Below are 288,358 nucleotides of genomic sequence, written 5' to 3'. Positions count from 1 at the left end.
ATGAGCTTTGTGTATTGACCTAGCCTGGTTCTGCTTCCTTTGCTGAGATAACCTTTCTTTCCCTTTGAAGATTTAAAGAGCTTTTGGAATTCCTAAGACGAGGGAGGGGGGAGTTCAGATTCTTCTGTAAGTTTACAAGGTAGCCAAACTGTCATGGCTGCGTTCCACACAAAATGGCAACTAGTTACAATATATCCTGGCTCAGACGTGATATCGTTACACCTCCCTCCTTAGGTGGTTGCATGGGAGGGAACTACAATTTCCCTCCTGACGCAACCGACTCTTGCAGGCTCGGCTTGTCGCGACAGCCTATCAGCATTGCCATGGGTGCTGCCTTTCTTATGCTGGATGGTGAAATCATATTGCTGTAGAATTAAGCTCCACCGAAGTAGTTTGCCATTCTCCCCAGCCACACGATTTAGCCAGCTCAAGGGATTGTGATCTGTGATCACAGTGAAGTGCCGTCCATAAAGGTACGTTTGTAACTTCTGGAGAGCCCACAGGATCGCAAGACACTCCTTTTCAATCGTGGCGTATGCTACTTCCCTGGGAAGCAGCTTTCGGCTCAGGTAGAGGATGGGATGCTCCTCTCCGGCATCATCCACCTGGCTCAGGACTGCACCCAATCCATAGGCAGAGGCATCAGTCTGCACTAGGAAACGGCGGGTGAAGTCTGGAGCCTGTAGCACAGGAGCGCGGACCAGCGCCTCCTTCAAGGCCTGAAATGCCTTCTCACATTCTGGTGTCCAAGACACCACCTTGGGCAGTTTCTTTTTGGTTAGGTCAGTCAGAGGTTTAGCCAGGCTACTATAGTTACATACAAACTTCCTATAGTAGCCAGCGGTCCCCAAGAAAGACATAACCTGCTTTTTGGTTTGGGGGGTAGGCCATGCCAGGATGGCATCAACCTTCCCTGTCTCGGGTTTCAGGGTGCCTCCTCCTACCCGGTGTCCCAAGTACTGCACATCAGTCATGGCAATCTGACACTTACTGGATTTGACGGTCAGATTGGCAGCTGTCAGTTGGTCCAGGACCTGTGACAGGTGCACCAGGTGTTCTTCCCGCACAATTTCCAGCAGCGTCTCCATTTTATCCCTGAATTTTAGGACGTAATCCACAACAGAGACCTCTGGGTCGGCAATCTTGCCCTCCCAGGTCTCACGGATTAGGTCCAGGGGCCCTCTTACCCTCCTTCCATACAGAAGTTCAAATGGCGAAAAGCCTGTGGACTCCTGAGGCACCTCTCTGTAAGAAAACAGCAGATGAGACAGATACCGTTCCCAGTCCTTGCCCTGGGAGTGCACAAAGGTTAGCAACATTTGTTTCAAGGTGCCATTGAAGCGCTCGCACAAGCCGTTTCTTTGTGGGTGATAAGGACTGGCCATGATATGCGTCATCTGTATTTGCTGACAGAGAGCTTGCATCAAGTCAGACACAAACTGAGGGCCTTGATCGCTAATGAGCTCGGCTGGGAATCCCACTCTTGTGAAGATTCCCAGCAGAGCATCAGCGACCTTGTCTGTCCGGAGGCAGGAGAGAACCACCGCCTCTGGATAACGCGTGGCATAGTTGACAACTGTAAGGATATAACGTTTGCCTGAACTGCTAGGGATGGTCAAAGGCCCAACGATATCCACTGCCACCCTCTTAAAAGGTTCGTCAATCACAGGCAAAGGTTTTAGTGGAGCCCTATGGACATCCCTACCTTGCCAACTCGCTGGCAGGTAACACAGGACCGACAGTAGTCAGCTATGTCAGCCTGGGCCAATAAAAGTTATGTACCAACCGCCCTCGGGTCTTAGTGATCCCCAAGTGCCCTGCAAGGGGAATCTCATGGGCCACTTTTAGCAGCTGTCCCCTAAATTGACTGGGTACCACCAGCTGTCTGTCACCTATGTCAGCCTCATTCCCCTCTGCAGGCCAATTTTCTCTATACAGTTTCCCTTTGTCCCAGTAGACCTTTTGTTTTTCATTTTCTGCAGGGTGGCGATCAGCTAGACTTCTGAGCTGTGCTAGTGTTTGGTCTGTCTGCAGTGCTGTTTCAAAGGCGGGACCACAACTCTCAGCCAGCAGTCCTGTGGCAAACAAGGACTGCTGCTGAGGCTCAACAGAGGTGGAGTCCACTGGGTCAGAACAGGGAGAGGGCCCTGAGACCTCCTCCTGCTGTTCTGCGATCAGTGCCTGCACCTCGGCTGCCTTTGCAGCACTGCGAGTGACCACCAATACTGGCAATGCATCATCATCATCATTATCGTCATCATTGTCATCATCATCATCACATTTAACCTTTATCAGTTCAGCAACATTGGAACATACATCAGGTACCTTCACTAGCAAGGGGGCCTCCTCTCCTGTCTCTGAAAAAGGAGGACCTTGCACTTCATTTCCACCCTCCCCCTCCCTCTGTCCATCCACAGGTTGCCCAGATATTACCCCAACATCTGTAAACAGTACCTTGGTAGGTCCAGAGAGTTCCGTGGGAGCATCCTGGGTGCTCTTAGCAGGGGCATAGTAAGAAACAAGGGTACCTAAATCAGAACCCAACAACACAGCAGTGGGGATCTCCTCCGAGACACCCACCTCTCTCATCCCACTTCCGGCACCCCAATCCAGGAAAACATAGGCACGAGGTACATGGGAACAGGTTCCCCCAACTCCGGTCAGGGTAAGGTACTTCTCTGGGATGATGTCTGTTTCTTCTATCACCTCTGGTCTGACCAAAGTGACTTCGGCTCCAGTGTCACGAAAGCCTGTTACAGTTCGTTGGCCTACAATGACTGGCTGCAAGTTGGCATTGGTTCCTGGAGGTTTTCCACCGACGAGCAGCACAGCAGAAGGGTTGCTGGCCGGATGGCCAGGGGTTGTCGTCTTCTTTTGCTCAGGGCACTGTGTCCGGAGATGTCCGCCTTTCCCACAGTTATAGCATTTGCGGTTGTCAGTCACAAAGGCTTTGGCTCCAGGAGCTGCAGGTTCCGGCCGCTGAGGAACTTGGTTGGTAGGTAGAGGAGGGGTTGCCATGTGTGATTTCCCTCCTTTCCAGCCATTTGGAGGAGCCTTGCGATGGTCAGATACCCGAGAGTGGATATAGGTATCTGCCAGTTCTGCTGCTGCTTTGGCAGAGGTTGGCTTTCGCTCCAGCACAAACTGTCTGACATCTGTAGGACAGATGTGCAAAAGTTGATCTTCAATCATAAGATCTTCCAAGGACTCAAAAGAATCGGCTTTCAAGCCTTTAGTCCACTGCTGGAATGTGGTGCGTAAGCGACTTACCACATCCAGGTATGAGTCCCCAGGCCCCTTTTGCAAGGACCTAAAACGCTTCCGGTACACTTCCGGGGTTAGCTGAAACTTTTGGATGATTGCAGCCTTTAGGGCCTCATAATCACCTCCTTGCTCTTCTGACAGTTCTACATAAGCATCCAGGGCCTTGCCTCGTAGCCCTGGCTTCAGGTACCAGGCCCATTGTGCTGGGGGCAGATGGTACTGGTGGCAAGTTTTTTCAAACGACAGTAGATACACGTCAATGTCACTGTCCTTTTCCATAACTGGAAATTTGGCTGCCGGGGTCACTGGTAGAGAGTCATCCCTGTGCTCTAGGGATCCGAGGTTCTGAACCTGTCGCTGCTGCTGGAGCCTAGCCATCTCCAGTTCGTGCCGACGATCAGCCTCCCTCTCAGCCTGGCGTTCCGCTCGCTCAGCCTGGCGCTCGAGAAACTGCAGGTACGCCACAGGATCCGTCTCCCTGAGGTGTTGTAGTGTTTCCTGCATTTGAGGACAGTCTATTCTGGTTCCAGGCAATCTGATGCTGGCCTGCTCTGGCGATGGCTTGGAGGTAACAATCCGTGGTAGTCCAGTGTCAGTCTCTGCATGCCGATCTGGTGAGGCCGCCTCTGAACCACTGGGCTCTGGAGTAGCGGAAACCCTTTCTGGTCCAGTTTCCCCCAGGATCTGTTCTGCACGGATATCAAACTCCTGTAGGGCATGTATCAAGCCATCACGATTTTTGCCACCGACATCAATTCCTCTTTCTGTGCACTCAGCAGTCAGATTATTTTTGCTCATATTTTTATATGCTGATACCCCAGACATGTTGCAAGCAGAAAAGATAGAACAGAAAGCAGAGATAGGAAGAAGGTGTAGAAAGGAGCTATTGCTGTATATCTCTTTTTAAAAAAAGTAAACAAAAAATAATGTGCACCAGCTTGTCTCTAAGGACTGTTTCCACAAAGGTTACAATCCTTCAGTGCAGAGCTAATTCCTAACAATGCACTGAATGCTCTTAATGCGAAACTATTCCGCTACGCTGCCAGCCAATATGTGACGAACGCGGGTGTCAGATTCCTGCCCTCCTCGCTAACTGGCGACAAAGGACCGGCCAACCTCACACCCCGCTGTCACTTACGTAACAATGCCACACTCAACTGCACCCAGCACAAAGATTTTCCAGCTTGCGGGACCACAATCTAGGTGTGGGCAGCCTGAGAGCGATTGTCACTGGGCTAATTACACAATTAACCCTTTAACTGCCACCACCCCCGTTTATAAGACAGAGCCGGGGGGACTCGTAATTTTAGCAATACCAATTATAAGTTTAGAATAAGCGCCTGCAACACACACTGCCAACACAGACAGGTCTGCTCAGTAGCCTTACTCTACCACAGTAGCGCCCTTTTAAGAGACAGGTTCGTTTATAGTTTGCATCAAGAGCTTTAAAGACAAGGTTAACACTTTTCAACATAAGGATTTATTATGAAAAGGTCAAGGTTGGTGCGAATAAAACATTTACAGAAAAAGGATGTTTCAAAAAATAAAGACAATATACAGCCACAAAGAAATAAGGTAGAATTGGGAAGGAAGAATACTTGCAATTAATGTCCAAGGGTTGATCAGAGTTCAATCGATGAGCAAAGGTAATCGGTTCTCAAACTTGGCAGATGTTCCTGCTTGGATGGTAAAAGGAGAACTCACCATTGCCTTGGCCTCTCCTCTTTTCTGTCAAATCAAAGGGGGTGTTGACAGCGACCAGTGACCAATCGTCTGGTCATCTTGTTTAGGGGTTGGTTGCTGGGAGGTGTCTACACTCATGACCCTGTCCCAGGTATACTTTGTGATACATATTCATATCTCTGCCTCTCTATTGTTTATAGACTGCAGATATCCATGTTAGTGATCAGCATGATATTTGCTTCAAAACAAGTCCACACATGACAGGTTTCCCATTTCAGGGTTACCTAGGAGGAGTAAGGGGTCCCAGTGGCTTCCCATATGACCTGACATAGGGGTGTTTGGACTTGAAATGTTAGAAATTATCAGAGGAAACCAAATATATCCATATTATGGCTGTGCTATGATGGCTTTGAAAGTTATAAAAAATGTTGAATTTTCAAAACTTTACTAATCTTTCTGCAGTCTGTGGTTGGAAGTATTTACGACGGGTATCTGTTTGTTCTCTGAATGGAGAAAGTGACAGTTTTACGACAGGTCGGAATATCTTGCCAGGCAACATGAGCTTTGTGTATTGACCTAGCCTGGTTCTGCTTCCTTTGCAGAGATAACCTTTCTTTCCCTTTGAAGATTTTAAGAGCTTTTGGAATTCCTAAGATGAGGGAGGGGGGAGTTCAGATTCTTCTGTAAGTTTACAAGGTAGCCAAACTGTCATGGCTGCGTTCCACACAAAATGGCAACTAGTTACAATATATCCTGGCTCAGAAGTGATATCGTTACACTCGGGTACTCTGATGGGTGGTGACAGGTACTCTTTATTGGGAGGGGGTAATCAGTGTGTTTTGGTGTGTTCTGTAAGCGGTAACGAGATGCTACCGCAATCTCCTTCTCACACACGATTGGTGTGTGAGGAGGAGAACCCGGTAACATCTCGTTACCGCGGTTTGTTTACATTCTGTGACCGGCTGTGATTGGACACAGCCGGCCACATGGTAAAAAGCCAATTTCATTGGCTCTTTACTGCGATCGGAGTTGGGCTGTGTCAGGGTGACAAGCCGCATCCCCGATCGCCACTTTGTGCGCGCCCTGGGGGCGTGCACGAGGGCAATGCATGTGACTGGCTGTGATTGGACACAGCCGGTAACATTGTAAAGAGACATTTTTTATTGGCTCTTTACCCAGATCAGGGATGGGCTGCATCCACGATCGCCGCTCTGAGGGCCCCCGGCTGGCTGGCTGTCTGCCTTCTGCCTGGTCCTGAGTCCAGTGGCAGGTCCAGATCAAGTGCGTGGTTGACTGGCTGTGGTGTCACTCCGTGAAGGTCTCCCGCCGCCCGGTCCGTCCATGCTCCACCTCACTGACTCGAGTCTGGCTTCCGCTGTGTGTGACATTCTTAGTGCACGCTTTATGATGGCACCGGCCATGCGTGATGCATCATCATGGTGTGTGCCTATCATGATGTCACCCATCCTGGCCGTTATACTGGCATTCATTAGACCACTGTGATGTCCATCATGACAGCGCAGCGCTTATGATGGATGGCTTACTGGTCCAATCCTGGGATCGCGGGGGGGGGGGGACCATGTGTGTGCGATCCAATATACTCGGGCGACGGACGCTCACTCCACCCACGTGACTGGGGCGCTTTGCAGGCGTTACACTGGAGTGCTTTGCAGGCACTACAGCGCTAAAAATAGCACCGGCAAAGCGCCCTGAAAGAGCAGCTGCTGTCTCTCCAATGTGAAAGCCCTGAGGGCTTTCACACTGGAGCAGTGCACTGGCAGGACGTTAAAAAAAGTCCTGCTAGCTGCATCTTTGGAGCGGTGAAGGGAATCATTGGGGCAGTGCGGCTATATAGTCAGCATAGCGTTTTGCGGTGGTTTTAACCCTTTCACGGCCGCTAACGGGTGTAAAAGTGCCCTGCTAGCAGCTGAATAACACTGGAAAATTGACGGTAAAGCGGCGCTAAAAATATCGGCACTTTACCGCCGACACACCCACCGCCCCAGGGGCCTTAATCGAAATACACCAATGTACATATGCATATCAAATAATATATATTCAAATATCGTGAAAAGGTGGTAAAGGTATTTTTGAAACAAGCAAAAAGATATATATATATTTCAAAAACATATATATAAATATGTCCAGTGCAAAAATTATGAAGATCAAAAAATAGTGAAGTAAAGTTCTGCTTCCAAGGTAGATTTTGAATGAACAGCAAATAAATTCCAGTGAAATAGTGCTAAATCCGAAAAGGGCACAAATCTGCCACCAGGTGCAATGGCCGCTTACTTCAAATACAAAGACAATGAACATCAAACTGCCAAGATAATCTCCTTGAGGTATCTTCCATCGATGGTCATCGTACATGCAATAAGAGAGACATCTCCTCATGTTGTAGTATATAATGAAGATTTATTTAAAACAAAGATGAACTTACATTTAAAATTGTGGACATACCAATAACCACAGCCAAGTGATGACACACAACAGCAGAACGCTGAAAAGAGAAACTTCCCGCTGCAGTCTTTTCAGTGTTCTGCTCTGCAAACTATACTTCCCACAATGCTCCATGATGTTCCGCAGTGTCTCTCTTGTAACTCGTGTCCCTGAGGGCCTTCTCCTGGATGAAGGCAGGATTACCACAGGCTGTAACAGTTCCACAGTAGAGTCTCTATGTAGAAATCCTTTGTGAGTGTACACACACACAGATAGCAACAGCACAGGTGTTCAGGTGTCCCTCTCCTGACAGTTTAGTACTGGCCTACATATTAAAAGTCCTTTAAATAACACTTGCCTGGGGAATGTCATTCACCTGTTTTTAAAGTGATGCATCTGTCCAATGGATACAACCTACTGCAGCAAAAATGACATTTACAATGAAAAAAAATGCTTTTTGCAGCCCAACTGCAGGCTTTGTGCTACTTTAAAGTTTATATAGTTTGTATGGCGGGGGGGGGGGTCTGAGTGGCGATCTGAGTGGAAGTTTGGCCCTCCCCTCCTACCCCCGCAGCCTCTTGGGACACAAAACAGGTCCCAGCAGGCTGCAGGACCAATCACAGACCACAGTGCGGATCACGCATGTGCAGTGGGCAGCCAGCTGTGGAGGAGTCACAGTCGGTTGCCCACAGTTAAGATGCCGGCGACTGCATCCAAAGACTGGCAAAGAGCCAGGTCAGGGGAGGATATTGTTGGATCCTGGGACAGGTAAATATGTGTTTTTTTAAAAGTCAACAGCTACAGTGTTTGTAGCTGCTGACTTTACAATTTTTGTTTACAGGTTGAAGCTCCTCTTTAAAGGAGAAGTCCAGCTTAAGCTTTTTAGGCTGAGCTTCTCCTAAGTGTCACAGGAGTGCAATTCCTTCCCCCCCCCATGTGACCTGTTTTCAGTGGAGAGTGATCTGAAGTCTGCTCTCCGCTCATGTCACCAAGTTCAGTCCAGGCAGCGTGTCATCCCAATTTAGGAAGTCTGGATCCGCCAGCTGAGTGGACTGATTGCAGTCTCAGCCTCTGAGTGAGCCGCTGAGACACTGAGATGACTGCTCCCTGCCCCTCTACAGCTCAGTGCTCCAATGAGCATGGAGGAGCAGAGCAGGAGAGATGCTGACTGACAGTCAGCAGCTCTTCGCTCGGGGAGGAGTGATAACCAAGCCATCGGCTATGTTCGTGGCACGGTTCTCAGTGCAGAGGCGGCGGGGGACAGATGCAGCATTGGTCTGATGCTGCATCCACCTAGGTAAGTATGAATAGGGAAAAAAATACATACTTCTCTTTTAAGTATTGGCTTGACAGCATATACATGGAAGAACCCAGGAAGGGGTCCCAGGGATTAACGGCGAGAGGCAGCCTCATTGAAAGCAATAGTAGGCTGCTGGCTCCCACAGCTAATTGCGGCCACTCACATGTAATCGCTATGCAGTGATCACCTGTGAGTGATTGGCCCTGGATGCAGATTGTCTGCTGGACTGCTTGGTTAACAGGCGTGCCTGGACAATACAGTATATACCCAGTAAGTATGCTTCAGGTGGGGAACATGGTTGAGGGCTTTCTGTGACTGCTGCTACAGAGCCTGGGAACCAAACTCTGCTGTATGCTGTGCTTGCCAGAGGGTATTTAGCTTGGGTGCCTGTGTACAAGGCTCGGGGCTGCAAGAAGGCATGGGACTGTTTGTTGTTGTGAGCTGCTGATCATATGCTACTGATAGAGGATCTATTCTGCCAGCTGAGTTGTGCTGCTCAGGTATCACATGCTGAACTGTGAACAGAGCCTGGCTTTGGGCTGCTGCTGTGCTGAGAACTACCATCTGCAGTGGGGGAGGAGAAACTCTTCTACCAGTTTCGAGTGTTCCTGTTATTCAGAGTGACCACCCCTGCTGTCACTGCCTGCTACAGCTGCAGAGAGCTAGCTCAAAATAAAGGGCCCTTTCACCGGCCCCCGAGGGACTGTCCAGAACCAGAACCAGAGTCATCTCTGGTGAGAGGCCTCTGGCCAGTACTTTGTTTATCTTATTGAGCACTCCAACACAAGGACCCTATCACTAGCAGATTGTCTGCATTGTCCTGCGGCTCATTGGTTAAATAGGCATCTTTGCAGTAGGTAGACTGCAAGGTGAAAAAACATCAGAAGATTAGTGCCCCCCAGCCCCCCCCCGTTTACTTACCTGAGCCCTCAAAATCTTGTGTCGTGAACGTGCTGGCTTCTAGACTGGGCTTCTTGGTTCTTCTCGGCTCATTCATTGGATGATTGATAGCAGCGCAGCCATTGGCTCCCGCTGCTATCAATCAAATCAATGGCGCTGGGGCCCGAGTGATATAGCTAATGACGCCGACTGTATCACTGTATCACGGGAGCGCGCCCGCAAGCTAACCCCCTTGGGAGAGAGCTTCCCAGAACGTGGGTTAGCTGATGTGGGGAGGAAGCCGAGACAGCCACCGAGGAATCCCAGAAGAAGAGGTTCAGGACCACTCTGTGCAAAACGAGCTGCACAGTGGAGGTAAGTATGACATGTTTTTTATTTAAACAAAAAAAAAAAGGAACCTTTACAACCCCTTTAACTCTTTCATTTCTAGGGCTTTGCCTTTAAATAAAGCCCATTCACCCTCCAAGGTGTATCTGTGTACTTGAGTCCAGGTAAGGGAAAGTCATCACAGGTGCAGGGTAGAAGGAACCCAATACATTAATCGGCTCTTTTGGAGGTGAGCACTAAAACTATGTGTAGCATCAACTACATACAGTATGCAGCCCTGTATTCTGGTAGTGGTACAGGACTTCCCATCTGCTGCCAGAACAAAATCCTGTTGGACTGAGAGTCTCAGTCATTTAAAGGAAGCCCTGTATTTTTATTAGTAAATACAAGGCTTCATCTGAGGTGGTTGAGGAGGAAATCATGGCTTCATCACCCACCCTTTCCAGCACATCTAAGGAAATAGTTAATTTTAGCTAGACTTTAAATTGCCTGCAACTAACTTTGAGGTTTTGAGTAATGTAAGCTTTCTTAAACAAACATCCACTGATTCCCTTCATCTGTACCAGACTTTTTTTTTCAGATCAGGTGTAGATTTAAAAAAAAACACACAAAAAAAAAGCATGGGATCCCCTCCAAAATCCACACCTTACCTGATCTTGCATCTTGGCAGGCAGGAAAGGAAGGAGATGAGCATGCACACCCCCAAACCATACGAAGCCACTTGCCCTGCTGATACCTTGACAGCGTGTATCCCCTTTGCAAAGCACTTTGTTCTCATGTTGAGGAGGACATCCCACAACTGCACCCTTTTGGGGGTTCTGTGGGCAGGGTGCTTATCGGGGGAACCCAGGTAATACTTTCCATTTGAATGAGTAAGGGGTACATGGTACCATACTCATTCAGATAATTCAGATCATTCAGATAAAAGGTAAAAAGTAAATAAAAACACACTTGTTTTTTACATGTCCTTTATTTAAACAAAAGTCCCGCAATGTATATCCATCATTAATCAAGTTATACAGCGAAGCAGGTAAATGCCAACCATGACTGCCATTCTTTTCAAACCCTGCCTTCTTTTAACCTGCTTTGTCTGCAGTTTAAACACACCTCTATAGGATATACTGTGTAAAAAGAGGTGCATCACAACACAACCTTCGAACTCTGTTCTGCTCAAGACAAAAGATTTTGCTGCAAATAAAAAGACAAAAGAAAGAAGAAAAAATACAGAGCTAGAAAATATTCAGAAAAAGCTACAACAAAACACCATCAAATATCTCTATGGTAAATACAAATAATACTAAAATATTGTTGCGCTAAAATGTGAAAACTTAAAATAGCAAATTAAGTTAGATAAATTGAAATGTCCCAATGCAAATGAATCAAAGGTGAATCAAAAAAGTATCCGTGATAGAATGCAGTGAAAGAAAACCAATGAATATCCAATCAGATTCAAAAAACAAATATCAATCAAGAAAGTGTCCATGATATTAAGCAGTGAAAGCAAACACATAAATATCCAATCAGATCCATGAAGTAGATGTCAGTATCAATCAAAAATGTCTTTGACACCGAATCTTGCAGGTAACAATAGTGAATGAGGGTCCTTACCGGAGCAGGTGGACTCCCTTCCTAACGGAATCAACAACGCGAGCAGATACAACCCTCTGCAAGGACGGATGGATCTCTGCTGTCACCAACTCCACAGGCGGCTTCCAGAGATGGACAAAGAGATGCAGCAGCTAGGGGTGGTGCAAGGAAAGGCCGACAGACGAGCTCGCCTATTACCGATATGGTCCGGCGTCTCTAAGGATAGCCAAAGGATCTCTCCAATGAGGGGCAGTAAGTGGAAAGCTTCCCAGCCAATAGATCAGCTGATCTGAAAAAGACACACTCGGCCGGCCACGAGTATAAATGGGGAAAGGTAAACGGACTCTGATCGTGAAATACCGTTTTTAGGTAGAGCTTTTAATGCTTTCAAAAAGGACTGGTGGTGTTAACCACAGACGGTCATGGTACGAAATATTGCACAAATACAATAAAAAAAAAAAAGGCTATATTAAAAACAAATAACAAAAAAGAACACCCATGTATAGGGGTCACATAAAGCGTGATGATATCAACATATAACGCCCGACATGTTTCGTAATACTTTATGTCCTCCTGGGGACATTTATGTGTTTGCTTTCACTTGCTTATCATTATGAGGGGCTCCCACCATCCCTGTGCTTTTCTGACTTCCTCTGATTGGTGAACAAAACACCAGTCATGTTTCTGTTAATTTGCATCCGAAATTTGTTAACGAAATTTCGTATTTCATATGAAAATGGTAAGCATAAAAATTTGTATTTCGGATTCGTACGATCGTACGAATTTCCGGAAATTCATACACATTGAAAATTCGTATGAAACTAATCACACATGTCTAGCTTCCAAAGCTTTCACCGTTCACAAAACCAGTGGTTGATTAATCCTCATGTTTTCTGTTTGTATATCTCATTTGTATTCAGTTCTGACATTTCTGCAATGTAATGTAACTCCTCTGATTGGCCCTGAAGAAATTGAGATGATCTCCACCCACAAGAGCTATTAAGACCACCCTCAGGGGCAGACCAAGTGTCCTTGCCAATTCTGCTGTGGGTGTGGTCTCTCCTCTCTATAATTATCCACCAGGAATCTGGGATCATACACAGCCTACGGAGCAAAACCAACTCTTCATTGGCTTTTTTGGTAACCCAGACATAAGACTACAACATGAAAACCACATGGGCCCTTGCTGTGATTGCTACCAGTCTCTTGTTGGTTCAGTTCGCCTCTGCTGGTTGGTTCAGTCGAAAAAGTAAGTCTTACTGACATAGTACCACATAAATATTGCATACTTGTATGTGTCTGTGCTCTATTTTGCAGTATGGTTTCATACATACTTTTAAATGAATGGGAACAGAGGGGCGCCAGACTGAGTGTAGTATAAATCATATATTTAATAAATAAATAATTATTAAATATATAGATTATACTGCACTCAGTCTGGCGCCCCTCTGTTCCCATTTCTACACAGAGCTCATCGCTTCACTCTAAGGGAGCTGCCTCCAGGTGCTAATCATACAAGATCTCGGATCATTTATGGACATTATGTTTTAAACAAATGTTTTAATATTATGTGTGCTTATTCACACACATTTTATGTATACCTATATTCCAGTTGCTATATAATTTTATGTTATCACCATAGCTAGCGCCACTGTTCACCCCTGTTTATACTTTTAAATGAATACAGCTAAAGCCTCTATTTGTATCTAAAGTCTGTTTTTCCTTAATTTTGGAGTGTATAGAAGGCTTAGAACCCCTATCAGGTTTGTATTGCTGTCTCTGTAACTGCTGTAGAGATCAATCCTCTCTATTTAGTCATATGACCATAGTCCCCTAGACTGAGGCTGGGTTCACACTATTGCAAATGGGATGTGGGTTTCCCCAATTCCAGTTTGCATTTCAGAAGATTGTGATTGGCTCTCTATGGAGTCAGTTTACACATCTCCAGAGTGGCTGTGTGTCTTCTGATCCATTCCAGGTCTGAATTTAGCCAAAAATTCGGACTGAAATCAGACTTGAAATGGTGATCAGGGATGCACTGGACCCCTGTTATGGGCAGGCATGTACTGGCCATTGGGACTACTGGGAGTTTCCCAGTGGGCCGATGGCTTAGTGGGCCACTCTGATGTAAGGGGGCTGGTGATGGGCCACTCTGATGTAAGGGGGTGCTGATGGGACACTCTGATGTAAGGGGGTGCTGATGGAACACTCTGATGTAAGGGGGTGCTGATGGGACACTCTGATGTAATGGGGCTGGGAATGGGACACTCTGACGTAAGGGGGTGCTGATGGGACACTCAAAATGTAAGTGGGCCAGTCTGGATGAAGTCCAGGGCCAAATTTCTGTCCCAGTCCAGCCCTGGTTATGGGCTGCTCCGTGCTTCAGTGTGAACCCAGCCTGAAAGTGGGGAAAAAATTCAGACCTTGAATTAGGGGAAAGTCCAGTAAGAACACTCATTTCACTGACAGTGGTCTAAAGGTGTCTACACACTAGTAGACTGTTTTGTTGACTGTAGTGGTGATCATTTGAGGAAGCAGGATGGAGAACTTTCCGTTAACATTAATTTGAAAATATACTAGTGTATGGCTAGCTTATGTAAGGATGCTCCTCACTTATATGAGATTTCCCCTTATTTCATTTTGTGTCTATGGGAGAGTTAAAAAAATAGCAAATTAAGGCAAACCACTCCAATGGGGAACAAGGCAAATAAAAATGGATAAGGGTTTATAAGTGATTGTAAAGGTTTATTTTTTTATTTTTTATTTTAATAATAAACATGTTATACATAGCTTCTCTGTACAATGCTCTGATCCTCTTCTTTTGGGGTCCTCAGCGAAAGCTCCTGGCTCCTCCTGCCTTCTAAGTGCCCCCATAGCAAACTGCTTGTGGGCAGGTAGAGTTTGTGAACCATTTGGGAAGGTTAGGGTTAATTGTGTTTCCTGGTTCTTTTCTTGGTATGGTTTTCTGGGTCCGACTCACTGGTTCTGTGTATTATAAAAGGGACAGTGGTCAATAGCAAGAGAGAGGAGAGCTGTGGGGGCTTGGAAATTTCTAAGCATATGAGAACTTGTTTGTACTGCCACTGGACTCCATCCTGTTACCCTGTTAATAATGCCAAGTTCAGGTGACAAGTGATGCACCCTGCTACAATCTGAAGGAGCTGCTGAGCTGCTGGATACAATCATCATGGACTCTGCCAAAAATGTACTTCTTTTCTTTGCAGGTATGCTGGGGTATCCACAAGCCTGAGTTAGGGACTAGGGAGGGACATTGGAAAAAGACTGCACTTTATGTTGAACTGTCATGTTAACTTTTTCTTCAGTAAAGCTTTTGAAACTTTGCCTTTGTCTGGTCTGAACTTACAGCTTGGGTCACTTAGCACATTGTGGGTATGAAGATAATGGTATAAGTGTTAATACAGTGTGAGGATACAGTGGTTACTAAGGGTAACAAAGGTTTCTCTAGCAGCCTGTCATAAGTGTGTACATGTGGCAGGTGGGATAGCCTCTTGCCGGGAGAAGTTGTTTTCGGCACTCTCTCTGTGAGCAGGTCCGTATTCCATAGTAAAGGTAGCACATCAGCACTGCAGAGGTCCCCAACCTGCACACAGGTATGAAAGTGAAAGAGTTAAAGGCTTTGTTATATATATAAAACTATGCCAGCCCCTCTATTAGAGGCTGGCATAGCACACTGTATCAGTATTTTTACAAAACAAATGTTGTAAATACCTAATTTGAGTTGTCTTCAGGCCGGTGACATGACTCACGGCCGCTTTGCAGCTCTGATGGATGGCTTCTAAGAGAGGGGCCATGATCTCCCTCTGATGTCAGCCGGGGAGATCACGTGGCTGCTCATCTCCTCCGCAGAAGCCCTGTATCAGAGCTCGAAAACGTCCGCAAGTCACGTGACTGGCCTGAAGACAGCTCAAATTAGGTATTTACAACACTCGTTTTGTAAAACTAATGACATAGTGTGCTATTCCAGCCTCTAATAGAGAGGCTGGTAGTGAAAATTGTATGACAGCATATGACGGAGGGACGTACTTTGACCACAGTGATCAGGGTGAAGCAGCCCTGGTTATCATGGTCTATTTAGAGAGGGCATACAGGAAGTGAAGTGTTCAGGGTTTTTTTTTTACAGTTTAGAGGGGGGCAGATTACACAACACAAGCACTGTGCTGTGTAATCTGATTTAAGGGACCAGAATCAACATTTATTTTTGGTTAACAAACACTTTAAAGTGGTTGTAAACTATCACACATACCCAGTGAAGTGAACAGCTTCAGATGATACATAGAGATTAAACAAATCCTCCTGCATACGTTTTACTTGTTTATCAGCATCTTCTCCCCTCTACACTCTACACACAAGGGCAGACATTTGTTAAAATCTTTCTTTATCTGTCAGGAGCACAGAGGAGGGGCAGAGAGACTTTATGCAGTTACATTGTGTGGGAGCTGATTGGGGGAAAGGAACACACCCCCCTTCACACAGCAGAAGAACTGTGTTCTGAACAGACAAGCTGTCTGCTGAGCTCTCCCCCTTATCCCTCCCAACAAAATTTTTTGGGAAAAGAAGTGACTCACACTGATAACAGAGAAAGGAAGCACCAGAGAGAAATTACACTTTAACAGCTTTGAAGAGAGATACGTAAACACTACAGAAATATGTGCTTTGCTCAGATTTCATGATTGAGGTTTACAACCACTTTAAGTGACATGCATGCATGAAGTCCACGCTAGGTGCGTGGCGGGACCCCATACCATTACTGGGAGTCAGGTAGCAGTGATACGCTGCACAGGTGGAGAGGAAAAATGCTCTACGTGTCCTAATTGCACAACAAACTGTGGAGGTGTATAATCCATTGAGAAAGAGCTTATTAAAGCTTAGCCACTTGCCGACCACCTAACTCTAAGTATACGTCATTATATTGACTTTAAATACCGGGGTTATGGCAGCACCTAGCTGCTATAACCCCGGTATCTTTTTTTCAGTGAGGTGGCCGGCTTTCAGATAAAAGTGGTCCCTGTGGCGGAATTGCCACAAGATCAAGATCAATTATGGGTCATGGGAGAGGTGCCCCCCCTCCACTTCCCGATGGTACCGAAGTCGTCTGTAATCAGGGAACTGATCCGGTGCAGTCAATGGCTAGGCAGGAAGCCAAATGAGGACAAGAAAGCCCCCACTTGGCTCTATGCCCTTGGAGGACCAGAGCAACGTCTGTCACTTCCTCCTCTTGGGCTTAAAGGGATGATTTTTTTTCCCCCTTAAAAGGCAAAATGTCTTCTTTTTTTTTTGCTTTTAAAGGTAAATGAGAGATTTGGGGTCTGACCCCAGATCTCTCAATAAAGAGGACCTGTTATGCTTATTTCTATTACAAGGGATGTTTAAATTCCTTGTAAATGGAATAAAAGTGATAAAAAAAATTAAAGGGACAGTGTAAAAAATAAATAATAATAATAATAAAACCTGTAAAGCACCCCATCCATCTGAGCTTGCGTGCAGAAGCAAACGCATACATAAGTTGTGCCCGCAAATGTAAACGATGTTCAAACCACACGTGTGAGGTATCGCCGCGATCATTACGGCAAGAGCAATAATTCTCCTCTAACTCTAAACACCTCTAAAGACCTCCCCTGTAAGATCCCCTTTACACTGAAGGGCTTTTCAGGCGTAAAAATAGCACATGTAAAGTGCCTGAAAAGCACCTGTAAAGCGCCCAGTGCTTTCTCACTGGGGCGGTGCGTTTGCAGGAAGGAAATAAAAGTCCCTGCAAACACTGTCTTTGGGGCAGTGCGGGATCGGCGTATTCATCGCTGCTAAATCGCTCCTAAACCGCTCCTGCTATTGAAATCAATTCGGGAGCGGCACTTTTCGGCGCTTTTAACCCCTTTTTTGGGGTTAAAATCGCCCCGCTCCCACCCTCATATCTAGCTTTAATGCTAACATGGCCCTGCCCCAGTGTGAAAGGGGTTTTACGCTGAAGAAGCAACCTGTAAAAAATGTTAGTGTCGCCCATGGTGATTTTGAAGTACTGTAGTTTGTTGCCATTCCACGAGCGTGCGCAATTTTAAAGCATGATGTGTTAGGCATCCATTTACTCGGTGTAACAAAAAAAAATTGGGCTAACTTTAATATTTTGTTTTTTTAATTCATTAAAGTGTATTTTTCCAATTTTACCACTGGGCAAATACAGTGTGACATAAAATATTGCAATGGCCACCATTTTACATCCTAGTATCTTTGCTTAAAAAAATATATAATGTTTGTGGGTTTTAAGCGATTTTCTAGCAAAAAAGGCATATTTATACTTGTAAACAACAAATGCCAGAAAAAGCCAGGGTCAGCAAGTGTTAAGTCGTCTGTTCAAGTAAACATATCCCATGTGTAAGATAGTGACCCTAACCTAAGTGCCTAGTGTAGCCCAGAAGAACCCACCCTGGGAGTAGGCCTCTCATGTAAACCTTGCTTGGAACCCACGAGGAAGGAAAGATGGAGGACATTATGACCACCTCATCACCCTGTTCGAATTCCTGCACGCTTGCATTGGGGCACTCATGCCTACACTATTGACACACAGTTCAGCTCAGCCCTGCCATCTGCTACCTCGTGACTGGAGCTTTTTTGACAGCAGCAGGAGCCAATGACTCCTGCTTCTCTCACTAAATCTAGTGAGAAGGGAGAGAAAAAGCAGAGCTTCCGCTATCAGGCACAGTGCTGGATCAAGATCAGGCTCAGGTAGGTATTTTGGGGGACTGGTGGGACATAACCTCAATGCAGAGAATATATTAAAATAAACACAATTTAGCCTTTACAACCACTACATCCCTACTCGACTTAAAAAAAAAGTTTTAGGCTGGGTTCACACTTATGCAAATTGGATGTGGGTTTCCCCGCATTTAATTTGCACGGCAGGAGAGTGGGAACGGCTTGCAATGGAGCCGGTTCACATACCTCTGGGGTGGTCCTGGTCTGCATTTGGAAATGTTCCTGTGAATCTTTGGTTTCCCATTCAGGTGTGAATTCTGGCAACAGCTTGGACCCGATTCGCACCTGAATCAGTGAACAGGGACGCCATGGACCCCCTGCTGTGAGCCGCGGCCGCAGCATGTGTGGCTTATGCGGGGAAAAGCCTTCCAACTTCAGAGTTTAAAACATCAAGAGTCCTCTGAGACAGCAAAGTTATACTATGTTCAAAATTGTGGGTAAGGGGAAAGGTAGGATTGGCTATATTGAGATGAATATTGGACGGGGCCTGAAAGGGCATACCCCAGCAGTTATGGGAAATGCCCCAGCATTGGAGGCCAGATGTCAGTGAGAGTTGGATATATAAGCTGAGGTTTTCTATGTCTAATGGTATACCGACCGAGCCCTGAATTTTCTGTAAGGTTCCAACAGTCTTGTTGTTTATTACCCATTATCTCTTTATGTTGCTGCTTTATATTCAGGTGTTTTTGTATTTTTCAGAAAAAATCTGCGACCTACCTGTGGATTATGGTACATGTAAGGAGAAACAGCATCTATTTTACTATGATAACAGCATTAAAAGATGTTGGCGATTTTTCTATACCGGTTGTGGAGGAAATGAAAACAGATTTAATAGTAGGAAGGAATGTGAGGACGCCTGCGAATGAGGTATTTTATTTTGCATGCATTATCATTGTATGTTGATGAATATCAATTAATTTCAAACCTGAATTACATAAAGAGCCAGTCTTTAGTGCTTTGGGGGTGTATTATTATTACAGGTATTTGTATATCATTAAAAATTTTACGCAGTGCTGTATATACTGTATATTCACATACACCCTTGGTCTCAAGGAGCTTATAGCTCCTTCAGTGCCTGTTTCACAGGCATACATAATTCATATAGGAGCAAAGGGAGCCACTGGGATGTCCTACCAGGATGTATGTGGAGTTCACTTAGGCCGCGTACACACGCGCGGACTGTTGGCCCAACCTTGTCCGCTGAACAGTGTTTGGGCGGACAGTCCGCTCGTGTGTGGGCTTTCAGCGGACAGTTTCAGCGGACAGTTGGACGGACAAGGTTTTACGGAAATTCCGAAAAACTGTCCGCTGAAACCTTGTTTCAACGAACAGTCCGCCCGTGTGTAGGCTTGTTCGTCAAACTAAGTTCCGCGCATGCTCAGAAAGGATTTTCAAGCCGAAAGTTATAATGCAGTGTATAGGACGTCGTATTTTGCGTCCCGTCGTACGTGCCGTTCACATCATCGCGCACGGTTTCAGCAAACTGTTCGTTCGTCGTGTGTGGCCATGTCCGTCCATGCTAAGTTTGAGCGGACTGTTCGCTCAAACTGTTGGACGGACAAAGTTGGGCCAACAGTCCGCGCGTGTGTACGCGGCCTCACACAATCACAAGTAGAAAATACAAACTTCATGCAGATGGTGTCCTGAGGACCCCAGTGTTGCAAGGCAGAAGTACTAATGACTAAGTGATTAGTCTAGGTCCAATGGCTTTCTCTGGACCGGTACTGAAAAAATATGTAGACAGCCACAGACCTACTTCTGAAAATGCTTGTTGTGTCTGGTAGTCTGTTTCCGCAGTACTGGCTGAGTGGCTGGCCATTCAGACAGTCTGCATAAGACAAGAGTCTGGAACTAAGAAGAGGTCATATGTGTACAATGTACAATCAAGTTTTATATATTTTTTTCTTGATGAGTGGTGGAAGGTTACAATTTTTCAGGCTTTTATTGCTATTTTCCCTCTGGAGAGACTTAACTGAGTCAGAAATTGATGGGAAATCCAAAATGTTGAATGTTATCAGAACAGATGGTGAGAGTAACTCTTTTGATGAGGACGCCTGTTACAGTGATCTCCTCTCTTCATGTTGCATCTCTGTGACTGGTAGTGAAGAAAAATCTGCCCAATGGGATAGAAACAACAAAAGATAAATTAAAATAGGTTTTTCTACTTTATCCAAAACGAATGCCGCATACACACGGTCAGAATTTCCAACAACAAATTTTCTATGGGAGCTTGTTGTCGGAAATTCCGACCGTGTGTAGGCTCCATCGATCATTTGCTGTCGGTATTTCCGACAACAAAAATTTGAGAGCTGGTTCTCAAATTATCCGACAACAAAAGAAATTCCAGTCGCGTATACACAATTCCGCCGCACAAAATTCCACGCATGCTCGGAATCAAGCAGAAGAGCCACACTGGCTATTGAACTTAATTTTTCTTGGCTCGTCGAATGTGTTGTACGTCACCGCGTATTTAATGTTTTGAATTTCCGACAACATTTGTGCAAATTTTGGTAAATATATGCACTTTAATGTTTACACTTAAACCCTCAGTGCAACTGAGATGTGCCATACATCAGCGGGGGTTTTACACACAACCAGTGTGTACATCCGACAAGCCAACTGTTGGCTGTCAGATTGAAGTGATGTTTTGGCAATCCACATACCCTGGCTCTCATAGGCAGACCTAGGACTGACTTTGTGGCCGTCACCAGGTAGAGGATAGGGTGATCGATGAACATCCATTTGCTGATCTCCCTTCTGGTTATCACCTGGAAGCAATGTGTAAAATTACCCCTGATGTCTCATTAAAGAGAACCTGTCACATTTTATAAATATCTACAGATTTGCCACTTCTTTTTCAACATCCTTATACAGGATGGGGAAGGGGTCAAGTCATCATTTAAAAATCTATGTGGCGAGGGTTCTAGAGATAAAGGGACCATCTCAATCTTATATAAGTACCTCAATGACCATGATACTATAGCTAAGTAAACGGTAAAAAAAAAGCAAAGGAAGAGGCGCCTCTGGGTGTAGAGATAACATACACTTTAATTAAAAAAACGTATTTAATACAGGCAACTCACATTTTGGATGTGGTCTATGAGCATTCAGTCACTTTAAAAACTGAGCATGGATGTGGTCATCTAGTAGTCCATCAAGCTGAGGCACTGTAGCCGCTAGTGGCCAGGAAGTGGCACAGACGCGGAGAGAGATGACATCATGAGGTGGGTGCGACCGGTTTCGTGTGCGTACAGGCTGAGGTTGTTTGACAACCGCGCTCCTTCATCAAGTAAGTGGGACAACAACAAAGACTGATATATATAGGCCATGCACAGGAGGAAGGGGAGGAGGCACTTAAAATGCAGGTGCAGAGGATTACAAATCTTAGTTGCAAATAAAAAAAAAAAGGGGTGTCAGCGAGAACATGAAATAGGATATAAATGGATTGGAAATGGAAGATGAATAAATAAAATAAAGATGATGAATGTAAAAATAAAATTAAAAATAAAATAAATATAACAACAGTACCATTGTTATATTTATTTTATTTTTAATTTTATTTTTACATTCATCATCTTTATTATTTTATTTATTCATCTTCCATTTCCAATCCATTTATATCCTATTTCATGTTCTCGCTGACAACCCCTTTTTTTTTTTTTTTGCAACTAAGATTTGTAATCCTCTGCACCTGCATTTTAAATGCCTCCTCCCCTTCCTCCTGTGCATGGCCTATATATATCAGTCTTTTTTGTTGTCCCACTTGCTTGATGAAGGAGCGCGGTTGTCAAACAACCTCAGCCTGTACGCTCACGAAACCGGTCGCACCCACCTCATGATGTCATCTCTCTCCGCGTCTGTGCCACTTCCTGGCCACTAGCGGCTACAGTGCCTCAGCTTGACGGACTACTAGATGACCACATCCATGCTCAGCTTTTAAAGTGACTGAATGCTCATAGACCACATCCAAAATGTGAGTTGCCTGTATTAAATACATTTTTTTAAATTAAAGTGTATGTTATCTCTACACCCAGAGGCGCCTCTTCCTTTGCTTTTTTTCACAGACTTTGGAACATGGTTTCTGTCCTTCACTGATGGCAGCCCTGGATATGGAGCTCCTGGTTTTAAATGCTTTCCTTTGTTCTACTGGACAGTAGCTTTTATATTTATAACCATACGGATCTTTACATAATATGGACTCTCATTCATTTAATTGGATTTTTGGTTTCAATTGGTGAGAGACTGGTGGACATTGGGAAAATCTTTGACCCTGTTTTTGCGCATTTACTTGTGTATAAGTAAACGGTAATGCTGGGCTGGGAAGCAGATAGCGGTTAGGAGCTTTCAGCAGAGGATTGGCATGACATGGTCTCTAATATGCTTAAATGTACTCGCTCTGTTGCCATCAAAGAGACTGTGGTTAAGCTTCATACCTGCTGGTATTACACCCCAGTTAAGCTACATAGAATCTACCCATTAATACCCGATACATGCTACAGGGGCTGTGGGGAAAAGGGGTACGCTCCGTCACACATTCTGGAGTTGCATAGCTCTACGGTCTATATGGCAACAGACCACTATGAAGGTATTTCAAATAACAGGCATACCTATAAAATTCACTTATCACTTCCGGTTCCGGCGCCGCATGGAGTAGCTGTCCCCTCTCACAGCTCCCGCAGACCGGCCTATAAATCAGCTCCAAATCCGGCGATTTCGCCCGATCCACCGGCCAGCTAACTTCCCCACGCTACCAGCTCCAGGATGGACCGGTTCGTGGAAAAACCGGGCCGCGTTCGTACGCGGCCGCCACCGCGCGGCAGGCCACGCCGCAAATCGAGGCCCCGGCTTCGGCCTACACCGCTCCGGTCACCGCTCCGGCCTGCGCGGCCTACCCAGAGGAACCAGCGCCAGCTATGGAGGTAGGAGACCCAGCACAAGGCCAAACAACCTCCAAGGCACCCTCTTCCCTACAATCTCCAACCTCCACACATGTACCTGGGCCTGTGGCGCCTGCGACCATGATGCATCATTTGCCATCCCCACCGCTGCAGGATCCACAGACAGAGCTCCTGGCACAAGCTGTTGCTGCTCTCCTCTCCCCCATGATAGCTGCCTCTGTTGAGAAAGCTGTCACCCAAGGCATGCATAAATTTCAAGCCCAACTCGGGGAACATGCATCCAGACTCAATGAGGCTGAAAATCGCATCTCTACTTTAGAGGACGAATTATACCAAACGCAGTCCCTGGAACAAGCTCAGGACAGAACTAACAAATATATTTTGGAAAAGCTCGATGACCTCGAGAATAGGTCCAGGAGGAGCAACCTGCGTTTTGTAGGTATCCCCGAGTCGCTTCACCAATCCGCTCTGTCAGACCTGTGTGCAAGCCGCATCCCGGAGGCTCTGGGCCTGGGGGGACCCTTCGTCGTGGAACGAGCACATCGTGTGGGGGCGCCCAACTCTGAGCGCAAGTCCCCGCGTCCGATTATTGCCAAATACCTGAATTATTCAGACAAAGCCTCCATTCTGCAGCAGTATCGTCAGTCCAGATCACTTCAGATCGACGGGGTCAAAATCCTGATCTTTGCTGACTATTCAGTGGATGTCTCCAAAAAACGGAAGGCCTTTCAACATATCTGTACGGAACTATTTCAACGGCAGATGAAATTCACTCTGGCATTTCCGGCAATCTTACGGATCAAAGCACCCAACGGAGAACAGCTCTCTTTTCAAGATCCGGACGATGCATCACGTTTTCTGAAATCGCTACGCTCGGGCCCTCCACTCAGCCCGGCTCCCAAAGCGGCCCCAGTCAATAGAGCCCTTGACCAGAGGAGCCCACGGAAGGACTCCCCCAAGCGCTTCAGGGCCTCAGGTCCAGCTCCTCACGCTCTCAACCCACGTTGATGAACCCCAGGACCTTGTCACCTTTTTGTCTTCCCTCCCTTTTAGGGACGAAGCTTCACCTACCACCCGTTCTCTCATGGTAGAAGTGGCTTCTACATGAATCAATCCCCTCCTGGGCCACCTGCGCCATACATGCGCTCCTCAGGTAATATTTGACCAGGGCCGTGACTGGCCCCATACGTTGCTTTGACTGAACTTATGTCTTTTACCGTGCCCCATATGCCTTCGGCATCTGGTTGTTCTCTTATTGTCCTGTTATAACTGTTTTCCTCAATGTTTGTGTTTATACTTTCTCTCAGGTTATTCTCACTTGTTCCCCCCGTGGATTCCTCTGTGCAGACCATCTCACTTCGTTCTGATCCCTGCCTGGGTTGACGGCATGCCGTGCTACTTCTTTTAAGGGCAGCCATCTTTATGTCAGTTCGGAGGCCTGGTTCTGGGAGCTGGTCTACACAGTGACCCCCATGCGGAAAAAAGTGAAGTTCACAGTGAATTGTTCTTATTTTTTTTTGTTATTATGTTTGGCACATTTGCCGCTCCCTTCCCCGCCCCTTCCTTCTACTTATTCCCACAGCTGCACTTTTCCTTACACTAGTCTTCCTTGCTGCTACCTTATCAGGGGCTGCCCTAGCCCTATCTGGAGCAAAGCTCCTGCTAATATATGCCCCAGGTCCTCCCTACTACATGGTACTACTAATCCGCACTGTTACTGCTTTTAACGCTCCACCATGCTACAAGTAGTCTCGTGGAACGTTAAAGGGCTTCGTTCCCCCAACAAACGTATGAAGATACTGCGACACCTCAAGAGACTCAAAACAGATGTAGCGTTGCTACAAGAAACCCATCTCTCCTCATCCGACTTTGTTCGGATGAGGAAGCTCTGGGTGGGTGAGGTGGTTGGTTCTGAGGCCGTGGGCCGGAAAGCAGGGGTTATTATTCTTATTAATAAGAATCTTCTGTGTAAGATCCTATCTACGGACACAGACCAACAGGGTAGACTCCTCACGATCAGGGCCCTCATAGGGACCAAGGAACTTGCTATTACGAACGTCTATGCCCCCAATAGCCCCACAAAACCCTTTTTCAGCGCATTGACTAGTTGGCTCCTGCGCTTCCCCCACCTCCCGCATCTGGTGGGGGGCGACTTCAATTCCGTTACCCACCCGTTAGATGACAAATCCTCATCATTACGCCCCATACTCTGTTCGACTACTACTATTCCCACGAGCCTGGCAATGACTATGGAATCTCTTCACCTGCATGACATTTGGCGACTACACCACCCGACCGACCGAGAATTTTCCTTTTACTCTTATCCCCACAATGTCTTTTCAAGGATTGATTATTTTTTTAGTTCTAACGACTTAATCCCCTTCCTTCCGACAGCGGAAATCCATGATATAGCCATATCAGATCATGCCCCGATATCAGTGACTCTAGAGACCCCCGACATACACCCCAATCCCAAAATTTGGCGTTTCCCCTCCTATTTGCAGCACAATGCAGATTTTCAAGCTTTCATGACGAAAGAATGGGCATCATATTCACAGACGAACGCAATACATGCTGACAACCCACACTTGTTTTGGGACGCAGGTAAGGCGTTCCTTAGGGGACGCATTATCTCTTACGCCTCCTCATTCAAGAAACACGCCCAGTCTCAATACAAAGCCTCCAGTTCCAGACTACATCAGGCCCAACGAGCACTCTATGCTGTAAACTCCCCCGAAAATCGGGAGGCCTGGCATACGGCCAAGCAGTCATTTGACACTTGGGCCGAAACCTTGGAAAACACTAAACATGCCCACTTCGACGCCACTCTACACAAATTTGGCAACAAGGCTGGCAAGCTTCTTGCCAGACTATGCAAGGGAACCCACCGCCCCACGGTCATATCGTCGCTACGCGACCCCGATGGCACAGTCGCGACTGCTCCAAAGGGCATCAATGCGGCGATGCTCCGCTTTTATTCCTCCCTCTATGCGGCGGACCCTATTGACCGACCCACTGCTCGCGACTTCCTCGACGAAGTACAATTGACCCGAGTATCTCCCGCACAACTCGATTCGTTAAACGCCCCCATTTCCCCCTCGGAGATATCTGATACGATTCGTACACTAGCTTCCTCCAAAGCCCCAGGCCCGGATGGCCTATCAGGCGAGTTTTATAAATCCTTAAATGCACTTCTAACCCCGACCCTGGCCGATGTCTACCAACATATATGGTCTGGTGGCCCCTATCTCCCGTCCGGTAACCAAGCAATTATTAAGTTGTTAGAAAAAAAGGGTAAGGACCCACAAGAGCCCGGGTCATATAGACCCATCTCGCTTCTAAACCTTGATGTCAAAATTCTTTCCAAAATAATAGCTAATAGACTGGCTGACATCATCCCCTCCCTGATCCACTCCGCCCAGTCAGGTTTTGTCAAGGGCAGAACGGCAACTATTAATATCAGGAAGGTGATGATGGCACTAGAACATGCCAGATGTCACCCTACCAGCGATCTAGCCATTATCACTCTAGATGCTGAAAAGGCTTTTGACAATGTCAACTTTGAATGGCTGTCCATGGTACTGGGAGATATGGGCTTCACCGGACCATTTCTACACCTGATCAGTTCCATGTACACATCCCCTGCAGCCAGACTGGTGGCCGCTGGCCTCCTTTCGGATGAGTTCCGACTACATAAGGGAACCAGACAAGGTTGCCCCCTGTCCCCACTCCTCTTTAATCTGGCCTTGGAGCCACTATCCAGATACCTGACATATAAAGCTCCGCTACACGGGATCGAAATCGGGTCTCACGAATTAAGAACCTCCCTCTTTGCTGACGATGTCTTGATATTCTCCGCCAACCCTTCAACAGACATGCCCACGATTAAACTCTTATTTGACCGGTTCAGACGGTGCTCGGGACTGCGCATTAATTACTCCAAGAGCGAAATACTCCCCCTGGGATCCCTTCCACCCCCGACATGGGCAAATCACTCCATTTTCAAAGTTGCCAAAACTCATATCACGTACTTGGGCATTAAGATAGGGAGGCTCCCCTCATCTCTCTACCACCTGAACTACCCCCCCCTTTTTGCCAAACTTATACAGGAATTAGACAACTGGATGGATCTGCCTCTTTCGCTCTTGGGAAGGTGTCACCTGGTAAAAATGGTCAGCTTTGCACGCCTCCTGTATCCTCTTCAGACGATACCCCTACTCCTTAGACATAAGGATACAAAACTTTTAAACTCAGCAATCTCTAAATTCCTGTGGCGAGGCAAAAGACCCCGCATAGCCTTCTCTAAACTTCACCTTCCCAGGAGCGAAGGGGGTATTAGCCTTCCCAACCTTAGAATGTATAACCTAGCATGTCTTTTGAGGGTAGGTCTAGACTGGATATCCCAAAAATCCCGCTGCTCTAACTACCCACTGGAAGCTGCAATGACCCATCCTTACTCCCTAGCTGCTCTTCTCCATTGCAAATGGAAACAATTGGATCCGTCATTGCAACACAACCTTTTACTGAGGGACACGGCTATTGCCTGGAGAGAAGCACGGAAGAGCCTTAAGCTGTCCCCCTTCATTTCTAGACACCTCCCGATACAAGGCAACCCGCACTTTACCCCGGGGCTGGACCGCCAACCCTATGAAACATGGCGTCAACAGGGCCTCGCCACCTTCTTCTCCTTATGTGACCCGGACTCTGGTCGAGCACTTCCCTTCCACCGGCTAGCTATCAAGTTCTCCTTACCGGATTCATCCGCCTTTCACCATGGCCAATGCCTCAGCTTCTTGCAGAAAACTTGCAGAGCGGAACATGCAAGATTCCAATCCTCTTTCATCGAAGTACTTCTCCACAAAGACTCTTATGGCATCTCTGATATTTACAAACCTCTACTACTGAATACTACACCCTCTCTGGAATCTTCCTCGGTCTCTAACTGGGCCAAAGATTTCCCAAGTACCGATATTGTGGATAAGATCCTACACGGACTCCAAACAGTCTATAATTTGGTACCAAATGAAACTTGGAGGGAAACCCAACTAAAAATTGTACATCGAGCACACATACCTTTTCTACATTCCTCACCTTCGTGTCAATCTGCTGCTTCTTTGTGCCCTCTCTGCCAGCATCCAAGACCCTCCCTTACCCACCGCTATTGGTCATGCCTGGTCATCTCCTCATTCTGGGATGGAATTTTGGCTTTTATTTTCAAGATAACACTCCTGAAACTCCCCAAGGACCCGCTACTCCTTATCTTCGGGTATTGGGACCCCAAACTACTCCCCTGGTCGGCTACCCCCACACCTCTGGGCAAGGAGTGGGCCTTGCTCTGCTTGTTACTCGCTAGGAGAACCATCCTAGCCAACTGGACAACCACGACCAAACCCTCTGTTCCACAAGTAGACAGAGAACTTATGCATCTCCTCTTCCGGGACAAATTGAATACTAGCTTTCTCAACGCCAAAGCCAAACTACGCTTTCACAACAGATGGGGCCTCTATATGGCGTCTAAACTCACCCCACAGGAACGAGCCCACCTTGAGGACCACTCCTTCATCCATAAGGGACACGCGCCAACGGCGATAATCGCTGCAACCTGAATCTGTACCAAGCGGGTCTCTGTGCTCCTAACTATCTCTCTCCCCCCACACAGGGACTCTTCACCTCCATGGACAGCCGGGATCTGTGCAGCACCTCTCCCCCCCCCCCCCCATTATGCAATGAACTGCACCTGCCACTGACCAGTCCCCCTCCCCCCTTCCTGCTCCCCCCCCCCCACGGTTATTTTATTTCATATTTATTTTATATTCAGTATATACTTTATTTTATCCTGTAGCTCGCTTTTATACAACACACCAGGTTATCTTCTGACCTCCAGATCCATCCAGTTGAAACTTCCCCTTCTCCCTTCTCCGGGGAGAATGGTTAGTCTTCCCTTAAGTCATGTACACACTGTTTAGTTACTACCAAACCATAAGCTGTATGATTGTTTTCACTCGATCCTTATATTCTAATGAGAAAACTTTCGCCTTTGTATTATGTACAATTTGTTCTATGCCTTTTTCAATAAAATTTTATTTAAAAAAAAAAAAAATTCACTTATCAGATGTGCATTCTATTTTGCTGAACTTCCAGATGTCACACTACGTGAAGAGAAATAATGTTTAGTGAAAAAAGGGAATAAAAAAAATCTACACCCAAGCAATTAAAATTCCTTCCCGTAAAAAAAATTGTTGAGCCCTGCCCCACATACATACCCTAGCATAAACACACACATTGGGGGCACCTATGCATTAAAAATGCCCATAAACTACACATATAACATATCAACACTCATGCTAGAGTGAAAACAACAATTCTAGGCTTTCAACAGTTCACAGTTAACCCTTAGCCGATGACCTGTAGGGGCTTTTTAAAGCATTGTCTATGGAAAATTGACAGTACTGAAGTTTATGGGCAAACACAATTTTAAAGTATGATCTCTAAATTTTAAAATTTAGAACCACCACTACTTTATTCAAGCCTAATATGATTTTTTAAGGGTATTGAAAGGTTAAACCATGCAAAGGTTAAAAAAAAGCTGGATTTGGTAAACTACCAGCAAAACAAATTTTCTCATTGAATCTTATTGGATTAGTAGCAGGACCTTAACCCTTTCATGACTAAGCCTATTTTTGGCATTTGGTGTTTACAAGTTAAAATCCATATTTTTTGCTAGAAAATTACTTGGAACCCCCAAACATTATATATTTTTTTTAGCAGAGACTCTAAAGAATAAAACGGCGATTTTTGCAATATTTTATGTCATACGGTATTTGCGCAGCAGTGTTTTAAATGCAACTTTTTGGCAAAAGGGACACTTTCATGAATTTAAAAAAAAAAACGAAACAGTAAAATTAGCCCAATTTTTTTGCATAATGTGAAAGATAATGTTACGCTGAGTAAATAGATACCAAACATGTCACACTTTATAATTGCACGCACTCGTGGATTGACGACAAAGTACGGTACCTAAAAATCTCAATAGGCGACACTTTAAATTTTTTTTACGGTTACCAGGTTAGCGTTACAGAGGAGGTCTAGTGCTAGAATTATTGCTCTCGCTCTGACGATCGCGGTGATACCTCACATGTGTGATTTGAACACCGTTTACATATGCGGGCGCGACTTCCGTATGCGTTTTCTTTTCTTCGCGAGCTCGCGGGGACGGCGGGCGCTTTAAAAAAAAAATTTTGTTTTTATTTATTTTATTTATATTAAAATGACTAACTTGTTTAAAAAAAAAAAAAAAAAAATTGATCACTTTTATTGCTGTCACAAGGAATGTAAACATCCCCTTGTGACAGTAATAGGTGGTGACAGGTACTCTTTATGGAGGGAGAGAAAGACCCCCCACCCCTCCTTTACACTTCAGTGTATTCAGATCGCCGAAAACGGTGTTTCTGAATACTGTATATTTTTTTAAAACCGGCGCCATTGGCAGCCGAGTAAACGGGAAGTGACGTCATGACGTTGTTTCCATGTTTACTATTAGGATACTGGAACGAAGCCGATTACGGCTTCGTTCCAGTTTCTCCCCAGCAGCCGGAGGCGTCGAATCTTGAATCGGTGCCCGATCGAGCGGGAGCACCGGTAACAGCGGTGGGAGGCAGCGGGAGGGGGGACATCCCCCTCCCGCTCCTCCGGCATAACAGCTGAGCGGCTTTTAGCCGCTTCGGTTGTTATGGCTGGATAGCCAATCGCCCGCTGGAAAAAACGGTACCGGGATGATGCCTGCAGGTGCGGGCATCATCCCGGTATACCCCCCGGAAGCCGAGTACGCACATCTGCGTATGCTCGGCGGGAAGGGGTTACATATAAACTTGTGCTTTGCTCACGAAGGGGTTAGTATCCAGTTCTCCTTGTCAAATTCAGTTTAAGTGCAATGTAATTACCCTAACTCCACACTAAAGCCCCATACACACTATCAGATTTTCTGCTGATTTTTGTCTTCAGATTTACCAAAACCGTGTAGTACAAGAGCCTACCTGATTGCATACACATTGAAACTCCTAAGGTTTGATATTATATTATATGGTTTTGGTAAATCTGAAGGAAAAAATCAGCAGAAAATCTGATAGTGTGTATGGGGCTTAAGGCCTCATTTATACAATGCATACTAAAGCCTACACCCATTGAGTGCTTTGCATAGCTACATAGGGAACTCAGAGTGTGAGTTTGGGGACACGCACTCCCACTCACACAGATGTCTCATTGGGAGTAGCAGCTGCGTCCGTGCAACCACTGAGTCCCATTTGACATGAATGGGACTGCCTGCAAGGGGATACATGGGACACTTTTACATCCCCTTAAAGGAAAACACAGCCCTCCATGCTTTATTATGCCCTGTGTGAATGAGGCCAAAAAATCAGTAAGTAAAACGCTGCTCAGCTACCGGGGCTGGTAAAAACATGTACCAAAATTGTATGATAGTCTATGTTTAGATGCATTGAAAAGGTATCCAGAAAAAACCATGAAGTCCAAATATAAATGTTTCATGTTCTTAATTGTCCTACTGATACTGATGGGCACACATGGTACTCAGAGACCTGGTCTCCACATGTGTTGGTCAGTACCAGTGGAGCTGTTGCTTGATTATTATATGAATATGAATATATATATATATATATATATATATATATATATATATATATATATATATATGAATACAAAATGTCTCTTAAAAAATAAATTGAGACTGATGATTTTTTTAAAACATATTGGATTCATTTTTTTATTTTTTTCTGACAGTCTCATGTTGATTTGCCTAACCTTTGGATATCAACCTGGAAGGACCAGAGAATGTTCATTCTCTTCTTGAAGCCATTTATTGACATCATCGTATGTTGGAGAATATTGTCCTTTCCATATTATTATAAGGGATTATAGCTTTCTCTCAAACTTTCCTATATTTTGAAATCTTGCTTAAACTGTTAATAAATAATAATAAAAAATTAGAAACTCATCCTGATTTGTTGGTCCAAATTTAAAGTGTAGGCGAACCACAAGATTCTCTTATTTTGCTCATCTAGGTCTGTTAAAGTGTCATCAAACCCACATTATCAAAAATTATCAATAAATGGTGTATTACATGCTGTTCATACTCAATCAGTCACTAGGGGATTCATTTTCTGTATTCTGCATAAAACCTTGCCGATCCTGCTGTTCACTGTTCCTCTATTCTGTCCATGTCCCCACTGCAGCTGAGGATTCTAGAGAAGCGTTAGCAGCTAGTGCACATGCTCAGTTTTCGGTGTGCCCATGTGACTTTAGAGTCACACATGTGAGCATATACACAGTGGTAAGGGTGCTGTCACACTGGGGCGGAACACAGGCACTTTTAACCCTTTTTTTGGCCACTAGCGGGGCACTTTTAACCCCCGCTAGTGGCCAAAGAAAGGGTTAAAAGTGCCTGTGTTCCGCCGCTTCTGAAGTGCTTTGCAGGCACTTCGTAAGCGATGCCCATTCATTTCAATGGGCCAGGCATTTTGGGAGTGATGTATACACCATTCCCAAACCGACCCAAAGATGCTGCTTGCAGGACTTTTTTTCCCATCCCACAAGTGCAACGCCCCAGTGTGAAAGCACTTGTCCTTTCGGGGAGGCATGAGAGGTGCTTTACAGGCGCTATTTTTAGTGTTAAAATGCCTGAAAGTGCCTCAGTGTTAAAGGGATCTAAATGATATCACACTAGCTCCCTTCTCCTCCATGCCCACTAACCAGCTAAACACAGTTGGGGCAGGATATGACATACATATGTATGGAGGCTTCACCTCCCTGTTTTTTTAACCACTTGCCGACCAGCGCACGACGATGTACGTCGACAGAATGGCATGGGCAGGCAAATGGGCGTACATATACGTCTCTTTAAATTTGCCGCCCTGCCATCGGGAGCGCGCCGCCGCCGGCGCGCTCCCACGCTGGTCGGGACCTCCGTGAGTCCGGTCGCAAGATTTCAAAATATAGGAAAGTTTGAGAGAAAGCTATAATCCCTTATAATAATATGGAAAGGACAATATTCTCCAACATACGATGATGTCAATAAATGGCTTCAAGAAGAGAATGAACATTCTCTGGTCCTTCCAGGGCATCCCCGCGATCGTCTCACGGAGCGGCCAAATGAAGAAATGCCGTTGTAAACAGCATTTCTCCATTCTGCCTAGCAACTAGTGACGCTGATCTCTGCTCCATGTGATTGGAGCAGAGATCAGTGTTCACTAAATGAAAGCCCAACCCCCCCACAGTTAGTAACACACCCCTAGGAACACTTAACCCCTACACTGCCACCCACTGGTTAACCCCTTCACTGCCAGTGTCATTTACACAGGAATCACTGCATTTATATAGCAGTGATTACTGTATAAATGACAATGGTCCCAAAAATGGGTCAAAAATGTCCGATGGGTCCCCCACAATGTCGCAGTCACAATAAAAATCGCTGATCGCCGACATTACTAGTAAAAAAAAAATAATAAAAAATTATTAATAAAAATGCTATAAAACTATCCCTATTTTGTAAACGCTATAACTTTTGCGCAAACCAATCAATAATCGCTTATTGCAATTTTTTTTACCAAAAATATGTAGAAGAATACATATCGGCCTAAACTGAGGGGAAAATTTTTTTTTTTATATATTTTTGGTGGATATTTTTTATAACAAAAAGTAAAAAATAATGTGTTTTTTTTCAAAATTGTCGCTCTATTTTTGTTTATAGCGCAAAAAATAAAAACCGCAGGGGTGATCAAATACCACCAAAAGAAAGCTCTATTTGTGGGAAAAAAAGGACGTCAATTTTGTTTGGGAGCCACGTCGCACGACCACGCAATTGTCAGTTAAAGCGACACAGTGCCGAATCGCAAAAAGTGGTCTGGTCTTTGACCAGCAAAATGGTCCGGTCTGAAAGTGGTTAAGCATGTCCATACAAAGACACAGGCTGGAGGGCTGGACTTTAGCCTGTGATTGGCAGAGACCTGACTTTATGTTATTGCCAAAAATAACAAGGATTTTATTTCAAATAATTATTTGTATGATAATTGGTTTAAAACAGTTTATTGATATTAATTATTTATTTTTACACTGTATTTCAAAGGCTGTTTTTTTTTTTTGTTTTTGTTTTTTAACATGTGACCAGCAGCAGAGGGCTAGACGCTCTTTCTGCTTATGTTTCCCTGCAGACAGGCTAAGAAATAGCTGGGTCATGTGGTAGCTGTATATCACTTAGCAAAGAAAATATGTTTTTGTTCATTAAATTAGTGCCATCATCCATATACAGAAAGAGAAGGGATAACGTAAATGAAAGGGGTTGCGAAGGCAGTGTTCACAATTACTGCCATCCCCTCTGCTAGGACAAAATGTACTATACAGTGTTTGTGCTTATTTGTGCTTGTGTGTTTAAAATTCTTCTTATAAATTTCTTTTTTAACATCACTGATCAGCGGTCACGTGACTGTCCGCCGCTCTGCATCTCCGATGTATACACTACAGAGGGAGAGGCTGAGATCTCCCTCTAATGTCCAACAGACGGATCGGCAAGGTGAAATAAGGCATTTAAAAGAAGAATTTTAAAAAAGCACATACACTGTGTAGTATATTTTGTCCTAACAGAAAGACTGGCAGTAATTGTAAGCAGTATCTTTACTGCCACTCAGAACAGCAATAGAATGGGCGGAGCGGCTCACACACAGGAGCTGACAGGCAGGGAGAGAGAGGGAGGGGGGGGAGCAGCAGGATGACGGAGGCACATAAACTGACCACAGTCATCAGGGCTCAGCAGCCATGATTACCATGGTCAGGACACACAGGGGGACACAGGACCTGGCAGGATCAACCAGTTTTTTTACAGCTTAGAAAAGGAAAAATTACACCGCACAAGTACTATAATGTGCTTTAAAGGAACCAGATTATTTTTTTTATTTTTTTTAGGGTTGCAACCACTTTAAACAGTGTGTGTTTATTATTACTTTAAATATACAAAAATATGTCTATGAACTACAAAATACCTCCCCCATGGTATGAATGTGTCACCCTAACACATTTCCTTTTGTAGGGTGACAATGCTACTTCTCCATAGATATAGAATGTTACATGCAAAATTACTAGTGAAAGAGCCCGAAAAAGGAAAACGAATGCAGTCAGTAAATCTAAGGATTGGTGCCAGTCAGCATGCGTCCCAAAGTCTAAGAGCTGAAACTGAAGCTCCCAGGTACGCAACACAGCACAGTAAATGCAATGCTGATCTTCCACTCATGCAACACATGTTAACCTGGTGGCTTGGCAAGGTACAGGAGTGGGGCTAGTTAGAATCTTGGGGTGTGGGGACCCCATGTTTGTCGTTTTATCTTTTTTTTAAATATTAGTATTACTTAACTTTTTCCCCAAAAAGGACACTATAAAAAACACCAAGCCCATAAAAAGTCAAATAAACACTTGCTGTCACGTTGTTCCTCTTTAAGTGGGTCATATGTTGAGAGGTGGAGGCTGCTTTCCTGACCGCTTGACCATTGTAGTTGGTAGTCAGTGGTCACATGATTGATAGTTCACAATTGTAAGCAACGATTGCCTCGTGTGTGTGTGTGTATGGCCATCAGGAATAGATTAATAAAAATACACATGTATAAATGCCCTCTTTTTTTATGAGTGGCACCCTCATCCTATAGAATACATTGCATCCTAATTGTATCAAGAAACATTACTTAATATGTTTTAGAAAGAAAGGTAAACCATTTTTTGCATTGTTAGTTTATATATGATATAAAAAAAACAGAAATCGCTATCTACTTAAAGAGTTCTGTTGACTTTTAATATTAGGACATGTTCTTGTCCTGGAATCCAGCAATGTCAGCACCCCAGCTGATGTTTGCATCGGCTCTCGGGTGCTGCCACTGCCATTCATGGTAAGGGAAACTGGCTGTGAAGCCTTTCTGCTTCACAGCCGGTTCCCTACTGCACATGCGCAAAATGCACAGTGCTTTCTGAATGGCCCGGCATCTGGGGAAGGAAGAGGGGCCAAACTTGAGGATGGGTACCTATCAAAAACAGGTACCTGTTCCCCCCTCCCTCCAAAAGGTGCCAAATGTGACATGGGGGGTGGGGGGGCAATAAGCGAAGCTGGAACTTTTGGATGAAACTCTGTTTTAAAAAAACAACAACAAAAAAGACTTCCCATAATCCTTCCCAGTTTTCCTCAGAGTCTCTCTTATAATCCTTGTCCCTCAGGGACCCTAGTGGATGGAGTTAAAAATGAACACTGGTTGTAACAGTTCCACAGCAGTCTCTACTCTGGCCTTGCCTGTGTAGAAATATGATGTGTGTACACACACAGAAAAATCAACAGCACAGTGAGACTGCAGCTGCTCCTCCTTTACCAGTTAAGCACCAAGCTACACACTCCCCCCCCCCCCCACCAAAAATCCTTGGTCCCCAAGGAAACAGCAGGGCTCAGTAAAGGAGTAAAGAACGTAGTATAGCATAACACAGTGAGCAAGTAATAAACAAAGAAATACAATAAAACAGGCAAAAGAGTTATCTTATAACACATTTTCTAGTAAACATTTCAGCCAAGGGAACTTCCCACCACGGTGTGTCAGGAACTGGACTAGGGTCACTTTTCACCAAAACTGGAGCAGAAAGAACTGGAATTTCTTGAGACATTCTGGCTGTGATCACATTCTCTTCCTAACTCTGTGTTATGGAAAATTAGCACCACAGGTGTGTATGCACCAAAAACTAACAGACTGCTGCTGCTCTAATTATTGTGACAGCAATAACCAGATAATGTGATTTAGTCAGAGTAGTGCAGGTCTGTGCAACAATCATAAAAAATGTTCAATATGCTAATGCAAAATCTGTGTAAACAATGACTAAAAATTAAATAAAGTTCAAGGGCAAAATCAGTACAACACATTAGTGCAAAATAACATCATTGAAGTGCTTATATAATAATTAAGTATTATTAAAAATCGACAGAAAAAAAAATTCCTTGATTTTAACAAAGTCCCAACTTAAAAATATAAAGTGCAGTCCCAAAAATTAGAGATACGCTTACCGGTAACTTTTTTCCAGTAGTCTTTCAGGACAGCCACTATGAGAGCTAGTGTCCTCCTCTTCCTGGGGAAACACTGTGCCAGCCCATAAATTCTCACTTCCCCCTGCCGGACCTCGGTTTTTTTCAAGATCACCTCTGGCCAGCTGGGGAGACACAAGAACACATTAATAACATACACTGTATTATCAAATATCATTATCATGCTGCATTCTGGTCTTTTATAAGACTCCCCAAAGTTTTCGGGTAGGTAACTAGGGCTGTCCTGAAAGACTACTGAAAAAGACGTTACGGGTAAGCGTAACTCTAATTTTCCCCTTTGGTCTTTCAGGACAGCCACTATGAGAGGATAAATGAGCACTTACCAGTTAGGGTGGGACTACAGCTTGCAAAACCTTTCACCCAAAGGCTTGCTCACCTGCCGACACCAGGTCCACTCTGTAATGTTTTACAAAAGTGGAGTAGCTGGACCATGTTGCTGCCCTGCATATTTGTTCAGGCGTTGCTCCAGCCCTCTCTGCCTGAGAAGCTGCCATGGCTCTGGTAGAGTGTGGAAAAATTGGAAATAGAAACTGCGCTACGGTGGATACACTCAAGGTGTACAGATAACTAGGGGTATAGGTCTTCTAAAAAGGCCTATCGGAAGCTGTGACTCTGCTGTAAAACATAACTACAGTGGAAGAAGTAAATAGAAATAAAAGAGTTGCGCTAAACCAAATACTATGTTTAAATAAACAATATGTGATAATACTGTGGGATAAAATGAACCATAAACCCATATATATATATATATATATATATATATATATATATATATATATATATATATATATATATATATATATATATATATATATATATATATATATATATATATATATATTGTGACAGAGCGAGGCTCTGTCCCTATGAAATTGGAGGAAAAAGGGATCTCCAACCCTGTGTCCGGGTCTTGATGATAACGAGCAGGGTGTGTGCCCAGCTGCACACAGCCCATATAACGAAGGGCTGTTGGGAGTAGAGTGGAGGATGGTGGAGTGGGAGCAGCTTGCTGCTGTGCATGTCCAAGGAGCCCAAAGCTGTGTGCGTCCAAGGAGTCCAAAGCTGTTTGTTGAAGGGGTTGAAGCTGTGTGCGTCCAAGGAGCCTAAGACTGTGTGTATCCAAGCAGCTCGTTTGAGGGGCAAGTACCTATAGCAGCACTACTGCTGAAGAGTAGCCAGGTGGGCTAGCATTTTCATTTGGACTTTGTGTATTTAAATTAAGCTTGGACCCCTGCGTGGGATTTCTGGATGGACTAATATTTTGTTTTTCCTATAATAAACGTGGGCTACCAGGCCCTTAACTATAAACGCCTGCCTGATGTGGACTAAAAATGCATCTAACCACTTGAGCTAAACACCCCAATATCACAATATATATATATATATATAAGTCATAAATAAAGAGACCACACAGCAATCCCTATGAAGATAACACTAAACAGTTAAAAATAGTGACCTTAAACAATATGTGAGACCAATTTACATAAACCCACATATATATATGAACTATATGAATCATAAGTGAAATCATATAAAAACTGCATTCAAGTGACAGTGAAAAAAAATACAAAAAATGAATAAAATGAAAAACAGTTAATAAGCTTGAAAAATCCAAACTTATAAGTGTATCATCAGAAAATTTCCACGCGTGCAAAGCTAAAGATTAAAAACAATAATTCAAATAAAGTCCATCCATAAAAAGGAAATCTTCAAATAGTGAGCCGTTTGTGATCCACCACAAATATGAGAAGAATTTACTTCTTACCAGAAGTCTGACACCCCGTTACAGAATGTCACAGAAAGCTTTAATGGAAGTTTATCTCTCCTTAGCCCTCAGACACTCCTGCAGATATCCTTAGGTGCAGGGGCGTACTAAGTGGGGGGGCGGGGGGGCGTGCCGCACCGGGTGCCACACACTTGGGAGGTGTCAGGCCAGCGACCCCCCCCTCCCCTCTCCGCAACTGAAGTGTCAGACAGCACCGTGAGGAGCCCGAAGCACTGGCAGTGGGCGGCATTGCGGGGGGGGGGGGGTGCGAGCAGCACCCGAGTGGAGTGACATCTGCCGGCTCAGTGATCCGGGACCCGGCTCCCCTTCTCTCTGTGGTCGCGTCGCGCTGCCGTTCTGATCAGTCTCGGGCAGCGGCTGTCACTCACAGCCGAGCAGAGTGGAGCCGCCTCCCCCTCCTCCATGCACAGCACTGTGTAGACAAGGAGGGGGAGGCAGCTTCACTCTGCTCAGCTGTGAGTGACAGCCACTGCCCGAGACTGATCTGAACGGCGAGATGTGAGTCACGTGACTACAGAGAGAAGGTGATTATTGCGCCGGGTTCCCGGATCACTGAGCCGACAGGTGACACTCCACTCGGGTGCTGCTCGCACCTCCCCCCTGCAATGCCGCTGCCTTGGGCTCCAGGTACACTAGGGGTTCTTTACTGTGGTGGGTCCTGCACTGTAGGGGGTCTGCACTGTAGGGGGGTCCTGCACTGTAGGGGGGGTCCTGCACTGTAGGGGGGTTCTTTACTGTGGGGGGGTCTGCACTGTAGGGGGGGTCCTGCACTGTAGGGGGGGTCCTGCACTGTAGGGGGGTCCTGCACTGTAGGGGAAGATTCTGCACTGTAGGGGGGTCTGTACTGTAGGTGAGGATTCTGTACTGTAGGGGGGTCTGTGCTGTAGGGGGGTGGGTCTGTACTGTAGGGGGGGGGTCTGCGCTATAGGGTGGAGGGGTCTGTACTGTAGGAGGGTCTGCACTGTAGGGGGGGGTCTGCGCTATAGGGTGGAGGGGTCTGTACTGTAGGAGGGTCTGCACTGTAGGGGAGGATTCTGTACTGTAGGGGGGTCTACACTGTAGATGGGGGTCTGTATGGTAGGGAGGGGGGTCTGCACTGTAGGGGATCTGTGTAACATGCAGAGGGTCCAGAGCTGTGAGGGGCTGTGTAATGTAAAGGGGTGCAGAGGTGCAGGGTGCTGTGTAATGTAAAGGGGTCCAGAGGTACAAGGGCTGTGTAATGTAAAGGGGTCCAGAGGTTCAGGGTGCTGTGTAATGTAAAGGGATCCATGGGTACAAGGGCTGTGTAATGTAAAGGGGTCAGGAGGTTCAGGGTGCTATGTTATGTAAAGGGGTCCAGAGGTACAAGAGCTGTGTAATGTAAAGGGGTCCAGAGGTGCAGGCTGCTGTGTAATGTAAAGAGGTCCTTAGGCGCAAGGTCCTGTGTAATGTAAAGGGGTCCAGAGGTGCAGGGTGCTGTGTAATGTAAAGGGGTCAGGAGGTTCAGGGTGCTATGTTATGTAAAGGGGTCCAGTGGTACAAGAGCTGTGTAATGTAAAGGGGTCCAGAGGTGCAGGCTGCTGTGTAATGTAAAGGGGTCCAGAGGTGCAGGGGACTGTGTAATGTAAAGAGGTCCTTAGGTGCAAGGTCCTGTGTAATGTAAAGGGGTCCAGAGGTGCAGGGTGCTGTGTAATTTAAAGGGGTCCAGAGGTGCAGTTGTGGAGAGGGGGGGTACACAGTAGTGACAAAATGATATTGAAGGATGCAGAGGTATGCAGGGGACACGGTGGGTGTTTTTACATTTTGTGGGGGGGGGGTGCCAGATATAGGATCCGCCCCGGGTGCCAAATGCTCTAGGTACGCCCCTGCTTAGGTGCACAGTCTCCAAGATATAGATAGGATACCCCACACTCTTCAGTCCACCTCCAATGAACCCAAGCTTGTTGGTGTATGACAATTGCATAGAAGAGATAAGAGGCTCCAATAGTGTAAAACCCACGGTTTATTAAATAATTAAAAAACAATTGCACTTACAACAGATGAAGAAAACACGAGCCTTAAGAGATAGAGATAAGAGAAGAGATAAGAGGCTCCAATAGTGTAAAACCCACGGTTTATTAAATAATTGAAAAACAATTGCACTTACAACAGATGAAGAAAACACGAGCCTTAAGTCTAGTGCGCTGGCCGAACGCACTTAGACAAACCCATCCCCTCCAACCACGGACACGAGGTGAGGTCAGCGTGTCGTTCCGCCCTCTGCCTAGTCAGAGCCTAGTCAGGTCTTTCTAAGTATGCACTGAGTTCTGAAACATGACCCCTAAGGGTACTTACGGATAACCCCTTGTCTGCCCTGCACTGTAGAAATTCCAAATAGCTGTGGGGCTCCTCATCGAATAGGAACTTCCTACGCACCACTCGTTAAAGCGGAGCCAGGCTTTTTTATAAATCCGGCATGTCTCCTTTTTCCTGCTATTGAGGAGGGTGGAGATTAATTTCTCTGAAAATCCCTTAGATTTTAATATACCCTCCTCGGTAGCCAGGCCGTTTGCTTCCACTGTTGCACTTGTGAACAGAGGACTGGGCCCTGAGAGAGGAGATCCTTGCAAAGAGAGGAGAGCCCTGAGAGAGGAGATCCTCCCAAAGTGGTAGAAATAGAGGATGTTCTGCTGCTAGTTGTTTGAGCATTGAGAACCATGCCCTCTTGGGCCAATGTGGTGCCACTAGAATCAGAGCCATGTTCTCTATTTGAAACTTCCTCAGGACTGCCGGTAGCAGAACCGGAGGCGGGAATGCATAGCATATTTTGAAATGCCAGTCCTCGGTCAAGGCGTCTACCCCCAGTGCTCCTTCCCCTCCGTTTAGGGAGAAAAAACAGAGGATTTTTGCATTGTCTTTTGAAGCAAAGAGGTCCACTTCCGAATGCCCCCATCTTTCTGAAATTAGATTGAAGACCTCCTGGTTGAGGACTCAGTCACCCTCTCTCTGCTTCTTTTGGCTGAGAAAGTCTGCTATCACAATCTTCTCGCCTCTCTGGAAAATTGCTGAGAGTGAGAGAGTGTTGGTTTCGGCCCAGATCAGAATGTCTAATGCCAAGGCCAACAAGACTCTGCTTCTCATGCCGCCCTGCTTGCTTAAGTAGACCACGACAGACGAGTTGACTGACCGCACCTGAATGTGGTGCCCCTGGAGTTCCTTTTTGAAAAACCTGAGGGCTAGCCCGACTGCCCTAAGTTCTTTCCAATTTGAAGATCTTCTTAACTCGTAGTCTCTCCAAGTGCCCTGTGCTAGAAGGGAACCCAGATGTGTCCCCCAGCCCTTGCAACTTACATCTGTGGTTACTACTCGAGAAACTGGTATGATCCACAGGTGTCCCTGTGACAGGTTTGCTACCTTTCTGCACCACCAGAGTGATCCTGGTGTGGAACGTGTACAAAGGTGTCTAGCTCCTTTTGACTGTAGTCCCACACCCCTATGACAAAAGTCTGCAGGGGGTGGAAGTGTAGAGCGGCCCACTGTACAGCTGGGAGGGTAGAGATTAGTAGGCCCAATGTTGACATTATGGAATTAGGTTGGATTTTTCCAAGTTCAGCAGCCACCCCAGGCTTGTCAGGACCCTTTTTGTTAGCTCGAGATTTTTGGCTAGTTGCTCTTCAGACATTGCAAATAGGAGCAGGTCGTCCAGGTAGGCTATATTTGACACCCCCTGGAGTCATAGAAAAGCCATGGCCTCCGCCAAGACCTTAATGAAAATGCAGGGCGAGGAGGATAATCCAAAAGGCAGTGCTTGAAATTGTAGATGCACTGTTAGACCATCTAAGTTTACAGCAAGCCGGAGAAACTTCTGAGAGTTTTCTGCAATGGGGACGTGTAGGTACATGTCCCTGAGGTCCAGCGAAACCATGAAGCAATTGTGGGGTAACAGGGCTCTGAGCATGTAAATTGACTCCATACGGAATCTCTTGTAGGTGATCGACCTGTTCAGGGGTTTTAAATTCATAATTAGTCTGAATTTGTGTGAATAAAATCCCTCTCCTTCCTCTGCCTTTGGTACTCTGCGAATTACATTTTGGTCCTCTAGATCCCTTAGTGCCTCTATCAGAGCTTCAGCCTTTGCTGTGCATCTGGGTAGATGCGTGAGGGTAGATGCATGACAAGGAATCTTTGTGAGGGAGGTCTTGTGAACTCCAGGAGGTACCCCCTTCTTAAGACCCCCAGGATGAACTGGTTGGGGGAGATTGTCTCCCATTGAGGGAGGAAGGCCCCCAGTCTTCCTCCCACTGTGCTTGGAGGGTCATTGGCTTTTGCAGGGCTGCTCAGGAGGGTGAAATATCGCCCCTCCTCTGCCCTTGCCTCTTTGGCCCCCAGGTCTTCTTTTGTCCTTCCTATTTTTTGGGTTCTCCCTATGCGGGCGAAACCTCTTCTTCGCTTGAGTTGGTGTCTTCGGTTTAAGTGGGAAGGACTTTTTTCTGTCTGCCGTGCTGTCTAAGACTGTATCTAAACCTGGGCCAAAAAGAAGGTCAGCCATCAATGGTATTCCGCACAACTTGACCTCAGAGGTGCTATTGCCAGGCCAAGTCTTCAGCCGGAGGGCTCTTCTGGCAAAGTTGGCCAGGGCCACTGATCTGGCCGACATCCGTACTGATTCTGCCGAGGCATCCGTTATGTATGCGATTTGTCGCAGAATCATGGGAAAAGAGGTTAGGATAGTATCCTTGGCAGTACCCACTTCAATATGCTCTTGAATTTGGAAGAGTCAATGTTGCGGGCCACCACAGTAACAGCCATTTCTGGCTTTAAATTATCCACTGTTGAGTCCCAAGTTTTTTTTTTTTTTTTAAAGGAGGGAGTCTATCCTTTTTCCATGACGTCCGCCAAGGCCCCCATGTCCTCAAACGCCAGATCCATATGTCTGGAGACCTGGGAGAAGGCGGCGTCTAATTTGGAACTTTTATTCCAAATGCACGCGGGATCCTCCGAAAATGGGAATCTTCTCTTTAGGGACCTAGAAAAAAGGGCTTGCTGTTGGGACCCTGCCACTCCTTTTTAATTGTTTCAACCAGTACCTCATGTACTGGGAAAAAAAAAATTATTTTGTTCCTCCAAACCCTTGTACATTTGGTCATGGAGGTTTAGGGGTTTCTTGTCCGCCTGAATACTGAGAGTTGTATAAATTGCTCCCAAGAGGTCCTCTACCTCATCCAGGGACAATTTATATCTGGAGGGTTTCCTGGACTCCCCGTCCTCGTCCTGAACCCTCCTGAGAATCGGAAGAGGTACCGTCTGGCTGTCTGAGCTCCACCTCGGAAGGGCCTGAGACTTCCTCTGCCCTAACTTTAGTAGCAGATTTAGCAGGTGCAGAGCCCTGAGCCTGTGGCGGGGTTGTACCCTGAATAGTGGGATTAGTGGAGAGGTGACATTTTTCATATAAAGATTTAAATTAAGAAAAGGTGGACAAGAGCTCCTTTACTGAGGCTGCTAGTCCTGACTCCTGTTCAGAATCCCTTTCACTAACTAGGGAATCTATGCAGCCTTTACACAAGAACTTTGTTCATGATTCCCCAAGAATTTCCCTACAGGAGGCACACTTCCTTTTAGAACTGCGCGTTGACTTTCACTTTTCTGTAGTTTTCTGAAATACAAGTAAGTACCAAAAATGCAGAAAAAAATTATCAGTCTAGGCTTTCAGAATACAATTTTTGCATTGATGCATGTCCCCCGGGGCAGGACCCAGGTCCCCAAACACTTTTTATGGCAATACCATGCATATAAGCCTTTAAAATTAGCACTTTTGATTTCTCCCATAGACTTTTAAAGGGTGTTCCGCGGCTTTCGAATTTGCCGCAAACACCCCAAATTGTTCATTATTCGGTGAGCAGTCGAATACCCAATGTTTGAGTCGAACATCGATCTCATCCCTACTCATAAATGTTTCTGTTTTGGAGCAAAATCATACCCAATAATTTCTGCCATCAATGAAGCTGTAATTCTAGCATAGAAAATCTTTAATGGATCACATATCTTCTCTGAGTGTAGATGTACAGAATGTAGGAGACAGTAAAGTGGAGATATTTGTAGTATTCTTTTACATATTGTATGTATTTTTTATTTTTTTTCAGTAGGTCAGCAACAAGCATTGTTCACTCAACAGCAGAACCATAAATCATAGAGGCATAACAGAACAATATCATCTCCACCACATTATACAAATTATGATCATATGTTTATTAACAGACCAAAAACAGTGCTGGCTGATAAAATGAATTATTTTAGTTCTTTTCAGCTCAATATCCAAATGTTCATCCATAGTTAAAAAAAATTCTCCAAAAACTCTTATGTTGTCAGAAAACAAAAGCAAACAAACAAACAAAAAAAAAGTTTATCAAAAGAAAAGAAGTATACTATGCATACTGTACAAAGGGCGAATCTCTTCAGTGGGACACAGACAGCAAAAAAAACCTAACAGGGGTTCTAACCCTTCTTCTCTATACAAAACTAAAATAGCCATACATACACGTTAAAAAAAAGTAATGAGCAATTATGGAGGCTGCTATTGCTGACTAGTGATGGCAGAACGGTTCGCCCGGCGGTCGTTTCGCGGCAAATTTCAGCTGTTCGCGGTCCGCCCGATCGGCGGACTATTGGCGCCGTTCGCCCGGCAGACTTCCGTGTTTACTGTGTAAAAGAACTTTGACCTCCATCCATCATGGGGTACAGGACAGCCAATTGAGACACTGGACACTTGGACATTCCCCCTAACTTATAAATAGACCCGATCCGGCGGCCATTTTACATTCTTTCTTCTGTCACTATGGTGAGAGGTTGCTGTGTGGAGCAGGGAGAGATTGCAGTGACCCAAATCGCTAGCTATTTGGTCCACAAAAGTTCTTTTCAGGACTGGTATAGGTGTTAGGTGTAGTTCAGGATATAGGTTTGCTGTGCTAGTGATTGTTGCAGCAGCCTGAGTGTCTTTTGTCAGTTTAGAGAAAGGGACAGGACGGTGTGTGCTGCAGGGACAGTCAGTTTAGTCATTAGCTGTTACTATCAGGTCCACAAAAGTGCTATTCCAGTTATTGTTCCAGTAGCCTCTGTTTTGTCAGTTTATATAGGGACAGGCAGGAAGCAGTGTGTGAGACAGTGAGGGTCAGTTTAATCAGTAGCTGTTACTATATTAGGTCCACAAAGGTTCTTTTCAGGACTGGTATCAGTGGTATGGTAATAGGCTTGTACACGTATAATATTCTTTCTTCCAAATATAGAAAGAATATTATACTTGACTGCTGCCCTTCTGCTGCAGTCTGCTAATCAGTCACACACAACCTACTTGTTCCACAAAGGTCCTTATAAGGACTGGTAATAACCTGGTGTAGGGTGCTATAGTACATAGGGTTGAGTGAGGTACAGTCTGCTATTCTATAATGACTGGTATAGGTCCACAATACATAGGGTTGAGGTGCACTACTGCTGACCGCTGCCCTATACTGCAGCAGTCCTTCATCGGTATAGGGACTGACGTACAGTCTGCTAATCAGTCACACACAACCTACTTGTTCCACAAAGGTCCTTAGAAGGACTGGTAACTTGGTCTGTCTAGGGTGCTACAGTACATAGGGTTGAGTGAGGTACAGTCTGCTATTCTATAAGGACTGGTATAGGTCCACAATACATAGGGTTGAGGTGCACTACTGCTGACCGCTGTCCTATACTGCAGCAGTCCTTCATCGGTATAGGGACTGAGAGTTTTGTCACAGGGTCATTTAAAAAATGACAGGCAGAGGAAGAGGCAGGCCCTTCAACAGGGGTGGTAGGGGTAGGGCAGGAGCAACAGGCTTGAGCCAAAGTGGGAAGTTGCAGAAGGTGCGTTCAATTACTTTAAAGGATGCACCAGACTTGGTTGAGTGGCTCACTCAGCCTTACTCTTCTGCACCCTCCTCATCCTCTTAATCTGCACCCTCTTCTTCACTCTCTGCTATGTGCACCCCTAAAGACACTACCACCAACAACACCACCACCACCACATACCTTCCGCTTGAGTCACAGGAATTATTTTCCGATCCATATCAAGACATTTCTGATGCGCAGCCACTCTTGGTATTGGATCAGGAAGAGGAGGTAGCAACAACCGCTACTCAGCAGTCTGACGACAGTACCCAGATCAGCCCTAGGAGGAGGTTGGTCCCCGGTGTTGCTGCCGACTCCGAGATCTCTACTTATAGCGGTGGGGAAGGTGACGTCGATGATGACGTGTCTAGTGATGTCACGTGGGTGCCCACAAGAGAGGAAGAGGAGGGGAGTTCAGAGGGAGATATGGACCAGCAGATAGGGAGGAGAAGCAGGAATAACTTACATTGCACAGGAGGGACAAAGCAGACTGCAAATGTATCAGGAGCGAGTCATCGTCCATGTACGGTCACATCTAGCGCTCCCAGTACACCGGCACATGGCTCCGCAGTGTGGGCTTTTTTTAAGGTGTCCGCTGCTGACAATAGCGTTGCCATCTGCAATCTTTGCAGTCAACGCATTAGTCGCGGTAAGCCCAACACTCACCTAGGGACGACCGCCTTAAGAAGGCACATGAGCAGCCATCACCGAGCCCAGTGGGAGCAACGGAACACACAAAGCCATACTCCAGGCTCTCGCCGTCCAGCCTCGTCTTCTACTTCTCCTTCTCCTCTCTCCTCACAATTGTCCTCCACTCCACCTTCCATCACGCCAAGCTCACGTTTTTCTGCAAAAGGGCAGGCTTCCGTGGGCCTAATGTTCGAGCGTAAAAAAATGATGACGCCGGATAACCCTCTTGCCCAACGGTTGACGGCTGGCTTGTCAGAACTCATAGCCCGCCAACTACTGCCATATAAACTGGTGGACTCGGAGGCCTTTCGCAAATTTGTGGCCATTGGAACACCACAATGGAAGGTCCCAGGAAGGAAGTATTTCTCAGAGAAGGGCATCCCAGAGCCATGTTCAGCGGCAAGTGAATGTATCTCTGGCACACAGTGTCGGTGCCAAGATACATCTGACCACAGACACGTGGTCTAGCAAACACGGGCAGGGAAGGTATATCACTTTTACTGCCCACTGGGTGAACCTTCTGACGGCCGTCAAGCATGTAACCCGTGGCACCCGTGTAGATTTGGTTTTACCGCCACGGATTGCATGCAGGCCTGACTCTTCTTCTCCTCCTCCTCCTACTCCATCCTCCTCCCTCTCCTCCTCGGCTGACTCCTCCTTTTCCGCTGCTCCGCCCAAGCTCTCCAGAACCTATTCGACATGCCAGGTGAGACGTTGCCATGCCGTGCTGCGTCTGTTGTGCCTGGAAGCCAAGAGCCACACTGGCCCAGCACTCCTTTCAGCTTTGCGTTCACAGGCAGATCAGTGGCTAACACCGCTCAATTTGACATTTGGTAAAGTGGTGTGTGACAACGGTGCCAATCTGCTTAGCGCATTGAAACAGGGCAAAATCACGCATGTGCCATGCATGGCACACGTCTTAAACTTGGTCGTGCAGCGATTCCTTGTCAAATACCCTGGGGTCCAGGACATCTTGCAGCAGGCAAGGAAAATCTCGGCCCATTTCAGAAGATCTTACACGGCCATGGCTCGCCTTGCTGACATTCAGCGGCGACACAATCTGCCGGTCAGACGTCTTTTTTGCGATTGCCCGACGCGATGGAACTCAACCTTCTATATGCTTGATAGGCTGCTCCAGCAGAAACGTGCAGTTAACGTCTACCTGTATGAACTCTGCGGCAGAACAGGTTCTGGGGAGCTGGGGTTTTTTTCACCGCGCCAGTGGCTGCTCATGCGCGACGCATGCAGACTTCTGCGCCCATTTGAGGAGATCACCAAACTGGTCAGTCGCAGCCATGGCGCCATCAGTGACATGGTACCTTATGCCTTCTTTATGGAGCGTGCATTGCGTTGTGTCATTGATCAAGCTGTGGAGGAGCAGGAGCGGGAAGATGAGGAAGTCGCAATGCTGGATGAATTCCCAGGGGGGGCTACTCTATCTGAGACAAGTGAACAACAGGAGTCTGAAGAGGAGTCAGAGGAGGATGGTGCCGGGGTGGATAAGGAGGAGCAAGAAGAGCATGCTTTAAACCTTTCTGGGATCCCTGTTGTGCGTGGATGGGGAGAGGAGAATGAAGAGGACGACATTATCCTGGATGATGAGCAGGAGCCAGGCCACCACACCACTTCCAGTTTAGTGCAAATGGGGGCCTTCATGCTCCAGTGTTTTTAAGAGGGACCCCCATATAAAAAGCATAAGGGTCAAGGGCCAGTACTGGGTGGCAACGTACTTAGACCCCCGGTACAAACACAAAATGGCGGAAATGTTACCGCCGTCACAGAGGGCTGGCAGAATGGAGCACTTCCAGGCCTTGCTTCAAGAAATGCTGCATTCTGCTTTTGCGTGCGCTGACAGAGGAGCAATTCCCACTCCCAAAGAAGGAGTTGCAGGTACCAATCCAACAGCGCCTGCAAGAAGAGGCCGGTTTGAAGATGTGTTGGTGACTTCAGATATGAGGTCATTCTTTCAGCCGACCCATTGACAGGTGTCATTCGGATCCAGCATCAGGGAATGCCTAGACCGTAAGGTGTCCGACTACATCGGGTTAACGGCCGATGTAGACGCTCTGAGGAGTGATGAACCCCTGGACTACTGGGTGGGCAAGCTTGACCTCTGGCCAGAGCTTGTCCAATTTGCAATCGAACTGTTGGCTTGCCCCTCATCCAGTGTCCTGTCCGAAAGGACGTTCAGTGCAGCAGGGGGGATTGTGACCGATAAGCGTACTCGCCTAGCTCACGACAGTGTTAACTACCTCACATTTCTAAAAATGAATGAGGCATGGATCTCAGAGGAATTCAACATATGTGACCAGTAGACCATGTATATGTCGATAAACAATTTTTTTAATCGAGCACACAGACCTTCTTTCTTCATTTGGCTCACTTCCTTGTCCAAAAAAAGCACACCGTACTATATGCCCGTACCCTCCTCTTTGAAGAGGTTGAGCGGTGTCATATTTCTACTGGGGCTGCTTATTATGAGGGGCTCCCACCATCCCTGTGCTGTGCTGACTTCCTCCTGGGCCTGCTTATTATGAGGGGCTCCCACTATCCCTGTGCTGTGCTGATTTCCTCCAGGGGCTGTACCCCTGCTGTGCATATTATGAGGGGCTCCCACCATCCCTGTGCTATGCTTATTATGAGGGGCTCCCACCATCCCTGTGCTGTGCTGACTTCCTCCTGGGGCTGCTTATTATGAGGGGCTCCCACCATCCCTGTGCTATGCTGACATCCTTCTGGGGCTGCTTATTATGAGGGACTCCCACCATCCCTGTACTATGCTCATTATGAGGGGCTCCCACCATCCCCGTGCTATGCTCATTATGAGGGGCTCCCACCATCCCTGTGCTATGCTCATTATGAGGGGCTCCCACCATCCCTGTGCTATGCTCATTATGAGGGGCTCCCACCATCCCTATGCTATGCTCATTATGAGGGGCTCCCACCATCCATGTGCTATGCTGACATCCTCCTGGGGCTGCTTATTATGAGGGACTCCCACCATCCCTGTGCTATGCTCATTATGAGGGGCTCCCACCATCCCTGTGCTATGCTCATTATGAGGGGATCCCACCATCCCTATGCTATGCTCATTATAAGGGGCTCCCACCATCCCTGTGCTATGCTGATTTCCTCCTGGGGCTGCTTACAGTGCAGGTGTCAGTGCTTTATGTCACGATGCTGATGTCAGTACTCTCTATCATGGTGCTGCTGTCAGTGCTGTATATCACGGTGCTGGTGTTAGTGCTTTATGTCACGCTGCTGATGTCAGTGCTCTCTATCACGGTGCTGCTGTCAGTGCTGTATATCACGGTGCTGGTGTTAGTGCTTTATGTCACGCTGCTGATGTCAGTGCTCTCTATCACGGTGCTGTTGTCAGATGACTCTATCACAGTGCAGGTGTCATTGCTGTATGTCACGCTGCTGATGTCAGTACTCTCTATCACGGTGCTGCTGTCAGTGCTGTATATCACGGTGCTGGTGTTAGTGCTTTATGTCACGCTGCTGATGTCAGTGCTCTCTATCACGGTGCTGTTGTCAGATGACTCTATCACAGTGCAGGTGTCATTGCTGTATGTCACGCTGCTGATGTCAGTACTCTCTATCACGGTGCTGCTGTCAGTGCTATATATCACGGTGCTGGTGTTAGTGCTTTATGTCACGCTGCTGATGTCAGTGCTCTCTATCACGGTGCTGTTGTCAGATCACTTTATCACGGTGCAGGTGTCATTGCTGTATGTCACGCTGCTGATGTCAGTGCTCTCTATCACGGTGCTGGTGTCAGATGACTCTATCACGGTGCAGGTGTCATTGCTGTATGTCACGCTGCTGGTGATCATCTCCTGCACCCTCTTTACCTACCCTGACCTTCCCTCTCCTCCATTGCCTTCATGCGCTCCACAGTCCTGAATTGTCACAACAATTTCCCATATAAAAAAAGAATGCTTGTAGTTGTCGATCCCAGATTCACCTCATACATGTGTTATGTCATTGGCCATGTGGTGGGACTATGTTTGCACAGCTAGTAATTATTTTGTGGCTGCAAATTTGACCTGTAGGTTTGCAAAGTTCACCTCCCATTGAAGTCAATGGGGCCCGCCGCGAATGCTACGGTTCGCGAACTATCGGCCGCGTTCGCAAAACGTCCCGTCGGAAGTTCGTCCATCACTAGTGGCAAGCAATTGTGGTGCTTGAGGGAGGGTGGCAGCGGTGATGTTTAGGGGGGTGGCAGTGGTGGTACTTGAGAGGGGTGGCAACGGAGATGTTGAGGGGGTGGCAACTGTGGTACTTGAGGGAGGGTGGCAGTGGTGATAGTTGGGGTGGCAGCGGTGGGTCTTGAGTGGGTGGCAGCGGTAGTACTTGAGGGGGTGGCAGTGGTGGTACTTCAGGGGGTGGCAGTGGTGGTACTTGGGGGGGGTGGCAGTGGTGGTGATGTACTTGGGGGTGGCAGCGGTGGTACTTGGGGGGGTGGCAGGCAGCGGTGGTACATGGGGGGGGCAGCGGTGATGGTGCCATCCTCTCCCACCACCACCTCTGCCTCTTATTGACCCCATCCCCCACCACCACTAATCTCATCGCTACCCTATACCTCTCATCAGCTCTGTTGTAGAAGTGATGATGGTTGGGTAGGGATGGGATCAGTAAGAAGCAGAGGTGTTGGAGGACTTGGGATGGAAGCAGTATTACTTTGGGTGTTGCAGCGGTGGTACTTGAGGGGGGTGGCAGCGGAGATGTTGAGGGGGTGGCAGCGGTGATGTTGAGGGAGGTGGCAGCGGTGGTACTTGAGGGGGGTGGCCACTGGTGATGTTGAGGGGATGGCAGCAGTGGTACTTTGGGAGTGGCAGCGCTGGTACTTGAGGGGGGTGGCAGCGGAGTTGTTGAGGGGGTGGCTGCGGTGATACTTGAGGAGGGTGGCGGCAATGATGTTGAGGGATGGCAGCGGTGCTACTTGAGGGAGGTTGGCAGCGGTGCTGTTGAGGGGGGTGGCAGCAGTGGTACTTGAGGGGGGTGGCAACGGTGATGTTGAGGGGTGTGGCAGCAGTGGTACTTTGGGGGATGCAGCAGTGGTACTTAAGGGGGGGTTGCAGTGGAGATGTTGAGGGGGTGGCAGTGGTGGTACTTGAGGGGCGTGGCAGCGATGATGTTGAGGGGGTGGCAGCAGTGGTACTTGAGGGAGGTTGGCAGCAGTGATGTTGAGGGGGGTGGCAGCGCTGATGTTGAGGGGGTGGCAGCGGTGGTACTTGAGGGGGGTGGCAGCGATGATGTTGAGGGGGGTGGCAGGAGTGGTACTTGAGGGAGGATGGCAGTGGTGCTGTTGAGGGGGGTGGCAGCGGTGGTACTTGAGGGGGTGGCAACGATGATGTTGAGGGGGTGGCAGCAGTAGTACTTATGGGGTGGCAGCGTTGGTACTTGAGGGGGGTGGCAGCAGAGTTGTTGAGGAGGTGGCAGCGGTGGTACTTGAGGGGGTGGCAGTAATGATGTTGAGGGGGGTGGCAGCAGTGGTACTTGAGGGAGGGTGGCAGTGGTGATGTTGAGGGGGGTGGCAGCGGTGGTACTTGAGGGGGGGTGGCAGCGATGATGTTGAGGGGGAGGCAACGGTGGTACTTGAGGGAGGATGGCAGCAGTGATGTTGAGGGGGTGGCAGCGGTGGTACTTGAGGGGGTGGCAGCGGTGGTACTTGAGGGGGTGGCAGCGGTGGTACTTGGGGGTGGCAGCGGTTGTACTTGTGGGGGGTGGCAGCGGAGATGTTGATGTGGGTGGCAAGCAATGGTGGTGCTTGAGGGAGGGTGGCAGCGGTGATGTTTAGGGGGGTGGCAGTGGTGGTACTTGAGAGGGGTGGCAGCAATGATGTTGAGGGATGGCAGCGGTGCTACTTGAGGGAGGGTGGCAGCGGTGCTGTTGAGGGGGTGGCAGCAGTGGTACTTCAGGGGGGTGGCAACGGTGATGTTGAGGGGTGTGGCAGCAGTGGTACTTTGGGGGTGCAGCGGTGGTACTTGAGGGGGGTTGCAGTGGAGATGTTTAGGGGGGGCAGCGGTGGTACTTGAGGGACGTGGCAGCGATGATGTTGAGGGGGTGGCAGCAGTGGTACTTGAGGGGGGTGGCAGCGGTGGTACTTGAGGGGGTGGCAGCGGAGATGTTGAGGGGGTGGCAGCGGTGGTACTTGAGGGGGTGGCAGTAATGATGTTGAGGGGGGTGACAGGAGTGGTACTTGAGGGAGAATGGCAGTGGTGCTGTTGAGGGGGGGTGGCAGCGGAGATGTTTGAGGGGGGTGGCAATGGTGGTACTTGAAGGGTGGCAATAGTGATGTTGAGAGGGTGGCAGCGGTGGTACTTGGGGGGAGGTGGCAGCGGTGGTACTTGAGGGGGGTGGCAGCGGAGATGTTGAGGTGGGTGGCAAGCAATAGTGGTGCTTGAGGGAGGGTGGCAGTGGTGATGTTTAGGGGGGTGGCAGTGGTGGTACTTGAGAGGGGTGGCAGTGGAGATGTTGAGGGGGTGGCAACGGTGGTACTTGAGGGAAGGTGGCAGTGGTGATAGTTGGGGGTGGCAGCGGTGGTACTTGAGGGGGTGACAGCGGTGGTACTTGAGGGGGTGGCAGCAGTATTACTTTGGGGGTTGCAGCAGTGGTACTTGAGGGGGGTGGCAGTGGAGATGTTGAGGGGGTGGCAGCGGTGATGTTGAGGGAGGTGGCAGCGGTGGTACTTGTGGGGGGTGGCAGCGGAGATGTTTGAGGGGGTGTCAACGGTGGTACTTGGAGGATGGCAGTGGTGATGTTGTGGGGGTGGCAGCAGTGGTACTTGGGGGGGGGGGGGGGTGGTAACGGTGGTACTTGAGGGGGTTGGCATCAGAGATGTTGAGGTGGGTGGCAAGCAATGGTGGTGCTTGAGGAAGGGTGGCAGCGGTGATGTTTAAGGGGGTGGCAACTGTGGTACTTGAGGGAGGGTGGCAGTGGTGATAGTTGTGGGTGGCAGCGGTGGTACTTGAGGGGGTGACAGCAGTGATACTTGAGGGGGTGGCAGCTGTAGTACTTGGGGGTGGCAGTGGTGGTGGTGTACTTGGGGGTGGCAGCGGTGGTACTTGGGGGGGTGGCATGCAGCGGTGGTACGTGGGGGGTGGCAGCGGTGATGGTGCCATCCTCTCCCAACACCACCTCTGCCTCTTACTGATCCCATCCTCCATCACCACTAATTTCATCCCTACCCTATCCCCCTCATCAGCTCTGTTGTAGAAGTGATGATGGTTGGGTAGGGATGGGATCAGTAAGAAGCAGAGGTGTTGGAGGACTTGGGATGGATTGATTGCACAGTGCACTGCAATTAGAATCGTCAGTCACTTACGTGAATGCCTCCAGGGATGCCTTTCCTCATGGGGAGAGAGAGAGACCCTCCCCTTCACTCGATTGGTGTCAGCTGACTTCATTTTTCAGTGTCCGCCCCGCCTCCCTACATTTTCTCTCTCTGGATAGGCGGGGTGGTCCAGACAGTCTCTCTGAGTCTCAGCCTCTTCTCAGCTCAGCGGGGGAAAGCCCCGCTTCCCGCAGCGGAACGAACGGCCAGGCAGTGTGGCCATGACGGGCCTCCCGGGCAGTAGATGTAATTGCCGTAATGCTGCCCAAGTAATGGGAACAGCGTTACCATGAGGGGAAGAGTAATCAGATTACTCGTTACCCTCCAAAGCACCTTGTCCCCATGTTGATGGGGACAAGGGCCTCATCCCCACAACCCATGCCCGGAGGTTGTGGGGGTCTGCGGGTGGGGGCTTATCGAAATCCAGAATCCCCCAAGATCTGCCGCCCCCCCCATGTGAATGGGTAGGGGTACAATTTTAAATGAAAATGTTTCCTTTAGAAATTTAATTTTGCTGCGGTACTGTTATAAACATGGGAAAGAAGTGCTACTTTACAGGCAGACTAAAGGGACCAGGTATGATATTTAAAGGAATATTTCATTTTTATTGTTTCACTTTTCACTTTTTCCTGAAAAAAACGTCCAGTTTCAAAACTTTTTTGTCCCCTGGGCAGTACTTGGGTCCCCAAACACTTTTTATGGGGGATGTCCGGCTCAACCCTGCTCACCACTGCTGCTCTCCTGGGTTTTATGACAACCAGCTCACAGATCTACTTGATTCTACTCTCATATCTAGTACTTTAATAGTCACTATTAAATATATAAGAAACATTGCAGACATTTTCCAGAAGATCAGTGGGATAAAATGTAAACAAAGAGATCCATAGAAAATTTGTATTTTTGTCATCAGCAAGCAGTGCGTTTGTGGCTCTATAGTGGTCTTTCCGATAAGCCTCCTGCCCACAAACCCCCACAACCACAGCCCCAGGCTGTAGGAAGAGGCCCTTTTACATGAGGACAAGGTGCTTTGGGGTGTTGAAGACATGTGGCCTGGTATGGTTCAGGAGGAGGGGGGCGGGTGCTCGCTCGTTCCCCCTCCTTTCTGGCCTGCCATGCTAGATGCTCAGATAAGGGTTTGGTTCTGTTTTTCAGGGGACTCCATGCCATATTTTTTTTTTCATTTTACACTGTTTGTTTACATTTTGTTGTCAGTCGGGAAGCCCGCTGACAGCTGATGAATCACCCTTTGTTAAGTATGCAGTGGCCCGCTTCCTGGCCTGCTGCATAGCAACCAGCTATTCTTATTCACACTTAATTTGAATCAGTAGATCATTTTTCAACCGATCCAAATAATATTCTAATAGTTCTGAAAATTTTTAATTTGTTAGAAAATTAATAAATAAAATGAATTTCAATGAAATTCGTTACAATTAGTTACTAATTCATACCCAAAAATTCTTCCGAATTTCTATTTGGACCGAAACAAATTGCTCATATCTAGTTAGCATCCCCCAGCATGCTGTTTAAAATATTTGTGTATTTTTACTGTTGCTCTTTAGGGCCATTTCCCACTGGTGCCATGTCCGGCATTGAATGTGATTCGCACTGCAATACAAATTATATGTGATCTCTGTCCGGTGCGATTTCAGCCATACTATCTGTATTTGCATCGCATTCGGACCAAACTCACACAGGACCCTTTTTGTTAGTTCGCAGCAGAATCGAGCCACATGGGTGTTCACACCCATGCGATATGATTTCTGTCCGAATTTGCAGTTCACACTTTCAATTGACACTCCCACCAGTTTGCATAGGGCAGTGTGAACTGCCGCCAGGAGACATGTGATGCGGGAACCCGCAGTGTATTTGAGCATCACTGCCGTGTGAACTGAGCCTTAAAGCGGAGCTCCACCCTAAAGTGGAACTTGCGCTCATTGGACCCCCCCCCCCCCCTCCGCCTCCACAATTGGCACCTTTCAGGGGGAAGGGGAGTGCGGATACCTGTACAGTACAGGTATCTGCACCCACTTCCGGCATAGATATCCGCAGAATCTGTGGATATTTACGCCACTTCCCGCGGGTCCCCCGCTGTCTGCTGGGATACACACGGATCCCAGAGAAAGCGGGGACCATCCTTATTGCGCAGCGCGACTCGCGTATGCGCAGTAGGGAACTGGGAAATGAAGCCGCAAGGCTCCACTTCCTGATTCCCATACCCAAGATGGCAGCGGCAGCACCCGAGAGACGATCGAGAGATCGGATTCGGGTGCCAACATCGCGGGCGCGCTGGGCGGGTAAGTGTCCTTATTTTAAAAGTCAGCAGCTGCAGTATTTGTAGCTGCTGTCTTTTAAAAAACAAAATGGCGGAACTCCCGCTTTAAGCTGTGTAAAAAGATCCTCTCTTCTCTGAACTGTTTTCTTTTTATTCTTTAGTTTTGTTTTGCATTTGTACATGTCCCCCATGGCAGTGTTCAGCTTCCCATGTCCTCAAGGAAGATGATTACTTCTTAGAAAAATTTAGAAGTAGACAAAAAACAAGAAAATTTTGGCCTCTGGCCAGTTCTGTTATGATTTGTAATTACACAGTGCCAGGTCCCAAGGGCTTTTTGTGTTTTAAAATTCTCTAGAGTAAAATTCTTCATAAAGTTACCCTTCAAGAAAACAAAAATAATAGCCAGGGGGAGATTTTTCAGAGCATTTTATTGTTCTTAGTGTTGGAGTGTTCAATGGGGAGGCTCTGTCTTTTTTTTTTTTTTTTCAACAACTTGTAAAATAAGGCTTTTCTATGTAAAAAATATTTATTTTATATTAATACTTTACAATTTAACATTTTTGTTCTTATGTATATATTGTAATTATATGGCCATGGAAAACACAGCAGTGGACAACCAGATACATTATGGTGGGGAGTGGTTGGAGGAGGAGCTTAACGGAAACAAAATGTCCCCCCCAGTAATTAGTGAGCAGCAATGTAGAGCCCTCTTTAAACTGAAGGTATTTACAGGTCTTAATTCCATCACAGATCCAAACATTTTAGGGGTTTATCTCCCATTTTACTACAGCTGGAGGATTAATGTATTTTTTTTCCATTCTGTCCCTGTGGCCAACTTTAGATACAGAACAATTGGTTTATAGTACAGTTATAGACCAATATTACAGAACTATTGATTTCAAACTGTTTCAGGCTAGGAGGTCATCATCAGTGCAGTGTATGGAGGCATGGAGCTACATGTTTTTACTATATGTGTAGCCAGGTGCTTGGTTAACAATGAGGAGTGAGAGAAACACTGGGCTGTAGCTGCTTCCATGTGGTGCTGAATTGGTTAACAGACCTACTGAGAAGAAAGAGTTCAATAGACTGAGTCAGGCAGCACTGCATTGTGGGAACTGTACTCCAGAGAAGAGAGACAGCACCAGATAAGAGAACCTTTAACTCTCCACCAAATACCTGACAGACCATTGCCTATCACAGCAGATGACATATTTGAGTGGTCAAACAAGGATTACCTGGTCTTTGTAGATTCTTACTCCAATGGGATTTTCAGCCTGTCACTAGCAATCCCAATTACCCCAGATCAAATGGTCTTGCAGATCATAGTGTAAGATCAGCCAAGCATCTCCTAGAGAAATGTGCACATGATGGTTCTGACGTTTATGCAGCCCTACTCAACCTCTGCAACACACCTAGGGATGGCATGCCTTCAACGGCACAATGTTTACTATCAAGACGAACCAGGACTCCAATTCCCATGGTCCCATCCCAGCTCCTGCCAAAAGTTGAGACTGATTGTTCAGGTAGGAAAGATAAGCCATGACAAATCAGCCAACGCCTTTCCCCTCTGGAGCCTGGCAGGTGGAAAGGATGGAGACAACCTATGGGTTTGACAAACTGGCCACGGTTCATGGAAAGCCCTGCCAACCTAACAACTATGGTGTCCATTCTGATGGTAGGACTTACATAAGGGACCACCGTTATCTCCTACAGGTACCTGAATCATACTGTACTGCCCATGTGCCTATGATCACTTCAGGACCCCAAGCACAGCCATCTACTGCTTTGCCAAGTGACACTTCCACCAACAGATGTAACATACAACCACAACAAAATTATGACGGCAACAGGCAAGAGGTTTCAGACTTGCAAGCCCCAGAAGTGGTTATTCAATTTGGAATAGTTTGTAAACCCAGTCCAAGTTCCAAGACTTTATCAAACACTGACCCGGGATTTTGAGTTTTATATTGTAGTTTGTTATTGTTCCTTGCTATGCTGCACTCCTTGTTGGTTCTATATTACACTTCATTTTATATATGCATATCCTTTCTTTAACCACTTCCTGACCAGCTCAGATGTACTGTGGCAGCCCTGCACGAAACTACGTACCCGTATGTTGCTCGCGCCCACACACCTGAACCATGCCCATGGCGATCGGATTTGTAAAGCCCCGTACACACGACCGGACTTTTCAACATCCAAAGTCTGACGGAATGATTCCGGCAGACTATTCGATCGTGTGTGGGCTGCAACGGACTTTTGATTCGCAAAAGTCTGACAGACTTTAGAAATGAAACATGCTTCAAATTTTTCGGCCAGAACTCTGCCGGACCCAGTTCCTACCGAGAAATTTGCTCGTGTGTATGCTATTCCGACGGACTAAAACCGACGCTAGGGCAGCTATTGGCTACTGGCTATGAACTTCCTTATTCGAGTCGAGTCGTACGTCATCACGTTCGAATCCGTCGGAGTTTGGTGTGATTGTGTGTGGCCAAGTCCGCTCATTCGGAAAGTCCGTCAGAATTCTGCCAGAACTCCGTCAGAACTCCTTCGAAAGTCTGTCGGACTTAATCCCTCAAAGTCTGGTCGTGTGTACGCTGCATTACAGAACCAATCAGTCTTCAGGTCCAGGCTAAGGATTTCTGGCCTGGATCTGCTGATCAGTGAACAGCGAACAATATGTGGTGTTTGCAGAAAATTTGAAAGCCGCTGGAACGCCGTTAAAGTCTATGGGACGCTAACATGAAAAATCAAAAGTGCTCATTTTAAAGGCTATGCAAGTTATTGTCATAAAATTTGTTTGAGGACCTGGGTCCCGCCCCAGGGGACATGTATCAATGCACAATTTTTTTTTATAAAACACCCGTTTTTACGGGAGCAATGATTTTTTTAATGCTTAAAGTGAAACAATAAAAATTAAATATTCCTTTAAATATCCTGCCTGGGGGTGTCTATAGTATGCCTGTAAAGTTGGGCGTTTTTCCTGTGTTTAGAAGAGTACCACAGCAAAATTAAATTTCTAAAGGAAAAATTGCCATTTAAAACTGATCGCGACTTTAATGAATTGTCGGGTCTCGGCAATATAGATAAAACTCATTGAAAAAAAGAGCATGCCCCCCCCCCCAGTCCATTACCAGGCCCTTTGGTATGAATATTAAGGGGAACCACGAACCAAAATGAAAAAAAAAAATTTGCGTGGGGGTCCCCCTAAAATCCATACCAGCCCCTTGAGGTCTGGAATGGAAATTAAAAAACAAAATGGCGTAAGGGTCCCCACAAAATGCATACCAGACCCTTATCAGAGCATGCAACCTAGCAGGCCGCAGGAAAAGAAGGGGGATGAGAGAGCGCCCCCCTCCTGAACCGTACCAGGCCACATGCCCTCAACATGGGGAGGATGCTTTGGTGTCTGACCCCAAAGCAACTTGTTCCCATGTTGATGGGGACAATGGCCTCATCCCCACAACCCTTGCCCGGTGGTTGTGGGGGTATGCAGGCGGGGGATTTATCAGAATCTGGAAGCCCCCTTTAACAAGGGGACCCCCATATCCTGGCTTCGCCCCATGTAAATTGGTAATGGGGTACACTGCACCCCTGCACTGCACCCCTACCATTTCACAAAAAAAGTGTAAAGAAAATGGTAAAAAAGACAAAAGACAGCTTGGGGCAGATTGGGGCTGCCGCCTCACTGTCAGATTCCGGATATACAAACCATTATATAGCAGGGCCCCCCTAACAGATAGCTCCAATGACAGAGTAGTGGTCCCTGCTAAGGTCAGGCATACTTAACCCTGTTCTTCTGTTGTTGAGGAGCAAGAACTGCAGGGCTCTCGTATAGAGCAGGGGGCCAGTACTAGTGTCGCTCATCTTTCTGGTGAATTGGCAAGCACCAGCGGCCTAGTACATCCTGGTTGTAGACAAACCAGAACTGCAGTAACACTTGATGACATGGCCAGTCCGATAAGTGCAGTTTAACCAGTCCACGACCCGTGCTATAACCGAAAGACGGCTACAGCGCAGTGCTTAATTGCCGGGAGGGTGTCCCTGGATGTCCTCCTGTTTACGCGTTCCCCGCATGCTGCCACAGGCGATCATCGAGGAAAATCTGTGTTACGTGTGTCCCTTGGACACAGCCAATCACAGATTGTGTTAAATGGCCCCCTAAGTGTCCCCAGTAGTATAGTGTTCCCAAAAATGCAACGTTAGCAGGATCAGCCCAGATAACTGCTAGCACCTGCATTTAGCCCCTCTGTCCAGCCCACCCAAGTGCAGTATCAAAAAGATTACTGACATTTGCAAAATACAACACACAAAACTTCAGCGTTAGCAGGGTCTGGATTGATCCCTGTGAACGCTAACAGTTGATTTTTTTGCTAGTGATTTAAGCAGTCGCTGACAACCAGGTGCTCTTTTTCCTGTGAGTCGCACTAGTTTTACCTGTAAATTTGGAAGCCAAAATGTCCAGACAGAGATATACACTAGTGAAGAGGCCTACACGTTGCTCAGCATGACAGATGAGAATGAATGGGAAGCCACCTCCTGTCAGATTCTGGCTCAGTATACGATATATATATAATATATATACTCTCACAAAAGTGAGTACATCTCTCATATTTATATATATATATATATATATATATATATATATATATATATATATATATATATATATATATATATATATACTCTGCATCCAGTGTAGCCTATATCTACAGTGCATTCCATGGTGTACTGTTTCTACTTCACTTCTGGTGGTGTGCTGCTACTACTTTTCTGGTGGTATACACAGTACACAATACAGTGCAGCCATAGTACAGTTGCTAATACTGCTCTGGTGGTGTACACAGTACACAATACAGTTTAGCCATAGTGCAGTTGCTACTACTTTTCTTGTTTTTTACACAGTACACAATACAGTGCAGCCTTAATGCAGTTTCTACTACTTTTCTGGTGGTGAACACAGTACACAATACAGTGCAGCCGTAGTGCGAGTGCTACTACTTTTCTGGTGGTGTACACAGTACACAATAAAGTGCAGCCCTAGTACAGCTGCTACTACTGTTCTGGTGGTGTACACAATACAGTGCAGTCATACTGCAGTTGCTACTACTTTTCTGGTGCAGTCCACAGTACACAATACAGTTTAGCCATAGTGCAGTTGCTACTACTTTTCTGGTGCAGTACACAGTAAACAATACAGTGCAGCCATAGTGCAGTTGCTACTACTTTTCTGATGCAGTACACAATACAGTGCAACAGTAGTGCAGTCGCTACTACTTTTCTGGTAGTGTACAGAGTCCACAATACAGTGCAGTCTTAGTGCAGTTGCTACTTGCTACTACTTTTCTGGTGGTGTACACAGTACAAAATACAGTGCAGTTTTAGTGCAGTTGCTACTATTTTTCTGGTGGTGTACACAGTACACAATACATTGCAGCAGTAGTGCAGTTGCTACTACTTTTCTGGTGCAGTACATAATACAGTGCAGCCTTAGTGCAGTTGCTACTACTTTTCTGGTGGTGTACACAGTACACAATACAGTGTACTGTGGTGTTGCAAAACAAAATATACATCATGTCTGGAAGACCACCAAGGAGAAGCAGACGCTCACAGGCCACTAAAGCAGGGCAAGCATCCTCTGTGTCTACAGTAAACAGTGCTGGTCGTGGACATGGTGCATCCTCTGCAGGTGGCCGTGGGGCATACTTGTCCTTTTTTTCTACTGCTGGCCATGTTATTGAGCCAGAACATGCAGAAGAGTTGGTGGTGTGAATAACGAAGCCATCCTCATACTCCTCATCCTCTGTCACCCAGGCTCACAGTAGTTTGCCTTCCAATGCAGCTGACAAAGTGGCCTAGGGAAGTGTACAGGGCGGTCAGCAATAAAGTGCATATTACCGCTGACTCATGGTCTAGCAGGCATGGGCAGGAACGTTACCTTTCCTTTATGGCACATACCCTCAACATAACCTGCGTTACATCAGAGGGGGCGGGGTCACCCATACGTCACTGGGGAACCCCTGGCTTCCCTCACCAGCGTCAGAGGGGCGGGGTCAGGTGACGGGTGGCCCCGCCCTCCTAATATAAGAAACGTCAGCGCTGGGATCTCTGCAGTGTCTCCGCAGTGGAGACAGAAGACGGATGTATGGACAGCGCTGGACTGAGAGATCCCCCGCCGCTGGATATGATCATCCATCGCTGGACCCCGGAGATTCGTCGCTGGATAGCAAGAGTGGATTAGCACCGCTGGAATCTTTTTTTTTTTTTCATTTTTAATAAAGGAATTTTTCAAAAGTGTGTTTGCCTTATTTAACCATTTTTACACTTTCTTTGTGAAATGGTAGGGGTACTTTTGTACCCCCTTACCATTTCAAACAGGTGGGGGTCCCCTTGTTAAAGGGGCTTCCAGATTCTGATAAGCCCCCCGCCCGCAGACCCTCACAACCACCGGCCAGGGTTGTGAGGATGAGGCCCTTGTCCTCATCAACATGGGGACAAGGTGCTTTGAGGGGTCCAGACCCCCAAAGCATCCTCCCAATGTTGAGGGTATGTGGCCTGGTACGGTTCAGGAGGGAGGGGGGGCCGTTCTCTCGTCCCCCCTCTTTTCCTGCGGCCTGCCAGGTTGCGTGCTCGGATAAAGGGTCTGGTATGGATTTTTAGGGGGACCCCCACGTAATTTTTTTTTTAATTTGATGCGGGGTTCCCCTTAATATCCATATCAGACCTGAAGGGCCTGGTAGTTGAATTTAGGGGAACCCCCACACTTTTTTTTTTTTTTATCAATGAATGAATGAATTGTCGGCTAATACAGAGAACACTCATTGAGTGTTCTCTGTATTACGGGGAGCCAACAATATAGCCGCAAGTGATTTTAAAAGACTTTTTTTCCTGCACAAATGACACTTTGTGCAGGGACAGTTCTAAGCACGGGAAACATGCGTCCCTTCACAGGCATACTATAGATACCCCCCAGGTACCACATTTAAAGGAATATTACATTTTTATTGTTTCACTTCAATCATTATTAAAATCACTGCTCCTGAAAAAACGTCCGTTTTTAAAACTTTTTTTTGCATTGATCCATGTCCCCTGGGGCAGGACCCAGGTCCCCAAACACTTTTTAGGACAGTAACTTGCATATTACCCTTTAAAATGAGCACTTTAGATTGTGAACGTTCGAGTCCCATAGACTTTAATAGGGTTCTAAAGTTCACACGAAGTTTAGGTCTGTTCGCAGGTTCTGGTGCGAACCGAACAGGGGGGTGTTCGGCTCATCCCTACTCGGCGATGTCCCTATATAAGTCGCCGCACACCGCGTCCCTGTCATTGCGGCCAGAGAGCTCGTCAAGTCAACATCTCAAGGAAGAACAACAAGAAGAACAAGAAAAAGAGAAGGCGGCGACAGCGGCGATAGAAGACCGGGCCACCGCTTGTAAAAGAGCTGGAACTAGGCATGGAGGCCCGGCAAGAAGAACCGAAGAGGGGGACAAGACCCTGAAGACGGGGACAAGACCCCCGAAGTCAGAAGAAAACCCCCGGATGGCGGCGGCGATGAAGAAGAAAGCCAGGCTCCTCTGCTAGTGAAAGAGCTAGTAAAAGAGCAGAAGATAGTGGAGGAGTCTGGCGAGAAGACCCCCCAAGACGGAAGAAGACCACCGGAGCTGTGCAATAAATTATTTTAAAAACATGTGTTGTGTTTTATTTTAACAATTTTTTTTTCTCAGGTGAATGGGTAGGGGTATATGGTACCCCAATACTCATTCACATTGGGTGGGGGCCGGTATCTGGGGGCCCCCTTATTAAAAGGGGCTCCCGGATTCCGATAAGCCCCCCGCCCACAGACCCCGACAACCAACGGCCAGGGTTGTCGGGAAGAGGCCCTTGTCCTCATCAACATGGGGACAAGGTGCTTTAGGGTGGGGGGCAGCAGGGCCCCCCTTCCCCAAAGCACCCCCCATGTTGAGGGCATGCGGCCTGCCACAGCTCAGGAGGAGGGGGGCGCTCACTCGTCCCCATCCCCTTTCCTGACTAGCCGGGTAGCGTGCTCGGATAAGGGTCTAATATGGACCTAGGGGGGACCCCCATGCCGTTTTTTCAGCGTAGGGCTTCCCCTTTAAGTCCATACCAGGTGACGGGCCCAGCGACGTGTCATTGACTTCCTTCGCTAGTTCCGGCTACCTGGAGCTGCGTTCAAAATTAATGGACTTTCCTCCGTGTGTGGGCAAGTCCGTTCATTTCAGAAGTACGGCAGACTCGCACCATAGTCCGGCGGACCTAGTCCGCAGAAAAGTCCGGTCGTGTGTGTGCAGGTCCACTCATTCATTCGTATTCTCTGAAAAACAGCTAAGAAATCATAAATTCTGCCAAGGTATGTAAACTTATGAGCACAACTGTATATGCTGAAGCATGGGGGCAGAGGTGGAGGGGCGATTTGCCCCATGCTTTGGCATATATTTTTTTTTTTTTTTTTTTCCACAAAAAAATTTTTATTTTTCAAAGATAAAGTAATCACATACATGTCATAGCAAACTGGTACAGAAAGGTAACAACAAATACTGTGCGGTACAATGACAAAGCATATTGAGGCTAAACATTTGAGTTACTAGACATGAAAAGATAGAGTACACAATGTACTACGTAAATATAATTAATAAACGGGTATAACCAGTGTATTTACTACCAACAGTTACGAACTCCCGGGAGGCTCCAATCTAGTGGTGGCTAGCGTAATCAAGAGTGGACTATGGCCACCGGGACGCCAAAACTCGGCTCCCCTACGGCCTCAGAGGGAGCATAAGACTAGCAGATAAGTTTATGAGGGTCGACGCGCCTCCCGGTATCATTCCCTCACGAAGTGAGGGGTTTTGTCATTGGGTAGTGTGCCAATGAAGTGGAGAAACTCTATAGGGAGTTGAAAGAGAAGAGGGTAAAAGTGGGGAAGGGAAGGTAATACATGGGGAAGAAGGGAGCAGGGGGGTCCATAAGAGGGACCCTAGAAGGGCAGTTGTATGGGGATAGGGGGAAAAGTGGGGTATAGGGAGAGAAGGGAGGATGGGGGGGGGGCGCTCCTCTTCCCGGCCCCATTACAACATCTAGGTCCAGCCAAAGTTCATCTCTGGTGGCTTACAGGTATAACTATTACTGTGGGAAGTAAGATTTATATCTTCCCGTGGACTTAAAATGCGTCCAGCAGGCCCATATGGTGGAGAATTTCTGTATGCGATCTTGGGAGGTATAGATCAATTCCTCTATTTCTTCAATTTTAGCGATCCTTGTCAGCCAGTCTCTAATGGTAGGGGTCTTATTGGAGCGCCAGAGCGGAGGGATGCAAAGTCTAGCGGCATTGACCATGTGCATGGCCAGTGATTTGTGGTATGACCGTTTGGTCAGAGAAGTGTGATGGAGGAGATACTGAGCAGCATTAAAATCAAGGGTGTATGTGGTAACTTGTGCTATAATGGCATGTACTTCTTTCCAAAATGGTTGAAGCATGGTGCATTCCCACCATATGTGGAGCATAGAGCCTTCTTCTTTATTACACCTCCAACACACGTTCGGGATTGAGGGAGAGAATTTATGTAAGCGAGAAGGTGTCCTATACCACTTTGTGATAATCTTGTAGCCATTTTCTTGAATGGCTACATTCAGTGAGCCTGTATGTGCATACGTGGCGATAGTACTCCAGTCATCGTCTGTGAAGGAGATTTGCAGGTCCCTACCCCATGATGCTTTAGGGGGGTCAGTCTGGGAAGTGTGGGAATCGTCTTGAAGGATAGAATAGATCTGGGATATTAGATGTCTTTGCGGTGTGGTTTGGGAATGCAGCAATTCAAATGGGGTGAGTCGTCTTGTCCAAACGTCAGTATGATTCTGGGAGGTAAAGAAGTGCCTTAATTGCCTATAGGTCCAGAAGGGGAACTCCCTCGTGAGCGAGGTATTTTTAAGTGTCTCATAGGATCTTAGTTTTCCTTTGTGAAAGAAGTGCTGAGCCAAAACGTCATCATGTGGCCATTCTTGCATAAGAAACGTGGTCGACTCCCCAGGAGAGAAGTCAGGGTTTCCCCTCAAGGGGGTCAGCGGGCCCAAGTGTGAGGAGAGATGGTGGGAGGCCACCGTTTTCTTAAAGACCAACAGTGAGGTATGAATAAGCGGATGGGCCTTAACGGGGTGGGGCCATTGCTTCGGTGAGAGCCAGGGAAGGGTGTGCAGTGGGTAACCTGAGAAAGAGCTTTCCAAGGCTACCCAAGTTTTCCCTCTTCTGTGAGCTTTCCAGTCCACTAGTCTCGTCAGGTGGCATGCTAGGTAGTAATGGTATAAGTCAGGTAGGGCAATGCCACCTTTAGTCTTAGGGCGCGTCAGGCGAGTGTATTTAATACGGGGAGCGGTGCCCCTCCAAATAAACAGTGTGCATAACTTCTTGTAAGTCAGGAAAAAAGATGGGGGCAATTGGATTGGGATTGTCTGTAGGAGATATAATATGCGTGGAAGAATTATCATTTTTATTAAGGCAGATCGGCCAAACCAGGACACATTAAGGTTCGCCCAGCTCTTCAGGTCAGCTTGGACTCTGGCTAGAGCCGACAGGTAGTTGTGGGCGTAAAGACCCGCCATTCCCTTGGTGAGTTGAATGCCAAGGTAGGTAATCGCTTCTTTCTTCCACTGAAAGGGGAAGGAATCTTGGCAATGGGATACGTCTTGTGGGGGGAGAGAAATGTTGAGGGCGTGGGATTTAGAATAGTTAATTTTGAGGTTGGACAAGAGTCCAAAATTCTTAATGTCCTCCAGGAGGTTAGGTAAAGATGTCCGGGGCGTTTGGAGGGTCAGTAAAATATCATCCGCGAAGGCGGCAACTTTGTATTCCCTACGGTTAATAAAGATCCCTTGGATGTCTGTGTTGGCACGTATTCTGTTAAGAAGGGGTTCCAACGTTAGTACAAATATCAGGGGGGATAATGGGCACCCCTGTCGGGTGCCATTACTGATGGGGAAGGCGTTTGACAGGAGGCCATTGGCTCTCACCCTTGCGGAAGGGTTCGTATAAAGGGCGTTGATATATGCGAGCATACGGGAGGGAAGGCCAATGACCCTCAAAACCTCCCGCATATAGTCCCAGGCCACCCTGTCAAACGCCTTCTCTGCGTCAAGCGAAAGAAGGAATCCCTCGGTCTCTCTTGTAGAGAGCCAGTGTTGGATATTTAAAGTCCGGATAGTATTGTCCCTAGCCTCTCTCCCCGGAACAAACCCTACCTGGTCGGGGGAGACGAGGCCAGGGACAAGAGGTGAGAGTCTATTTGCTATTATTTTAGCATAGAGCTTGATATCCACGTTCAATAGGGAAATGGGCCTGTAATTAGAGACCTGAGAAGGATCTTTACCCTCTTTGGGGATAACGGCTATATGGGCACCCAACATATGCCCCGCAGGGGTGGCGGGGTTCGCTAGAGAGTTCAGAGTCGTCAGCAGTCGCGGAGAGAGTATATCAGAAAAGCTTCTATAATAGATAAGGGGAAAGCCATCAGGGCCCGGACTCTTGCCCGGCTTCATTTGTTTGATGGCGAGGGACAATTCCTCGGTGGAGAGCGGTTGATCTAAGTTCGCGGTTTGCTGAGGGGTAATGGGGTTGGGGCTATACTGAGATAAGAAGTCTCTTATTTGGGAAAGTCGGTCAGGAGTGCCAGGAGGCCCTGCGTTTGCCTCTGGTAGGTTGTAGAGTGTAGAATAGAATTTTTCAAAGTGTGATGTTATGTCTTCATTTTTAGAGAGGAGAGATCCCTGATTATCCCGAAGAGAGTGAATTATAGTCGAGGTTTTAGCTGTTTGAATCGTGCGCGCTAACAGCCGTCCACTTTTGTTGCCGTGTTCATAGAACACTCTATTTTGAAGGACATATCTACGCCTGGTTCGTTTGCCCAATTCATCTAACAAAGAAGAACGGGCATATAAGAGGTCTTGCAGTGTGGTTTGCAGAGTCGATTGTTTATGTGCTGCTTCAAGTCGCTTGATTGTGCTAAGAAGGGATGCGATCCTTTCCTGGTGTTGCCGTTTGGCCTTAGCAGCCATGGAAATAAGCTCCCCTCGAAGTACACATTTATGTGCCTCCCAGAGTGAGATGGGTGATACGTCAGGGGAGGTATTTTCCTGAAAGTAAAGGCGTAGTTTGGCGTCTAGGTGTCGTAAATTTTCTGGGTCTTTTAAAAGGGAAGGGTTTAGCCTCCAGGTCTTGGAAATCGTCTTAGAGTCGGGGAAAGTAAGGGTCATTGTTATGGGGTGGTGGTCGGAAAGGAACATTGGTTCTATCGTAGCTTGAGAGAGGAGTGAGAGGTCGGTCTGGGAGAGAAATATGTAATCTATTCTGGAGTATTTCTGATGTGGGTGGGAATAAAAGGTGTAGTCTTTGTCCACTGGGAACATGGTGCGCCAAGTGTCGTGGAGAGTCAAGTTCTGCAGTTGAATTCTAATCTGTCTTAGAGCTCGGTAGGGCAATGTCGAGGCTCCCGTAGAGGAGTCCAGGACCGGGTTGAGTGGGACATTGAAGTCTCCCCCCAGAATTAGGATACCTTCCTTAAATGTGGACAAAAGATCACAAGTCTTCCTAAAGAAGGCCACTTGATGTTCATTTGGACAGTAGATATTAGCCACCGTGATAGGTTTAGAAGCGTATGTGCCTTTAATAAAGATATATCTACCATCCTGATCGCTCATGGTATCAGTTAGTTGGAAATCAGCAAGTTTGGAAACAAGTATAGATACCCCCTTAGTCTTGGAAGTAGGGTTGGTGGAGTGAAACGTGCGTTTGTATATATGGTTCGTCATATATTTTTTTTTTAATCACAGATTACAATAAAAAAAAATGTTGTTTAACTGAGTTAATGTTTTGTTACCATTGTTTGCTTTTCAGGTATGCCATTCAGCAGCAACACGGATTTATTTATTTTGACAGAAACAGGGTTTGCTCTCATGATATGTGAATCAGAGACTCCAGTGCTGTTGGAGGTGATTTCACCATTATAGTTAAAAAAAAAAATACATGCATTTATGCCCATCATTAGAAGTAGGTGGATGCAGGGCGGTATTCTAATGGTGGGCATATCAACTGATCAATCTATTATTTTGTTCAGCCCACAGGCTGCATGAAAAAAAAAACCATAATAATATATGCCCAACAAGGACCAAGGACGTATTGGTATGTTGCTGGACTTTGAGTGGTTATACCAGAATGATGCAGGTTTAGGTATCATCTTGGTATCGTTATTTTCAGCCGGCAGTCAGCTTTCATGTAAAAGCAATCCTATGGGCTAATTAGCTGCTAGACTCCTTTTATAAGCAGTGGGAGGGAATAACCACCCCTTCCCACTGGGGAACCTGAGAATGCAGCCAGTGGTTCCCCCAGCTGACCATAGAGCTGATCGGAGACCAGAATGGATTCAATCATCTATGGCAGCCGTCATTAAATGGCGGCCCGCGGCCGCCAGTGTAGTAAATGACAGCAGCAATCACTGGTTTGCTGGGACCGCGGGTTTCCCCAGCAACCAGTGACGCTGCGCGCATGCGCCCGCCCCCTGCTCCTGGCCGCGTCTCTCGGAGCTGAAGAGACACTCACGGGCAGTAGGGGTGTGACGTCACGTGCGTGCCCTGCCCCCCTGCTGCCCGCGGTTTCCGATTCCCGGGTCCTGGATCTCATTGCGAGGCAGCTTCAGTTGTGCCCACCCTCCTGCAGTTAAGGTATGTGGGCACAATAGTCATCTATAAATAAGAATGTTTTTACTGTGCACACTGTTGGGCATATTTTAAGGGGCACACTAGTATACTGTTGGGCATATTTTAAGGGGCAAAAGGGTATATTTTTAATATGCACAATGCTGGGCTTTTTTTTTTGTAAGGGGCACGCTGATGGTTTTTTTTTTATGTGCACACTGATGGACATGTTTTGTTAAGGTGCCTCTTAACAAAATATGCCCATCGGTGTGCACATTAAAAATATACCCATCAGCGTGCCCCTTAAAATAAAATGTGCCCATCAGAGTGCCCTTTAACATAAAATTTTCCCATCAGTGTGACCCTGATTTTATGTTAAGGTACACCCTGATGTGCACATTTTATGTTAAGGGGGACTCTGATGGGGACATCTGATGTAAGGGGACACTCTGACAGGAATGTCTGATGTAAAGGGGCACTGTGATGGGGACACCCGATGTAAAGGGGCACTGTGATGGGGACACCCGATGTAAAGGGGCACTGTGATGGGGACACCTGATGTAAAGGGGCACTGTGATGGGGACACCTGATGTAAAGGGGCACTGTGATGGGGACACCTGATGTAAAGGGGCACTTTGATGGGGACACCTGATTTAAAGAAGCACTGTGATGGGGATACCTGATGTAAAGAGGCACTGTAATGGGGACACATGATGTAAAGGGGCACTGTGATTGGGACACCTGATGTAAAGGGGCACTGTGATGGGGATACCTGATTTAAAGAAGCACTGTGATGGGGACACCTGATGTAAAGGGGCACTGTGAGGGGGAAACCTGATGTAAAGGGGCACTTTGATGGGGGACACCTGATTTAAAGAAGCACTGTGATGGGGACACCTGATGTAAAGGGGCACTGTAATGGGGACACCTGATGTAAAGGGGCACTGTAATGGGGACACCTGATGTAAAGGGGCACTGTGATGGGGACACCAGATTTCACTTTATCTGGGGACACTAGATGTAACTTGACAATAAATATTGTTGAAATGCTAAGGAAATTGTACATTTCTCATGTTTTTGATAGATATACAGTTACTACAATATTTCTGAGTCATAGCACAGACTTGAGATTCGGACCTCGGCTCAAAGAAAATTTTGGCGATCGGACCTCCTTGAATTTTAATTCATTACCCCTGATCTATGGCCTAAGAAACCGAAAGCTACAAACATTTCATGACTTCGGTTTCGCCGGATATAAACAGTACCATTGGGAAATTGGGAAATCATCTTATCACACTGCTTTTGGTGTGGTCAGATGCTTTGAGGGCAGAGGAGAGATCTAGAGTCTAATAGACCTCATTTTTTTTTCAAAAAAGAGTATCTGTCACTACCTATTGCTATCATAGGGGATATTTACATGCACATTGTAGTGCATTAAAATTTAAAAAAAAGGTTTTTTTCCCCCAAAAAATTGCATTTGAAAAATTGCTGGGCAAATACTGTGTGAAAAATAAAAATGGAAAACCCCCCAATTTCTTAAAAAATATTTATAATGTATGGGGGTTCAAAGTAATTTTCTAGCAATAAAAAAACATTTTTTTCATGTAAACAAAAAGTTTCAGAAAGGGCTTTGTCTTCAAGTAGTTAGCAGGGTGGGTGATGTGTGGCATAAACTTCTAATATTGTTCATAAAATGCCAAGACAGTTCAAACCCACCCCCAAATGCCCCTTTTTTGGAAAGTAGACACCCCAAGCTATTTGCTAAGGGGCATGGTGAGTATTTTGCATTGTTTGTTTTGGAAAGAAAAGGAAAACCTTTTTTTTCTTTTTTCAATTTTCAAAACTTTGTGACAAAAAGCAAATATCTTGGGGTGTCTACTTTCCAAAATGGGGTCATTGGGGGGGGGGGGGGGGGTTGTGCTATCTGGACATTTCATGGCCTCCAAAACTGTGATAGGTAGTGAGGAGTGAAATAAAAAATGTACGCCCTTAGAAATCCTGAAGACAGTGATTGGTTTTCGGGGTCTTGTAAGTGGCTAGACTGCCAAAAAATCCCACACGTGTGGTATCCTTGTACTCAGAAGAAGCAGCAGAATGTATGCTCTGTTACCTTTGGTATCTACTTGTCTAGCACTAAGACTCAGTTGTTCACTATGGACAGCCATATCTGGGACCCGTGCATGCGCACTGTGACTTCTGCATCCGCACTTGACCGATGACGTCACCTGCTTGCCTAGTGAGCGTTATATAAAGCTGGCATTATTAGCCATCATGCTGCTGGTGCAGGCGCTATCCTCAAACAACACATGGTATGTACTGTCTAGGAAGTTATTTCCCTTTGTAATGTTTACCTATGTAGTTATTAGTGTTGGGCGAATGGTTCGTCCTAAGCATGAGTCCGGGCCCAACATTGGCTGTTCACCCCGTTCAGAAAACACTCAAATTTGCAGGATATTTTGGCAGGTGTTCGACACGCCGATTGCCCTGCAATGCACTGCTTAATCAGGGAGCATTAAAAGCTGGTTGTTAAGGAGCGAGGCCGGGAAGCCGGACAAGGCATCCTTAACAACCGATGAGTCATCAGCTGTCAATGGGCTTCCCCATTGACAGCTGAATAAAAAAATAAAAATTTGTAAACATAGTAAATCATGTACTATGCGCCAAAATTTTAAAAAACAATGTAGGGTCCCCCCAAAATCCGTACCAGACCATTATCCAAGCATGCAGTCTGGCAGGCCAGAAACCCCCCTGAACCACACAAGGCCACATGTTTTCAACATGTGGGGGTTCTTTTAGGTGGGGGGCTTAATCACGATGCCCACTACACCGCGACCCAAACATGAAATAGAATTGCTCTGCCCACAGTGAAGGCAAACTGCTGAATGGCTGACTTGCTGTTTGACAGTTCTTATACAGGTAAGGGCAGGGCCACCTAGCGACATCACCTACCAGTGCATGCTGGGTTGCGACATCACAAGGGGGTGGTGCCACCTGGTGATGTCATGAGATGGCCCTGCCCTTACCTATATAGGAACTGTCGAACGGCAAGCCAGCCATTCGACAGTTTGCCTTTATGTAAGGCGGAGAGTTTTTTTTTCTTTTTCAGTTCGACGGGCATCGTGATTGCTGATGAACTTACATTGAGGGACACTTTTTTATTTTTTAATACAGGAATTGTCAAAAACTGTCTCTGTGTTTTTATTACTTTTTTACACTTTTTTTGGTGAATGGGTAGAGGTACTATGTGTGCCCCATACTCATTCACATGGGGGAGTGAGATCTGGGGGTCCTCTTGTTAAAGGGGGCTTCCGGATTCCAATAAGCCCCTTGCTTACAGACCCCCACAACCACAGACCAGGGTTGTGGAGATGAGACCCTTGCCCCATCAACATGGGGACAAGGTGATTTGAGGTGAAGCAGCAGATCCCCCCCCCCCCTGCACCAAAGAACATCCCCCATGTTGAGGGCATGTGGCCTGATATGGTTTAGGGGATGCTCGCTTGTCCCCCCCCTTTTTTGACCTGCCAGGCTGCTTGCCCACATAAAGGACTAGTATGGATGGGGGGGGGACCCCATGCCGTTAAAAAAAAAAAAAAATTGCCATGGGGTTCCCCTTTCAAATCCATACCAGACCCGAAGGGGACTGGTATAGATTTGGAGGGGAACCCCATGTTTATGGGGTCAAGGTCCTCTTCCTGACAACCCTGGACTGTGTTGTTGGGGTCTGCGTGATGTCACAAGGGGGCAGTGCCACCAGGTGGCCCCGGCCCTTATAAGAAATGTCAAAGCTCATCATGGTACAGATGTGCTGTGATCAGCCCTGTCTATACCATGTAATCACTGTGACCAATCACAGAGAACAACACAAGTACACAATGAATGGCTATGATTGAACGCCATTCAGTATGTACAATTGTGTGATCGCTGTGATTGGTCACAGCGGTCCAATGGTACAATGATCTAAAAGAACAAAAAGAACAAATTTTCATGCTGAGTTAAAATTAAAATGAATTAACTGGACTGATGCAGCCTATATAATCCAGACACTGGAACAATATCAAACCTAAAATAAAAAGTAGCGTGCCGTCTCTTTAAATACTAAATTATACACAAAATCAGTTCATAACTAGTGTTGAGTGAACCCGAACTGTAAAGTTCGGGTTCGTACCGAACTTTTGGATTTTTGGGTCCCGAACCCGAACAATTGACTGTATGTTCGGGTTCGGGTCCGGTGTTAGGCAACGTAATGGCGCATTTTAAAAAGCCCTGCAGCAGCCAATCAACATTTGTTTAACTGGTGTGCCCTTAGAAGCCATCTCAGCCATGCCTACTAATGGCATGGCTTTGATTGGCCAGTGCAGCATGTGACCCAGGCTCTATTTAAGTTAGAGGCACACAGCACAGCACTAACTCTGCTTTAGACAGTGTAGGGAAAGGTTCCTGTCTGCTGCTGCTAGGGAGAGAATTACATGATAGGAGTCCTGATTCTGAAATCTATTCTAATTAGTCAGCGATTTTACACTGCACTGAGAGAAAAGATAGACAGTGTAGGGCAAGGTTCCTGTTGGTGCTTTGAGGGAGAGAGAATTATCTAGGAGTCCAGATTCAGAAATCTATTCTAATAACTCAGCGATCTACACAGATTTACCTGGTTGGGTTGCAGTGCACAGTCTTTTTACACTGCCATGAGCCCAGTGCCAGAGAAAATATAACTTTTATCTGCAAGCTCAGTGCACCAGCACTGCATATGTTATTATGACATACACCCTGTACATACTCTGGGTGTATTCTGTTATTGCAAAAACACCCATTTAGTCCAAAAAAAAAACTTTGCAGTGTTTTCTGCATATGTGGAGGTGTGTGTTACACAATTTATATATTTTTCTTCTATTCTGCTATTCAAAAAATAATTTTTTGGGCAAAACCTATTTTTTTGAATAGCATTTTCACCATTTCTGCAGCTCTAAGATACACATTTACATACTCTGGGTGTATTCTGCTGTTGCAAAAACACCCATTTAGTGCAAAAAAACAACTTTGCAGTGTTTTCTGCATATGTGGAGGTGCGTGTTACACATTTTATATATTTTTCTTCTATTGTGCTATTCAAAAAAAACATTTTAGGGCAAAAAAATTTTTTTAAAGGCATTTTCGCCATTTATGTAGCTCTAAGATACACGTTTACATACTCTGGGTGTATTCTGCTATTGCAAAAACACCCATTTAGGGCAAGATCCTAAATTTGGAAAATATGAGGAGAACGTCAAAGAAGGGGCGTGGCTCCGGTCGTGGTGCTGCTGGTGGAGCTCCTGTTGCAGGGAGAGGACGTGGTGGATCTGTGGCAGCTACATGCACAAGTGAAACACCTTCCTCAGGTGCCAGTAGGTGACAGAGCCTGCAGCGGTATTTGGTCGGGCCTAATGTGGCTGTATGAATGTTGAGGCCAGGACAAGTACAGGCGATAGTAGATTGGGTTGCTGACAGTGCCTCCGGTTCCTTGACATTGTCTCCCACCCAGTCTCCTGATGAAAGATCAGAGTTGGCACCTGCAGCCGATGTCCATCAGTCTTACACATCACCCCCTTGCAAATCAGCCAAGCAGTCTGAGCCCCAAATCATGCAGCAGTCTCTTCTGCTTTTTGATGACTCTGTTAGCAGGGTTTCCCTGGGCCATCCACCTAGCCCTGCCCCAGAAGTGGAAGAGATTGAGTGCACTGATGCCCAACCACTTATGTTTGAAGATGAGTACATGGGAGGACCATCACAGCACGTCTCGGATGATGATGAAACACAGGTGCCAACTGTGGCTGCTTTCGCAATTGTGCAGACCGACAAGGAGGGCAGGGGTGAAGACTGGGTGGAAGATGATGTGGAGGACGATGAGGTCCTGGACCCCACATGGAATCAACATCATGCAGGTGACCAGTGTAGTTCAGAGGAAGAGGCGGTGGTTGCACAGAGCCACCAGCACAGCAGAAGAGGGAGCAGGGTGCAAAAGCGGAGCGTCCGTCCCCTAGACAGTACGCCTGCTACTGCCCAATACAGCAAGGGACCGAGCAGACCAAAGCCAGGTCCAAAGAGTTCCCCAGCGTGGCAGTTCTTCAGACAATGTGCTGATGACAAGACACGAGTGGTTTGCACGCTGTGCAATCAGAGCCTGAAGCGAAACATAAATGTTCTCAACCTGAGCACAACCTGCATGACCAGGCATCTAAGTGCAAAGCACAAGCAGCAGTGGAGTAAACACCTCAAAAACCAAGAAAGGCCTCCTGCTTCCTCTTCTGCTGCAGTCTCGGCCTCTTCATCCACCTTTGTAGTGACACTGGCACCTGCCAACCCGCAAACAGAGGATCTGCCAGCAACACTACCACCTGGGTCACCAACCATCTCCACAATGTCTCATGGAAGCGTTCAGCTCTCTATCTCCCAAACACTGGAGTGGAAGAGGAAGTACCCCCCTAGCCACCCGCAATCCCTGGCCCTGAATGCCAGCATTTCAAAATTCCTCGCCTTTGAAATGCTGTCCCTCCGTCTGGTGGAGATGCAGAGTTTTAAAAGCCTGATGGCATTGGCTGTCCCACAGTATGTCGTGCCCAGCGGCCACTACTTTTCCAGGCGAGCCATCCCTTCCCTGCACAACCAAGTGGGGGACAAAATCAGGTGTGCACCGCGCAACGCCATCTGTGGCAAGGCCCACCTAACTACGGATGCATGGACCAGTAAGCACGGTCAGGGACGTTATATCTCCCTAACAGCACACTGGGTAAATGCAGTGGCGGCTGGGCCTGAGGCGGATAGCAGTTTGGCGCATGTCCTTCCACCACTGAGGATTGCAGGGCGCTTCAGTTTGCCTCCTGTTGCTAACTCCTCCTACTCCGCTTCCTCATCCTCTACCGCCTCCTCATCCAGTCAGCGTAACACCTTCACCACCAACTTCAGCACAGCCAGGGGTAAACGACAGCAGGCAGTTTTAAAACTTTCCTGTTTGGGGGAAAAAAAAACACACCGCGCAGGAGTTGTGGAGGGACATGGAAAACCAGACCGCTGAGTGGTTGGTGGCAGTGAGCCTCAAACCCGGCCTGATGGTGTGCGATAATGGGTGAAATCTCATAGCAGCTCTGGGCCTAGCCGGTTTGACGCACATCCCTTGCCTGGCGCATGTGCTGAACTTGGTGGTCCAGAGGTTCCTTAAAAATTACCCCATATGCCAGAGCTGCTGCAGAAAGTGCGGGCCGTCTGTGCGCACTTTCGGCGTTCTCTCCTTGCTGCTGCTCGCCTGTCAGCGCTGCAGCGTAACTTCGGCCTTCCCGCTCACCGCCTCATATGTGACGTGCCCACAAGGTGGAACTCCACCTTGCACATGCTGGCCAGAGCAGAAGCAGGCGATAGTGGAGTTTCAGCTGCAGCACGCACGCGTGAGTCGCTCTGTGGAACAGCACAACTTCACCACCAATAACTGGGCCTCCATGCGAGTCCTGTGTGCCTTGCTGCGCTGTTTTGAGTACTCCACCAATATGGCCAGTGCCGATGACGCCGTTCTCAGCGTTACTATCCCAGTTCTATGCCTCCTTGAAAAAACGCTTTGGGCAATGATGGAAGAGGATGTGGCACAGGAGGAGCAGGAGGAGGAGGAAGAGGGATCATTTGCAAGGCTTTCAGGGCAGTCATTTACAAGTGGCTATGAGGGTGGGTTCCTGCACCAACAAACACCAGGTACACAATTGTCCGGCAGCAAGGGCACAGTTCTGGAGGATGACGAGGTGGAGGATGATGAGCAGGAGATGGAGGAGGAGGAGCCATGTTCACAGCAGGGTGGCATCCAGACCAGCTCATGGCCATCACTAGTGCGTGGCTGGGGGGATACAGAGGACACAGACGATACACCTCCCACAGAGGACAGCTTTTCGTTGCCTCTGGGCAGCCTGGCACATATGAGCGATTACATGCTGCAGTGTCTCCGCAACGACTGCCGAGTTTCCCACATTCTAACTGGTGCTCAGTGGCGGAATTATCAGCGTCACACCAGTCGCATTTGCGACTGGGCCCTTGAGTTCCGCCACTGTAGGGGGGCCCGCCACCACCCGGGATATAGTCATTTACACGGAGGGTCCTGTAAGCTCCGCCCATCCTTTCCGGCTGCTCTGCCCATCCTCTCCACCCATCCTCTGCTCCCGCACTCACAGGGACAGTCCCCGCCCTCTTCGCCCATCTCCTCTGTCCGCACAGTCTCCGCCCATCTTCTCTGTCCCCACCCGCTCCGCCCATCTTCTCAGGCCACACCTTCATTCACAGGCTCTGCCCAGCCTCTCTGCTCGCCCAAACAAGACCAAGCACGGAGGAGGAACGAAGTGATCTGCAAGTGAGTGGCACCTATCGCCTAATAACAACACTGCCACTGATACTCCCTCCACACCACTACTGCCACTGATAACCCCTCCACTGCTGCCACTGATATCCCCCACACCACCACTGATACCCCCCCACACCACCACAACTACCACTGATACCCCCACACCAATAAAACTGCCACTGATACCCCCACACCACCGCTACTGCCACTGATACCCCCCACACCACCGCTACTGCCACTGATACTCCCCACACCACCGCTACTGCCACTGATACCCCCACATACCACCACTACTGCCACTGATACCCCCCACACCACCACAACTGCCACTGATACCCCCCCACACCACCACAACTGCCACTGATACCCCCACACCACCGCTACTGCCACTGATACCCCCCACACACCACCACTACTGCCACTGATACCCCCCACACCACCATTACTGCCACTGATACTCCCCACACCACCACAACTGCCACTGACACCCCCCACACCACCACTACTGCCACTGATACCCCACACACACCACCACTACTGCCACTGATACCCCACACACACCACCACTACTGCCACTGATACCCCCCACACCACCGCTACTGCCACTGATACCCCCACACACCACCACTACTGCCACTGATACCTTCACACACCACCACTACTGCCACTGATACCCCCCACACACCACCACTACTGCCACTGATACACCCCACACACCACCACTACTGCCACTGATACACCCCACACACCACCACTACTGCCACTGATACCCCCCACACACCACCACTACTGCCACTGATACCCCCCCCACACATCACCACTACTGCCACTGATACCCCCCACACACCACCACTACTGCCACTGATACCCCCCCCACACACCACCACTACTGCCACTGATACCCCCCCACACATCACCACTACTGCCACTGATACCCCCCACACACCACCACTACTGCCACTGATACCCCCACACACCACCACTACTGCCACTGATACCACCCCACACACCACCACTACTGCCACTGATACCACCCCACACACCACCACTACTGCCACTGATACCCCCCACACACCACCACTACTGCCCCCCACACACCACCACCACTGCCACAGATTCCCCCTCCCCCCACACCACCACCACTAATACCCCCCACACCACCACAACCACTGATCCACCCCACGATGACCACTACTGCCACTGATCCCATCCTGCAACCACCATCCTTGCCACTGATACCATTCCCCTCCCCACCACTCATCCCATCCCACCCCCCCAACCACCACCCTCACCACAGATCCCATCCTCCCACCACCATTGCCACTCATCCCATTCCATCCCCCTCCAACACTCACCCTTTCCACTGATCCCATTCCCACCACCACATCTGGCACTCATCCCATTCAACCCCCTCTATCACTGATCCCACCCCCCAACCACAACCCTTGCCACTGATCCCATCCCCCCTCACCACTGCCACTCATCCCATTCCCCCACCACCACTGCTACTACTGATCCCATCCCCACCCAACCACCACTGCTGCCACTCATCCCATCTCTCCCTCACCACTGCCACTCATCCCATCCCCCACCACGGATGCCACTGATCCTATCCCTCCTCAACCACCACTGCTGCCAATAATCCCATCTCCCCACCACCACCACTGGCAGTCATCCCAGGGGCGTAACTACAGGGGTCACAATTGCCTCTGAACACCTGGATGGGGAGGGGGGCATTTAGAGGAACAAATCCCCTCAATATTTCTTCTGCAGCCACTAAAAGTCTGCTTCTCCTCCTGTCCCTCTGATAGGCATTAAGTGACTGCAGGAGGAAAATGAAGGGGATTTTTTCCCCCTCCTATCCAGGCCCTGGCTGGAGGTCAGGGGGGCCTCCATGGTTTCTTGCACTGGGGCCCTGAAGGTTTGTCAGCACGCCACAAGAACCAGCACCACCAGCTGAGATGGAACGTCTTAGCAGGAGGCAGAATTTCACCAACATGGTGGAGCAGTATGTGTGCACATGCTTACATGTACTGAATGATGGGTCTGCCCCCTTCAACTTCTGGGTCTCCAAATTGGGCACATGGCTTGAGCTTGCCCTTTACGCCTTGGAGGTGCTGGCCTGCCCTGCAGCCAGTGTATTATCTGAACATGTATTTAGCACGGCAGGGGGCGTTATCACAGACAAGCGCAGCCGCTTGTCCAGAGCCAATGTGGACAAGCTCACGTTCATTAAAATGAACCAGGCATGGATCCCACAGGACTTGTCTGTACCATGTGCAGAATAGACATGTATACCGGTGTTCTGACAAAAACTGTCTGGCCATCGGATAGTGTCCGGCCCGAGGACAAGGAGATTCCGAAAATCTCGGAAGATGAATGGCGCCTGCCCCGTGAGTGCAGGTTCAAGCCCCACCATCCAAGTGGACATACGGTAGCACATAGTAACAGGGCCCCTCACAGGCTCGCTTCGCTTGCCCCACTTCGCTTGCCACTCTTCGGGCACAGCCTCGCTCGGCTTGAACCTCGGATGGTGTGGCTTGAACCTGCACTCACCGTGCAGTGCCATTCGTCTTCGGAGATTTTCGAAATCCCCTTGTCCTACATACTGAGCAAACGCAGTACAAGGTGGACACTATCCGACGGGGGACAGAATTCGACACATCACCGGCCTTACCCAGCCATTGTTATATTTTTGAACCAGTGTTGGCTACCTCGTCCTCCTCCACCGCTGCTTCCACCTACGCCGCCACATCCACCGCCACCTCAACCTCCTATTCCATATGGACCTCGTCCTCCTAGGTCAAGATTATCATTTTTTATTTTTTTTATTTCAAAGTATTTTATTTTCCCACTAGCTTATCCATTAAATGTAATAATTTTTTTCCAGAAAGGGCGTATTCTGGGGCATTCCCACCATATGTGAGGCATCGTGCTGTTGAGTTTCTGAGGTTCTTAATCACTTCCTGTACCTCTTCTTCTGAGAAGGGGGCCTCCAGCATATATATATAATATATATATATATATATATATATATATATATTATATTTTTATGTTATTTTAAGTTATTTCCCTATCCACATTTGTTTGCAGAGCACTTGCCATTCTCGTAACAACATTTTGTTGCCATTTGCAGCCCTCTAGCCCTTTCCATTACTTTTTAAGAGGCATTTTATTGGGTCCCCATTGACTTCAATGGGGTTCGGGTTCGGGGTCAAGTTCGGTCCCGAACCCAAACTTTTTTCCGAAGTTCGGCCGAACCCTTCGAACCCGAATATCCAGGTGTCCGCTCAACTCTATTCATAACAACAAAGTACAAAAGTGCCAAAAACATTGTGTAATTGCAGCAGTATGGACCCATGCGTTAAGACTCTCTCAATGCTTGCTTTAGAGTGCAATTTAATGAGGCTCTTAATTAGTATGGTAGCAAGGCTTTAATTAGTGGATCTATCTGGAGCAGCGTTTTCTCTTCTTATTTGAATGTTTCCACTTTGCCAGACCACATAGTGTGCAGCAAAGTCCACATGATCTCACACATATGATCCAGTAAGTATGTGCTTGGGTGCTATATATCATTCACAGTCCATTGGGGGACTTGGCTAACAACCCGTATGGGTGCAGGACAGGACACACTGCTGGAACATGTCCAGCCATCCTGCATCCTTACAACTGCTGGTGTCCTCCCCCCTCCTGAACCATACCAGGTCACATGCCCTCAACATGGGGACAATGTGCTTTGGGGTGGGCAGAGACCTGCAAATACCTTCTATTTTAAGAAGGCTCTAGAGTGTTGCTTACTAATATGGATGAGCCGAACCCCCCCCCCCCCCCCCGGTTCGGTTCGCACCAGGACTTTCGAACGGACCGCAAGTTCGTGCGAACTTTAGAACCCCATTGCAGTCTATAGGACTCGAACGTTCAAAATAAAAAGTGCTAATTTTAATGGCTAATATGCAAGATGTTGTCCTAAAAAAGGGTTTGGGGACCTGGCTCCTGCCCCAGGGGACATGGGTCAATGCCTAAAATGGGCACTGGTGCTGGTGCCACGACACTGCAACCTCTCCCATATACTCTAGTTGTAGTGAAGGAATGAGACCTGTTGCAAAGCATTGCTTCAAAAATTGTAATTAAACGCCCCTGTTAAACAGGGGCTGAAAAATTGGGCCTTAGGCACTGGTGCTGGTGCCATGACACTGCAACCTCTTCCATATACTCTAGTTGTAGGGCAGGGATTAGCCCTGCTGCAAAGCATTGCATCAAAATTGTAATTAAACGCCCCTGTTAAACAGGGGCAGAAAAATTGAGCTGGTGGCATCACCCAGAACCAAACATGTTCTTCCAAGATATCAGCGGAGGAGGAAGAGGATAGACAGGCAGTCTTGAAGGGATGTGATATTTTAAAAAAAATTATTCGGTTACATCAGCTTCAGGTGCTTTGTAGCTGTGGGTGATCCAAGACTGATTCATCTTTATGAAGGTCAGTCGATCAACCGAGTCGGTGGACAGGCGCACCCTGCAATCGGTAACAAAGCCACCAGCAGCACTGAAGTTGCGTTCCAAAAGAACACTGGATGCAGGACAGGCCAGTAGCTCAATTGCATACTGTGCAAGCTCTGGCCAGTGATCCATCCTCAAGACCCAGTAAGCCAGAGGATTTTCGGTGGGAAAGGTGTCCAAGTCTGACCTTGCCCCTAGGTATTCCTGCACCATGTAAATCAGACGTTGGCGATGGTTGCTGAAACCGATCATACCTTGGGGCTGCAAACTAAAAAATTGTCTGAACGCATCGGTCAGATGGCCACCTTCTCCACCGCTCCTTCTGACCGATGCCTCAGCAACACGTTGCCCAGGACCAGGAGTTTGTAACCTCCCAGTCTCTGGGAACACGTTGCACAGACCTTTCTGCAAGGCTCCCGGAGATGTCTCATCCTCTGCTCCCTCTGCAATGGCAAGATAAGGTTGGCAACCTTACCCTTGTACCGTGGATCAAGGAGAGTGGCCAGCCAGTAATGATCCCCTCCTTGATCCGAAGAATACGAGGATCCTTCCACAGGCTTTGCAGGATCAGGGAGGCGATGCAGCGTAGGTTAGCTGAGGCATTCGGTCCGGAGTCCTCTGGGTCACTAAGGACAACATGATCCGCAGCTACCTCCTTCCAGCCACGTACAAGTCCACGGGTTTCTTGGGACTGTAAATCATCCCTACAAGACTGCTGCTGCTGCTGATGCTGAGTGCCAGCCTCCACCTCCATGCTGACACAATCCTCCTCATCCTCATCCTCCGAAGAATACGAGGATCCTTCTGCAGGCTTTGACCGATGTATCCTGCCTGTGGCCAATCATGGCTCTCCTCGCTGCCGGTGCTGTGATTGGCCAAGCATGCGGGGTCACAGTGCATGCTTGGCCAATCATGAGCCAGCAATGCAATGCGATGGCGCAGTAAATTGTGGGCCGTGAGCGCCACACAAATTTGGCGCGAACAGCCCACAGAGTTCTGGCTTCGCTGAACGGGCGAACAGCCGGTGTTCGAGTCGAACATGCGTTGGACTCGAACACCAAGCTCATCCCTACTTACTAACTATTGGGGGACATTTTATTTGCTTTTAGCCCCCTAACTCTAATGTATCTGGTTTTCCTCTACTGTGTGTTCCTTGGTCAAAAATTACATTCTATACATAAGAACAAGTATTCTACGACATTAACATACAGTATATTTAATATTTTTTTACATAAACTGGATTTTACAAGTTGTTACAAATAAAAAAACATTGATAGCACCTCCCTATTGGACACCTCCAGACTAAGAACAATCAAATGCTGTGAAAAATGATCTTCAGGTTATTATTTTTGTTTCACTTGAAGGGCAAGTAAAATTTTACTGAAAATAATTTAAAAACATGAAAATCCCTCAGGACATGGCACTATGTAATTACAAATCATACCAGGAGGAATGCTTAGAGGACTAGCTGTTCTTGTTTTTGTCTCCATTTGGCTGAAAATCTGACATGGGGACATGAGGAGGAGCTGGACACTGCCATGGGGGACGTGTACAAATGCAGAAAAAGAAATACAGCTCATTGGGTAAAAGGTCTTTTCACTGTAGGGTTACCACCTTATCCATTTAGGCTTGGCTCACACTGCTGCGATGCAGGAACGCTGAGAATCCGCTGCGGGTTCCCGCATCGCATGCCTCCCGGTGGCAGTTCATACTGCCCTATGCGAACTGCTGGGAGTGTCAGTGAAAAGTTAATGACACCCCCAGATCAGTTCGCATATCGCAGTGAGATCTGTAAACTCGGACAGGAATCGGATCGCATGGTGTGAACACCCATGCGATTCGATTCTGCTGCGGACCAAAAAAAGGGTCCTGTGCAAGTTTGGGCCAGATGCGATGCACATTCAGCCATACTATCTGTATGGCTGAACTCGTATCGCACAGAGATCGGATGTGATTTGCACTGCAGTGCGGTGCGAATCACATCCGATCTCGTCACCGCAGCAGTGTGAACCCAGCCTGAAACTCAAACACAGGTTCTGAGGCTAATTTAATGCAGATAAGACAACAAGTGAGTTTAATTACCACCTTGATCAGTCACAGAACCTGTGCAATTAATATGTGTTCAGGTTTAAAGGGGTGAGGTGGCAACGCTACTTTTCATGTGGCTTAAAGGGCAACATTAAGGCTCCTTTCACACTGGGGCGGGAGCGGCCTCAGCGGTAAAGTGGCGCTATTTTTAGCACCGCTTTACAGTCATTTTAGTGGTTGTATTCGGTCACTAGCGGGGGTTAAAAACCGTCCCGCTAGCGGCCGAATACCACCACTAAAATTACTGTAAAGCGGCTAAAAATAGCACCGCTTTACCGCCGACGCCGCTCCGGCCCCAGTGTGAAAGGGGCCTTAATGTTGCCCTTTAAGTCACATGAAAAGTAGCGTTGCCGAAAAGGGGTTAAAACCGACGATAAAGCGCCGCTGCAGCTGCGCTTTGCTGGCGGTATAGCCGCGCTGCCCCATTGATTTTAATGGCCAGGAGTGGTTTAGGAGCGGTGAATACACCGCTCCTTCACCGCTCCAAAGATGCGGCTAGCAGGACTTTTTTTACCGTCCTCCGGCTTTCACACTGGAGTGAAAGGGCTGTATTTTTTCAGGCGCTATATAGGCACTATTGTTAGCGCTGTAGCGCCTGAAAAACGCCCCAGTGTGAAAGGGGCCTAAAAATACATAAATCCAATAATTAACATGCTAGAGGGATACCTTAAAGCTGAGTGCAGTGTTATACAACAATATGATGTAGTAAAAAAAAAATATTGTTGAGTTCTTCTTAGTTTTTTCCAGACCCAAATGTTCACTTGCCCCTCATAGTAATAAATTAGGCCACATGCCTGTCAACATTGGAAGGGGGGGATACCTTGCAATAGGGGGAGTAAAGCTTCCCACTGCAGGCATCTTGTCCTAATGTTGAGGGACAAGGGCCTCTTTGCCATATCACGTCCCCTAAAAATTATGCAGATGTTTGTGAAGGCTACATATGGGATTCTGAAAACTGCCCCTACAAGAGGGGGCCTCAGAAATCCACAAATCTGAGTTTGTCAGCAGGCTGTGAACCTACTGATGCCTGTAGCCCACCATAGCACAGAGATCAGTGTGTTAGTAAATAGTGATGGACGAACTTCCGGCGGGACGTTTCGCGAATGCGAACTGCGAACGTGGCCAAAAGTTTGCGAACCCCATTCACTTTAATGGCAGGCGAACCTTAAAAACCTCCAGGTCATATTTTCAGCCACAAAAAACTTACTAGCTGTGCACACATAGTCCCACAACATGGACACTGACATAACAAAAGTATTAAGTGAATCTGGGATCGACAACGACAAGCATTCTTTTTTTATCTGTGAAATTTTGACAAGTCAGGAGTGCATGAAGGGCATGGAGGAGAGGCAAGGTCAGGACAGGCTATGACGGGGGGTGCAGGAGATGATCAGTGCCACAGTCAGGGCAGCGCAGTCCTGTGCCAGTGTCCCAGTGTGCCAACCTGTGCTTGAGCCCCTCCCTCTGCCCAGCCCTTACCCCCACCTATGCAGGGCTCCATTGCAGTGGTACGGAGGTGCCAGTCCAGTGCTGATCCTCAGCCATGGTGCTGCCACTGCCCGCTGATTGGCTTCTCCGCTGCTATCTCCCTCACTGTCTGAAACCAGCACCGCGATAGAGACTGAGCACTGACACCAGCACCGCGATAGAGACAGGGCACTGACACCAGCACCGTGATAGAGAGCACTGACACACCACCAGCATTGAGATAGAGAGCCCTGACACCGCACCAGCACCGAGATAGAGAGAGAGCACTGACACCAGCATCGTGATAGAGAGCACTGACACCAGCACTGAGATAGAGAGCACTGACACCAGTACCGAGATAGAGAGCACTGACACCAGTACCGAGATAGAGAGCACTGACACCAGCACCGTGATAGAGAGCACTGACACCTGCACCGAGATAGAGAGCACTGACACCAGCACCATTGGGAGAGCACTGTGGGGAGTGGGGAGCACTGGTGGGAGAATGGGGGGAGTGCAGAGCACTGGGGGGGAAGAACAGGGGGAGAGCACTGGGGGGAGTGAAGAGCACCTGGGGGGAGGAGAGCACTGGGGGGAAGAACAGGGGGGAGAGCACTGGGGGGGAGTGAAGCGCACTGGGAGGGGAGAAGAACAGGGGGGGGCACTGGGGGGGACAGGGGGCAGAGCAGAGCACTGGGGGGAAGAACAGGGGGGAGATTAGAGCACGGGGAGAACGGGGGGAGTGGGGGGCACTGGGGGGAGAACGGGGGGAGCACTGGGGGGAGTGGAGAGAACTGGGGGGAGAGCACTGGCGGGAGTGTAGAGCACTGGGGGGAGGGGAAGAGAGCACTGGGGGGGAGAACAGGGGGGAGAGCATTGGGGGGAGTGGAGCGCACTGGGGGGAAGAACAGGGGGGGAGGGCATGGGGGCAGTGAAGAGCACTGGGGGGGACAGGGGGAGAGAGCACTGGTGGGGGAGAGCACTGGGGGGGGGGTGAAGAGCACTGGGGAGAGTGGATAGCACTGGGATGGTGGCTAGAGAAGGATGGTGAGAACTGGAGAGCAGGTTGGGAGGCAGAAAGAACAGGGGTGGAGAGAATTGTGGAGGGGGGCACTGGAGAGTGTGGTGGGGGAGGAGAGCACTGGGGGGGCAGGAAGCACAAGGTGAACTGGGGGGCAGTAAAAGAAGTTTGAGGATCAGCAGGGGGGCTGCATATAGAGGAAATAATCTTTCTATATTCCCCCCAGGGCAGGCGGCCTACTGGAAAATCTCCCGGTTTCCTGGTAGGCCAGTCCGGCCCTGACTGACACCACACCAGCACCGTGATGGAGAGCACTGACACCACACCAGCACCGAGATAGAGAGCACTGACACCAGCACCGAGATAGAAAGAGAGCACTGACACCAGCACCGTGATAGAGAGCACTGAGACCACACCAGCACCAAGATAGAGAGAGAGCACTGACACCAGCACCGAGATAGAAAGAGAGCACTGACACCAGCACTGTGATAGAGAGCACTGAGACCACACCAGCACAGAGATAGAGAGCACTGACACCAGCACCGTGATAGAGAGCTCTGAGACCACACCAGCACCGAGATAGAGAGCACTGACACCACACCAGCACAGAGATAGAGAGAGAGAACTGAAACCAGCACAGAGATAGAGAGAGAGCACTGACACCAGCACCGTGATAGAGAGCACTGACACCACACCAGCACTGAGATAGAGAGCACTGACACCAGCACTGATCCCAGCAACTCGCAAAAATATGACACCGCTCAACCTCTTCAAACAGGAGGGTACGGGCATATAGTACGGTGTGCTTTTTTTATTTTCAATAATTTTTATTGAAGATTTGCATCAGAACAAAAAAGATAAACAATCCTCAATACATTTCAACAAGATAACTCAACCCATACATAGGCAGAGCCAAGCTAGACATACATGGATCTAGACCAGAGTAGAACATAACCAACCTATAAAGCCATCTAGAGGTACATTGATAAAACAGTGGTATTAATTAGAACCCATAACAACAAGTTCAGTCTCCTTGGTGGAGAATGACTAGTCCAAGCACACGAGCCATAGAGCCCCTGGTGCCCCAAACGGGATCAAGCTGCAGACCAAGGGCTAGGCCCGCCCGCCAAGACCAGAACTCTCCCCACCTCTCCTTACCAAGTTTAGTTGCCTGAGATGCCCAAAGATATCCTGGGTCAAAAACCATCCCAGAACATCGCTGCCATCTCTAATAGGACCCCTTGTGGGGCCCATCTCAAACCACCAAGGGAGGTGAAGAAGAAGAGAAGAGAAAAAAAACGTGTGAAAAGGAAAAGAAAAAAAAAAAAAAAAAAAAAAAAAAGGGGGGGGAAAGGGGGAGAGGAGAAGAGGAGACAAAGTAAAGTGCTGAATCAAATGTTACCTGCCCTAGAAGACAAAGTACCGGGCCGCACTCCTGGAATAAGAGAAATATTACACAGCGTCGCCCATGGTTCCCAGATCATCCGGAATCTCTCCGTTTTGTCATTCCACTTAGCCACTACTTGTTCTTGCACCATAATCCATGTTACCTTAGATCTGAACATCCTATAGGAAATCGTGTGTTTCTTCCAGGCCTTAGCAATTGTGAGTTTAGCGCCAAGAAAAACAAAAAACACCAATTGCTGTAAATGTTTAGATAGAGCTGGGATGAAAATATTCAGTAAGGCTAAACTGGGGTTTGGTAGTAAGGTAGTCCCCGTAATGGAACTAACCGTACGAAACACTTTCCGCCAAAAGGAGCGAATGCGTGGGCAGGACCACCAGACATGAAACATATCTCCTCCCAGTTCACAACCTCTGAAGCACATTGGCGAGGAACCCGGAAAAAATTTTGCCAGCCTGGAAGGAACGTAGTACCATCTAAACAGGACTTTGATACCTGCCTCAATTAGAGAAACATTAAGTATACCTTTGTGAGCTCTTATCGAGGCCCCAAACCACTGTTTCGACTCCCAAGAGCCGCCCAAGTCTGCTTCCCATGCGAGAGCATAAGAGGGCTTGTTGTCCTTCCCCATCAGAGCCGCGTAAATCAGGGAGATACCCCCCCTCTGGTCCATGGTCTGCGCACACCATTGCTCATATTGTGTTATAAAAGGAGGAAGAGGTTTGGAAGTCCAAATGGAATTCAAATAGTGTGAGATTTGTGTAAATCTGAATATTTCCGAGTCGGGCATATCTAGTTTCTTTTTGCAATGTGATAAAGAAAGCGGGCCAGAAGGGGAAAAGAAGTGTCCGATTCTGTATAACCCCTTATTCGTCCACCATTTAAAGGCTTCTATATTTTCCCCCGGGGGAAAATCCCCATTATGAAAAATGTGTGTTAGCGGCTTCAGTGGGGAGATTAACGAGTCCCGTTTGAATAGGTTGGAGCTAAGCGCCAATGAATGCGAGAGGGTGGGAGCCAGAATCGCTGGTCTGCGTTTGGGGCTACAACCCATCAGGAAATCTATTGTGTGGTGGGGAATAGATTGCCGTTCCATCAATAACCAGTCCGGTTTTACGGAACCCGAGAAAGCCATTGATATCTGGGCCAGTTGTGCCGCTTGATAATAACCCCACAAATTGGGAAGACCCAACCCCCCTTGAGATTTCAATCGGTAGAGTGTGGCTGAGGAGCACCTATAACCTTTCTTCCCCCAGACAAATCTCACGATGTCCGTTTGTATTTTGTCAAGGAATGTTTTGGGGACTGGAATTGGGAGTGAACGGAACAAGTACAATAAACGCGGCAGAAGTGTCATTTTTACCGCATTAATCCTACCCAGCCAGGAGATGCCACAACCTGACCAGCGAACTAAATCCTCTTTGCATTTTTGCGCCATGTAGGGATAGTTAGCTTTGAATAATGTGTGTATATCGGAAGTGAGTTTGATTCCCAAATAAGGGAGCTGTGATTGTGCCCATGAGAAAGTAAAGTTATTTGAGAGTTGTGATAGCATATCTGTGGATAACGTAATATTCAGGGCTAAAGATTTCTCCATATTGACCCGGAGTCCCGAAATCTTACTAAAATCTAATAAAGTCCGGTTAATGATGGGCATGGAGGTCAGGGGCGAGGTAACAAAAAGAAGGAGGTCGTCCGCATAAAGGGCGCATTTATGTTCGCAGGACCCGCACATGACCCCCCTAATGTCAGGGTTAGAACGCAAGGCAATGGCTAAAGTTTCTATGGCTATGGCAAAAAGAAGCGGAGATAGTGGGCACCCCTGTCTTGTCCCCCTACCAATACTGAACGTGTTAGAAAATCTGCCCAACAGACGCACCTGAGCCGAAGGATTAGAATAGAGAGCCGCTATAAGGTTAAGAAAGTATTTTCCGCACCCCCATCTCTTCAGAATGTCCGTAAGGTACGACCAATCAATAGAGTCAAAGGCCTTATGCAGGTCAATGGACAGCAGAAACCCCTGTTGCGGGGGACCCCCGTCCCATTGTGCCTTCAGGAGTGAAATAACATCTACTGCGCGCCTAATCTGGTCTGGTCCTTGTCTCCCAGGGATGAACCCCACCTGATCTTTGTGGATATACCGAGAAATAAAGCTTGACAGCCTGTTCGCCAGTATTTTCGTCATTATCTTAATGTCATTATTGATAAGCGAAATAGGCCTATAATTGCCCACCACACTGGCATCTTTACCAGGTTTTGGAATCACCGAGATAAAAGCTGAGTTCATGTCCGGAGGCATGGTGGAGCCATCCCTGAGAGAGTTAAACATTTTCACCAGATAAGGAGCCAGAGAAGGGCCAAACTTCTTATAATAACCATTGGAGAATCCGTCCGGACCCGGGGCAGAACCCACTGAGAGCGTTTTTATAGTGTCAAGTACTTCAGCCTGAGTGAACGGATCCTCCATAAGATCCCTGTGATCCTCTGAGAGCTTGGGCAGTGGGAGATCCCTCAGGAGCCGCTCCCGAGCACCCTTGGAGGGGCTAGTCCCCTGTTTGTATAAGTCCGAGTAGAACCTCAAAAAAGTGTCCATGACTTTAACAGGGTTCTGAGAGAGGTCCCCTGAGTGAACTCTGATTTTAGGAAAAGACTGAGCACGTGGCTTGGGGGTCAGTTTTACTGCCAGTCGTGAGCCCACCCTGTCTTTTTGTGCATAGAATTTAGCTCCCGTCCAAGTGAGATGTTGTGCAGCCGCTGTGGTTAAGGACATATTTAGTCGGGCCTTGACCTCGTCTAGTTTGGCTAGTGATTCAGCCGTAGGACGCTGTTTGTGTGTTTTAGCTAGGGAACGGAACTCCTCCGTGAGTTTGAGAGTGTCAGCCCGGTGTTGCGCTTTGAGATTAGAGGACAACTGTATCAATTTGCCTCTCATTACAGTTTTATGTGCAGCCCATAAAGTAACCGGCGTTACCTCCCCGGTATCATTCAGTTCAAAGTATTCTCGAATAGCAGCCTCCAACACTGCGCTATGTGCAGGATCGCTCAAAATGGATTCCCGGAGGCGCCAACATGGGCGGCCCCCGGAGCCCATAGGTCTCCTGGACACTACAACCACCATGGAGTGGTCCGATAAGGATGTGTCCAAGATCTTTGCAGTGACCAGCAACGGGACCGTCTGGGGTTTTGTAAAAATATGATCTATTCTGGCATAGGTGTGGTGCGGTGCCGAAAAATGTGTATAATCCTTCGCCCGAGGGTTCATCTCCCGCCAGGAGTCAATCAGACCACCGGAGTGGAGCATGCGGGCAATGCTAATGCTCTGCTTCGATGGACGCTTGGGTTTTGACCCCCCAGATCCCGATTTATCCAGAGAAAAGTCAAATGCTACATTTGAGTCCCCCCCTATAAACACCGTGCCCTGAAGGCGGTTTTGTAGCTTCCTCAGCATAGATGCAAAAAAGGAACTTTGGCCCTTATTGGGTGCATAGTAGGAAACAAATGTGTAGCATTCTCCATCTATGTGACCCGAAACCAGAATATATCGGCCCTGGGGGTCCTGAAAAATCTCAGGTTGTGAGAGGTTTATATGTTTGGAGAAACACACTGCCACCCCCCTGGTCTTGTTTTCAGCGGATGCCAAAAAGAACTGAGGATATTGCTGATGTAGAAATGTGGGTTTGAAAGAGGAAGGGAAGTGCGTCTCTTGTAGTAATAAAATATCTGCATGTATGGATCTGTAGTGTTCTAGAATCTTCCTACGTTTCAATGGAGAGTTAAGACCCTGAGTATTATGCGAGACTATTCTTAGTGTGGGCGCTTTAGCTGGTGTGTCAGCCATGGACCAGAGGGGGGAGAACCACGCAACTGAACAAGAACTCACCGCTCCCATGAGGAGGGACACGCCGTGTGTGAATCCAGAACCACCAATAGATCCCATAACCTTCCAGGAGTGCAGGCCGGATGTCATATGTAAAGTCGCCTCGTCTGCAGAAAACATGAGGAGAAAGGAGAAGGAAAGAGATGAAAAAGAAAAGAGATAAACAATCGTATAGAGAAAGAACATCAACATGAGGAGAACCATGTTGTAATACCATTATGTTATCAGAAAAATACCTACAGGGGACCCCCGTCCCCATCCTCCCCCCCGAGTGGTCGGTACCCCTCCAACCCACTCTCATTCGTAAATGGACGGGGCAACCCCAGACGAGGTTACCCCGATAATGGCCCAGAAGCTTAAACATAACCTCTGAGCCAGGGGGAGCGCACTAAATCCACCACCGCCCCGCCACCTTAAATATATAAACTGAGGAGCTGTCACAAGCTCCGATCGAGAATGGAAACCGAGCGCCCCTCAAGAATTCTAAGTGTGGAGTAGCACTCCTAAACCTATGGCAAAGGGAATGGCCCAAAACACAATCCAGATCTTCCATCCCCCACCCCCCCTCCCCCCAAATAGAGACAGTGGAGAAATGGCCAAACCCTTATCATATCATTACCTAAAAGCTGTAAAGGACCTTTCTAAACAAAGATTATAAAACTTAGCATATCCCATAAAACATACCCTGCTACCAAATACAGGAAACCTAGGAACTCCCCGAGAAGGCATATATATTACAGTCCTAACCGATATGAGAAGCGTGTGCTGTACCGGTCCTTCGAGACCAGAATAGCAAGTCCTGAGACCTCAACCTGAGACTAATAGAGATGAACTTGGTCCGAGGTTATAAAGCAAAAAAATTTAAGAGTACAAAAATACCAAAACAGTAAAAATGCAAAAACCCCCCCCCCCCCCCCCCTGAAGCCCTCCTCCTTAATGATACAAAACTAAAGGAGAGCAAAATTACCGATAACCTGGGGAAGAGAAGATACTCCCCAAAAACAATAAGACAGAACATGGGAGGACTTCCCACCCGTAACCCTCCAGTCAGAGGAGTGGACCAAGAAAGTCCCATAAGACCCCCGATTTCCGTGGCCCGAGCCACTACCAGGGGATCCCCGAAAAAAAAAAAGGGGAAGTTCAGCCCTCAAGTGGGGAAACTAAAATAGTCTCAAGGTGGCAGATTTTCTTTGGATCGTTTGGAGCTTTGTGTCATCCAGATCTGCTGCAGTGGGCTCGCTGGGGGAGGCCTCTTGGTAGACGTTGGGGTACCTCTGTTGGGAGGTTCCGATGTGGGTTCCAGTTGTATCAGACCTAGTCGAGTCAGAAGTTTTTCGCCTTCCGGAAACGAGGAGAATCCAAAGCTTTTATTCTTGTAAGAAAAGTTCAGCCTCAAAGGAAACGACCATCTGTAAGCGATTTCTTTGTCCAGCAACACTTGTAGCAACGGTTTAAACGACCGTCTCCTCTGTATAGTGTATGGGGAGAGATCAGCGAATAGCTGGATCTTGTGACCCTGGAACGAGAGATTTTCTGTATATCTGGATTTTCGCATGACCTCCTCCTTCACCGAGTAATAGTGCGGTTTGACTATAATGTCCCTGGGTAAACCGTCAGAGCGGGGGGCCTGGAGAGCCCTGTGTGCCCTATCCAGTTCTAGATGGCGATCCGGGATGTCAGGGATTAAATTCCTTATGAGAGATCTCACCACCTTGTGTACCTCTTTTTCAGATTCGGGAATCCCCCGTATCCTAAAATTATATCTTCTCGACCTGTTCTCGAGGTCATCGATTTTTGCAAACGCAGTCTCTAGTTGGTCCTGAACCTCCTCCAATCTAGCCGAATTCTGGTTGATCCGTGATATAGCCTGGTCAGTTTTGCGTTCCACAGTGTCCAGCCTTTGACCTATTTGCTGCAGATCTGCATGTATGGAGGTAGTGATCTGAGTAGCCTGAATAGCAAGGCTTTTGGAAAGCATATGTGAGAAAGCTGTCATCATGGAGGGAAAGTCTGTGGGGGGGGGGAAATCTTCCTGTGCCTCACTGACTGTCAGCAGCATGCCTGTATGAGGATCCCTCATAGGTGTAGTGGGATATCCTGCACTCAATCCCCCCAGCAAAGATTCAGTGGAAGAGGGAGAGTGAGCTGATGTTAAAGGGGCACAGTCAGTACCTTGGAAAGGCAGCCGTTCCTGGTCCTGGTCCGCTATGGAATCTTCCTGAGGAGCTGTGACTGTGAGGCCTCGTGGAGCCGCCGCCATCTTGGCGTAACTGACAGGGCCGGTTTCGGCCTTCATACGGCCGGATAAGTCCTTTCTGGCGCTCGGGGACGCCATCCGCGGGTTCCCTGAGTGTTCCCCCACAAGAATCTGCCGTCCGGTATATCGTGGGGGCGCTCGGAAGGCTCCAGTGGTCAAAGCAGGGCAGCGGTGGAGCGGAGCTCTAGATGCCGGCGGCCATCTTGGGAAACCCCGCGCATGCGCTCTCTCGGTGTGCTTTTTTTGTACAAGGAAGTGAGCCAAAGGTAGAAAAAAGGTCCATGTGCTAGATTAAATACATCGTTTATAGAGTTATGCATATACATGGTCTACTGGTCACATGTGTTGAATTCCTCCGAGATCCATGCCTCATTCATTTTTATAAATGTGAGGTAGTCAACAATGTCGTGAGCTACGTGAGTGCGCTTATCAGTCACGATCCCCCCTGCTGTGCTGAACGTCCTTTCGGAAAGGACACTGGAGTCCACGGGTTCATCACTTCTCAGAGCGTCTACATAGGCCGTTAACCTGATGTAGTCGGACACCTGTCGGTCTAGGCGTTCCCTGATGCTGGATCCGGATGAGACCTGTCGATGGGTCGGCTGAAAGAATGATCTCATATCAGAAGTCACCAACACATGTTAAAACCGCCCTCTTCTTGCAGACGCTGTTGAATTGGTACCCGCAACTCTTTCGTTGGGAGTGGGAATTCCTCTGCCAGCGCACGCAAAGGCAGAATGCAGCATTTCTCGAACCAAGGCCTGTAATTGCTCCATTCTGACAGCCCTCTGTGATGGTGGTAAAATTTCCGCCATTTTGTGTTTGTACCGGGGGTACATTCCCACCCAGTACTGGTCCTTGAACTTTATGCTTTTTATATGGGGGTCACTGTTAAAACACTGGAGCACGAAGGCCCCCATTTGCACTAAACTGGAAGCGGTGTGGTGGCCTGGCTCTTGCTCATCATCCAGGATAATGTCATCCTCTTCGTTCTCCTCTCCCCATCAACGGGCAACAACAGGGGTCCCAGAAAGGTTTAAAGCATGATATTCTTGCTCCTCCTCATCCGCCCGACACCATCCTCCTCTGACTCCTCTTCAGACTCCTGTTGTTGACTTGTCTCAGATAGAGTAGCCCCCCCTGAGAATTCATCCAGCATTGCGACTTCCTCATCTTCCTGCTCCTCCGTGGCTTGATCAATGACACGACGCAATGCACGATCCTTAAAGAAGGCGTAAGGTACGATGTCAATGATGGCACCATGGCTGCGACTGACCAGTTTGGTGATCTCATGAAATGGCTACAGAAGTCTGCATGCGTCACGCATGAGCAGCCATTGGCGCGGTGAAAAAAAAACAAGCTCCCCAGAACCTGTTCTGCCGGAGAGTTCATACAGGTAGTCATTAACTGCACGTTTCTGCTGGAGCAGCCTATCAAGCATATAGAAGGTTGAGTTCCATCGTGTCGTGCAATCACAAATAAGACGTCCAACCAGCAGATTGTGTCGCCGCTGAATGTCAGCAAGGCAAGCCATGGCCGTGTAAGATCTTCTGAAATAGGACGAGATTTTCCTTGCCTGCCGCAAAATGTCCTGGACTCCAGGGTATTGGACAACGAATCGTTGCACGACCAAGTTTAAGATGTGTGCTATGCATGGCACGTGTGTAATTTTGCCCTGTTTCAATGCGCTAAGCAGATTGGCACCGTTGTCACACACCATTTTACCAACTGTCAAATTGAGCGGTGTTAGCCACTGATCTGCCTGTGAACGCAAAGCTGAAAGGAGTGCAGGGTCAGTGTGGCTCTTGGCTTCCAGTCACAACAGACGCAGCACATCATGGCAACGTCTCATCTGGCATGCTGAATAGGTTCTGGGGATCTTGGGTGGCGCAGCGGAAGAGACGCTAGCAACGGAAAAGGAGGAGTCAGCCGAGGAGGAGAGGGAGGATGGAGTAGGTGGAGAAGAAGAGCCAGGCCTACATGCAATCCATGGCGGTAAAACCAAATCTACACGGGTGCCACGGGTTACATGCTTGACGGCTGTCAGAAGGTTCACCCAGTGGGCAGTAAAAGTTATATACCTTCCCTGCCCGTGTTTTCTAGATCACGTGTCTGTGGTCAGATGTATCTTGGTACTAGGGATGAGCCGAACATCCCCCCGGTTCGGTTCGCACCAGAACCTGCGAACGGACCGAAAGTTCGCACAAATGTTAGAACCCTATTAATTACAATGGACTCGAACGTTCGAAATCTAAAGTGCTAATTAAAACGGCCAATATGCATGTTATTGTCCTAAAAAGGGTTTGGGGACCCGGACCTGCACCAGGGGACATGTATCAATGCAAAAAGAAGTTTTAAAAACTGAAGTTTTTTCTGGAGCAGTCATTTTAACCACTTGAGATCCGCGCTATAGCCAAATGATGGCTACAGCGCGGATCTCCTTTTCCGGGACGACGTCAATAGACGTAGTCCCGTGCACGAGCGCGGCACGCTCTGTGATCGGCGAGTCTACGAGACTCGCCTGATCACCGATCCGTGCAAGGGGTCGATCCCGACCCCTTATCACGTGATCAGCTGTCAGCCAATGACAGCTGATCATGTGATATAACGGAGCCGGTAATCGGCTATTATTCCTCCTCGCGCTGACAGCGCGAGGAGAAAAAAAAAAGCCGATCGCCGGCGGCCGTGATCGGGACATCAGTCCCGATCACGGCCAGCCCTGCCAGTGCCCACCTGCCCCCTGCTTTGCCTGCCTAAATAAACAATGTGTCCCCCCTGTCAGTGCCACCCAGCAGTGCCCATAGTGCCACCCAGCAGTGCCCATAGTGCCACCCAGCAGTGCCCACAGTGCCACCCTGCAGTGCCCACAGTCTGCCTAAACAAAGGTGCTGCACCCCAGTGCCGCCCATCAGTGCCCAGCAGTGCCGCCCATCAGTGCCCAGCAGTGCCGCCCATCAGTGCCCAGAAGTGCCACCTATCAGAGCCACCTATCAGTGCCACCTATCAGTGCCCAGCAGTCCCATCTATCAGTGGTACCTATCAGTGCCCCTTAGTGCCACCCATCCGTGCCACCCATCTGTGCCACCCATCCGTGCCATCTTATCTGTGCCCGTCTTTGCCCATCAGTGCCGCCTTATCTGTGCCCATCGGTGCCGCCTTATCTGTGCCTATTAGTGCCGCCTTAACTATGCCTATCAGTGCCCACCTGTGCAGCCTATCAGTGCCCACCAATGCAGCCTATCAGTGCCCACCAGTGCAGCCTATCAGTGCCGCCTCATCAGCGCACTTCAATGAAGGAGAAAAATGACCTGTTTGCAAAATTTTATAACAAACTATTTATTAAACATGATTTTTTTTTTTGGATCTTTTTTTGTTTGTTTAGCAAAAAATAAAACTCCCAGCTGTGATTAAATACCACCAAAAGAAAGCTCTATTTGTGGGAAAAAAATGATAAAAATTTCATTTGGGTACAGTGTTGTATGCTGAAAGCTGAAAATTGGTCTGGGACTGAGGGGGGTTTAAGTGCCCAGTAAGCAAGTGGTTAATGATGCATAAAGTGAAAAAAAAGTGAAATATTACTTTAAATATCGTACCTGGGGGGTATCTAAAGTATGCCTGTGAAGTGGCACGTGTTTCCCATGTTTAGAACAGTCCCTGCACAAAGTGACATTTGTAAAGGAAAAAAAAGCCATTTAAAACTGCTTGAGGCTATTAAAGCACTAATTAAGTAACTATTAAGTAATGTCTTGTCCTGGCAATATCGAGGAAAATCTTTGAGAAAAATGGCATGGCTACCCTATCACCCCCCTACTCCAGCCCATTACCAGCCCTTTTCGGTCTTGTATGGATATTAAGGGGAACCCCGCACCCAAAATATGTTATGTTAATGTTAGGCAGATGCCTGTGTTGCACAAATGAACTCCACAACACCAGCAACGAGGAGGTAGATTCAGGTGTATGCTGTGCAGGAGGCACACTACACCCACTGTAACAGCACTAGGTTAGGAAGCAAAGCAAAGCTGACACTGTCCCTGCCTATCCTGCTCTCTCCCTGAACACTACACTCACTGTAACAATGGTATCTAAAGAAGCAAAGCTGACACTGTCTCTGCCTATCTTGCTCTCTCCCTGAACACTATACTCACTGTAACAGTGCTATCTAAAGAAGTAAAGCACAGCTGACACTGTCCCTGCCTATCCTTCTCTCTATGAACGCCGCAACACACTACACAAGGTCGCTGCGCTGGCGGCCTTATATAGTGTGGGGTGTGTACTAAACCAACCTGTGGCCAATTATGGCTCTCCTCGCTGCCGGCGCTGTGATTCGCCAAGCATGCAGGGTCACAGTGCTTGCTTGGCCAATCATCAGCCAGCAATGCACTGCGACTGGCGCAGTGCATTGTGGGCCATTCGTATCACACAAATTTGATGCAAACGGCCCACAAAGTTCTGTTTTCAACTAACGTAATCGAACACCGGGATCATCCCTACTTGGCACCGACACTGTGTGCCAGAGATACATTCACTTTCCGCTGAACATGGCCATATAGCTCTGGGATGCCCTTCTGTGAGAAATACTTCCTTCCTGGGACCTTCCATTGTGGTGTTCCAATGGCCAAAAATTTTCGAAAGGCCTCCGAGTCCACCAGTTTATATGGCAGTAGTTTGGGGGGTTACAGTTCTGACAAGCCAGCGGTCAACCGTTGGGCAAGAGGGTTATCTGGCGTCATCATTTTTTTACGCTCGAACATTTGTCCCATGGAAGCCTGCCTTTTTAAAGAAAAACATCAGGACGGCATGATGGAAGGTGGAGTGGAGGACAATTCTGAGGAGAAAGGAGAAGGAGAAGGAGAAGAGGCTGGACAGTGAGACAGTGAGAGCCTAGAGTGTGGCTTTGTGGGTTCCATTGCTCCCACTGAGCTCGTGATGGCAGCTCATGTGACTTCTTAAGGCGGTCATCCCTAGGTGAGTGTTGGGCTTACTGCGACTTATGCGTTGACTGCAAAGGCTGCAGATGGCAACACTATTGTCAGCAGTGGACACTATGGAGCCATGTGCCGGCGTCCTGGAAGTGCCAGATGTGACTGTACATGGTTGATACCTCGCTCCTGATACATTAGCAGGCTGGGTTGTCCCTCCTGTGCAATGTAAGTTCTGTCTACTTCTCCTCCCTATCTGCTGGTCCATCTCTCCCTCTAAACTCCCCTCCCCTTCCTCTCTTGTGGGCACCAACGTGACGACCCTAGACACATCATCATCGGTGTCAAAAAAGTATATAACACCGCGCTTCAATCTGTCATTTTGGGGGGCCACTGGTCTATCACACCAGTTATAATACTTTTTTTTTATTGCGTTTGTCACTCTTTGTAGTATCGCTGCAGAACCGCTCGGCAGTCACAATGCTGCACAGTAAAAATGCACTATACTATGCTTTGTATATTTGAAAGTATTTTATACGTGTATTACACCCCTATATACTGCATACCAAATAGTACACCTATACCAGTCCTTAAAAGGACATTTGTGGACCTAATAGTAGCTAGCTAGTGAATTACAGACTGTCCCTGCTCCAAACAGCAAACTCTATCCATACACTGAGAAAACTATTTAAAGAAAAAACACTATCCCAATGTTGAAAAGCTGCTAACACACTAAAAAATTATATTTTAGATATAAAGTGTACAGTTTATAAAAAGTGTAGCGCTGAAAAAATCAATACAAACTTAGTGAAAGAATATATATAACATCCCCGTGTGCAACCACGTCGATTTTGTGCTATTTATAGTGAGGGATGGCCTCGTGGTTCGGCCGGCAGTCGGATCGCAGCAAATTTTGCGTGTTCGCGATTTGCCAAACTGGCGGACTATTGACGCTGTTCGCGTGGCGGACATATGCGTTTACAGTGTGAAAGAGCTTTGACTCATGATGACACATCTATCATGGGGTACAGGACAGCCAATTGAGACATTTCAGCACATGGACAATTGGATATTCCCCCTACCTTTACATTGTGTCTTATGTCAGTGTAGGGACAGGACGCTGTGTGGAGCAGGGAGAGACTGTAGTGACACAAATCACTAGCTATTAGGTCCACAAAAGTCCTTTTAAGGACTGGTATAGGTGTAGTACAGTAAATAAGGTTCAGTGCACTGCTGTGCTGGTGATTGCAGCTGTCTTTTGTCAGTGTAGGGACAGGACGCTGTGTGGAGCAGGGACAGTCAGTTTAATCACTAGCTATTACTATTAGGTCCACAAAGGTCCTTTTAAGGACTGGTATAGGTGTACAATATATAGTGTTGTGGTGCACTGCTGCTGACTGCTGCCCAATTCTGCAGCTGTCTTTTATCAGTGTCGGGACTGAGGGACAGTCTGCAAATCACTAGCTACTAGGTCTACAAAGGTCCTTTTAAGGACTGGTATAGGTGTACAATATATAGGGTTGTGGTGCACTGCTGTGTTGCAGATTACTGCTCGTTTCTGCAGAAGTCTTTTATCAGTGTAGGGACTGAGGGACAGTCTGCAAATCACTAGCTACTAGGTCCACAAAGGTCCTTTTAAGGACTGGTATAGGTGTACAACATATAGGGTTGTGGTGCACTGCTGTGCTGCAGATTACTGCTCATTTCTGCAGCAGTCTTTTATCAGTGTAGGGACTGAGGGACAGTCTGCAAATCACTAGCTACAAGGTCCACAAAGGTCCTTTTAAGGACTGGTATAGGTCTACTATTTGGTGTGCAGTATATAGGTGTGTAATACACGTATAAAATACTTGCACATATAGAAAGCATAGTATAGTGCATTTCCACTGTGCAGCATTGTGACTGCTGAGTGGTTCTGCAGCGATACTACAAAGAGTGACAAACGCAATAAAAAAAAGTATTATAACTGGGACCAGTGGCCCCCAAAAATGACAGATTGAAGCGGGATGTTATATACCTTCTTCCACATACATACTGCACTTCTCTAGAGACTTTTGTCACAGGGTCTTTTAAAAAATGACAGGCAGAGGAAGAGGCATGCCCTTCCGCAGGGGTGGTAGGGGTAGGGCAGGAGCAACAGGCTTGAGCCAAAGTGGCAAATTGCAGAAGGTGAGTGCGATTACGTCAAAGGATGCACCAGACTTGGTTGAGTGGCTCACTCAGCCTTACTCTTCTGCAACCTCCTCATCCTCTCGATCTGCACCCTCTATGTTCACCCCCAAAGACACTACCACCAACACCACCACCACCATATACCTTCCTCTTGAGTCACAGGAATTATTTTCCGATCCATATCAAGACATTTCCGATGCGCATCCACTCTTGGCATTGGATCAGGAAAAGGAGGTAGCAACAACCGCCACTCAGCAGTCTGACGACAGTACCCAGATAAGCCCAAGGAGGTTGGTCCCCGGTGTTGCTGCCTACTCCGAGATCTCTAATTATAGCGGTGGGGAAGGTGACGTCGATGATGACATGTCTAGTGATGTCACGTGGGGGCCCACAAGAGAGGAAGAGAAGGGGAGTTCAGAGGGAGAGATGGACCAGCAGATAGGGAGGAGAAGCAGGAAGAACTTACATTGCACACTAGGGACAAAGCAGACTGCTAATGTATCAGGAGCAAGGCATCAACCATGTATGGTCACATCTGGCACTCCCAGGACGCTGGCACATGGCTCCACAGTGTGGGCTTTTTTTAACGTGTCCGCTGCTGACAATAGTGTTGCCATCTTCAAGCCCAACACTCACCTAATGACGACCGCCTTAAGAAGGCACATGAGCTGCCTTCACCGAGCCCAGTGGGAGCAACGGAACACACAAAGCCACACTCCAGGCTCTCACCGTCCAGCCTCGTCTTCTCCTTCTCCTCTCTCCTCACAATTGTCCTCCATGCCACCTTCCATCATGCTATCCTCACGGTTTTCTGGAAAAAGGCAGGCTTCCTTGGGCCAAATGTTTGAGCATAAAAAAATGATGACGCCGCATAACCCTCTTGCCCAACGGTTGATGGCTGGCTTGTCAGAACTGATAGCCCGCCAACTACTGCCATAAAAACTGGTAGACTCGGAGGCCTTTTGAAAATTTGTGGGCATTGGAACACCACAATGGAAGGTCCCAGGAAAGAATTATTTCTCACAGAAGGGCATCCCTGAGCTATATGGCCATGTTCAGCGGCAAGTGAATGTATCTCTGGCACACAGTGTCGGTGCCAAGATACATCTGACCACAGACACGTGGTCTAGCAAACACGGGCAGGGAAGGTATATCACTTTTACTGCCCACTGGGTGAACCTTCTGACAGCTGTCAAGCATGTAACCAGTGGCACCCGTGTAGATTTGGTTTTAACACCACAGACTGCATGCAGGCCTGGCTCTTCTTCTCCTCCTCCTACTCCATCCTCCTCCCTCTCCTCCTCGGCTGACTCCTCCTTTTCCGCTGCTAGCGTCTCTTCCGCTGCGTCACCCAAGCTCCCCAGAACCTATTCGACATGCCAGGTGAGACGGTGCCATGCTGTGCTGCGTCTGTTGTGCCTGGAAGCCAAGAGCCACACTGGCCCGGCACTCCTTTCAGCTTTGCGTTCACAGGCAGATCAGTGGCTAACACCGCTCAATTTGACAGTTGGTAAAGTGGTGTGTGACAACGGTGCCAATCTGCTTAGCGAATTGAAACAAGTCTTAAACTTGGTCGTGCAGCGATTCGTTGTCAAATACCCTGGGGTCCAGGACATCTTGCGGCAGGCAAGGAAAATCTCGGCCCATTTCAGAAGATCTTACACGGCCATGGCTCGCATTGCTGACATTCAGCGGCGACACAATCTGCCGGTCAGACATCTTATTTGCGATTGCCCGACGCGATGGAACTCAACCTTCTATATGCTTGATAGGCTGCTCCAGCAGAAACGTGCAGTTAACGTCTACCTGTACGAATTCTGCGGCAGAACAGGTTCTGGGGAGCTTGGTTTTTTATCATCGCACCAGTGGCTGCTCATGCGCGACACATGCAGACTTCTGTGGCCATTTGATGAGATCACCAAACTGGTCAGTCGCAGCCATGGCGCCATCAGTGACATGGTACCTTATGCCTTCTTTATGGAGCGTGCATTGCGTCGTGTCATTGATCAAGCCATGGAGGAGCAGGAAGATGAGGAAGTTGCAATGCTGGATGAATTCCCAGGGGGGGCTACTCTATCTGAGACAAGTCAACAACAGGAGTCTGAAGAGGAGTCAGAGGAGGATGGTGCCGCGGTGGATGAGGAGCAGCAAGAAGAGCATGCTTTAAACCTTTCTGGGATCCCTGTTGTTGTGCATGGATGGGGAAAGGAGAACGAGGAGGACGACATTATCCTGGATGATGAACAGGAGCCAGGCCACCACACCGCTTCCAGTTTAGTGCAAATGGGGGCCTTCATGCTCCAGTGTTTTAACAGGGACCCCCGTATAAAAAGCATAAGGGTCAAGGACCAGTACTGGGTGGCAACGTACTTAGACCCCCGAGACAATAAGAAAATGGCGGAAATGTTACCACTGTCACAGAGGGCTGTCAGAATGGAGCACTTCCAGGCCTTGCTTCGAGAAATGCTGCATTCTGCTTTTGCGTGCGCTGGCAGAGGAGGAATTCCCACTCCCAGAGAAAGAGTTGTGGGTACCAATCCAACAGGGCCTGCAAGAAGAGGGCGGTTTGAAGATGTGTTGGTGACTTCTGATATGAGGTCATTCTTTCAGCCGACCCATCGACAGGTCTCATCCGGATCCAGCATCAGGGAACGCCTAGACCATCAGGTGTCCGACTTCATCAGGTTAACGGCCGATGTGGATGCTCTGAGGAGTGATGAACCCCTGGACTACTGGGTGGGCAGGCTTGACCTCTGGCCAGAGCTTGCCCAATTTGCAATGGAACTGTTGGCTTGCCCCTCGTCCAGTGTCCTGTCCGAAAGGATGTTCAGCACAGCAGGGGGGATCGTGACCGATAAGCGCACTCGCCTAGCTCACGACAGTGTTGACTACCTCACATTTCTAAAAATGAATGAGGCATGGATCTCAGAGGAATTCAACACATGTGACCAGTAGACCATATATATCTCTGTAAACGATTTATTTAATCGAGCACACAGACCTTTTTTCTACCTTTGGCTCACTTCCTTGTACAAAAAAAGTACACCGTACTGTATGCCCGTACCCTCCTGTTTGAAGAGGTTGAGCGGTGTCATATTTCTGGGGCCCAGCAGCAAGTTGCTGGTATCAGTGCTGCTGTCAGTGCTCTCTATCTCGGTGCTGGTGTCAGTGCTCTCTCTTTATCTCGGTGCTGGTGTGGTGTCAGTGCTCTCTATCACGGTGCTGGTGTCAGTGCTCTCTATCACGGTGCTGGTGTCAGTGCTCTCTATCTCGGTGCTGGTGTCAGTGCTCTCTATCTCGGTGCTGGTGTCAGTGCTCTCTATCACGGTGCTGGTGTGGTGTCAGTGCTCTCTATATCGGTGCTGGTGTTAGTGCACTTTATCACGGTGCTGGTGTTAGTGCACTTTATCACGGTGCTGGTGTCAGTGCTCTATATCACGGTGCTGGTGTCCGTGCACTTTATCACGGTGCTGGTGTCAGTGTTCTCTAGCTCGGTGCTGGTGTCAGTTCTCTATATCACGGTGCTGGTGTCAGTGATCTCTATCTCGGTGCTGGTGTCAGTGCTCTCTATTTCAGTGCTGGTGTCGGTGCTATCACGGTGCTGGTGTCAGTGCTCTCTCTCTATCTCGTGCTGGTGTGGTGTCAGTGCTCTCTATCTCCGTGCTGGTGTCAGTGCTCTCTATCTCGGTGCTGGTGTCAGTGCTCTCTATCTCGGTTCTGGAGTCAGTGCTCTCTATCTTGGTGCTGGTGTCAGTGCTCTTTAGCATGGTGCTGGTGTCAGTGTTCTCTCTCTATCTCGGTGCTGGTGTCAGTGCTCTCTCTCTATCCCGGTGCTGGTGTGGTGTCAGTGCTCTCTATCTCGGTGCTGGTGTTAGTGCTCTCTATCACGGTGCTGGTGTCAGTGCTCTCTATCTCGGTGCTGGTGTCAGTGCTCTCTATCAGGGTGCTGGTGTCAGTGCTCTCTATCTCAGTGCTGGTGTCAGTGCTCTCTATCACGGTGCTGGTGATCATATCCTGCACCCTCTTCATAGCCTACCCTGACCTTTCCTCTCCTCCATTGCCTTCATGCGCTCCTGCATCCTGAATTGTCAAAATTTCACAGATAAAAAAAGAATGCTTGTCGTTGTCAATCCCAGATTCACTTCATACTTTTGTTATGTCAGTGGCCATGTGGTGGGACTATGTGTGCACAGCTAGTAAGTATTTTGTGGCTGAAAATATGACCTGTAGGTTTTTAAGGTTCGCCTGCCATTGAAGTCAATGGGGCCCGCCGCAAACTTTGCGGTTCGCAAACTTTTGGCTGCGTTCGCGAAACGTTCCGTCGGAAGTTCGCCCATCTCTATCTATAGTGGATACTTTATATTAATAAACGGCCAAAAGCATATCAATGAAGCATTTACCATATACAGTAGGTGCCGCCGATATTGTGTTTCAAGCGGGACAGTATCGCTCTGGTTCCCGACGACAGGCTTCTCTAACCAGCGCGATACCGTTGCGCTGGCTGCAATAGAAAATTGTTATTTTCCTATAGCAGCCAGAGCGAGGCGATAATGTCGCCTCACTCATGAAGCCTGCATGCCTTCTCGGGGCATACCAGGCCCTTAGGTCTGGCAGGGATTTTAAGGGGAATCCCCTTCGCCGAAAAAAACGGCGTGGGGTTCCCCCCAAAATCCATACCAGACCCCTATCCGAGCGCGCAGCCCGGTCGGTCAGGAAAGGGGGTGGGGATGAGCAAGTGTCCCCCCTCCTGAGCCGTACCAGGCCGCGTACCCTCAACATGGAGGGTGCCTTGGGGAAGGGGGGGCCGCGCGGCCCCCCCACCCCAAAGCACCTTGTCCCCATGTTGATGAGGACAAGGGCCTCTTCCTGACAACCCTGGCCGTTGGTTGTCGTGGTCTGCGGGCGGGGGGCTTATCGGAATCCGGGAGCCCCCTTTAACCTCCCTGGCCGTATGATTCAGTCTGGAATTAGGTGCTGAAAGCGGTACAATTATTTTGCATGGAAATCTGGCGTTTTATTTTGTAGTCCTGTAATTCTTAGGAATAACGCTCTTAAATCTCTTCAAACCAGAGTCTAACAGACATTCCGGGTATGATAAAGTTTATAATATAATAAAGAATAATAAAAATTATTCAATAATGTAATCAAATCCTAAAACACTGAAAAAGGGACACGTTTTGGTTGCTATGAACAATCTCCAAATTCCAGGCAGAAAAAACAGTATTTATAATATGAAAGTGCATGCAGGGCATTGCACAGACCACTAGGGACAAAGGGGGTGTGTAATTTTTTAATACAGCACTGTAATCTGTAAGATTACAGTGCTGTGTATGTTTTGTGTCTTTTTACTTTTTTGAATTTGCCGCTGTTCTCCGCTCCCGTGTGCCGTAAAGTGGATGACAGCTCGATCACACAGCGCGGCGGACATCGCTGGATCCAGGGGACAAGGTAAGTGTCCTCCCCTGCATCCAGCGAAGCGATCCCGAGTCTGGCTCGGGGTTACCGCTTCTATCAGTAAATTCCCAACCCGAGACAGACTCGGGATTACCGCTAGGGAGGTTAATAAGGGGGCCCCCGGATCCCGGCCCCCCACCTTATGTGAATGAGTATGGGGTACAATGTACCCCTACCCATTCACCTGTGAAAAAATTTACAAAAAAACACACCTAGTATGGACCTAGTATGCCTCCCAAGGGGGAACCCATGCCGTTTTTTTTTATATATTTGGTGTGGAGTTCTCCCTTAGGATTCATACCAAACAGTGCCTGGTATTGGCGGGAATCCAATTCGGATCCCCGCACCAGTGTCAACCCGGCCAGCGATGCTTGTCGCTTATCGGGAAAGGAAAATAAACATTTTTCCTTTCCGGATGTGAGCCAGCTCGGCGCTGGCTCCCACGACGGAGCTCGTAGGGTGTCAATCTCGCCGCTAGAAGCGGCGAGATTGACACAATATCGCGGTCACCTACTGTATAATTGTGCTTATGTATAAACAAGAAATAATCAATAATGAACAAAATAAACATAAAGTCTTTGTTTAGAAGAAAGTTTTCAATAGGGAGGACTCCACTGCCGCCAATTCTTATTTGAAAGCGCTAGATAAACTTCATAAATGTGAGTTTGTTACTATCTTTTAATAAATTTTGTTTTTTAATGGAATTACGCTATATGGCCCTATCTTTCCATTTTATGTGTCCATCATTCTGAGTTGGACCTCTATGTGATTGGAGAAAACCTAATGTTATCGGTTGTGTTGGCGAAAAGACTGCTCTGACGTTTTTTGGCATTCCAGCACCTGCGAGTTTGAATTCCTGCAGATAGTGTATAAGCGTGTATGACCCTTGCAATATACATTCTTTTGGGTCAGATACATCTGGTAAGCCCGCATCCACAGAGGTGGTGGGACTGGCACTTGGGCGTTCGCATGTTAATCCTTTAAGATCGGATGGTCTATTTGAAACTTAAATACACACATGGGATTTGAACACTTCTTCTAAACAAAGAGACTTTATGTTTATTTTGTTCATTATTGATTATTTCTTATTTATACATAAGCACAATTCTATATGATAAGTGCTTCATTGATATGCTTTTGGCGTTTATTAGTATAAAGTATCCACTATAGATAGCACAAAATCTAAACATGGTTGCACACAGGGATGTTATATATATTCTTTCACTAAGTTTGTATTGATTTTTTCAGCGCTACACTTTTTATAAACTCTACACTTAGAAAAGACAGCTGCAGAATCGTTCAGCACTGCAGTGCACTATAATATCAGGGCTCGAGTCCTGCGGGAACACGTGGGAACGGTGTCCCTGCACTATTTTCACAGCAGGAACGCCGTTTCCTTTGCAGGACTAGAGCCGCCCGAATGAGATGTATGCAGAGAAGCGCAGGAAGCATTTGGCTGTAGTAAGTTCTCCCTCACTTCACGCAGTGCTGTTTGCTCCCCGGCGGCCCCTCCGCTCTTCTTGTCTATCCCAGATGATGTCACAAGCCAATGGGGATAGACGAGAAGAGAGGAGGGGCCACCAGGGAGCGAACAGCACTGCGTGAAGTGAGGGAGAACTTACTACAGCCAAACGCTTCCTGTGCTACTCTGCATACTGGCTAGTAAGATGTGCCCTATAATGTGCCCCCTGATGTGCTATGTGCCCCATGCCCTGATGTTCTATGTGCCTCACTGTGCCCCATAATGTGCCCTGATGTGCCCCATGCCCTGATGTGCCATGTGACCTGATGTGCTATGTGCCCAGTGCCCTGATGTGCCATGTGCCCTGATGTGCTATGTGCCCTGATGTGCCATGTGGCCTGATGTGCCCCGTGCCCTTATGTGCTATGTGCCTTGATGTGCTATGTGCCCCATAATGTGCCCTGATGTGCCCCGAGCCCTGATGTACCCCATGCCCTGATGTTCCATAATGTGCCCTGATGTGCTATGTGACCCATAATGTGCCCTGATGTGCCATAATGTGCCCCCATGTGCCAATGTTTCCCCTTGCCCTGATGTGCCATGTGGCCTGATGTGCTCCATGCTCCGATGTGCCCCGTGCCCTTATGTGCTATGTGCCCTGATGTGCTATGCGCCCCATAATGTGCCATACTGTGCCCTGATGTGCCCCAAGCTCTGATGTGCCCCATGCCCTGATGTGCCATGTGCCCTGATGTGCTATGTACCCTGAGGTGCCCCGTGCCCTTATGTGCTATGTGCCCTGATGTGCTATGCGCCCCATAATGTGCCATACTGTGCCCTGATGTGCCCCAAGCTCTGATGTGCCCTATGCCCTGATGTGCCATGTGCCCTGATGTGCTATGTACCCTAAGGTGCCCCGCACCCTTATGTGCTATGTGCCCTGATGTGCTATGTGCCCTATAATGTGCCCTGATGTGCCATAATGTGCCCTGATGTGCCATAATGTGCCAACGTTTCCCCGATGCCCTGATGTGCCATGTGGCCTGATGTGTCCCATGCCCTGATGTGCCCGTGCCCTTATGTGCTATGTGCCCTGATGTGCTATGCGACCCATAATGTGCCCTGATGTGCCATAATGTGCCCCCATGTGCCAATGTTTCCCCATGCCCTGATGTGCCCCGTGCCCTGATGTGCCCCATGCCCTGATGTGCCCCGTGCCCTTATGTGCTATGTGCCCTGATGTGCTATGTGCCCCATAATGTGCCCTGATGTGCTATGTGCCCCATAAAGTGCCATAATGTGCCCTGATTTGCCCCAAGCCCTGATGTGCCCCATGCCCTGATGTGCCATGTGCCCTGAGGTGCTATGTGCCCTGATGTGCCCCGCACCATTATGTGCTATGTGCCCTGATGTGCTATGTGCCTTATAATGTGCCCTGATGTGCCATAATGTGGCCTGATGTGCCATAATGTGCCAACGTTTCCCCCATGCCCTGATGTGACATGTGGCCTGATGTGTCCCATGCCCTGATGTGCCCGTGCCCTGATGTGTTATGTGACCCATAATGTGCCCTGATGTGCTCTGTGCCCCAATGTGCCACATAATGTGCCCTGATGTGCCCCATAATGTGCCCGATGAGCCCTGATGTGCCCCATGCCCTGATGTGCTATGTGCCCCATGCCCTGATGTGCTATGTGCCCTGATGTGCCATGTGGCCTGATGTGCCCCATGCCCTGATATGCTCCATGCCCTGATGTGCTATGTGCCCCATAATGTGCCCTGATGTGCCCCATGCCCTGATGTGCCATGTGCCCTCATGTGCTATGTGCCCTGTGCCCTGATGTGCCATGTGGCCTGATGTGCCCCACACCCTTATGTGCTATGTGCTCTGTTGTGCTATGTGCCCCATAATGTGCCCTGATGTGCCATAATGTGCCCTGATGTGCCATAATGTGGCAACGTTTCTCCCATGACCTGATGTGCCATGTGGCCTGATGTGTCCCATGCCCTGATGTGCCCCGTACCCTTATGTGCTATGTGCCTTGATGTGCTATGTGCCCCATAATGTGCCCTGATGTGCTATGTGCCCCAATGTGCCACATAATGGGCCCTGATGTGCCCCATAATGTGCCATAAAGTGCCCCGATGTGCCCCATGCCCTGATGTGCTATGTGCCCTGTGCCCTGATGTGCCATGTGGCCTGATGTGCCTAATGCCCTGATGTGCCCCGTGCCCTGATGTGCCCTGTGTCCTGATGTGCTATGTGCCCCATAATGTGCCCAGATGTGCCCTGATGTGCCATAATGTGCCCCAATGTGCCCTGATGTGCTATGTGCCCCATAATGTGCCCTGATGTGCTATGTGCCCCAATGTGCCACATAATGTGCCCTGATGTGCCCCATAATGTGCCATAATGTGCCCCGATGTGCCCTGATGTGCCCCATGCCCTGATGGGCTATGTGCCCTGTGCCATGTGCCCTGTGGCCTGATGTGCCATGTGGCCTGATGTGCCATGTGGCCTGATGTGCCCCATGCCCTGATATGCCCCGTGCCTTGATGTGCCCTGATGTCCTATTTTTTTATTTATTTTTTGGTAGGGAAGTGGATCTTGGGTGGGAGTTCCCACACTTTTTTCCCCAGGACTTGAACCCTGTATAATATCCTTTCTATATTTGAAAGAAAGTATATTATAAGTGTATTACAACCCTATATACTGTACACCTATACCAGTCCTTAAAAGGACTTTCTTGATCATAAATCACGGGACACAGGAGCTTCATTACATAGTGGGTTATATAGGCACCTCTGGTGATTGGACACTGGTTGACCCCAATTAAGGAGAATTCCTCCCCTATATAACCCCTCCCATATGGGAGGCACCTCAGTTTTTTCGCCAGTGTCTATGGTGGTTGGTCACGTAAAACTTTAGCTCTGTGCAGGTTCCCACACTTTTTTCCCCAGGACTTGAACCCTGTATAATATCCTTTCTATATTTGAAAGAAAGTATATTATAAGTGTATTACAACCCTATATACTGTACACCTATACCAGTCCTTAAAAGGACTTTCTTGATCATACATCACGGGACACAGGAGCTTCATTACATAGTGGGTTATATAGGCACCTCTGGTGATTGGACACTGGTTGACCCCAATTAAGGAGAATTCCTCCCCTATATAACCCCTCCCATATGGGAGGCACCTCAGTTTTTTCGCCAGTGTCTATGGTGGTTGGTCACGTAAAACTTTAGCTCTGTGCAGGTCCCTGCAGGGGCCTAAGGGCTACAACAAACCGGATCCATACCTCGGGACGATATTTGACTCCCAAAATGGTATGGTACCCGGGCCTCGTCAGCCGAAGAAGCGAGGTTTGGCCTGTAAGTCCTCTCCATTGGAAGACTGGGCTCTGGGAAAACCAGACTTGGTGTACTGTTTACACTGTGCGCACGAAAGAGTCTTTTACATGGTCCAGGTAGGAGGCTCTTCCGAGAAAGAGGCCCAGATAAACCTGAAGGTTGGCTAACACTGCCTGCCGTGATGGGTGAAGGCTGGAATTTGTCTGGTTCAGCAATTCCTGCGGCTGGGACAGGTAAGGGAAGTTAATCCTATATTATTATATGATGGATTTCTTCATTGTGAGTAGTTGTATGTCTTACCTGGTTTCCACCACTAGAGGGAGTAAGAGCAGCCTGATGCATACTTACATGCCTTTCAGTACACACGCTCAGTGAAGCTTGGTTCGCCAGCTGTCTCACGTCTCCACTGCAATCCCTGCCACAACAAGGTAACACAGGGGTCCCACGTAGTCTGGGGGTCCCACACAGCTCCGGTGGAGTTCTCCTTTCCCCCCCTGGATCCCGCGGTCCTCGTGCACGTGCGCCGGGCGCGTTCCCGGCCTAATGGAGGAGGGGGGAGTGTGGTTGTGAGCCGTGCACGTTGGTGTGCACGGCGCTGTACTGCGCAGGCGCCAGGCGGCAGTTTTAAAAAGCCCAGAGCGTCCGGGGGCTGTAAGTGGAGACACAGGAGCTGTGGGCAGTAAGCATCCGTGGGGATTGGATCCAGGCAAACCTTAGACACCTACTCAGCATCAGGTTGTGCAGTTTAAGCATATATATATATATATATATTGTGAGACTTTAAGCACAACAGTGATTGCACTTGTACTAGTACCTCTGCTTTGTAGCTTAGGACTATGTCTCCTCGTAAGAGGGTCTCAGGGGGAGGTAGCAAAGGCACTGGTAAATCACCGCCTAGGTCCAGGGGTTCTAAAAGTGCCTGTAAGTTACCATCCCCCCCTGCAAGACTGGAGCCAGCCTCTCAAGATGAGTCAGTGCCCCTGTCAGGTTTTGCAGCCTCTCCTAATGTTTCAGCCCCAGTTTATGTCACTGAGGACTCCCTTAGGGCCACATTGGAGGGTTTTGAAGGGAGAATAATGAATTTTATTTCTGCTTCCCTGAAGGATAGCAGGAAAAGGGGTAGATCCCCTCCCTCTGCTGAAATTGCTCTCTCAGATGATTCTTCTGAAAATGAGGAGAGATCCCTGTCTGGGGACAGGGATCTTGAGCAGTCGGATGAATCAGAGGAAGAGGAGAGAGTCCCCTCCTCCCAGGCGCTCAGAAAACAGGTGCAGTATTATACTGAATTGGTGCGTAACACATTCAGAATGCCTGCTGCTTGGGGCGTGGCTACCGCGCGCTGGTGGATGGCAGCATAGGAGAAGAGCTCCGCTCCAGCGACGGGATTTAATCCTCATTGTGGACTCCCTGAGCCGGCGAACATACGTTACCTTACTCCGGAAAGCCTCCTCACCCTCCGGAGATGCTGACAAAGCGGAGAGGGTCCGGGCAGCCCAAAAAACTGCCGGATTTCTTCCCGCCCGCGGCCCGCGAATCTGGCCAAGATGGCGCCGGCGGCAGCACGCGCTCCTCCCCGGGTCGTTCTTCGGCCTCCTCGGGGAGCCCGACACCCTTAGACGGACAAGGAAGGAGATCGCCAGGGACGTCCACACCGATCAGCAGCAGCCCAGCGAAGTCCAGACCGAGACTCTTAGGAGAAGCATTGCAGGTGAGCGCTGAACAAAACTCCTCTGCTGACACCAGAGAACTGCGTGGATACATAGCTGAGTTCCCTGCCACTAACCAGCCTGTCTCTGAATCTACCCTGAAGGACATGTTAGTTTCTCTGCGTGCCTCACTTCATAAAGACTTTATGCAATGTGTCAGCAACTTTAAAGCCGAAGTGGGTGTATTGGGAGGCAGGTTAGATCATGTGGAGCAGAAAATGGGGGACTTTGCGGTTGCTCATAACACTCTGGTTGATGCGCACAACGATCAGTCTGAGGACATTGCTTGGCTCAAATCCAAGATGGCCGACCTGGAAGACAGGTCCAGGCGCAATAACATAAAAGTCAGAGGGATCCCTGAAACTGTCCTCCCTGCCCAGTTGGCCCAATACATCCAGGACCTCATGATAACCCTGCTGCCCGATCTGTCGGATCAGGATGTGACTATTGATCGTATCCATAGACTGCCTAAGCCATCCCACTTGCCTGACAATATTCCGCGGGATGTTCTCCTGCGGATTCACTTTTTCCATGCCAAGGAGCAACTGCTTTCGGCGTTCAGGAAGGAGACCCGGCTCCCAGAGAGATTCTCCCACCTGCAGTTGTTCGCTGATCTCTCCCAGTTTACCCTTCAGAGACGCAAAGCTCTTCTTCCTGTCACTAAAGCACTGCGGAACCATGGAATTCCATACCGATGGGGATATCCTCTGAAGCTTCTTATTACCCATGAAGGTAAATCCTCGGTGGTCTCTACACTGCAAGAAGGGCTAGATCTACTTCGTTCCCTCGACATCATCCCTGAGGAGCCGGTGGTGCCGTCGGCATCGTCTCCTCCCGGCCGGCTGGAGAATCAGGGAGACTGGCAGGTGGTTCAGCGGAGACGCCGGAAGAAAACCAAAGCAAGAATCCCCTGAGAACTTTGCTGCAACCTACTACTTGATTTTGCTTTCCCGGTCGCTGGAGGTCATCCAGCGCTCTTTTTTTCTCCTTTACCCCCCAAGTAAATGGGCATTTATAGTGCCTTCGGATCTCACCAGAGATTCCCTTTTTTATTGACCTCTGTTCTGTTTTTTTGGTTCTTGTTTTATTGTTTTTATTCACTGCACTGTTGCAGCCCTACCTCGGTCTGTCATTACTCGCATGGCTTTGCATCGCCTAGCTTTGACCCATGCGTGCCCTATCCAGCCTGCCCTTGGAAGCCTGTCTCACCGGGAGCCCCGGCCCCGAGGTTCCATTGTGTCCCTGGCTGCCTCCCCTTTCATTTGCACCTAATTGCTGCCTCCAATGCCGCTTAATTTCGTCTCTTTTAATGTTCACGGCCTCAACCATCCAGTCAAGCGGAATTCCCTGTGGAAGGAAGCTCAGAAATTGGATGCGGACGTTCTTTGTGTTCAGGAGACTCACTTTCTCGACAAAGCCAATCCATACTTCCTGCACAAGACATACCCGCACATTTTCCTGCCCTCTGCCTCCGAGAAGAAAAGAGGGGTGGCTATTGCTATAAGGGACTCGGTAGCTTTCTCCCTCACTGACGCTATTATGGACCCTGATGGGAGGTATTTGATACTACTAGCTGTACTGAACAATAGGCCTTACACCATAGTTAATCTGTATGCCCCCAATGTACATCAGCTGAGGTTTCTTAACAGACTTTTTCGTAAAGTTAACAAATGCCGTAAGGGGTCTCTAGTGGTTTGTGGGGACTTCAACGTAACGGTCGACTACGCCCTGGACACCACATCCAGGGCGAGTCGGCCTTTGCCGAGGCTCCAACCTCTACTTGCTGCTGAAGATGTTTTTGATGCATGTAGATGTCAACATGCGAGTGAAAGGGACTTCACTGCGAGACACAACACCTACTCTAGGATAGATTTGATCCTAGTAGACAGGTTGCTGTTGCAGGCGGTGTCTTCCTCCACCATCCACGATATTTATTGGTTGGACCATGCTCCTGTTTCTATTAAGGTGGTGGAGGAACACACCCCGCGCTCAGCCTATGTTTGGAGGGCGAATTCTCAACTCTTTCAAAATCCCTCGCATGTTGCCACTATTTCCAAAAATCTGACGGAATTTTTTAAACTGAATGCTCACTCTGTACAGAGTCCCACTACCCTTTGGTGTGCCCACAAGGCCTTTATGCGGGGTATTAGGGATGAGCCGAACACCCCCCGGTTCGGTTCGCACCAGAACTTGCGAACGACCCCCGCGTTCGGTACGAACGTTAGAACCCCATTGAAGTCTATGGGACTCGAACGTTCGAATTGGAAAGTGCTAATTTTAACGGCTAATATGCAAGATAGTGTCCTAAAAAGGGTTTGGGGACCTGCCTCCTGCCTCAGGGGACATGGGTCACTGCAAAAAAAAGTTTTAAAAACTGCCGTTTTGGCGGGAGCACTGATTTTAATGACGATTAAAGTGAAAAAAAAAAAGTGAAATATTCCTTTAAATATGGTGCCTGGGGGGTGTCTGTAGTATGCCTGTGAAGTGCCACGTGTTTCCCGTGTTTAGAACAGTCCCTGCACAAAATGACATTAAACGGAAATAACACCATTTAAAACTGCTTGCGGTTTTAATGGTATATCTGGTTCCTGCAATATGGTTGAAAATCATTGAGAAACATGGCATGGGTAGCCCTCCCTGCCCATTACCAGCCTATTTGGGTCTTGTACGCATATTAAGGGGAACCCCGTACCCATATTAAAAAAAGGAAATGCGTGTGGCCCCCAGGCCCTATATACTCAGAACAGCAGTATACAGGCGGTGCAAACAAGACAGGGACTGTGTAGGTTTGTTGTGTTAAGTTGAATCTGTTTGTCATTTTCAACCGGTACATTTTTAAAGTGTAGCTCCAGTCAAAAAAACTATCTTTAAGCTTTTTGGAAAACATAGGGAAGGGTTATCATCCCTGTATAATTTGTTTTGTCGTCCATCTTTTTTCATCTCACTTGCTACTGTCTCCTTGCGTTTGCAAGTAGGAGATGTTTGTAAGTTGGATGTTTGAAAGTAGGGGCCTGCCCTATATTATAGCGGTATGTACTGGGTACAGAGCACGCAGACAGCACGCACTATCTCCTAACACTACTGACTGCAAGCTCTATTATTAACCACTTGTTAGCCCAATGTTTGCATAAAGTGAAAGATGAAGTTATGCTGAGTAAATAGATATCAAACATGTCACTCTTCAAAATTGCACATGCCCGTGGAATGGCGCCAAACGTCGCTACTTAAAAAATCCCCATAGGCGACGCTTTAATTTTTTTTTTACTGGTTACATGTTTTGAGTTGCAGAGGAGGTCTAGGACTAGAATTATTGCTCTCGCTCTAACATTCTCGGTGATACCTCACATGTGATACCTCACATATTTTTTTATTGTTCATTTTACTTTATTTATTTTAGTTTGACATTTTTTTCCCAAAAAATATATTTTTGATCACTTTTATTCCTATTACAAGAAATGTAAACATCCCTTGTAATAGGAATATGGGGTGACAGGTCCTCTTTACAGTGAAATCTGGGGGGTCAATATGACCCCACATCTCACCTCTAGGCTGGGAAGCCTGAAATAAAAAATAAAAAAAAGATTCTGGCTTTGATCGTACTGGCGAGTTGGTAGAAGCACCGGAGGGCGGTGAGGGGTGGGGGGCGTCTATGGCTGGGTATTTCAGGGTATCACCGAGTATGGCTGGGTATGGCAATTTATGGCAGGGTATTACAGAGTATTGGCGGGGTATTGGCGGGGTACTACAGAGTAATAGCAGGGTACTGCAGAGTATTGGGGGGTACTACAGAGTAATGGCAGGGTACTGCAGAGTATTGGGGGTACTGCAGAGTAATGGCGGGTACTGCAGAGTATTGGGGGGTACTGCAGAGTAATGGGGGTTACTGCAGAGTAATGGGGGTTACTGCAGAGTAATGGCAGGGTACTGCACTGCAGAGTAATGGCAGGGTACTGCAGAGTATTGGGGGTACTGCAGAGTAATGGCGGGTACTGCAGAGTAATGGCGGGTACTGCAGAGTAATGGCGGGTACTGCAGAGTATTGGCGGGTACTGCAGAGTAATGGGGGTTACTGCAGAGTAATGGGGGTTACTGCAGAGTAATGGGGGGTACTGCAGAGTAATGGCAGGGTACTGCACTGCAGAGTAATGGCAGGGTACTGCACTGCAGAGTAATGGCAGGGTACTGCACTGCAGAGTAATGGCGGGGTACTGCAGAGTAATGGCAGGGTACTGCAGAGTATGCACTGGTATTGCAGAGTATTGGCAGGGAATTGAGGGGTTAAATTCGGTGAGCAGCGATGTGGGCACTGCAGATGCAGCCCACATCGCTGCTGACACCGATCTCTTTCCCCTCCGCTGTACCGATCGGTACAGAGAGGGGAGGGAGGAACAGGCGTCATAACATGACGCCGGTTTGTTTCCAAGTGATCACTCCGTCATTTTACGGAGCAATCACGTGGTAAACGGCCGCTATGAGCGGCCGTTTACCGTGATCCATGATGCGACCCGGCGGTCACGGATGCTCTCGCGTGCGCACACCTCGGGGCACGCGAGAGCAGAATTCTGGGAGGCCGTTAATTAACGGCCTCTCAGAGTTAAACAACCCCCCTGAAGCCGTTAATCGGCAATGGGCAGTTGTTAAGTGGTTAAAGCTAGATCACTAGCTATATAGGTGAGGTGAATATAGTGGTGTATACTGCAGTCAGGGCACAGACAATAACCACTACACAGCAGCAAGATAGGAAATCAGCCAAAAACGATTGGTGTGTACTGTGTTGAAGGTACACAGAACACCCACTGCTTCAGATGCTAAGTAACACACTACACGAGGCCGCCTCAAAGGCGGCCTTATATAGTGTGGGGCGTGCACTACACAGCCTGAGCTATGATTGGCCACAGGCAGGATGCCTGTGGCCAATCATGGCTCTCCTCGCTGCCGGCGCTGCGATTGGCCAAGCATGCGTGGTCACAGTGCATGCTTGGCCAATCATGGGGCAGCAATGCACTGTGCCACCGCAGTGCATTGTGGTCCGCGCGCGCGTCACTCGAATTTTGACGCAAACGGCCCAAACGTTCGGAATTCGCCGAACGGCCGAACAGCCAATGTTCGAGTCGAACGTACGTTCGACTCGAACACGAAGCTCATCCCTACGGGGTATAATGCTCCAAATCTCATCCAGGGATAAAAAGGCTAGAACCCAAAAGCTGAATGACGTTCTGGCGGATATTCGGTCTTTGGAATCCTCCAACAAGTTGGCGCCGGACTCCAACACGGCTCACAGGCTTACTCAGCTCCGTGTTGAACTTCACCGCCTGTTACTGGCCAGGTATGATAAATATGTATATGCATTAAAGCTGTCACACTACTCTTCCAGTAACCGTGCTGGAAAATACCTTGCCAATAGAGTAAGGGCTGCTAGAATTAAAGCTAAGATCCCCTATGTTTACCACCCCTTGGATAAACAGAAAAGGATTAACCCGCAAGAGATTGCGGATGCCTTCGCTGCTTATTATTCCTCTTTGTACAACTTGAAGCTTGATTCCGAGATGCCCCAGCCCACGATAGAAAGTATACAATCCTTCCTTTCCTCTATCAATCTACCCTCCCTTACGGAAGAACAATTGGCACCCCTAAACCTACCGATTTCACCTGCGGAAATTACAAAATGCATCCAATCCCTACCTTTGGGCAAATCTCCGGGACCAGACGGCCTGACTAATGATTACTTTCGTTCGTTTGCAGACCTTCTGTCCCCGGTGCTTTCGGAAATCTATGCGGAAGCGTTTTCATCTGCCTCCTTTCCCCCGGAGATGCTTAGAGCCTATGTGGTTACGATTCCCAAGCCAGGTAAAGAACCTAATACCCCCTCCAACTTTAGGCCCATATCCCTTCTAAACACCGACGTCAAAATCTATGCTAAAATTCTTGCCCAAAGACTCCTCCCCCTAATCCCCCAGCTGATCCACCCGGATCAGTCGGGATTTACTCCCGGCAGGCAAGCCTCAGACGCCACTAGACGTGTCCTAGGAGTTCTTCAATTTGCAGAGGCCCGTCGAATGCCTTCTCTGCTCATCTCCTTGGATGCAGGGAAAGGGGCTCGACCGGATCCATTGGGGATACATGGACGAGGTCCTTCGGAAGTTTGGCTTCAGTGGACCGTTCCTGTCAGCCATCCTTGCCCTATACTCGGCTCCCTCAGCACAGGTCTTCACCTCCAATATGCTATCATCGCCCTTCGCCATTTCTAATGGCACCAGGCAAGGCTGCCCACTATCCCCTACAATTTTTAATCTTCTTATTGAACCGCTGGCAGAAAAAATTCGCTCCCATCCCCTAATCACAGGCGTATCTACGCAGGAGGGCCCTCACAAAATCAACCTCTTCGCGGATGATATCATTCTTTTTTTGACCTCCCCAACCTCCTCCCTACCACAGGCCCATCAGATACTCCATGAGTTTAGCTCAATCTCCTACTATAAGGTGAATTTCTCTAAGTCAGTAATACTAGATACAGGCCTCAGCTCTTCTCTCCGAGCCAGACTGATGGCCACATTTCCATACAAATGGAGTGACTCCACCATCCCGTACCTGGGCATACACTTAAGCAAATCTGCGTGCCGACTAGCGGAGGCTAACTTCCCTCCTCTTATTGACAAACTCACGACAGAGGCCAACAGGCTAGCTAAGTATGAACTCTCTTGGTCGGGACGACTGGCCTCCTTCAAGATGCTATTACTCCCCCAAATTTTGTACACATTTAGAGCATTACCTGTCCCCCCTTCTAGGAAGCACCTCCTTGATCTCACTCTCTTGATGAATAAATTCATCTGGAGCTCTAAAAAACCTAGATGTTCCAGATCACTTTTACTGAAGCACCGGTTGGCTGGGGGTATGGGCCTGGTGGATCTCAGGGACTACTACCTTGCATCCAAGCTGGCACAGATCTCCCATTGGTTTAACTCGGCCATAGAGCCGAAATGGTGCTGCCTAGAATGAGCCCTTACCCCCACTCAAGACCTAAAACTTCTTCTCCTCACCGATTCAATTAAACCCTGGCCTCTCCAGTCCCTCCCTCTCACAGTTCGCGCTTCCCTGCAAGCCTGGCGAGATCTTCTTAGGTCCACGCCCTCGTCCTATAAATTGGTCCCTCTGCCCATTCCCCTACTATCCTTAGAATTCTTAATTCCCGATCTCTCCGTCAAAGAATGGGTCAAGAAAGGGTTGCTGTCATTGCAAGATCTTTTTCAAGGACCTTCCATGATCCCGTACCAATCTCTGAGGACACAATTCCACATAAAACCTACTGACATATACAAATATTACCAAATAGCCCATTTGCTCCGAGGTGGTGGTGTCACCAGTGTTCCCGTGGCCGACTCTCTTTGGCGCTTTTTTGCTGCTGACCCCCCCCCTACCTAAAGGTATATCCCTATTTTACAACTTTCTACAGCAAAAATGTGTTTTTAGCAAATCTCGTCCCTTCCTGCGCTGGGAGGAGGACTTAGGCCGCGCCTTTTCTGAGGCGCAATGGTGTCAGGCACTCAAGGCTAATTATAGGGCCTCCAGGTGCGTTGGACACTGGGAACTTGCCCAGAAGATTGCCCTACGCTGGTACCTCACTCCCTTTAGGATCTCTAAGTTTGGCCTGGCAGAGTCCTCCCCCTTGTGCTGGAGGAACTGTGGGGAGGTTGGTAATTTACTTCATATGTTCTGGTCCTGTAAACATCTTCGAAGCTTTTGGAATGCTATTTTCAGAGCTATTTCCGATATTACAGGTTTCCTATCTACCCCTGAACCAGGCTTGGCAATTCTTAACTTAGGTATTGATAGATATCCACCTGACTTTAGAATTGTCATTTCCCACATCCTCCTGGTGGCTAGGTCACTGATAGCCAGATTTTGGAAGAATGACCAGGCCCCCAGTGTTTCTGAGGTATGGTCGACTACCTCCCTACATTATTCCTATGAGCTGGCCCTGGCCCTCAGGATGGGGAAAAAAATTCAGTTTGATAACAAATGGCAAATTTGGAACACATGGTATAAGAGTACTCACCTGCCGTGAACCCACACCCTAGTGCTCAGCTCTTCCTGTTATAATGTAATAATCTTTCTGTGACTTACATTACTACTATTATGCATATAGGCTTCCTCCTTTGGATATATGACAGACCAACCATTTCCAGTTCTTTGTTGTTTTGTTTAATGTTTTGTTTCTTTTTGTTCTACAGTATGTCCATCAGATTGCTCTTTCCCTCTCCCCACCGCCTGATTGTACTATGCTATGTAATGTTGTGACGGCATGGGGGAGATATTTGTGACTATTCCCTCATTGTACTGTAAAGTTTTGTGAAAATCTCTCAATAAAAACTATTTACAAAAAAAAAAAAAAAAAAGAATGCCTGCTGCTGAAGTCGCTACGTCCTCTGTTTCTTCCCTGGGAGTCAGGAAAGCCCCACAGACTACCTATTCCTTTCCAATCCATCCCTTAATGGATGAATTGTTGTATGAGGATTGGGGACATCCCGATAAACTGTTTGCTCCTCCTAAAAGGTTTTCTATGCATTATCCTCTGGAGGAAAGTTTCACCAAGAAATGGGGGGTCCCATCTGTCGATGCGGCTGTTTCTTGCGTGAATAAAAACCTGACTTGTCCCTTGGATAATGCGCAGGTATTTAAGGATCCAACTGATAAAAAGCTGGAAACCTTATTAAAAGCCTCCTTTTCCATGACTGGCGCTGTGGTGCAACCTACAGTCGCAGCCGTGGGGTTGTGTCAGTTCCTCAAGGAATAGGTTAAGCAGATGCTTGGGCTCCTTCCCAGTGAGGAAGTAGAAAATTATGCAGAACTGCCTCATTTTCTGTGTTTCATGATTGATGCGATTTTGGATTCTGTCCAACAAGCATCACGTTTGTCCCTCATGTTGGTACACATGCGAAGGGCCCTATGGGCAGTGGATCTGTCATGCAAGAAGCATTTTATTGGGTTCCCGTTTAAAGGGGAACGTTTGTTTGGAGAAGAATTAGACAAATTCGTCCAAAAAATGTCAGGGGGTAAATCTACTCTCCTTCCAGTCAAAAGGAGCAAGCGTGCTTCATTCAGGCGTGCTCTCTCTCCCGGGGCATCAAGCTCTAAGCAGTGGCGACGGCCTTCTCATCCCTCCTCTACAGGAAAGGCTCAGGGCCGAACCCAGGGACAGAAAAAGACTTGGGGGCGAAAGCCTGCCAAGCAGAGCCCAAAAGCTTCCCTGTGAAGGGGCGCCCCCGCTCGGCCGAGTGGGGGGAAGGCTCCTGCGATTTGCAGGAGCCTGGCGGGAAGAGATCCGGGACAAGTGGGTGATCTCTTCGGTATCTCTGGGCTACAGGCTAGAGTTTCAGGAGATTCCACCTTCTCGCTTTCTAAGGTCAAGGATCCCCAGGGATCCAGTAAAGCAAAAACCGCTACTTCTGGCCTTAGATCACTTACTATTCCAGGGGGTGATAGTAGAAGTGGACCCAAAAGAACAGGGTTCAGGGTTTTACTCAAATCTCTTCACCGTTCCAAAGCCAAATGGAAGTGTCAGACCTATCCTAGATCTGAAGGATCTGAACCGGTTTTTACGCATCCGGTCCTTCCGAATGCAGTCTGTGCATGCTGTGGTCTCCTCCCTGCAAGGGGGAGAATTTATGGAATCAACAGATATCAAAGATGCATGTCTCCATGTGCCAATTTTTCCCGCACACCAAAAATTTCTAAGGTTCGCGGTAGAGTGGCACAATTTTCAATTTGTGGCCTTGCCGTTCGGGCTTGCTACGGCCCCTCGAGTCTTCACAAAGATTCTGGACCCTCTCTTAGCAAACCTAAGAGCTCAGGGTATAGCCGTCATGGCTTATCTATACGATTTGCTTCTCATGGAGAAAACAGCACCGTTCCTGAACCACAGCATCACCAGAACGCTAGAACACCTGGAACGCCTAGGTTGGATCATAAACCTAGAAAAGTCGTCCCTACAGCCTGCCACCAGGTTGGAATACCTAGGCATGATCATCGACACCGCTCAGGGCAAGGTGTTTCTTCCAAGGCCAAAGGCCTTGGCCATTGGGGATCTGGTCCGCCTAATTCTGGGCAGGAGATCTTCCCCCATTCGGTTGTGCATGAGACTGTTAGGGAAAATGGTCGCCTCCTTCGAGGCCATCCCATTCGCCCAGTTCCACTCAAGGCCTCTGCAAAGATGCATCCTTGCGGCTTGGAACAGGAAGCCCCAAGCCTTGGATCTTCCTATGCGTCTATCCCCAGGGACACGCAAGAGTCTCGTCTGGTGGTTACAAACCAAGAATTTGCTGAAGGGCAAAACTTTTCTTCCTCTTCCATGGAAGATTATCACAACAGATGCCAGCCTGATAGGCTGGGGAGCAGTATTGGGGGAGACGTGCTCGCAGGGGAAATGGTCTGCGATCGAGAAGCTATTGCCCATAAATATCTTGGAGATCCGGGCAGTTTATATGGCTCTCATAAAGTGGTCTTACAGACTACGAGGTCTACCGGTTCAGGTTCAGTCCGACAATGCCACAGCAGTGGCTTATATCAATCACCAGGGCGGTACCAGGAGTCTGGTGGCCCAAAAAGAGGTGAATCGCATACTTGTCTGGGCAGAAAAGCATGTTCCGTGTCTTTCTGCAGTCTTCATTCCAGGAGTGGAAAATTAGCAGGCGGATTTTCTGAGCCGCCAGCAGTTGTGCCCAGGAGAATGGGCTCTGCACCCCGACGTGTTTCGGAACATATGTCACAGGTGGGGTACTCCAGACGTAGATCTGTTTGCATCCAGGTTCAACAGGAAACTGGACAATTTTGTGTCAAGGACAAGAGATACACTTGCTCAGGGGTCAGATGCTCGTACAGTTCCCTGGGATCAGTACAATCTGATCTATGCCTTCCCCCCAAGCCCGCTTCTGTTGCGGTTCCTGGGAAGAGTCAAGAGGGAGACAAAGTCGGTCCTTTTGGTGGCCCCGGCTTGGCCCAGGCGACCATGGTACGCGGAGATCATGAAGTTGGCAGTAGGCAGGCCATGGATCCTCCCTCTCCGGCCAGACCTGCTCTCACAGGGTCCAATCTACCATCCTGCTTTACGCAGTCTGAATTTGACGGTTTGGCTGCTGAGACCCACATTCTGAGAGACCGTGACTTTTCGGGGCCAGTCCTTTCTACTCTGGTCAATGCCAGAAAGCCGACCTCCAGGCTTATTTATTATAAAATCTGGAAGGCATATGTTTCCTGGTGTGAACTCAGGAAATGGCATCCTAGAAAGTATGTCATTAGCAGAATAGGAGAGTATCAGAGCTAGCAGCTCTTTCCAGCAAAGAGCCGTATCTAATTATTCATAAGGACCGGGTGGTCATGCGTCCCAACAGGTCCTTTCTACCTAAGGTGGTTTCGGGATTCCATTTGAATCAAGACGTAATCCTATCATCCTTTTTTCCGGACCCACAGTCCGCATAAGAAGTATCTTTGCACACTTTGGATGTGGTTAGAGCAATCAGTATTTATCTTCAAGCAACTGCTCAGATAAGGAAAACTGATTTCTTATTTATTTTGCCGGAAGGCCCTAGGAAGGGCCAGGCGGCGTCAAAATCCACTCTCTCAGGGTGGATTAGACAGGTTATTTCTCAGGCCTATAGTGTAAAGGGGAAGATTCCTCCTTTTCAAGTGAAAGCGCACTCTACTAGGGCTGTAAGTGCTTCTTGGGCAGTGCATCACCAGGCCTCCCTGGCTCAGATCTGTAAGGCTGCAACTTGGTCATCAGTCCACACATTCACCAGATTCTATCAGGTGGATGTCAGAGGGCAAAAGGATATCGCCTTCGGGCACAGCGTACTGCAGGCTGCAGTTTAGGTCCTCCGGTCCCTGGCAGGCTATAATTATGATCTGTGTCTCCCTCCCCTCAATCTGAGCATTGTTATGGGACATCCCACTATGTAATGAAGCTCCTGTGTCCCATGATGTATGATCAAGAAAATGGGATTTTTATATACAGCTTACCTGTAAAATCCTTTTCTTGAGAGTACATCACGGGACACAGGGCTCCTGCCCCTCTTGGGTTTTATGTGGTTTCTTATTGCTTTGCTACAAAACTGAGGTGAGGGGTTATATAGGGGAGGAATTCTCCTTAATTGGGGTCAACCAGTGTCCAATCACCAGAGGTGCCTTTATAACCCACTATGTAATGAAGCTGCTGTGTCCCATGATGTACTCTCAAGAAAAGGATTTTACAGGTAAGCTGTATATAAAAATCCAATTTTTGTGGACATAATAGTAATAGCTAGTGATTACAGACTGACTGTCCCTGCTCCACACAGCGTTCTTTCCCTACACTGACAAAAGACAGAATGTAAAATGGCCACCAGATCAGATCTATTTATAAGGTAGGGGGTATGAGCATGTGCTGAAATGTCTCAATTGGCTGTCCTGTACCCCATGATGGATGTGTCATGGATCAAAGTTCTTCACAATGTAAAAGAACATGGCCGCCGCAAACAGCGCCATAAGTCTGCTGGTTTGGTGAATCATGAACGAGCAAAGTTCGCCGCAAACCGTCCGCCGGGCGAACCGCAAGGTCATCTCTACTAATGATCAAGATTAAGGGAAAGTAGAGCTAGTGAAGGACTTAGGGGGATGTTTGTGTTAAGCCACGTACACACGGGCGGACTGTCTGGCCAACTAAGTCCGTCAGACAATCCGACAGACAGTCCGTCCTACTTTTGAATGAATGGACTTGACCACACACGATGAACAGACAGTCCGTTGAAAGCTTGCGCGATGACGTACAGCACGTACGACGGGACTAGAAATAGGAAGTCCAAGACACAGCAAAGCACCCTTTGGGCTCCTTCTGCTGACTTTGCGTTAGTAGAAGTTTGGTTAGAGACGATTCGCGCTTTTCAGACTTCAGCTTAATTTGTCCGTTTACTGCGGCGCAGTCTACCTGTGAGGTTTGTATCTGTCTTTCGGTACGCGTGGATCAGTTGGTACCTGTTGTTAGGCGCTTCTGGTCCGCTCGTTTCTGGGTTTCAGGTCATTCTTCATAGGTCTGGCTGTTCTTCAGTGCGTTCAGTTGAGCTTGTTTGTCCAGCTGACCGTTTCAAAGCCATGGAGAGTGGACGTACTCGGGAACGAGTTCGTGCTATATTGGGGCTTGGTGTTGGGGTTAATACTTTGACCCGAGCCCAGTCTGTGAACAGGGTGAGGAGGAGTTCATGGACAAAGAATTGGTTGTGCCAGCGTGACCAATTCTCACATATGCCTTTACTCCGTGAGATCCGTGAGAATAATCCTGATGATTTCAGGAATTATCTCAGGATGACGGACCCCGTTTTTCACCGTCTGCTGGCTTTGCTGACCCCTTATATCAGCAGGCAGGATACCTGCATGCGGCAAGCCATCACTCCGGAGCAGAGGCTCGTTGCCACGTTGCGCTACTTGGCGACAGGGAGAAGCCTTCAGGACCTCAAGTTCTCGACAGGCATCTTCCCCCAGGCTCTGGGGATCATTATTCCAGAGACCTGTTCTGCCATTATTCGGGTCCTGCAGAAGGAATATATGAAGGTAAGTTTGTTCTTTTAATATTGCATTATATGCATTGTATGTTTGTATTAATTTCATCATGACTTTTAATATCCATGACAGGAATATGATGTGAATGTCCCCTTTATATGAATGCATTTTTTTTTTTTTTTGTCATTTTTTTGGAGCTTTTTACCTTTTTGTGTCCCACGTGCATATTTGCTTTCACTAACGTCCCCAGCATGCAATCCTGGGCCCCTATACACCCACAGCCGAGACTGTTTTTCTCTATAATTCATATTGTCAGCTCCATTGTACTATTTTACTGCCCCCCCACCCTTTGTATACTCTTTGTATACACCCTTTGTGTGTATGTGTGTGTGTGTGAATATATATATATATATATATATATATATATATATATATATATATGCAGGTATTGTATACTCATTAATTAGTCCCCCACCCCACTCAAATTGGTTGCAGGTATTGTATACTCATTAATTAGTCCCCCACCCCACTCAAATTGGTTGCAGGTATTGTATACTCATTAATTAGTCCCCCACCCCACTCAAATTGGTTGCAGGTATTGTCTACTCATTAATTAGTCCCCCACCCCACTCAAATTGGTTGCAGGTATTGTATACTCATTAATTAGTCCCCCACCCCACTCAAATTGGTTGCAGGTATTGTATACTCATTAATTAGTCCCCCACCCCACTCAAATTGGTTGCAGGTATTGTCTACTCATTAATTAGTCCCCCACCCCACTCAAATTGGTTGCAGGTATTGTCTACTCATTTAATTAGTCCCCCACCCCACTCAAATTGGTTGCAGGTATTGTATACTCATTAATTAGTCCCCCACCCCACTCAAATTGGTTGCAGGTATTGTATACTCATTAATTAGTCCCCCACCCCACTCAAATTGGTTGCAGGTATTGTATACTCATTAATTAGTCCCCCACCCCACTCAAATTGGTTGCAGGTATTGTCTACTCATTAATTAGTCCCCCACCCCACTCAAATTGGTTGCAGGTATTGTCTACTCATTAATTAGTCCCCCACCCCACTCACCCACCTAACTTATGTCCCCTGGTCCATCAGAGGGCTGAGTAATCTGTGAATTGGGCCGTCTATTTTTTTGTTTTTGGCAGAAATTTCTTTTCAATATTTCTGTTTAACTGTTGTTCCAAAATGTTTTTGAGTTTTATTTGTTATGAATTGTTTTGATTTAATGACTAATTTTTTTTTTCCTGTGTTTGACTCCCCAGTTTCCTTCCACGCCACAGGAATGGCAGACTGTGGCTTCCCAATTCGCTGCCCGTTGGGACTTTCCCAACTGCGGAAGGGCGATCGACGGGAAACATGTGAGGATTGTGCCCCCACCCCATTCGGGGTCCTACTATTGGAATTATAATGGGTTCCATAGTGTGGTGCTAATGGCGGTGGTGTCAGCACAATGTGACTTTCTGTATGTGGATGTGGGGAAGAGCGGCCGGATGTCTGACGGAGGAGTCTTTAGGCAGACCGAGTTCTGCCACCGTCTCATCACTGGTGGCCTGGACTTGCCACCAGATGCCGAGAATGTGGAGGGTCTACCATTTGTGTTTCTTGCTGATGAAGCGTTCAGTCTGAGTGACCATCTGATGAAACCCTTCCCCCAAAGGACCCTCACCCCGGAGAGGAGTGTTTTTAATTACCGGCTGGCCAGAGCAAGAAGGGTTGTGGAGAATGCCTTTGGCATTATGGCCAGCCGGTTCCGTCTGTTTATGACAGCAATCAACTTAGCAGAGTATAAACTGAACTATGTAATTCTTTGCTGCTGCATTTTGCACAATTTTCTATGCAAACTTTCAGGAAACCAGTACCTGCAACCAATTGGGCCTGAGGCCGGACTAATATTACCCGAACTCACAGGGCTGGATCATGCCCTTCCTGGCTTAGCCCCCCAAACAGCACGTGAGGTGCGTGACCGGTATGTCAGCTATTTTAATGGTAGGGGGGCTATTCCAATGCCAGCTGACCAATAAAAATTTATTTTTCTTGAAATATGTATTGTCTGTTCAAATTTTTAAGTTTGGTTCTTGTTTGCTTTTCACGGTGCTTGTCTCCTACATTCTCCTAATTCAGGGATATGCAATTGGCCAACCTCCAGCTGGTGCAAAACTACAAGTCAATCATGCCTCTGGGTCTCATGCTTGTGGCTGTCAGTCTTGCTATGCTTCATGGGACTTGTAGTTCTGCAACAGCTGGATTTCCACTAATTGCATATTCCTGTCCTAGTGCATTTGTATTGCAAAGTGGTTTTTGCCAATAGTAAATAAGGCCCTTTGTGACAGAAAACACAAAATGACTTCCCAAACTGGTATTGAGTATTGAAAGAAGTAGACACACACACACACACATCTTTTTTTTTGGAATTTTTAATAGTGCACATTCCAACCAGTGCCTCTTTTTTAGATATTTTTCTTTTTGTTTTGTTTTTTTTTGTAAATTTTTTTTTTTTGAAACATATAAATATATAGATATATCTATATATATATATAAAATAAATTTATAAAAAAAATACATAAAATCTAATTTTTAACTATTTACAGAAAACAAGGGGTAAAGCCAAATTTTGAAGATGCACACCAAAAATTGGTAATGTCAACATGTGCTATGTACCATCATGAGTGATCAATGGACGTGTTTGGTGGGTGCAATCCCTTCCTCTCACATACTAGAATGAGGAAGGGTTTGCAAACACCAAATGCGTACATTGCGATCCTCTGATGGCACATAGCACATGTTGACACACCGTGTGCATCTTCAAAATTTGGCCTCTAAAAACAATGTTCTTTTTTTTTTTAAAGAGTATTTATTGAGAAATGAAACAGACATAATATTACATATGCAACAAAAGAAAGTGCAGTACAGTAGGACCATCATCGCAGATGAGGTGCGCGAAGAGAAGGAGAACAGAGTAAGGCTGCAACATATTAATCGTACATCACATACTGTAACAAAAGAACCAAATAGCAAGTAATAACTCAAGTAAAACAGAGCAGCAACTAACAGTAACTGGATGGATCCTGAGGCAAAAGGTTGTTGCGATAGCAATATAAAGTTAACCAAGAAAATGACATTTCCCAAGATTTAGTAAAGATAAAAAGGGGGGGGGGGGAAAGGGACACAAACAGGAAAGGGCAAAAGGGGGGGGGGGTGAAGGAGGGGGAGGGGGCAAGGAGCCATGGGTTTTCGTGTCTAGTCCCAGGTGCGGGGGGTTCCGTAGGGTGGATCCTGGGGGTAGTGGGTTGTTGAGAGCAGATTAGACATTGGGGGGGGGGGGAGGCCGACCCCCAGAGCAGATGGAGGAGCGCCATAGTAGAAAAAGGTGTAGTGGTCCAAATTGGTAATGTCCACCGGGGAGAGAGTGAATGATATGAAGGGATGCCACAGCGCGTAGAAGCGAGACTTCGCTTTTTCGTCCCGAAAGTTTGCGTTGCATCGGTTCTTGTAGAGGAGTGAAAGGAGGTCTTTCTGCGTCTGATCAACGGAGGGGGGAAGAGAAGAAGTCCAGCTTTTCAGAATAGATTTCCTGGCTAGTAGCAAGCAGAGAAGAGCCCAGTCTTTGCGGGAAGATTTGCAAGGCGTGCTGATTGGGGGCACGAGGCCACCGGTGGGAGACCACGGAAGCAAGAGGGGGTCCCAATAACCAAAAATGAGGAGGAGGGGGTCCTTTGGTAATTTCAATAAGGTAACTTTGAAGATGTAGGCGAGTATCCGGTCCCAGAATGATGAGATGTAGGAGCAGGACCAGAAGCGGTGAGCCAGCGAGGGCCTGTTGAGAAGACAGTGGGGACACTTGGTGGTGTCCTGATCAGTGGCAGATGGAAGGAAGGGAAGGTATGCCCTGTGGGCAATTTTCAGTTGCGATTCTCTCCAAAGTTCGTTGGGAGTCAGTCGATAGACTTTGTTGAGACCTTGCAGAATTTTGTCTACTAAATCCGGGTCAGGAAAGTCTTTCTTCCAATTGGCGACAGATGAAGATGTCAGGGGGGAGGAATATCGCTGGAGCAAAGGTTTGTAGACATCTGATATTTTGTAGGTATCATCCCTGAGCAGACGGTCCAAGAAAGTTAGGGTGAAGCGTTTATGTTCCTCTCTGCAGATGTCTTTTAAGTAGCTGGTACATTGCCTATAATGAAAGGCATGGGCTGGAGGGAGGGAAAACTTTTCTGCTAGGAGAGCAAACGGCAGAGGGCGGCCAGAGTCCAGGTCACAAAGTGTAGCAAAGCTGGTGATGCCCTTCTCTTTCCAGAGGTGGAATGGCTTGTGGAGAAGGCCAGGGGAGAAAGCAGGGTTCCCCTGTATCGGGAGGTGTCTGGAAACAAAAGGGGGGAGCTTGAGGCACTTCCTGGTTTCTCTCCAGGCTATGGCAGTGTCCCGGAGTAGGAGATTGTGTTGAAGCAGTGGTGGTACCGATTTCCACCGGCAGTGGAGGAGAGCTGTCAACGAAAGTGGAGAGACCATGGCGGCTTCCATAGAGTAGTTGGAGTATCTGGAGGATTGGGATATCCAATCCAAGCCAGTGCGTAACAAACATGACAAATTATACAATCTTAAGTTAGGTAAGCTAATACCCCCCTCGTGTCTGGGAAGATGCAACTTTTTTAGGGCTATACGTGGGCGTTTGCCCTGCCACAAAAAGGAAGAAAAAGCTGATTCCAGAGTCTTGATGTCCTTGTGGAGAAGGAGCAGAGGGATGGTCTGGAGTGGGTACAGTAGCCTGGCAAAACTAACCATTTTTAGAAGGTGGCATCTTCCCAGAAGCGAGAGAGGCAGATCCATCCAGTTCACCATTTCCTGAGAAATTTTTGTGATCAGGGGGGGTAGTTAAGGTGGTAAAGGGAGGAAGGCAATTTACCAATTTTAATACCAAGGTAGGTGATGTGGGAGCTAGCGGTTGTGAAGATAGAGTGTTGCGTCCAGGGGGGTTTACGATGGGAGCCTATCGGGAGGATTTCGCTTTTGCTGTAATTTATTCGAAGCCCTGAGCAGGATCTGAAGACGTCAAAGACCTCTTTAATGGTGAGCATGTCGGAGGCAGGGTCCGACGAAAAAATGAGCACATCATCAGCAAAGAGGGATGTGCGCAGATCATGTTGGCCTATGCGGATACCGTGAAGGGGGGCTTTGTGTGATAAATATCTGGACAGGGGTTCTAGGGCGATGTTAAAGAGGAGCAGGGAAAGTGGGCACCCCTGACGAGTGCCCTTGTGCAGGTGAAATTCATCTGAGAGAACACCAGCCGCAACTAATTTAGCTGCAGGGGAAGAATACATGGCTTTGATAAGGTGGCAGAAGTGGCCCTTGAAGCCCATTTCGGATAGGGTCATAGAGAGCCAATCAAAACTGACATTGTCAAAGGCCTTTTCCGCATCTAATGTTATAATGGCAAAGTCCCCATCGGGGTTGTTTTTTGCATGTTCCAGGGCGAGCATAACCTTACGGATGTTCAAGGTGGCAGTTCTGCCTTTCACAAAGCCAGATTGGGCAGGGTGAATTAGGGAGGGAATAATGGCAGCTAGTCTAGTGGCTATTATTTTGGACAGTATCTTGACATCCAGGTTGAGGAGGGAAATCGGCCTATACGAGCCTGGTTCGAGGGGGTCCTTCCCCTTTTTGTAGAGGAGTTTAATAACAGCCTGGTTCCCAGAGGGGAGATATGGACCACCGGACCAGATGCCATTGTATACCTTGTGGAGTGTGGGCTCTGTGATGGAGGAGAGGGTTTTATAGAATTCACTGGTGAAACCGTCGGGACCTGGAGCTTTGGACGGGGTTAGTGTGCGGATCGTGGAGGAGATTTCGGCGAGTGAGATGGGGGCATTAAGGGCTTCTAATTGTTCAGAAGTGACTTTAGTTAGGGGCACACTATCTAGGAAAGAGCGGGCGGAGGCATTATCTATAGGGTCTGGAGCATAGAGGGCCGTGTAGTAGTTTAGCATCACCTTGTTAATTGCTTACGGGGTGGAGTGAAGGCCACCCTTCGTATCTTTAAGAGAGGTGATGTGCGTAGGATGGAAAGCGCCTTTGCACAGCCTCACTAGGAGTTTACCCGCCTTATTACCAAACTTGTGGAGCGTTGCGTCAAGTTGAGATCTTTTCGCGCGTTCGAGTGTGTCCGCCCAAGTGTCAAAACCTTGCTTGGCTGCCTGCCATTCGGCTCTATTGTTGGGGGAGTCAGTAGTGGAGAGGGATCTTTGGGCTAGATGTAGTCTCGCGCTGGCGCGTTTATAATGGGACAGGGCGTTTCTTTTGAAGGAAGACGCATAGGAGATGATTCGGCCCCTGAGAAACGCTTTACCAGCATCCCAGAAGAGGTTGGGGGAATCAGAGTGGGGGGAATTCGCTTCTGAGTATTCACGCCAGGATACCGCCATAAAGTGTTGGAAGTCAGGATTATTGTGGAGATAGGAGGGGAAGCGCCACAGTCTAGGGTGTGGTGGGAGATCTAAGTTGTCAAGTCGAATTAAGATCGGGGCATGATCAGAAATAGCAATGTCAAGTATTTCTGCTTCAGACAGATTGGGGATGAGATCGTCGGATCCGAAAAAATAGTCGATTCTCGAGAACATGTTATGGGGGTGGGAATAAAAAGTGTATTCCCTGTCTGCCGGGTGAGACAGGCGCCACAGATCACGAAGATGTAGGGACTCCATGGTGGAGGCAAAAACGGAGGTGTCAGAGGGAGCGCTTTTTAATCTATGTCGTGGGGGAGGGGATCTGTCGTCTACGTGGTGAAGGATGTCATTGAAGTCACCGCCGACCAAATGGGGGGTTTGGGTGAAACGAAGGAGCCAGGAGGTCAGACTGCTGTAAAAGGATTTACCGGGGCTATTGGGAGCGTACACGTTAGTGATCACTAGGTCTTTGGTTCCCAGGCGAATATGCACTGAGATGAGCCTGCCCTGAGAATCTGAGTGTGTGGACAATACTTCGCAGGGGAGGTTTTTATGTATCAGCAGGAGAACACCCGCCCTACGGTTAACGGCATCTGAGCCTAGGACCTTTCCAACCCAGAGTTTCTGCATGCGATGAAAGTCTGGAGCGGATAAGTGGGTTTCCTGTAGGAGGGCAATATCTGTTTTCAATCTTTTTAGGTGCCGTAGGACCTTCATTCTCTTATTGGGCGATCTTAGGCCTTTCACATTCCAGGATATTATGTTCATGTCAGGGGGGGCGAGAAGGGGAAATGGGCCGATGTTGTATATTTAACGCTAGCCGGTGGACCGAGTAGGCCAGATTGTAGATTGGATAGAAAGAACCCGGTGTGGCAGTGGAACCCGTAAAGTGTGACGGACAGAGGGGGGACGTGGTCTCCGATAGAAAGATAGGGGGGGGAGCAGGGGGGATGGGGAATAAACTGAAACACATACATAAACAAAAACATTGGAGCGAACTTCGCTTTTTTCCGCATGGAGTCACTGTGTAGGCCAGCCCCCAGTGCACGACCCAAGGCATGGAGCAAAAGCACTCGGGTGGGAGTATGAGCAAGGTTAAAAGTGCTAAGGGAGAGCCAAAAAAGAATACGTGCCATGGTACGGCGTTAGTCTTGCACAGTGAGTCCAGAGGGAGCACAATAACGTCATAAGTCATGTAAGGAGGGAGCTTCGTAGATATATGTAGTTTAAACATTTTAGGATAAAGACCCAAAAAAGAAAACAGGGTAGTTTACAGGGGGAGCATATATATAAAAGAAAATGTGGACCGTAAAAATATACGTAGCAAAAAGAGCATATAAAAAAACAAATAAACAATACAAAGGTCCTAGTGTAATCAAAAAGTACAACATATATAATGGCCGCAATAGCGGCAGGGCCACGTCCAAGCGAGGACAGAGAGTCAGTCGATGTAGGGGTGGCCAAGAAAACAAAACAACGGTGGTGCGATTTCTACATAGTAGCATAACTTGGCACGAGGCCTAAAAATAAGAGAAACCGGGTAAACATCAGGCAGAGCATCATCCTTGCCTGATCGGATGAATGAAAAACTAACAAGGCAACTTACAAGTCTGATGGACCCGGCAAAAGGGTCACCGGAAAGGTGAGCAGGGGAGGAATCAGGGAGACTGCCATGTCTTCACCGAGGGGTATCACGGGGATGGCGGTCCGGGGCAGAGGGCCTGAACCGTTTGGGCGAGTCTTTCCGTGGGCTCCTTTGGTCCAGGGAGCGGTTAAGCGATGATGGCTTGGATGGGGTGTGGGGGTGCGAATCCGAGTGAAGAGAGCGTAGAAATGCCTCCGCTTCGGAGGGATCTTGAAAGGTCAGCTGGTCGCCGTTTGGAGCTTTGAGGCGCAGGACAGCCGGGAAGGCCAGGGAGAACTTGAGTTGCATTTTGAAAAGTTCCGAGCATACCTGCTGGAATGCTTTCCTCTTCTTGGAGACCTCGATGGAATAATCGGCGAAAATCAGGACCTTGATTCCATCCAGTTGAAGGGAACGGGTTTGTCTGAACTTCTGCAGGATCAGGGCCTTGTCAGAGTAATTGAGGTACTTTGCAATTATGGGTCTGGGGGATTTGCGTTCAGGTGCGGCGGGACCCATACGGTGGGCCCTCTCTACCGTGCAGGGGCCCGGGAGGCCCAGGGCTTCTGGGATGCGAATCGCACAAAAGTCAGATAATTCGGAGGTCTGAAGCGACTCAGGGATGCCAACGAATCACAAGTTACTCCGTCTGGCCCTATTCTCCAAGTCATCGAGCTTTTGTAAGATGTATTGGTTTGTCCTGTCCTGGGAGCGTTCAGTGGCTTGGGCCTGGTATAATTCCTCCTCCATGTCTGACACGCGGTGTTCCAGGTCGTTTAGTCTGGTGTGGTGTTCGCCTATTTGGGCCTTTAACTGTTGCATGCCTGCATTTACGGCCTTTTCCACCGATGCAGAGATCATGGGGGATAATAGAGCAGCCACGGCCTGGGCAATGCGTTCCGTAGTTGAATCACCAGCAGGGGTTGTGGGGAGAGTGCCCTGGGACGGAGGAGCTTGAGAGGTCAGTGGGGGTTGTGCAGAGCGAGGGGAGGATGGGTCACTGCTCACCTCCATGTCCGTTGTGCGCTGCGAGGAGAAGGTAGCCGAGTAGGCCGAAGCCGGGGCCTCAATTTGCGGCCGCGTTCGTTCGCGCGCCGGATTTCTCCAGATACTTGTCCATGGCTTAGAAGGCTATGGCAGAGGTGGATTGGTGGTTTCCCAGCCGCTCGGCCGAATTTATAAGCCGATTACAGGGTCGCGCTGCGGGAGCTGAGTGAAGGAGCAGTCACTCCATGCGGCGCCGGAACCGGAAGTCAAAACAATGTTCTAAAAAACATTAAAAACTTTTTGACAAGGAAATGAAGAACATGATCTTTCGTTTTAGGGAAAAGGGGCTTAGATTCTCCCTAAAACATCGATCATGTTCTTCATTTCCTGCCTCATAGTGTCCAGTTGTTGTTGCATGGCAATCATGTGGTTCTCCATCAAATCGATCTTGCCATTCCAGGCCATGATCTGACCGATGAGTCTCTGGGCACTATCAGTGGTAAATGGCTCCGCGGCTTGTCCTTCCACAACCAGATCATCACCTAAAAACATGTGTAGATAAAAAATTGGTTAAAATATCCAGCCATTAATTGTTTACCTTAAGCTGGGTTCTCAGACACTCACTTTGTGGGGTGCGTATCTCCTCCACATCTAGCCCTGGGCTGGGCTGATCCAGCTCGGACAATGGGCTGGGCTGCTCCCTCACGGACACTGGGCTGGGCAGCTCCATCATGGACACTGTGCTTGGGCTAACGGCTCAATCAGGCTGGTGAGGTCGGGAGGTCCTGGGCTGCTCCGCCTCTTGTCTGAGTCTTTGTTCCCCTATGAGAATGAAAAAAAAGAAAAAAAAAAGGTATACTTTTAAGCATAGTGATATTTGATTTCAGAAATTGGAATCTGAAACATTGGTTTGAAGTGGTGTACAATTATTAGCTGGTTATTACAAGATCCTAGTTTAATACATCATTAAAATGACATTTTTTTAGTTAGGCTGTGTTCAGACTGCTGCGATGTGCGAACGCTGCAAATCTACTGTGGTTTCACGCATCGCATGCCTCCCGGAGGCAGTTCGCACTGCCCTATGTGACCTGCTGGGAGTATCAGTGTAAAGTTTTATTGACACCTCCAAATTATTTCTCATATCACAGTGCAATCTTTAAACTCGGACAGGAATTGGACCACATGGTGTGAACACCCATGTGATCCGATTCGGCTGTGGACTAAAAAAAGGGCCATGTACAAGTTTGGGCCGGATGCGATGCGAATTCAGCCATACTATATGTATGGCTGAAATCGCATCACACAGAGATCACATGTGATTTGCACTGCAGTGCGGTGCAAATCACATTCGATCTCGTACATTGCAGCAATGTGAACCTAGCCTTTAACCAAACTGTGATACTTTATATCTTTTGTCCAAGTTTCACAGACGGACACACTCGAATCATCCCCTGGAGTACCTGTGTGTGATTATGTCAAAAAATGTTCTATGATGTCCCAAACTACACTAAATGATTCCCAGTCCAGATGTTGAACCAGCATTTTATCTATCTATCTATCTATCTATCTATCTATCTATCTATCTATCTATCTATCTATCTATCTATCTATCTATCTATCTATCTATCTATCTATCTATCTCATTTTTTTTATGGAGACTACATTACACTGAATACATTTATGAAACTTTATTAAAAATTTATATCCTAAACTGAGTGTGACAATTCAGTTTATCATGAACAATACAAAAAAAATAATAACTAATTAAAATCTAATCCAACACCAGATAAATTTACACCATATACAAATTCATGCTATTTACGTCCACATATACGAACAAGCATATTCGCTCATTACATGAACTATTAACCACACGAACGATCAAATTCGCCAGATTTACAAAAATATATATTATACCTATACGAACGATTATGTCCGACAGTCACGATAAACGCGGAGTTTACTCACTTTTTTTCAGGGCCTTTTTGATTCGATGGTATTGGTCCGGCTCCCTGGATTTGATGTCGGACCATCGTTTCCGGAGCTGATCCTTGCCTCTTCGGACCCCAAATTTGGTTTGCAAAGTTTCGACAACTATATCCATGATGCCGTTTTTGCGGATATTGGGTTTGGGATACGGGCCATTTTCCCCATCGTAATCCTCCCTTCTCAATATATCCACCATCTCCACCATCTCTTCAAAGGCCATGTTTGTGGCCTTATATCTCTTCCTTGCTCCGGAAGCATGGGGTTGAGGGCTTTCCTCCGCGCTGCTCATTGAAATTCCGTCCGCCATTTTCATCTATCAATCTCCCACAGCGGAACGAGGGTAAAAGGGGCGGGGAAATACGGTCACACGGAACGTCAGGGGCGGGCAACGTGGGCGACGCAGGCGGAGCTTGAACGCATGCGCTGTATATAAAGCGTTACCGCGAGGCCGTACGCTTGTCCGAACGGAAGCAGCGAGTGCTACACGCGACGGTAAGATGGTTATCTTTTTATTTTATTTTAATTTTAAGCCTGCGTTAGGAATGCATATAGTGAGATTTCACCTTGTTGATGGTTAATTGATTTTTATGTGGGTTGGTGGTTGAGTGGGGTTGGTGTTTTGTGTGGTAGTGTGGGGGTGGGTGTATGGGGGGGGGAGTGTGTGTGTGTGTGTGGGGGGGGGGGGGTGGGGGTGGGTGTATGGGGGGGTAGTGTGTGTGTGGGGGTAGTGTGTGTGTGTGTGTGGGGGGGTAGTGTGGGTGTGTGGGGGGGTAGTGTGTGTGTGTGGGGGGGTAGTGTGTGGGGGTAGTGTGGGTGTGGGGGGGTAGTGTGTGTGTGTGTGTGGGGGGTAGTGTGGGTGTGTGGGGGGGTAGTGTGTGTGTGGGGGGGGTAACGTGTGTGGTAGTGTGTGTGTGGGTGTAGTGTGGGTCTCGCCTACATTGTCACAATATAAATAGTGTGCATTTGGTCTGACATTAGTTTTTTTTAATTTTATTTTTTTTCAGAAATCAAAATGCAAAAGTATACCCCAGACCCCTTTAAGGAGGAGGCCTTCCTCTCCACATTTATCGATATATTAGAGTCGCACAGGAGCCTGTGGGATTCCAAGCACCCACAATATTCCAGCCGTCCTGGTCGGAGGAAGACACTGGGGACAATTTTGACGTTTGTGAAAACCCGACTCCCCCAGGCAGACCTTGACTTTGTGAACTCCAAAATTCAGAACCTGCATAACGTGTATAGGCGGGAGCGCAAAAAGATCCTAGAGTCCCAAACATCAGGAGCAGCACCAGATCAGATCTATGTACCTAGGCTGTGGTATTACGACAGGCTGCGTTTTCTGGATGACACGTCAGAAGCCAGGCAGTCACTTTCCACTCTTCCGTCTACCCTTCCCTCCACCCTTCCCTCCACCCTTCCCTCCACCTCAGATGAGCCATCCCTGGAAGATCCAGACCCTTCCTTGCTGGAGGAAGTTGATGCGCCCAGCTGGAGCCAGGTATATTTTAGTTTCTAAAGTTAGGATTGCTCAAATATTAATGATGTAAAGTTCAATGTTTGAATTGCTTCCAAATCTAGGATTTCATCACAAATTAAATTAGATATAAGGATACAGTAGTTTCCACAAATGTGGCTCAAATCTTGGTGAACTGATGGAAAAATGATGGTGTCAAAATGATAGCCTTTTGTATTTCAAGACAAATGTATTTGCAAGTGAGAACTGTAAAATTGTTAGTGATTGATGATTTCAAAATATAGACATATTTTATTTATTGATTTCTTTGTTTTTTACACAGGATGAGCTCACCCAGGAGGAGGCTGGGACCAGTGGTATGAAGGAGGAGGCCGGGACCAGCCACACACAGGAGCTAGCTGGGCCCAGCAGGAGTCGGACCGAAAGCCAGGTCCCTCCCCTCCGCCTAGCCAGCAAAAGGCCCAGGAGGATGACACGGACAGAGGAGGAGTCATTGGCACTTATACGCCAAGCCACCCAAGTGCTGAGCAAACCCCCCAGTCCTGAGGAGGCCTACGGTACATATTTGGCAAGCAAGTTGCTAGAAATGGAGAAGGCACAGCGCAACTTGTGCAAAGCCATTTTTTTGATGCGATTCAACGGGGTCTGAAGGGTGAGCTAACACCGACCACCAGACTGTATAACACAGACCCTACTGCTCCTCCTCCTCCTCCTCCTCCTCCTCCTCCTACCACAAGTCCACCACCAGAGGCACAGCCTCCAGCGAAGCGTGGAGGGAAGGCTAGACGGAAGAGTCGGAAGTGACTGCCTGGCTTCAGTCTGCTCTGACAGAAGACGCAGGCTGTTGTAGTACCACAGTCTGGGGACATAGATCTCATCTGCTGCTGTTCCTGGTCTTTGGGATTCTAGGACCATGTTGTGCTCCCTATTTACATGTTACACAGGTTCGGAATTTTGGTGGCCACTCACTTGATGTGTGCCTGGGGGACAAAAGGCTTCACAAACTTCAAAATTGTCTCCAGTGTTGCCTCCCTCTTGATTTAGTTTTGTTCTGACGAAAAATAAATATTTATTATTTCCAAAAATATTGTATGTTTTTTTTGTGTTATTTTGGCTTAAAAAAACAGAGTTTATTTGTGAGTAGGCAGGTACATGTCAAAAGACTCTGGGGGTTATTTACAAAACACACGTTCATGTTAATATAAATATGCTAACTTCAAGTGCAATTTTTAAAGCACCGCAAGTGCACTTGGAAGTGCAGTCGCTGTAAATTTGAGGCTTAACATTTGAAATGAGGGGAAGCTCTGCTGATTTTGAACATTCAATCATGTGTAAGCTAAAATGATGGTTTGGGTATCTATCTATCTATCTATATATCTATCTATCTATCTATCTATCTATCTATCTATCTATCTATCTATCTATCTATCTATCTATCTATCTATCTATCTATCTATCTATCGATCCTATCTATCTATCTATCTCTACTTACATAGTCCTGCTTGGCCAAAAAAACCGCAAGTCCATCTTGTTTCAACCCCCCCCCCCCCCCCACAAAAAATAAATAAATAAATAATTTTAAACTGACAATAGTAGTTCCAAAAATATATAGTAATAGATAAATTCTATAATTTTTTTAATATATATATATATATTTTATATATATATATATATATATATATATATATATATATATATATATATATATATATATATATATATACAGTGGTGTGAAAAAGTGTTTGCCCCCTTCCTCATTTCCTGTTCCTTTGCATGTTTGTCACACTTAAGTGTTTCGGAACATCAAACCAATTTAAACAATAGTCAAGGACAACACAAGTAAACACAAAATGCAATTTGTAAATGAAGGTGTTTATTATTAAAGGTGAAAAAAAATCCAAACCATCATGGCCCTGTGTGAAAAAGTGATTGCCCCCTAAACCTAATAACTGGTTGGGCCACCCTTAGCAGCAACAACTGCAACCAAGCGTTTGCGATAACGTGCAATGAGGCTTTTACAGCGTCCTGGAGGAATTTTGGCCCACTCATCTTTGCAGAATTGTCCTAATTCAGTTACATTAGAGGGTTTTCGAGCATGAACGGCCTTTTTAAGGTCATACCACAACATCTCAATAGGATTCAGGTCAGGACTTTGGCTAGGCCACTCCAAAGTCTTCATTTTGTTTTTCTTCAGCCATTCGGTGGTGGACTTGCTGGTGTGTTTAGGATCATTCTCCTGCTGCAGAACCAAAGTTCGTTTCAGCTTGAGTACACGAACAGATGGTCGGACATTCTCCTTCAGGATCTCTTGGTAGACAGCAGAATTCATAGTTCCTTTTATCACGGCAAGTCTTCCAGGTCCTGAAGCAGCAAAACAGCCCCAGACCATCACACTACCACCACCATATTTTACTGTTGGTATAATGTTCTTTTTATGAAATGCAGTGTTCCTTCTACACCAGATATACTTGGACACACACCTTCCAAAGAGTTCCACTTTTGTCTCATCGGTCCACAGAATGTTGTCCCAAAAGTCTTGGGGATCATCAAGATGTGTTGTGGAGAAATTGAGACGAGCTTTGATGTTCTTTTTGCTCAGCAGTGGTTTTCTCCTTGGAACTCTGCCATGCAGGCCATTTTTGCCCAGTCTTTTCCTGATGGTGGAGGCATGAACGCTGACCTTAACTGACGCAAGTGAGGCCTGCAGTTCCTTGGACGTTGTTGTGGGGTCTTTTGTGACCTCTTGGATGAGTCGTCGCTGCGCTCTTGGGGTAATTTTGGGCGGCCGGCCACTCCTGGGAAGGTTCACCACTGTTCCATGTCTTCGTCATTTGTGGATAATGGCTCTCACTGTGGTTCGCTGGATTCCCAAAGCTTTGGAAATGGCTTTATAACCCTTTCCAGACTGATAGATCTCAATTACTTTCTTTCTCAATTGTTCCTGAATTTCTTTGGTTCTCGGCATGATGTGTAGCTTTTAAGGATCTTCTGGTGGACCTTACTGTGTCAAGCAGCTCCTATTTAAGTGATGCCTTGATTGTGAACAGGTGTGGCAATAATCAGGCCTGGGTGTGGCTAGAGAAATTGAACTCAGGTGTGGACAACCACAGTTATAGTATGTTTTAACAATGGGGGGCAATCACTTTTTCACACAGGGCCATGATGGTTTGGATTTTTTTTCACCTTTAATAATAAACACCTTCATTTACAAATTGCATTTTGTGTTTACTTGTGTTGTCCTTGACTATTGTTTAAATTCGTTTGATGTTCCGAAACAATTAAGTGTGACAAACATGCAAAGGAACAGGAAATGAGGAAGGGGGCAAACACTTTTTCACACCACTGTATATAATATATATATATATATATATATATATATATATATATATTTTTTTTTTGTTATTTTTTATTTATTTTTTTAAATATTTTTCTAAAATTGGAATATTAATCATAGGATGAGGATGAATAAAAACATTTGGGATAACTCTGTGTGAATATAAGCAGCAAAGCTACTTCACTTTTCTTGCATTATGAAGAAGAAAAGAATGGGCTATATTAAAAAAACACAAAATTAGCAGCATGACGAATATGCTAGCTTCAATACGAACACTAGTTTTACAAGACCGAGCGCTTCCGCCCTGTAAATCCTTTCTGGGCATGCGTCATTCTTAGTCCGTCCGACTAGCCTACTCACAAGCGGACTGTCCGCTGAAACCAAAGTTGGACGGACTGTATTACGGAAATTCCGAAAGACTTAGTCCGCCAGACTGTCCGCTGAAAAAGTCCGCTGAAGCCCACACACGAGCGGACTGTCCGCTGAAATGTGTTTCAGCGGACTAAGTTGGACAGACAGTCCGCCCGTGTGTACGCGGCCTAAGTGATCATAGAGATTATTTGAAAGATTTGCTCCCAAAATTTTGTAATTTTGGGACAGTTCCAGAATATATGGAACATATCACCTTTTTGTCATACACCACACTTTTCAGAGATATATTTGTAAAAAATTTGAAAAACCATTTATCATTGTCCTTCCACTTCACAATTATGTGCCACTTAGTGTTGGTCTATCGCATAAAATCCCAACAAAATACGTTTACGTTTTTGTTGTAACATGACAAAATGTGGAAAATTTCAAGGGGTATGAATACTTTTTTCAAGGCACTGTATATCTTTTCTGTTTTGGCGCAAAATCTTACCCAATAATTTCTGCCATCAATGAAGCTGTAGTTCTAGCATAGAAAATCTTTAATGAATCACATATCTTCTCTGGGTGTAGATGTACAGAATGTAGGAGACAGTAAAGTGGAGATATTTGTAGTATTCTTTGACATATTGTATGTATTTATTTTTTATTTCAGTAGGTCAGCAACAAGCATTGTTCACTTAACAGCAGAACCATAAATCATAGAGGCATAACAGAACAATATCATCTCCACCACATTATACAAATTACGATCACATATTTATTGACAGACCAAAAACAGTGCTGGCTGATGAAATGAATTATTTTAGTTCTTCTCAATATCCAAATGTTCATCCATAGTTTAAAAATTCTCCAAAAACTCTTATGTTGTCAGAAAACAAAAGCAAACAACAACAACACATTTATCAAAAGAAAAGAAGTGTACTATGCATACTATACAGAGAGGGAATCTCTTCAGCAGAACACAGACAGCAATAAAAACCTGACAGGGATTCTAACCCTTATTCCCTATACAAAACTAAAATAAGAGCCTTTACATACACGTTTAAAAAAAAAAAAAGTAATGAGCAATTATGGAGGCTGCTATTGCTGACCACTCATCTGAAAATACTTGTCTGCTGATCTGATGACTTCACTGCTTTCTCAGCAATCTATAGGTATCCCCCAAATATAGCATGTTCCTCTGGAGTTCCTGAGTTTTGCTTCTCCATTATCACCAAGGTTTTCATTGTCACCGAGGTCTTCATTGTTACCGAGGTCTTCATTGTCACCAAGGTTTCCTTTAAAGAAAAAATAAAATGGATTTTGATGCATTTTAGTTCATTTTTGTTAGTTTATGTTTTTAAATTGATGGTGTATACATTGTTAATTACTAATTAATAACATTTATGTTTTCACACAAATGTTTACTACAGCTAATACCCAAACATACAATTCACTGATCATTTTGAGAAAGTTTCCTTTCAATCCCTCTCTCTGATTTAACCATTTGCCTACTGGGCACTTTTACCCCCTTCCTGGCCAGGCCAATTTCCAGCTTTCAGCGCTATCGCACCTTGAATGACAAGTGCGTGGTCATGCAACACTGTACCCAAATAACATTTTTATTATATTTTTCACACAAATAGAGTGTTCTTTTGATGGCATTTAATCACCAGTGGGTTTTTTATTTTGTGATAAATAGATGAATAAAGACTGAAAATGTTTGAAAATAAAACATAAAAGTTTTTCATAGTTTTTTATAAAAATTTTCTCCTTCACTGATGTGCGCTAATGAGGTGCCACTAATGGGCACTTACTGGCAGCACTGGTGGGTACTGTTGGGACTGCACTGATAATTAGTAACCTGATTATCAGTGTACATTGGCTCTCTTCTCTCCTCATGCTGTCAGCATGAGGAAAGGAGTGCCGATAATCGGCTTCTATTTACATCCTTCGATTAGCTGTGATTGGACACAGCTGATCAAGTGGTAAAGAGCAACTGATTGGCTCTTTACCTCAATCTTTAATCAGCGGTGTCCTCCAGACACTGATCACAGAGCACGCCGCCCACAACTCGCAGCAGGCAAGACCATGGGAGGCCGTCATATGACGTAATTCGGCTATAGCGTGGTCGGTAAGTGGTTACGTTTTGTATGAAGTCCTCAGAAAAGGGGAGGGGTCACTTCTCTGAATTAGGGGGAGACACTGCTTTGGAGGGGTAAGCCACTGCTCTGACTCTGCTCTGTGTTTAACCCTTTCACTGCCAGGACATGACAGCGGGGAGGGGGGGTTCACACACAATCCGATGGCTGCAGACACTGGGATTGTGTATAAAACTGATAAGCAGACACCTGCCTGTCAGGTGGAAGCATTTGGGTGACTGCACTGCCACCTGATTGCTTCCACCCCCCCGATAATGGCGCACTCCCCCCATACCTATTCAAGGCCCATCTGCAGGTACCGGCGGGTGGTTGGGAGGGAGAAGAACGGACACACATCCACTGTTCTCCCTTTCTTGTTGGTGACGCTGAAAGCGATGTGTATGATGTCACTTCCAGGTCACCCTGTCACTTTCCCCGGCTAGCATAGCCAGGAAGGAATGGATTACAATGTGATCTGCATTGCAATACATTCAGTGGAGCCCAGAGGAGACATGCATGGTCTTTTAGGCTCTGCATGTCTCAATAAAGAGTATCTGTCACCAAAAAATCAGCACATAGGGGACTCTTTGTCCCCCTAAGTCAGTGATGGCGAACCTTGGCACCCCAGATGTTTTGGAACTAAATTTCCCATGATGCTCCACTACACTGCAGAGTGCCTGAGCATCATGGGAAATGTAGTTCCAAAACATCTGGAGTGCCAAGGTTCGCCATCACTGCCCTAAGTAATGCAAAAAAAAACTTTTTCAATTGCAAAAAAATAGTTACACCCAAGCAAATACAATTCCCTCAATACATTTTGAGGATACCCACCCCCTCATACATCCACATGTAAACATAAACGCACACGTCAGGGGTGCCGTCGCATGAAAATGTTGCGTGCAATACATGTTATATATATCGCTGTGCACACCGATGTGAGAGCAATAATTCTAGCACAACACCTCCTCCGTAATACTGATGTCTTATAGGGCAGTGGTCATCAACCTTATCCTCAGGGCCCATTAACAGGCCAGGTTTTATGTATTACCTTGGGGAGACACAGACTAGAATACTGCAATCACTGAGCAGCAAATTATATCACCTGTGATGTATTTCAGTTATCTTGCAAACCTGGCCTGTTAGTGGGCCCTGAGGACAGGGTTGATGACCACTGCTATAGGGGGCTTTTAAAGCATTGCCTATAGAAAATATAGGGAACTGAAGTTTTTTCACCATTTCACGGGCCCACACAAGTTTAAGGTTTGGCAAGTTTGGTATCTATTTAGTAAGTGCAACATCATGTATTATTTTTTTACCAGAAATATGGGTAATTTATTGTGTTTGTTTGCCCTAAAATTCACTTTAGTGTGTTTTTTACTGGAAATTTTGTGTTTTCTAGATCATTGCAGTAATATTGTGTGACATAAAATATTGGAACTACCACTATGTTATTCTCTAGGGTGTCTGCTTTCAGAAAATATATTATGTTTGGGAGTTTTGTGTAATTTTCAGCCTCAAATTATTTTTTAACCGGTTCCCGACCAGCGCACGTCGGTAGAATGGCACGGGCAGGCATATTGGCGTACAGGTACGTCCAATCTTCAATGCCTCCCTGCCATCGCGAGCACACCACCGGCGGCGCGATCGCGTGCCGGTCAGGACCCCCGTGAGTCCGGTCGCGGGTCCCGCGGACTCGACGCGATCGTCTCACGGGACGGCTGAATGGAGAAATGCCGTTGTAAACAGCATTTCTCCATTCTGCCTAGCAACTAGTGATGCTGATCTCTGCTCCATGTGATTGGAGCAGAGATCAGTGTTCACTAAATGAAAGCCCAACCCCCCACAGTTAGTAACACACCCCTAGGAACACTTAACCCCTACACTGCCACCCACTGGTTAACCCCTTCACTGCTAGTGTCATTTACACAGGAATCACTGCATTTATATAGCACTGATTGCTGTATAACTGACAATGGTCCCAAAAATGTGTCAAAAATGTCCGATGTGTCCGCCATAATGTGGCAGTCACAATAAAAATCGCTGATCGCCCCCATTACTAGTAAAAAAAATAAAAATAAAAAAAATTATTAATTAAAAATGCCATAAAACTAACCCTATTTTGTAAACGCAATAACTTTTGCGCAAACCAATCAATAATTGCTTATTGCGATTTTTTTAACAAAAATATGTAGAAGAATACGTATCGGCCTAAACTGAGGGAAAAAAATGTTTTTTTATATATTTTTGGGGGATATTTATTATAACAAAAAGTAAAAAATAATGCATTTTTTTCAAAATTGTCGCTCTATTTTTGTTTATAGCGCAAAAAATAACAACCGCTGGGGTGATCAAATACCACCAAAAGAAAGCTCTATTTTTGGGAAAAAAGGACGTCAATTTTGTTTGGGAGCCACGTCGCACGTCCGCGCAATCGCAAAAAGTGGTCTGGTCTTTGACCAGCAAAATGACCAAGCAAAGTGGTTAAACACGTGTGCAAAAAATACAAAAACGGCTCTGTCAGCTCTGCGTTTAAAACTGAAGTTTATATTTGTTTGTATTTTGCCACTCTGTTACCTCCTTTCCCATTCCATTACCATATTAATGAAAATCTTAAATAAAAACTTTCCTATTTAATCACATACTTTATTTTAGACCTAGTGATATAATGAATGGATCAGGAGGGGCAACATGAGTTATTGCTCCTAAAAATGCCCCTAGTTACAGGCTAGCAATAACTCGGTTGCACTGAGGAGAGCTGAAAAGAGATGTTTGAGATGATAAAAAAAAATCTGGCATGGAACCCTTTATGAGAAAGTAAGGAACAGTTAAATGCTCATTTTGAAAGTGAAAATAACTCACCCATCTTTGTGAACCTTACCTAATGGCAGCTCTAAAATATACCAATCTTATATTTCAATATTGTAAAAAATTCCAGCACCTGGAACAGTGAGGAAGACTTACTTGGAGCTGCAGAGGTGAACTGGAACAACATTATGGTGATGGCAATCAGAGCCAGGTAGTAGGTGGCTTTCATGGTGCAGTCTTGTGTGTTGGTCACTCAACAGATGGAGAGTAGGGATGAGCCGAACACCCCCCTGTTCGGTTCGCACCAGAACCTGCGAACAGACCTAAACTTCGTGTGAACTTTAGAACCCTATTAAAGTCTATGGGACTCGAACGTTCACAATCTAAAGTGCTCATTTTAAAGGGTAATATGTAGGTTACTGTCCTAAAAAGTGTTTGGGGACCTGGGTCCTTCCCCAGGGGACATGGATCAATGCAAAAAGAAGTTTTAAAAACTGCCGTTTTTTCAGGAGCAGTGATTTTAATAATGATTAAAGGGAAACAATAAAAGTGTAATATTCCTTTAAATTTCGTAGCTGGGGGGTATCTATAGTATGCCTGTGAAGGGGCGCATGTTTCTGGTGCTTAGAACTGTCCCTGCAGAAAGTGTCATTTGTGCAGGAAAAAAAGTCTTTTAAAATCACTTGCGGCTAAATTGTCGGGTCTCCGTAATACAGAGAACACTCAATGAGTGTTCTCTGTATTAGCCGACAATTCATTCATTCATTGATAAAAAAAAAAAAAAAAAAAAGCGTGGGGGTTCCCCTAAATTCAATTACAAGGCCCTTCAGGTCTGACATGGATATTAAGGGGAACCCCGTGTCAAATTTAAAAAAAAAATTGACGTGGGGGTCCCCCTAAATATCCATACCAGACCCTTCAGGTCTGATATGGATATTAAGGGGAACCCCGCATCAAATTTTAAAAAAAAATTGACGTGGGGGTCCCCCTAAAAATCCATATCAGACCCTTTATCCGAGCACGCAACCTGGCAGGCCGCAGGAAAAGAGGGGGGGACGAGAGAGCGCCCCCCCACTCCCTCCTGAACCGTACCAGGCCACATACCCTCAACATTGGGAGGATGCTTTGGGGGTCTGTGACCCCTCAAAGCACCTTGTCCCCATGTTGATGAGGACAAGGGCCTCATCCTCACAACCCTGGCCGTTGGTTGTAAGGGTCTGCGGGCGGGGGGCTTATCAGAATCTGGAAGCCCCCTTTAACAAGGGGACCCCCAGATCCCGGCCCCCCCCTGTTTGAAATGGTAAGGGGGTACAAAAGTACAAAAGTACAATTTCCATTGCGGAGACACTGCAGAGATCCCAGCGCTGACGTTTCTTATATTAGGAGGGCGGGGCCACCCATCACCTGACCCCGCCCCCTCTGACGCAGGAGAGGGAAGCCAGGGGTTCCCCAGTGACGTGTGGGTGACCCCGCCCCCTCTGATGTAACGCAGGTTTCCGTTACATCAGAGGGGGCGGGGTCACCCATACGTCACTGGGGAACCCCTGGCTCCCTTCACCAGCGTCAGAGGGGCGGGGTCAGATGACGGGTGGCCCCGCCCTCCTAATATAAGAAACGTCAGCGCTGGGATCTCTGCAGTGTCTCCGCAATGGAGACAGAAGAAGGATGTATGGACAGCGCTGGACTGAGAGATCCCCCGTCGCTGGATATGATCATCCATCGCTGGACCCCGGAGATCCGTCGCTGGATAGCAAGAGTGGATTAGCACCGCTGGAATCTTTTTTTTATTTTTTTTATTTTTAATAAAGGAATTTTTCAAAAGTGTGTTTGTCTTATTTAACCATTTTGACACTTTCTTTGTGAAATGGTAGGGGTACTTTTGTACCCCCTTACCATTTCAAACAGGGGGGGGGGCAGGATCTGGATTCTTGTTAAAGGGGGCTTCCAGATTCTGATAAGCCCCCCGCCCGCAGACCCTTACAACCAACGGCCAGGGTTGTGAGGATGGGGCCCTTGTCCTCATCAACATGGGGACAGGGTGCTTTGAGGGGTCACAGACCCCCAAAGCATCCTCCCAATGTTGAGGGTATGTGGCCTGGTACGGTTCAGGAGGGAGGGGGGGCTGCTCTCTCGTCCCCCCTCTTTTCCTGCGGCCTGCCAGGTTGTGTGCTCGGATAAAGGGTCTGATATGGATTTTTAGGGGGACCCCCACGTCGATTTTTTTTTAAAATTTGATGCGGGGTTCCCCTTAATATCCATATCAGACCTGAAGGGTCTGGTATGGATATTTAGGGGGACCCCCACGTCAATTTTTTTTTAAATTTGACACGGGGTTCCCCTTAATATCCATGTCAGACCTGAAGGGCCTGGTAATTGAATTTAGGGGAACCCCCACGCTATTTTTTTTATTTTTTTATCAATGAATGAATGAATTGTCAGCTAATACAGAGAACACTCATTGAGTTTTCTCTGTATTACGGAGACCCGACAATTTAGCCGCAAGTGATTTTAAAAGACTTTTTTCCTGCACAAATGACACTTTGTGCAGGGACAGTTCTAAGCACCAGAAACATGCACCCCTTCACAGGCATACTATAGATACCCCCCAGCTACGAAATTTAAAGGAATATTACACTTTTATTGTTTCACTTGAATCATTATTAAAATCACTGCTCCTGAAAAAACGTCCGTTTTTAAAACTTGCATTGATCCATGTCCCCTGGGGCAAAACCCAGGTCCCCAAACACTTTTTAGGACAGTAACCTGCATATTACCCTTTAAAATGAGCACTTTAGATTTCTCCCATAGACTTGTATAGGGTGTTCCGGCTTTTCGAATTTGCTGCGAACAGCCCAAATTGTTCACTGTTCACTGAACAGGCGAACAGGCAATGTTCGAGTAGAACATGAGTTCGACTCGAACTCGAAGCTCATCCCTAATGGAGAGTTGGTATCGCTGTATAGAATGTACACTCCTGGTGAATATTTATATTAGAAAATGGTTAGAAACCACACCCCCAGAAGGACTGGTCCTGTCCACTTTATTGCTTAATGTTAACTTGCTAGTTCAGTGAGATCATTTCAGAACATGCTTTACGGGTTCTGCTAAAGTATGCCCTTCAGGACAATTCAAAACAATTATGATTTTCTAATTGTTTTTCTGTCATAAAAGGTTTTTGAGATGTGTGAACGTGTGGTCTGAAACCTGTATTATATGATAAAAACACAATTTGGATTTTTTTTTCCCAAGCTGGGCCCCCCATAAATTTGTAGGCAGTGAGTTGGGTACGAGACCTCACCCATTACCCTTACCTCTGTGTTTGTGGGCAGATGGCTTCTTCCCATTACCTAATGGTGAATTCAGACTGGGCTGCTGATTGCTCCCTTTGTTGGGTTTGCTAGCTGCATGGAAAGAGATGAAGTAGTTGGGTACACGCTACCCTGTTTCCCTGAAAATAAGACCTAGCATGATTGTCGGCGATGGCTGCAATATAAGCCCTACCCCCCAAATAAGCCCTAGTTAAAGCCCTTGTAGGTCTTATTTTCAGGGTAGGGCTTATTTGGGGGGTAGGGCTTGTATTGCAGCCATCACTAACAATCACGGTAGGTCTTTTTTTCGGGGAAACAGGGTAGCGTGTACCCAACTACTTCATCTCTTTCCATGCAGCTAGCAAACCAATCACGCTAGGTCTTACTTTCAGGGAAACAGGGTAAGTAAGATGTTTTACAGCATCAGTAGAGCAGGGTTGTGACTGCCACTTTGAAGCTGGCAATAGGGATGACTCAGCATACTCAGATTCCTGTGTCTATTTTAGATGTATGGTTCTTGTGAGTTTTTGGAGGCCATTTTTTGAGGCATATGTGCTATAAATAGCACGATCTGCATCATAAGGTGGTCCTTGAAAAGAAGTGAAGATAGGTGTGGGCGGAGCCGGCAGCCGAAGGAGATGGCGGCGTGAGAGGAGAGCTCCTGAAACTCACGGAGGTTCCCGGTCATATGTAGCGACTACACTGGCATAATTGCACTCTCCGACAGCCAGAACCACAAGGACACCCCACCGAGCAACAAGGGGAAGCGCAAACCCTCCTCCGGTCCACGGAAACATACTAATTATTTTCGCAGCGCGTAGGCCTGCTCGAACAAAGATGGCGCTGGGCGGGAGCAGACGCGCTCGCCATCCAGACACAGCATGCCGCTCAGCTCCTGCAGTGGAGGAGATAGCCGGGCCTCACCCAGAGAATCCCCGACCGGGAGTCCCCTCAAGATGAACCCCAAGACGTCACCATCACATCAGTATGCAGGTGAGAAGGGACATGGGGACTTGTCAGAAGATTCCACCAGAGAATTCATTGAATGTATAGATGACTACCCTGCGGTGGGGCAGCCCCTGTCTGATAAAATGCTGAAGGACATGTTGGTGTCCCTGAGGGGGTCCTTACATAAAGACATGATGTCAGTGATCACTCATATCAAGAGAGATATAGATGGCTTGGGAGACAGAGTGCAACACGTGGAAAATAAAATGGGGGACATTGCAGTGGCACATAATGAACTAGTGGACGCACATTATGAGGCTGAGGATGAAATGTTTAATATTAAATCCAAGCTCGCGGACCTGGAAGACCGTTCCAGTAGGAACAACGTTAAGTACAGAGGGGTGGATGAGAAGATCCCTCCTGCTGAGTTACGCAGCTTTATTCAACAAAGGATTCTTCATGAAGTGCCTGCAGCCAGAATAGTGGTGGACAGAGTGCATAGACTACCAGGCCATCCTTCCTCCCAGAGAAAGTACCCAGGGATGTAATTGCCCGTATACACTTTTTTCACCTGAAGGAGGAACTTATGTTAAAGGCCAGGAAAGATCCTACTCTGCTGGAACTCTATACGAGCATCAAACTGTTTGCTGACCTATCAAAATACACCATGCAGGCACGTAGCAAGCTGGTCCCACTCACCAAGCTGTTCAGAAACCATGGGGTGGTCTACCGTTGGGGCTTCCCCGCCAAACTACTGGTTACTTGGAAAGGCAAGACCCACACTATATTTAAAGTGGATTCAGGTTTTCAATTGGCCGAAACTTGGGGACTACTACCAGCAGACCAACCAGCGACACCAAAAAGTACCTCGCCACCAAAAATTGCCCCGCTTTGGAATACCACTCCTGAGTGATCATATCGCCTGCTAAGAGGAGAGTGCACAAGCATTGCAACCGGGAACCCAGTGGCTCAAATGAGCAGTTACCCCCCAGTTGGATTAGCAGTTAACACTGCTACTATTGTTCTTGTTCTTTTTACATCCCTTGTCATGTTCTGTTCGTGTTTCTGTTGTTTTCTCTTTTTATTTCTAAGTTTTTATGCTGACGCCATCGGCCTCATCTGTGATCGTGGGAAGTACCCAATGCCTATGGGGCACAGCCTGTGCCTCTGCTACTGGAAGAACACTGAAGAATTCATAGCTACCAGGTACTCAGTTTCTCACCTCATACCAAATGTCTCTTAAATTTATCTCACTGAATGCCCATGGCCTCAACAGTCCATTCAAGCGAAAAGTGATGTGGCAGGAAGCCAAAGCATTGAATGGTGATGTCCTCTGTATACAGGAAAACCACTTTGCTTCCTCTAAACCTCTCAAGTGCACACATAAGCTGTTCCTGCACATATTTACTTCTTATGCATCTGTCAAGAAAAGGGGAACTTTAATAGCGGTGAAGAACTCAGTGGCTTTTACTCTACACCTTTGTATCCCAGACCAGAATGGGAGGTATCTTATTTTGGTGTGCGATATCAACAATGTTGCTTACACAATAGTGAATGAATATGCACCCAATACGCATCAAATTGCATTCATGAATAAATTACTAAAGAGTGCCCGACAAGTGTGCAAAGGGACTTTTCTGTGGGGACTTCAATGCAATAGTTGATGATCGCATGAACACCACAGCTACTCCACACAAGCGCACCACCCTGCAGCAACTGTTACATAAAGAAGATCTATATGATTTTTGCCGATGCCTCAATCCTTCTGATTGGGACTTCACCTTTTTCTCAGCTCCCAACAAGGTTTATACCCGGATTGACCTTTTTATTACTGATATCCAATCTTTATCCAAAGTAACGGAGGCGAAGATACACTCTATTTTATGGTCGGACCATGCTCCTATTTCTATAACTGTCCAAGAGGCTCAGGCCTCCAAACCAGTATATCTCTGGCATAACAATGTAAACCTTTTTTCCCGGCAGCCTTTTAAAAAAGATCTTGAACTAAAGATCCAGGAATTTTTTGCAACTAATGACACACCAGATGTGCCTATATCCACTATCTGGTGTGCTCACAAAGCTTATGTTAGGGGATTATTGATTCAAATGGCTGCAGGGAAAAAAGCCGCAAATCCATGGAAATGTCTGAATTATTGGCGAATATTAAACAGCTAGAGTCTCACCATAAATCCAACTTGGCAATGGATAAACTACAAGAGTTGACAACCCTTAGAAATCGATTTAAATAATTAATAGGGACCTCCCATGGTAATGCCCTGAGGAGGTTTAAAGCCTTACATTACTCACAAGGTAACAAGGCGGGCAAATTTTTAGCTAACTACCTCAAACAATCTATCTAAAAACCCTAAGACCTCTCAACCCTCGGATTCGTTGATAGTTCAATTTTTAAACTCGGTATCTCTGCCAACACTGTCTACAGAGGAGCTTGAAAAACACTAAATTCCTCTTTGGGACAAAATGAGATTCTGGCTGTTATAAAAAATCTACCTAACAATAAGTCACCGGGAGCAGACGGATTTTCTGCAGAATATTACAAATCATTCCATAACAGTCTGATTCCTTACTTAGACAAACTATTTAACCAGGCAGCGTCCATGGCAGAATTTCCTTCTGAAATGCTTAGAGCAGTAATAGTAACGCTTCCCAAGCCAGGTAAACCCCCAGACTGCCCGCAAAACTTTCGCCCCATTTCATTACTGAATTCTGATCTCAAAATTTATGCAAAAGTCTTGGCAAATAGATTAGCTAAACTTACTCCTAAATTTATCAAAACAGACCAGGTGGGATTTGTCCAGGGTAGACAGGCCCCAGATGGCACCCGCCGCATGCTTGATCTAATCCGCATTATGGAATTACGGAAAACACCTACGACCTTCTTGGCCCTTGATGCCAAGAAGGCGTTTGATAGGGTGCACTGGGGATATTTACGGGCTACCCTGGACAAGTTCGGTATACAAGGTCTTGCGCAATCTGCTATTCTAGCACTCTATTCTAACCCCTCTGCAAATATATACACCTCTAATGCTTTATCTACACCTTTTCAAATAACCAACGGTGCTAGGCAGGGGTACCCCCTGTCCCCTATCATTTTTACACTTAATAAAAAAAATTATTTGGCAAGGAAAGATCCCTAAAATCCCATTCTCAATGTTAAAAAAAACAAAAAAAGATGGGGGGATAGGTCTCCCGGTTCTACAACTTTACCATACTGCAGTACTCATGGAGCAGCTCCACTCATGGTTTGATAGGCCGTCTGCTAAACTGTGGTTGGGTCTGGAGGCAGCTCTCACGTCCTCGAGGGATCTCCCTTCCCTGTTACTAGCTAATAGGACGGGCCTGCAAACGTACATGCCAAATCTACCAGCCATTAAGGCCTCCGTACATGCTTGGGAATTAGCCCATCTAATAAAGGCTACAAAACAAGATTACCTTGAGGTTATGACCCCAATTTCAGTTTTAGAGTATATTAGGAATTAGGTTTGTTACTAACCTGACCACTAACCTACCGACTTATAACCACTATGAAACACTTCAAGTCAAACATTTGCTTAAACACACTCCCATGGATTACATAAAGGTGAACGAAGTGTTGTGGCGGGGCCTTAACAATAGACCGTACAAAAGGAGAGGCATCTCTAGATACTATGCGTATTTACAGACTAAAGAGGTCATTGTTAAATCATCTTACATGCTAATGTGGGAAAAAGATCTTAGATCTCCCTTTGATGTTGGGGATTGGGAAAAGGCCAGACAAGCAACATTTAGAGCCTCCAAATGTGTCAACCATTGGGACAACTTTCTGAAAATGACCAATAGAAGCTATTTAGTTCCCTCTAGGCTGTCCAAGATTTTTCCTTCTGCAGACTCTCAGCCCTTGTACACACAGTCGGACATTCCGACAACCAAATCCGTCGGATTTTGTCCGAAACTGTTGCATACACACAGTCGGACAAAGTTGTCAGAAAATCCGTCTTTTTAAACTTGTCATTTATGTTACCCTTTATGATTTATCCCTTATTACTAAATATTTCAATGATATTACTTATTAAGAAGTATACAAGACGGGGGCGTGGCTACCGAGCTGCTGCATGGACGCGTAGGCAGTTAGCTCCGTGCTAGAGTTCGGGAAAACATCGTTCTACGGAGAGCATTTCAACTCAACTTTGCACCATCTGCCCAGGAAGCATCCCTCACTCCTTCGCCATGGCCAAGAAGAGAAAGGGAGTCTCGCAACTGCAGAAACTCCAGCACTTCTTCCCGCAGAAAGATCGCGGCCTACTCAAAGATGGCGCCGGCGACGCTTCGTCGCCTACATCCAGCGGATCCTCGGCATTAACGCCTAGCCCGGGATCCCATGCATCCGCTCGCCGCGATCCTCCGGAGATCTCTACTCCGCTGTCCCGAAGCCCGGCGAAATCTAAACCCAGGCTGACGACGGACGCAATCGACGACAAGGTGAGCGGGGACCATGACGGCCTAGACGACACCAGGGAACTAGCCGAAACGCTCCAATCCTTTCCTACTACCAACCAGTCGGTGTCCGACACCACGCTGAAGGATATGCTAGTATCCCTTCGTAGCTCCCTCCACGCGGACCTAATGGACTGTATGAGGAGCTTCAGGTCAGACATGGGGGAACTAGGAGAAAGAGTGACACATGTGGAGGAAAAAATGGGGGAATATGCTACCTCATACAACTCACTAGTAGATGCCCATAACGAACAGGCTGACGAGGTGACTTGGCTTAGGTCAAAGGTCGCTGACCTCGAGGACAGATCCCGCCGCAACAACCTTAAAATTAGGGGGATCCCTGAAGTGATCACCTCAGGTCAATTGCTGCAATATACTCATGATATGATGAAATCCTTTCTACCGGACGCAACTGAATCAGACTTGGTGATCGATAGAATTCACCGTATTCCCAAGCCGTCACATCTACCAGACAACATCCCTAGAGATGTTCTCATGCGGGTGCATTTTTACCACATCAAGGAAAGTTTTATGTCTGCTTACCGCAAAAACAAGCAACCGCCTGAATGCTATGCAAACATTCAACTTTTTGCAGATTTGTCTCAGTATACCATGCAGAAACGCAAAGCCTTGTTATCTGTTACTAAGGCCCTGCGTAACCACGCCATCATATACCGCTGGGGCTATCCAGCTAGGCTACACATAACCAAAGATGAGCAGGTGACTGTAGTAAACTCGTTGGAAGAAGGGTTAACGCTGCTCCGCACTTGGGATATCCTCCCAGCTCAATCTGAGGCACATGCTTCTCCACCATCTTCAATAGATGCCAGCAAAACCTGGCAGGTTGTCTCTAGGAAACACAAAGCTGCCTCCTCTAGGAGACATACCTGATCTCTCCCCTACACAATTCCACTGAAGATATATATACCCGACTCTTAAAGCACGCAAGCCACTAAGTGTTTATACACCCCATGACATTCAGTGCAGTACTTCTGCCACGGGCCCATGTGAAAGGCCCTTCTCTTTTTATTGAGCACGTTATGACTCTAATCTTTTTTCTTTTCTCTCCTTGCGTCTATTTTGGTTTTGTTTCCCCCTGCTTTTTGTTTTTCTTATTTTTCGCCCTACTCCCTCCCCCTCTTCTTCCCAGGATGGACCCTGCCACATCACTCGGAATCTCCGTTTTGCTTCTGAGGATCACTTCAACTACTGGACATTGGATGGAATCTGTATGCTCTATAGAACTCTGGTATGCCAACTCTTATCTTTCCCTTGTGATTTTTACAAATGGTAAAAGTAGTCACCTTTAATGCACATGGGCTTAACCACCCGGCTAAAAGAGCTGCCCTTTGGGACGAGGCCAGCAAACTGAGGGCCGACGTCTTATGTATACAGGAATCGCATCTCACCCTGCAGGACCAGCACAGACTCAAACATAAGAAATACCCCCATGTTTTTCAGGCTTCTATGACACATAAACACAAGGGCGTCGCTATTGCTATTAGTGACTCGGTAACTTTCACCCTTAAGTCTCTTGTCGCTGATCCAGAGGGACGCTATGTCATTGTCATTGGAGAAATCAATAACAAGCTCTATACAATAGTCAGCCTTTATGCTCCCAACTCCCATCAGCTACGATTTTTAAAAAGGCTGTTGAGGAAAGTTGCTGAAGTGAAACAAGGTGTTCTACTAATCGGGGGCGATTTCAACATCACCTCGGACTACACCATTGACACTACAACCAAATCCAAAAGACCTCTACCTACAATCCAATCCACTCTTCATTCTGAAGAACTGTATGACATCTGGAGGTGTCAACACCCTGGAGAAAAGGACTTCTCATTCCATTCGGCCAGGCATAACACATATTCTCGTATTGACATGATTATTGGGGATAGAAACTTGTTAAGGGCTACATCCCTCTCCGCCATCCACGATATCTCCTGGTCAGATCATGCACCGGTTTCGGTAGTGGTGGCGGAGAGGGATGCCCCTATGGGAGACTTTGTGTGGAGAGCCGACTCGAGTCTGCTTCGGATACCCAGTTATGTGACCTCTTTGACAAATACGTTGCAGGAATTCTTTGATATCAACACAGATTCTGTCTCCAACCCTATGACCTTGTGGTGTGCCCACAAGGCGTATATGAGAGGCATATTGTTACAACTTAGCTCCAAACTAAAAAAACAGAGATCTGCTAAGCTAGATTCTCTGCTTCAAGAGATTAAAAACATTGAAGTCCAAAATAAGGTCACTCCTGGGGCTCCTCTGGCAGCCAAGTTGACAAATCTCCATTACGAACTGAGGGGACTACTTCTAGATTCTCATGACAAATATATCAAAGCTTTAAAACTTAACCACTATGCCTATGGCAACAGAGCTGGGAAATTACTTGCTAACAAACTGAAAGAGCACAAAGCTCGAGCTAGAATCCCCTTTATTAGAAATACACCTGAAGGCGCCAAAATTTCAGACCCCAGAGGTATAGCGGATACTTTTGCCACATACTACTCCTCTCTCTATAATATAGATAAGGACCCCACTACAGATCAACCCTTGGAGGATGATATTCAGGCCTTCTTACAAACCCTCAATCTCCCGACTCTTTCCCACTCACAACTGACAACTCTTAACGCCCCTATTTCAGTGAAAGAAATTCAAACAGCTATTCACACATTACCCTTAGGCAAATCTCCTGGCCCTGACGGCCTTCCAAACGACTACTATAAAATATTTAAGACAACACTGTCTCCTGCACTACAAGCCGTTTTTTCCAGAGCGATTTTGAACGCCTCCTTCCCTCCAGAGATGCTTAAAGCATATGTGGTTACTATCCCTAAGCCTGGTAAAACTCCAGATACCCCTCCAAATTTCCGCCCTATATCCCTCCTAAACACAGACGTCAAACTCTATGCCAAAATATTAGCCCTCAGACTCTTAGACATTCTCCCTTCCTTGATCAATCCTGACCAGTCAGGCTTTACAACCGGCAGACAACCCTCGGACGCAACTCGTAGAGTTATCAACTTAATCCAGCACGCCAAGTCCTGTCGGACGCCTTCTCTGCTCCTCTCTTTGGATGCGGAGAAGGCGTTCGACAGGATACACTGGGGGTACATGGTACATGTCCTTAAGAAATTTGGTTTTGCTGGACCCATATTGTCGGCTATTCTAGCTCTCTACTCGTCACCTTCTGCCCAAGTATATACTTCAAACACATTAAAATCACAAATGGCACGAGACAAGGATGTCCGCTCTCTCCTTCCATCTTTAATTTACTTATCGAACCCCTTGCGGAAAAAATTAGATCACACCCAGATATAATTGGCTTCACCTTTCAAAACACCTCCCACAAGATCAATTTATTTGCGGATGATGTCATCTTATTTTTGAACGCTCCCACACACTCTTTACCCTCCGCTCACTCTATTTTACAAAACTTCAGCCGAATTTCATATTATAAAATAAATTTTTCCAAATCTTTAATTCTCCCGATCAATGTCCCTCCGAACCTTAAAGCTACTTTACAAAGCTTATTCCCCTACACCTGGAACGAGGTCGGCATAACTTACTTGGGTCTCAAGCTGGTTGCTGACCCAACTGAGTTGGCTGATATAAACTACCGCCTGCTCTCCGACCATTTGCTTAAAGAAACTACTCGACTATCTAAAGTGGAGCTTACATGGTCGGGGAGACTGGCATCCTTTAAGATGCTCCTTTTGCCACAAATCCTATATATTTTTCATACACTACCTGTACCTCTTTCATCCACGCACTTAGGAAAACTAGACACCATACTAGCCAGATATGTCTGGCAATCCAAAAGACCTAGATGCTCGAAAGCTCAACTACTGAAACACAGAAATGCAGGAGGTGTAGGATATCCTGTCCTTCTAGACTACTACAGGGCATCAATACTTGTCCAACTTAAAACGTGTGTCAGGAACGGTGTTGTTGCTGGGGTCGCCTGCTGGTGTCACTGTTTCTTTTGCCATCAAAGGTTGCAGTTCTGGTGGTCACCAGCGGGTGTCCCCCAGCAAACAGACATTCTAATAATCCAGCTGCACCTGAAGTGGTATGGCTTGGAAGTATATAAGCCCGCCCTTCACTGAGGCTCATTGCTTCAGAATCCTTCCTGCTAGCCTTGTCCCTGCCTGACCTGTTGCCTGAGACCTGTTCCTGATTTGCTTCCTGTCCTGTCCTGGACTCTGTTCCCTATACCTGTGACTTGTCCCCTGATTCCTGCCTTGGCTCCCCTTACTTCCGCTTCCTCCACCTGGCCTCCTGTTCCCCTTGTCTCTCATCCCTGCCTTGTTATATATGTGTTCCCTTTCCATGTATATAGTTAGTTAGTTAGTTTAGGGTTTTGGGGTTTGCTGTGTATTATTTGTGTTCTTGCTTGTTTATGGTTTGCTGTGTATTATTTGTGCTCTTGCTTGTTTGTGGTTGCTGTGTATTATTTGTGTTCTTGCTTGTTTATGGTTTGCTGTGTTTGTTTGGTTTGCACGTGTGTCTTTTTCCTTAATAAATATTTATATCTTCACTTACCTTTCGAGCCTCATTCCTTAGTGCAGCCCATTGATCTGTTTACTTTGTGCTGGATGCCTGTGTTAGGCATCCCTTCCCATGACAACGTGGCTTCGGGATACAGAGACTTCTCCATGGGGATCTATTGAACAAACTTTGGGCCCTACTAGAACATTGATGTCTATGCTTTTGCTAGACATGTGGAAACCATTTCCACTTAAGATGTTGCCCTTGACTATGCAGGCCTCTTTGCAGGCTTGGAGAGCTCTCTGTAATACCCCTTCACCAGGTGATAATCTAATTGACATCCCCATACCTCTAGAAATATTGGCAGATATTATTCCTAATGTGCCCATTAGAAGATGGAGGGATAAGGAGATTGAGACTGTTGCTGATTTATTTCACAATAATTCCATGAAGTCCTTCGATGTTCTCGACAAACAATATGGGTTCCAAACTTAGGACAGATACCCCTATGGCCAAATCTCCCACTTTTTTGGGTCGCTTCAGTCCCACAAATTGTATGTCCACGAAATAGCGTGGAAATATCTTACCTCAGCACAGACCCAAAGAAGGGAATATCTATATTCTACTTACTTTTTCAACAAAAGACGGTGTTCTCTAAAACATCATCTCACACTAAGTGGGAAAGAGACCTGGCGACCACCTATACCACTCAGCAGTGGCAGTCCGCATTTAGGACTCTATACAAAGCAACTAGATGCATTAATCACTGGGAGCTTCACCAAAAAATCGTCCTGAGATGGTATTTGACACCTTACCGCCTAAGTAAATTTTCTCATAATCACTCACAGCAGTGTTGGAGAGGTTGTGGTGAAATTGGTAACCTTAAACATATCTTATGGTCTTGTAGGAACCTAAACAGTTTTTGGAATTCAGTGTTTCGCTTGATCTCTTCAGTCACAGGGATGATCACCCACCCTAATATAAGCCTAGCTCTTCTGAACTTGGGTATAGAACTTTTCCCCCCAGATCTCCGCACTGTGGTTATCCATGTACTTTTGGCCGCTAGATCGCTTATAACAAAATATTGGAGGAGTGATGTAGCGCCAAACATATCTGATTTATACCATGTCATTCAGACTACCTCTGCGTATGAAATCCTCCTTGCCCGGAGGCGGGGATCGGAGGGAAAGGTTACACGTTTATGGAAAATCTGGTTAGAACAGCTCCCTGCATAAACTCCCTCGAATAACTATTCTGATGACTATTTATTATAATTTAGTAATTTTCCCCTTTGATATATTACATATTAGTGACAGGTTCTCTTGGTGTATACCCGAATAAAATAGGGGTCCATCCGATATTTACCCACGCAACTCTCTATTAGTCTTCTCCATCCTTCCTTGTCTTATCTTTTCTCTCTTCCTTCTGTCTTCCTTCTTTTCTTTTTTTTTTTTTTTTGCTTTTCTCCCCCTTTCCACATACGTTGGAATTCCTACGCTCCTACGTGTAATTTGTTTTAGTGTAATTTGCAAAGGATAAATGCTACATTCTACCCTAATACTAATGATACCAATGTTGATACTGATTTAATTGTCCAACCCCCTCATTCGATTGTTACACGTCGTATGCTTTTTTTTGCTATACCATTTTCTAATGTGTGTATCATTTCTGTTCTGTATTACTAAAAAATTTTTCAATAAAAATTATTGTGAAAAAAAAAAGAAGTATACAAGACCACCGTAATGAAAAAACTTTTTTCTATGGTACATCTGAATCTCTGGCAACTGTCTGAAACTGACCAACCTGGGGCACCTGTAGGTTCCCTGGGGATGGGAGGTCCCCCTGGGGGAAGGGTCTCATTGTGGTTGGGTGGTGGGGGGGGCGTTATACTCCACACCAGGGCACAGTTAGCTCCCATTGGGGTGCTGGGTGTGGGGACGGCGCCGCCCCTCCAGAATGGTGATGGCGTCCAGTTTGGGAAGCAAACATACTTGTATGAGAATGTACCTGAACAACGCAAACTAGATTGTCTGTATAGTTACGCTTGCTGATAACACTTACATGTCTATAATGAAGCCTTGTAACTTTCTGTTGATCTTGAAAAATCAATAAAAAACGAATTGAAACAAAGAAGTGAAGATAAGTACAGTGCCATGCTTTTGAAAAGGGAGAGATGCATATTGAAGGAGGCTCCATCTCAGACTTGGGACTGTTCACAGGTGAGAGAGAGAGAGCAGCCTTTGTTGGGAAAACCTGCTACCTTTTCAAAAACATTGGCTTGCTCTCAGCCTTGAAAGAAAATTTGTAATTATTCTATGGGTTTCCTTTTATTGTTTTAGAAACATTGTTTTTTTTGTTTTTTTTTTTAGGGGGTTAGAGGAGCATAACCAAATGCCTAAGAGGGTCAAAGACTACAGGGTTTTGGAGCTTGTGGAAAGCTTTTTCAGGTTGTACTCATTTGTTGAAATAGGAAAGGCTTGTATCTAAAACCATCACATACTGCTGAATACTTTCCAAAAGCATAGCAAAGTATAGTATAGTAAAGAGATCATTTACATGTTGCAGTTTTCCAAGCTTTTTCACTTAAATAAGGTATCATTAAACTACATAGTTGTGTTGTTTTCCACTGTTTTTCTAGCACTTCCCTGAGCACCTATGGGTCACAGGGTACAAATTATCAAAAAAACAGCTACAATACTCGCCTATAACTAGGTGTTGTCTCCTGTATTTATTCTATTCCAAGATGCCTTTGCGGTTTAAAATGCCTCTGAACATTTTTTAATTCCAGTTCCTGGGTCATCCTAGACATGAGCGCAAGGACTGTTTATTGTGTTTACAGTGGTTTAAATGAACACTGAGGATATACTTTGACTAAATGAGCATCATGGCCTGACCTTTGAGGAGGCCTCATGACAGCCTTAATTTATAGTTTATTCATGCAGGTCACTTATCTCTGTATTTCTAAGGATCCCACCATTAAAGCTATGAGCCCTTTAAGTAATAGCTTACACCATGTATGATCTCTCCCAGTCTGTGCTTGGTGATTGGCCCAGCGCTATCCTGTGTGACGAGTCACATGCTCCTTCATACTCTGAGGTACTTGCCATTTTCTCTACTCCAAGTATGTAAATGCAGCAGTGGGGTAACAAAGGAAAGGTGAGTATGTATGCTGGGTGGGGGGAATGTAAGCAAACCTGCTACTTTGCCCTGCATTAGATACGTTTTGAGGTAGGTTACCAGTAGGGACGTTTCACGATCGCGAACAGCAAACGCGGCCAAAAGTTTGCGAACCGCAAAGTTCGCAGCGGGCCCCATTTACTTTAATGGCAGGCGAACCTTAAAAACCTCCAGGCCATATTTTCAGCCACAAAATACTTACTAGCTGTGCACACAACAATGACAAGCATTCCTTTTTTCTGTGAAATTTTGACAATTCAGGAGCGCATGAAGGCCATGCAGGAGAGGCAAGGTCAGGGCAGGCTATGAAGGGGGTGCAGGAGATGATCAGTGCCACAGTCAGAGCAGCGCAGTCCTGTGCCAGTGTCCCAGTGTGCCAACCTGTGCTTGAGCCCCTCCCTCTGCCCGGCCCTTACCCCCACCAATGAAGGGCTCATCTGCGGTGGTCTGGAGGTGCCAGTCAAGTGCTGATCCTCAGCCATGGTACTGGCACTGCCTGCTGATTGGCTTCTCTGCTGCTATCTCCCTCACTGACACCAGCACTGAGATAGAACACTGACACCAGCACCGCGATAGAGACTGAGCACGGACACCAGCACAAAGATAGAGAGCACTGACACCACACCAGCACCGTGATAGAGAGCACTGACACCAGCACCGTGATAGAGAGCACTGACACCAGTACCGTGATAGAGAGCACTGACACCAGTACCGTGATAGAGAGCACTGACACCAGCACCGTGATATAGAGCACTGACTCCACACCAGCACCGTGATAGAGAGCACTGACATGAGCACCGTGATAGAGAGCACTGACACGAGCACCGTGATAGAGAGCACTGACACCAGCACCGAGATAGAGAGCACTGACACCACACCAGCACCAAGATAGAGAGTACTGACACCAGCATCGAGATGGAGAACACTGACACCGCACCAGCACCGTGATAGAGAGCACTGAAACCACACCAGCACTGAGATATAGAGCACTGACACCAGCACAGAGATACAGAGCACTGACACCGCACCAGCACTATGATAGAGAGCACTGAAACCACACCAGCACTGAGATATAGAGCACTGACACCAGCACAGAGATAGAGAGCACTGACACCATCACTGAGATAGATAGCACTGACACCAGCACTGAGATAGAGAGCACTGACACCAGCATCGAGATAGAGATCACTGACACCAGCACCGTGATAGAGAGCACTGACACCAGCACCGTGAGAGCACTGACACCAGCACCGTGATAGAGAACACTGACACCAGCAGCGTGAGAGCACTGACACCAGCACTGTGATAGAGAGCACTGAGATCACACCAGCACCGTGATAGAGAGCACTGACACCAGCACCGAGATAGAGAGCACTGACACTATAATACTTTTTTTTTTATTGCGTTTGTCACACTTTGTAGTATCGCTGCTGAACCGCTCAGCAGTCACAATGCTGCACAGTGGAAATGCATTATACTATGCTTTCTATATGTGCAAGTATTTTATCCGTGTATTATACACCTATGTACTGCACACAAAATAGTACACCTATACCAGGGCTGGATTAATATAGGGGCTATTGGAGCTGCAGCTCCAGGCCCCTTTCTCAAGATAGACCCATTTTCCCAAAAAAAAAAGATCGACTTTGAGGATTGTAGCTCAGCGATCAGGAGTCACAGAGATGCCACATTTGGGGGGTATGTAGAAAAGATTAGAATAGAATATATTATATTTTTTTCTATTTTGTTCTATTGTTTTTCTATGCTATGCTTTTCTATTATTTTCTATTCTATTATAATCTTTTCTATTGGAATTCAATTTCATTGTATACACATTTTTTATATATATATATACAGTATATAATATAGTTTACTTTTTCAAATTCGGTCAAATTTTTTGGAATTCTTTAGAATTTTTTCGAATCAGGTTTCCGAATTCGGAAGATTTTTTCGAATGCGGGTGAATTTTTTCGAAAACGAAACGAATCCTGAAAACGAATATAACAAATGCAATGAATTTAACTAAACTAATTTAGTTAAATAACAAAGCAAAACAGAACTAAACAAATGTTTTCACTGCACATGTCTATTACAGGTACATGTTATATTGGGAAGTTAGCACCTGCTTTGGCTGTTCGCAAAGATACAGTGCGATCAGATCAAAGTCCAGAATACCCTTTAGTGTTCAAAAGAGAGCTGTTCACTGAATGTGACATGGCATGGTCATGGTTCCCTTCCTGGAGGATAGGAAGGGGAATTGGAGCAATGAAAATAACAAATAATTACACTATAATTGTAGATGAGATTATTAACCTTACTACCACTGATATAGGTTTATTAAGTGAAGAAATGGCTCAGGTTAAAAAAGTATTAGAGTACAGATTATTGCAAAATTATCTGCAGCTCAAGGTGGGTTGTGTAAGGTATTTCACACTGACTGTTTCTATATACATTTATGATGATGAGCACATTATTAAAGGGCATCTTGCTAAGATAAGAGAACTACAAAATAAGGCCAGAGATATTGCTAAAGATGGATGGAACCTCTTTCAGGGTTTAGGAGGTTTTGGTGACTTTTTATATGGCATAGCAACATGGTTACAGAAACTAGGTGCTTATATTGTGATGTTCCTATGTCTCATATTTGTTATTTACTTCCTCATCAGGCTATGCCCCTGTGTGACTACCCTCTGTACCAACAAATGGTCCACCGGCCCTGATGAACCCATTATTATGAGAAAGCTAGGAGAGAGCTGAACTGGACGCCGTCTCTCTGCGCCAATGTAACAGGAGTTACCAGCAATCGGCTGAATGTAACGACTAGAAGAATGGTGTCAAATAAACAAAAGGAGGGAAATGACATGGACGTTCACTGTATTGTTCAATTACGCACAAGAGACTCCATTTTGTTCTCAATGTTGAAATGTGTTCTGTAACCTTCACCTAACACACAGACACATCTTTTACTAGAAGCTCTGTACTCTTGCCTCCCCTCTCAAGGTTTTACTTTTGCAATTGTTCTATTCGCTAGCTTTTAATAAAATATTTTTATTCGTAAGCTTTTAATAACATATTTCTATTTGTTAGTTTTTAAAAACATCTCACACCACCCATTTCTTATCTATGCATAAAATAACATGTAATAATGCATTTTGACACTGAAAGGACATTTTAAACACAGTCATTGCGTCCTGTGAATCTGTTTATGCAGCTGCAGTATTACCTTTTGTTTTAGAGTCCCAATCAGAAATTATTCCATGACAGATGGAATAGGTGTGAAGCCTGAAAATATTTTTGTTAATTTGGAACTTCTAGACCCCCTTTTAATTTTGGAGTATAGAAGGTACGTTTATTCACTCTGGGTCTCCTATCTCCCCATATAAATTTGAGTGTTTTGTCCTGAAATCTTTTGAGATCCTATTTAGAAATTTAATAGATAATGCCCTAAATAAATATATCAGTCTTAAAAGGATACTTATTTTACCTGTATAAATTCTACTGAACCAAGAGGAAGGGTGAACTCCTCTTTTTCAAATCCTCTGTCAGTTTATTTTATATAGTGGAGGATCTTTTTTTTCACATAGTGTGTGGAGTGATGGAGTTAGATGAATACCTAAATATGGGATGCCCATTGGAAATTAAAAGTTTTATCGTCTAAATACTGATAAATGGATACTGATTTGTGATTTATAGTTTCTCTGCATCTAAAGAAGTGGTGTCTTGGTACCCACAAAACACATTGGGGGTTATTTATGAAAAATGAATCCACTTTTCACTACAAGTGCAAAGTGCACTTGAAATCGCACTGAAAGTGTACTTGGAAGCAGTCACTGTAAATCTGAGGGGTAGATCTTCGACACTTTTGCGCAGTCCCTCACCTGGATACTGTTGCATAAAGCTCAGCGTCAAGAAGTCATCCATTACCTGGATGACTTCTTGTTAATTGAACAGCCCAGTGTGTCCGCAGGAGACCTCAACAAACTGAGAGTCGTATTTGGGAATCTCGATGTTCCCATTGCGAAACATAAAGTCGACGGTCCTGCACACACCATCACCTTTCTCTGAGTCAACCTAGACACTTGCTCGATGCAAGCCAGCCTCCCCCTTGACAAACTGACCTGCATCAGTCCTCCGAGACTTCACTCGTACTAGAGGGTGTACCAAGAAGCAGCTGCAATCTCTGTTAGGAATGCTTAATTTTGCCATGCGGATCATTCCCCAGGGTCGCTCCTTTGTGTCGCATCTCCTAGTCTTTCTTTCTTTTACAAACGCAGGACCCCGATCAGATCCTCAATTTGGACACTGCAGCAGTAGCGGACCTATCTATAGGGGAATTCCTTTCCACCTCGAATGGGATATCCTTATTTATACCTTCTATATCACCTCTGTCACCATAGGTAGCGACAGTTGCAGCACCCTGGCCTTCAGAGATATTTTTAATTCCTGGCTTTTCCTGAACATCCTCTCTCTTTGAGCTCTATCTATTAGTGGCAGCTGCCCAGCTCTGGGGTCATATTTGGACAGGGCAAACCGTGGCCTTCTCCACTGACAATCAGGCCACGGCAGATATTACTAATAAAGGCAGGTCCAAGTCCCTCTTGGTTATGTCCTTCCTGTGCAGGCTCGTACAAATTCCTCACAACATCAATTTAATATCCACTGTTCATTCATTCTGGGCAAGTGCAACCTCACAGCGTATGCACTATCACGCTTTAACTACACCTCCTTTTTCAAACAGATTCCCAGAGTCGATCCAGTGTCAGCCCCTATCCCTCCCTATCCCTATCCCCCGCGCTCAAAGCTTACCGTACTGCTTGGAATGTGTTTAACAAATTCCTTGTACTCTGCTCCAAGAAAACAACAGACGTCAAGCACATACTGGCTTTTATCTCATATTGCGATACTCAGTTGGCCTTATCCCACAATACTATTCTGCTATACTTAGCCGGCATCGAACATTTCTTGGCTCTACAAGACTCCGCAAAACCTTCCTTATTCACATCCCACACGGTCCGAGCCATCCTATGCAGCATCCAGAAACATCAACCGGTGGTCAGTGCCAAACGTCTACCTATAACAAGTAACATCTTCTGGGATATGTCCACCATCCTGACTACTTCTCCATTTAGTCATCTCATCTCCCCAGCCTGGTCCTACAAGCGGCCATATACTTGGCCTACTATGGGTTCTTGCGACCTGGCGAGTTAACCTGCAGCAAACCCAGTGGCCAAGTGCTACATAAACATCACTTGGTTCTCTACCAAGACCATTTCGTCCTCCACCTTGCAGTTTCTAAAACCCAGCAGGCAGGCTCTGGGGTAGATATCCACCTTTTTAAGACTAACAATATCTGGTGTCCAGTCACTATACTTAATCAACTACTGTGACCCCTGCCCAAACAGCTGGACTCCAATCCCCTTCTACCCTTTCCAGTCAAACCCTTGAGTGCCTGTCAGTTTGTGGAACACATAAGGATTCTTCTACACAACCTACTCCTCTACCCCAGCCAGTACTCTGGCCACTCCTTCCGCATCGGAGCAGCCTCTGCTGCATCCCGCCACGGGGTCCCAGACCAAGTCTTTAAGAGACTAGGTAGGTGGAAGTCTGCCTGCTTCGCCCGGTACATCCCCAATCCTCAAGTGGAGTTGGCAAAGGCATTTACCAAACTTGCTTAATTAACTAAGACTAATAACATACTATATCCCTACCTGAATGTTTTTGCCCCCTTATTTTGGTATACCGTCCATCAGACCAGGGCACACTTTCAGGTCCATTTCATGTGGTAAGTGTTATGTTAACTCTATATGTTATCCATATCCGTATCGTCCATAGGGCGTCAACCATAAGTAGGAAGGCCAGTATGGTGGCCTGAATTTATGGGAGGAGCCCAGGGGATATTTAACCAGCTAGCTCGCTTGTGGTCTTTGCCAGGTTTCCTGTGCATGATACCCACCCTCCCATCCCCTTTTCAGGGCATTTCTCAAAAATATATTTCTCTTCACAGAATAATAATTTCTAATATAGGGTATGCCCTAGGGTATTTTGGTATACCGTCCGTCAGACCAGGGCATGCTTTCAGGTCCATTTCATGTGGTAAGTCTTATGTTAACACTATATGTTATTCGTATCCGTATCGGCCATAGGGCGTCGACCATAAATGAAAATGTTTCCTTTAGAAATGTAATTTTGCTGTGATACTGTTCTAAACATGTGAAAAATGCGCCCCTTTACAGACATACTATAGACTGCCCCCAGGCACGCTATTTAACCACTTGCTTACTGGGCACTTAAACCCCCCTCCTGCCCAGACCAATTTTCAGCTTTCAGCGCTGATGCACTTTGAATGACAATTGCGCGGCCATACAACACCGTACCCAAATGAAATTTTTATCATTTTTTTCCCACAAATAGAGCTTTCTTTTGGTGGTATTTAATTACAGTTGGGAGTTTTATTTTTTGCTAAACAAACAAAAAAAGATGCAAAAAAAAATCATGTTTAATAGTTTGTTATAAAATTTTGCAAACAGGTCATTTTTCTCCTTCATTGAAATGCGCTGATGAGGCGGCACTGGTGGGCACTGATGGGTGGCACTGGTGGGCACTGATAGGCGGCACTGGTGGGCACTGATAGGTGGCACTGGTGGGCAATGATAGGCACAGATAAGGTGGCACCGATAGGCACAGATAAGGCAGTACTGATGGGCACAGATAAGGCGGCACTGATGGGCACTGATGGGTGGCACGGATGGGTGGCACTAAGGGGCACTGATAGGTACCACTGATAGATGGGACTTATGGGCACTGATAGGTGGCACTGATAGGTGGCTCTGATAGGTGGCACTGCTGGGCACTGATGGGCGGCACTGATGGGCACTGGTAGATGACACTGATGGGCACGGATATGTGGCACTGAGGTGCAGCAATGTTGTTGAGGCAGATTGTGGGCACTGATAGGTGGCACTGTGGGCACTGATAGGTGGCACTGTGGGTACTGATGTATGGCACTGTGGGCACTGATGTATGGCACTGCTGGGTGGCATTATGGGCACTGATGGGTGGCACTTTTTTTAATTCTCTGGGGGTTACTGGCAGGGGGCAGGTGGGCACTGATACACTGGCCATGATCGGGACTGATGTCCCGATCACGGCCGCCGGTGATCGGCTTTTTTTTTCTCTCCTCACGCTGTCAGCGCGAGGAGGAAATCAGCTGTATTTGGCTGACAGCTGATCACGTGGTAAGGAGTCGGGATCGACCCCTTGCTCGGATCGGTGATCAGGCGAGTCTCATTGACTCGCGATCACAGAGCACGCCGCGCACGCCCCTCACGGGGCACATAGGACGCTCGTGCACGGGACGACGTCAATAGACGTAGTCCCGGCAAAGGAGGTCCGCGCTGTAGCCGTCATTCGGCTATAGCGCGGATCTCAAGAGGTTAAAGGAATATTTCAATTTTATTGTTTCACTTTAAGCATTAAAAAAATCACTGCCCCTTCCACCTGCTTTTACTGAATATGAAACTTGGTGTAGTAGGGCTGGGGAGCAGAGGGGCAGCATATCGGTAATCTACTCGGCCCTCACTGGCCCACCGGGCAAATCTCCCTATATGACAGCTTGGGAGGCTGACCTCCAAATCACAAACAGTCTGGAGACCTGGCAGGCGGCTCTGACTAGATCCTTTCAGGGGATCCAAAACACATCACTTATGGAAGCTAGCATCAAACTGATAACCAGATGGTACCTCACTCCCTCCAAATTGGCAAAAATTTACCCCACGGCAAACCCATTATGCTTTAGAGGGTGTCAACACCGTGGTTCCATGGTCCATATTTGGTGGGAGTGCCCCAGGCTCCGATCATTCTGGAGCAATATCTTCAACATGATTCTCAGGATAACAAGCTGCCAGGTCCTCAGGCACTGCTAAATACTCGTGCTCCTTCACTCCCCAAAAACACCCAGAAACTGATCCACTTTATTTTCCTAGATGATGCCAAAATTGCAATAGCTGCAGCATGGAAACAACCCAGACCCTCTAACCTTGCAGCTAAGAGGAAGATATCCTGGATTATGTCCTAGGAAAAATTGTCCGGCATCCTGATGGACACCACACCAAAATTCAGAAAGGTTTGGGAACCATGGGCCAGGTACATAGGAATCTCCCTCTTACCAGAAGTGCCTCTGGGCTCTCCCTTGGCATCAAGATCTAAACAATAGACGTGACAATCACCAGTTGAGCGGTGGTTGCTCCAGACCTCCACCCTCTCCCCCTTATTCAGAAGTAGCTTTTTCTCCCCCCAATCCTCTGTCCTCTCTCCTCTCTCTATCTCTCTTGATCTTTTTCCGATGATTGCCTTGATAGGCAGATAAATAACATGATCATAATGCAGACATAACGCATCTTGGGGAGCTCCCGTCCTGCAACCTCTCGGATGCCCTCATTTTGGGGGATGGGAGGGATCAGGGGGTCTACATCCCTCCTCTGGCACAGCAAGATCCCTTTTGGGGTGTCGGGGGGGGCACCGCTGGTCTCTTCTTTAGTTAGTCTCTTCTATTGGGCTCCAGACGGGGTGGCCCCCCATTATTGTTCATCTGGTTTTTGCCCTCTTTGAGAGGGATAATGTTTGATTCTCTGGCTGCTATCTTGTTTATGGTTGCACTTTTGAATGTCTGTTGTATACTTGATTACTGGCAGAAGGCCTGCCCTGCTGCCTATTGTATGTTAATGTATCTATATACTTGGAAGTGCCTTTTCAAAAATAAAAAACATTTGAAAGTAAAAAACATCAGTTTTTCAAAAAACAATTTGCATTGATACATGTCCCCTGGAACAGAACCCGAGTCCCCAAACACTTTTATGACAATAACTTGCATATAAGCCTTTAAAATTATCACTTTTGATTTTTCATGTTAGTGTTCCATAGACTTTAAGGGTGCTCCAACAGCTTTCAAATTTGTGGCGAACACCACATATTGTTCACTGTTCGGCGAACACCCAGCAAATACCTGTATCATAGATAGATTCATTACATATAGGGGGTGGCGTTATAGAGGGAATGGCCCTTAATGGATGGGCCCGCCACTGCGCAATACGATGCTGCCATCGCCGTGTTTCACAGTGGGGATGGTGTGTTTAGGGTGATGTGCAGTGTTAGTTTTCTGCCACATATAGAGTTTTGATTTTAGGCCAAAAATGTAAATTTTAGTCTCATCTGACCAGAGCACATTCTTCCATTTGTTTGCTGTGTCCCACACATGGCTTCTCGCAAACTGCAAATGGGACTTCTTATGGTTTTCTTTCAACAATGGCTTTCTTCTTGCCACTCTTCCATAAAGGCCAGATTTGTGAAGTGAGCGACTAATAGTTGTCCTGTGGACAGATTCTCCCACCTGAGCTGTGGATCTCTGCAGCTCCTCTAGAGTTGCCATGGGCCTCTTGGCTGCTTCTCTGATTAATGCTCTCCTTGCCCAGCCAGTCAGTTTTGGTGGACGGCCATGTCTTGGTAAGTTTGCAGTTGTGCCATACTCTTTCCATTTTCGGATGATGGATTGCACAGAGCTCCGTGAGATGTTCAAAGCTTGGGATATTTTTTTATAACCTAATCCTGCTTTAAACTTCTCCACAACTGTATCCCTGACCTGTCTGGTGTGTTGCTTGGCCTTAATGATTCTATTTGTTCATTAAGGTTCTCTAAAAAACCTCTAAAGCCCCTTTCACATGGGACGGATCCATAATGATCCGCTCTCTGAACATCCGCTTGCTCAGCGGGGATCGCTTAGTTGATCCCCGCTTAGATGGCGGATGACAGGGCGGTCCCTGTCCTGTTTCTGTTTTGGCGCAAAATCGTACCCAATAATTTCTGCCATCAATGAAGCTGTAGTTCTAGCATAGAAAATCTTTAATGAATCACATATCTTCTCTGGGTGTAGATGTACAGAATGTAGGAGACAGTAAAGTGGAGATATTTGTAGTATTCTTTGACATATTGTATGTATTTATTTTTTATTTCAGTAGGTCAGCAACAAGCATTGTTCACTTAACAGCAGAACCAAAAATCATAGAGGCATAACAGAACAATATCATCTCCACCACATTATACAAATTATGATCACATATTTATTGACAGACCAAAAACAGTGCTGACTGATGAAATGAATTATTTTAGTTCTTTCCAGCTCAATATCCAAATGTTCATCCATAGTTTAAAAATTCTCCAAAAACTCTTATGTTGTCAGAAAACAAAAGCAAACAACAAGTTTATCAAAAGAAAAGAAGTGTACTATGCATACTATACAGAGAGTGAATCTCTTCAGCAGAACACAGACAGCAATAAAAACCTGACAGGGATTCTAACCCTTCTTCCCTATAGAAAACTAAAATAAGAGCCTTTACATACACGTTTAAAAAAAAAAAAAAAGTAATGAGCAATTATGGAGGCTGCTATTGCTGACCACTCATCTGAAAATACTTGTCTGCTGATCTGATGGCTTCACTACTTTCTCGGACATTGTACAGGTATCCCCCAAATTTGGCATACTTTTCTGGCGTTCCTGAGTTTTGCTTCTCCATTATCACCAAGGTTTTCATTGTCACCGAGGTCTTCATTGTTACCGAGGTCTTCATTGTCACCAAGGTTTCCTTTAAAGAAAAAATAAAATGGATTTTGATGCATTTTAGTTCATTTTTGTTAGTTTATGTTTTTAAATTGATGGTGTATACATTGTTAATTACTAATTAATAACATTTATGTTTTCACACAAATGTTTACTACAGCTAATACCCAAACACACAATTCACTGATCATTTTGAGAAAGTTTCCTTTCAATCCCTCTCTATGATTTAACCATTTGTCTACTGGGCACTTTTACCCCCTTCCTGGCCACGCCAATTTCCAGCTTTTAGCGCTATCGCACCTTCAATGACAAGTGCGCGGTCATGCAACACTGTACCCAAATAACATTTTTATTATATTTTTCACACAAATAGAGTGTTCTTTTGGTGGCATTTAATCACCAGTGGGTTTTTTATTTTGTGATAAATAGATGAATAAAGACTGAAAATGTTTGAAAATAAAACAAAAAACGTTTTCATAGTTTGTTATAAAATTTTGCAAACAAGTAATTTTTCTCCTTCACTCATGTGCACTAATGAGGTGCCACTAATGGGCACTTACTGGCAGCACTGGTGGGAACTGTTGGGACTGCACTGATAAATAGTGCCCTGATTATCAGTGTACATCGGCTTTCTGATAATCGCCTTCTATTTACATCCTTCGATTAGCTGTGATTGGACACAGCTGATCAAGTGGTAAAGAGCAGCTGATTGGCTCTTTACCTCAATCTGTAATCAGCGGTGTCCTCCAGACACTGATCACAGAGCACGCCGCCCACAACTCGCAGCAGGCAAGACCATGGGAGGCCGTCATATGACGTCATTCGGCTATAGCATGGTCGGTAAGTGGTTACGTTTTGTATGAAGTCCTCAGAAAAGGGGAGGGGTCACTTCTCTGAATTAGGGGGAGACACTGCTGTGGGGGGGTAAGCCACTGCTCTGACTCTGCTCTGTGTTTAACCCTTTCACTGCCAGGACATGACAGCGGGGGAGGGGGGGTTCACACACAATCCGATGGCTGCAGCCACTGGGACTGTGTAAAAAACTGATAAGCAGACACCTGCCTGTCAGGTGGAAGCATTTGGGTGACTGCACTGCCACCTGATTGCTTCCACACCCCCCCCCCCCCGATAATGGCACACTCCCCCCATACCTATTCAAGGCCCATCTGCGGGTTCCGGCGGGTGCTTGGGAGGGAGAAGAACGGACACACATCCACTGTTCTCCCTTTCTTGTTGGTGACCCTGAAAGCGATGTGTATGATGGCACTTCCAGGTCACCCTGTCACTTTCCCCGGCTAGCATAGCCAGGAAGGAATGGATTACAAAGCGATCTGCATTGCAATACATTCAGTGGAGCCCAGAGGGGACATGCATGGTCTTTTAGGCTCTGCATGTCTCAATAAAGAGTATCTGTCACCAAAAAATCAGCACATAGGGGACTCTTTGTCCCCCTAAGTAATGCAAAAAAATATTTTTCAATTACAAAAAAATAGTTACACCCAAGCAAATACAATTCCCCCAATGCATTTTGAGGATACCCACCCCCTCATACATCCACATGTAAACATAAACGCACACGTCAGGGGTGCCGTCGCATGAAAATGTTGCATGCAATACATGTTATATATATCGCTGTGCACGCCGATGTGAGAGCAATAATTCTAGCACAAGACCTCCTCCGTAACACTGATGTCTTATAGGGCAGTGGTCATCAACCTTATCCTCAGGGCCCATTAACAGGCCAGGTTTTATGTATTACCTTGGGGAGACACAGACTAGAATACTGCAATCACTGAGCAGCAAATTATATCACCTGTGATGTATTTCAGTTATCTTGCAAACCTGGTCTGTTAGTGGGCCCTGAGGACAGGGTTGATGACCACTGCTATAGGGGGCTTTTAAAGTGTTGCCTATAGAAAATATAGGGAACTGAAGATTTTTCACCATTTCACGGGCCCACACAAATTTAAGGTTTGGCAAGTTTGGTATCTATTTACTAAGTGCAACATCATGTATTATATTTTACCAAAATGTGGGTAATTTATTGTGTTTGTTTGCCCTAAAATTCACTTTAGTGTGTTTTTTACTGTAAATTTTGCGTTTTCTATATCATTGCAGTAATATTGTGTGACATAAAATATTGGAACTACCACTATGTTATTCTCTAAGGTGTCTGCTTTCAGAAAATATATCATGTTTGGGAGTTTTGTGTAATTTTCAGCCTCAAATGATTTTTTAAACACGTGTACAAAAAAAAATACAAAAACGGCTCTGTCAGCTCTGCGTTTAAAGCTGAAGTTTATATTTGTTTGTATTTTGCCACTCTGGTGCCTCCTTTCCCCTTCCATTACCATATTAATGAACATCTTAAATAAAACCTTTCCTATTTAATCACATACCTTATTTTAGACCTAGTGATGTAATCAATGGATCAGGAGGGGCAACATGAGTTATTGCTCCTAAAAATTCCCCTAGTTACAGGCTAGCAATAACTCGGTTGCACTAAGGAGAGCTGAAAAGAGACCTTTGAGATGATAAAAAAAAAATCTGGCATAGAACCCTTTATGAGAAAATAAGGATTTTAACAGTTAAATGCTAATTTTGAAAGTGAAAATAACTCGCCCATCTTTGTGAACCTTACCTAAATATATATAAAATATACCTTATATTTCAATATTGTAAAAAAAATTCCAGCACCTGGAACAGTGAGGAAGACTTACTTGGAGCTGCAGAGGTGAACTGGAACAACATGATGGTGATGGCAATCAGAGCCAGGTAGTAGGTGGCTTTCATGGTGCAGTCTTGTGTCTTGGTCACTCAACAGATGGAGAGTTGATATCGCTGTATAGAATGTACACTCCTGGTGAATATTTATATTAGAAAATGGTTAGAAACCACACCCCCAGAAGGACTGGTCCTGTCCACTTTATTGCTTAATGTCAACTTTCTTGTTCAGTGAGATAATTTCCGAACATGCTTTAGGGGTTCTGCTAAAGTATGCCCTTCAGGACAACTCAAAACAATTATGATTTTCTAATTGTTTTGCTGTCATAAAAGGTTTTTGAGATGTGTGAACGTGTGGTCTGAAACCTGTATTATATGATAAAAACACAATTTGGATTTTTTTTCCCAAGCTGGGCCCCCCATAAGTTTGTAGGCAGTGAGTTGAGTACCAGACCTCACCCATTACCCTTACCTCTGTGTTTGTGTGCAGATGGCTTCTGCCCATTACCTAATGGTGAATTCAGGCTGGGCTGCTGATTGCTCCCTTTGTTGGGTTTGCTAGCTGCATGGAAAGAGATGAAGTAGTTGGGTACACTCTACCCTGTTTCCCCGAAAATAAGACCTAGTGCGATTGTTGGTGATGGCTGCAATATAAGCCCTACCCCCCAAGTAAGCCCTAGTTAAAGTCCATGTAGGTCTTATTTTCAGGGTAGGGCTTATTTGGGGTGTAGGACTTATATTGCAGCCATCACCAACAATCACGCTAGGTCTTATTTTTGGGGAAACAGGGTAAGTAAGATGTTTTACAACATCAATAGAGCAGGGTTGTGACTGCCACTTTGAAGCTGGCAATAGGGATAACTCAGCATAGAACTTATGTGTCCTCTCCTATGGGCTCCAGGTGCCATCTTGGGATTCCTGTGCCTATTTTAGATGTATGGTTCTTGTGAGATTTTGGAGGCCATTTTTTTGAGGCATATGTGCTATAAATAGCACGATCTGCATCATAAGGTGATCCTTAAAAAGAAGTGAAGATAGTTGTGGGCGGAGCCGGCAGCTGAAGGAGATGGCCGCGTGAGAGGAGAGCTCCTGAGACTCACGGCGGTTCCCGGTCATATGTAGCGACTACACTGACATAATTGCACTCTCCAACAGCCAGAACCACAAGGACACCTCACCGAGCAACATGGGGAAGCGCAAACCCTCCTCCGGTCCATGGAAACTTACTAATTATTTCCGCAGCGAGGAGGCCTGCTCGAACAAAGATGGCGCCGGGCAGGAGCAGACGCGCTCGCCGTCCAGACACAGCACACCCCTCAGCTCCTGCAGCAGAGGAGATAGCCGGGCCTCACCCAGAAAATCCCTGAGCGGGAGTCCCCTCAAGATGAACCCCAAGACATCACCATCACATCAGTATGCAGGTGAGAAGGGACATGGGGACTTGTCAGGAGATTCCACCAGAGAATTCATTGAATGTATAGATGACTACCCTGCGGTGGGGCAGCCCCTGTCTGACAAAACGCTGAAGGACATGTTGGTGTCCCTGAGGGGGTCCTTACATAAAGACATGATGTCAGTGATCGCTCATATCAAGAGAGATATAGATGGCTTGGGGGACAGAGTGCAACACGTGGAAAATAAAATGGGGGACTTTGCAGTGGCGCATAATGAACTAGTGGACGCACATAATGAGGCTAAGGATGAATGTTTAATATTCAATCCAAGCTTGCGGACCTGGAAGACCATTCCAGGAGGAACAACGTTAAGTTCAGAGGGGTGGATGAGAAGATCCCTCCTGCTAAGTTCCGAAGCTTTATTCAACAAAGGATTCTTCCTGAAGTGCCTGCAGCAGAAATAGTGGTGGACAGAGTGCATAGACTACCCAGGCCATCCTTCCTTCCAGAGAAAGTACCCAGGGATGTCATTGCCCGTATACACTTTTTTCACGTGAAGGAGGAACTTATGTTAAAGGCCAGGAAAGATCCTACTCTGCCAAAACCCTATACGGGCATCAAACTGTTTGCTGACCTATCAAAATACACCATGCAGGCACGTAGCAAGATGGTCCCACTGACCAAGCTGTTCAGAAACCATGGGGTGGTCTACCGTTGGGGCTTCCCCGCCAAACTACTGGTTACTTGGAAAGGCAAGACCCACACTATATTTAAAGTGGATTCAGGTTTTCAATTGGCCGAAACTTGGGGACTACTACCAGCAGACCAACCAGAGACACCAAAAAGTACCTTGCCACCAAAAATTGCCCCGCTTTGGAATACCACTCGTGAGTGATCATATCGCCCGCTATAAGAGGAGAGTGCACAAGCATTGCAACCAGGAACCCAGTGGCTCAAATGAGCAGTTAGCCCCCAGTTGGATTAGTAGTTAACACTGCTACTATTGTTCTTGTTCTTTTTACACCCCTTGTCATGTTCTGTTCTTGTTTCTGTTGTTTTCTCTTTTTATTTCTAAGTTTTTATGCTGACGCCATCGGCCTCATCCGTGATCGTGGGAAGTACCCAATGCCTATGGGGTGCAGCCTGCGCCTCTGCTACTGGAAGAATACTGAAGAATTCATAGCTACCAGGTATTCAGTTTCTCACCTCAATACCAAATGTCTCTTAACTTTATCTCACTGAATGCCCATGGCCTCAACAGTCCATTCAAGCAAAAGCGATGTGGCAGGAAGCCAAAGCATTGAATGGCGATGTCCTCTGTATACAGGAAAACCACTTTGCTTCCTCTAAACCTCTCAAGTGCACACATAAGCTGTTCCTGCACATATTTACTTCTAATGCATCTGTCAAGAAAAGGGGAACTTTAATAGCGGTGAAGAACTCAGTGGCTTTTACTCTACACCTTTGTATCCCAGACCAGAATGGGAGGTACCTTATTTTGGTGTGCGATATCAACAATGTTACTTACACAATAGTGAATGCATATGCACCCAATGCGCATCAAATTGCATTCGTGAATAGATTACTAAAGAGGGTCTGACAAGTGTGCAAAGGGACTTGTCTGTGGGGACTTCAATGCAATAGTTGATGCTTGCATGGACACCACAGCTACTTCACAGAAGTGCACCACCCTGCAGCAACTGTTACATAAAGAAGATCTATATGATATTTGGCGATGTCTCAATCCTTCTGATTGGGACTTCACCTTTTTCTCAGCTCCCAACAAGGTTTATACCCGGATTGACCTTTTTATTACTGATATCCAATCTTTATCCAAAGTAATGGAGGCAAAGATACACTCTATTTTATGGTCGGACCATGCTCCTATTTCTATAACTGTCCAAGAGGCTCAGACCTCCAAACCAGTATATCTCTGGCATAACAATGTAAACCTTTTTTCCCGGCAGCCTTTCAAAAAAAATCTTGAACTAAAGATCCAGGAATTTTTTGCAACTAATGACACACCGGATGTGCCTATTTCCACTATCGGGTGTGCTCACAAAGCTTATGTTAGGGGATTATTGATTCAAATGGCTGCCAGGGAAAAAAGGTGGAAAAATCCATGGAAATGTCTGAATTATTGGCGAATATTTAAACAGCAGAGTCTCACCGTAAATCCAACTTGGCAGTGGATAAGCTACAAGAGTTGACAACCCTTAGAAATCGATTTAAATAATTAATAGGGACCTCCCATGCTAATGCCCTGAGGAGGTTTAAAGCCTTACATTACTCGCAAGGTAACAAGGCGGGCACATTTTTAGCTAACTACCTCAAACAAAGGCAGTTAAAATCCAAATTGACCTCTATTATTGACCCAGACACCCACACTAATGTTTTCCATCCAAATCATATAGCTGAGGCCTTCTGTAAATACTATACAGACCTCTATAATCTATCTAAAGACCCTAAGACCCCTCAACCCTCGGATTCATTGATAGTTGAATTTTTAGACTCTGTATCTCTGCCAACACTGTCTACAGAGGAGCTTGAAACACTAAATTCCCCTTTGGGACAAAATTAGATTCTGGCTGTTATAAAAAATCTACCCAACAATAAGTTACCGGGAGCAGACGGATTTTCTGCAGATTTTTACTAAACATTCCATAACAGTCTGATTCCTTACTTAGACAAACTATTTAACCAGGCAGCATCCATGGCAGAATTTCCTTCTGAAATGCTTAGAACAGTAATAGTAATGCTTCCCAAGCCAGGCAAACCCCCAGACTGCCCGCAAAACTTTCGCCCCATTTCATTACTGAATTCTGATCTCAAAATTTATGCAAAAATCTTGGCAAATAGATTAGCTATACTTACTCCTAAATTGATCAAAACAGACCAGGTGGGATTTGTCCAGGGTAGATAGGCCCCAGATGGCACCCGCCCCATGCTTGATCTAATCCGCATTGTGGAATTACGGAAAACACCTACGACCTTCTTGGCCCTTGATGCCGAGAAGGCGTTTGATAGGGTGCACTGGGGATATTTACGGGCTACCCTGGACAAGTTTGGTATACAAGGTCTTGCGCAATCTGCTATTCTAGCACTCTATTCTAACCCCTCTGCAAATATATACACCTCTAATGCTTTATCTACACCTTTTCAAATAACCAACGGTACTAGGCAGGGGAGCCCCCTGTCCCCTATCATTTTTACACTCATAATGGAACCCTTGACTGAATCAATTAGGAACAGCCGGGATGTCACCGGAGTAGTGGTGGCAGATCAGCATCACAAAATCTGCCCTTTTGCAGATGACGTGGTTCTGACCCTCACCAATCCAGAGATATCCCTTCCTGCGGTTCAGTCCATTCTCACTAAATTCAGTGAGATTTCTTACTACAAACTCAATACAACTAAGTCTACTATATTCAAAAATGGAGCCCAAGACAGTCACCAAATGGTGAACCGCACTAAGGCCCTAGCAGCGCTTTACTGTTTTTAAAACATAAACATCCAACTGTAAGTTTAAATTTGAAATGTGATACAAAATATCAAACTGCACCCAGTAAGAAACCTTTATAATATATATAATCAATTTCAAACTGAAAACATAAATGGTATCACATATGCCAGAAACACAAAATATAGTCCATTAGTATATTGAATAATAGTTCATATTCAGCACAAATCCTGCCAGTATAAAGTGCTGCAAGTCAAAAAGTGGCAAAAGTTACTAGCAGATCGTTCAGATTCACAGTAGTCCACCACCACACCTCCTGTACAAATCTCTATAGGTTATTCACTTACCAGAAAACCCTGGTTTAAAAGCACATCTCATATCACCGGAAGACCGATCGTATCATTAGCTCTCACGTATAGCAAGGCATCAGATATATCTCATCGGCTGTATAATAGTCACTTTCCCAGAAGGTATTTTGCACATATAAAGGAATGGAGAAACTGCATAGCGTAATTCCGTACGTATCAAAAGATTTATTTATGTTAAAAACACTCGTAAAATTGCGCACTCACAAAGTAAACATCTTGAATAGTGCATAAAATTCAAACTCAAAATCCGATCGGTATTGTCTAACCTTACACCGTTGTCCGAGGTGTTCCCGGGAAGGGTAGACTGTCCAACGATTGTACAATCAGGTAAGCTGCGTGACTACGTCTACTATATTACCAATTAATATTTCTGCCCTTAAGTTAGCTAACCTACAAAAACAATTTCCCTATGTGAGGGAATGCAACAAATTACCCTATCTGGGTATAACCTTGACAACTCCTACTACCAACACATATAAGGTCAACTTCCAACAACTTATACACAGTATCTCCCTAGACACCCAACGTATTGCTAAATATGAACTGGTTAGGGAGCATAGCGTCATTTAAAATGCTAATACTTCCCAAAATACTTTATCTGTTTAGGACAGTGCCGATTGTGCTTCCACCTACTTTTTTCAAGCAAATCGACCAATTAATAAAAAAAAATGTATCTGGCAAGGAAAGATCCCTAAAATCCCATTCTCAATGTTACAAAAACCAAAAAAAAGACGGGGGGGGACAGGTCTCCCGGTTCTACAACTTTACCATACTGCAGTACTCATGGAGCAGCTCCACTCATGGTTTGATAGGCCATCTGCTGAACTGTGGGTGGGTCTGGAGGAGGCTCTCACGTCCTCGAGGGATCTCCCTTCCCTGTTACTAGCTAATAGGACGGGCCTCCAAACGTACATGCCAAATCTACCAGCTCTTAAGGCCTCCGTACATGCTTGGGAATTAGCCCATCAAATACAGGCTACAAAACAAGATTACCTTGAGGTTATGACCCCAATTTCAGTTTTAGAGTATATAATCCCGTCACTTAAAGTTCTCCCTTGGATGAAGAAAGGAATTAGGTTTGTTACTGACCTGACCACTAACCTACCGACTTATAACCACTATGAAACACTTCAAGTCAGAGTGGGACTTGACCACGTGGTATTCACAATTCCACAGATCATTCAAAGGCATTATGAATATTTCTCTAATGGAAGCTAGTATTAAACTCATGGTGCGATGGTATCGTGTCCCGGCCTCACTGGCCAAGATTTTTCCAGATGCTTCCCCTCTATGCTTTAGGGGATGTGGTCTCACTGGCTCCCTATTGCACATATGATGGATGTGCCCTAGGATACGGAAATTTTGGAACAGTTTTTTCCACCTATTGAGAAAAATTACGGGTATAGCTGTTCCACAGATACCCGAGGTAGCACTTCTCAATGCCAGCGTGGAAAAGACCCCCAAACACACCCAGTCCTTAATTTTTTATATGCTCTTAGGAGCTAGAATCACTATAGCTAAAAACTGGAAAAGGCCCACGGTACCTCTGCATGGCAAGAAACGGAAAATTTCCTGGATCATGGCCCAAGAAAAGATTGTCTGTAAACTACTAGACAAAACCCACAAATTCCAATTGATCTGGGAACCATGGGCGAACTATATCGGAGTTCCCATAATCCTAGGGACTTAGATGTCTGGGTCCGCTCCTCCCCCTATACTTCCCCCTTTTCCTATGGATCTGCTAGCTCTCCTACTCTTCCTTGATTTCCTTCTCTTCCTACTCCCTTCCCTCTTCCCTCTCTCTTATGTATAGATGGACTTTCCCCAGTGTTTCAGTCTCTTATAACCAGATCTGAACAGAGGGTACAGGTCTATCGGCTTAGCTGGGTATTCTCACAATCACATTGGTTTTGCTCTGGAATCTCAGCTCAATACCCCCCGTTACAGGATTATTTTCTCATCAGACCACTACACACAGTGATTTCTGAGTATGCTTATTTTGTTTGTTAGTTGTAAGGGATAAGCAGCCCCCCTAGAATTATCTATGTGGCACTCAGAGATGGGGCTGGGGTAGGTAGCCTTCTCCACAGTGTGCTCCCCTTGGGGTGGGGATTGGCCTCTCCTCAGCAGTCCATCTCCCCATCAGCTATTGCTCTATAGTCTGAGGGATTAGTAGTGCATATTCTTAACATCGGATTATCTGGATTGCTGTATCATTCCGAATGCAAAAGAAACTGTTTTACGTTTTCTGTAACGTTTGTCAAACACTGGATTCTCTTTATATACTCTCCGGCTTAGGAAGGGGAGTTTATTATTCTCTTCTTGTTTTGAACTTGTTTGAAATCTCAATAAAAATATTGAAAATAGAAACACTTCAAGTCAAACACTTGCTTAAGCACACTCCCATGGATTACATAAAGGTGAATGAAGAGTTGTGGCGGGGCCTTAACAATAGACCGTACAAAAGGAGAGGCATCTCTAGATACTATGCGTATTTACAGACTAAAGAGGTTAAATCATCTTACATGCTAACATGGGAAAAAGATCTTAGATCTCCCTTTGATGTTGGGGATTGGGAAAAGGCCAGACAAGCAACATTTAGAGCCTCCAAATGTGTCAACCATTGGGACAACTTTCTGAAAATGACCAATAGAAGCTATTTAGTTCCCTCTAGGCTGTCCAAGATTTTTACTTCTGCAGACTCTAAGTGTTGGAGAGAGTGTGGGGAATGTGGATCCATGTACCATATATTTTGGTCCTGAAAAAGCTTAGGTAGCTTCTGAAACGGCATATTCTCTCTCATATCCAAAATTACGGGCTTTTTCATCTCTCCAAGAGTGGATTTAGCTCTCCTTCACTTGAATATAGGAACCATCCCCAAACAATTCCGCACTGTGGTAATCCAGATTCTCACTGCCGCCCGTATGACTATTGCATACTTATGGAAGTCAAATAAAGCCCCTAACGTTTCAGATACTATTAAAAGAATACAGAATGTTGTGCAATGCGAAAAAGTCCTGGCTCTTAACCAGGACTCTATCCAAAAATTTAATGATAACTGTAAATATTGGTTAAATGAATATCCACTATTAGAGATGTAAACTAAGCTTATTTGCTTATCATTACAAGTCTTAAGGAAGGAGTGTGGTGAGGAGGTGAAAGGTAGTCAGCACTAGTTAACGTCTTTTCAAACTTGTTATTTATGTTACCCTTTATGATTTATCCCTTATTACAAAATATTTCAATGATATTACTTATAAGGAAGTATACAAGACCACCATAATGAAAAAACTTTTTTCTATGGTACATCTGAATCTCTGGCAACTGTCTGAAACTGACCGACCCGGGGCACCTGTAGGTTCCCTGGGGATGGGAGGTCCCCCTGGGGTAAGGATATCATTGTGGTTGGGTGGGGGGGGCGTTATACTCCACGCAAGGGCACAGTTAGCTCCCATTGGGGTGCTGGGTGTGGGGAGGGCGCCGCCCCTCCAGAATGGTGATGGTTTCCAGTTTGGGAAGCAAACGTACTTGTATGAGAATGTACCTGAACAACGCAAACTTGATTGTCTGTATAGTTACGCTTGCTGATAACACGTACATGTCTATAATGAAGCCTTGTAACTTTCTGTTGATCTTGAAAAATCAATAAAAATGAATTGAAACAAAGAAGTGAAGATAAGTACAGTGCCATGCTTTTGAAAAGGGAGAGATGCATATTGAAGGAGGCTCCATCTCAGACTTGGGACTGTTCACAGGTGAGAGAAAGAGCAGCCTTTGTTGGGAAAACCTGCTACCTTTTCAAAAACATTGGCTTGCTCTCAGCCTTGAAAGAAAATTTGTAATTATTCTATGGGTTTCCTTTTATTCTTTTAGAAATTTTGTTTTTGTTTTTTTAGGGGGTTAGAGGAGCATAACCAAATGCCTAAGAGGGTCAAAGACTACAGGATTTTGGAGCTTGTGGAAAGCTTTTTCGGGTTGTACTCATTTGTTGAAATAGGTAAGGCTTGTATCTAAAACCATCACATACTGCTGAATCATTTTTGCTGAACTTTCCAAAAGCATAGCAAAGTATAGTATAGTAAAGAGATCATTTACATGTTGCTGTTTTCCAAGCTTTTTCACTTAAATAAGGTATCATTAAACTACATAGTTGAGTTGTATTCCACTGTTTTGCTAGCACTTCCCTGAGCATCTATGGGTCACAGGGTACAAATTATAAAAAAAAAACAGCTACAATACTCGCCTATAACTAGATGTTGTCTCCTGTATTTATTCTATTCGAAGATGCCTTTGTGGTTTAAAATGCCTCTGAACATTTTTTAATTCCAGTTCTTGGGTCATCCTAGACATGAGCGCAAGGACTGTTTATTGTGTTTACAGTGGTTTAAATGAACACTGAGGATATACTTTGACTAAATGAGCATCATGGCCCGACCTTTGAGGAGTCCTCATGACAGCCTTAATTTATAGTTTATTCATGCAGGTCACTTATCTCTGTATTTCTAAGGATCACACCATTACAGCTATGAGCCCTTTAACCGGTTCCTGACCAGCGCACGCCGATGTACGTCGGCAGAATGGCAAGGGCAGGCATATTGGTGTACAGGTACATCCAATCTTCAATGCCGCCCTGCCTCGCGTGCCGGTCGGGACCCCCGTGAGTCTGGTCGCGGGTCCCGCGGACTCACGGGACGGCTGAATGGAGGAAATGCCGTGTAAACAGCATTTCTCCATTCTACCTAGCAAATAGTGACGCTGATCTCTGCTCCATGTGATTGGAGCAGAGATCAGTGTTCACTAAATGAAAGCCCAGCCCCCCCAGAGTTAGTAACAGACCCCTAGGAACACTTAACCCCTACACTGCCACCCACTGGTTAACCCCTTCACTGCCAGTGTCATTTACACAGGAATCACTGCATGTATATAGCAGTGATTACTGTATAAATGACAATGGTCCCAAAAATGTGTCAAAAATGTCCGATGTGTCCGCCACAATGTCGCAGTCACAATAAAAATCGCTGAAAAAATTATTAATAAAAATGCCATAAAACTATCCCTATTTTTTAAACGCTATAACTTTTGCGCAAACCAATCAATAATCGCTTATTGCGATTTTTTTTTTTTTACCAAAAATATGTAGAAGAATACGTATCGGCCTAAACTGAGGGAAAAAATTGTTTTTTTATATATTTTTGGGGGATATTTATTATAACAAAAAGTAAAAAATAATGTTTTTTTTTCAAAATTGTCGCTCTATTTTTGTTTATAGTGCAAAAAATTAAAACCGTAGAGGTGATCAAATACCACCAAAAGAAAGCTCTATTTGTGGGAAAAAAGGACGTCAATTTTGTTTGGGAGCCACGTCACACGACCGCGCAGTTGTCAGTTAAAGCGACGTAGTGCCGAATCGCAAAAAGTGGTCTGGTCTTTGACCAGCAAAATGGTCTGGTCTGTAAGTGGTTAAGTAATAGCTTACACCAGGTATGATCTCTCCCAGTGGTATGGCAATGGTGCTTGGTGATTGGCCCAGCGCTATCATGTGTGACGAGTCACATGCTCCTTCATACTCGGAGGTACTTCCCATTTTTTCTACTCCAAGTATGTAAATGCAGCAGTGGGGTAACATAAAAAAGGTGAGTATGTATGCTGGGTGGGGGGAATGTAAGCAAACCTTCTACTTTGCCCTGCATTAGATAAGTTTTGAGGTAGGTTACCAGTAGGGAAGTTACGCGAACAGCGAACGTGGCAAAAAGTTTGCGAACCGCAAAGTTTGCGGCGGATCCCATTGACTTTAATGGCAGGCCAACCATAAAAACCTCCAGGTCATATTTTCAGCCACAAAATACTTACTAGCTGTGCACACATAGTCCCACAACATGGACACTGACATAACAAAAGTATTAAGTGAATCTGGGATCGACAACGACAAGCATTCTTTTTTTTATGTGAAAATTTGACAATTCAGGAGCGCATGAAGGCCATGGAGGAGAGGCAAGGTCAGGGCAGGCTATGAAGGGGGTGCAGGAGATGATCAGTGCCACAGTCAGGGCAGCGCAGTCCTGTGCCAGTGTTCCAGTGTGCCAACCTGTGCTTGAGCCTCTCCCTCTGCCCGGCCCTTACCCCCACCTATGCAGGACTCCACTGCGGTGGTCCGGAGGTGCCAGTCCAGTGCTGATCCTCAGCCATGGTGCTGGCACTGCCTGCTGATTGGTTTCTCTGCTGCTATCTCCCTCACTGTCTGAAACCAACACTGCGACAGAGACTGAGCACTGACACTATTATTATTATTATTATTATTATTATTACTATTACTATTATTATTACTACTATTCTATTATCCTTCCTACTTTCAATTACTGGTTATTTATATGCACGCAAAAATAAAGAATGAATGAATATAAACACTTTTATTTTATCTAAATACTAGATATTATTAAATTTTTATGTATTTTGTTTTTTAAAAAAAACATTAAATATCACCACTATATGGGACTTTTAACCACTTGAGATCCGCGCTATAGTCAATTGACGGCTACAGCGCGGATCTCCTTTTCCGGGACTACGTCTATTGACGTCGTCCCGTGTACGAGCGGCCTGCGCGCCACCTGAGGGGCGCGCGCGGCGCGCTCTGTGATCGGCGAGTCCATGAGACTCGCCTGATCACCGATCCGTGCAAGGGGTCGATCCCGACCCCTTATCACGTGATCAGCTGTCAGCCAATGACAGCTGATCATGTGATATAACGGAGCCGGTAATCGGCTATTATTCCTCCTCGCGCTGACAGCGCGAGGAGAAAAAAAAAAAGCCGATCACCGGCGGCCGTGATCGGGACATCAGTCCCGATCACGGCCAGCCCTGCTAGCGACCACCTGCCCCCTGCCAGTGCCCACCTGCCCCCTGCAGTGCCCCACTTATTAAAAGTAAGTGCCCCCCGTCAGTGCCACCCAGCAGTGCCCACAGTGCCACCCAGCAGTGCCCACAGTACCACCCAGCAGTGCCACCCACAGTGCCACCCAGCAGTGCCCACAATCTGCCTCAAAGGTGCTGCACCCCAGTGCCGCCCATCAGTGCCCAGCAGTGCCGCCCATCAGTGCCCAGCAGTGCCGCCCATCAGTTCCCAGCAGTGCCACCTATCAGAGCCACCTATCAGTGCCCATCAGTGGTACCTATCAGTGCCCATCCGTGCCACCCATCCGTGCCACCCATCCATGCCATCTTATCTGTGCCCATCTTTGCCGCCTTATCTGTGCCCATCGGTGCCGCCCTATCTGTGCCTATTAGTGCCGCCTTAACTATGCCTATCAGTGCCCACCAGTGCAGCCTATCAGTGCCCACCAGTGCAGCCTATCAGTGCCCACCAATGCAGCCCATCAGTGCCCACCAGTGCAGCCTATCAGTGCCGCCTAATCAGCGCACTTCAATGAAGGAGAAAAATGACCCGTTTGCAAAATTTTATAACAAACTATTAAAACATGATTTTTTTTTTTTTGCATCTTTTTTTGTTTGTTTAGCAAAAAATAAAACTCCGAGCTGTAACTAAATACCACCAAAAGAAAGCTCTATTTGTGGGAAAAAAATGATAAAAATGTAATTTGGGTACAGTGTTGTATGACCGCGCAATTGTCATTCAAAGTGCATCAGCGCTGAAAGCTGAAAATTGGTCTGGGACTGAGGGGGGTTTAAGTGCCCAGTAAGCAAGTGGTTAATGAAGCATGCAATAAACATGGATACCAAGTATGTGTCTGACAGGTAGTTTATAATAGTATAACCGCTATATATCAATGTAAACAAGGAATGATTTGTGTATAAAACAAATAGCTTTATTTCATAACATATAATACATGACAGTCATGACAGAGAAGGAAGGGAAGGAGACAACTTTACTAAATTTTCTTCACTAGAATCTGTAGGTACACAACCTTTGATGTCAAAAGCAACATCCATCATCTCGGGTCACCTTTATACACATCATTTGGTTAGAATGTTGTATATAGTGCTTAAACAAGCTTATCAAGCACTTACCCCTGAAGGAGACACAGTTTTTCCGGTCCCCTGTTCATGTGCCCATGACTCTGCAAACCACAACATGCACTCTGACACACCTGGTTGGGTTGGGTTTCTTGCATATGTTTATGATGTACCCGGGTAGCGAACAACAGTAATGACACAGCAAGTGAAGGTTTGTGCTACTAAGGGAGATGGCATTAATCATTTCCCATCCTGCCAACAGCAGTTTGACAGCCGGGCAGTGGTTTTGTTATCCTGACTGGATGTCATATAACCCAGAGGTGCAATCTGTCACTGGCCACGACCAATCGCAGCAGGTCACATGACAGTTGTATTCAATGGATGGCTTTCTTTCACGCCATCCATTGGATACAACTGTGTTGCTAGCTGTGATTGGTCACTGTGATCACATGGTACAGACAGGGCCATTCACAGTCCATCTGTACCATGTGATTAGCCCTGGCCAATCACAGCTAATCAAAACAGACTAACTGAATCACTTTCATTCAGTAAAATGCTTGCTTATAGCAATGCATATTGGCAAGCAAAATGTGTAAAAAATAAATAAATCCTGATCACTTCCTCAGAGTAGAACAATGTTACTATGGTAACATATGGCTCTGGTCACTGTGTGTTAAAAAAAAAGTAATAAAAAAAAATAATTAAAAAACGTTTTGTCACCAGTCAGTGTCCCTAATTATCGGCACATCCACGCCATCACACTCATTATATGATAATACTGTACTGCACTGGTGAAGGTATGTTAAAAATATGATTTTTTATTAATTTTCCAAAATTCTGACAATTTTCAAAACTTCAAAAAACTTGCCATGCCTCTTACTAAAAACCTTGGACTGTGTAGGTTACAAAAAAGGGTAATTTTGGGGGGTATTTGTACTGTCCTGGTATTTTCAGGCCTCAAGAAATTAGATTATCGGTATTAATTGATATTCAGATATATACCATAGTTTGTAGGCACTATAACTTTCACACAGACCAAATAATATAAACTGATTTGGGTTATTTTCACCAAAGAAATGTAACAGAATACACTTTGACCTAAATTTTATAAGGAACAATTATTTATTTGAAAAATATTATAAGAAACACATTTTTGTTTCAACATTTTCACTCTTTTGTTTAGCAAAAAGTAAAAAAAAACAGTGGTCATTAACCACTTGACCACTGGGCACTTAAACACCCTTAATAACCAGACCAATTTTCAGCTTTCGGTGCTCTCACATTTTGAATGACAATTACTCAGTCATGCAACACTGGACCTATATGAAATCTTTGTCCTTTTTTTCACACAAACGGAGCTTTCTTTTGGTGGTATTTAATCACCGCTGGGTTTTTTATTTTTTGTGCTATAAAAGAAAAAATACAGAAAATTCTGAAAAAAAATGAATTTTTCTTCATTTCTGTTATAAAATTTAGCAGATTAGTAATTTTTTCTTCATAAATTTTGGCCAAAATTTATACCACTACATATCTTGGTAAAAATAAGTACAAATTGGTGGATATTATTTGGTCTTTGTGAAAGTTATAGAGTCCACAAGCTGTGGTGCCAATATCTGAAAATTGATCACACCTGAAGTACTGACGGCCTATTTAAATTCTTGAGACCCTAACATGCCAGAAAAGTACAAATACCCCCCAAATGACCCCTTTTTGGAAAGAAGACATTCCAAGGTATTTAGTAAGAGGCATGATGAGTTTTTTGAAGTTGTCATTTTTTCCCACAATTCTTTGCAAAATCAAGATTTTTTTTACTTTTTTTTTTGTTTTTTTCACAAAATTGTCATATTATCAGTTTATTTCTCACACAGCATATGCATACCACAAATTACACCCCAAAACACATTCTGCTATTACTCCCGAGTACGGCGATACCACATGTGTGAGACTTTTACACAGTGTGGCCACATACAGAGGCCCAACATGCAGGGAGCGCCATCAGGCGTTCTGGAGCACCCAGGACAATTCTGACATTTCTCTCCTACATGTAAAAATCATCATTTATTTGCTAGAAAATTACATCGAATCCCAAAACATTATATATGTTTTTTTAGCAAACACCCTGGAGAATACAATGGTGGTTGTTGCAACTTTTTATCTCGCACGGTATTTGCGCAGCAATTTTTCGAATGCTTTTTTTTGGAAAAAAAACAGTTTTGTGCTTAAAAAAAAAAAAAACACAGTAAAGTTAGCCCAATTTTTGCATAATGTGAAAGATTAATTTGCACCGAGTAAATCGATACCCAACATGTCACTCTTCAAAATTGCACAGGCTTGTGGAATGGCGCCAAACGTCGCTACTTAAAAATCCCCATAGGCGACGATTTAATTTTTTTTTTACTGGTTATATGTTTTGAGTTACAGAGGAGGTCTAGGGCTAGAATTATTGCTCTCGCTCTAACGTTCGCAGCGATACCTCACATGTGTGGTTTGAACACCGTTTTCATATGTGGGCGGGACTTACGTATGCGTTCGCTTCTGCATGCGAGCACATGGGGACAGGGGCGCTTTAAAAAAATAATAACAATTTATTATTCATTTTACTTTATTTATTTTAGTTTGACATTTTTTTCCCCAAAAATAAATTTTTTGATCACTTTTATTCCTATTACAAGGAATGTAAACATCCCTTGTAATAGGAATATGGCATGACAGGTCCTCTTTACAATGAGTTATGGGGTCAATAAGACCCACATCTCACCTCTAAGCTGGGAAGCTTGAAAAAAAAAAAAAAAAAGATTCTGGATTTGATCGTATTGGCGAGTCGGTAGAAGCACCGGAGGGCGGCGGGAGGGGGGGGGGGGTGTCTATGGCTGGGTATTGCAGGGTATCACCGACTATCGCTGGGTATGGCTGGGTATATCAGAGTATGGCTGGGTATCTCAGAGTATGGCGTTGCAGAGTATTGCGTTGCAGAGCATTGCAGGATATTGGCGGGTGTTGCAGAGCATTGCAGAGTGTTGCACGGTATTGTTGGGTGTTGCAGAGCATTGCAGAGCGTTGCAGAGCATTGCAGAGCATTGCAGAGCGTTGCAGAGCGTTGCAGAGCGTTGCAGAGTGTTGCAGGGTATTGCAGAGTGTTGCAGAGTATTGCAGAGTATTGCAGGGTATTGCAGAGTAATGCAGAGTAATGCAGAGTAATGCACGGTATTGCACGGTATTGCACGGTATTGCACGGTATTGTAGGGTAATGCAGAGTATTGCAGAGTATTGCAGGGTATTGCAGGGTATTGCAGGGTTATTGCAGGTTTATTGCAGAGTTATTGCAGGGTTATTGCAGGGTTATTGCAGGGTTATTGCAGGGTTATTGCAGGGTTATTGCAGGGTTAATTTTCGGTGAGCAGCGATGTGGGCACTGCAGATGCAGCCCACATCGCTGCTGACACCGATCTCTTCCCCCTCCGCTGTTCCGATCGGTACAGAGAGGGGGAGGGAGGAACCGCCGGTTTGTTTACAAGTGATCACTCTGTCATTTGACGGAGCGATCACGTGGTAAACGGCCGCTATGGGCGGTCACGGATGCTCTCGAGTGCGCGCCCCAGGGGGCGCGCGAGAGCGGAATTCTGGGAGGACGTCATATGACGGCCTCCCAGAGTTAAGAAACCGCCCTGAAGCCGTCATTCGGCTATAGAGCGGTTATTAAGTGGTTAAATACCACAAAAAGAGAGCTCTGTTTGTGTGAACAAAATGATAAAATTTAGTTTGGGTACAGTGTTTCATGACCACAATTGTCATTCAAAGCCCTGCATGGGAACAGCAGAGGGTTGCTTTAATGCTGGCCATCAGTTCTGGAAGCCTTCCATTAGCTTTCAGTTAGAAGATTCCCTCCAGATTTCAGTCATTTGGGGGCTCAGATTCTTTGGCAGATTAATGGGAACGGCTCAGTTTTGTTTTTCATTTGAAGTATTTATTGTTTGTAAAAATGTGTTGCGTTTCTATGTAAGATTCTGCATGTCAGATAACAAATATCTGTACATTGACCCTTCAAATATCTTGCTCTCAAGCACATTTTTGGTCTCATTACTTGCTCCCAGAGATCACCCTCAAGCTAATTTCTCAGGACAGAACCAACAGAACAACTGGTTTTGAAAATCCCTTTCACCAACTTTTGTAGGCATGTTCACAGAGAAAAAGTATTTTGCTTACTTGCAGTGTTTTTGCTTTCTGTAAATTATTTTGTATTCACTTGCAAAGTGTCTTTGAACTTGCTATAAAAATTGACTAGTCAATTGGCTGGCACGTGGGTTTCTAAGTACTCTGTGCTGACCCAGCTCCTCCACCCTCCCATCACCTCCTTATATAACATTTAATGTAGCTGCCAGTGGAAGAGCAAAGATTAATATTATTGGGGGTCACTTGGGTGACAGCTCTGAGTCTGCTGGTGCTGCTGACCAGTGGCATAGCATGGGTTGTCAGCTTCCGGGGGCAAGGCAAGTCATTTGTGCCCCCCAACCTTAACTTACAGCAGAGCGACCGGCCAATAACCCAGGGTCCCTCTTACTTTCAAAGATATTTAATTTGATTTAATACAAATATACAGTATTTCATAAGTAGTACACCCCTCATATTTTTGTAAATATTGTATTATCTTTTCATGTGACATCACTGAAGAAATTACACTTTGCTACAATGTAAAGTATTGAGTGTACAGCTTGTATAACAGTGTAAATTTGTTGTCCTCTCAAAATAACTCAACACACAGCCATTAAGGTCTAAACCGCTGGCAACAAAAGTGAGTACACCCCTAAGTGAAAATGTCCAAATTGGGTCCATGTAGCCATTCTCTCTCCCCGATGTCTTCTAACTTGTTAGTGTTACAAGGTCTCAGGTATGAATGGGAAGCAGGTGTCAGCATGGCTGTCATCCCCGAAGATGATGCACAAGAAAGCCTACAAATAGTTTGAAGACAAGCAGACTAAGGACATGGATTACTGGAACTATGTCCTGTGGTCTGATGAGACCAAGATAAACTTATTTGGTTCTGATGGTGTCAAGCATGTGTGGCGGTAACCAGGTGAGGAGTACAAAGACACGTGTGTCTTGCCTACAGTCAAGGTGGTGGGAATGTCACGGTCTGGGGCTGCATGAGTGTTGCTCCCACTAGGCAGTTCATTGAGGGAACCATGAATGCCAACATGTACTATGACATGGTGGCAGCTTCACCCAAATTTTATTTTATTTTTCTGTAAGCGCAGTGGTTTGAACTCAAGAGGTTTGAAGAGTGAAAAGAGAAATGGACTTTCCAGGCATATTTAAAAAAAATATCAAAAATCTTTAATAGTTAACAATGCATAATGTACAAATACACTCAAGAGGGGTGGATTTTGTTTGGTTACCATTGGTCTTTCATGTACTGTGACATACTGAAGCAGAGCATGATCCCCTCCCTTCAGAGAATGGGCCACAGGGCAGTATTCCAACATGATAATGAACCAAAGCACACTTCTAAGATGACCACTACCTCGCTAAAGAAGCTGAGGGTAAAGGTGATGGACTGACCAAGCATGTCTCCAGACCTAAACCCTATTGAGCATCTGTGGCAATAGAGGGGGCTTTTGGGACTTTAAATGAGACGCACGGTAACATGCATCTCCATCCCTATTCAAGTACATAGAGAAAGAGGGTTGGGACTTTAAATGAGGTATCTATATTGTAGCTAATCGAAGGAGTCAAAGTAAAACATAAACAAGTATTTGTTTGCCATGATTGAGTAGGTACATGGCAGACAGCACATGCAATAATGGCACATAATATAACAAATCATGCATCCAAAACATTTACATGTTAAAAACATTAATAGAATATACCATAATATTGTCCTCAATAAAAATCATTGTAGTATAACAGTTATAATCCATGACATTGCCTGAATCCAAAGACCATGTAAATATGTATGCATTGCAACTAGGTTAGGCCCAATGTGTTTCATGGGATGTATCCAATCATCAGGGGCAGATGCATGATGCATCTATAAAAAGAAGAGGTAAATATATCAACATCAACCATTCATGGACAAGAAATGAATATACCTACAGGGAGGATAAGATAGTCATTCCTGTAAAACTCACATATCCGCTTAGTGTGAAACAAACACACCGCCGGGGTCCTAGGGCCAAAGGGAATGTCTGGTCCAGAAGCTGTGGTAGTAGGGTCTAATAGAAACACAGGGAACATGAGTGTGGATGTAACTCAGAGTATCTGGAACAATGTAACAAAAGGGCTCCATTCTGTGGAACAATAAAAACATACATACACCAAATGGTGCTAAAGATGTAAAAATGTAAGCTAATCAAAGAAAGGAGCCCAACTAAAATGAGTGTGAACTGATATCAAAACGGCATAAGTCCCCAGAGAATTTAATAAGATCCTGGGATTAAAACCACATATGAAATAATGTCATAATGCTAGTGGTAGTTACCTAGTGTTGCACGCTGAGATAGAAGAGACACGGCGATACCCTCGCCCATCTGTACCCATTCAACCGGCTGGATAAGTTTAGTGCCAAATGATAGGCACTTGGAAATGTGAATGACATACCCATTCAGTATATTAATATCTGGTGAGTGGCCAATCTTTATGGTGGTGGTGGTGTTGTCACTAAAGTGGTGGATAAGAAAATACACAGGAGCATGGACACAAGAATTGGGAGGATTGGAGAAAAAAATTGATTTCAATAATATTAGCGTGTATGAAAATATATATCATATTTATTTATTTTTTTTATTATTTTTTTCGGTGTATTGTAATATATTTGTTTTGGTACACCCTAAAGATATGTAATATAGGGGTTAGCGCAGTCAACACTTATCTTTTTTCCAAATTTTTTCAAAAGTTTACAACCCTTCCCAATCTCTGCAATCTGTGAAGTAATTAATAGCAGCACGCAAATAGGCAGCATGTATGGGTTTGAGAGCCACAAGTTGCTTCTTGGATGTTGGGGTTGGAGAGTAATGTCCCTGGAGGCATATCATAGCTTTTGGGGAAGAGTAGAGGGAATGAAGAAACCCCCATGAAGCACTAGCCAAATCCCCAGCACTCCATGAGGGTGAAAATAGGCCAGTCGACTGAGTCAAAAGACTTATGTAAATCAAGGGATAGAAGCATTCATTCTTGTTTGGGGCCCTTATCCCAGCTAGATTGTAGTAGGGAAATAATATATATTGCCCTTCTGATTTGGTCCAGCCCCTGTCTGCCAGGGATACATCCCACTTGGTCCTTGTGGACATACTGACCAATGAAGGAAGCTAGTTGATTGGCAAGAATTTTTGTTAGAATATTTAGGTCATTGTTTATGAGGGAGATGGATCTATAATTCCCCACCTCTTCCTGGTTTTTGTCTGGTTTGGGTATTACTGTTATGTAGGCAGTGTTGAGTTGAGGGTCTAAGGGAGAGCCTAGGGTTTTTGTGTTATTTCGCCAAGTAGGGTGCTCGAGTGCCAGTGAAGGCCTTGTAATAGGGTATTGAAAGACCATCAGGTCCAGGGGCTGAACCTTTCTTGAGATCTTTTATGACCTCCAATATCTCCTCAACTGAAAAGGCTACCTCTAACAAATTTTTATGTTCAGTAGATAGTCGGTAAGGGAAGGTCCTTCAGGAAGTTGGAGATTATTGGGCCCTTGTCTGTAGGAGCTGTGCTGTAGAAGTCATGGAAGGCTTTGAGTATTTTGTTTTGATTGGCTGTAGGGGGTTGTCAAGCTACCCTAATTTTGGGGAGGGTGTGGGTGCGTTTATCGAGGTGAAAGTTTAGATGCTAACACAGAGCCAATTGTGTCTTTCTGAGAGTAGAATTTTTGGCCCCACTCCAGTGAATGTGTTTTTCAGTTTTTGCTGTGAGAGCTAGATTGAGCTCTATTCTAGCTGTGTCTAACTGTTCTATTGAGGCCTTAGTTGGGCATTTCTTTGTTTCGTCTTAAGGGTTGCAAAGATTTTTTTTCTAACTTGATGATGTCCATCTGTCGCTCTCTCTTGATTTGAGACACCAGTTGGATTATTTTGCCTCTAATGGTCACTTTGTGGGCTGCCCATAAAATCTCCAGGGAAATATCGCCAACATAATTCAGGTTGAAGTAATTCCTTTAAAGAGTCATCTATTCCTTTAGTTTTGATTAGGTCACTAACCAGCGATTCATTTAGTTGCCAGTGCGTTCCCAATAGTCTTGGAATTATGTACGGAGAGCGTTACCAATGAGTGATCTTACCAGACTGTATCTGTGATGGTCGATTTTAGAGCGGATGGGATGAGGCTTGGGGAGACTAGGACGATCCTGATAATAGGATTGGTGGGGACAATAATAGTGAGTATAGTCTAGTTTCAAGGGGGTTCAGGGTTTTCTAAAAGACTGGAAGAATTTAGTCTGTCCCTTTATTGGGGGCATAGTAGGATATTATGGAGTATAACTGTCCCGCCACACTTCCCTTTAGGAGAAATCTTCCCTCTGGGTCTCTGTAGTCCGTGATCGGGGAGAATTTACTATGCTTAGAGAATAAGATTGCTACCTCCTTAGTCTTGTTTGCTGTATTTGCTAGGTAAAATGTTGGGTAATATGCGTGTAGGAATTTGGGGTTGTATCAGGCTGGAGAAGTGTGTCTCTTGGAGCATAACTATGTCTAGTTTGAGAGAATGATAGTTTTCAAATGCTTTCTTCTGTTTCCGGAGGAAGTTTAGTCCCTGAGCATTATGTGTAGCTATCCTGAATTTCGTCCCTGTTGGGTTTGAGTTAGCCATGAGAACAGAGGAGTGGAGTGCTGTCGAAACTACCATCACTTGCCCATTGTCTTCTTCCATTTGAGATAATGTGGATATGGAAAAGTGCAGAGCTATTAGTATAAACGGGTAAAAATATAATTGTGTATTACATAAACACATCTGAATAGTAAAAAACGATATACTTGTATTAATCCCAACGTATATAAACACAGTGAGATCCACTATATTAAATAATGTGCCTACATGTCTGATAAGTGAACAGGCCCAAAGTGTGTAAAACAAACATAAGCTATAAAAAGTCCAAAACACAAGAATGTGATCCGAAAACATGCAAAAGAATCCAACCACAGGTATGACCCTTAAGATGGAGAAATATCCAGGAGCACCACCACCGTAGATGAGAGGAGGCTTACCAAATAGTGCTGACTTGAACATGCTTATAGCTGCCAAGTCATAAGAAGCTTATCATGTAACCACAGGTGTGACCCTTAAGATGGGCAAATAGCCGCAAACACTACCACCGTAGATAGGAGGCTTACCAGATAATGTTGACTTGAAGAGGCTTATTGTCATGATCGGGGGTCAGGCTCGAAGACCAATTGCTATAGCAGTTGCAGGACTACCACTAACCAGCAGGATAGGTACACAGGCAGTCACCCAGGCAGATGAGACAGGCTCACCTGAGGTGCGGAGTCTAAGTACTAACCGGTTTTCATCGGAGCTCCTGATGGTGGAGATGGATTTAGCTGCGTGTTAGTACCAGGTCGCGGTCCTCAGGATCGCCAAACCAGGAGGTTAGCAAGCCGGGGTTCAGTAGCGGATGAGCAGGTAAGGATCAAACAGAAGCGTGGTCAGTAAGCAAGCCAAAATGTCGGTAACGAGTTGTTGCAGGTTCGGATCAGGCAGAAGCTTAGTCATGGAACAAACCAAGGGTCGATAACGAGCAGTAGCAAGTATAAACGGCAGCAGGGAAGACAGGAGCGAGGTACGGGCTGGAGATGGCACAATATTCTGGCAAGGAGGAAGTGCAGCAACATGGCTTATATCAGGAAGTTCATGGGAGGAGCAAAGAGTTCAAGGTACAAGGCAGGGTTATCTAAAGGATCTGACAATGCGCTGTCTATAATCTCAGATAGCTCAGTGAGAAGATTCATTGCCAGACACAGCTGAGGTTCCAGGTTCAAGTCCAGGTCCTGACACTTATAGCACCCAAGTCACAAAAAGCTTGTTGTTCAATACACCCGTTGGATACAGCTGGTCCTGGATCCAAGATGGTTAATTGACATTAACAATAAAAACATCACTAGAAGGCAGAGGTGGTGAACTGTAACTTCATATGAAAGGCAGAGGCTCAGTACCATGTAACATGCATATAATGAGAAAAACTTTCATAGTGTGATGCAGTTTTAAAAGTATTATTTAATAAATAAAAAAAATGAACACTCACATTTAGGTGACTATGGATAGGCTTATCATAAATGGGTACAGGTACATGAGTGATACTTGTAGGTAAGTCCACCCAACATGTTTCAACTAACGAGTCCTCATCTGGGGTATGGACCCCCTACTTCTATATTGCTTATATATCTGGTGACCCCAAATTGGAATGATTATACTGGAAACAAACAAGATATGTCATCACTTCCTGTCTAAACAGGAAGCGAACCTAGCGGGACAAAATTACCAGTGAATAGTATATAAATATTGCATGCATGTCAAAAAATGACATGTATACAAGTGTAAACAAAAAAATGTGTAGCGCTAAGGCTTATAACAACCATAAAGGTCAAAAGACGAACAATACAGTGCAATGTGAACTCAAAGTCCAATGACTAGTAAGTACTAGAAAATAACAGTCGGTGTGAGGAACTGGATCCAGATGCGAATCAACCGTGGTGTCTCAGAAGTGGTGACTGCACAAGGGAGTGGTGCACATGACACGGAGAACATCAATAATGTGAATACTTAGTGAGGTACTCTTACTAACAGGAGTGGACACACATACCATCTGGCAGTGGGTCAAATGCGCAAGAAAGGTGGTCTTTTGGGTGTGGTGCCAAAGTGCTGAATGGTTGTCTTCAAATGCAGTGACACGGTCTGTAGATGACCGTTTGAGTCGAAACGCCTAGGACTGGCTATCTGAGAGTCCCATACTTCCGGCTCAGCTGTCGGCTAATTGCCAGCTCCTATCTCACCACAGTGACTCACCTGTTGATGATATCCTGCTTGTCGGTCCTGCCTACTTAAGCCGTCCAGCCCAGATGATTTCTGCCTTCACCTAGGTCACATCTCTGGGTTCCGGTTAAAGACTTTCTTGGCTGACATTCCTTCTGACTCCAGATCCTACTTGCTGTTCTACTACACTCCTCCCTGGCTCCCTGACGTTTTGGCTTGTCTGCCTAATCGTTCCGGTTCCTGAACTCTGGCTATGTTTTGACTACATTTACTCTGTTTACCTTTTTTTTTATTTTTTTTTATTTTTTATTATTATTAAACAAGTGAGATTTAACTGTACTTCTTCTTCTGTCTCAGTCTGATTCATGGTTTCTGACACACAGGTGTGTGTGTGTGCCTGTATACATATACACACACATTATCTCCCAAATTGAGTGCACCCCTCACATTATTGTAAATTGTATATCTTTTAATGTGACAACACTGAAGAAATTACACTTTGCTACAATGTAAAGTAGTGAGTGTCCAGCTTGTATAAATGTGTAAATTTGCTGTTCCCTCAAAATAACTTAACACACAGCCATTAATGTCTAAACTGATGGCAACAAAAGTGAATACACCCCTAAGTAAAAATGTCCAAATTGGGCCCAAAGTGTCAATATTTTTTGTGGCCACAATTATTTTCCAGCACTGCCTTAACCGTCTTGGGCATGGAGTTCACCAGAGCTTAACAGGTTGCCACTGGAGTTCTCTTCCACTCCTCCATGTTGACATTACGGAGCTGGTGGATGTTGGAGACCTTGCACTCCTTCGCCTTCCATTTGAGGATGCTCAATAGGTTTTAGGTCTGGAGACATGCTTGACCAGTTCATCAGCTTTACCATCAGCTTCTTTAGCAAGGCAGTGGTCATCTTGGATGTGCGTTTGTGGTCATTATCGTGTTGGAATACTGCCCTGCAGCCCAGTTTCTGAAGGGAGGGGATCATGCTCTGCTTCAGTATGTCACAGTACATGAAAGACCAATGGTAACCAAACAAAACCTTCCCCTCTTGAGTGTATTTGTACATTATGCATTGTTAACTATTAAAGATTTTTGATATTTTTTTTAAATATGCCTGGAAAGTCCATTTCTCTTTTCACACTTCAAACCTCTTGAGTTCAAACCACTGCGCTTACAAAAAAATAAAATAAAATTTGGGTGAAGCTGCCACTTTAAGTATTATTGTGAAAATAATATATTGAAGGGGGGCGTGGCGACCGCGCAGCGAGATGGTCGCACTCTAAGTGAGCTTAGCTCCGCGCTCAGGGAATAGCTACTCACAAGCCCGCTACGCGATCTCCACAACCGGCGAACCGTGCGCATCCGACCCCGGAGACACCCGCCGACAGACCCACCATGCGGAAAAGATCCCAAAAACAGCCGCACGCCTTAAAATTACCGGACTTTTATCCGGCCTTGGATCGCGGGCCACACAAAGATGGCGGAGGAGGACAGCACACAGCGCAACACGTGCAGCCTCCAGTGTCAGCGTCAGCGACGTCAATGGAGCAGCCGCCCAGAGCAGAGCGCACAGAGGAGATGGATGAGGAATCTGAAGCACAGTCCTCCGAGTCAGACTCCCCAAATAATTCTCCATCGACCAGGAGTCCTGCAAAGTCTAGGCCCAGGCTGGAGTCTAGCAACAGACTACATCCCAGAACGGCGACGATGAACATGGCGACAGGTGGCGGCGAATTGGCCACCCAGCAAATCGTGGATCCGATCGCACAATTCCCGACAACAGGTCAGCCCATCTCTGATACGACCTTAAAAGAACTGTTGATGTTATTACGTGCATCGCTGCAAACAGATATGTTGTCATGCTTACAACAATGTAAAGCTGAAATCAGCGACCTAGGGGAAAGAGTGCACCAGGTAGAAACAAGAATGTGTGATGTCACCTCCTCGTTCAATGCATTGGTGGACTCTCATGCTGTGCAACACGAGGCTATAGAAAAGATCCACCTCAAAATGGCGGACCTTGAGGACCGCTCCCGCAGAAACAATTTAAAAATCCGGGGGGTTCCAGAAACAGTGACGGCACAACAACTTCCAACTTATGCCCAGGATCTTTTCAAAGCCCTGGTCCCATCATTATCACCATTGGACCTGACAATAGATAGAATCCACAGGGTCCCAAAACCGGCGTTCCTGCCTCAGGAAATTCCCCATGATGTTCTACTGAGAATGCATTTTTTCACAGCCAAAGAACAAATACTTGACAAGCTACGGAGAGGGGAGAACATCCCAGAAGCGGCTGCCGCACTCCAAATCCTGCCTGACTTGTCACAGTACACCTTGCAACTCCGACGCAACATGTCTACCCTAACTAAAGCCATGAGGAACAACAAAATTATGTATAAGTGGAAATACCCTGCCAAGTTACAAGCTTCCTATAACGGATCCATCCATCTCATCCGCACACTAGAAGAAGGGATGCAACTCTTGAAGAACTGGAACATCCTACCTCCTGACCCGGGTCAGGCTCCACCCCAACCGACGGGGCAAACTCTAGCCAAGATATCCAACGACTGGCAAACGAAACCACGCCGGAGATCTACAGCCCGTCTCACCTGATTCTATTACACAAGTGCTTCCTCCACGCAAGTTCAAATCAGATTCCCTGAGTGCCCCTGGTACCCAACAGCGTACCGTTAGCCCCTCGAATTGGGCAATTGTTGCCTGGCCCATATGGGTCTTGTTTCTTATTTACAAATTGCAGTTCATATTTTTCTTTTCTATTCTCGTTTTTCGTTTGCTGTTTTTCTTCACATTTTGTTTTTCGCCTCTAAAAATCGTATCCTCTACTTGAACTATGCTTATAGCAAAGCATCCAACGGACGCATGAAAAGTCCACATCTTGGTTACTCGAGTCCACTCTACAAATCCTTTCTAGACCCGCTCTTCTACTTCACAAACAACGAGTGCTCAGCAACAGATCTCATATGCCACCTTGGAAGACCGAGACCTATGGAACCTCCACATCCTACTTCCAGGAACGAACAATGCGGAACAATTGCCAAAGTAATAAAAACGCATAAATACGGGCACATATGTTTTCTTGTATACAGCCTAGCAGCCATTTGAGACTTCCCATTTAAACCTCGAAACGAACGGCTCATATCATTCCTAATTAGCCAAAAATGAGCATTAACATTCTTTCCCTAAATGCACGGGGCCTAAATCACCCGGCCAAACGGCGATCTCTCTGGCAAGAAGCACTCAAGCAAAACGCGGACATATTGGCTGTGCAAGAAACACACTTTCATAAACTTGCTACACCATTGTGCTCACACTAGAAATTCCCACACATTCTCCACTCTTCCATTACAGCGAAGAAAAGAGGGGTTATGATTGCTGTACGAGACTCGGTTAAATTTGAACTTAAATCCTCTGTAGTAGATCCTGATGGTAGGTTCATCATTATGGTCTGCCATATCAATATGATTGCTATTACTTTTGCTTGCATATATGCTCCTAACTCGCACCAATTAAAATTTTTGCGGAAAGTACTCAAACAAATTGAGCAGGTGCGTGTTGGGAGCATACTCATATGTGGTGATTTTAATATGATTTTAGATAGTGAACTGGATACCTCTTCTGGAGTAAGGAACCACCTCCCTAATTTTAAAAAACTCCTACACCAGGAAGGTCTATTCGACGCCTGGCGTTGCCTGAACGCAAATGAAAGATCATATTCGTACTATTCTCCTAGATTCAATACTTACTCCAGACTAGATATGTTCCTCACAGATTTAGATCTATTGCATAGAACTACCAGCTCCTCCATCCTTGATATAACGTGGTCGGACCACGCACCCATCACACTTACTATCGAAGGGGGTAGAACGCATGCTTCGCCCCGCATATGGCGAAACAATGAAACTGTACTGCAAGACCCAAAATACCATACTGAAATCTCCCAACAACTTGTAGAATATTTTCAGATTAATGACCCTACATGCACTAATCCCTTTATAAATTGGAACGCCCATAAGGCTTTCATTAGGGGGGCCCTTATAAAAATTAACTCAAAAGTCCGGAAGACCCGTGCCGCTAACTTAAACAGCCTACTAACTGAACTCCGCTCTCTAGAACATCGCAACCAACAAAACCCGTCTATTGATCTAGCAACGCAACTATTCCAAATTAGATATAAAATTAGAGAATGGTATAGCATGCTCCATGATCATGCTATGGCAAGACTCCGGCTTAATTATTACGGAAACAATAACAAAGCAGGTAAATTCCTGGCCAACCGTTTAAAAGACAGACGCACTAGAACGTCGATTCCCTTACCTACTTCACCCTAAAACAGCAGACAGGGTGGAGCATCCCCAAAAAATAGCAGACGCCTTCGCAGATTATTACTCGTCACTCTATAATCTACATACGGACCCCAATACAGTATCACCTACAAAAGAAAACATAGCATCCTTTCTAGATAAAGTCAACTTGCCCTCACTAACTGACACCCAACTTCAGGAACTAAGATCTCCAATTTCCCCCGCTGAGTTAGACAAAGCTATTCACTCCCTACCCTCTGGGAAATCCCCAGGCCCAGATGGGCTCTCTAATGTGTACTATAAAAAATTCAGCCAAATTTTATCCCCACATCTCCTATCTATCTTCAATGCAGCCAGGACAGCAGGTTCCTTCCCAGCTGAAATGCTCAAAGCCTATGTTGTCACCCTACCTAAACCAGGGAAATCTCCAGACACACCAGCCAACTTTCATCCCATTTCTCTCCTTAATGGAGACATTAAACTATACGCTAAAGTAATAGCAAATAGAATCTTTGACATTATGCCAAATTTAATTAATCCAGACCAAACTGGATTTACAAAGGGGAGGCAGGCCTCAGATGCCACACGACGCCTACTAGGCCTCATTCACCAGGCTGGGACTCGTGGGACGCCTTCTCTGCTTCTTTCAATAGATGCGGAGAAGGCGTTCGACAGGGTCCACTGGGAGTACATGACAGAAGTACTTATAAAATTTGGTTTTCGGCATGAGGCCCTGTCGGCTATCTTGGCGCTATACTCTACACCTTCAGCCCAAGTGTATACCATGGGGCTAGTGTCCAAAACATTTCATATATCAAATGGCACCCGCCAGGGGTGTCCCTTGTCGCCCCTGATATTTAATATGATGATAGAGCCCCTGGCGGAAGCCATTAGATCTCACCCGCACATTACTGGTCTTAAGGCCAGAAGGAGAGACCATATAGTCAATCTGTTCGCGGACGATATAATACTGTTCCTATCAAACCCGGTCGTGTCACTTCCACACACACATAAGATCCTGGAGGAATTTGGTAAGATATCTTACTATAAAGTAAACTTTACAAAATCACTCATATTAGACCTAGGGCTAAACCGACACGTGAGTTCTCACCTCAAGCAAGCGTTCCCATATGTCTGGGCGCCCAAACATATCACCTATTTAGGCATACAGATATCTAACAATCTATCCACTATTGCAGATCTTAACATCAAACATCTTGCACAAGAAATCCAAAAGACCATATCCCGTACTTCCAAAACTGTATTATCATGGGCAGGAAGAATAGCAGCATTTAAAATGCTAATCTTGCCAAAAATTCTATATATATTCCGAACCCTCCCAATTCCTTATAAGTCCGCACATTTCACGGAGTTGAATAAACTCCTTAAGCAGTACATATGGCATGGCAAGAGAGCGAGATGCCCCTCTCATAAGCTTATCATGCACAAAAAGGCGGGTGGCATGGGTCTTCCGGAACTTAAGGATTACTACTGGGCAGTAATACTAGCACAAGCCAAACTATGGTTTTCACCTAACCCCGATCAACTATGGGTAGGCTTAGAAGAATGTATAGCACAAACTCACAATATGAGCCTCCTACTCATAGCGGACTCCTGGAAGCCTAGATTCCTGATACATCTATCCCCTACGATCGTAGCAACGGTCGCCGCATGGAGGCATCTACTACAACAACAAAAATCAGGTCAACCCCACACGGTAGTCAGGGTCCCGATTCAAACCTTGGAACTGCTGATTCCATACAGCAATATCTCAAAATGGAAGGAGAATGGCATAGAGTGGGTAGACAAACTATATACTCAAGAGGTTATGAAATCGTTCGTCTCCATACGACACGCATACAATATCCCCCCAACTAGTATATATCTATATAATCAGGTGTCATCTTTTCTACAGAGATCTCCCCCACCAATTATTGAAGTCAACAGCCCAATATGGCAGTACTTTGTATCTCCCACCCTCAAAACCCGAGGCATTTCGCTTATTTACAACACCTTACAATACAAGCAATGTCTGGTAAAATCCCCCTCCATGATTACTTGGGAGAGGGATCTGAACCAAACATACGATATAAGCCAATGGAGAAAAGCCCTTGCATATAACTATGCAGCCACTCACTGTGCCAACCATTGGGAGCTCAACCAAAAAGTTCTCCATAAATGGTACAGGACTCCGCACCAACTGGCAAGAATGTTTTCCACGCACTCTTCACTTTGCTGGAGAGATTGCGGCAGTGTAGGTACCGTGTTTCCCCGAAAGTAAGACAGTGTCTTACTTTCTTTTTATCCCCAAAAGCCCCACTATGTCTTACTTTCGGGGTATGTCTTATATTGGAATAAAAATTGTCGAATTGGACCTGATGGACCACGGAAAACATTACTGCTGCTCCCGCGGCCTCCACATCCCTCCGCTCATCCCGCTCTAACCGTCCGCATCCCGCAGTTAAAGGGGCACTGACAGCTAAAAAAACTGTGTAAAATGTGTTTTTTAGTGTATATGCATTTTATGCGCTACAGAAGAGGACTACAAGTCCCAGCAAGCAAGGCTGCACTGCATTACAGAGGAGGCCTACAAGTCCCAGCATGCAAGGCTGCACTATGGAGGACTACAAGTCCAAGCATACAAAGCTGCTATGCTCAGCAGAGGAGAACTGTAAGCACACACAGCCCGGTATGTTGGGACTTGTAGTCCTCCTCAGCTGCATCTTGCGGTTACAAGAGCTGCAGAGAATCTCTTCACACCCCCCCTCCCCCTCCCCCTCCTTGGTCTCTCTCTGTATGCACTGACCTTTTTCCGGGAGGGCACAGAGCCAGTGACACCTGTCAGCAGTGATCCGGGACTTGGCACAATAATCCCCTTCTCTGTGGTTGCGTCGCGCCGTTCTGATCAGTCTCGGGCAGCGGCTGTCACTCACAGCCGAGCAGAGTGAAGCCGCCTCCCCCTCCTCTTGTATGGCTACACAGTGCTGTCCATGAAGGAGAAGGAGGGGGAGGCGGCTTCCCCCTCCTCCTCCTCCATACACAGCACTGTGTAGCCATACAAGAGGAGGGGGAGGCGGCTTCACTCTGCTCGGCCGAGACTGATCAAAACGGCGCTGTCTCTTCAGTCGGAGGGGGAGGGCGCTGGCCTGGCACCCCCCCCAGGGTGCGGCCCGCACCCCCCGCCCCACTCTTAGTACCGTACGTCACTGGAGGCGGCAATACCCCCGTGTTTCCCCGAAAGTAAGACATACGTCTTACTTTCGGGGTATGGCTTATATTAGCCGACCCCTCTGAAACTCCCGATACGTCTTACAATCGGGGGTGTCTTACTATCGGGGAAACACGGTACTATCTTACATATTTTTTGGCATTGCAAAAATGTTTCTAGCTATTGGAGAAAGATATTTGGCATACTCACGGAAATCACCGGCATAATTCAATCCCCAAATCCAGCCTTAGCGATACTGCATCTTAGTATAGATGACTACCCACCCCAATTCCGCATAGTAGTGATACACGTTTTAACTACTGCCAAATTAATAATTGCCCGTCATTGGAAAAGTACACAATCCCCAAATCCTTCTGAAGTACTAGTCCAGGTGAACTTAAACTATCAGTATGAAAGATTGTTAGCACTGAGAAACTCTTGCGGCTTGAAATTTGACCAGCAATGGAAGTGCTGGACAGAGTGGTACAGGAAATAATCTGCCTGACAATGTGATACTTCTTATCTAGAAGCACGCCAGATGGCCCCCGTCACAGCGTGATCCCAGATGGGGTGCCGGGGAGCCAGATGGCGTTCCAAAATGCGAAAATTGAACATCCTATGTATTCACAATAGTTGTATTTCAACCAATCCCACTGAACTGTTTACAAAGATATGAATGTGTCATTAGAGGTGAAATGCTTAAACTACGTTCATAAACGTAACTCTCTTTTCTTTTTCTTTCCTTTCTCTCTTTTCTTTCTCTCTTTACTTAACTTTGGTTTTTAATTAACATTCCGTAGTCCACCACTATTTGTAAAATTATTAAAAAAAATAAATAAAAAAAAAATAATATATTGAAGACTCAAATAGAACAGTGTAGCAAATCAATATAAGCGGCACTTACATAACGCTTATAAAGTGATTCTGAAAGCCTGTTGGCACAGACCTCCAGCAAACATAAATCACCCCTGTGACAATAGTGAAAATGTGCTAAATACACAAAGTCCATAAATTTGATGCAATAGTCGATTGTGTAGGGTTTCTTAAATCTTTCACCACACCCGAGTCAGTGATTCCTCTCTCATTGGATGAAAAACTCACCAACTACATGTGCCTCGCACTCTCGTGCTCGGCAAACAGACGTGTAAAAACCTCACAGAAGGGGAAATCAGATACTCCAAAATCCATCTGTGTAAATACAGGATTATTCCACATGTAAATAAAGAATGCGCTAATAGTGTGATATCATAAAAGCAAATTTAATAACCACTGTGTAACCTCCAACCATTACACTCTTATGAAACCCTTTGAAGCTTGCTGTGATACATATTGCTTGTTTTAAACATCTGCCCAAACTAGTGCAATATGGTCACGGCGGACCCGAGGTATGCGGTTGTAGTCTCACCACCACTCACTACTCCGTCTTGGATCTCCGCTTCCTAACTCGGCTCAGCATGTCACACGCTATCTCCGATTAGTTGCGATACAGCCTCGCCCCGACATGTTTCATCACTGACTTAATCATGGGATTGGCTGTACGGCACAGCAACCCCTGCTCTTATACCATCCGCATCCCTTCTTTGTTTGCCAGATGTTCTGCAATGCGAATGTTTAGCAGTCATTTTGTTCTCCCCACATAGAGTAATCCGCAGAGACACCAAAGTAGGTACACAACATACGAGGAGTTACAGGTAATAAACTCTTTTATTTCAAAGATTTCTTGATCCGCATTGGTGACTCTCACCATCCCCCTATTCACCTTCACCGTTCTGCAACAAATGTATTTTCTGTATTAAATAGAACCATTTTAAATCAATTTTCAATGTTTTTGACCAGAATTTTTCTTACCACCTGATCACCAAAATTTGGGGCTCACCTATATATACATTTTGGTTGTTTAGGTAAAACTTCCTCTAAGTGTCTGTCTCTACTTAAAATGTGCCACTGTTTTCTAAAGATAATCTCTACCTCCCTGTCTTGAAAATGAGAGCCTGTTACAAATCCCCATTGGTGTTGATTAGGTTTTTCCTGCTACCTCCTTCTTAAAGCATTGGTCTCTTGAAATATTAGCTGCTTCCTGGTTTATTTCCTTCAGACTATCTTCACAATATCCCTTCTGTACAAATTTCTCTTTCAATATATTAGCTTGTACGTAATAATCCTCCTGTTCGGTGCAATTTCACCGTACTCGAAGCAGCTTTCCTTTAGGGATATTTTTAATCCAGGCAGGGTGATGTCCAATTCTGATAAGTAGCTATTTCGATCTGTGGGTTTAAAATGAACCCTAGTGCTTAACCCATTCAGCTTGTTCTCAATAGTCACATCAATAAAGTTTACAATTCTGTCACTGATCTGATGATCCAATCTGATATTATTTGGGTTATTATTCAGATACTCCAAAAATTCCACCACGGATTCTTCCGATTCCCTCCCACGTAAATAAGAGATCGTCTATGAATCTGCGGTAGAACCTCAATTGGGGCAACCATCTACCAAAGACATGCCTATCCTCCCACTCTGCCATAAACAGGTTGGCTAGGCCGGGGGCAAATTTTGCCCCCATAGCCACGCCAACCTTCTGTGAGAAGAAAAAGCCATTCTACTAAAAATAGTTATGAGACATGCAAAAGTCCAAAACATGTCTCAAAAACTGTTTTTGCATATGTGGGATATCATGCCCCTGAAGTCACTGGAAATTTATGAACTGTCACTGAAAGTTGCACAGCGGTGAAATTTTGTTATATTTGGACTTATTTTATTTGTTTATGGCTGTGCTATATTTTGTTTTGTTCAAAATGAGGAACAATTGAGGGGGAAAGAGGGATATAGGGACTTTTTTTCAAATTGAGAACAGTCCCCCAAAATCAGGGACAGTTGGGAGCTATGCTAATAACACTGGCTGGGTGACAGGGGTGATCAGGAGGGCAATGAAGTGGTTAATGGTATGTCTAACCCTAAGTGTATAGTGTGCAGATTTTACTCAGACTGTCTTTTCTTTCTGATCTCAGCTCTGAATGGTAAGTGAGATCAGGAATCAGAACCAGCCAAATCTGAGTTGTGTGTTTACTAACACACTGATCTCTGTGCTGTGGTGGGCCACATGCATCAGTAGGTTCACAGCCTGCTGACAAACTCAGATTTGTGGATATCTGAGGGCCCCCTCTTCTAGGGGCAGTTTTCAGAATCCCATATGTAGTCTTCACAAACACCTGCATCCTTGTCCCTCAACATTAGGACAAGTTGCCTGCAGTGGGAAGTTTTACTCCCCTTATTGCAAGGTACACCCCCCAAATGTTGACAGGCATGTGGCCTGATTTATTACTGTGAGGGGCAAGAGAACATTTGCTACTCTTTCCTTGCAACCCGGGCTGCATGCCTGAATAAGGGTCTGGAAAAAAACGAAGAACCCAACAATGTTTTGTTTTTTTTGTTTCTTGTTTTGTGTTTCACTTTTGCAAGACTGCATCATAAAATTCTATAACACTGCGCTCAGCTTTAAGGCATCCCTCCAGCATGTTAATTATTGGATTTGTGTATTTTTAACCACTTGCCGACCGCCGCACGACGATATACGTCGGCAGAATGGCACGGGCAGGCATATGGGCGTATATATAAGTCCCTGCCTTCCCGCGGGTGGGGTGCCTGCGGCGGTCGGCATTCGTTCGGGAGCGATCTGGGATGAGGGGGCAGCCATTCATTCATGGCCACCCCCTCGTGATCGCTCCCGACGAATAGAAATGCTCCACGACATCACTTCCTCTCCTCACAGGAGAGGAAGTGATGTAATCTCTCCTCCGTGTCGGTATTTTTCGTTCCGGCACCGAGGAGAGAGGATCGGTGAGTTGCACCAACACACCACACGTACAGTAGAACATGCCAGGCACACTCTCACACCCCCCGTTTACCCCCCGATCACCCCCCCAATTACCCCTGCCCCCCCCCCCCCCAGTCACAGTGACACCAATTGCATTTTTTTTTTTGCATTGGTGTCATTTGTGACTGTAATAACTGTTAGGGCAGTTAGGGTTAGCCCCCTTGAGTTCTAATGTGCCCCCCTAACCCCCCCAATAAAGGTTTAACCCCGTGATCACCCCCCGTCGCCAGTGTCACTAAGGCTGGGTTCACATTGCAGCGGTTTATGAGAACGAATGTGATTTGCACCGCACTGCAGTGCAAATCACATCCGATCTCTGTGCGATTCGAGTTCAGCCATACAGATAGTATGGCTGAATTCGCGCCGCACCCGCCGCACCCGCCGCAAATTTGCACGGGACCCTTTTTTTGGTCCACAGCAGAATCGGATCGCATGGGTGTTCACACCATGCGATCCAAGTTTGCAGATCGCACTGCGATATGCGGACTGATCTGGGGGTGTCATTAACATTTCACTGACACTCCCAGCAGTTCGCATAGGGCAGTGTGAACTGCCGCCGGGAGGCATGCGATGCGGGAACCCGCCGCGGATTCGTGGCGTTCCCGCATCGCTCCAGTGTGAACCCAGCCTAATAAGCGATCATTTTTCTGATCGCTGTTTAAGTGTCACAGGTGACGCTAGTTAGGCAGGTAGGTATTTAGGTTCGCCGCAACTTTTTATAGCGCCAGGGACCCCCATATACTACCGCATAAAGCCCCCTGATTGCCCCCTAGTTAACCCTTTCACCAGTGATCACCATATAACTGTTACAGGTGACGCTGGTTGGTTAGTTATTTTTTTATAGTTTCAGGGCACCCGCCATTTATTACCTAATAATAAAGGTTTAACCCCCTGATCACCCGGCGGCTGTCATTTGTGACTGTAATAACTGTTATGGCAGTTAGGGTTAGCCCCCTTTAGTTCTAAGGTACCCCCCTAACCCCCCCAATAAAGGTTTAACCTCGTGATCACCCCCCGTCGCCAGTGTCACTAAGGCTGGGTTCACATTGCAGCGGTTTGAGAATGGATGTGATTCGCACCGCACTGCAGTGCAAATCGCATCCGATCTCTGTGCGATTCGAGTTCAGCCATACAGATAGTATGTCTGAATTCGTGTCGCACCCGCCGCACCCGCCGCACCCGCCACAAACTCGCACGGGACCCTTTTTTTGGTCCGCAGCAGAATCGGATCGCATGGGTGTTCACACCATGCGATCCGAGTTTGCAGATCGCACTGCGATATGCGAACTGATCTGGGGGTGTCATTAACATTTCACTGACACTCCCAGCAGTTCGCATAGGGCAGTGTGAACTGCCGCCGGGAGGCATGCGATGCGGGAACCCGCCGCGGATTTGTGGCGTTCCTGCATCGCTCCAGTGTGAACCCAGCCTAATAAGCAATCGTTTTTCTGATCGCTGTATTAGTGTCACAGGTGACGCTAGTTAGGCAGGTAGGTATTTAGGTTCGCCGCAGCTTTTTATAGCACCAGGGACCCCCATATACTACCGCATAAAGCCCCCTGATTGCCCCCTAGTTAACCCTTTCACCAGTGATCACCATATAACGGTTACAGGTGACGCTGGTTGGTTAGTTATTTTTTTATAGTTTCAGGGCACCCGCCATTTATTACCTAGTCTCACTAGTGTACCCCTAAATTTAGGGGTGTCTACTTTCCAAAATGGGGTCATTTGGGGGGCGTTTGTGCCATCTTGGCATTTTATGGCCTTCAAAACTGTAACGCCCTTAGAAAGCCTGAAGGCGGTGCTTGGTTTTCGGGGCCCCGTACGCGGCTAGGCTCCCAAAAAGTCCCACATATGTGGTATCCCCGTACTCAGGAGAAGCAGCAGAATTTATTTTGGGGTGTCATTTCACATATGCCCATGGCATGCGTGAGCAATATATCATTTAGTGACAACTTTGTGAAAAAAATAAATAAAAAAAAAAGTTTGTAATTTTCCCGCAACTTGTGGCAAAATATAAAATATTCCATGGACTCAACATGCCTCTCAGCAAATAGCTTGGGGTGTCTACTTTCTAAAATGGGGTCATTTGTGGGGGTTTTGTGCCATCTTGGCATTTTATGGCCTTCAAAACTGTAATAGGTAGTGAGGAGTGAAGTCAAATATTTACGCCCTTAGAAAACCTGAAGGCGGTTCTTGGCTTTCGGGGCCCCGTACACGGCTAGGCTCCCAAAAAATCCCACACATGTGGTATACCCGTACTCAGGAGAAGCAGCAGAATTTATTTTGGGGTGTCATTTCACATATGCCCATAGCATGTGTGAGCAATATATCATTTAGTGACAACTTTTATTCAATCGCTTGAGGCAAAAAAATAAAATATTCAATGGGCTCAACATGCCACTTATCAATTTCCTTAGGGGGTCTACTTTCCAAAATGGGGTCATTTGGGGGGGTTTTGTACTGCCCTGCCATTTAAGCACCTCAAGAAATGAGATAGGCAGTCGTAAACTAAAAGCTGCGTAAATTCCAGAAAACGTACCTTAGTTTGTAGATGTGACAACTTTTGCGCAAACCAATAAATATACAGTTATTGACTTTTTTTTTACCAAAGACATGTGGCTGAATACATTTTTGCCTAAATGTATGACTAAAATTGATTTTTTTGTTTTTTCCTAATAACAAAAAGTAGAAAATATCATTTTTTTTCAAAATTTGCGGTCTTTTTCCATTTATATCGCAAAAAATAAAAATCGCAGAGGCAATCAAATACCATCAAAAGAAAGCTCTATTTGTGGGAAGAAAAGGACGCAAATTTTGTTTGGGTACAACATTGCATGACCGCGCAATTACCAGTTAAAGCAGCGCAGTGCCAAATTGTAAAAAGACCTCTGGTCATTTACCAGCAAAATGGTCCGGTCTGAAAGTGGTTAATGTTGCCCTTTAAGCCGCATGAAAAGTAGGGTTGCCACCTCATCCCTTTAAACCGGAACACATATTACACAGGTTCTGTGGCTGATTAAGGTGGTAATTAAACTCACTTGGTGTCTTATCTGCATTAAATTAGCCTCAGAACCTGTGTAATTCATATGTGTTCAGGTTTAAAGGGATGAGGTGGTAACCCTAGAGTGAAAAGACCTTTTACCCAATGAGCTGTATTTTTTTCTGAATTTGTACACGTCCCCCCACGGCAGTGTCCAGCTCCTCATGTCAGATGAATCATTTTCAGCCAGAGACAAAAACAAGATTTGTACTTGCATAGTGCCATGTCCTAAGGGATATTCATGTTTTTAAATTCTTTTCAGTAGAATTTCACTTGCCCTTCAAGTGAAACAAAAATAATAACCTGAAGGTCGTTTTTCACAGCATTTGATTGTTTTCAGTCTTGGGGTGTCCAATAGGGAGGCGTTGTTAATGTTTTTTATTTGTAACTTGTAAAATGGGGTTTCACTATGTAAAAAAATATTGAATATACTGTGTGTTAATGTCATAGGATACTTGTTCTTGTATATAGATTGTAATTATATGGCCATGGGAAACAGAGCAGTGGTCATCAACCCTGTCCTCAGGGCCCACAAACAGGCCAGGTTTTATGTATTACCTTGGGGAAATGCAGACTAGAATACTACAATCACTGAGCAGCAAATTATATCACCTGTGATGTATTTCAGTTATCTTGCAAACGTGGCCTGTTAGTGAGCCCTGAGGACAGGGTTGATGACCACTGCAGTAGAGGACAACCAGATACACAGGACATATTATGAGTATCGCCTCTGGTCTAAATCATTATAAATATTGTATAAAGTACCATCATCCAGAATTTGTAGTTTTTAAAGGAAGAAGGGCCTAAATGGAAATACCGGGTAGTCGCTCACACCAACCCCATATGTAGTTCCATTCAGCCAAATAATAAATTGGACTATACCGGTACTTGGTAATGGAAAAACACTAATAGAATTTAAAATCAATATAATTTTTAATAAAGATATAAAACAAGACAGTAATGAAATATCACTTGAAGGAGTACAGTAATATGCACATCACAGTTGAGGTATTCCTGACGGGTTCTCCATAGGGAACATTCAACCGTAAAGAGTGCACAATAAATTTCCTCGACTAGTTTCGCGGGAAAAGGCCCGCTTCTTCAGGAGGGTATCTATACAAAAGTATCACAATCATTAGATAATACACACATGTGAAGATATAAGCAATACAGTTATCATAATGTTATTGATTTTACATACACAAATTCCCTATATGTCTAAAAAGGAGATAAGCTCACCCTACTTCAAGGAAACAGGCTGCAGGCAAGGAGATCCACAAAGTCCCCCCACGGTGAACATGGGGGATTGGTAAACGCCGGCTCTGGATAAATAATATTATAATAATTTATCAATTAGATAGGAATATATCTTGAATTAAGGAAGGGAAGAAGGGGGGGGGGGGGAAGGGGGGGGAGAGAGGGGGGGGGGGGAAAGGAAGGAAAGGGGAAGGGGGGGGGGAGAGCAAGGGAAGAAAGAGAGACCTCGTGATGGGTGAACCGTGATGTTGGGTGATAGAAGGAGTGGGAAGGGAAAAGGGGGGGGGGGGGGTTTGGGGGGTTGGGGGGGATTTGGGGGGTTTTTGGGAGGGGGAAAGGGGAAAAGGAGTGAAGGTGAAAATGGTCCAAGTGACTATATATAATTACCAGAGTTATAAGGTCAAAAAGTGATTAAACCAAAGCTTACATCAAAATATTTGATATAAGTATATGTGAAAATTATTAACAATGCCAAACGTGAATAATCAAATGTGTCCATATGGATTGAGCAGTGTGAAAGGAGGAAAAGAAAGAAACCCTTCACCCAAATAAAGATCCTTAATTCCAAAGGAAGTTACAATAAGAGCAAGTCGGCTTACCAAAAAGCCAATCAAGAAATCGTATAAGGACAGGGCACCAAGGTTGGGATGATTAAACAAGCTTGTAAGGATATTGTACCATTCGCTGAGTATCAGATACCAGGTCCACTGTTAGATAGCTTAATGGCCATCAATACTGTAAAAAGTATATAAAGGATTTAAATATAGAAAGGGTAAAAGGCAGACAGGCATTATAAAGCCAAAGCGTCAGGAAGACAATATTAAATAAGTTCATGAATAAATGGCATCATATATAGTGGTTACCTGTCAGCGGGGACAATATCCTAGTGCAGCCCTGATGGAGTCCGTGTGAACCTGTCCATTCAGCGGTCAATCCGACCGTTAAATAGACTCCCCAACGCACATAGCGTCTGACGTCCGCCGGAAATCGGCGGTGTCCGACGTCATGTGGTCTACCTCTCCGCACCGCGCAGGCGCACTGATCAGTCGCCACTGCGCAGGTGCGTCTGTTCGGCGGTCTAGTAGAGCGCCAGAACAGGTTGCCTAGCAACCACCACGTCAGACGTACGCCAGGTCCCGGCGGCGTCCGAACGTCATGTGGTCTGTTGCCCCACACTGCGCAGGTGCAGTACTGTACTGTTACTGCGCCAGTGCGCAAGGGAAATAACACTAGCGGATCAATGATCCAAAGGTTAACCCTTGCAAGTCGGGCGAATCAATCGTCCAGACCAGGGGGAACACATGTCCACCGGGGGGAAAAAGTTAAAGGACACTCCATACTACCCACAAAACATTGTCCCTCAACTCTAGGGATCAAAGCACATCTCCCCACACATAAGGGAAATTATAACATGGGAAACAGAGAACATATCTATACAATAAAACATAATATACATCATTTTTGGTATACAAAGATATATATATATATATATAGCCAGGGGATATAGTCCCCCAGAAGAAAGAAGAAACGTACACCAGAGAATCATCTAGGTAACCATAGTTTAAAAGGTATATATAAAGAGGGAGGAGGAAAGGGGAGGGGGGAAAAAGAAAAGAAAGGAAAAGGGGGAAGGAGATATGGTAGCATATTAAACGTCACCTATTATAAAAACGGTTTGTAAGAAATTGTCTCATTAAGGCCTGGTGGTAGGGTGGCGTTGAGTCGTTCGATCCACAGAGTTTCCCTCTGTAGGATCGTTCGATCCCAATTTCCACCCCTAGGGTTTGGAAAGACTACTTCGAGGACAAAGAATTGGATCACTGTGGTATCAAAACGATGGTAAAAACCAATATGTCTACCAATTGTGGTAAGTTTCCCACTTTCTGAATAATATAAGTGGTCACCAATCCTCTGTCTAAACTCTCGAATAGTCTTTCCAATGTAGAAGGCTCCGCATCTACAAGTCATAAGATATATAACCCCCTTCGTACTGCAATCAGAGAACGTACGAGGTAGAAAAACTTCTCCATTAGGTAGAGTAAAATGATTACCCTCCAGAATCCATGGACACCGGGGGCAGTTATTACATTTAAATGTACCTCTAGAATGATTATGTATGGGGCTAGTAGATGTGTAGTGACTATGCATTAAACGATCCCGAAGGGAGCATGCTCTTCGAAAGACTAGTTCAGGAGTAGGCCGTACATATTTAGCTAGAACATGATGCTCCGTGAGTAGGTGCCAGTTTTTTGTGAGGATATTGCGGAGAGTTTTATGATGAGCAGAATATGTTGTAATGAATCTCAATGATTCATTACTTTCCGTCTTCGGTCGTTTATGTAATAATGTGTCTCTCGAATGAGACACGGCCTTGTTAAAGGCTTTCCTCAGGTTGGTGGGGGAGTAACCCCTGGCTAGTAAACTATCACGTAAGGCATCAGCTTGAACTTTAAAGTCCACATCTCGGCTGCAGTTTCTGCGTAATCGCAGAAACTGTGCAAACGGGATGCTGCGCACCAAGGGTTCCGGGTGAGCACTGGTGGCAAACAATAGAGTATTGCCTGCGGTGGGTTTGCGATAGAGATCCGTATATAAAGTGCCATCAGGCTGTTTTATGATAAACAGATCCAAAAATGGAATCCGCTCGGTATCGAAAGTAAAAGTAAATTTCAAATTAAATTCATTGTCATCCAATTCTTGCATGAACTGGAGGAATCTTTCCTTAGTTCCAGTCCATACCATAAATAAATCATCTAAATAGCGATACCATAGAAGGGCGTCTTCCAGAAATGGGGCAAGTTTATCATCAGAGTGAATCTGTCTCTCCCAACCCCCCAAAAATAAATTTGCATAAGCTGGGGCACAGGAGGTCCCCATGGCCACGCCCTGAGTTTGCAAATACAGTTGATCATTAAAAGTAAAATAGTTCTTTGTTAGTATAAATTCCAACAGTGCTAAAATAAATTCATTAAATGGCCATGTATTTATCTCCTGTTCATGCAGAAAGGATCCAGCCGTCCGGATGCCCTGCCCGTGGGGGATACTCGAGTAAAGAGCCTCGATATCAATCGCCACGAGCAGGGCATCCGGAGGGATCTGGATCCCCTCCAGATGTTGCAACAAATCCGTCGTGTCCTTAATGTAAGAGGGGAGTCTTCGCACATGTGGCATTAGATAAGCGTCTACCAGTTTACTGGCATGATCTGTCAATGAGTCAATCCCCGAGACAATTGGCCTACCAGGGGGTAATGGTAAATTTTTGTGCGTCTTCGGAAGGGCGTAAAAGGTAGGAACCATCGGAAATTTAGGGATCAGGAAATCTAATGTATCTCTGTCAATAAGGCCTGCCATAAATGCCTCAGTGCAGAGAAAACAGAGTTCCTGATGAAATGAAATAGGTACTGATTGGTTAATCGGAGGATACCAGGTAGAGTTGTTGAGAATAGTCATACACATGGTCTGGTACTGGTGGTGTGTCATAACGACAATATTCCCACCTTTGTCCGACTGTTTGATGATCAGGTCAGGGTGTCTTTGTAAAGTTTTCAATGCTTGAATCTGTCGAGCATCAAGGTTAGGGGTGACCTCATGCCAATGCTGTCGTTTCAGATCTCTTATCGTAGTTTGGAGAAACGTCCAGATAGTAGGACATATCATGAGATCAGGGAATCTACAGGAGCGTAATTTAAATTTCTTAGAAACCAACTCTAAATGTTCTATGTGAGTGGATGAGGATGTGTGGGAAGGTGTAATTTGTGAATTAGGGTCTTCGATAGCTCCTTCATCATAGAGGAGCATAAGGTCCCGTAATGCCCGAAATTCAGCCATACTAAAGTGTTTAGTGCGTTCTGTAAGTTCACGTTCTAAATTCAAGTTGGTGCGATCTTTGTCAAATAAAAACTTAAATGTGAGGTTTCGTGCAAACAAATATAAATCTTTTATGGTTTCATTAACTTTTAGTCTATCCAATGGGCAAAACCCTAGGCCCAAGTGAAGTACTGACACCTCTTCGTCTGACAGACGATAGGGGGTCAGATTTAAGATGTTACGGTTGGTGTCAGGTTGGGAATATGTGGTGGTGCTGGTGCTGGTTTGAGGATATAGGAATCCAGATTCCCTTGTTGTTTTTTTAGGTCTAAAAAAATCATGTCCTCGTTTGTTTTGGTGTGTTTGTTAGTCATTAATGTTGAATTCAAAACCTTTGGAATAGTACCATGGAGTGTAGAATGGCCCATAGCCCCCTCTATTGAGGGAGTAGCCTCAATAGGTGTTTGTGTGGCAGGTGTACGTGCCGGTTTAGGGGGTTTTGAACCCTTCTTATCTTTTTTAGGATTCACAGGTGGAGTGCCACCACCATAACGTAGTCTTTTACGGGTAGAATTTACTGTTGGGGTAGCCGAAGGTCTAGGATTACTTGGTAATGAGTAGGTTGATGTCAGGGAGGAGTCAGATTCTGTCTCCATTGTTGGATTCCTAAAGGTATTAAATCGAAGAGGAGGCTTTCTCCCCAAATTCCTATTTGACCAACGGTATGCATAGCCTTCGGTGAAGGCAGATTTATCTCTACTGAATTTAATCTGTTTTTTTGTAATAATAGATTTATTCAGAATTTCCAACCGATCTCTTAATTCCTTCCATTTGGAATCAAAAGAGGGGTTGTCCTTCAGATACATATAATCAGTATTCAGTCGTTCAATCTCGTTATCCAATAAAGTCATATCCAAACTATATTGGTTAATCAGGACTTTCATAAGATCAAGACTACAATTAGTCAAGATGTTCTCCCAAGTTTTCCTAAGATCCGGTGAAGGGTCTTTTAGGGTTGGAAAAATTTGGTTTCGCAAACCTATAGGGCAAATACCATCAGTAACGTACATCCTAAAGTATTCAATATGCCAATGTAAATGGGATTTACGTTTCAATAGTCCATAAATCTTATAGAAATAAGTTTTCAAATCGTCCTCAACTTTATGTTCATTAAGGCAGGTAGTTTTCAGATTTGTCATAAATTCTCCCCAATCGGTATTTAGAGTATCCATGAGAAAAGAAGGGGGGGAGGAGAGGTGGGGGAAGGAGGGGGAAAGAAAACGTCCCTAAATTTTTCTATGGTGACATAACTAAACAAAGAAAAAAGAGTACAGGAATTATCATAACAATATAATAAATAATAGAGGCACTCCAAAAATCAATCACCAATTAAATTCCCAATTTAGGTGAATGAACAAATGGGTGTGTTATCCACCCTATCCTAAGTCACATATTATGAGTATAGCCTCTGGTCTAAATCATTATAAATATTGTATAAAGTACCATCATCCAGAATTTGTAGTTTTTAAAGGAAGAAGGGCCTAAATGGAAATACCGGGTAGTCGCTCACACCAACCCCATATGTAGTTCCATTCAGCCAAATAATAAATTGGACTATACCGGTACTTGGTAATGGAAAAACACTAATAGAATTTAAAATCAATATAATTTTTAATAAAGATATAAAACAAGACAGTAATGAAATATCACTTGAAGGAGTACAGTAATATGCACATCACAGTTGAGGTATTCCTGACGGGTTCTCCATAGGGAACATTCAACCGTAAAGAGTGCACAATAAATTTCCTCGACTAGTTTCGCGGGAAAAGGCCCGCTTCTTCAGGAGGGTATCTATACAAAAGTATCACAATCATTAGATAATACACACATGTGAAGATATAAGCAATACAGTTATCATAATGTTATTGATTTTACATACACAAATTCCCTATATGTCTAAAAAGGAGATAAGCTCACCCTACTTCAAGGAAACAGGCTGCAGGCAAGGAGATCCACAAAGTCCCCCCACGGTGAACATGGGGGATTGGTAAACGCCGGCTCTGGATAAATAATATTATAATAATTTATCAATTAGATAGGAATATATCTTGAATTAAGGAAGGGAAGAAGGGGGGGGGGGGAAAGGAGTAGGGATGAGCTTTGTGTTCGAGTCGAACGTACGTTCGACTCGAACATTGGCTGTTCGTCTGTTCGGGGAAATCCGAACATTTTGATCCGTTCGCGTCAAATTCGCGATGGCGCAGTGCATTGCTGGCTCATGATTGGCCAAGCATGCACTGTGACCCCGCATGCTTGGCCAATCGCAGCGCCAGCAGCGAGGAGAGCCATGATTGGCCACAGGCAGGATGCCTGTGGCCAATCATAGCTCAGGCTGTGTAGTGCACGCCCCACACTATATAAGGCTGCCATCGCGGCGGCCTCGTGTAGTGTGTTGGCGTCTGAAGCAGTGGGTGTTCTGTGTACCTTCAACACAGTACACACCGATCGTTTTCGGCCGATTTTCTATCTTGCTGTTGTGTAGTGGTTATTGTCTGCGTGCCCTGACCGCAGTATACACCGCTATATTCACCTCACCTATATAGCTAGTGATCTATCTTTTATAATAGAGCTTGCAGTCAGTAGTGTTAGGAGATAGTGCGTGCTGTCTGCGTGCTCTGTACCCAGTACATACCGCTATATCCACCTACATAGCTGTTCTCTATTTGAGCCCACTTGCCATCTGCAGGAGTTATTGGAAGTTGTGTGTGCCTCCAGCACAGCACAGTATACATCTGTATATACCCGTTTATCTCTGGTGTTCTATAATAAAGGCATCTGCAGGAGTTAGTGGGTGTTGTGTGCCTCCAGCACAATATAAACTACCCAACTACTGTTTTACCCAACTCCCTTCAGGCCATTACCATGTCTGGAAGGCCAGCAAGGAGAGGCAGACAGGTGCGAGCCGATAAAAGAGGGCAAGCAGGCTCTGTGTCTAGAGACAACAGTGCTGGTCGTGGACGCGGTGCATTGTCATCAGCACGTGGCCATGGGACATGCTTGTCCTTCTTTTCGGCAGCTGGACATGTTGAACCGCAACATGCCAACGACTTGGTAGAGTGGATGACCAAGCCCTCTTCATCCTCCTCATCCTCTCTCACCCAGTCTCAGGGTAGTAGCAAAGCAGCTGCCAACGCATCGTCTTCCCTCCTCTCAATGTCATCATCAGTGACTCCTTCCCTAGACCCACGCGTCCTCCTGAGGAGTCTCCTGAACTCTTTGAGCACAGTGTTGGGTACATGCTCCAGGAGGATGCCCAGTGTTTTGTGGGCTCTGATGATGACACTCAGCTAGAGGAAGGCAGTAGCGTGAGCGCAGACAGAGGGGATGCTCAAGGACAGCAATCTGGCAGTCATGTTCCACAAGCTGCAGTATACTGCCAGGTTTGCTACAGCGATGAAGAGGGAGGGGATGATGAGGGCACTGACTCCACGTGGGTGCCTGGAAGGAGGGAGGAGGAGGAGGAGGAGGAGGCACATGTCCAACGAGGCAGGATGCCCTCCGGGGGCCAGCTTAGGGACAGCACACCGACTGAATCACACCGCAGAGCTCCACCTGTGCAGAGCGCTGCCTCTGCGCGTTATTCTAAAAGTTCTTTGGTGTGGGCCTTTTTTGAGACGAGTGCATCAGATCGCACCGCTGCTATTTGCAACATATGTCTCAAGCGTATCTCACGTGGCCAAAACATCAGCCGCTTGGGCACCACATGCTTGACCAGACATATGTTGACCTGCCATGCAGCTCGTTGGCAAGCGTACCTCAAAGACCCACACCAAAGAACAAAGCGGACCTCTCCTTGCTCCTCATCAGCTGGCATCTCCAACCCCACTAGACCTTCAGTCCTCCCTGAAACCTGCTCTGAGAGGAATGAAGGTGTAGAATTAGGTGTGTCACAGCCAAGTGCTTCCGGGAACTCTGCTAGCGGTACACCCACGTCCGATTATAGTAGGCAAATGTCCCTGCCCCAGCTGCTGGACCGGCGGAAGAAGTTCACTCCCAGCCATCCACATGCCCAGCGGTTGATTGCTAGCTTGGCTAAATTGCTAGCACTTCAACTGCTGCCTTTTCAGTTGGTAGACTCGGCCCCCTTCCGTGAGTTTGTACAATGTGCGGTTCCTCAGTGGCAGGTCCCCAAACGCCACTTTTTCTCACGGAAGGCGATTCCGGCTCTCTACCGGCATGTGGAAGGCAATGTCCTTGCCTCGCTGGACAGGGCGGTCAGCGGTAAGGTGCATATTACCGCTGACTCATGGTCCAGCAGGCATGGACAGGGACGTTACCTGTCTTTCACGGCCCATTGGGTAACTCTTCTGGCCGCTGGGAAGGATGCAGGACAAGGGGCAGTAGTGTTGGAGGTTGTTCCGCCACCACGCCTCCAAAATGCTACTATTGGTTGTGACACACCTCTCTCCTCCACCCCCTCCTCTTCTTCTTCCTCCATGGCCTCTTCCAGTGCTCTGTCCTCAGAACCAGCGGTGCTCCGTAGGCGTTCCAGGGGCTACGCAAGTACGCAGGCAAAACGATGCCATGCCGTGCTTGCGCTGGTTTGTTTGGGGGACAGGAGCCACACTGGGGCGGATGTTTTGTCAGCTCTGCAGGGGCAGGCCGAGAGGTGGTTGACGCCACGCCAGCTTAAGCCAGGAATGGTGGTTTGCGACAATGGCACCAACCTCCTCTCCGCCCTCCGACAGGGACAACTGACCCATGTGCCCTGTGTAGCTCACGTCCTTAACCTGGTGGTGCAGCGGTTCTTGGGCAGGTACCCCGGCTTACAGGATGTCCTTAAGCAGGCCAGGAAAGTCTGTGTGCATTTCCGCCGATCATTTAATGCCTGTGCTCGGCTGGCTGAGCTCCAAAAGGAGTTGAACCTGCCCAAGAACCGCCTTATATGTGACATGCCCACCGGAACTCAACATTGGCCATGCTGCAGCGGCTGCACACGCAGCAGAGGGCCATCAATGAGTACCTGTGCGACTACGGCACCAGGACAGGGTCAGGGGAGCTCGGTTTTTTTCTCACCACGCCAGTGGGGCATGATCAGGGATGCATGCACTGTCCTGTCACCGTTTTAGGAGGCCACAAGGATGGTGAGCAGTGACAGTGCATGCATCAGTGACACTGTACCTCTTGTCCACCTCTTGGAGCATACGCTGCGTGGAATAATGGACAGGGCACTTGAGGCAGAACAGAGGCAGGAAGAGGAGGACTTCCTTGCCTCTCAAGGCCCCCTTTATCCAGACAGTGTTCCTGCTGTGCCACCCATCACACAGGAAGAGGATGAGGAGGAGGAAGAGGAGGAGGAGGATGATTGTGTCAGCATGGAGGTGGAGGCTGGCACTCAGCATCAGCAGCAGCAGTCTTGTAGGGATGATTTACAGTCCCAAGAAACACGTGGACTTGTACGTGGCTGGGAGGAGGTAGCTGCGGATCATGTTGTCCTTAGTGACCCAGAGGACTCCGGACCGAATGCCTCTGCTACCCTACGCTGCATGGCCTCCCTGATCCTGCAAAGCCTGCGGAAGGATCCTCGTATTCTTCGGATCAAGGAGAGGGACCATTACTGGCTGGCCACTCTCCTTGATCCACGGTACAAGGGTATGGTTGCCGACCTTATCTTGCCATCGCAGAGGGAGCAGAGGATGAGACATCTCCGGGAGGCCTTGCAGAAAGGTCTGTGCAACGCGTTCCCAGAGACTGGGAGGTTACAAACTCCTGGTCCTGGACAACGTGTTGCTGAGGCATCGGTCAGAAGGAGCGGTGGAGAAGGTGGCCGTCTGACTGATGCTTTCAGACAATTTTTTAGTCCGCAGCCCCAAGGTATGATCGGTTCCAGCACCCATCGCCAGCGTCTGATTTACATGGTGCAGGAATACCTAGGGGCAAGGTCAGACTTGGACACCTTTCCCACCGAAAATCCTCTGGCTTACTGGGTCTTGAGGATGGATCACTGGCCAGAGCTTGCACAGTATGCAATTGAGCTACTGGCCTGTCCTACATCCAGCGTTCTTTCGGAACGCACCTTCAGTGCTGCTGATGGCTTTGTTACCGATCACAGGGTGCGCCTGTCCACCGAATCAGTTGATCGACTGACCTTCATCAAGATGAATCAGTCTTGGATCACCCACAGCTACCAAGCACCTGAAGCTGATGTAACAGAATAATTTTTTTTGAAATACCACATCCCTTCAAGACTGCCTATGCTGATGCTGAGTGACTGTCCTGTTATGTTGATTGTCTATCCTCTTCCTCCTCCGCTGATATGTTGGAAGAACATTTCTGGTTCTGGTTGATGCCATCCAGCCCAATTTTTCTGCCCCTGTTTAACAGGGGCGTTTAATTACAATTTTTGATGCAATGCTTTGCAGCAGGGCTAATTCCTGCAATAAAACTAGAGTATATGGCAGAGGTTGCAGTGTGGTGGCACCAGCACCAGTGCCTAAGGCCCAATTTTTCTGCCCCTGTTTAACAGGGGCGTTTAAGTACAATTTTTGATGCAATGCTTTGCAGCAGGGCTAATTCCTGCAATAAAACTAGAGTATATGGAAGAGGTTGCAGTGTGGTGGCACCAGCAGCAGTGCCTAAGGCCACATTTTTCTGCCCCTGTTTAACAGGGACATGTAATTACAATTCTTGATATAATATTTCACAGGAGGGCCCCTTCCTGTGCCCGCCCAGAGTAACGGTGAGGACTTATAGTGTTGTGGCACCAGCACCACAACCACCAAAGGTCAATTTTTCTACCACTGTTCAACAATGGCATGTAATTACAATTCTTGATATAATCGTTCACAGCAGGGCGCTCCAGCGCCCACCAAGAGTCACTTTGAGGGCTTACAATGTTGTGGCAAAACCAACACCTTGTTCCGCCATTTCTGCAGAGCATATAGGGCAGGCCCCTACTTTCAAACATCCAATTTACAAACATCTCCTACTTGCAAACGGAAGGAGACAACAGCAAGTGAGATGAAAAAAGATGGATGACAAAAGATGGATGACAAAACAAATTATACATTCCCTATGTTTTCCAAAAAGCTTTAAAATAGTTTTTTTTGACTGGAGCTACACTTTAAAAATGTACCAGTTGAAAATTACAAACAGATTCAACTTAACACAACAAACCTACACAGTCCCTGTCTTGTTTGCACCGCCTGTATACTGCTGTTCTGAGTATATAGGGCCTGGGGGCCACACGCATTTCCTTTTTTTAATATGGGTACGGGGTTCCCCTTAATATGCGTACAAGACCTAAAGGGGCTGGTAATGGGTAGGGAGGGCTACCCATGCCATTTTTCTCAATGATTTTCAACCATATTGCAGGAACCAGATATAACATTAAAACCGCAAGCAGTTTTAAATGGTGTTATTTCCGTTTAATGTCATTTTCTGCAGGGACTGTTCTAAACACGGGAAACACGTGGCACTTCACAGGCATACTACAGACACCCCCCAGGCACCATATTTAAAGGAATATTTCACTTTTTTTTTCACTTTAATCGTCATTAAAATCAGTGCTCCCGCCAAAACGGCCATTTTTAAAAACATTTTAGGCATTGACCCATGTCCCCTGGGGCAGGAGCCAGGTCCCCAAACCCTTTTTAGGACAGTATCTTGCATATTAGCCGTTAAAATTAGCACTTTTCATTTCGAACGTTCGAGTCCCATAGACTTCAATGGGGTTCTAACGTTCATTCGAATTTGGGGTCCGTTCGAAAGTTCTGGTGCGAATCGAACCGGGGGGTGTTCGGCTCATCCCTACACAGGAGTTAGGAGGCTAAAAGGAAATTAAATGTCCCTCAATTAGTAAGCAACACTGTAGAGCTCTCTTAAAACGGAAGGTATTTGCAGGTCTCTGCCCCACCCCAAAGCACATTGCCCTCATGTTGAGGGCATGTGGCCTGGTATGGTTCAGGAGGGGGCCCCCAGCAGTTGTAAGGATGCAGGGCAGCTGAACATGTTCCAGCAGTGGGTCCTGTCCTGCACCCATACGGGATGTTAATCAAGTTATCCAGTGGGCTGTGAATGATTTATATAGCAGTGGTCATCCACCCTGTTCTCAGGGCCCACTAACAGGCCATGTTTGCAAAATAACTGAAATACATCACGGGTGATGTCATTTGCTGCTCAGTGATTACAGTATTCTAGTCTGCATCTCCCCAAGGTAATACATAAAACCTGGCCTGTTCGTGGGCCTTGGCCTAGGACAGGGTTTATGACCACTGATATATAGCACCCAAGCCCATACTTACTGGATCATATGTGTGAGATCATGTGGACTTTGCTGCACATGAGGTATGAGCTTGGTGTTTGAGTCCAACTAGTTATTTTAACCACTTGCTGACCCCGTGATCACCCCCCGTCGCCAGTGTCACTAAGGCTGGGTTCACATTGCAGCAGTTTATGAGAACGGATGTGATTCGCACCGCACTGCAGTGCAAATCACATCCGATCTCTGTGCGATTCGAGTTCAGCCATTCGCCGCACCCGCCGCAAATTCGCACGGGACCCCTTTTTTTGGTCCGCAGCAGAATCGGATCGCATGGGTGTTCACACCATGCGATCCGAGTTTGCAGATCGCACTGCGATATGCGAACTGATCTGGGGGTGTCATTAACATTTCACTGACACTCCCAGCAGTTCGCATAGGGCAGTGTGAACTGCCGCCGGGAGGCATGCGATGCGGGAACCCGCCGCGGATTTGTGGCATTCCCGCATTACTCCAGTGTGAACCCAGCCTAATAAGCGATCGTTTTTCTGATCGCTGTATTAGTGTCACAGGTGACGCTAGTTAGGCAGGTAGGTATTTAGGTTCGCCGCAGCTTTTTATAGCGCCAGGGACCCCCATATACTACCGCATAAAGCCCCCTGATTGCCCCCTAGTTAACCCTTTCACCAGTGATCACCATATAACTGTTACAGGTGACGCTGGTTGGTTAGTTATTTTTTTATAGTTTCAGGGCACCCGCCATTTATTACCTAATAAAGGTTTAACCAAGGATTGCTTATAGGTGGAAATTCCCCTTTGCGCTCCAAGCCACATTTAACGGCAAACAACACTTACTCAGAGTTCCGGAAGAATTACCTAAATTCTTTGAAAACCTACATATTGCTCCAATAGATCTGCCTGATTGGTACTCTGAGTACAGACTGCCGCCTCTCATCAACAATGTGCTTCCCACATCAGTCCCTTCCCCAGCAAAATCTCCCTATCACCTAGGGAGAAACAGAGGAAGTTCCTCCAGGCACAGCTACCCCTCTCCCTCCGCCAAGGGCCCTAGAATGTGATCGCTGTGCTAAAATTGCAGCAATTATCCTTTTAATTATGGATGGACGCTATGCTGTATACGAAGACAACCTTGTTCAACCCGAACCACACTGTTATCAGGCTAGCCACGTGCTGAACCGCTTATGTTAACTGATTCCCCAGTCAGGGGATGTACATACACAACGGATTAATATAAAACCTCACACCACCAGAGGGAGATGTGGCAGTCAAAAGTTGGTTACGTTAACCTGGTTGCTACAGTTTGGTATGACCGCTCATCTCCTCTGACGAGATCTCCCATGTGTGGTTATATATCTTATCTTACCTACAGATAAACTGCCACAGACTGAAGTTGCAGAAAATGAATACTGCCCAAGTACAGAATTGGAATCAATAACCTGAACTAGTTCGCAACCAAGGTTAGGCAGAACGCTCAAATATCGCTAACGATTGTTTTTCCTTTTTTTTTTCTTTCTTTTTCTCCTTCTCATTTTTTACCTTTTATCTTATTTTACCACGCGATGACGGAGAGAAAGTCACACACCAGTAAAGTTGGCCTTTTTGAATTTAATTGGCCTACGTTTTGGCATCCTTTATAATAGTATTCTGCTGTGAAGAACTCCCACGCACTGAACCTTAAAATGGGAATCAGCCCCACAAAATCGATTGCCACACCACAGGACCATCACTAGTGATGACTGAAGGTAATCTACCTGATAGAAGTTTTTACCTGCACAGCTATTAATTACAGTTGAACGCATTATATGACCTTACCCGCTCCCAGAGTGGGATGAGCCTATAGCCTCTTTGGATTTGACTCGTTACTCAGAAACGGCTATAGTAACACTAACACTTGGCCCTTTGACCTATGCACTGCCCTTACTTTGCAGCACCATGGACATGAGGGTTTCCAGACTCTAGGTCACCTTTGCTACATTACCGCAGTGCTGCCGAGATGTTGTTCAGATAGACCGAAATGTGTGCTACATGCTTTATTCCCCTAGGTCCGCTACAAACTGTACCTGCAGATTGTATTTTTGCGACTACAGATAAGATGTTTTGGTTTATCTACATAATGCCTTTTCACATATGCTGCTTAATTACTCTTCTCTTTTTAGCCCATCATCTTAAATTAGCCAATGATTACAGTTAGGTTTCACATTGCACAACAAAGATTGAAGGTGGATTTCCCACTAGCAAGAATTGTGAGTATGTGTCTTGTTAACAAAGAGCTCAGTTTAGTTTTCTTTTTCTCAAACTAGTTGGAAATGTTTGGGCTGTATGAACATAACTTCATAGAACACACCTTTCAAAAGGTCGTCCTCTATCTGTTTTCAGAATTGCAACTCGTTAGCTGCACCTAGCACCCCCGATCACCCCAACTGATAATCCCAGGCATATTGATGTAATAATACACACAATAAGGCTACAGAATTATGTTGATCTCAGCCCAAGCTTCTGTATAGGTCTCCCTGGCAGACCAACCCCCGGAGACACGTTTATAAATCTATTTTACCTACTTACACTCACGGGCGCACCTCCCACCAACCCCCCAGAGTCGTTTTCGGTGTGCAATTACCCACACCGTGTAACCGGCTCAGGATCACTTGTCAGTGCTTCTGAGCAAAGACTCGTGAAGGGTGACCTTACACCCTCCAACCTAATCCTACCCCATCACCCCCGGGTAAACCCGACCACTAACCTTCCCACTACCACCAATACCCCTCCCCCCCCCTTTCTTTTTTCCTCCCCTTTTTTTTTTTCTTTTTTTTTTTTCTTCTAACCCCCCTTCCCTTAGCCTATACCTACAATGGCATACTCCTCTTTGGGGAAATCCCCGGTATTAATATCACACAACATAAATGGACTCAATACTCCAGAAAAACGATCCAAAGTACTTAGAGAGCTGAAAAAATCGAACCCTGCTATAATTTTTCAACAGGAAACTCATTTTAAAGGCCAAAACATACCCAGACTCACTGACAATACCTTCTCAAAGGCATACCATGCCACGAATCCTTTAGCCAAGACCAAGGGAGTGTCCATTTTAGTAAACAAAAATTCCCCCTTTCAAATATCTGACCAACTAACGGACCCGGAAGGCCGTTACCTCTTTCTCAAGGGCACATGGGAAGGCAACCCAATCACCCTGGCGAATGTCTATTTCCCGAACAAGGCACATATTACCTTTTGCAATAAAATAATAGCTGAACTTAAATGGTTCGCCACTGGTTGCATCGTGCTAGGAGGCGATTTCAATATCCCATTATCACCACTACAGGATACATCGTCAGGGTACTCTCACGTATCTTATAAAATACTGAAGAGAATTAAAACTCTCCTACATTCCCTGGCATTAGTAGACTCATGGAGGTTCCTTCATCCCACCGGGAAAGACTTCACATACTTCTCAACGCCACACCAAAGGTACTCAAGGATTGACCTGATTTTTATTTCCCAAAGAGACCTGGTTAATTTAACCTCAGCTGATATAGGAATCATTACTATTTCAGACCATGCCCCTACAGCAATCACCTTAAAACTTGACCGGCCTCAAAAGACACCTTTCAACTGGAGACTTAATGCGGCACTTCTCACCGACAAGATTATAACGGAAGACATACACAAATCCATTAACGATTATTTCACAAACAACAAAGACTCTGACACCAACCCACTTCTTAATTGGGAAGCCCATAAGAGTGTGATCAGGGGGGGGGCGTGGCTTGGCCGGTGGAGAGGATGGCGGCGCATTAACAGAGCTCCGGGAAGAGAGTCAGCAAACAGCCTTATCTGTCCTTCTTACACCGCGAAACATGGGCAAGAAAAGTCAGCTAACACCCCACGCCAGTGCCCGGAGGAATCCGAGCGGCGGAGCGGCCCGGAATATTAACGAGATCTTTAAATCCCAGTCTGTACAGCGGGCGAACGGCCCTGACAAGATGGCGCGGCCGCATGGTGAGGAGGAAGATTTCAGCGAGGACTCCCAATCTGCCTCGGAGGACACGGGTAAGGGTCTCTCTCACTCCTCTAAACCCCTCACCTATGACCACATGTCAGGATTTGCGGCGGACATAAAGTCCACGTTCTCAGCAGCAATAACAGATCTAAAGACTAATCTGCTTGTACTGACTGAAAAACTCACAGCGGTGGAGGCCGCAGGGAGAAGGAGGGACAGAGACATACACACATTGGAGTCAGTGGCAGAGGCCCACTCCGCACATTTCATAGAAATGAACCGCCATTTAGAGGATTTGGACAATAGGGGGAGGAGGAATAACATCAGGGTGAGGGGGATCCCCGAATCCGTGGAACCTGATCAGATCATTCCTGCACTGCAAAGACTCTTTAACAGCCTCCTTGATAGACAGGAAGATACGGCCATAGAATTTGTGCGCGCCCACAGAGCGCTTAGAGCAAGAGGCCCGGATTCTGCACCCCCTAGGGACATTATTTGCTGTCTCCAGAACTTCCCTCTAAAAGAGGACATCATGAGAAGAGCAAGGGGAAATGACCGCATTGTCTTTAATGGAGCAGCCATTATGCTTTTTCAGGACTTGTCTCAAATTACATTGCGCAACCGGAGAGCTCTACGCCCGTTGCTGGATATTCTCAGAGAGCATGAAATCAGGTACACCTGGCGCTTCCCCTTTGCGCTTGTGGTATCACATGGGGGTAAACAGTTGTCTTTGCGTACTCCAAGTGACCTACCAGAGTTTTGCACCGCCCTGCGTCTGGAGCCACCAGCCTTACCGGAGTGGTATCAAGAATTTGCCCTACCGGTGAATCCCCGGGAAACTCATGGTTCAGCCTGCTCGACTCCGGAGAAACAACTGCCAAAACGCATGAGAAGCAACAGGGGGAGTCATTCCATCATGGATACCCCTAATCCCAGACCTACTCCCTCCAGGAACCGGGGGGGTGACCGGGACTAATCTACTGGTGCTCCACCACTCTGTGTGATGCTCCCAGGCCATATTGAGTGCTGATTGTGTGACTGCTAGCTTACATAGAGGGAAGTCATGGCCTATCTGGAGGGGACAGTGGCGGGAACTGTCTATTCACCCGCAATGATTGAGGGACGCTATGCTACCCCAGACCTGCTTTTCCTACTACAGGGCTAAATGTGTGGTTCGCACTTTTGCAAACGGATGTAGGTCGTTGCTTACCCCTGGGCCCCTCGCCTTGTGGGAGCCTTGTTCAACTTTTGTACATGTGAACTATTATGCTACGGGGCGGGCTGGGACACTGCCTCCGCGGGTAGTCGGGAATAGTGATTATGGAGCTTTTGTGTTCTTTGCTAGATCCTTTGCAGATTGTCCCCGGATTTTATATCCCACCAAATACAGGATTAGTCTGGCTACATCCCTCTTGCTGTACTATTGGAGCGAGACTATGCACCACCTGCAGAGGTACTGAGACTGGCCCACGCCGGGGAATGTTGTTCTGCTTTCTCATGGTACATTACCTGCGTTAGGCCCCGGTATACTTTGGAGCTACCGAGACTTGGCTACCTCTCTTCCCACTTGGCCTAAATACTAGCTGCAGCTCGTCACCACAGACGCAGATGGCGGATGGCTTGGGGGCGACTACACGGGGGGGTTTATACCCTTGTCCTTTAAGATTCGTTTTACAGAGCTGAAGAAGACAGACTTTTCACATTTCATTGATTTTTCTTTTTTTTTTTTTTGCTGACTCTCTATCCCATCTCTCTGTTACTTGTTAAATTACTTACATTTGTTTAAGTTTCTTATTTACACCGTGATAGCTTTCTCTATTTCGTTTTGATAGGGACTACACGGTGTCACTGTTCAACATACGCCTGGGTCGGATCCGCAAACAAAGCGAGCCGCTTGACGGATCACCCCACGGCCCCACCAAGCTTTTCCAGACCGGGTAGTTTACCTGATCTTGGGAAGGGCTACTTTACAACCCGGTAGGCTGTGTTTGGTTTACTGAGGTTTTATCTCTAAATACTTATCTCTCGGAAGCAGCTTCTTCTTTCCGTTGCTTCCTGATCTCATTTCCTCTTTTCTAGAGTCTTTTCTTCATTCTCTCTTTTTCTTTACCTCTATCTTTTCTTTCTTCCTGTTCCCCTATCCCTGTCCCCCTTCCTTTACCCACCTCCTCTGTCATAGACACCTGATAAGCTTGCATATTGGTTTGAATTGATTTGGAGGTTAATGGTTCTGCAGAACCTATTCTAATCACTTACTGCTTGTCATATTTTGTTTCTCTTCTCTTTTCGAAGTACTCATACCATGGTATACAAAGAGCTGGGTGCTGCACCCTTCGTGCTATCGCATAATGTGCAGGGGCTGAACATTCCAGAAAAGAGATCCACAGTCCTCAGGGAGCTACAGAAAGGTAGGCCGCAATGTGTCTTCCTTCAGGAGACGCATTTTGTTACTCGCCAGACGCATAGATTGACCGACAGATACTTTACGAAATCATTTCATGCGACTAACGACGAGTCCAAAACAAAGGGAGTCTCCATACTCCTGGGCAAGGACACTCCGTTCGAGGTCTCTGAGACCCTTTCTGACCCGGGTGGTCGCTATCTGTTCTTGAAGGGTTCCTACAGGGGCAGACCTCTAACTTTGGCCAATGCTTACTTCCCCAACAGGAACCACTTGCAATTTTGTAAACGTCTTATTAGAGAGTTGCAGGGGTTTGCAGTGGGGTGTATAATATTGGGCGGGGACTTTAACATTCCTCTAGATCCGTTGACAGATACCTCCACGGGGAAATCTTGTGTCACGTTTCAGATACTGAGGCAGATCAAAAAGCTATTGCAATCTATGCAGCTAATTGACTCTTGGCACCTACTGCACCCAGAGGGCAGAGATTTTACACATTTCTCTAAACCACACAACAAATATTCCCGTATCGATTATCTGTTTGTGACACAAAGGGATTTACAGGCGATCAATGAGGCCAGGATAGGCTCACTTGTGATCTCAGATCATGCACCGATAGCAGTGTCAATGGACTTTAGCTTGCTCAAACGACATTCGGCTTCTTGGAGACTAAATTCCTCTTTATTGACGGACCCGACCACCCTGCCTCTAATTGAAGAAGCACTAAAAACATACCTCTTACTCAATGACTTACCAGGCACAGATCCTTTGGTGCTATGGAAAGCACAGAAATGCTCCATCAGGGGAGTGCTCATTAGTTTGGGAGCGAAACGTAAACGGGAGCAGGAAAGAGTGGTGAGAGAACTCATGCACAAAATTAACAGACTTGAGACCCTACATAAACGCACATTGTGCACTCAGACGGCCTCTGACTTACTGGCAACCAGAAAACAATTACATGACCTTCTCCACAATAAAACCAAACGCCTATTATTTTTTAAGAAAAAGATATATTATGAGGGGGGCAACAAAACTGGTAGACTACTAGCGAGGGCCCTTCGGGAACACCACTCCAGTCAGGTTATCAATGGGATTAGGACTTCGGACGGCACCCTCGAGGTTGACAACGACTCCATCGCGGCCCACTTCCATAAGTACTACACGGAATTATACAACCTACCTCTTCAACACAAACCCCCTGACTTGACTGGAGGCCGACGTCAGATCATTGCAGACTTCCTAGAAAAAAGCGGACTCCCAACTCTTGAGGAGAATGACTGGGGTGCCCTTGATGAACAGATCTCTGACGATGAAGTGAAGCGGGCTATTAACGAACTGAAACCTGGGAAGAGCCCTGGGCCCGATGGCTACACGGCTATCTATTACAAAACCTTCCGTGACATTATAGTGGGCCCGCTCAAGAAAGCCTTGAACTCTCTGTCTGCGCCTAGACAAGTTACTCCAGATTTCCTTTCGGCACATATAACAGTGTTGCCTAAACCCAACAAAGATCCCTCTATTTGCTCAAACTACAGACCTATATCATTGCTAAATTTAGATTTAAAAATTTTAACAAAAATTTTGGCCAATAGATTGGGTCCATTGCTGCCGGGACTGATAGGGCCGGAACAAGTGGGGTTCATGCCGGGAAGGGAGGCCAAGGACAATATACTTAAAACACTCCTGCTGGCTCAGACTGCTAAAGCAAGGAAGATCGGAGGCCTTCTCCTGTCCACGGACGCGGAGAAGGCCTTCGATCGGGTAGCGTGGGACTACATGCTGGCCACATGCAGTAGGGTGGGGATGGGACCGAGATTGCTGTCTTGGATCTCGGCAATTTACCAGAGTCCATCAGCTAGAGTTAAGATTAATGGCTCCCTCTCCGACCCGGTGAAGATCTCGAACGGGACCAGGCAGGGCTGCCCTCTATCCCCACTTTTGTTTATTTTAACTCTAGAGCCATTCATTAGAATGGTGAAGGGAGAGGACTCGATCAGAGGATTCAGGGTGCAAGATAGAGAGTTCAAGGTGGCAGCTTACGCCGATGACCTGATGTTCTACCTAGTTGACCCACACACGACATTCCCTAACCTGCTCAACGCTTTTAAGATCTTTGGGTACATATCCAATTTAAAAATCAACTATACTAAATCGGAAGCCCTGAACATAGGTCTCACCACCGAAGAATTTGACAGGATCAAGGGGAGTTGCCCGTTTCGCTGGGAGGAAAAGGCGTTAAAATACCTGGGTGTATGGGTTGCCCCGAACGTAGCTACAATATATGATCTCAACTTTCCCCCCTTGTTAAGACAGATAGAAGATGACCTACGCAAATGGGGGGCGGGATGGTTTTCTTGGTTTGGACGCGCAGCAATCCTGAAGATGTCTGTCTTACCTAGACTAATATACCTATTTCGGGCACTACCAGTTAGGATCCCGAGAAGCTTTTTCAATAAATTAAACTCGCTGGCGTTGAATTTCTTGTGGAACAAAAAGAGGGCTAGGATCAAATTTACGCTGTTGTCGACACCTAAAGATAAGGGAGGGATGGGCCTGCCAAACTTCAAGAACTACCAGATAGCGGCACACCTGACCAGGATAGTTGACTGGCATTGCCACAGAGACGACAAAGACTGGATACGTTTGGAAGAAAGGTTACTCGGACGCAGGTTGCACTTCGCCCCCTGGATCCCCTTGACCAAGCTGAGGGAGGGGTTCAGCTTAAATCCCCTTACCGAGACCACACTCTCATTACTTCACATAACTATGAAACACACAGCAGTGACGACCCAGAATAGCCCACTGACTCCGCTAAGGGACAACCCTGAATTCCTGCCGGGAATGGGCAATGCTATCTTCACCGATCGACAGTCAGACTCACCAAGAGTGGCTAAAAATTGCTTCACTGGGGGCAGACTCAAAGACCTATCTGTTATCAAGAGAGACTGGGGAATACCCGACCTTCCTCTTTGGACATATTTCCAACTCAGGAGTTTTGTCACCTCTTCACGACATAAGGGGGACTTTACAAGACCATTAACAGACTTTGAGGAGGTGTGTGCGTCTGGCGAGAAACAGGTTAAAACCACCTCGATGGCCTATTCTTGGCTACAAAACCTTTCCAGGCTCCCTGGGGACGACTCTAGGAGTAAGTGGTCTCGAGAGCTCGGTAGACAGATTACAGACTCACAATGGGGGAGCGCTTGTGCACTGGCGCACCGATGCTCGGTTAACACCAACACGCAAGAGTTGGGTTACAAACTACTGATCAGGTGGTATCATACACCAGACAGGCTTCATAGGTGGTTTCCGCAGGTGCCAGAACACTGCTGGAGGTGCCTAAGCGAGGTGGGGACACTAACACACATTTGGTGGAGTTGCCCTAAAATAACACCGTTTTGGGACGCAGTGCGATCCACAATTAAGCAAATCACGGACACCTCCATCACGCTAGATGCAGCTTGTTGCCTCCTACACATTACCGATACACCAAGAAAGAGATATAAAAATTCTCTTCTCAAGCATCTTTTAAATGCAGCAAAGGCGTTGGTGCCGCTGCACTGGCGCTCTCCCAGAGTCCCCACAGTATCAGATTGGCTAAAAAGAGTGACGGATCTGTACATAATGGAAGAAACAGTAGCACAGGCTCACGAGAATGTAGATTTATTTCATGCTATCTGGACTCCCTGGATCGTGTTCAGATACTCCAGGCAGTACACCGAGCTGCTTCAGGTTCACTAAGCAGTCCTTTGTTATCTTCATTTATGCTCAGCAGATTACCCTTGCTTCCTTTTAACTCCCTATTACTCTTTCTTCCTTTTTTCCTTCTGTTCTTCTATCTCTTTCCCACACTACTCTCCTTCTATTTCTACTATCCTTTCTGATCATAGAAGTGGTCGGACCTACTCCGACTACACAGTTTATTATACCATATGGTACAATTAGATTGGATCCTTCTAAAAGTTATGCTTTGATGATAGCTTGTGGTTTTGGTTGGCTCAACATGCTCTAAATGTCAATGTAAGAAAACTAAAGCGAACTGAATACGTGTGGACAGAGAGATCCGTGGTAAGGAATGATTCCAGTTATGTATCACATGTATCTATTAGTAGAACTGTTATGAACCGTGCCGTTGTACTCTTGTCTTGTGTTTTGTAAGACACTTGTCTCTATTTTACAATAAAAGCTTTTGATGTAATAATGTAAAAAAAAAAAAAGAGTGTGATCAGGGGGGATCTTATAAAATGGGGAGCACGTTAGAAAAAAGAAAGAAATAAGGAAATAGCTGACCTGTCCCTTAAAATTGCCAAACTAGAAACACTACATAAGAAATCCCTTACGGCTCAAGCTGCGGAAGAACTAACCCAACATAGACAATCCTTGTTACAGATACTAAATTTCCAATCCCAGAAATCTCTTTTCTTTCGTAAAAGTATATTTTACGAGTTTGGTGATAAGAGTGGGAAACAATTAGCTAGAGCCCTAAGGGATGCGAAGACACAGAACCACATACATGCAATAAGGAACAAAGAGGGTAATTTAGAACACAATCCAGAAAAAATAGCAACACTCTTCCACGATTACTACACAAAACTTTATAACTTACCCCCCCAACACAAACCGACACACGTGTCACAACCAAGAGCAGACGTTGTCAAACACTTTCTTTCAGAAAGCAAGTTACCCTCACTACAAACATCGGACAAAGATATCTTGAATGAACCTATCACCACCACAGAAATAGTGGAAGCGATCAAACAATTAAAAACAGGCAAAAGCCCCGGCCCAGACGGCTTCACGACACAATATTACAAAACCTTCACACAACTTCTTACCAAACCCTTACTTAAAGCTTTTAATCATCTAGCTAACAATGAACATGACTCTAACACACTTTTATCGGCACACATAACGATTATACCCAAACCAGATAAAGACCATACTGACTGTACGAACTTCCGGCCGATATCCCTATTAAACATTGATATCAAATTACTAGCAAAAATCCTAGCCAATAGATTGAAACCCCTACTCCCGAAAATCATAGGGCCAGAGCAAGTAGGTTTCATGCCTGGCAGAGAGGCCAGGGATAACATCATTAAGACACTGAACATGATTCATTATGCACGCAATTCCAAACTAGAGGGCCTTCTGGTGTCTACGGACGCCGAGAAGGCCTTCGATAGGGTCTCTTGGGACTATATGTTCGCCACATGTACCCATATTGGACTTGAAGGTAACATGCTAAACTGGATAAAAGCCCTCTACAGAAACCCACAGGCCAAAATAAAAGTAAATAATACACTGTCAAATCCGATTCATATCCGTAACGGTACCAGACAAGGGTGTCCCCTGTCACCGCTCCTTTTTATCCTGACACTAGAACCACTCATAAGAACTATAAACCTGTCCCCCGACATCAAAGGTTTCACCCTAAATAACAGAAATTACAAAATTGCCGCCTATGCGGATGATTTATTATTTTTTATTACCCAACCACACCTGTCTCTGCCCAACCTCATGAAAACCTTCTCCACCTTCGGATACATATCCAATTTTAAGGTGAATCAAACCAAGTCTGAAGCACTTAATCTAAACCTCCCAACTGAAAAGCTCAACACAATTAAAGGAAATTACAAATTCAAATGGGAACGGGACACGCTTAAGTATTTAGGAATAAAATTAACGCCCAACATAGAATCCCTCTTTTCAGCCAACTTCACCCCTCTGTTGAGATCCATACAAAAAGATCTCCAGAACTGGACTTCAAAAGGATTCTCCTGGTTTGGCAGAGCCGCTATATTAAAAATGACAATACTCCCGAGACTGTTGTATCTCTTTAGCGCATTGCCCATCCCCGTACCTAACTCCTTCTTCTCCAAACTATTAGTAATACAAAGAAAATTTCTTTGGGCCAACGGGAATCCTAGAATAAACTTCCACCTTCTATCTTGGCCCAAACATAAAGGAGGACTGGGTCTACCGGACTTCAAAAAATATTACTACGCCACGAACATGTCTAGATTGATTGATTGGCACTGCCATGCCACAACAAAAGACTGGGTTCAATTAGAATACCAACACGGCGAACCACAGTTACTATATTACCCCTGGTCCACACACTCTAAGAACACCAAAAGAATAACACATCCACTAGTGGCCAATACATTACATATTTGGCATAAAATCGCCTCCCGTCACGGGCTTGCCACCATACCAGGCCCACTGACTCCGCTGGCCAACAATCCTGACTTCCTGCCAGGTCTCAATCAGAGGCTACTCCCAACCCCTGGCCCGAATTCAAGCTTCTTGGCTATGCACTGTTTACATGGAAATAGGGTCAAATCACTGGACACCCTAAAATCAGAACTTGGCAACGCTGCCCCGAACCCATGGTTCTACTTACAGATACAAAGCTTCTTACTCAACAATAAACACAAGCAGTCATTCTATCAAAGGCTGACCCCGCTCGAAGATATATGTTACAAGGGTTCTCAAACTTTTGGAACCACATCCACAGTGTACAAATGGCTAGCCTCCCCACCACCAAATAGCAGTAACAAACATAAAGAAAAATGGGCAATGGATCTTGGCATCCAGATAAATGATGCTCAATGGGAAAAAGCGTGTATTCTTTCACACAAGTGCTCCCTTAGCTCAAGGTATCAAGAAATATCTTATAAAATACTCACGCAGTGGTACACAACACCGGTCAAAACTAAAAAATGGTTTCACACATCTTCAGACATGTGTTGGCGGTGTGAAAAAGATGTAGGCACATTTGTACACGTGTGGTGGGGGTGTCCCCTGATCCAAGATTACTGGAACAAAATTATTTACTGGATTAAACATATCACAGACTCCAAGATCAACTTTGATGCTGCTGCTTGCTTGCTACACATTAACTCACTTTCTATAGGCAAATATAAGAAGTCATTATCAAGACATTTACTGACAGCAGCTAAGAGTCTAATTCCACTCCATTGGAAATCCAAGCATGTTCCGGGGATCAGGGATTGGCTGGACAGGGCCCACTATATGTATAAAATGGAAGAGGTGGTGGCCATGAAAAAGGAAAACTGTACCCATTTCCATGAAACTTGGCAGCCCTGGCTACTATTTACGCTCTCAAGGGAATACCAGTCTTTCCAGTTATAAAAACTGAAGTAATGTATTTGTAATCACTTCCTGAAATTCTCCGCTCGGTATAGATCTAGTGAAAATACGAGGTAAACAACACACACAAGGACTCCTTTGAGTCCAACCCAGCTCTTTATTCCAATGTCTGGTATGCCATCGATATTATTAATACTACCATTTGTTTCTGTAACATTGCCTCTACCCACATCCCCTCCCCTCCTCCCTTTCTCTTTTCTTCTACCCCCTCTATCCCCCATCCTCCATCACCTTTTCCTGACTCCTACTACCTAAGGATTGTATTACAACTTTCTGATATACTTGATGTCAAAATTTCATTAATATGCCATGTTTTATGTCATGTTTATGCATACCCCTGGTTTTTCTTTGGTTTTCAATGTTTGTTACATTTTCATTCAATAAAAACCTTTGATTGAGAAAAAAAAAATAAAAAAAAATAAAGGTTTAACCCCCTGATCACCCGGCGGGTGTCATTTGTGACTTTAATAACTGTTAGGGCAGTTAGGGTTAGCCCCCTTTAGTTCTAAGGTACCCCCCTAACCCCTCCAATAAAGGTTTAACCCCGTGATCACCCCCCGTCGCCAGTGTCACTAAGGCTGGGTTCACATTGCAGCGGTTTATGAGAACGGATGTGATTCGCACCGCACTGCAGTGCAAATCACATCCGATCTCTGTGCGATTCGAGTTCAGCCATACAGATAGTATGGCTGAATTCGCGCCGCACCCGCCGCAAACTCGCATGGGACCCTTTTTTTGGTCCGCAGCAGAATCGGATCGCATGGGTGTTCATGCGATGCGGGAACCCACCGCGGATTCGTGGCGTTCCCGCATCGCTCCAGTGTGAACCCAGCCTAATAAGCGATCGTTTTTCTGATCGCTGTATTAGTGTCACAGGTGACGCTAGTTAGGCAGGTAGGTATTTAGGTTCGCCGCAGCTTTTTATAGCGCCAGGGACCCCCATATACTACCGCATAAAGCCCCCTGATTGCCCCCTAGTTAACCCTTTCACCAGTGATCACCATATAACTGTTACAGGTGACGCTGGTTGGTTAGTTATTTTTTTATAGTTTCAGGGCACCCGCCATTTATTACCTAGTCTCACTAGTGTACCCCTAAATTTAGGGGTGTCTACTTTCCAAAATGGGGTCATTTGGGGGGGGTTTGTGCCATCTTGGCATTTTATGGCCTTCAAAACTGTAACGCCCTTAGAAAGCCTGAAGGCGGAGCAATATATCATTTAGTGACAACTTTGTGAAAAAAAAAAATTAAAAAAAAAAAGTTTGTAATTTTCCCGCAACTTGTGGCAAAAAATAAAATATTCCATGGACTCAACATGCCTCTCAGCAAATAGCTTGGGGTGTCTACTTTCTAAAATGGGGTCATTTGTGGGGGTTTTGTGCCATCTTGGCATTTTATGGCCTTCAAAACTGTAATAGGTAGTGAGAAGTGAAATCAAAAATTTACGCCCTTAGAAAGCCTGAAGGCGGTGCTTGGTTTCGGGGCCCCATACGCGGCTAGGCTCCCAAAAAGTACCACATATGTGGTATCCCCATACTCAGGAGAAGCAGCAGAATTTATTTTGGGGTGTCATTTCACATATGCCCATGGCATGCGTGAGCAATATATCATTTAGTGACAACTTTGTGTAAAAAAAAAAAAAAAAAAAAAAAAATGTTGTCATTATTCAATCGCTTGAGGCAAAAAAATAAAATATTCAATGGGCTCAACATGCCACTTATCAATTTCCTTAGGGGGTCTACTTTCCAAAATGGGGTCATTTGGGGGGGGGGTTTTGTACTGCCCTGCCATTTTAGCACCTCAAGAAATGAGATAGGCAGTCGTAAACTAAAAGCTGCGTAAATTCCAGAAAACGTACCTTAGTTTGTAGATGTGACAACTTTTGCGCAAACCAATAAATATACAGTTATTGACTTTTTTTTTTACCAAAGACATGTGGCTGAATACATTTTGGCCTAAATGTATGACTAAAATTGAGTTTATTGGATTTTTCTAATAACAAAAAGTAGAAAATATCATTTTTTTTTTCAAAATTTGCGGTCTTTTTACGTTTATATCGCAAAAAATAAAAATCGCAGAGGCAATCAAATACCATCAAAAGAAAGCTCTATTTGTGGGAAGAAAAATACGCAAATTTTGTTTGGGTACAACATTGCATGACCGCGCAATTACTAGTTAAAGCAGCGCAGTGCCAAATTGTAAAAAGACCTCTGGTCATTGACCAGCAAAATGGTCCGGTCTGAAAGTGGTTAAGCATGCATATTTGTTATGAAGCATAAACACAACTAAGACTATTATTTTGTAACTGCCCACCGAATATGAAACTGCCAGTTAGAAACATACAATACTAAACGAACTACCAATGCATTCAATTGACACTATAGAGATTAGACTTGTGCAATTTGTTTCGTAACAAATCGAAATTCGGCTGAATTTTGCATCTTTCGGACATTCGGATGCATCCGAATGCCCGAATAAAAAAATAACGAATAACAACGAATACGAAAGAAATATAACTAATGAATTTGAATGAATTGGACATGATTCGGTAATTCTTTAAAGATCTAATGAAACAAAAGGTCAGCTCAAAGTAAATCTTATAGTCCAATCAGCTAATTAATTTTGTGCCGGAGGATGGTTTACTGGCAAAGTGCATTCCTGAGAACTGAGTTAGAAGGGTGTTGTATTGTATTTGAGCCAAGGAGAAGAGACGTGTCATTGTGTCTGTTAAAAGATTCAATAAACAAACGACTTTCCAAACTACGAATCATTATCAGGAATGTATATACATACATAAATAGTGAATTTCAACGAATACAAACGAATGAATTCGACACTCTACGAATAATAACAAATTATCCGAAAACGTATTAACGTAACATAACGAATATAACAGAACGAAATTATGTATTTTACGAATGACAACGAACCGAAACTTAACAAAATTTTTCGTTGTGCACAAGTCTACTAGAGATTTAGTGTAAAACAAGGGAAAAATTGCTCACTACCTGAAAGTCTACAGACAGGGAATGAACAGGGGATGAAGGTACAAAACACGATAGAAAGCCAATGTCCAGCTAATCCCACACCGCCACCGTAGTATGCATCCTTGTTACTGAGCCTATTCTCCATTGCCTCATATACACGGTCCCACCGGAAGTGATGAGTCCGAAACAGCTCACTGACATCACATCCAGTGCGGATTCTCCTTGAATTGTGCATGCGCCTCCAGCCGCACTATAGATGGCTGGTGAAAGGCTCAGGGTGCAGATGCCACCCATCCACAAGAATATCATTAGTGGATGGGGACCGAGGAGAAGAAAGTCTCCCCGTCCAACAGGGGCAACTGAACGCCAATCAAATAAGAGAAGAAAACGACCCGCTCTCAATGATGCCAGATCATTTCTGAATAGCAAGCCAAATAGTACTACTGGAAATAACTAACTAACTCTCGTAGTGATCTAATTAAGACTCAAAAATAATAATAAAAATAAAACTACTAAATAATAACAAAAATATAATAAAATAATGTATGACAACAGTGGATGGAAAAATCATTCACAGGAATTATATTATATATGAAAATTATCAGATTTTTACAGAGGAGAAAAGGAAAAGAATAATAGCTACTCTAAATATTTGCTAGGTGGTAAATTCCTTATAAAAAAGCTTTAATAGAAAATGCTGTATTCATTCCTAGCGGGCGGGTTGCTTTGTGATTATAAATCCACTTCGCTTCTTGTTGAAGGATCTTTTTTTTTTTTTTTCCAATAAAAGTTTTTATTGAGCTAATTGACACAACAATAAAAGTAAAACAGTTAACACAATCCCATAGGGCAGTGATGGCGAACCGTGGCACCCCAGATGTTTTCAAACTACATTTCCCATGATGCTGTTGCACTCTTCAGTGTAGTTGAGCATCATGGGAAATGTAGTTCCAAAACATCTGGGGTGCCAAGGTTCGGCATCACTACCATAGGGCATTATACAGCATATTGTTCTGCCACAAAATCCATTACAGTGTACCGCCCAACTTATCATTTCAAAGGGCATAACCTTTAATACATCTGTAAAAACGGTGTAACTTAAACGGTGTAACTTAAAGTGCTGGAAACCCCCATCGACCAGTGCACCATTAGACATTCAGATGTAGGGGGGAAATTTTTCAAGTGTCTGGGAGTTACAACCCATAAAGAATAGGTCGTAATATAACATACAAAATAGTACAAAGAGGTTTGGCATTGGGAAGTGGTAGGGTAGAGGGGGGCAAAGAAAACAAAAAACACAAAAAAGGGGGGGGGGGGATATGGGCGATATATAACAGAGAATGGGAGGTGGAAGTTAGCCTCTATTCTTTTATGTAGTACTGGATTCAAGTGTGTCTAGACACCGCGCCCATCCTAGGTAGTCAGCCATTTTGCAATTTCGCAAAGGCGTTCGAGTATTTAAAAGTAAACCAAGATCTCCATAGTTTATGGAATTTATCGGTCCTCTCTGAGGCCATTGCTACAGTTTCCTCCATCTTGTATAGCGAATCCACCTCAGACAACCATTCCCTTTATTGTGGGCGAGTGTGATGATTTCCAGTGTCTTGGGATAATTGCTTTGGCCGCATTCAGCATATGATGGACAACCAATTTTTTTGTACTTGCCCAGAGAGTAGTTGGATATGTGCAGCAGACAGTACTCAGGTGTGAAGTCAAGTTCAGTCTCTGTTATGGCTCAGATCTGGGAGCAGATCCCTTCCCAGAAACCCTTTAGGAGCGGAAGTCCCAACAAATGTGCATCATATCACCCTTGGCCGTGTCACACCTCCAGCATGTCTCTGACGTTTCTGGATACCATATGTGCAGTCTGGCCAGGGTAAAGTACCAATTTGTCAGTACCTTTTTATATGCAGTCTCCTGAGCGCTAGTGCTGATGGAGCATTTGTGTGCTAATATGCATGCATTTCTCCATTGCTCGTCGGTGAAGGTCTTTGTAAGGGCTATTTCCCAGTCCTGTTTGTGCCTACTCGGTTGGCCTATCCAGTTGGTCTGTAGCCAGTTGTAAACCAAGGAAGTTGCTTTACTCACTAGTTCTCCTGTGATGCACAACTGCTCAAACCAGGTCCACTCTCTCAAAAATTGTTGTCTGTTCGCCGCACAGTGAACATAGTCATGCAGTTGCCTATACTGCCAGTGTGTAAAGTGTTTTGCTTACAATTCTATCTTTAATTCGTGAAAGGTCCTGAGTCTACCGCCTAGTACGCAATGGGAAATGGTCATAAGGGTCATATCTGCTCTGTGTGGAAAAGATATCGTGGTATGTCCTGACGCAAACGCAGAGTTATGTATCAGAGGTGTCAAGGGACCCGAAGTGGAGGCCAGGTTATATTGTTGTGTTACCGCTCGAAAGACTTCCAGGGTTGGGCCTATCGTAGGATATAACGCTAAGTCAGCTGGGCGTGCTTATTTAGTGACACAGGGCAGGAATCTCAGGGGGATCTCCATCTGTAGGTTTTCTATTCCCACCCAATCTTTGGCAGTTGCATGGCAGTTCCAATCCAGGATCCGCACCAGATGCGCCGTGTAATAATAGTGCTTGAAGTTTGGTAGGTTAATACCCCCCTTAGCCTTTGGTGAGGTCAGGGTTGATATGCTAATACGAGAAGTCTTTCTGAAGTCTCTCAGTATTGTAGACAGGTGGGCAAAGAACTTTTTGGGTAGTCTAATGGGTAGGGTGTGAAAAAGGTACAGCACCCTGGGTAGTACTGTCATCTTTACTGCCGCCGCCCTCCCAAACCATGATAATGGCTTGAGATTCTATACTTTGATTTCCCGACGCAGGTTAAGTAACAAGGGTTGAAAGTTTTGTGTGTAGAGACTGTCCAAATCCGGCGTGAGCCAAACCCCTAGATATTTGAGCTTGCAGTCTACCTATTTGAAAGGGAAGTTGGATTTGGCAGTCAGCAGTCGTCTAGGGTCTAGGGATACATTAAGTGCCTCAGATTTCTCATAGTTGATCTCGAAGTTGGAGAGGTATCCAAACACTTCAAAATCTTTCAATAGGTTGGGAATCGATATGTGAGGTTGTGTAAGGACGAATAGGAGATCATATGCCGTATGCGGCTATTTTGTAGTTTGTGTGTCCTAGCGAGAGACCTTTGATAGATGAATTGGTATTTATCGTGCGAATACACGGTTCTAGAGTGAGAATAAATAGTATCGGGGACAAAGGGTATCCCTGGCACGTGCTGTTGTGTATTTGCACTGGCTCCGAGAGAGTCCCATTTATTTTTAGACGGGCCGTCGGACGTTGGTATAGTACCGAGATCCAGGATAACAAGTTGGACTGGAATCCAACCTGCTTACACACCGCGAACATGAAGTCCCACACCACTCTATCGAAGGCCTTCTCCACGTCTATGGACAGGAGAAGGCCCTCGACAGTTCTCCCCTTGAGTTTATATATGAGATTCACGGCCTTGGTGACATTATCCTGGGCCTCTCTCCCTGGCATGAAACCCACCTGCTCTGGGCCAATGAGATCAGGTAAAAGTCTGCTCAATCTGGTTGCGATAATTTTAGACAAAAGCTTTATATCCAGATTAAGCAGTGATATCGGCCTGTAACTGGAGCAGGATTTGGGGTCTTTGCCGGGTTTGGGGAGCACTGTAATGTGCGCCAAGTTAAAGGTGGGTGGGAGTTCCTGAGGCGTTGTTAGAGAGTTCAGTGCATTTAGTAAAGGTTTCGTTAGTAGGGGTGTGAAGGTCTTATAATAAATGGCTGAGAAGCCGTCCGGGCCAGGCTTTTCCCCAGCTTTAGGATTTTGATAGCCTGAAGGAGTTCTTATACCCCTATAGGTTTTTCAATTTCTTTTGCTTCAGAGGATGACAGGCTTGGTAAGCCACTTTGTTGTAAGTATTGTTCTATGATTTGGTGTCTCGGCCCTTCTACTGATGCAGGTTTATGTGGGGGTGGGATATTGTACAGTTTTGAGTAGAACTTGTGGAATTCCGATGCAATACTGTCTGCGTTATGGATTAATTTGTTTTATTTATTTTTAATCTGGGTAATAGTGTTTGAGGTGCGGACGTCTCTCAATGCCCTGGCCAAGAATTTGCTGTTTTTGTTCCCATGTTCGTAGAAGAAACCGCAACGGAAAAATAATGCTTTGCGTGTTAGCAGAAGGTCTTCTGCTAATCTAGCCGCCGTCGACCTTTTGTGTTGGTTCTCTAAAGTCCGCACTCTTTCAGGTCTCTCTCTGCCGCTCTCTTCTTCTGTGCCCCTAAGCTTATCAGTCTACCCCTGAGCACACATTTATGGGCTTCCCAGACCAAAAAGGTGGGAGACATCGTCGGTGATATTTTCTTGAAAGTATGTCTGTATGGCCTCTTTGATCAGTTCTAGGGTCACTGGATCTGTCAGTAAGGTCGAGTTAAGTCGCCAGTCACTTGTTTTCTGGTGTGCTGTCTGCATTTGAAGCGTCAAAGAAATTGGTGCGTGGTCAGATACGGACCTCGTTCCTATGTGGGCCTCTCTCATGTTTCTCTCAAGTCTCTTTGCGTTACAAACAGAAAATCTATGCGAGTATATTTGTTGCGGACTGTGGAAAAATAGGTATAGCCTCTGCGCTGGGGGTGCATAACACGCCAGGAGTCTGTCAGTGTCAGTGTGTTCAGCATTGTTCTAATTTTCTTAAGTTTGCGGTAGGTAATCGTTGATCTGCCATTGGAGGTATCCTGGAGGGGGTCCAATGGAACATTAAAATCCCCGCCCCCCCAGAATTATACAACCAGATGCGAACCAGGAGAGCTCATCCACCAATTTTTGACAAAAACTCACATGTGCCACATTTGGGAAGTAAACGCTTGCCAGCGTGATGGGGAGTCAACTGCCAACAGTCAAGCAAACCAGCCTGGGAAGACAGATCCGTTTACAACCGCCAACCCTTTCCTGCCAACCCCAAGCTCCAATATATAACAAGCTTAACTTAACTAGTACTTATTGTAAACATCAACCGTAACCATGACCCCTTAACTGGTTCCCGACCAGCGCACACCGATGTACGTCGGTAGAATGGCACGGGCAGGCATATTGGTGTACAGGTACGTCCAATCTTCAATGCCACCCTGCGGCGCGCTCGCATGTCTGTCAGGGACCCCCGTGAGTCCAGTCGCGGGTCCCGCGGACTCGATCGCCGCGGGCATACCCGCGATCGTCTCACGGGATGGCTGAATGGAGAAATGACGTTGTAAACAGCATTTCTCCATTCTGCCTAGCAACTAGTGATGCTGATCTCTGCTTCATGTGACTAAATAAAAGCCCAACCCCCCACAGTTAGTAACACACCCCTAGGAACACTTAACCCCTACACTGCCACCCACTGGTTAACCCCTTCACTGCCAGTGTCATTTACACAGGAATCACTGCATTTATATAGCACTGATTGCTGTATAAATGACAATGGTCCCAAAAATGTGTCAAAAATGTCCGATGTGTCCGCCATAATGTCGCAGTCACTATAAAAATCGCTGATCGCCGCCATTACTAGTAAAAAAATAAAAATAAAAAATTATTAATAAAAATGTCATAAAACTATCCCTATTTTGTAAACGCTATAACTTTTGCGCAAACCAATCAATAATCGCTTATTGCGATTTTTTTTACAAAAAATATGTAGAAGAATACGTATCGGCCTAAACTGAGGGAAAAAAATGTTTTTTTATATATTTTTGGGGGATATTTATTATAACAAAAAGTAAAAAATAATGCGTTTTTTTCAAAATTGTCGCTCTATTTTTGTTTATAGCGCAAAAAATAAAAACCGCAGGGGTGATCAAATACCACCAAAAGAAACCTCTATTTGTGGGAAAAAAAAGGACATCAATTGTGTTTGGGAGCCACGTCGCACAACCGCACAATTGTCAGTTAAATCTGCGCAGTGCCGAATCCCAAAAAGTGGTCTGGTCTTTGACCAGCAAAATGTTCCGGTCTGTAAGTGGTTAAGGGGTGTGAATAAAATGTAACCTTTAGACTTAGAAAGCTATGTTTACTTGTCACCTTTCTTCGCCATAACCAGTTCAACAGAGCATATCAACAGAAATGTTGACATATACCAACTCAATCCCCTATTATTTGAGTGATGGCAATCTATAGATGGTGTCCACTAAGTATTAAACATGGCCCCCAAGTCTCGCTGTAAGAGATAGTGTCCTGGGTGAAACAAACCCCCTGTTAGCCAGGTCCGGTGTCAAGGAAGGAGGGGAGTTCTCCTTAAGCCCGCCGGTAAAAGTTAGCAAGGCTCTAATGCAAGAGTCAAGTCCCATGTGCAGAATTGAGGGCCTCCACTGCCCAGGTAAAGGAAAGTTAGGTCCATAGAGTTCAGGGGATGCTCCGCCTTACGGACCCTTCGTGGTGGGGTCAGCACATCCATCTCTCGGCTACTTAAGGAGTGGCCGCCTAGGAGAGCGTCTGTTGATTTCAGATATGAAAGGCTGAGTGAGAAAGGTAACCCTCCAAGTCATTAGCGGAAGAAAAACAGCAAAGAAAAAAAACACAAAAACAAAAAGAAGAGCAAACGAAAAAGAACCGCGCTTGCATCCGTGCTTGCATCCAGTTTCTCTTGCCAGCTATTGTCAGCTAATGTATGCATAAACCTTGTAATAATCCACCCTAGGGGGCCCCCCATCATTCTTGGCCTGGGTCCAGCTGCAGTGCCCTGGCAGTATCGGAACGTTTGGGTGTAGTGCTTGTGCCCGGAACGTGCTGTTTCTGGTATTTATATGGATCTGGTATTTATATGGAGGCTTAGTAGGAGTAGAATGAGGTGAAGCCTGGGAGGTCTGTGTCGCTGGCGTGTTGTAAAATTCCCTGTACCATTCAGGGAAATCCACTAGTGGGATCTGGACATCCTGACAAAAACCCTGCAAGTCATTGGGTGTGCGCAAGTATATCTGCCTACCTTGAAAGGTCACATTCAGAGCAAAAGGGAATTTCCACTTGTAGGGTATATTTTGTCTGCGCAACAATTCCAGCAGGGGGCACAGTGCACATCTGTTGCTTAGAGTTATAGGGAAGAGGTCTTGGAAAATGCATATTTCCGTGTCATTGAATGTGATGTGTGCATTACGTCTTGCTTTAGCCATAATTTCCTCCTTCAGTTTAAAATTAGGAAGGCAACAAATTATGTCCCTGGGGGGAGCTGTATCCGCCGGTCTCGCTCTCAGAGCCCTGTGAGCCCATTCAAAGTCAATCTGTATGTCGGTTTGTCGCTCCAGCAGTTCATTGAACACATATTGTAAGGCAGAGGGGATATTACCTGGTTCAACCGATTCAGGAATGCCTCTCCCCCTGTTGTCTAAGTCCTCCAATTGTTGGTTCATCTCAATCAGATGAGCTGTGTGATAGTCTGTGACTCTTTCTAGGCATGAGATGGCCTTGTACTGCCTGGCGCCTGCCTTTTCCACCCCCTCCAGTTTCTCAGATATGGATAAGATATCCGCCTTTAGTTCTGTAATGGTAGCTGAAAACGTGCCCTTAATGTCTGCTGCTATCTTCATCATAGCAGTCAGTGTGAGGGGGTGTTCAGCTGGGGTTGCATCCCTTACCTCCTCCTCGTATGTGGACTGTAAGGCCGCGTACACACGGGTGGACTGTTCGCCCAACTTAGTTCGTCAAACAATCCAACAAACAGTCCGCTCAAAATTTGCATGAACGGACTTGACCACACACGATGAACGAACAGTCCACTGAAAGCGTGCGCGATGACGACGTCCAATACACTGCAATGCAACCTTCGCCGTGTAAATCCTTTCTGAGCATGCGCGAAACTTAGTTTGTCGAACAAGCCTACACACGAGCGGACTGTCCGCTGAAACCAAGTTTCAGCGGACTGTCTTACGGAAATTCCGAAAAACTTTGTTCGTCAGACTGTCCGCTGAAACAGTCCGCTGAAGCCCACACACGAGTGGACTGTCCGCTGAAACACTGTTCAGCGGACAAAGTTGGGCGAACAGTCCGCCCGTGTGTACGCGGCCTTAGTCTTCACTGAACTCTTCTTCTCCACGAGGCTGCCCCATCTTGGATTGGGTAATGAGACGGCGGGGCTGTGATTTGAAGATATCCGGGATACTTCTGGAGCCAGATAGCAGTGCGGAACGACGGGACCGGTTGCTGAAGTTATGGCGAGTGAGTCTGCTCATGATCGCAGTCGGTCACGGTAATATTCGCGTGGTTGGAGCTGAGAGTTTAGCGGAGCAGTTCTAGTCTGCTGCCATCCGCTCCGTGCGCCAAGCCAAGCCCCTTGAAGGATCTTTTTATCAAAGTCACCTCCTCTTTCCTGTTGGGGAATGACTTCAAGGGCAAAGAATGGGATGAATGAAGGATCATAGCCATGATTAAGGCCAACATGCCAATGTCTTCACATAAAGTGCAAGGAGTAAATAAAAATCGCATAAAATGCATAGAAGTTGATAGCAATCACAAAACTGAACAATTAACCAAAAATCGCATAAAGTGACAAAAGTTGCATAAAATCGCATAAAGTGCCAGAAGGATCAAATAGGAATAGGAAGGTCTAAAATGCATAAAGGTGCAAACAAAACCACAAATAACATTTAAAAAAACACACAAAATGTAAAAAAATCGCTGAAGTGAAAAAAATTGCATCAAATGCTAAATATTAAAAGTCAATGTGACAAAGAAAAAGGTGCAAAGTCCAATCAGTGCAGTAAAGTGCAAATGTGAATGTACTGAATCTTCATCAAACAGTTCATAAAGAAGGCTTAAAGTGAATATGTAGAAAGTGATCGATTTCAGATTCCTCCAATCCAATCAGCAGCAATCCATGGAGTGTCACACGTTTCCCCAGCCTCTTACCTCTAAAGAAGACCCCTAAGGTCAGAATGAGCCTGTAATCCGAAGGCAATGGTAAGCCAGCAGTCGATCGATCTCCTCTGATCATCACAGCACACGACGGATCTCTAGTGTGGAGCTTCAAACTCAGCAGATGAGGTAAAGGTATGTGAAGAAGAAGAGCATCCCCATCGTGCAGTAGTTTAAAACAAATTTAACCACTTGCCGACCGCCGCACGACGATGTACGTCGACAGAATGGCACGGGCAGGCATATGGGCGTACATGTACGTCCCTGCCTTCCCGCGGGTGGGGGGCCCGATCGGGCCCCCCCCCCCCCAGGTTCCAGCGGCGGTCGGTATCCGTTCAGGAGCGATCCGGGATGAGGGGGCGGCCATTCGTTCATGGCCACCCCCTCACGATCGCTCCTGACGAATGGAAGTGAAGCGTGACATCACTTCCTCTCCTGTAATGTAAACACAGGCAGAGGAAGTGATGTAATCTCTCCTCCGTGTCGGTATTTTTCGTTCCGGCACCGAGGAGAGAGGATCGGTGATTTGCACCAACACTACACCATACAGTAGAACATGGCAGGCACACTCTCACCCCCCCTTCACCCCCCGATCACCCCTGCACCCCCAGTCACAGTGACACCAATTGCATTTTTTTTTTTGCATTGGTGTCATTTGTGACTGTAATAACTGTTAGGGCAGTTAGGGTTAGCCCCCTTTAGTTCTAAGGTACCCCCTTAACCCCCCCAATAAAGGTTTAACCCCGTGATCACCCCCCGTCGCCAGTGTCACTAAGGCTGGGTTCACATTGCAGCGGTTTATGAGAACGGATGTGATTCGCACCGCACTGCAGTGCAAATCACATCCGATCTCTGTGCGATTCGAGTTCAGCCATACAGATAGTATGGCTGAATTCGTGTCGCACCCGCCGCACCCGCCGCAAACTCGCACGGTACTCTTTTTTTGGTCCGCAGCAGAATCGGATCGCATGGGTGTTCACACCATGCGATCCGATTCCTGTCCGAGTTTGCAGATCGCACTGCGATATGCGAACTGATCTGGGGTGTCATTAACATTTCACTGACACTCCCAGCAGTTCGCATAGGGCAGTGTGATGCGGGAACCCGCCGCAGATTTGTGGCGTTTCCGCATCACTCCAGTGTGAACCCAGCCTAATAAGCGATCGTTTTTCTGATCGCTGTATTAGTGTCACAGGTGACGCTAGTTAGGCAGGTAGGTATTTAGGTTTGCCGCAGCTTTTTATAGCGCCAGGGACCCCCATATACTACCGCATAAAGCCCCCTGATTGCCCCCTACTTAACCCTTTCACCAGTGATCACCATATAACTGTTACAGGTGACGCTGGTTGGTTAGTTCTTTTTTTATAGTTTCAGGGCACCCGCCATTATTACCTAATAAAGGTTTAACCCCCTGATCACCCGGCGGGTGATATAAGTTTGAGGGTCAGATAAGGTCTGCGTCGCCCCAGGCAGCGTCAGGTTAGTGCCAGTACCGCTAACACCCACGCGCAAAGCATACACCTCCCTTAGTAATATAGTATCTGATCAGATCTATATTAGCGTTGCCAGCAGTTTAGGTTTCCCAAAACGCATTGTTAGCGGGATCAGCCCAGATACCTGCTGGCACCTGCGTTTAGCCCCTCCGCCAAGCCCAGCCCAGCCCACCCAAGTGCACTATCGATCGATCACTGTCACTTACAAAACACAACACGCATAACTGCAGCGTTCGCAGAGTCAGGCCTGATCCCTGCGATCGCTAACAGTTTTTTTTGTAGCGTTTTGATACAGTCGCTGACAGCCTAGGTGCTTTTTTACCTGTGAGTCTCACTAGTGTACCCCTAAATTTAGGGGTGTCTACTTTCCAAAATGGGGTCATTTGGGGGGGGGGGCTTGTGCCATCTTGGCATTTTATGGCCTTCAAAACTGTAATAGGTAGTGAGGAGTGAAGTCAAAAATTTACGCCCTTAGAAAGCCTGAAGGCGGTGCTTGGTTTTCGGGGCCCCGTACGCGGCTAGGCTCCCAAAAAGTCCCACATATGTGGTATCCCCGTACTCAGGAGAAGCAGCAGAATTTATTTTGGGGTGTCATTTCACATATGCCCATGACATGCCTGAGCAATATATCATTTAGTGACAACTTTGTGAAAAAAAAATAAAAAAATAAAAGTTTGTAATTTTCCCGCAACTTGCGGCAAAATATAAAATATTCCATGGACTCAACATGCCTCTCAGCAAATAGCTTGGGGTGTCTACTTGCTAAAATGGGGTCATTTGTGGGGGTTTTGTGCCATCTTGGCATTTTATGGCCTTCAAAACTGTAACAGGTACTGAGGAGTGAACTCAAAAATTTACGCCCTTAGAAAGCCTGAAGGCGGTTCTTTGCTTTCGGGGCCCCGTACGCAGCTAGGCTCCCAAAAAATCTCACACGTGGTATCCCCGTACTCAGGAGAAGCAGCAGAATTTATTTTGGGGTGTCATTTCACATATGCCCATAGCATGTGTGAGCAATATATCATTTAGTGACAACTTTGTGAAAAAAAAAAAAAATAAATAAAAGTTTGTAATTTTCCTGCAACTTGTGGCAAAATATAAAATATTCCATGGACTCAACATGCCTCTCAGCAAATAGCTTGGGGTGTCTACTTTCTAAAATGGGGTCATTTGTGGGGGTTTTGTGCCATCTTGGCATTTTATGGCCTTCAAAACTGTGATAGGTAGTGAGGAGTGAAATTACAAATGTACGCCCTTAGAAATCCTGAAGGCGGTGCTTGGTTTTGGGGCCCCGTACGCGGCTAGGCTTCCAAAAAGTCGACCACATGTGGTATCCCCGTACTCAGGAGAAGCAGCAGAATGTATTTTGGGGTACAATTCCACATATAACCATGGCATGTGTGAGCAATATATCATTTAGTGACAACTTTGTGTAAAAAAAAAAAAAAAAAAATTTTTTTTTTTTGTCATTATTCAATCGCTTGAGGCAAAAAAATAAAATATTCAATGGGCTCAACATGCCTCTTATCAATTTCCTTAGGGTGTCTACTTTCCAAAATGGGGTCATTTGGGGGGGTTTTGTACTGCCCTGCCATTTTAGCACCTCAAGAAATGAGAAGGGGGCGTGGCCTAACCGGGGACAGAGATGGACGCCTGAGCCCTTTCCCCGGCGTACAGGGAGCTCTTAAGCATCATACAGGGCCAATCCGCCGCCATCTAACCATGGGGAAGGGGGATCGGAGCGCTCCGGGATCCAGGGAAACCGCTGAAGCAAGTCAGTCCCCTCTCACCAGCATTCCGGCGATGTTTCGCCCGGCGCACGGGGAAGGCCTCAAAGCCGCGGCCTCGCCTAAGCCATCCTCCCCGCTCGGCACCTCCGGAGGTGCGGCGGGCGGCGCGAACGGTCCGCTAGGCCTAAACAAGGACAGTTTCCCCCCACTAACCCAGGCTGTATCCCCCCAAGCTTCCCCAGCCACACAGGCCCTAAGCCTTGCAGATCTCCAGGCTGTAGCACTTGATATTAAGGCTACACTGTCAGCAGCCATTACAGATCTGAAATCTGACATTCAGCACATGGCAGCAAGAATTGGAGCAGCTGAACAAACTGCATCACGTCACTCTGATGCCCTGAAGCAAATACAAAGATCCTCTGATAATCACCTTTGTCACCTTATAGAGATGCAACGCCACATCGAGGACCTCGACAATAGAGGAAGGCGCCACAACATCAGAATCCGTGGGGTCCCCGAGACAACAGACCAAACCCCTGTAATGCAAACGGCAACGTACATTTTTAATGACCTGCTGGAGAGACCCCCTGACTCCCCAATTGACTTTGAAAGAATTCACTGTGCTCTCAGACCGAGGGGAAGAGACACTGACCCACCAAGAGACATTGTCTGTTGCTTGGTAAATTTTCCACTAAAGGAAGCCATCCTTAAAAAAGCTAGAGAAAAGAACAGAGTGCTTTTCAACGGTCACGAAATCAAATTGTACCAAGACCTCTCCAACATTACCCTACAGCAACGCAGGGCCCTTCGCCCGCTACTGGACCAACTCCGGACCAGAGGCATTCCCTATAGATGGAAGTTTCCATTCTGCTTGTCCGCAACATGGAGAGGTCACATAGCGCTTCTACGCACTCCTGACGACTTGCATTCATTCTGTGAATCGCTCAACCTCCCTGTAACGGAGGTACTGGACTGGTACAACTCCTTCCAGATTCACGACACATGGCTCGAAGTAACAAACAACTCGACTCCCAGAGCGCAGAGAAACAGAGACCGCAGACGAAGGTCTCCGTCAGAGCCGCACCATGGAAGGGGAGCAGAACACGGAAGCCCAGGCATCTCCCCACCTAGAAGACGAGACCGAATCGACAGACCAGATCTTATGGACACCTAAACCGCAGTCCATCACCTCTTGCACGCTGAAACTATCTGAAACATTTATCTTGTAGAAGCCCCAAGACCCTTTTTGATCCTCCTCCTCGCCAACTCTCCGTTGTTCCAACTGTCCCACCATCATCTCTTCCAATGATCTTACTCCGCCAGACCACACCTTGTTGGCAGCTTGAAACTATACCCAGAAAACGCTCGTTACCCCCATCCAAGTCTGGGTAAAACAGGTTTGCCCCAAAAGGTAAGCCCCTCCAGGGGTTTCTTTTGGGCCCTTATTCAGGGTTTCCCGGCTTCTGAGTAAAATGCATACTGTATCGCTTTGCTGGAACCTAGTCAGCGTTTGGGCCTGCACTCACATTGATCTACAGTTGCCCACTCACAACATGCTTTTTTTTCCTGCTTTCTTTGTTCTTTTTCTTTTCTTGTTTTCTGGGGAAAAGACTAAACTGAGTATGTTATAATAAAGTTTTTTTTACAGGTGGACTCATAATCAGATGGCGAACACTATCCCCATACCTACCTTGAAATGGGCTATTATATAAATACACTAGGGGGACAGTCTAATTTTGAGTTTGTTTCTTTTAACCAGTTTGTTCACTGTCTACTATGTGGAAGTTAGCTAGTTTTCTTTTCTTTTTTTTTCCCTTATGACAACATACAAGAGCCTCAAGGCTCTAATTATTTTAGGTTTGTCTCTCTTATGGTCCCTAGGGACTGGGTTATCCCAATACCAGCCATATTTAAAGGTTTCTCATAGTCTGGCTCGACTCCCATTCCATTAAGGTTATTGAGGAGAATTTTATTTTTTGTTCTTCCTTCTTCTCTACCATTATATACATAAAGTTTAAGTCTGTGCTTGAATACAGCTTTTGTTTGTTACCAGTCAGAGGTTCCTCCAAGGGGTATAACCCCTCCTCTCTTTCGCTACAGCTCATGTTAACTGGGCATACGGAGAACCCCGCTAGTGCACACCCCCCTTGGGTCCAAGAAAGACTCATCCTAAATATCCTACTCGATGTATAGACACAACCCTTCTGCTAACAGGGACCAGCACTAGTCTCCAAATTCACTGATACAACTATTTGTTGTTAATTTTTGGCTCCGAACTTGGTGATGCCTGGCGGGATTCTTGGTGCGCCCTATCTCTTCTTTATATAAGGTTAAAGGTATTGTTATCAAGTTTGTTGTTCAGAGGATTCCTTTATCGCACACTACTACCAAGTAACATATTTAGTCAACCCCTCCTAAGGGTGAAAGGGTTTCATCTCCCTGACGCATTAATACATAACACATACAAAATGTTCTCAATGATTTTGTCTCGATGGTCATTACAGAGAGATATGCACACCCACGGCCCAAGGGTGATCACTTATTCACACTTCATCTTACTGCAACATAGGCTTGGCTGGCTCTGACCGCATTACGCGATACTGCCACGCTATCCCCCTTCCACCTCCTTGCATCACAACCCTGTCTAGTTTTAAATTACCATGCGCACTTGAGCTCCCTGGGCGCCGATCCCTCTTACCTTATCTCTAACACCTCACTTTGTGATACAACATCTGACACTTGTTCGTCCCCCCTTTTGGTCATTGAACCCACACAAGGAGTGAACCCCCATATCGCTCCTTGACCCTACCGGCATATACATATAGGTTGGCTTAGCTGGTCTAATCCTTCCTCCGGTGTGTGTTCTACCTACCTGTTTTAGGTACTCCCTTCATCCCCCCCTTCTTCCCCTCCCCCCCTCATTTTATTTATTTTTTCTTTTATTACTTTATTTCTTCTTTTTTCTTTCCCAACATTGATAGCAGATACTTACAGTGATGCCGTCTCAGGGACCGCATACCTCAACCCTTTCCCTCAAACTACTATCTATTAATGCCAAAGGGCTCAATATCCCAACTAAAAGAACTAAATTCCTTTCTGAGTTTCATAAATACAGAGCCAACATAGTCTGTATCCAAGAGACTCACTTCAAATCTAACAATGTTCCTAAATTCTCGGATGGACAATTCCCCACTGTTTTCCACTCCACCAACCCTGAGGGGAAGACGAAAGGAGTCTCCATCCTCTTCTCGAAACACACTCCACTGCAGATACAAGACACAATGGTTGACCCAGGGGGGAAGATACATCTTCCTTAAGGGAGAGGTGTCATCCCGCCCGGTCACGATTGCCAACATTTACGCCCCCAACACGAAACAGGTAGCTTTTTTTCGTAAGATCAAGGACCTTTTAACAAATTTTGCTTTCGGTATTCTAATACTGGGAGGCGACTTCAATGTTCCCCTCAACCCTATTGCTGACACCTCGAATGGCTCTTCGAGCATTCCTTTCAGGGCTCTGAAACAAATAAAATTACAGCTGCAGCTGCTAACGCTACACGACACGTGGAGAACTCTCAACCCTCAATCCAGAGATTATACTTACTTTTCAACAATCCATCAAAAATATTCCAGAATCGACTACTTCTACATCACGCAATCAGACCTACCACTCCTGACGAACACAACTATAGAGCCAATGACTTTATCTGACCACCACCCAATTACACTAACTTTGACTTTCCCGGAAAAAATTACTAAAACTAAAACTTGGAGAATGAACAACACTGTACTTAAAGACCCTATAGATATTCTCCGCTTTAGAGACATACTCACCGATTATTTTACTCGTAATGACACTGACGATACCTCCAACATCATTCAATGGGAAGCCCACAAAAGTGTCATCAGAGGCGAATTTATTAGGAAGCTGACACAACTCAAAAAGGAAAAACAAGCTAGAATCAAATCCCTAGTAGATCACATACACAAACTCGAACTTCAACATAAAAAAATGTGGCTGTCTCCACGTTTGAGGAGTTGACTAAAGCTAGAGACTCACTTACCGACGAACTGAATCTAAAGGCCAAAAGGCAATATATATTAAGACATAAAATATACTACGAACAAGGCAATAAAAGTGGAAAACTTCTTGCAAGAGCAGTTCAGAGTAAGAAAGCCGCTTCCACCATACACCAAATAAAAGATAACAAAGGAGAGTCATATTCCTCGAACGAGGGGATAGCCACCCAGTTTGAGCAGTACTATCAATCACTTTATAATATCCCTCCCAATCCCAAGTTTCCCCCAAACTCAGAGGCTAGAACTAAAATCATTCAAGAGTATCTGGACAAACACAGTCCCCCAAAAATAGCACACAATATCGCTCAGGAACTCGAATCTCCCATTAATGGAGAAGAATTTGATAGAGCCTTAAAGGATATGAAAATTGGCAAAGCCCCGGGTCCAGATGGTCTCCCACTTCAATATTACAAAACTTTTCTCAACATTCTTAAACCCAAATTCTTGAAAACTTTCCAATCACTCCATTCCGAACGAAACCCCCCCAAACAGGTCCTGGAAGCGCACATAGCAGTCATTCCCAAAGAAGGAAGAGACCCAACCCTCGTCACGAACTACCGCCCAATTTCTTTAATAAACGTAGACATTAAAATTTATGCCAAAATCCTCGCCAATAGATTATTACCCCTACTTCCATCTCTAATCTCCCTTGACCAAGTGGGATTCATCCCGGGCAGGGAGGGTCGGGACAATACCATTAAGGCCCTGAACATAAACAATTGGCTGACTTCCAAAAAGAAACAGGGATTCTTCCTCTCTCTCGACGCTGAGAAGGCATTCGACAGAGTGGCCTGGGACTTTATCGATGCAGTCCTTAAAAATATCGGCATACTGCCTCAGATGAGAGCCTACATCGCCGCACTATACTCAAATCCAACTGCTCGCGTTCGCACCAACGGCCACCTGTCGAATGCCTTCACCCTTAAAAATGGGACGCGACAAGGCTGTCCCTTGTCCCCGCTACTATTCGTTCTCACCCTGGAACCGCTTCTTAATAAAATCAGATCCAACCCGGACATAAAAGGCATTGAAATAAAAGACCATTCCTATAAAATCGCTGCTTTCGCAGATGACATGCTACTCTTTCTATCGCAACCCCTTATCTCACTGCCTAATATAATTCGAGAACTTGAAACGTTCCAATCAATATCCAATTTAAAAATTAACCACTCCAAATCGGTAGCACTGAACATATCCTTACCCTCCAAAGATGTTGAACTATGTAAGCAAAATTTCCCATTCACGTGGTCTCCTAAACAAATTACCTATCTTGGGATAGGAATACCCTCAAATTTAACTGACCTCTTCAAACTCAATTTTCTACCCTTACTAAAAGACTCACAGGAAGACCTTAAAAGATGGAACTCCCTCAATATTTCGTGGTTTGGTAGGGCCTCATTGATAAAAATGACTATTCTGCCCAGATTCCTTTACGCTATGCAAACGATCCCCATCAGATTACCATCTTCCTTCTTTGCCGCCTTTCGCAAAGCGTGTACCGCCTTTATATGGAGGAGTAAACCTCCTAGAATCAAATACACAAGATTAATTCTCCCAAAAAATAAAGGTGGAATAGCCCTCCCGGACTTGAAAAAGTACCACCAAGCAACCATACTCACACGAATAGTTGACTGGAATTTACACCAGCCTATCAAGGATTGGGTATCACTAGAGCAAGCCCAATTTCCCTTCCCAATCAGTCATCTTCCATGGATAAACCCCAAATACCACTCAAAAGAGACCAAATCTCATCCTCTTATTGGTCCCACGTTAGCAATATTTCATGACACATATAAGAAAAGTGACCCCACCCCTTGGATCAGTTCCCTAACGCCTCTTAGAGACAACCCCGACTTCCCCCCAGGAAACAAACAAAAATCTTTCTTAGCAAACTGGCCCCACAAAGCAGTACTGATTAAACATTTCTTACGCAATGGGAAACCTCTTCCCCTCGAGGAAACCAATAAAGACAATGACCCTAGACTAATCTCACACTGGACGTACCTCCAAATAAGACATTTTCTCTCCACGGTAGTATTGGCAAATCTGAGTTCCAAATCCCCCAAGACCATTGAAACTCTATGCTCAGGAACGCACCCTCAAAGACACAATATTTCAATTATCTATAACTCATTATTTGACAAGGGTTTAGAGTTCTCCTTCCCATCCTGTCTAGCTTGGGAAAACGACCTCAATCTTTCATTCACTAATAAAAACTGGGAAACTATTTTCATGTACGCTCATAAAGGCTCACTCAACGTCGCTACTCAGGAGTGTGGGTTTAAAATTCTAACTAGATGGTATAGAACACCCAGCACCATACAGAAATTCAACCCCCAGATCTCCAACAAGTGCTGGAGGTGCAGTGGTGAAGTGGGATCATTATTCCACCTATGGTGGTCTTGCACTCATATCCAACCATTTTGGAAAATGGTTCATGAAACCATTACATTCATAACCTCAGAACCGTTAGAATTTGACCCAGCCCACTTTTCTATTTGAAATCCCTAATTATGATAATGACAAACGCTGCTAGACACTGCATCCCCTCCCATTGGAGGTCAACTTCAATCCCAACGAAAAAAGAATGGTTCAGAAGGATCACCTCTATTGAAACTATTGAAGAGCTTATCAGTATTTCGCAAGAAAGAATGTTACAATTCACCTCAACCTGGTCAAAATGGCTAGCTTTTAAAGATACTCAGGAATACAAATCGTCTATTTAAGTATTATATGTTGTTGATTCTCTGTCAGTGATTTATGTTCTTGTACTTAAGATGTTCAAACAGCGCAGGCCGCTGTCCACCCAACCTCTCTGCCTAATCTTCCCTCCTGCTACTACGCCTAAATATAAACTCCCCCTTTTTTTTCTTCTTTTCTTCTTTTCTTTTATCTCTCCTTTCCCCTCCCTCCCCCTTCCTCCACAAGAACATTTTTATTTTATCTTCATATATGCTTTGACTCTCTTTCCGCCTTATCTGATAAATACAATTTTTCATTTTTGGCTAAAACATCACATGTTGTAACTGTTCAATCCCTGTGAATTTAGCAATTTCTTATGTATCTTTGCTTACATTTACGATAACGTGCTGAAATGTAAACGTCATTGTGCGATCCAATCTTGATTGTAATGCTCTGTTACTTTTCAATAAAATTTGTGTAAAAAAAAATAAAAAAATAAACTAAAAGCTGCGTAAATTCCAGAAAACGTACCTTAGTTTGTAGATGTGACAACTTTTGCGCAAACCAATAAATATACAGTTATTGACTTTTTTTTACCAAAGACATGTGGCGGAATACATTTTGGCCTAAATGTATGACTAAAATTGAGTTTATTGGATTTTTCTAATAACAAAAAGTAGAAAATATCATTTTTTTTCTAAATTTGCGGTCTTTTTACGTTTATATCGCAAAAAATAAAAATCGCAGAGTCAATCAAATACCTTTAAAAGAAAGCTCTATTTGTGGGAAAAAAAGGACACAAATTTTGTTTGGGTACAACATTGCATGACCGCGCAATTACCAGTTAAAGCAGCGCAGTGCCAAATTGTAAAAAGACCTCTGGTCATTGACCAGCAAAATTGTCCGGTCTGAAAGTGGTTAATAAGCAAAACAATAAATAAGCTTACATCAAAAGTATAAGTAAAACAGCGCTGAACACAGTACTTCCTGGTCTCGGCCACAACCGGAAGTGATGACATCTGACTCCTCCCTGATGCGTTGCGTCACTGCTCACGTGACTTCATCAAAGGGTGATGGAGTCAGGTGACAGGTGTCTTTATATAGAGTCCATAATAAAGGCCAGGAAGAAAATAATCAAGCTAACAAAAAACAAATAAGAAACATATCTCATACAACTGTAATGTGATCCTAATAGATAAATCTAAAAAAATATTAACAACAAAGCAATAGGGAAATATAAAAATAAATAAATTCAGAGAAAAGAAATATATATAAAATCCACATAGAACAGCGTCATCTAGTGGTGACCAATCAGATAAACTCAAGGAGTAGAAATGTAACCCACAAAGGACATCTAGTGGTTACTAGGTAAAATTACAGTCCTAGAAACATATAGGACAAAAAAACTAACAGCTAAATTCCCCATAAGTGCATTTAATGTAAATGGCTAATGATTGGGATAAAAAACACATAATAAAGGCTTTAGAAAGTCTAATAAAAAGCAACAAAGAAATAAGGAGTCAACAGGAAGAAATAAAACCAAGCTGATCGCTATATTAAATTCAACCACAATAAGGACAGAAACGAGGGAGGAAAATCCAAGGATAAAAAACAGGCTAATAATTAGAGATAAAGCAGTTGAGATCAAATTCCAGCTGGAACACCCCCCCCCCCCCCCGGTTCGGTTCGCAGCAGAACCTGCGAATAGGGATGAGCCGAACACCCCCCGGTTCGGTTCGCACCAGAACTTTCGAATGGACCCCAAATTCATACGAACGTTAGAACCCCATTGAAGTCTATGGGACTCGAACGTTCGAAATTAAAAGTGCTAATTTTAACGGCTAATGTGCAAGATACTGTCCTAAAAAGGGTTTGGGGACCTGGCTCCTGCCCCAGGGGACATGGGTCAATGCAAAAAAAAGTTTTAAAAACGGACGTTTTGGCGGGAGCACTGATTTTAATGACGATTAAAGTGAAAAAAAGTGAAATATTCCTTTAAATATCGTGCCTGGGGGGTGTCTGTAGTATGCCTGTGAAGTGCCATGTGTTTCCCAGGTTTAGAACAGTCCCTGCACAAAATTACATTTAACGGAAATAACGTAATTTAAAACTGCTTGGGGTTTTAATGTTATATCTGGTTCCTGCAATATGCTGGAAATCATTGAGAAAAATCGCATGGGTAGCCCTCCCTGCCCATTACCAGCCCCTTTGGGTCTTCTACGGATATTAAAGGGAACCCCGTACCCATATTAAAAAAAGGAAATACGTGTGGCCCCCAAGCCCTATATACTCAGAACAGCAGTATACAGGCGGTGCAAACAAGATAGGGACTGTGTAGATTTGTTGTGTTAAGTTGAATCTGTTTGTAATTTTCAACTGGTACATTTTTAAAGTGTAGCTCCAGTCAAAAAAACTATTTTTAAGCTTTTTGGAAAACATAGGGAAGGGTTATCACCCCTGTATAATTTGTTTTGCCGTCCGTGTTTTTTCATCTCACTTGCTGTTGTCTCCTTCCGTTTGCAAGTAGGAGATGTTTGTAAGTTGGATGTTTGAAAGTAGGGGCCTGCCCTATATGCTCTGCATAAATGGTGGAACAATGTGTTGGTTTTTCCACAGCATTGTAAGCCCTCAAAGTGACTCTTGGTGGGCGCTGGAGCGCCCTGCTGTGAACGATTATATCAAGAATTGTAATTACATGCCTTTGTTGAACAGTGGTAGAAAAATTGACCTCTGGTGGTTGTGGTGCTGGTGCCACAACACTATAAGTCCTCACAGTTACTCTGGGTGGGCACAGAAACGGGCCCTCCTGTGAAATATTATATCAAGAATTGTAATTACATGTCCCTGTTAAACAGGGGCAGAAAAATTGGGCCTTAGGCACTGGTGCTGGTGCCACGACACTGCAACCTCTCCCATATACTCTAGTTTTAGTGCAGGAATTAGCCCTGCTGCAAAGCATTGCATCAAAAATTGTAATTAAACGCCCCTGTTAAACAGGGGCAGAAAAATTGGGCTGATGGCATCACCCAGAACCAGAAATGTTCTTCCAACATATCAGCGGAGGAGGAAGAGGATAGACAATCAACATAACAGGACAGTCACTCAGCATCAGCATAGGCAGTCTTGAAGGGATGTGATATTTCAAAAACAATTTTTCGGTTACATCAGCTTCAGGTGCTTGGTAGCTGTGGGTGATCCAAGACTGATTCATCTTGATGAAGGTCAGTCGATCAACTGATTCGGTGGACAGGCACACCCTGTGATCGGTAACAAAGCCACCAGCAGCACTGAAGGTGCGTTCCGAAAGAACGCTGGATGCAGGACAGACCAGTAGCTCAATTGCATACTGTGCAAGCTCTGGCCAGTGATCCATCCTCAAGACCCAGTAAGCCAGAGGATTTTCGGTGGGAAAGGTGTCCAAGTCTGACCTTGCCCCTAGGTATTCCTGCACCATGTAAATCAGACGTTGGCGATGGTTGCTGGAACCGATCATACCTTGGGGCTGCAAACTAAAAAATTGTCTGAACGCATCGGTCAGATGGCCACCTTCTCCACCGCTCCTTCTGACCGATGCCTCAGCAACACGTTGCCCAGGACCAGGAGTTTGTAACCTCCCAGTCTCTGGGAACACGTTGCACAGACCTTTCTGCAAGGCTCCCGGAGATGTCTCATCCTCTGCTCCCTCTGCGATGGCAAGATAAGGTTGGCAACCTTACCCTTGTACCGTGGATCAAGGAGAGTGGCCAGCCAGTAATGATCCCCTCCTTGATCCGAAGAATACGAGGATCCTTCCGCAGGCTTTACAGGATTAGGGAGGCGATGGTAGCGTAGGTTAGCTGAGGCATTCGGTCCGGAGTCCTCCGGGTCACTAAGGACAACATGATCCGCAGCTACCTCCTCCCAGCCACGTACAAGTCCACGGGTTTCTTGGGACTGTAAATCATCCCTACAAGACTGCTGCTGCTGCTGATGCTGAGTGCCAGCCTCCACCTCCATGCTGACACAATCCTTCTCCTCCTCCTCCTCATCCTCCGAAGAATAGGAGGATCCTTCTTCAGGCTTTGACCGATGTATCCTGCCTGTGGCCAATCATGGCTCTCCTCGCTGCCGGCGCTGTGATTGGCCAAGCATGCGGGGTCACAGTGCATGCTTGGCCAATCATGAGCCAGCAATGCACTGCGATGGCGCAGTGAATTGTGGGCCGTGAGCGCCACACAAATTTGGCGCAAACGGCCCACAGAGTTCTGGCTTTGCCGAACGGGCAAACAGCCGGTGTTCGAGTCGAACATGCGTTCGACTCGAACACCAAGCTCATCCCTACTTACTGGCCACCTTCTCCACCGCTCCTTCTGACCGATGCCTCAGCAAAACGTTGTCCAGGACCAGGAGTTTGTAACCTCCCAGTCTCTGGGAACGCGTTGCACAGACCTTTCTGCAAGGCCTCCCGGAGATGTCTCATCCTCTGCTCCCACTGCGATGGCAAGATAAGGTCCGCAACCTTACCCTTGTACCGTTGATCAAGGAGAGTAGCCAGCCAGTAATGGTTCCTCTCCTTGATCCGAAGAATACGAGGATCTTTCCGCAGGCTTTGCAGGATCAGGGAGGCCATGCAGCGTAGGTTAGCTGAGGCATTCGGTCCGGAGTCCTCTGGGTCAGTAAGGACAACATGATCCGCAGCTACCTCCTCCCAGCCACGTACAAGTCCACGGGTTTCTTGGGACTGTAAATCATCCCTACAAGACTGCTGCTGATGCTGAGTGCCAGCCTCCACCTCCATGCTGACACAATCATCCTCCTCCTCCTCATCCTCTTCCTGTGTGATGGGTGGCACAGCAGGGACACTGTCTGGATAAAGGGGGCCTTGAGAGACAAGGAAGTCCTCCTCTTCCTGCCTCTGTTCTGCCTCAAGTTCCCTGTCCATTATTCCATGCAGCGTATGCTCCAAGAGGTGGACAAGAGGTACAGTGTCACTGATGCATGCACTGTCACTGCTCACCATCCTTGTGGCCTCCTCAAACAGTGACAGGACAGTGCATGCATCCCTGATCATGCCCCACTGGCGTGGTGAGAAAAAACCAAGCTCCCCTGACCCTGTCCTGGTGTCGTAGTCACACAGGTACTCATTGATGGCCCTCTGCTGCGTGTGCAGCCGCTGCAGCATGGCCAACATTGAGTTCCACCTGGTGGGCATGTCACATATAAGGCGGTTCTTGGGCAGGTTCAACTCCTTTTGGAGCTCAGCCAGCCGAGCACAGGCATTAAATGATCGGCGGAAATGCACACAGACTTTCCTGGCCTGCTTCAGGACATCCTGTAAGCCCGGGTACCTGCCCAAGAACCGCTGAACCACCAGGTTAAGGACGTGAGCCACACAGGGCACATGGGTCAGTTGTCCCTGTCGGAGTGCGGAGAGGAGGTTGGTGCCATTGTCGCAAACCACCATTCCTGGCTCAAGCTGGCGTGGCTTCAACCACCTCTCGGCCTGCCCCTGCAGAGCTGACAAAACATCTGCCCCAGTGTGGCTCCTGTCCCCCAAACAAACCAGCGCAAGCACGGCATGGCATAGTTTTGCCTTCGTGCTTGCGTAGCCCCTGGAACGCCTACGGAGCACCACTGGTTCTGAGGACAGAGCACTGGAAGAAGCCACGGAGGAAGAAGAAGAGGAGGGGGTGGAGGAGAGAGGTGTGTCACAACCAATAGTAGCATTTTGGAGGAGTGGTGGTGGAACAACCTCCAACACTACTGCACCTTGTCCTGCATCCTTCCCAGCTGCCAGAAAAGTGACCCAATGGGCCGTGAAAGACAGGTAACGTCCCTGTCCATGCCTGCTGGACCATGAGTCAGCGGTAATATGCACCTTACCGCTGACCGTCCTGTCCAGCGAGGCAAGGACATTGCCTTCCACATGCCGGTAGAGAGCCGGAATCGCCTTCCGTGAGAAAAAGTGGCATTTGGGGACCTGCCACTGAGGAACCGCACATTGTACAAACTCACGGAAGGGGGCCAAGTCTACCAACTGAAAAGGCAGCAGTTGAAGTGCTAGCAATTTAGCCAAGCTAGCATTCAACCGCTGGGCATGCGGATCGCTGGGAGTGAACTTCTTTCACCGGTCCAGCAGCTGGGGCAGGGACATTTGCCTGCTGTAATCGGACGTGGGTGTACTGCTAGCAGAGTGCCCGGAAGCACTTGGCTGTGACACACCTAATTCTACACCTTCATTCCTCTCAGAGCAGGTTTAAGAGAGGACTGAAGGTCTAGTGGAGTTGGAGATCCCAGCTGATGAGGAGCAAGGAGAGGTCCGCTTTGTTCTTTGGTGTGGGTCTTTGAGGTACGCTTGCCAACGAGCTGCATAACAGGTCAACATATGTCTGGTCAAGCATGTGGTGCCCAAGCGGCTGATGTTTTGGCCACGCGAGATACGCATGAGACATATGTTGCAAATAGCAGCGGTGCGATCTGATGCACTTGTCTCAAAAAAGGCCCACACCAAAGAACTTTTAGAATAACGCGCAGAGGCAGCGCCCTGCACAGGCGGAGCTCTGCGGTGTGATTCAGTCGGGGTGCTGCCCCTAAACTGGCCCCCGGAGGGCATCCTGCCACGTTGGACATGTGCCTCCTCCTTCTCCTCCTCCTCTCTCCTACCAGGCACCCACGTGGAGTCAGTGCCCTCATCATGCCCTCCCTCTTCGTCGCTGGAGCAAACCTGGCAGTATGCTGCAGCTTGTGGAACATGACTGCCAGATTGCTGTCCTTCTTGAGCATCCCCTCTCTCTGCATTCACGCTACTGCCTTCATCTAGCTGAGTATCATCATCAGAGCCTACAAAACACTGGGCATCCTCCTGGAGCATGTACCCAACACTGTGCTCAAAGAGTTCAGGAGACTCCTCAGGAGGACGTGGTGGGTCTAGGGAAGGAGTCACTGATGATGACATTGAGAGGAGGGAAGACGATGCGTTGGCAGCTGCTTTGCTAGTACCCTGAGCCTGGGTGAGAGAGAATGAGGAGGATGAAGAGGGCTTGGTCATCCACTCTACCAAGTCATTGGCATGTTGCGGCTCAACATGTCCAACTGCCGAAAAGGACAAGCGTGTCCCATGGCCACATGCTGATGATGACGATGCACCGCGTCCACGACCAGCACTGTTGTCTCTAGACACAGAGCCTGCTTGCCCTCTTTTATCGGCTCGCGCCTGTCTGCCTCTCCTTTATGGCCTTCCAGACATGGTAATGGCCTGAAGGGAGTTGGGAAAACCAGCAATTGGGTAGTGTATATTGTGCTGGAGGCACACACAACAATCACTAACTCCTGCAGATGGCTCAATTAGAGAAGAGCTATGTAGGTGGATATAACGGTGTGTACTGGGTTCAGAGATCGCAGACAGCACGCACAATCTCCTACCACTGACTGCAAGCTCTATTTAAAACGAGCAAGATAGCTAGCTATATAGATGGATATAGTGGTGTCTACTGGGTTCAGAGCACGCAGACAGCACGCACAATCTCCTACCACTGACTGCAAGCTCTATTTAAAACGAACAAGATAGCTAGCTATATAGATGGATATAGTGGTGTATATTGGGTTCAGAGCACGCAGACAGCACGCACAATCTCCTACCACTGACTGAAAGCTCTATTTAAAACTAGCAAGATAGCTAGCTATATAGAGGGATATAGCAGTGTATACTGGGTTCAGAGCACGCAGACAGCACGCACAATCTCCTACCACTGACTGCAAGCTCTATTTAAAACGAGCAAGATAGCTAGCTATATAGATGGATATAGCGGTGTATACTGGGTTCAGAGCACGCAGACAGCACGCACAATCTCCTACCACTGACTGCAAGGTCTATTTAAAACGAGCAAGATAGCTAGCTATATAGATTGATATAGCGGTGTATACTGGGTTCAGAGCAGGCAGACAGCACGCACAATCTCCTACCACTGACTGCAATCTCTATTTAAAATGAGCAAGATAGCTAGCTATATAGATGGATATAGCGGTGTATACTGGGTTCAGAGCAGGCAGACAGCACGCACAATCTCCTACCACTGACTGCAATCTCTATTTAAAACGAGCAAGATAGTTAGCTATATAGGTGGATATAGCGGTGTATACTGGGTTCAGGGCACGCAGACAGCACGCACAATCTCCTACCACTGACTGCAAGCTCTATTAAAAAAGAGAAATATAGCTAGCTATATAGGTGGATATAGCGATGTATACTGCAGTCAGGGCACACAGATAACAACCACTACAGAAGAGCAAGAACAAAAAATTGGCCGATAACGATCGGTGTATACTGTGTTGAAGGTACACAGAACAGCCACTAACTCCTACAGACGCCAACACACTACACAAGGCCGCCACGCTGGCGGACTTATATAGTGTGGGGCGTGTTCTACACAGCCTGAGCTATGATTGGCCACAGGCATTCTGCCTGTGGCCAATCATGGCTCTCCTCGCTGCCGGCGCTGTGATTGGCCAAGCATGCGGGGTCACAGTGCATGCTTGGCCAATCATGAGCCAGCAATGCACTGCGATGGCGCAGTGCATTGTGGGCCGTGAGCGCCACACGAATTTGGCGCGAACGGCCCATAACGTTCGGATTTCGCCGAACGGGAGAACAGCCTATGTTCAAGTCGAACATATGTTTGACTCGAACACGAAGCTCATCCCTACCTGCGAACAGACCTAAACTTTGTGTCAACTTTAGAACCCTATTAAAGTCTATGGGACTCGAACGTTCAAAATATAAAGTGCTAATTTTAAAGGCTAATATGCAAGTTACTGTCCTAAAAAGTGTTTGGGGACCTGGGTCCTGCCCCAGGGGACATGGATCAATGCAAAAAAAAAGTTTTAAAAATGACATTTTTTCGGGAGCAGTGATTTTAATAATGATTAAAGCGAAACAATAAAAGTGTAATAATCCTTTTAATTTCATACCTGGGGGTGTCTATAGTATGCCTGTGAAGGAGCGCATGTTTCTGGTACTTAGAACTGTCCCTGCACAAAGTGTAATTTCTGCAGGAAAAAAGGCCATTTAAAATCACTCGCGGCTATAATGAATTGTCGGCTCCCATAATACAGAGAACACTCATTGAAAGTCATTGATAAAAAAAAATGTGACTTTCAATGAGTGTTCTCTGTATTATGGGAGCCAACAATTCATTATAGCCGCAAGTGATTTTAACTGACTTTTTTTCCTGCAGAAATGACACTTTATGCAGGGACAGTTCTAAGAACAGGAAAGATGCTTCCCTTCACAGGCATACTATAGACATCCCCCAGGTACGAAATTTAAAGGAATATTACACTTTTATTGTTTCACTTTAATCATTATTAAAATCACTGCTCCCGAAAAAACTGCAGTTTTTAAAACTTTTTTTGCATTGATACATGTCCCCTGGGGCAGGACCCAGGTAACCAAACACTTTTTAGGACAGTAACTTGCATATTAGCCTTTAAAATTAGCATTTAAGATTTCTCTCATAGACTTGTACAGGGTGTTCCGCAGCTTTTCAAATTTGCCGCGGACAACCCAAATTGTTCACTGTTCGCCAAACAGGCAATGTTCGAGTCGAACATGAGTTCGACTCGAATTCGAAGCACATCCCTAGTTATGAACTAAAGGAATTAATGTATGTATTTCATGTATCCATTTGGTTTCAAGTTGGCTAAATTTAATCACCTCACTATCACCTCTCCAATGAGGTTTATATCTCTCTATGCCACATAACAGCAGGGATGAGGGGTCTTTATTGTGGAACTCTGCGTAATGCCTTGACAGACTATGTTTTACATAGCCCTTCTTTAGGTTTTGAACATGCTCTCTTAATCTCTTCCAGAGTTCCCTTTTCGTTCTGCCAATATACTGGATTTGGCACGGACATTCTAATAAATACACCACCCCCTCAGTCCGACATGATATTCTTTTTCGTTTCAATGGTTTTTATTGTAGTTTTACAGAATAACAATAAGTATTGAACAGTGTCATACATCAGTAGATTGAAAATCGGTTTACCGATACATACTTGTTATCAGAATACAAATAGTTGCGAACAATTTCAACAGTGAAGCACAGTATAAATGCTGGGAGGAGGGCTGAGAACGTTGTCAGGCCGCTCCAGACACCCCTATCTGGGAACTAGCGGCAGACAACCCCTCCCCAAGTGTGCAGGATAAGTCGGTGTTGGAAAAACATAGGACTTAACTGAAAGAAGAGAGGAAATAAAAAAATAAAAATAAAAAAAATAAGGCTGAGGGGCGTGGCTTGCGAGAAGATGGCAGCATAACTCCTGAGCTCCATCACACCCTAGCCTTTTTTTAGAAATATTTGAGGAGACAACTAAGCTTTCTTTCTTCGGATGATGGGGACGGCATCCAGAGGAACATCTCATTCCAGATCGCGTTCCCCCAGAGAAAATTCTACTCGTGGAACACAGAATATCCCTGATCTCTTCAGAGCACAGAGAGCCAACATGGCGACCTCCTCCACAGCCTCCTCACAAGACGGGATTGTCTTGTCACCGTCCCCCTCACCTTCTTCTCTGACAGACCCCCCACAAGCTGCTCTACAACAACCGAGCCTTCTGGATTTGCGCACTGTGGCAGCTGACATTAAAGATACGCTCTTCGCTGCCATCACGGACCTCAGGAACGAGATACATGACATAGCGGGAAGAGTACATGAGGTAGAGAAAAAGACCGCCATTCAGCAAACCTCGATCTCAAGGATGCATCGCTCCATCGACACTCACACTGCCCAACTTAGAGATATCCAAAGGCACGTCGAGGATTTAGACAATAGGGGCAGGAGACGCAACCTTCGGGTGAGAGGACTCCCCGAAAGCGTGGATACCGACCAATTGCTCTCTGTGGTTTCATCACTCTTTAATGAATTGCTCGACAAGCCTGGTCAATCCGCCATATCTATGGAGAGAATACATAGAGCTCTCAGACACGGATCCACCGAGGCTTGTAGTGTGCTGTCTCTACGACTATCAACTAAAAGAAACTATTCTTAAACAAGCCAGATCTCAGCGGCAACTAGATTTTAACGGGCATCACATCACCATCTATCAGGATCTCTCGGCTATAACGCTAAGGAACATACGAGCTCTCCGTCCCTTACTGGAATCACTAAAGAGCAAGGGGATTGCTTATCGTTGGAGGTTCCCGTTTGGTCTTTCAGCTTCTTACCAGGGAAGATCAGCTCTCCTAAGAGTACCTGAAGATTTGGAGGCTTTCTGCTACACCTTGGACATTCCTTTAGTGTCCCTTCCAGAATGGTACGCAGATTTCACCATCCCAAATGCATACTTCAATCAACGCACGGATGCTCAGATGGAGACTCAGCAGTCCCACTTCAGACGACAACGATCACCATCTCTGCCGAGATCGACTCAAGCCTTGGCCTTGCAACACCAACAGTCACACCTGCAAAGCCCCACGGCTGCCCCTACCTCCCGCAGGGCTCGCCGTGACCGCTAAGGAAGCTTTCCACACTTTCACAGCTAAGTAACCCTCATAAGTTCTTTTTTCGTTTTTTCTTTCTTATTGGTTGATGTTTTTCTCTCACTTAGCCACAGTTAACGGTTACTGTTACCTTAGATCGAAATGTCAGAACGAGTAAATTTGCTATAGAGACAGAGTGCATCAAGGAGCTTCAATATATGCCCTTTATTCTCTCCTGCCTTATACCTACAATAGCCTTCTCTCCCAAGAAGTTGAAACTCGAGCTATAACGTAACCTCTTTGCTACCAGTATGTACGTTATCCTCGTAACCACCAAGATAGCTGCTTGTATAAGAACTGTCTCTCTCACCATAGCGCGAGTCTCCCACTCAGGCTTGCTGTCCACTTCATCGAACTACCGTAGTGCTAATTAGAGTTATCTGCCTTGAGACATAGCAAGAAGGTCAAGCAGTCGTCATAAGCAGGGATTCGATTTCAACACACCCCTCCGTGTTAAATTTCTGGATATATCGGATGAGACTTGTTTCACAGGCTATGCGAAAAGACAAAGGATTCACCAAGCATATTTATGCAATATCGACATAATACCTGTGTATACATATAGACTGTACGATCCATAGCTTAGAGAGTCTACCGGAGGATTTTTTTTTAGTTAAGCGGTTAGTTTTATAGCATTATATTCTAAAGCTGCCTAACGGATATCACACGTCCTAATACTTACTTTAAGTGGCACTGTTCTTTGAGTGGGGGCGGGAGGTTCTGGTGTGTCGTGCGAGTCCTATCGCTCACAACGAGACTGAATCTAACTGACTCGTTGACTAATATGACCATTACCCAACATTACCCAAGCGGTATTATTGCCTAAGATCCCTCAATGGTCAGACCTCTCGTTTAGTCTCTGCCACATACCAACAAAAACCAATATATAAAAATGGGACTCGGGCGGCTTGCCAGAGCTGAAGGCCCTCAATGTTTTGGTTATTATAACAGTTATTGTCTTGCTTATGGTTATTGTTACTGTTTAATACACTTGTAACACGAGAGTTTTACAACAGACTAGAGCTTCCTAGTTATCTTCAATGCCATCCTGTATATGTCGGCTTTTCTAGGGCCATAATACTGTATATCTATTGATGTAGTCAGGACCGCTTACTCTTAACTCTGATTACAGAAAGTAGTAAATGGTTCCTTTACCCTTAAATTTTAACAAAGCACAGACCATCCTGATCTCACAATAATAAGACCAATTGTCCCTCGTCCAAAGCACACATATCCTAATAGGCTAGGGGTGTGATGGACACACCTTTACGGTTAGATACTCTTAGGCAATCACCTCCCACTCAGTGACTTGTAGAACTGTTCTGTATTTTATCATACGGAATTTGTTCTATAGGTCCCTATTCACTCCCGGCTTTCCCACAACCTAAGTGAACAGGTGAGCGGGTACTCACCTGTTGCCGGATAACCCTTCCCTCTCTCTACCCAACCCCTCTCCTCTTACAAGCAAGTACTCTATCACTTGCGTCCCCCTCCCCCCCCCTTTTTTTTTTATCACTAAGCCTCACGTTTCACATAACCTACTGGACCAATAGGGAAAACATGTCGAACCTTGAACATCTAAAACTCATCTCCCTGAATGCTAGGGGACTCAACATCCCCGAAAAGAGATCGCAACTCCTACTCTCCATGCACAAGCACAAAGCGGATGTTATATTTATTCAAGAAACCCACTTCCGCACCACATCGATTCCGAAATTATACAGTCGTTATTACCCCACTGCTTACCACTCTACATCGCCTAACGCAAAGACAAAAGGGGTCTCCATTCTTTTTGCGAAAAACTCTCCATTCTCGATTACTGACACCCTGGTTGACGAAAATGGCAGATTCTTATTTCTTAAAGGCACCTACCTAAACAAGACCATAACGCTCGCAAATATATATGCGCCAAACACCCATCAAGTAGCATTCATCAAAGATATAGTTCAAAAACTGACCGACTTTCAGGAAGATATACTGGTGCTTGGGGGCGATTTCAATGTTCCCCTAGATCCTATACTAGATACGTCCTCGGGCACCTCGTCACTCACATATGCTGCCCTAAAGGCCATTAAATCTCAACTACTAACCCTCCTTTTACATGATTCTTGGCGTACCCTTTACCCAGACACGAAAGATTACACTTTTTACTCAATCCCGCACAATAAACACTCCAGGATTGATTTCCTCTTTATATCACAATCTGCTCTGCCCAACCTTAAATTAGCGTCCATTGACCCTATGTTTCTTTCAGACCACAACCCAATATCAATTACACTTTCCTTCCCTACATATCAATCGAGATCAAATTCCTGGAAATTGAATCCCTCTCTTCTAACAGACCCCGCTGTAGCGTCAGAAATTGAACAGGGTATCTCACAGTTCTTTTTAGACAATATTGCCACAGATACTTCCCCTTTTATTAATTGGGAAGCACACAAATGCGTGATACGAGGCCTGTTCCTCAAAGCGGCTGCTAGAAAAAAAAAAGAATCCCAGCAACAATTCCTTGCTTTAGCCGCCAAAATTAAACAATTGGAAAACACACATAAACTCACCAGAGCAACAACTCTTCTCGCTACTCTAACTCAGGCTAGAAAAGATATGTTAGATCTGCTAGGGAAACAAACAAGACGCAGATATATTCTCTCACAAAAAAACTATTATGAATATGGCAATAAAGCGAGCAAAATGCTTGCGAGAGCACTCCAAACAAAGAAGGCACGTAATACGATTCATTGCATTCACGACACTGCGGGAAGCAAATTACATTCGACACCTGATATAGCTGCTGAGTTTGTAAAATATTATTCCAAACTTTACAACCTATCCCACCCGCCCGCTAATGACACATCCGGGACAAGAAACAGGGAAAAGGTTATCTCTGATTTCCTAAATCAATTCGGTCCATCCCCGATATCCGAAGAGTCTCTCCAAATGCTTGATATGCCTTTATCAACTGAAGAAGCTGGAGTAGCACTTAAATCTATGCAATCTGGTAAGAGCCCGGGTCCCGACGGCTTCACGGCTGGATATTACAAAACTTACGCACACTTATTGACCCCACACTTTATCTCTTCTTTCAACACGTGCGCATCCCGTATTGACCCGCCCCGCGACCTTCTGACGGCCCATATAGCCGTTATTCCCAAAGCAGGCAAAAACACTACAATAGTGCAAAATTACAGACCTATCTCACTCTTGAATGTAGACGTTAAATGGTATGCAAAAATCTTAGCAAATAGACTCCTCCACTTGATTCCGAATCTCGTCCATCCCGACCAGGTGGGTTTCATACCTGGGAGGGAGGCGAGAGACAACACCCTTAAGGCTCTCAATATACATCACTACTTAACGTCCCATCAACAAAAAGGATTCTTTCTATCTCTAGACGCGGAGAAGGCATTCGATAGGGTGGCATGGGACTACATAAATACCATGTTGATTACCTGAAAGGATGCTAAACTTCATTCAAGCGCTCTATTCTGGTCCCACAGCTAGGGTACGGGTTAATGGCCACCTATCGGATGCCTTCTCCATCACAAATGGTACTCGTCAGGGATGCCCACTCTCCCCGTTAATTTTTGTACTTTCGCTTGAACCACTTCTGAGGCAAATAAGAGCCAACCCTGACATAAAAGAGATAGATGTCAGAGGCCGTGACTTCAAGATTGCCGCCTTTGCGGACGATATCCTTTTGTTCTTATCAGAAGCTCTGACTTCTATTCCTAACCTGTTAAAAATTCTAGACTATTTTAAATCTATCTCTAACCTTCAAATTAATTTTTCTAAGTCGAATGCACTAAACATATCCTTGCCTGAAACACTCCGCTCCCAATGTATAGCCAATTTCCCTTTTCGATGGAGTTCTAAGAGCCTGACATACCTAGGAATACAGCTACCTAAATCACTGACTGACCTATACTCCCTTAACTTTTTACCTCTCATACAAAATTTGACAAATGATACAACAAGGTGGTCTAAGGGAATCTTCTCCTGGTTTGGGAGAGCAGCCATCATAAAAATGAACGTACTGCCCAGAATTTTATACTTATTACAGACACTCCCGATTAAACTCCCTATGACTTTTTTCACTTCTATTCGTAGATTATTTACGAGGTTTATATGGAATTCATTACGTCCCAGGTTAAGCCTTGAATGCCTCACAGCCCCGAAATTACAAGGCGGTGTAGGTTTACCCGACATACACAAATATTACTTAGCCAGCCATCTTACCAGGATCATTGATTGGAATGTCCACCACTCTACAAAAGACTGGGTCCAACTCGAAACGTCTCTAGACCGGATCCCTCTAACCCAAACCCTGTGGATTCACCCTAAATCTGTTCCCCCAGTCTACTTAGCCCATCCGATAATTGCTCCAACAATTGCAGCTTTTCACCACGCATGCACACACTACCATATTTCCACGCCTTGTGGTCCTTTGACACCAGTTAAATTCAATCCAGATTTCCCCTCGGGCATGAATTCCACATTTTTAACCGGATTCTGGCCTCACTCCTCAGTCCTGACCAAACACTTTTTTGAAAATAATCAACTCCTATCCTATCAGGCTCTCACACATAAACTTAAAACTGACCAGCTCTCCATGTAGTCGTACACTCAAATCAGACACTTCCTCATGTCTACAGCTCTTAAAGTAGAAGGTTCCAGAAAACTGACCCCATATGAAGAAATATGCACAAGTAACGAACCACAAAGACACTTAATTTCATTCTCATATAACTTGCTTTTCCCTCATCGTTCTAAGTCCAACCATTGGACCAATAGGAAATGGCACACAGACCTAAAAACTAACTTAACTGAAGAAGAATGGGAAAAAGTTTATACCATAACCCACAAGGGCTCTTTAAACGTTAGTGCCCAAGAAAATATGTACAAGTTAATATCCAGATGGTACCAAACACCGTCCATATTACATCGATCATTCCCTGCTACCTCTCCCTTATGTTGGAGATGTAAAACTGATTTAGGCACTCTCGAACATATCTGGTGGTCTTGCCCTTCTCTTCAACTATTTTGGAAAGAGGTGCATCGCCTTACTCAAGTGATCACCACTTACTCACTTGACTTTTCCCCTACACAACTATTGTTACATGTTTCAAAACGATCCAAGCGGTCCTACCTGGGTTCGTTAACTATGCATCTCCTCATGGCAGCAAATTTATGTATTCCCGCCAAATGGAAATCCTCAGATCCACCGTCGCTACGAGACTGGTTCCGTAGAATAAATAAAACAGCAGAATTAGAGGAATTGATCCACCAATCGAAAGATACCCCTTCTAAATACACCAACACTTGGTCATGTTGGTTACACTTTTGCCACACTGCTGAATACAGATCAGTGATCCCTTAAATTGATAAGCTGTGATTTATCTTCTTCCCCTGGACATGTCATTCTCTCCCCACCTTTATTTTATTTATTTATTTATTTTATTTTTTTCTCTTCCCTTCCTATCTCCGCACCTATGCTCATCACTTATACTAATATCTTTTTTTTTTTTTTTTTTTTGATAATTGGTGAAAACTGAGGATCCTTTTTCTTCTGTAAGCTGCTTAAACAGATGATTCATGTTGTATTATTTAGGAAAATAACCGGTATATTTATACTGTCTATGTTCTTTATATTTCATACAGCGGTTGCATCCACGATTTGTATTCTTTCTGTTCATGCATTTCTGTAATGCCATATTGTGAGTTTGCAAAAAATTTAATAAAGATTACTCTTAAAAAAAAAAAAAATAAATAACGAAATAAAAACTATTCACAAGCAAAAAAAAAAAAAATAAGGCTACAAACATAGGTCCCTGTGACTGCAGTTTTTAGGGTCGACAGTACATCACAGTTTATTACATAAGACTTAGAACCCGATGTTGGGTGCTTCCGCACAGTTGTTCGCAGGCAATTTGAAATACTATCCTGCTAATACAAGGAGGTGCAATGGGTTACATTAGGGGGTGCAGAAAGCCTACGTATTGTGTGACCGAGAAGTCATTCCAGCTCTATGCTTCTGGGATCCTTGACCCAGGACTCCCAGCTTTTGTAAAATTTTCCTGTAGTCATGTAGGCCTTGGCGAAGCTGTATTCCAATTTAAAATTATCGTTTAGAATTGCGATCACTTCCTGAATGGTAGGAGGAGCTGGTTTCTTCCAATTTCTGGCAAGTGCCAATCTTGCAGCTATGAGTATATGGGTGGCTATGGTTTGGGCTTTTCTGGGCCATGTGGGGACCATCAGGCCCAGGAGGAGAATAGAGCAGATAGGTTCCTTGTCGCAGGGAAGCTTACTTGGAGCAGTTTTGTTATATGTTCCCAATAATGCGTGATGGAGGGGCATTCCCACCAAATGTGAAAAAGAGTTCCTGGTAATCCGCAATTCCTCCAGCAAAGGTTAGATTCAGAGGGATACATTTTGGCGTGTCTGTTTGGGGTGTAGTACCAGTGCTGGAACAGTTTTTGTAGAGACTCCCAGTGCGATGTGCAGCGAGAGAATTTTGCAGGCAACGACAGTGCCTTATACCATTGTGATGTTGGTGGAGCGGTTGGGGAGAGTTTGCCCCACCGTAGAATTTGAGATAGTGCGTGTTTTTCCGCTTCCCGTGATAGTAGGCCATAAAAGAATGAAATGGCCTTGGAGGCGTTGCTTTTGACAATGAAAAATTGCAATGTCTGTGATAACATCTTGTCCTTTTTAGTCCAAGTTACTTTGTTGAGAAAAGATCTGATCCTAAGGTATATGAAGAAAGTTCTTGATGAGATACCAAATTTGAATTTCAACTGCTCAAATGACAAGAGGCTGGAAATATTAAAGAGGTGTCCTATAGTTTGAATGCCTGCATCTGTCCATGCGCTCAACTGGAGATCCGGAATTATAATTGAGATAGCCTGTATTTGTATATGTTGTAGTATAGCGTGTGGGATCCCTTTTGAGATTTGTGGGAGGGCCGACCATACTCTTAGAGAGGCCGTGATTGAGTCCATTTGGGAGTGTTTGGGCAAGGGAGCAAGTAGTAAGGCATAGAGATATAGTTTTAAATCTTTGTCCAATGCCGTTGCTTCTATTTGGGACCAGTTGTAGGCAGTTTCCGAATCCCACCAATGTTTCAGTTGGGCCAGTGTGACTGCTTTATAATAGAGACTGATATTGGGTGTTCCCATTCCCCCCATTTTCATAGGAGTCATTAGGTTTTGCTTGTTTATTCTGGGTCTTTTTTGTTGCCATATGAAGGAAGTGAGCAAAGCTTGGAGTGACTTGAGCTGTGTTGAGAGGAATGGTACTGATATTGTGCGAAATAAATATAAAATGTGCGGGAGTAGAAACATTTTTGTCAATGCAATTCTACCGGCCCAGGACACAAAGGGGTGCAGTAGCTCAGAGGACATTTTTTTAAGCTTTTCCACAAGGTCTGCAAAGTTGATGCGTAGAATATTTTTACTGGGTGTTGTCAGCCGAATTCCCAAGTATGAAAGGGACGAGTCTTTTGACCAAGAGAATAAGGAAGTGTTAGAGATGTGTTGTATGGTTTGTTTATCAAGGCCGATCGCTAACATAAATGACTTACTATGGTTTACTTTGTATAATGAAACTGCACTGAATTCATCAAGAATATGTTGGACTGCTGGTACGGAGTTTGTTGGGTCTGTAATGGATATTATGACTTCTTACTTATGACGTCTGCATATAAACCTATCTTGTGTTCGATGGACCCTATGACCAGTCCTTTAACTTGAGGAGCCGTTCTAATTTTCTGGGCTAAGGGTTCCATGACCATAGCGAAAATCAGGGGGGACAGTGGGCAACCCTGTCGCATGCCATTGGAAATAGTGAATGGGTCGGATGTCACACCTGAGGTCCACACTTTTGTGCTTGAGGTCGTGTAAAGACTGAGAATAGCGTTCAGGAATGTGCCTGAGAGGCTGAATTTGCGCATGACTGCTTCCAGGTATGTCCATTGCACTCTATCGAATGCCTTTTTCTGCATCCAAAGAGAGAAGATTTCAGCATACTCTCCGAGACTGGGTTGTCAGTGACAGGCATATTTGCTAGTGAGGACATATGAGCTGTGTTGTGAGGATCTGTGTCTGAGGTGCTGCCATGATGCTTCTTAGCCTGATGTATTTTCATAGGGGAGTTGCAGGGGGATTAGGCAAGCCTCTTACCTCTGTCCTGGTGGCAGTCTGAGGGGTCCGGAGGAGGGAGGCTGCCCATGGCATCTGGCTCCTGCTCTCCTGGCCGATCAGCAGTGCCCTGTGGGCGATGTGGGGGTCTCCCCGTTCCGCTGCGCTGTTCCTTCGCCGGCGGGAGATGGCCAGCGCCATCTTGGCTGTCTCCCTGCTCCATGCGGCGGAAGAACTCCATCGGGCGGTGTGGTTGTGTGGGAGGGTGTCGCCTCCTGTCACTTATCAGCGGCGGTATTCCCCTCGCTCTGGAGCGGAGCTAACAGGCTAAGCTGCCATTTTACTCCGCAGCTGGCCACGCCCCCTATTGGATATTCTTTTGTCGTCACTCTAGAAATAAAACTAGATTTTTTTTTCTTACTTCCATTGGTATGGCGGCAAGTGTAACATTTTTTGCAGGGATAATATCCTTTTCACTCGAAGGAAAAATTATTTCTGGTGGGAGGATTAAGTAAATTTCTTGCTAGGCGATCTCTAATGGTAGGAGCCCTCCCATAAGTGAATCTAGGCTTTTGAGGAAGAATAGATGGTGGTCTGCCATAATAATATTCCAGTATTTATTAACTATTCTCTCAATTTGTTTATGTTGGACATTAAAATCCATCACAAGGGATAGCATATTGTCTGTATTACTATTTTTTTCTGTGTCTTGTATCAGCTTCTCTCTGTCCAACGCCGCAACATCTCGGATTCTTTCATTGATAATTTCTGGACAATAGACTTTTTGCACAAATCTCTCTCCAATAGCCTCCGCCTAATTAATAAACATTTCTTTTGTTGTACAATTTCGTCTTAATCAAATAAATTGGCCATTTGTTATGTTATTCAGACATGGTCCGTAATGACAACTATCTACAGGTAAGTAGCTGTTTAAGTCCGCTGCAAATAAGTGTATATAGCAGGCCAACATCAAGGTATTATAGGTGATCCTGTATTCGTCTTGCAAATGTACTTTTAGTTTTGCCAATATAGAATGCACCACAGGTGCATGTAGCCTAATACACAAATATATGGTGGGACAATCAGCATATGTCCTTGATTTTAGACTCCTCCTAGGTAATGGGCATCCTTAACCCTCCCTAATCCAAGGGCACTGGTCACAGTTCCCACACCTATATGTGCCATAAATTAAAATGTGAGCTAACTGCAGTAAGAAAGTGTGTAGTCAAGCTGAATCAAATAAACAAGAATAATCAGCAGTGTAACATCACCAGACTGACTTAATCCATATGATAAAAGAAACCAATACTAATCAGATGTAACCAATATAGCTCTAAAAATGCATAGGAGTGGATAGCAATCACAAAACAAAACAATTAACCAAAAACCGCATAAAGTGAAAAAAAGTCACATAGAATTGCATAAAGTGCCAACGTCTTCACATAAAGTGCAAGGAGTGAATAAAAATCGCATAAAATGCATAGAAGTTTACAGCAATCCTGCTAATTCATCCTTCACTCTATCAGAGAGGCCATGTAAAAAGGTTGCAACTAGGGCCTCATTATTCCAGCTCAATTCAGCTGTGAGGATACGGAACTGAAGAGCATACTGTCCCACAGACGCAGACTCTTGACGGAGACGTAAAAGAGCTGAGGAGACACGACCTGGTTCCTCGAAGATATTCCGAAAAAGTTTCAAGAAATCAGACAGGCTAGAAACCACTGGATCATTCAGTTCCCACAGAGGGGCGGCCCAAGCTAACGCCTCGCCGGACAGGAGGGATATGATATATACGACTTTTGCCCGATCGGAGAGGAAGTTTTGGGGCTGAAGCTTAAAATGAATTGTGCACTGGTTAAGGAACCCCCTGCAAGCCTTGGAGTCCCCAGAGAAACGGACTGGAGCTGGTAGTTGTAATAAATGTGTGGCTGCGACTGAAGCGA

General features: G+C 45.9%; 2 long non-coding RNA genes across 2 annotated transcripts; both read right to left on the bottom strand.

Annotated features, from left to right (window-relative positions):
• Positions 1-145,341: 145,341 nt before the first annotated feature.
• Positions 145,342-149,924, bottom strand: LOC143998205 (uncharacterized). Its single transcript, XR_013277780.1, has 2 exons — positions 149,818-149,924; positions 145,342-146,013 (listed from the first exon to the last, which is right to left on the bottom strand). It is a non-coding gene; the product is annotated as an uncharacterized LOC143998205 (long non-coding RNA).
• Positions 149,925-176,039: 26,115 nt separating this feature from the next.
• Positions 176,040-179,590, bottom strand: LOC143996001 (uncharacterized). The gene is made up of 2 exons (XR_013277495.1): positions 179,409-179,590; positions 176,040-176,713 (listed from the first exon to the last, which is right to left on the bottom strand). It is a non-coding gene; the product is annotated as an uncharacterized LOC143996001 (long non-coding RNA).
• Positions 179,591-288,358: the final 108,768 nt, after the last annotated feature.

Source organism: Lithobates pipiens, unplaced genomic scaffold, assembly GCF_037356315.1.
Source record: "Lithobates pipiens isolate NorthernLeopardFrog02 unplaced genomic scaffold, aLitPip1_a1.2 Scaffold_19, whole genome shotgun sequence".
Classification (NCBI taxonomy): domain Eukaryota; kingdom Metazoa; phylum Chordata; class Amphibia; order Anura; family Ranidae; genus Lithobates; species Lithobates pipiens.
This window is presented reverse-complemented; position numbering and strand designations above follow the sequence as displayed.